At 40.1% G+C, this 262,403-nt stretch overlaps 1 protein-coding gene across 3 annotated transcripts; it reads right to left on the bottom strand.

Annotated features, from left to right (window-relative positions):
• Positions 1-61,011: 61,011 nt before the first annotated feature.
• Positions 61,012-241,552, bottom strand: sema5a (sema domain, seven thrombospondin repeats (type 1 and type 1-like), transmembrane domain (TM) and short cytoplasmic domain, (semaphorin) 5A). 3 transcript variants are annotated; one of them, XR_012599841.1, is made up of 24 exons: positions 241,029-241,552; positions 193,550-193,766; positions 177,141-177,240; positions 173,497-173,542; positions 161,668-161,730; positions 156,843-156,941; positions 155,479-155,511; positions 149,013-149,226; positions 145,242-145,527; positions 142,515-142,650; positions 135,481-135,685; positions 130,232-130,439; positions 128,475-128,592; positions 125,158-125,339; positions 122,888-123,031; positions 115,304-115,451; positions 97,233-97,458; positions 78,281-78,490; positions 74,599-74,769; positions 74,220-74,375; positions 70,065-70,109; positions 68,665-68,876; positions 63,580-63,809; positions 61,012-62,422 (listed from the first exon to the last, which is right to left on the bottom strand). XR_012599841.1 is itself a non-coding variant. In XM_074693390.1 (23 exons), the coding sequence occupies exons 2-23, from the start codon at positions 193,695-193,697 to the stop codon at positions 62,303-62,305; spliced, it is 3,270 nt and encodes a 1,089-aa protein (XP_074549491.1). In that variant the 5' UTR covers positions 193,698-193,766; positions 241,029-241,548; the 3' UTR covers positions 61,014-62,302. The 3 variants fall into 3 exon arrangements, 2 of the variants coding, with proteins under 2 accessions (XP_074549491.1, XP_074549492.1); XM_074693390.1 differs by lacking the exon at positions 63,580-63,809 and having other exon boundaries at positions 61,014-62,422; positions 241,029-241,548; XM_074693391.1 differs by lacking the exons at positions 63,580-63,809; positions 155,479-155,511 and having other exon boundaries at positions 61,015-62,422; positions 241,029-241,546.
• Between the last annotated feature and the right edge of the window lie 20,851 nt (positions 241,553-262,403).

Here is a 262,403-nt window from a genome sequence, read left to right as displayed (position 1 = left end):
GTGGAAGACTTGTTTTGCATAAGTGCAGTCAACAGAGAGCTTCATCTTCTCTCACCTGTGTTGTACCATTAAAGGAGACACCTCCACTCTGTCTCCGCTGTTCTCAGTCTGCAGTCAATGACCCAGGAATGTCAACTCAGCTCTTTGATGTGGCATCAATGACACGTACACACACACAGACACACACTCTTACACTGAGAGGCGCAGTCAGTCTGCTCTCCAGAGTCCCAGCTGTGCACAAACACTTTAACTCCAGCATCTGTCAGGAGTACTGGCGGAAATCTATGTTTTTCTAAAGAGGCCGCGGTGCTTCTATTGAGTTTCCTGTTTTCACTGTGAGTTGCCAGCGTTGTTCTGGTCTCTGTTTATTGATGGAGGAGGAGAGATACCCTTGCTTCTGATTTGGAGGAACAAACAGTTGCTGTAATTGATGCTGGCAGAAGGAGAAAGTATTCAATAACAAAGTATTTCACTCCCCCGAGGCTTTGTGGAAATATTTCTGTTCGAGTCAGCTTGTCAGGGAAGAATACTGTGAAAAAAAGCTGAAAACTTTTGAAATATGTCATCACTGAGATTACATGTGACCTGTTGGAGACTGATTGCACACACGAGTCAGGTAGTGGTTGTCCGGATGAATTAAATAGGAACTGCTTGGCTCATCAAATGTATGAATGATGTTCCCATGATGGATGCTTTTTCTGTCTCCATTAGTCAGAGAAATGTAAGAATTAGTTGGGCATTTTTAAACTTACTACGACAGATGAACACTTAGCAGAATTTATAGCCTCCGCCTTCCTCGCAGCCATAATGACTTATGCAAATGCGAGGTTAAGTGCTGAGATGAGGCTGTTCAGCAAAAAAGGGGATGCTTGCAGGATCAAAGACAGATAGAGGAATCATATACACTCTTTGTACTTGACATTTATTTGCCTGTGTTGTTGGGGATACTCTAATCATTTGTTTCCTTGCAGATCAATCACCATGTCCCACACTTAAGAAATATTAAGAATAAAGATGAAACACAATGGCCAGATCCTTTATCTGTCATAGCCCATCTGTAAAACCACGAGTTAGATATGAAACCAAGAACGTCTAAGCTGTCTCTTTATATTTCCTTCGATCCCACAGTGATATTTTTATGCAAAGACAATAAATAAAGATCTGAGAAAGAAGACAAACCACAGATTTAGAGGGTCAATACGGTAATACTTCTTTTTAGAGGAATTTAGTCTGAGAATCATCGCACTGCGAGTCTAAAAAAGAGCTGCCACACTCATTGTTTTTCAGTGTGAATGGGCCTTTAGTTTTTATAGCATCTGAAAGGTAATGAAAATGTCTTTACCGAGTCTTTCACCGTCCTCTGTACGAAGCTTCACCGTGGCAGCACTGACTGTCTTAATCTCACTGAGCGCCCGATAAGCAGCCATGAGCCGTCTGGCGAGTAGGCCTCATCAGTGGCAGATTAATGTCCAGCTGTACTTGGAGCACGAGCTGTGAAGTAGAATGACATTGTAAAACGGGAGTGATTAACTGTAGGGATGCTGGGAATGGGTAAAAATATCAAAAAGGGGGTAGAGATTAAGAAGCTTGTTGCCCTTGAAGGTAGAGTCTGCAGGAATTTTTGTTACTTATTAGTAAATACAAATTCAAACTGGGCTCCTCCTCCTTGGCTCAGTGCCAGCAGCAGCACACACCCACTGTTTCCCACCATGACTGTGTGAATACATTCACTAGCTCAGCAACCACCTGCAGCATCGCGTTTCTCCATGGGAGAGAGCTGTGCACCTGACTTGGCATGTTAGCACAAGCTAATCACAGGTATCTGACTCATACCTGCTCAGCAGAAAGCCAACTTACGTCGCTCTTCCAACCAGGCTGCTCTCCAAGTGCCCGTACGTGAGTACAAGTCGCCCTTGTTTTGTTAAAAAGCTTTATCTGTTCTGTGTTGCGTTTCACTTTCATTCTTACTTGCTCCATGCTACATCCACTATCGTAGCCGTTCAGGGTAACTTCTTCCACTTGCTAATCAACACGCAAAGTCACTTGTGCAATGGGCGTATTGTGATTGGTTGATGTAACCATGCTTACTCTCTGCCCAGAAACGTCCCGATACAACCAGATAATCAGCATACAAGCTGAGGAGGGGGTTCAAGGTAGACACTGACACACATGTATAGAAGCCCAGAAGTGGTGATTGAGCAGGATCATTCTTGTGAAAGTTGATGTTTTATTTTTAAGAAAAACCTGCAGACTGTACCTTTAAAAAAGAGGATATAGGTGGTTTTGATAAAACGGTGAAAGACAACAGGTAGAGGTAGAAGTAAGGAAATGTAAGAGGTCCCTGACTCTGAATCTATTACAGCGCTTTCTGTGCAGCAGGGGGGTGAACCTGTGCGCGTTACAACATGACCTGACCCTCTTTCTGATTCGTCTCCTGTAGAGATGCCCTCAGAGTCACCTCACAACACACGCACACACTTTTAGGATATTAATAAAAAAAAGTACACCACAGACTGCTGGTTCACTTGTGCAACAAGGGTCCAATGTAAAAAGTTTTCACCTACATCAGACAGCTGAAGTTGAAGAGAAGTGATAAACAGCCCCCGAGGTGACAGAATGTATTAAGGATAGGATGTATTTAAAAATGAGCTACTGCATGTGTGATTAATCATCTTCCTACACTGTGACGACCCATGTGCATGTAATGGGACAGCTGGGAATTCACTCAGCGATTACTGTTTTATTGAAAAATCTATATGTACAAAGAGCAATTACACAGGTTACAGCCTCAACTTTGTATAACAGTTTTCAAGGCCAACAATGCATCTACAAAGAGCTTTTGTTTTGTTTTCTATTGAGAGATTAGGATTTAAATATTTGTGATACACATATTATACTGGAAATTAAAACTTGAAACTGCTTCAGAAGAAACAAAAGTGCTGTTAATGTGATACTAAAATCTGAGTTCAGTAAGCCTCCAGTAAAGACTTTAACAGCTTAAATTCAGTTTTTAGGTTTTAGAGCACAGATAGAAGCACAGTGTTATTCTGTTGCAGTGGGGTCTGCTAAGCAAAGCAGTAAAAGACACAGTTGGATGTCATGGTCAGGTTTGGGAAGGTTTTTATTGTGGAATGAAAAAAAACATACTGTTAGATGAGAATATATGATGATAATGGGAACTCATTTATAAGCTAGGTCCTAATTTTGCTTTCTTTAAAGTCACAGGCAGGTGCTACATTGAGTTAATGTTGAGTCTGACGCCATCTTGATTTCAAGTAAATTTTATATATATACATATATATATATCCTTGAAATCAATTTCCTTTTTAGCCTCTAAATAAGCCAATCTAATGAATAACCAACGATAATGATGGGAAGAAGGGGGCTTTAGAAGAAAAAAAAGCTATTATTAGAGGAAAATGAAATAAAAAGGAAAATTAAAGAAATTAAGAAAAAGGGAAAAAGAGGAAGATAATTAGAAATGAAAGGGGAATAGAAAGGAAGGAAGGGTGAAGGGAGAGAAAATAAAAACTCCTTCCCTGTTTCTTTCTTTCCATTCTCCTCTTGTGTTAATTCTATAACTCAGTCCTAGCATAAACCGGTATCTCACACCCTTACCAACTCATTATTTCCCCCCCTGAAAAATATATGCACAAACACACACACACTTACACAAAGGCACACACCAATCTTATACACAGATGCAACCACACACATAAAACACAGCTTTTCAACGCCCTCAAATTTACAGCATCAAAGCATTAGTAATTCCTGTTTGTCACTGTCTTGTTGTAATTGTTTTGTTAATGTTCTGTCCCTCACTTGTCATGTTCTTTTCGCATAAAAAAACCCTCATATGTCATATCCTTAGAATTAATTTCCTTTCTTGCCTCAGTTGCCCTGCAACCGACCAGCTATAAAAATATATCAGCACATTACTTTAAATAAAAAGTTCTAATTTAATAAAAAGTTTTGCCACACTATTTCAGGTAACAAAACTTATTATTAAGTTAGAACTTTTCATCTAATATAATATATCATGGAAAGTGAGCTGTACAGGTTCTGGTAGGCAGAATTTTTTCATCTTCTTCTCCTCATTCTTTTGCTTTGTTCCTGACTGGTATGAGTTTATTTTTTGCCTTTGTGCACAAAATCAAATGAAAAATCACCAAAATAAAACAAATAAGTAACTTTTACTTAAAAACAGTAGCCTGATCAAGAAAATCTTTTTGGCCATTGCGCTACAGCTACAACTGCTAACCTTGTCTGCCCCTTGTACGATAAAGGACCGCTGGTTGTTAGGTGGTAGAGACTCAGTCCATGGGCCAGAGACAAGTCTAATTACTAACCTAAAGGTAGAGTTCATGCATACTGTTAGGTATCCTTGGAGTAAACCCAACACATTCTGTCCGATGGTGTGCACTCTGTCCCACTGGAAGCATGCCTGAAGTGTAGGGTCACAGCTAAACTCACAAGTTTACAAAGTCATGCAAGAACTCCATCACACAGGAGTGTTTTTATTTATGTCTTGACAAAATACAAACAACAGGGTCAGGCTTGGTAATTTATTATGAATTTTACCAGTTGTTCTTCAGCGTTCCTATTGTCTGACCTCCTGTCTGGGTCAATGTTGTCTGTCCAGTATAGCACTTGCAGGATGCAGGCTCCACTGAAAACAGACTCAGGGCTCATCCTCAGCTGAGCAGTGCTGCAGAACTTCTTTTGGAAACACTGACTACAGAGGGCATGGATCAGCTATAGTGCACTTTGCACTGACTGGAGGTTAGAGTTCTTGGTCTAAGTCCTTATTCAACAGACAATATACTTCTCCTTATGACTCTTTCCCACCTTATTCTTATGCATCTGTTTTGAGTTCAGCTGTAACGAGTGGTTGATTGAGTTACTGCTGCCTTCTCCAAACAGTCTGTCCATTCTCCTCTGACCTCTGAAACCAACAAGACATTTTCTCACAGAGAGCTGCTGCTCACTCGATTCTCTTTCAAACTTTTTCCTGTAAAGCTTTGGGATGATTGTGTATGAAAATCCAACTAGATCAGCAGTTCCTGAAATTCTGATGCTCTAAGTCCCTCAAATCACATTTCTTCTCCATTCGGATGCTCAGGTTGAGCTTCAGCAGGTTGTCTTCACCATGTTTTTGTTCCCAAATATGTGTTGCTGCCATGTGATTGGCTTATTAGATTTTTTCCTTAACAAGTAGCTGGATAGGTGTAGCTGAATAAGTGGTTGCATATCCTGTGTTGTGGTTTGTAATTTAATAAGAGTAATAAAATAAAGATTGAGTGTTGCAAGTTGTGTTGTTAAACCAAAACAGTTCCTGAAAGACGCTGAAACACTACATAGAGCTGCACATCCTGACACTTATTTGTGGATCAACAAGCATCTTCTTTTCTACTGTACTTTATTTTAACTTTGATTAATACAAACAAAAATGAACACAAACACACCAGTAGTTCTATTTTTACTACCAACTCTTTTTAACCCAGGTAGGTCTTGAAGGGCAGATGATCAAATTGCACAAAAAGCATCTTCTCTCTGAGAACACTATCAGAAAACCATTTGAGTGTCAAATTACAGAGTGCATTACATCAAAAGACCAAATTATTGCATATCCAAGCACTCAGTTAAGGATCTCATTTTCTCAGAGAGCCATTACATCGGAGCTAGATCCAAAGCCAGCGATTAAAAAGAGCTTCAACATAGCAGATACTTTTTGGAGACATAATATTGCAACAATCCTCGGACATATCTGTTGCTTAGTAACTGGTTCAGCATCTGATCTTGTTTCATTGCACTTGGATCAGAAAGAACATGCAGTCAACATATTTCAGTATAAAGCACCAGAAGCAACAAAACTCTTCAGTATGGTGTGATTTGGTGGATGGAAATGAGTAAGAAGGGAAGAACTGTTGCGTGGTATAAGTGATTCAAGTTTTATTCTTTTTCAAATATTGGAAATACAACTCTTGCTTTTCATTTTTTACAAGCTGAAAGATTTTTCTCTCAACAGACATTTGATTTTAATTCACAGGTGTTTCAGTTTGGACATAATCCTTAACAGTGTGATTGTAAGCCAGCATGCACAATACCAGGACCTTGAAACAGGAGCAGCTAAATGGAACTCATCCATCATTATTTCTATCATTTACATCTGTGCCTTTTCAGCTGTGACACATGAAAATGAATTCTGTGAATAAAAGCAGATGAAATTAAAGAAAAAAAAAATCAGAAAACAACTTTCAGCGCTTTGACAGATGCCCACTTTTAATTCATTTGCACCCAGAGTGCTATTCTGAATTATAAACACAGCCTCTTTAACAGTTGACGTGTGACTTTGGGAAGACAGGACCATTTTTGTTTGGCCCAATCTGGCAACGCATTCCTTTTTTTTTCATCAGCGAAATGAGGTTATCAGTAATTGTCAACAGGCTGCAGATTAATGTGCTCAAATTAAATTTGGATGTACTTCTTTTTTATCTGGAGGTGCAATTTATAACAGTGCCAAGCAGAGCACGAAACGTGTTGCTTTTTCAAATTTTTCAACTTTAATCTAGAGTGATTTGTTTCAACCAAATTTCAAAAACGTCTGGAGGCTGTCGAGCATATTGATAACACAGATGTTGATGTTTGAAAACAATTTGAGGCTTGGAACCAAATTTTAAAGCATAGAAGAGGACATTTCAGATTACCTGGCAAGGCAAATCTAAACTGCATAGGTTAATGCAGATTAACAACATGGCTGAGTCTAAACAGGACACTGAGTCTCTCTGAAGTGAAGATTGACAGAGATTTGCTACTGAAAGAGTTCACATGAGAAAAAGAAGCTTTGCACAAAAGGCAGAAAACAAATTACTCGATAACCAAGATCCACTGGCTCTTAAAGAACATATCGCAGGTTAATTTTGTTTTGTAAATTAAACTTAACATTTTCTGATAGTGGCTGAAGAATCAGTCAATCACTTATTTATAGGATACGTCCTTTTGTATTGGACCCCGAGTCAGACCCGGACGTTTCTGCAGCTCAGGAGGAAGAAAATCCACCTCGACACAGATCATCTCAGGATGCTTCAGTGTGGTGAGTCAAAACGGTACTATAACATGAATAGTTTATACGTTTATACTCGGCTCTTGGTGGGTGTATCCCTCGGTGGCGGTTGTGTGACTAACTGACATCACAGAGGAGGAGCTGCTTTATCAGAATACTCCAATAAAAAGAGAGGATCCTTGTGTCGTCATGAAGGTCGAAATCTCGCAGCTGAATGGCAATGACCTATTTTCTGAGACATCAAATCTCGTTCTAGGATATCAGAAAGAATAAAATATCTCTATTTTTGAAAATTCAGGGGGTGAAAGGTATTGTTTTCAAATTTGTTATATTATATGTAAGTATTAAATCAGGGATCAGCATGATATGTCCCCTTTAAACAGAGTTCAGATTTGGCGTTTTTCCCCGATCAGGAGGCTTTATTGATCCCCAGCGAGTTTCCCTTTCTTCTTTCAGACTGTAAAGACACTAGCATGAATACAGCATTAGGCTCACTAGCTAACACCAGTCACTCACCAGGACACCTGCCATGTTCTCTCCTGGATCTCCTTACACCACAACTCAACTGCTCTCATAATATAAGCCTGAGGACCATCGTGAAGGAATACAGATTTTCTTTCTCTTCATTGACAGCAGTGACAGTCAGCTCCATCTTTACTGATTTCAAACAAAGGTAGAATCAGCAGGACTCCCTCATGTGACGTCACATTTCAATGCCAGTTTGAATGTGGAAGTAGAAAAACTGTCTCAAGGAGACCCTGTGGTTTATTGTGCTCTTTAAGCCTTTTTTCTGCTTCAGTGTGGCATCAATGCTGTGAAGGCATTAAGTTCTGTCTACATGAATGGTGAACTTGATGGGGAGAGGGGGTCTTCACTATTGTTTAGGAGTTAAAATATAACAGATGTGACAAAAAATTTTTATAACAAGCTCGCTTCCCATTTTTCCCTCATATGAAAAAGAAAAATACATTAATTAACACGTTATAATAGCTCAGCTCTTATGTGCAGGAGTTGACAACCCCAACCCTGATTTTTTTTATTATCATTATGTCAAAGGACTGTTTAAGATATGTTTATGTTTCATGTTTTATTTTCAGGGATGGAGTTGTTTTTGTGATCCCTGAAAAGTTTCAGCCATGTTTCAATTTTTTTTTTAGCACAGTTACCCTGAGCTCTCAGTAGAGAGTAAACATTTCACTTTAGACTGTTTTTTCTTTTACTTTTTTTTTTTTGCTCAGCGTCTTTCAACATCTGTCCAAATCAGATCCTTTATGTTTTAATGTCAGTTCCTTAATTTACTCGGATATGTTAAAAATCAAAAAGAGAGTATTGTATAAATAATACAATGTAAAAGTAGTTTCGAACTCAAAAAAAAAAAAAAGCTGGAGTCCATACGCTTATACGAAACAACAAGGTCTAAACTGTCCTACTTTAGCAGGTACATCAGACCACTTCATTTTCACTGCTGAGTTGTTAGTGATGATATATTTGATCTATACTTGACCTCAACAACATGCGCACTGTGATATGAAAACCATCATGATGATTGATTCCTCTCTTTAACGCAGGTTCCTCTGGTAAACGTGCCCACAAGGCAGCTTTTTACGGGACAGTCATGACTCCACGCTAATATCTCACTTTAGTACTGCTTTTCTCTCAGTTCACTTGGTCATGTTTTGCTCTTTTACAGTGTTCTGACTTCAGAAATAGTCTTTCATTACCGAGTACTATAACCCTTCACTCTTATTTCAAGTGTCATGGTTTAAAAATTGTTTCCCTTCTTTCTTTAATGCTCACACAACTACTACTTTTCTCTCCTACCAGTAAGTCAAAAGGAGGTAATTGAGATCACCAGTGTCCCCAGGCTTGAATTAGTCCCTGAATGTTTAGCTGGAATAAAAACCAGCAGGCTTTACATGGACCCTGAGGACTGAGATACAAGGTTATTGCTCTCATCTCACTACTGTCTGTACAGCGCATCGTCAAAACTAATAAAGTGAGCAGGCTCGTGTTCCATCCTTTAAAAAAACATTATCACAATAATAAAAAACTCTACTCCGCTATAAAAGTCTGCCATACATTCCCCTGGAGAGCTGAAGCACATGCTTATGCATGCATGTTTATATGCTACACACACGTCTCGAGACAAATGCTGAAGCCATGGATGCTGCACTTTATCTGCACACTTGCTGGTTCTGTGATGAATCACTACCTCTGACAGATATCTCAGGCTTTCATGCAAGCTCATGAACCTGACTCAGAGAAGGAAGGACTGAGGGAGATATTTTGAGCGCAAATTTACCTTGTTGCAGGTAAATCTTGGTAGATGCTGGGCAACAAGGATGGAAAAAGTTGACTCCAACCTTCCAGTTATTTGTGTCTGGGAGTGTTTTTCTGCTGTTAGATGACAAATATACAACATGTTCTCATAAACTTCAGTCCAAAATGATGAGAAATGGGTTTTTCCTGCTGAATGCTGCTTGTTTAAAGAAAAGATGAAGTGCTTCTAAAATTTTTGAGACAGTCACAATTTAGAACAATACCTTATTATTCCGATCAAATACCAAAGTACCAGAGGTGTCACAGCAGTGCTATGCAAATATCTGCATAATTATTCTGAAGATTAATAAAACAAACCAGCTTGTAGCAGTCATCGTTTAAAAATGCGAAGCACTACACATAAAAGATAAAGACAAAGAACATTTCTCATCAAGGTCTTGACTCTCTCTTTGTTCCAATTTAATTAGAGAGTACATCCAGATTCTTGCCCTCCCTGATGGTAACAGGAGCGTCCTTCAGGTTGTTTCTATTTCATTTGGTTTAGATGTATAATGCAATTACTGTTGTGTCTTTGAAAGTAGACCTGAAGGGGAGAGGGGAGCATGTCCTCAACTGTGGGAGCAGCAGTGAAGGAGAAAAGAGAATTCAGAGTTTTTTCTTTAAAAGTTGACAGAGTCAGACTCGAAGCTTTATTTGACTGGAAACCTTTATCCATTGTAAATGAGTATGCTGTGAAGTTCATGTCCGGAGTAATTAACATCTAAAAGGTATTCATAGTCAGTTTTAACCCAGAAGCAAAACATCCTGAATTGTCTGAAATCAAGGCTTATATCAGATCTGAACTGTTTGTTTCCCTTGGATATTTTTTTTTGCCATCTTTTTAGAAGAAAAGTCATATGACAGAAATCTGTTAATACCCAATGTTACCATAGTTTCTGAGAAGTCTGAAGTGTCTGCCATGCTTGTCTATTTTAAGTTGCTGGAGTTTACTTCAGGCTGTTGAATTAGCTCTGTAATGAGCTAACATCACAGAGATGCCATATAGCTCTGTATGTGGCTTTGAGTTACATGGACTTTTTAGCTAACATTATCTATACGCTAACTGCTAACTACAACAAGGATACATAGAACTTTGTAACTAACCAGTTGGAGACCAACTGAAATGTAAACTTTTTGTTAGTGCGTCTACTTGGTCAGAGCTGGGGTTCGATCCTTGCAGTCTCACGCATAAGTGTCCATGCGCAATGAGGCCTGATTTGGTCTGTTGAGTTTGAGATTTACATTTACTGATGGTCCCTTATGCCCAAGCTACACTGGGTCTCCAGACCGTCTTCACGTGATGGCACTGGTGCCAACTCACTGTAGGGCAAATCGAGCAGGAGAGGAAGTCATGCATGGAAACTAAAAGACTGACTTTCAAAATAGAAGAAAACATGTCAAGACCAGATCAGATTTAGCTTGACTACAACAACAAACTGACATAATAAGCTAGGCCAGGAGTCAACAGGTTTTACAGGTCCCATATTGTGCAAAAATCACTTCATTTAGTCTTTTAGTGAAATTTGTAGGTCTTTCCTCCCAGCTCACAAAATGTGATATTTAAAGACATTTAAAGACAAAACCTGTACTTAGTGGTGCTTGTGAACGTAAAACCCTGACCTAAAACGAGCTGTTTAGATTTTGGGGATTTGCCGGCATCAGGAATTCCCTTTTTTGACCAATCAGGAGCAAGTCTGACCTGACTGGTCCACCAAAGCAGATACCCCCGAACCCCCTCCCCGCCCACTCCCTGGAGAGATATCTCTCCAGCAGTGGGGAAGAGAATGCTGAAGTTGAAGAGCCATCACTGCTTTGTTTTTGGCTGTAAACGGCCACATAGTTCCATGTACAAGCTTCCCATCTCAGAAGAAGAAAAGGCTAAGTGGCAAGAGTTAATTTATCAAGGAAATGTGCAAGCTACACTCAGTAAAACTGTGCATGTGTGTGCTAGTCACTTCAAGGGCCGACTGCTTTTCCAACTTTGGACACTACAACAGAGGGCTAGCGAATAGATTGGTCCTGAATCCAGGCGCATTACAAACCATCCGCCAACAAACCTCAGACCCTGGAAATGTGAGTATTTTAAATGCTGTGTGCTGTGGAGCAGATGTAAGAGCTTTTCCTCAGTGTCCCCCTGTCTCTGTGTTAGCTTCAGGATGCTAACCGTAGCTGCGGTTAGCCTGTAATGTTACGGTAAACGAGCTTCGCTGTTTTCTAAACACTGTGCACTCGGAGCCGTGGTCGGTAGTCATGGTTACATGGCGCCGCTCTTAGTGATGCAGTATCAGCGGTGGTTCATTTACATATGAAGGTCACGCCCACTAAATCAGACCGTTCTGAACAGAGGAGCTATGAGAGCCTGGAAACAATGCTGCTGTGCTTGATTTATTTGGCTTTTTGGACCAAAACATGTTACAATTTCATGAAGACATCAATGATCCATATTAAACTGCAGAAAAGGAGCATAATATGGGACCTTTAACTCTGCTAGCTCTGAACCATCTTCCAGAGGACAAAAGCTCATATTCTGAATAAAGAATATTAGAAGAGTCATTAAAGATGTTTTTTCTGCTGATGACGATGTTTTCAAAGAAAGTTTGAAGAGACAGGTAGTTTTTCTTACCTATCACTTTCATAGCACATCTAAGCATTTTGTTGATCTTTGATTTACACTGAACAGATAAGGAGCTGAACCAGGCTGCCATCCCATATCTGATCAGACTCCCCATGACAGCATTATAGAAGGTCAGTATCACACTCTCACTGACACCAAACAATCTGAGTCTTTTACCGCACAACATGAATGAAGAGAGGCTCATCAATGGAGTGGAAAGCATGGGAACTCATGCGTCTCACAACTACAGCTGTCCGACAGTTCTGCAGGATGCAAGATGCCAGACTGAACATGCAGCTGGTGTGAGCTGATGAACAGTCAACACACAACAGAGCAGAGCCACTGGTGTCGTCCTGTTACAGTAGTATAGCAGCTCTTACCATTAGTGTGTGAATGATATGTGACTGGGTAATTGTCACTTGCAGTGTAAAGTACTTTGAGTATTCTGAAAGACTAGAAAAGTGTTTTATATAGCAAATATGAGCAAAAAGGGTTGTCAATCAGAAGTTGCTTGGCCTCACCCAGTTTTGGACCAAGCTGCAAAATGTGCCATTTGTTTGGTTTGGTTGTCTAACATATAGTCATGTCTGCTTATTGACTCTAACCTTACATATCATGAATGCATGCTTTAAGACAAATTTCCAAAAGTTCCACACCTCTTTCTTTGTTTCTCTCATAAAGCATTGTAAAGCCCTTTGCAGACCAGATGTATATGTTTTTGCATGAATATTTTGCACATCATTTTTTTTCTACTGTTTTATAATGCAAGTTTTTACAATGTTCTTTTGCTGAGCGAAATTGGGGCTTTTATTTTTTCAGACCAAGGTCAATTTTTCCAAAGTTTTGCTTGGAGTGAGTACGCATCTGACCAATCAAAATGCTTGTTGTTAACAAGCAACATACCAAAACATTCAACATTGATAGTGTTCATATTCCAGCACCCGGTTCTGTGCAACAAAAGACATAAGAGCAACAAAGACAACAATTACAAAGACATTGTTTGGAGGAGAATAGCTGTGGAGATTGAATATGACGCCTTCAAATTTTTTGCAATTTTGTGTCATTTATTTGCATTGCCATTGGAGTGCAAAGGCCTTTATGCTAATTCTTCACAGCCATCATGATTTGTTATCCTTGTTTCACCTACAATCCAAACCATTACTTTATTTCTTTTGCACATGTACTGTAAGTTACCAAAAGAAGCAGCAGCCTTATCAGCCACAATAGCACATTTGAGGTAGTTGATTTACTGCCTGTTCTTCTTTTTGAGACTGTCTGTAGTTTGGGATCAAAAACTTTTGTCATAGCAAAACTCTTAAAAAGGCATGTTAAAGTCTGTGGTGACACAGCCAGCAGTGAGAAAGATTGCTTCACCTGACTCTGCGTGACACGAGCCAGCAGTACGTCTCATTTCTTGATTGGACTCAAATACACCTGGAGCTTTGATCTGTCTTCAGCCTTCCCACTGCTAACAAACACCCCACCATCATCCATGTTTGTCATACCGGCTTTCTTTTTGATCTGTGCGGGCAGGAAGAAAACTCCAGCAGCAGGGCAGCAACAGCATGTCAGCACTCCAGATATATGCTGCCTCTGTTTTTGGTATTTATGTCACTGTTTGGGGAGTTTTTTCAAGACCTGCAAATACTGAAACACTCGTATGTACTTTTGACCTATGACAACTTGAAGAGATTTGAGGTCAACTACCTGAAAACAGCATAAACACTCACACTCTGACATGAAAAACAGCACGGTCAAGCATCAGGAAGGAGGAACTGTGTTTAAAACGACAACAGCTTCACTGTATAACGTTGAGGGGGGCTTTATGACATTTGTAGTCACCCTGAGCTTAGACCTGGCTTGAACACATTAACCTAATCTAACCCTGTGTGAGTTGGTCCTGTTGTACCATGAAGCATGCAGAGCAGAGGTAGCTTATTTGGTATTCCTGTGAATGTTGAAGAGGATCAGATGGGAGGGCAGATATGCAAACAGTGATATCCAAATAAAACGCCACTCAAATACCTGAAACTTGGCCCGCCCTGGTGACCAATTTAGCCTGGTTTAATATTCAGATTTACTCTAATTATGAGAGGGAGAGAGGCCAGCAGACAGCTGAAAATGTAAATATTCTGCTTTTTTGCTGTCTGATGAAAAAAAAAAAGTAAAACATGCCAAAACCCCAGAGAAGAGAATAAAAACTAAAGGTTTCACAATTTCAAGGTATCATTCTTACAGTCGAGGGATATTTTTGTTATTATGTTGCATAATCCTTTTAATTTTTTGGAACCAAAGTACTTACATATTACACAAATACCTCCTGTTGTTCATCTAAAATAACTTTAAAGCAGAGGTGTTTCAGAACTATGACCCAGAACCCAGCGTCAGAATGAAAGCGTGATTTGCAAAAGTTGGATAAAGGTCTCCAAGCAGTCACAATGCTCAGCACGAACCAGGGGCAAAGAAATGATTGAAGCTGATAAACTCTGGCATTTTTGTATCCACAATGGGCTTAAAAAGATAAGCACTGAAGGATAAAAGAACTCAAAAACTAGGCCACTATTATAAGGCTAGGCTATTGTGCCTCCAATATTAACATTCATTAAAGCATCTCTTTTTTACTGTGAGATAGCAGCAGAAGCTAACTCCAACAAGAGCAAAAAATGATTAAATCTTTCAGGATGTACTTTTACACAGTGTAGCTTTCAGCTGCTCTATCCTGACTTATATCAAGTTAGTGTACAGCATGACAGGCCTTATGAAAAGCATGGATTCAGTGACATCTGAAGATGTACCAGGGAGCACAGAGATAGCTAATTTTGCTTTCTGTTTGCTAATTAACGCACCAGTAGAGGCAAGGAGTTAAGTCCATAGCTTTGTTTTGTCAAGAAAAAAGTCTAGAAAAATAAGACAAGTCAAGAAGATAAGTCTGAAGTCAAAACATGATTTTTTTAGTACACTGTTAACATGAATATTGCTGCTGGGAAAATAAATGTATTAATTGATTAATATAGGCTTTGAGGAAGTTAGCTTGATTTTTGGAGCCAGCCTCTGGAGGAAACTCATATTTTCACATCATGGCCTACTTCAACCACGTTTGTTACATGAGGGATGCTGAGAAAAATAACATTGCTAGCATTGTGCTACTAACTACGGCTCATACAGTGCCTATTTGGTGCTAACTCCAGGTGTATCGGAAACCACCAACACACCCATTCAAAAATGCTACTCCCATGGTACCTCAGACTCCACAGCCTTACCTCACACTAGCTCTGAGGACGATCTAGAGAAGTTTGTGTTTTGCTAGGACAAAGACTTGGTTTCACATGAGCTCTAGCACCTGCTGTTGTGCTGATGTCACTCTTACCGAGGGATGCATTTGTTTTTAAGAAAACCAATGGGGAACAGATCTTCTCTTCAACACTACTTTTCTTACATCAAGACAGCTTTCTACCAGATACAACGAGATGATGTACTGTATTTATTAACAGTTACACATACAAGCTTAGTGAATCCTGGCTATGTCCCACTTGAGCTCTTCTCCCATCTCTAACCCCACGAAGCAGAGCTAACATAACCTCACTCTTCATTTTATTGATAGACTCTTAGGTTTGAACAAACCACTCCAGAATAACTGCTACATGTGGGTTGGAATGAACATTATCGCAAACAGCTTAGCCCTTTTAGCCTTTAGCCCATGCTCTATCAATCTTGTGTTCAGCTTTCTTCTGGTCTTCTGACCTTTTTCTTGCAGCTCCACTCCAGTGTCTGCCTCTCTACAAAATAAATCCAAGAAATCATTTTCAGCATAGGAAATGGACAGATTTCTCCTCTTACTGCTAAACTTTGCCATTAATCGATCCGGTCCTGGATGAACTGGACAGGGGAGCAGAGAAAAAGCATAAAGAGGCAACCTTTTATGGGATGCTGATAATCTCATTTGAAACTGTTGTTTATGGTCAGGTGTATATGTAGATTTGTCACTTTTTCAAGGTCATATAGAAAGTCAAGGAGGCCAAGCTCATGTATTATACAGTCTATGGAACTGACACAGTGTGGGTTAAGCATATGTAGTTGTTTCTAAAGAAAGTGTAAACGAAAAAACTATACAGAACTAAATAAGACAGTTGGCTTGATGGGATTAAATGAAACTTGCCCTGAAAGAAAGATGAACGCTTGTACCAACATGTTCACCCATTGGAGGATTTTTCACCGTGATGAATGTATTAACCATAGACTGTCTATAGAGTGGACATTGTGGCCATTTATCATTGTATGATTTTGAAGCCAAAATTCCGCCATCATAGGCGCAGCCATTGTAGCAATTGCAGCCAGAGTCTGCGCAGTAAGGATCATGAGGGATTCTGGGAGAATCTGAGTGAAGCTGGGTGACAAAAATAATACAGATATTTCTTTTTTCGGGAGTCTAATCACTTCTTGACTCTACCTCGTAACATATTTTACAATCCCCACCAAAAAATACTCGAGAATGGCAGCTGTCAGTCATTGTTGAACCTTTCTTAAAGCCTTATTTTTAACCTAGTTTAACTAATGAAAACAAAACTTTTCAGAAAAAAGAGGACTTAAATACAAGACAGCTAAATGATATCTTTAAATCACCACAACAATCGGACATGAGAAACATTTTTACAAGGTGTATTGATTTTTTAAAGTTTGACCACAGCCCATCTGGAGTGACTGGAGAGATGGAATTTTTAACCTATACTGCAGCCAGCCACCAAGGGGAGCAGTTTTTGTAGAGACCTCACTTTGAGCTGGACATCCTTTTATTTTTCAGTCTATGGTATTAGCATGCACCTTATAATCAATCAGCTACTTTCAGGTTGCTTTATGTCACTATAGCGCCAATTGCTGGGGTGGCAAAATCAAAAGCTTGGGAAGAGGAAATGTGCAACTTCAAGGACCTCAAGTAAACAAAACAAACAAACAAAAACAAACAAAAACAAAAAAAACACTTTATCTGTGTGGCCAGTAAAATAAGTTTGGATTGTGAGGAGGCATTGTTACAAACCCGTGTACCATGCCAAGCAGTCCAAAACAGCAGGAAATATAGAAAAAAGTGTTTTTGTTAAAATGTCAAGATTTTCTCGAAACATCATGTTGTTTATGCAACATTTAAAGTAATTGCCCATTCTATATTTTTCCCTAATCCTGCAAGCCAAATGGCAAAAAACCACAAGAAGCTGACTGCCTCGAGCCATTATCTCTGGCCTTCAACAAGCTCACATCTAACAATGTACAAGAAAGACATTTATTTAAACATTAGTTTGTTGTTTGTATATTTAACCTTATTTAAACCAAGAGTTTTCAAGACCATCACTCCTGAAACCTTCCTTTCTTTCATGAATGGTGAAGAGAACAGCACAAACATTGTAGCAACACAACACACAGGCTGCTGGCAAAATAATGAGGCACTGGCATGTGTACCTACAATAATGATGCAACTCACATATTAACATTGTTTAACCTCATTTCTAAAATAAGAGTTTTTAAATGAGTTATGCTTTTAGACCTTTTTGCAAAGTAAGATATTTAAAAATTGATGAGGCAAGAAAAAAAGTGAAAAGTAAAAAAAACCCCCAAAACCTAGTATTTCTTTTGCCTCACGCATGTTTGTATCATAAATAAAAAGGGAAATAGATTAAATTGAGATGTGGGGGAGGGGGTGCGAGACAGAGATGAAGATGGGAGGCTCAACCTTGGTGTGGTCCTGAGAGAGATAATTGCAGAGGCCGGAGATGGAGACGAGGCGACTAATGAGGCGAGTCACTAATTAGCCACCAGTGTCACTGGCCTCTCTACTCTCACATGTCACAGCGACTGTGTGGGAGTATAAATGTGTGTGTGTGTGTGTGTGTGTGTCTGTGTGTGTGTGATAGAGACAGGAGGAGATGAAGAGTTTCACCAACAGCATTTCAGCAGGTGTGCATTTTTATCATCATTTTAGCAAAATGTAAGTCCATGCTAATTAAGACTTGTTATTTTGAATTCATAAACAGCTTTTAATGATGCAAAATGCCTTATTTACTGCTTTTCAAATGGCTTTAGAAATTCCTCAGGTAGGCAGTGTCCCCCATTCTGACACAGGTCTGCATGCAGCCCCCAAAAGCAACAAGTGATTAAATTAACCCTTTCTGTGCCATTACACTTTAATAAGAGAAGGCAGGATGGCTTCCAGTATTATTTACTCAGTCTGGCAGCTGTGCCTTGGCTGTCTAAATGCTGTGTAAATATAAACAATGCTGAGAAGTGTTCTCAGTTATCTCAAACTTCAGCGTTCTCTCCTGAAGTTTTTTGGGAACAGATGGTTTTTTAGCCACCTCCTCTTGAAAAGATCTCAAAAGGGTTCAGGTGTTTTTGGATCTGTGACACATCACAGCCAGCCCTGATTGAGAGCTACTCGTGGTCCTTGAGATACTCCCCGAGGAGCTTTTCAAACTAATTCTTCTTCAAGCTGTTGTTGATGATGTCATCGCTTTGTTGTTTGCCTGCATCTGAATTAAGAGTCTGCTTCACAGCCTGGTTTCTTATCCAAACTGCATGCTTTAAGGGAAAACAGCTTCAGATCTCCATAGCTCTAAGAGAGATTTTAGTCATGATCATAGACTGTAAAAAAAAATGGCCGTCATCTTGCTTAGCTCAAAGTGAGGTCACTACAGTCACTTCCCCCCCAAGTTATTGGCTGCAGTATAGGTGAAAAACTCTGTCTCCCCAATTTACATTAATAGGGCTGTGGTCAAACTTCAAAAAATAAATACACCTCCAAGAAATGTTTCTCACATCTGTTTGCTATTGTGATATGAAGATATTATTGGGCTATATTGTTTTCAAATCCTCTTCTTGAAAATTTTCTTTTCTATTAGGTAATAGAAGTATAAAAAAAGAAGAAAAAGCTGGTTTTACATCATGTTTCACAGCTGCAGTTCTTGGGTAGTACTTCAGTGCTAGTTAGAGGTGAATTCTGTTACATCTAGTTCTTCTTTGATTGCTTCAGATGTGCTTGACAATTTTCTTGAAGATTTTTTTAGTCTTTTATATTTTTAATTAGATTTTTTGGTTTGTTTGTTGAGGAAATACTTCTTAAAAACCTAACAATTCCTTGTATTATATAATAGTCTTGGTTCTTTGCCCTTATCACCAACTACAGACTGTTTAAAACAGCAGACAGAATAACAGCCAGCTTGAAGACTCTTTCCTTGTTACTCTGTGTAATATGGGTCTTAAAGCCCATTTCCTCCATTATACACAGATAGAGCGTGGGTCAAAACATAAATTACTGTACACATCAATAATTTCAAGACATTGGGGTTAGAATAATCGGCTGGTTAAGTTACTTGTATTGAGAAGTTATTCTTATTTTCAGAAACTGGACATGACAATTTTTTTTACCCATTTGCATTTTATGTCAGGCAGTATATAAGAAGTACTAGAGGTGATATTTTAGCCTGACATCACACATGTTAATATACAGTTGGACTGTCAACAAAATATTGTGTATAAACACAGAGACTAATGGTAGGCAAATGGTTGCCATTGAAAAAGTTATAGAGTCAGTTCAGAAAGAGAAAGAAAATCATAAAAACAAATGAAACTATAAATTATGGAGGTGAAATGATTTTAGGAACATGGCATAACATAAATTTGAACATGAGTCCCTCAATAAGCCAGAATCTGAATTCCCCTTTAATACCTCCTCATGCTGACTCCTCCCCTTGTTGTTTATTTGCTTCTGCTGTAAGTACTATGGCCACCAAGCTCTTCCTCCTAAATGGAAAACTTTGTTGTCCCATGCCACTAATAGATGATAACTGCCTATTGGGATGACCATAAAGTACAGTATGGACCTTAAACCTCAAATTTGTGCTCCAAATGGCAAGTCACAGCAGCCATTTGATGGGCTCATAAAGCTGAAATGATCTGGTGGTGGAGCCGATAGACAGACAGTCTTAAAGGTCTGGGATGAGCCACTTTGATACTTTGCTTACCTCTGGCTTATTGGATTGAAACAAACTGGACTCCATCTATAGCCCTGCAAGTTTTTGTTCCAATGATTCTGCCTTCACTCTGGGTGTGATTCAGAGACAAAGCTGTAGCACCTCACAGCGAGGTGGCACTTAGAGTGAAAAACTCCAGTTAGGTGTCATTCTGAGTCATAGGCTCAGATCTGACCGTACCTACTTCACGTCCATGCTAATAGGTCTGCCCTTGTCTCCTCTTCATCACCCATCTCAAGCCCAGGTCAAGTATCACAGTGCTGGTCCTCTCCCTGAGGGACCTCAGGCGCTGCCCGGTGTGAGGGACCTTCAGACATTTTCCTCAGTTTGGCTGTTTTCCACCCTTCATTTTCTCATCTTGAGCAGCAGATGAAGACTCTTTACTGTAATTGCTTATATAAGAGAAAATGGGATAGCTGCCAATCTAATTGGTCCCCCTGTCTGTGAGCCCATTAGTGAGTGGTTGGAAAAGGCTCTCAGTATCTTTGACTTCTGTTTTGCCTTTGTTTAGCTGCAAGCGTTGGTTATTAAATTATCTTTAAGTGAATAAATGCTTAATTACACTTAACATGCTTTAAAAATCACAGCAGGAAATTATTTAAAAGTATACTTTTCACTAAAGACAAGATATAATGTTTTGAAGTGAGACCTAAGGGGTGTTGATTTGCTGGCAATGATCCCCTATAGTTGTGACACACATAAAAGACCAAGGCTTTGTTTTGTAGGATATAACAGATAAGTTAATGAAGCTAAGCCCCAGATATTAATGTTAGTTTAACTAGAGCCCTTTTGACAACAGTTAACACTAGCCACGGTTACATGAGGAGTTTTTTGTCTTCCCGACGAATACATGGAAATAAATATTCCAATCTCTGGTCTACATGCGCCACTATAATCAAACAGAATAGTCAATGGGGCATGTGCAAACAAACGTAAACAAACGTAAACAAATTGAGAAACGTCTCTAGTTGCGTCTTACGTCATATCTGAGCATGCAATGAAAGAGCGCACCCTGACAACTTTCCGTTTGAGTGGATACATGATACCTCAATCGGTTTGGGGAAACGAATATTCCACCCCTGTGAAACCGATTAAATGTCCATTTGGATTGGCACTTTTCTTTCAGAATGAGGTGTATACAAAGGTTAAATTCTTTCCGTTCAAGCAAATAAACCGAATTTAAGCAGAATATTTGGGTCCATGTAAACGTGGCTAATGATGTACGATCACCAAAGTACAAAACAACAACAAAAAGACCAATGAATTTCCAACAAACAAAATGACACGATAACCAATGCAGCTAGGGGCTAACATTAGGCTAGCTTTAGCTAACTTTAGCTAACATTATAGATATCATAAAAAGATAACTTTGTATTTCTTTCCAGCAAAGTGAGAATGACTTGCCTACGAACAAATGCATTAATGTTGCGGTCTCCTGTGCAACTTTCTGAAAACACTTTTCTCAGTTGAGATGTGACGCAAGAAAAGGTAAAAAATAGAACCCATTGCCCAGCCTCTCAGGGTACCTTAGGAGTTGCATGTACCCCATGGACACCGTTTGACCATTTTTAATCTCAAAATCTCAGAAAAACTAAACTAAACTAAACTAAACTAAACTAAACTAAACTAAACTAAACTAAACTAAACTAAACTAAACATAACATAACAAAACAGAACAACTCATAAAACCAAACAAAAACTAACTTTCTGCAATGCATTTCAATTAATGCACAGGCGGAAAATTTCAGAGTGCATGGGAATGGCTATATGCAGTGTGATTGGCTCATAGTGATTGAGGGCAAAACTTAGCCATAGGTGAATTTAAAGCCAGCTTCAAGTGAACATTGCAGTGTTTTTGCTGTTCTACTCTTCCATCATTTTTCAACACGTGAAAGTGTTTCCAAAGAAAAACAGAACAGTATGTGAGTTGGTAGATGATGTAACCAAGAGCAGGTACCTGTTGATATTTATGGTACCATGTAACACATGGCAAGACTTTGAAAATAAAACAGAAAATGTAGTTTACAACTTTATTTACATATCCAAATTTTTTTTTCAGTTCAACACACAGAATTGCTGCATCTTATCACTAAGCCTCATTGCATAAGCTACTTCTTACAGAAGAATCTCAGAGATCGCCGTGTGCACTTCTCAGGTGCTGATTGATTGTGAAAGATCTCTGCTACTTTTACCACCCCATCCACTCCTCACTGCTGTAAGATGAATCTTCAGTGAGTGATCCAGAATACCAAACATACCAAAAGGTCAGTCAATATCTAATTGCTTTGTCAACTCAGTCTTTATTCATATCTTAAATATTTAATACCCTGATTAAATATTCAGGGGCAGGATGGTGTAGTTTCAAATCACTGGGTGGTATCTCTGGGAAGATCTCATTAAGCATTTTTCATAATGAATGACATCTCTTCCTGTCGGTAACAGGCTGCTTAACATGGGAGCTCACACCACCAGGAGAGATCACCTTGTCTCTGAATGTGTGAAATGTAAAACAAAGGAAATGAGAAAATGTTTTATCTTATCTTGAGGATAAAAGATAAGAGACCCCACAGCTGCTGTAGGCATAGTAATTCCACCATTGTCTGCCTCCAACAGAGAAATGTGATAATGTTTTATTTGATGAGATTTGGTTCTTAAAAAGGTTCACCGTACTCCTTATCTTACACACTAGACACGGAATTTGTCTTAATATCAGCAGTTTTGTGAGACTTTTTATTTCCCTGTTCCTCAAAGATGATAAATTCACTTCATTTTTGGAGTGAGTTACCTTCTGTGTAGTGCTATCAACTGGAAGACAAACGCAGCACACACGCTGATGTGACGTCCTGGCAGAGGCAGCCGAACCAAGAGTGCAGATAAAGCAGCGTGCTCTGAGTCACGCACTGGAGAGCAAACTTTGTTGAGCTGGATTAACACTCACAAGCTCCCGAACCAGAAGGCAATTACTTGTGTTAACACTGATATCCACTGTAACGCCCCTTGACGACTGATTTCTCTTTGTGTGTGTATATGTGTGTATGTGCTTAAGAAGATAAAGAGCTTTCTTGCCTTCTCATAACATGGAGTATACGTCCCTCAGAGCTTTGAATGCGCCAAACAAACAGCAATGAGATGACACTTTGGATGAATATAACTGTGGGAGAGGAGCTAATTAACGCCTCTTTAGCAGTGTATGACTTCACTTGAAGCTCCATTACACAAGAAATATTTTAAATAACCTGAACTTTTCCCCAAAATTGATGCTTGAGTTTTAGCATAACATGTAGCTGAATTTATTGAGCCGAAAATGAAAAATCTCAGGTTAAATTTCAACCTAAAAAATGCAGATTCTGTCTTGAGTCTGGATTTTGAAATGGGGAGAGCTCTGTTGTCTGTTTGACACCCTCTTGTCCCATCAGAAAGTTCTGTATCTTTTTTGCAAGTTCATTCTAATATTATGTCGTGGGACTACAGCCATGGTTTTCATTTTTCTTGTTTGTGCAGCAGGAGTGCATTTACAGTGTTACCCCCTTTTCACACAGAAGTTAAGCCTGAGAAGTTTCCAGACGTGGAACTTTCTTTGAACTTTCCCCAAACAAACTTTCAGCTGTGAGACTTCTTTTTCTGTTCTACCCATCCCAGACTTTCTGTGCTCACTGTTTGCCTCATGTTGCTTCTTTTACTTCAGAGCCGGTCTGAACTTTGGGGATGTGTAGCAAGGTCACCTCTGCCAGCATCAACATCACCTATGTAGGTAATTCTAGGCCTCATGCCGGTGGATCTCACCCTTACACCTTGAGGAAATAAAAAAATTACAAAATGCACACAGGGCAATTCATGTGAGGCAAATTAGGACAGTATACACTTACAGCTGTCCAAGTGAAAAAAGCATTGTAAATCTATGATAGGTGATGATGTTTCAACTTTGACAATAAATCAAGGATTTTACATCAATGACAGGGGTGGCCAACCAACAGCTCGCGAGCCATGTGTGGCTCTTTGCCTTTAGGTGTGCGGCTCTTTGATCCCTTCACTATTGTTATGAGTAGTGGTGTGCCAATCAGTCTAAATTATTGATATATTGATATTGTGATCAGTATTGATCAATACTTGGGTGATGAGATTGATACTTAAGTTTCACTTTCTTTTCTCGATAGATAGATTGATTAAACTTTGTCTCTTCTGCAGTAAAAACAAAAACTTGTCTGAGACACAGCTCCAAGTATGAATTGAAGCACGCTTACAAACGCAATATAGCCTATGTCACTTCAAAATTTGGAAGTGTATTGATTTTCATCTTATGTCCTTTTGTTTATGTGAAAGAGGAAGTGTGTTTTTGATGTGGCTCTTTGTATGCTTTGTAGTACCACGGTAATTTTTGTAGCTCTTGGTCTGTGACTGGCTGGCCCAGGGCCGGTCCGTCCTACAGGCGAAGCAGTTTCCTGCCTGGGGTGCCAGGTGTGCTTAGGGCGCCGCCAGTGGCCCTCACAAAAAAAAAAAAAAAAAAAAAAAAAAAAAAAGATGTGGGCGCCCAGGTGCCCCCCTCCTTTTCAACACAATGAACAAATAAGCAAGAATAAACACACTTTTTTATTTACAATATTTCACCTGGCCTGGCTGATACACTTGATCAGAGACAGGATGCTGCTACTTGCTTTAGTGGGGGGATATGTCTCTGCACAACTGGCAACCGCAGCCCAATCAGGACGTGCGCGTCAAAGTAAACACAACTACATGGTTTGCGCCACCGCAGCGCATATCATATCAGGCAGACAGGTAGTTCTTTATGAAATGAAAAGGCACAAGCCCTCAGGTGCGCAGGGCAGAAAACGGAGAAAAGAGGAGGAGGAAAGGAAAGCCCAATTAAGAGGTAAGCTATGTCAACAAAGCGCTGTTTTCCGTTTCTGTGTTATTTTAGGCTGATTGGCGCTAACGCTAGCGTTTGCGTAATAAAGCTAAAGGCAAAGCTAGCCAGATAATGCAATGTTATGATGAGCTATTAATAGATTCATACTGATTGAGATGAATGCTCAACCCTCACGTTTGGGCTTAGTAGTTTTATTACCAAAACTAGGTTACTACTATACACTTGCATTGCAGAGTTACAAACCCAAACCCTTGTCATCATGCTTGCCTAATTTGCCTTGAGTCTCAAAATTAGTAGCAGGCTGCACCATTATATCAGTGATAATGTGGCTACAGCTATCAATTAAAAAAACGATTTAAATTGTTTGTCCTGTGCAGCCATACATGCTTTTGCTAGGCTAATAACTGTACCTGTGTCTGTACAGACACACTCAGCAAATTCTTAAAGACTCCTGGAGGACAAGGGACTTCTACACCACTCTCTAAAGCATGATAGTAACTCGAGCCGATTATTTGTGGTCTCAGTATAATTGATAAGTTGTTGTCATTTACAGTTACACCTTGCTATTACATGTAGGATTTAGTCAAATTTAATAAATTGTATTTGTTTTGTTTATGTGCGGTAACATTACTGTACACAAAAGACAGTGCAGTGGTGTAAGAGTATGAATGTGCTTTGTTTACAGCTGCACCTCCAGCTCTAACTTCCCCAACATCCAGCACCTCCTTCACTGACACACACAGTGCAGCTCCTCCAGCCCAAACATCTGGTGATCTCCAATCTACACCACTCTCTGAAACATGTAAGTAACTCAAACCAATTATTTCTGGACTCTATGTAATTCAAAATACAATGTGTTATTATTATTATTATTATTATTATTATTATTATTATTATTATTATTATTATTATTGCTGTTGTTGAATGTTGGTTACACCTTGCTGCTAATAAAATTAGGTCTTATTTTAAGTTAGGTCAATTCAAGTTTATTTGTTCAGTGTTTATATGCAGTAAATGTGGCAAAGGACTAAATGCAGTGGTGTAAGAGTATGAATTTAAAAACATTATTTAAAACACCACATTCAGATAATCTTTGATCTGTGAGGTGGCTTTAATCTGAGAGCCTGTAATCAACTTTTTCACTTGGTATGTTCCGAAGCTAACAAAGCCAACCAACATATGTTAAAATTGGGGAATTTGGTGCAAATTTTTAGCTGAATAAACAGGGGATCAATTGGGTATCTCCACAATACCTTTAAATGGTCTCATAGAACATTGTGTCTGCAGACTGCCTCTGATTTGCCTCTATCTTAACAAATTATTATAATCTCCATCATCCCCATTGTTGTTGTTGTTGTTGTCAGCTGTTAAATCTTTTCCTTCTTTTTCTTTGGGGTGAAATTTGACTCTGAGAAGCAGACCGTAGCAGGTAAATATATTATTTAACATCCATTTCAACTTAATTTCATTTAAAATGAACAGACCTCTTTATTTATATAGATAAGGAGAGCATAATGAGTTGTATCCAGATGATTTGTCTTTTTCATACCCCATGTACCCCACATTTTAAACCTACTTTATGAAAAGTTGTCACATGTTTGTTGAAACAATTCAGTACACAGTTGTTTCTAAAGAGGCCTCGCTGTATGACCCTCTTAAATATTTCCTCCCATTTCTCAAAGGCCTTACATATGCACACTCCTCATCCTCTTCTTGATTTATGCTTGCAAGTCAGCAGGCCTGTGTCAGACTGAATGACAGCTGATCACTGTGACTGACTTTGACAGGTTATATTGCTGACAGGGTCTGACAGAAACCTAGAGAGAGACAGGGAGCTGTGTGTACGTGTATATTAGAGCCAGATACGGCTGGAGAATAAATCAGGAGAGAAGGAAAACACACTGAGAGATGCAGAGAAGAGAAACAAGGCGCATGAAGCAGAAGTTTGAGAGACAGGAAAAGAAGTTAGAGGTACAGAGTCTGAGATAAAAGTGAGACAGTGAGAATTGAGTGTGCATTGTAAAGACTGCACAGGCTGATGTGTATGCGCGTGAGTGTGTGGTGAATTCAAAGTTGCTTGTGGTGCTTGAAGGTACAGGAGCTGCTGTTTCAGGAGTGTGTCTCCTCAGAAGGGAAGGGAACAGGCCTTCTGTTGTCCCTGGATGAATAGTCGGAGTGGAGCTCCCCGGCCCACAAAGCCATTAAATGTTACAAAGCCTCTTAATCAGCCCACGTCTCCAGGGGACAAAACATGCAACCTCGACCTGGAGCGCCTGCAAAGCCAGGTCACAGCAACACAGACTCATAGACATCTACACACACAAGCACCCACTCACCGCCTGAAAAGCTCATTTTCAATGTGAACCTAAAGAAAGGTCTGTGTTGTTGAATCAAGTCGAGAGAACAGAAAGTTTGGAAGGACAAAGTTTTTTGTCACTTCTGTTCAGGGCTTGGAGGCCAAGTGCTTGACATTTACTTTTTTAAAGATTTTCATGAATGAATTATTAAGAGTATTTCGAGCAAATACACGAAGCACTTGAGTCACCTTGGGATCAGAGTCCTTCGGTAAAGTTGAAAGAAGATTTTCAGGGAATAGTTCGATCCTTTGTGACATCTTTACCCTCTGTTTGTCATGAATCGAAAAATCTGAGGTCCAAAGCACTTCTGGTTCCCACTTCTACACCTTCTTTTTAACAAGACTTGAAGGCCACAAGCTGCGTTAAAAGTATCATTGTATCAATGCTGGCTCCCCAGTATTATCACTGGGTTGATCGTTTGGATATGAATGTAAAATTATGCTCATTGTTACTTTTTTTCTCGTTACCTTCCTCAGTGTTCTTCTTTTAAATTCCAATGCGAATACATTCCTTTGAATAGAAAAGACCTACTGGTTAATTCATCTACAATTCTTTATCTATCATTCATTGTTATTTAACTCCAAAGTCACTTTATGAACTGTAACGACGGCCAGGTTTTGTTGTTTTAACTAGACATGCACCAATCGGTGATCGGTGATCAGAGATCAGAGATCGGCCCATCCTTACATATGAAACTGATCTTTTATACCTCCAGGAAGATATGACAGCCAGTTGTTGCTTTTAGCGCTGAGATCTAAAACTCAAGACACTTTATTGTTTTTTTTAAGTTAAAATTTAGAGATTTCATTGTTTCACAGGTATTGTACATTGATTTTCAATAAAAGAAGATTGGAACATTCAAGGTATATGCTGTCAGTAAAAAAAAAAAGAAAAAAAGAAAAGTAAAAATCGGTGTTTGCCCAAATCCGTATTGGCAGATCAGGCTTTTTAAAGATGGGTGAAGAAAATTGTGATCAGTGCATCACTAGTTTTAACTTCTAGATGTGTGCAGACCTTCAGTCGGTAACAAATTTGCGATGGGGGAAATCCATACAGTATCATATCATACCCTGTTGTGTCATTAAGAAATTCTATTGCATTACATTGCACTGTAGACCACTGTATCGTTTTGCTTTGTATTGTATCCTATCGACAGTATTATGTTGTATTGTTTCGTAACATACTTTAGCATGTCATATGGTACCATTGTATCACATCACATTATATTGCATTGATTGTATTGATTGCATCGTATCCTATCCTATCTTATCTTATGGTATCGTATGGTATGGTATGGTATGGTATGGTATGGTATGGTATGGTATGGTATGGTATGGTATGGTATGGTATCATATTGTATCATATTCTCTTGTATCCTATCCTTTCCTATTCTATCCTATCCTATCGTGTTATAATTGTTACAGGTTCTTCCTGTGTGGACAAAATATGGGCTCTTAATTTGTCCCTTAAAATTCAAAGCTTCAAAACTATTTGTAGTTTCCATTTACACCTGAAGGTCTCTATTTTCATCCTTCTTGTGAATAGTTTCTTTTTTTTACATCATCACCCCCTTATGTCCTTTATCATATATTTTCTAGATGGTTATTCAAGTGAACTCCCCAGGTGATCTTTTTTTTTTTTTAATCTGGTGTTTCATTTTTAAAATGTGTCCTTTTTTGCCCCCCCCCCATACTAAAGTAACGATGTACCTCATAAGCTGCGTTTCCACCAAGCAGTACAGTTTGGTTCGGTATGGTTTGGTACAGTTAAGCCGGATCCCATTTGCGTCTCCACTGCAAAACTGTGCCCTCTTGTGGTAGGCAGTGTGAAAGCAGGATGCCGTAAGCTGCAGCTGTTAAACTATATTGTGATGCCGTAGCAGCACAACACAGTGTACCCCGCTAATAAATCCAACAAAGAAGAAAAACGTGACACAATAAACAAAGAGCACAGATGGAAGACATGCAGCCCTCTCTGTGATTGGCATGTAGCTCTTTGATACAAAGTGCAATCAAGCTTTGTTTCAGAGGCGTCTGTGTGCGGCCAGGAGAAATACAGTAAGTGAAGATTCTTTTGACCAATCAACGGTCTGCAGTGTTGTAGCTCCACCTTCTGAGAGCGGATCGGTTCAGTCTGGCACCCATAAAAAAAGTGGGACGGCTTGTCTTGGTTATTTGGCTGTCTACGTCAGAGGAAACGCCACAAAATGCGCGCCATACCGAGACGAACCGAACCGGACTGCTTGGTGGAAATGCGGCAATAGAGTGACCAATTTCTTAGGTAAACTTGTTTAACTGCTTCTCAGGGCAAATATCTAATCAGCCAATCACACAGCAGAAACTCAGTGTTTTCAGGCAGTGTATTTCTGTTTTAAGGACCAGAAAATGTCTGAATTCCCTCCCAACAGGCTGCCTCAAATTCAACCCTGTCTGTTTCTGGGTTGACTGAAGGTGATGTTGAGTCAACATTTCTGATGTGCTGACGACTGATGCTTATATCAAAAACCCTTTTCAGAAACCAATGAGGGACTTCACTGAGATCCTGATATTTCTATGTTATAGAGGCCCTGATTCTGAAGGTCTTCGGTCCCATTCTCTGAGTCTGTGTGGGTTGTTTCATGTAGTACTTTTGATAAATACCTCACACAATGTCACTTGAATAAGACCGTGCCTTTAGATATTTCCTCTATTCCTTTTCTTCTCAGTTATTTGTTGCACGCTCACAGGAAATGATGGTGAATCTAGTGGCTGTACTACAAGGACACGCAACAATAAGCCTTATGTATTTCTCTTACAGATTCATCAAAAGGGTTCTCGAAAATATTATCATAAAAAAGAAATAGAGATATGAAATGTACAGTCCAAAATCTCCAGAGCTTTTATCTTTCACATAGTCTCTCTTTTTTCCTCCATTAACAGTCAGCGTCAAAGCCCAGAGTAATAATAAAACAGAAATGTTCAAAGTTCTCCAAATAACTGCACAAACTGTTTTCCCTGACAGCTTCATCTAAAACACATCCAGTACAGTAACATAGTGGAGTGAACACTTACAAATCCCCCACCTCTGCCTCAGGGCCAGAGGAATCATTATTTTTTTTACAATGGACAAAATAATCTGACAAAAGACACAATGTATGAAACCAACCATCTCCCAAAACACTAAAATCCCTGCAGCCCTCGAACACTAAAGCCCATCTCTGTTCATCTCTGTTCTCAGCTGATATTCTTTGTGCTGTATTGATCGCCTGCTGTTTGAAATCTCCCTGATTCTCCTCCTGTCTGTATTCATGTTGGAGTTTCAGTATCATTTTTTTCACTGCAGACACTTTCGACAGAGACAAGGAGGACTGGTGGACACACATAAGCTGAAAATCCATCAAATGTCCGCTTTGGTGATTTAGAAATGGTTGGATTTCTCTGGAGGCAATGTCTGCACACAAAATGAAGATAATTTAAAAGAGATGTTTTTTAAAGTGATCATCAGAGAGTCACACCTTTTCTTAAGCTGGAAATAGCCCCCAAATGTGACGTAGAAAGCCATGTTTCCTGTTCTGGTCCCATTATTTCCTGATGATGAATCTCTGCTAATGGTTAGTCTCTCTTGTGCTGCTCTGTGGTGCTCACAATGGGCTTCTTGTTAATTGGCCTTTTGACAGTGATGCCCACCCACTGTTGGCCAACTGGGGTTTGATAAATGAGGTGCTCCCTTTGCTGGCTCTCCCTCCATGCTCCATGTTTTGAGATTTGAGTGAAGTGGGTGTTTGTTTTCCGGCGCTCTTTGAGGGGGGAAAGAAGTACGCTTTGATGCACATGACCACTTGTAAGAACTGCAATAAGAACAATGTTGGATTGTTTCTGGGTGAGTGTGCATCTGAGCCCCTTAAACTGAGAATCTACCTTGAAATGATGAAAGAATAAGTTAAACATGTGATCCCAGGACAATTTTATGCATCTTAAAATGTAGAAATTCAAGATTTGTAAAGTTTTGTTATAGACATTCAAGAGATATAAAATTTCCTTGAATATTTTGTGTTATTTTTCAAGGCTGGAGATCTTGTTCTTAAACTCTACAATCAAACAAGGCCATCATAAAAAAGACAGGTTGGACTATTTCTTCTCCAACACTAAGGCAGAGTTTAAAGCTGCTCTGTGGTGTTATCAGAGTTGCATTCTGGGAAACCAATATGGGAAGGCTGAGGCATCCTGTGTTACTGAAGAGCTTCCTACTGTGAACAACAGGAACAACATGAACACAGGATTTTCTGCCACAGTTTTAAAAGTTTTTTTTTGTGTGCGTGTGTGTTTCTCTTTTGTCCAGCCTTGGCAGTTGGAAAAGCAGAAGACTCAGCTGGGAAAAAGAGATGTGATCTACTTCTGTGGCCCAATCAGGATTAAGCAATAAGTCAGCCCAAATGCGATTACAGTTGTTTTGGTTGTTTGCTTTTGATAGCAGTTCTGGCACCCACTACGACCTGAAAAAGTAGCTGGGGATTCCCGCTGTAAAATTTTGATAAACTATACCTTTAAATGCCTCCATGAAGTCACCATGAAGGATTTATATCTGATTTTGAAATAGTCTCACCCTAATACTGATACCTCCTAATTTCCTACATAGTTAAGCAAAAGCAAGAGGAACAAGATTAGTTATTTTTTTACAGGGAATTTTAGAGCCTCTATTCATGTCAGATATAACAAGCAAAAAGAAGAGGTAATATCCATCACCCAGTCAGTGACGTTTTTGTCAAGAGCCACATATTGCCCCAGGTATGGATCCCCTCCAGATGTTAAGATGAGCTCAAAATAATTCTGTTTAAGAGAGTTTATTGAGCCATGAAAACAACATTAAAAATACATAAAGCACAAAGAAATACAAAACATTCTTCTAAAAATTACAATAACACACTTTACAGAAATTAAATGCTTGAAGCCTAAAGATGAAAAGGCAATCAGGCGCCTATCATGTCAGTATAACTAAAACAATATTAAGAACAGTATACATCAAGGAAACACAACACTTAACCTCTTTGGTTGCATCAAATGGATCGAAATTTTACCTTCATGGAGACGCTGCACCATTAGGAAACAAATAACAAAATAACTTCCAAAAACCTGCAAAAATCTCCTTTCTCTTTCACTTTTGCTCTTTTGCATGTGTGCATCAACAAAAAACTACTCTCCTAGAAACAGTGAACAAGGTTTTTGCTTTTAGTATCAACTCTACAAACATGAACTTAACAATTTATTCATTTCCTAACTTATTTAATTCTGACTTATTTTTAAATCATTTTTTGAAGTTTTTTAATGAATCAAGATTGTTGTTGTTTATTAAACTGCTTCTGCTGGTGGTTACACCAGGGGTTGCTGGTACTCATGGGAAATGAAGTCTTGATCCCAGAGAAGCAGGACCAGTGTTGTCCAGCAGGGTTACCAGAATCAACAGAGCACTAAAACAGCACCTTTACCTAAAACAGTGGTTTTCAAAGTGGGGGCCACCAGGGAGCAGAAGGGGGGAGGGGGTCAGAAAATTGGAGGGAAGAATGAAACAGAACTAAATTTCAGTCAGGACCACTTTGTCAAAAATAAACTTTATTAACTTGCACAATTTTCATTTGGCGGAATGGTTCTGTTCTGGGACTCCCTGCTCTTCCACGCGCTTGCGTGGAAAGCCTGAGGCAGGAAGAGCACACCTTCCTGCCCATCATGAGCCATCATGAACAGCATAAACAGGGAGCGCAGCAGCAAAATAATAACCCAGACAGAGCAGAGCAAAACATGAATAAAATAACAGGAGGAGCTGGGGTGGAGGTGGGTTGTGACGTGCCAGCAGAGGAAGCAGGAAGTAGGTTTGACAGGAGCAGCTTAAATAGCCCGCTCTAACAGCAGTTTTCCAATAGGAGGTGGACACGGGAGTCAGCCGAGCCATCAGCTGATCTGCACCGATGATGACAGCTATGTTGTTAGAGCTTGACGTTGTGACCTGCCTGAACTAACGCTACGCTTAATTTTTTTTTAATCATTTATATTTATATATACTTTTTTTTTTTTTTTTTTTAATAATAAAACCAATTGACCTGAAAATACAACTCATTAAGTGCTATAACCGCTGGTTTCACACATTTCTTATTGTACCAAACCACTCCTTGTGTGACAGCTGCAACTTCAGCATGATGATGCCATGATCCGTGTTGACCTGGCGGTTTGCACCTATCTTTAAGCTATCTAAAACACTAAACTGAACTTAGAGGCTTTTCCCCAGTCTAACTACTGGCTCCAGGTAAGAAAAGAGTAAATGCCTTCTCCTTTTTGCAACAACCTACTTGTCTGAATCTGGCTTTTGTTTGTTATTAATTTCCTATTCTGGTCCCTGGCCAAAAGCAAATGCTGTGCTGGGGTCCTTGGCATAGTCAAGTTTGGAAACCCCTGACCTAAGACATGAGAATATTTGGCAAAAGAGATATTCACCAAGAACTGTGCTCTCAAAGTTTCCAAGCTGAGGTTGATCAGGCAGGTTGGGAAAAATCTATGCAGTGCGATTGCTTTCTTCTCACCTGATGGAGGTCACTCAGTTATACATTAAGCAGTTCCCCCTGTAGATGTAAAGTGTCATTAATATGATAGAAATGTGACCATGAAACGTGGTTATTAGGCAGCTGAAATGTGGTGGTGACCTCCAGGGGGCACTGAACCACCAAATTAACCTCTGGTCAACATAATTTACTCAGCACCAGCAGACGCTCTCTTACCATTTTAATATTTGTCTCGTCAGGGTTGTACTATTTAAAATTTTCAGGTATAAGACCTTGCATAATGGAAAGTACATGCCTTTCTGCTTTTGTGTGTCCTTGCATACAGAGAAAATATGAGCAGCTGCTTTATCAGCTTCTGGAAAATGTGAGCACGAGTACATCAATTAAACTGCCGGGAACTTATGAGCAAATCTACTTTTAGCTGTCTTTAATTTACACCTTCCTTCCTGTTATGCCTCATAGGTGTATATTCTTCATTTCTCCTCTCCCCTCCTGTGTCTCTCTTAGTTTACTTTTAATTCCGTCTTGTACTCCACTTTCCTCTGTACTCTGTGTTTATTTCCTCAACCGTGCTGCGTCTCTGCCTCTTAATGGATTGATGTAAGTGCTCTCCTGGTGCTTCGCAGCTGCTTGTTGTTCTTTATTGCAACAGAAGCTGGGCCTTGAGGCACTGTAGTCTCTTCTCTTGTCCCACAGTTGGGCGACGACTGATGCCCTTGATGAGAGGGCCCTGTTGCAGTCAGACTCATTAGTGAGCAGATGTGAGGTGTCAGCGTACATCACAGCATCAGGCACCGGTGTTCACCCTTTTTGCCAAGGTGTGAATAATACATCAGATTTTGTTTACGGGCTCATCTCTCCGCAGACATTATGCAGTCGGCGCCAGCCCTCCGCTATCTGGTGCTGAACAAACTCTAGAGCCACCAACCCGCCTGAGGACAGATAACACCGCCAGAATACTTGCAGTGCTCTCTATCACCTTGCATTCAAGTTTTAGAGCTGTCTAACTATTCATGTTGACACTGCCCTCTTTAAAACACACGGGGAGTCGCGGGGTAGGACGTGTCACAGAGTGATAATATCTCCGAGGACAATCTCAACAACGCAGGAGGTGTGTGTCCTCTGGTCTGCCTCCAAATCCTATTTGGATGGGGAAACTGATTAGAGCGTCCTGATGTGAAGAGGCCAAATCAGATCATGTTAGCTGCTCCCAGTTTGATTAGGGATTAATTGAAATAGGAAGTAAGCCTCCTGGGAGAAGAGCTGAAATAACAAGGCTTCACACACACACTTCTCCGCCCTCTATGTTTCATGCTATTGCTATCTTTGGTTTGGCTAGCCCGCCCTGATACCCTCTCATCAAAGGTGGAGAAGCAAAACAACTGGTATGCATATCCATGCTAATTACTCGTACTAATCAAGCATGCTGCTGGCTTGCTTAAAATATCCTACATTTTGCTGACTTCCATCCTTATGTTTATTCATCTCTTTCATAAAGCAGGCCTGACCTCAACAGGGATAACAGAGCTGTAGGTTATCTCTGCCTCAAAACAAAGCTGATGAAATCTGGTGTGGCCTGCACTAACTATGCTGGCTAAGCCTTTGATATGAGGCAGGGGCAAACATGGACGCTGGTTTGGCCTCAGATGACAACAGCTATGTTACTCTACAAGAACTGAAAACGCCCTCATCTAAAAACTTTATTTGCTACTGTAGCAGACTGAAAAGGGACATTAGTGTGCTTTTTATACATGCCAGTGCTTTACATGCTAAAACAGGTTGGGAAAAAGTTGAGATGTCATATCCAAGCAGCAACCTCTGGTCTAAGAATGTGAGAGGATGTGTGTGGAAGTGCTAAAATCTGCTGTTTCGTAAGTGTTCGCTTGAGGCTGGCTCCAGAAGTACTGGAAGTCACATACACACCAAGCCAAAAAAAGCTGTTTTCAAAGCAGAAATTAACCTATTTACAGCCTGGTTCAAATATCGTCTCCTGCCTAAGTCGCTAATTTTACTACCGGCACCCACTGTACAGGGGGTGAATTTTTTTCTAACATGGCCGTTCTGAGGATATTAAGATCACAAGCTCCCCTAATAAGAGGCACAGCTGAGGGTCACGTGACCGACAGGCGCCCTATAGCTGTAGGCGAAGCCCTTGCCACTACCAATATGGCCGCTATAGCCAATGTGCTTCATTTTCCGTCTCAGAAACAGACGGGTGACGTTGGCGAGACTACGTCCATGTTTTGTACAGTCTTTGGTCAGATACCTTGAATGAATTCATATGATGTTCATTTTTTGGGAAAATATGGCTCCTGCTAGTCTGTAGACATCATCGCCATCATTCAACTATTTATATGGTCTGGTGTTAAAAAAGAAAACTAATCTAAAGAATAAAAAATATTGAAGAATTGCAGTTTAAATCAAATAAGCACCCCAAAAATCATAAAAGAATCTAATTGGGAGAATAGCATACAGTCCCAGCCATACTGATCAAATAAATGAAGATGTAATTTGCCTAACATTGAAGTTTACACTTTATTTGGTATTTTTTTCTGTACTCAGATATACTGTCAGAAAGCCTATCTGTTTCAGCACTACTCTTCAACACAACACATGCTGAGTAAATCCTGTGATGATGAAGCTAGAGTTTGCAGAACATGCTAGTAGCTTGCTTGCTGGATGTTTGTGTAGTAAGCTGTTTGTATCGAGTTCATTTAGGTTCCAAAGAGGCGTTGAGAAGCAATCGAAAAGTGGTGGCGATATTTGAAATGCTAGTTCAAGCTAGCTTTCTATCAACCAAGAGATGGGCAGCTGAAGTGAGCCTTTAGCCTCCTGGCAAACTGTAAAGCACTGTTAACATTTCTAAATTTTCTGTAAGATTAGGCTCTTCTTTTGTTTTCTAGAGTTGTATTTTCTTTTTTTTCAAAGTTTTTATTTAGAGAGACCAGGGCAGTGGATAAAGTAGGAAACAGGGTGAAAGTGGGGAGACGTGGTAAAAGTGCTGTAGGTTGGACTGCAACCCACCTGAGGGCTATAAGGCTATGGGGCCCACAACCTAACCACCAGGCCATACCGGCAAGCCTAGAATGGGCATTTTAACGTGTTAGGTCATAATTCCTGTGTTTCTGAAGCTGGCTTCAAGTGGATGCTGGAGAAAAATGCAGTTTCTTGCTCTTGTACATTGACCTTGTATTTAACAATGGAGTTTACTTCATGGTTGAAACAATTTGATTCACATCTTTTTTAAGAGCAAACAGCACCGTCTGAACATATATGTATGAATATAGACGTTTAAAAATACACAGACTAAAGCTCACTTAATGCTTTGAGTGAATAGACTGAAGGAGGCCACATAATTGCAGTCCATTAATCATTCACCACCAGTGTATCACTCCAACCCCTGCGCTTCACCTTGACTTGTTGGTTTTAATAAAATCAAATGTTAACACGTCAAGAGGTTAATTTTATAACTTAATACTGTAATGTGTTGAAACAGTCAAATCTTATCCTCATCAAACCTCTTGAAATAATGAATATGTGAAATCAGGGACTCAGTATGAAACCGTTTTGGTAAGAATAGCTTCGTACTGACTCGAATTAATGTAGGGCTTTGTGTGTGTTCTTTTAAACCTGATATAAACAGTGGTTGGTGTAAGTGCTCTTGACTGGGCACTGAATAAGTTAGAAAAACTCTCTGCCCCCTTTCTCCTCAGTGGGTGTGATATTAGTATTTCACCGTGGGAAATGAGAATGATTAGCCATTACAAAAAGCTTGATTGCCGTTGCGTCGTTTGATATGCGTTTGCTACCGCCAGGGTGGCTCCATAAATTTCCCTCGATCAGCAGCTTGTGCTCCTCTGATGCTCTGCTCTCCTTGTGATGGAAGTCATTGACCAGGAAGATTAATAAGAAGAAGTGCTTTAGTCATGCCCCATAAAGTTACACTTTGCAGTCACTGGGAGGCAATCATGTGTCGCCTCCTTGATGTGGATTGTTTCAAAGACAACACAGAGTCTAATGAAAGCCAAGGCAAGCAAACATTTCAGACCTGGTTTGGAGATACAGATTAATCGCATTATCTTTCATCATTCATCATGATTGGGTACAGTATGGGTTGCTGCCTGCATGGTTGATGATTTGCCATCTGCAAATTAGCATAGGCAGCTTCTGCTAGCAGTGAGACATTTGTTGTGTTAAGTATGTGTAGTCAGTGAGTCAGTGTCTCAGATTTTATTTGCTTCTTGATTTCTATAAATTTGCATCCTCAGTGGAGAGTTATTCTGAATGCCGACGGTTGATACAAATGGAGTTCACATGCGAGTATCGTCTCCCAAGATGGTAACACTTCATCGTCGTGCCTTTATCTATTTCTCCCCGTCTTTGTGCCTTTCTATGCAGCCCTGATGTGTGTTTTTGTGTGTGACGTTGTCCTTGAAGCCTGTGCACGTTGGTGAGTGTGAGGATGTGTATTAATGTGTTTGTGTGTGTGTTTCTCTTCCTTCTCTCAGGACGAGCAGTCCCATCCGTCTTCTGTGCTCTGTAATGGGGGCTCAGGGTGGCTTACGCTCGGCCCCCTGATCCGTCCTCATTTGGTTGGCATTTCGTTACGGGCCAGACACTCTTCTTCTGACACGGAAAGGCAACCCAGACTGTCCTCCCTCCTCCACCTGCCATCCTCTCCACTACTCCTTTGCTTTTTCTCCTCCTTTTTTTCCTCTCTAACTTTGTCTGACAAAAACCAAACACACAACCTTTTACACATACTCATTTTCTCTCCTTGTCAGTGCCTCAGCTTCCAAACTGTAACCACAGGATGGGGCAAAATGAGGACAAATTGATATGAATCCCAAGGAAACAAATGAAGGGGATGATAAAAAAAAAAGGAAAAAGGTTGCAGCAGGCGACTGCAAAGCAGCTGTAAGTATAAATCCAGTGATATACTGCTGTGGTGCGTACGTCCATTCCTCGTAATGATGCCCATAATGGTCACAAAGAAAAAACATATAGGGCGACCCAATGTCACGCCAACATCAGATGTAGTGCTTCTCTTTGATTCTGAATTCCTTGTTATTAAAGATCCAGAAAAGATGATCAAAGCAATTTGATTTCAGCTGCAGGGTTTCTCTTTCAAGCTCCACCGCCCTGACTGATGTAGCGGCAACGGAGTTAAAACAAGAACACAATACAAATAAATACGAATACAGTCAACCTGAGAGAAGTGATCTGCCTTGCCTGACCAGGGGGCCATGGATAACGTTTACAGGCGGTGTGCTGCGACGCACGGTGAATACCCCGCGGCTTAAAGCAGCAGCCAACAGCAAGCTGAGACAAACCTCATCTTGGTTAAAGGCAATTCTCCCTCATAGTGCTTCTCAAGCCCTGAGCTGCTGGTCCCAAAACTAAGCCAGTCAATCTAATCATGAGGAAAGGTGAGTGGGGAGTGCAGAGGAGGGAGAAGGAAGGAGAAAGAGAGGAGGAGAGGCTGAGATAGAGCTGTGTATGTGTGCATGTGTGCATGGGAGAGACAGAGAGGGGGAAAGGGCTTTACAACATCAATCCTATGAACTCAGGGCCCGTGGCTGGCTCACAGAGGTGTTTATGTGTCTAAAACCCAGAATCATCCTGTCTGCTGCTCCTGCTATCTGAGAGAAAGAGCCCCTAGAGCCTGTTTTTTTCTTTGCCTGCTCCTCAAACGCTCCAAAATTGTTGATGCTGAGGTAAGTTGTGTTTTTGCTTTTGCCTCTCCTAATGACAAAAATATGTTCAACTCTATCTCCCTGCCTCTTGTGTCATTTAATCTTCCTCCATATGTATTTCTTTTTATGCATCTCCCTCTTTCTTAATTCTTAATTCTTGGTCTCATAGTTGAGGCAGATGGCTGTCTACACACGAGTCTTCACTGTTGTACATTACACACACACACACACACACACACACACACACACACACACACACATACACGTCAAGTCTCTCTTAGTAGGCAGACACGCTCATTGAGTGTCCCACAGTTGGATCACTGCAAGTAAAAAATACCTCCTATCTGAATTTTAACCAACATCTCTAGAGGTCTTGGTTGTCATTTTGGAGGCAAACTTCCCTGTTAGCTGGCAGCTCGCTAACGTTACTTTATCAACAGTTGCCTTTCTTGAGCTGGCCCCCTTCATGGCCTCCTGGTCCAAAAAATCCTCCTCTTTTTCAAGATTCTTTGAAATCTCAGCTCTTATTTGCACTTGCTGTAAACTGAATAAACTATTAACAGCTTATAGGAGGAAAAAATCTGTCTTAGTCGATAGACATATAAGACAGAGTTCTCCAAATCGCCCAAGTCTGAATTCAGTCAATACCTGAGTCTGGGTGCAAGCCCTAGTTATCAGTGCTGAAGTCCAGGTTAAATCACGTGTCCTGAAAACTAGGACTCTAGCTCAGGACTTGATTGACAATAACACTTACTTTATGAATACTCTACACTGCAAAACCTCAAATTTAAGAAGGTTTTTTTGACCAATTTTTATGAAAAAGGGTCTTAACAACCCTAATATGAGCCACATACACCTGAAAAATACAGAAAAATCTTCCATTTCAAGATTTTAAAAGACAAAAATGGTGCCTGTTTTGCTTGTAAAAAGTAAAAAATATCTGCTAACGAGGGAAGAAAAATTAAATTGTGTAGTTTCCGTGTTAAGATGGTAATCTTATTTCAAGAAATGTGAGATAACAGTTTTGTCTTAATGTTTTAAAGTGAGACATTTTCTGGACTAATAAGGTGAATGTGTCTCAGAATAAGTTATAGACTGTAAAATAAACGAACATAGTCTCCATGACATCACCCATCTGTTTCTTAAACAAAGTTTGAATCAAATCATTGACTGCGGCCATAATGGATATAGGAGGAGCTTTGAGCTGACTCACTGACAGGTATGTCAGTCGCCTGTCAATCAATCTTACTGTGCCTCTGATTGGAGAACTTGGGATCTTAATTTCTTCTTCATTACCACATTAGAATATAATTCACCCCCAGTACAGTGTGTGTTGCTTGAGAAAGTAGTTCAGACAGGAGTCATTTTTTGTGCCAGGCTGTTAATATGTTTATGCCTTCTGGGAAAATGGCTTTTTGTTGCTTTGAGCGGACACTGGCCAAACTGCCAATAAACTGCCGATACAACATTTTTTTTTTTTTTTACTGACCATAAGAGGTGAACACTTGATGGATTTCCGTTTTTGCAGAGGGTAAAAAAAAGTAAAAAAAAGAAGCTGGAGTTTGAGGTCAGATATTCTTCTTCAACAACAGATTGGGTATAGCTACCCAAGAATCAATGCATACAGTTTGTCTATTACATAATGATGTAATAGCTTTTGATATACCAGTTCCTCAACTCACTACATGTTGGCTGTTTATAATCCTTGAAAAGATAAAAGAAAGAAGCTTTGATGCCAAAAATTAAACTAAAATATCAAGATAGTCTAAATGAAATCAACGACTGTTTTCAGGTGAGGAGTATAAGAGAGCTGAGCTGGGCCCTTAGACTCCCATGAACACATGATCAGAAAAATCTGTGTGAACAAGTTTGTGGTACCAGGCTGTAAGTGTGTCACAATCTGTTGAAAAACAGGCATAGCACATGTGGGTTCTGGGGTTTTCTTTGCTATCAGAACCAGCTTCAATTCCACACTTGGTTTATTGACAGTGGAGAGGACAATGGTGATGTAGTCAGAAATAAAGTCAGATGTCTGTCTTGTCTCCAGTCCTCTCAGTGTCATGAGTTAAGGATTTATTTAAGTAAAAATGAATTGTATACATTATTAAATATATAGGCACCCACAGTTTTACATAAAGCACCCACATGTACAATTACTCACTCAGACCCACACTCTGATCCTCTGCCTTTTTTTTTTTTTTGCTCCTATTAATTTTAGAAGCACATCCACACATACCTTAAAACCTCACAGAAGCTCACAGATGCACACTCTTTGGTTTTCTCCACAGCGTATGGGAATAATGGTCTACAGTTTTTGGTGTGTGCACTGAGGTGAGCACCAGAGTCTAGTCAGCACAATATGGCCTCTCTGCGCTGCAGGAAAGCCCTACTGCTGAGCGCTGCAAGTACAGTACATTTCAATTTGTTCCGGGAGGGATCAAATTCTACCGCCTTGCAAATCTCAGCGAGCGGCAGGCGAATAAATGGAGAACTGTAGGAAATATAATAGAGCAGTGTTTGAACCAGTAGAATCCAATCGAAGTCTGGATATCTGTATCTATGAACAATCTGTGGGGAGGCTGGAAGATCTGAACGTGAAGGAAATCAATAACAGACGGAATAATTACAGGCAGCTTATCTAGCAAAACTGCTTATAATACGTGCATTTTGTGAAAATTAAAGACTCTTTAAATGTCTGGAGAGAAGCGTACTGTCTGCTGCAGGATGACCGTTCACACACGTCCAAAGCCTTATTAGCAATCTCAACCTTGTGATAGATGTGATAAATCTTTCATCCAGGGATGGAAACAGAGAAGAATAAAAGTCCTTAAAGGTCTGTAGAAAGTTGAAGAGCAGAGGTTGAGAAAGGACAACTCCGTCCTAATTACCGTCATCACTCACTCTCGCCCCTAATGTATCTGATTCCTTTCTCTCGGAAATAAAAAAGCTCATCACTAATAACTGATATCAAAGAGCTGAGGAGGAACTTTTCAAAGCAGGACATTCCTTTCTGCTGATACTTATAATAATTTCGCTTCTCCAAGGTGGTCAGAGGTTAAACTCTTCACCTCTACAATTAGAAAGGACAGTGCGCAGAGACCAAGTATAGCATTTAAACTACAAAGGTTAATAATCTATTTACATTCATTTAGAAAAGGAAAAGTGTTTGCTGCCTTGCTTTCACAAAGGCTTTTGGTGTTAAGACCATTTTTTTAAAAGCCTTAATGGGAAAGTTTTCATGACATTGGGCACAGAAGGTTAAAAGGTAACATAAAGTAATGCTTACATAAGCTGCAAATATTATATTAGCATGTCTGGCTAACTAGCTTTGTACAACAGTAATGTCCCAACTGAGAGCCAGGTCTCTCTTATGCACCCAGCATTTGAAGCTAAACCAAGATGAGACTACCTGTGAAAGTTTCTCATGTGCATCATCTGCTGTTCCGACCCGTACACTTATGTCAAATAGCACTGCTTTGGTTGCAGCAGCTGGATACATGGCAAACTGGCTAACATAGAGTGAACCAAAAAAACTCAAAGACATCAGTCTTTTATTTCTATTGGTTACTACTACATTGTGTATAAACTAAAATTTTACAGTGTATCACTCGACTAAAAAAGTAATCTAGTGTACAGAATAATGGATCATGTTGGGCCTTGAAGGATGGACCTGATGCCTCTTCACAGCCATGGAAAGGTAAGACTCATTTTTAAGAAACAATAGCAATAGCAATTCAGCGTTTTTAGCTTTGTGTCGACCAGGCTAAAATGTTACTCCTGCTCAAAAGCGTTGTGTATACTTAACCCATACGTACGACAAACTTAATTCAATTACACTTGATATACAATATGATTAGAATAGAAGAATAGAACAGAACTTTATTGTTATTGTAACAAGTACAACGAAATTGAAGTCACAGCAGCAATCAAGAAAACAAAAGAAAGAAAGTGTATAGACAGTGCCAAAAGGTCCATAAGGAAATACATGATGACAGCTTGTCCATCATTGTCCAGTTTAGCCAGCCTCCACCTCCACAGGGTCCAGGACTGAGCTTCTTCAGCAGTCTGTTCAGTCTCTGTCTCCTGGATACTGTCTGCTCACAGCAGGTGAAGCTCTTCCAATACGGCGTTGGTGTCTGATGTTAACTCCGTTAGCCATGTCTGTGAATAGCATGATGCTACGCTGCCCTCTGGTATTCCCTCTGTTGCTGGGTTAGCACGGATAGCTCCTCCATCTTATTGGAGATAGATCTTAAGTTCCCAATAACGATGGATGGAAGAACAGGTCCATGTCGTCACTTCTTAGCTCACACCTGAGAACCAGCACATCGTCCTCACCTCCTTCTCCTCACCTTGTGGGGAAACATCAGGCCTTACACCAGTTAGCATTGACATGCTACAGGCTGAAAACAGCTGAGTTTACATGTAAACAATGCAGCCATGGTTACATGTAGGATCTCCAGACAAACACAGGAGAAAAGTAGTAAATTATCAGTGAAGCCACAAAAAGTTTGGTGTCCATGACCAAAAAATGAGCCAAACAAAGTAATAACCCACTCCAAATACAAAGATTACGAAAAAGAGAAGAAGAAATTAAAAGAAACAGACAAAGAAGAGAGAGCTGCTGCTCCAACAAGGCGGTGCCTAGCAACAGTCAAAGTTAGTTAGTTAGTGAGTTATCATACAGTCAAAAAAATGGAGCTAACAGCTAGCATTAGCCAACATATTTTAGACTTTTCAGCTCATATTGCTGTTTCAGCTTAAAGCATTAAATATCAACCAAAAACAGACATTGGAACTAACAGGGTAAGCATTTATTGTAGCTTGTACCTGCTGGAGAAAATTCCTAGAGCTTTTGTCGGAAAAAAAAAAATATAGTGATTTTGAGATTTGGATCTGTTCTCTGGATGTCATGATGTATCATGCTAGACTGAAAGGTGTGAGCACTGCTGAGAAAGTGAACCTGGAAATGGAACGATTATGACTTTGAACAGGCTCTACTGTGTTACTTTGCAGGTTTTTTGTTTTTAGGCTGGTTTTATTTTGTGTAGTTCTCCTTCACTTCCTGAGACACCTTGCTGTAGATCAATAGCTCATCACAAGGCCCATTAGCAGGGGGGATGAATCTAATAGGGCAGTGAAATGAGGAGTTGGTTTAATCCAGAGCAATAAAGCTTGATTCTAATTGTTAGTTGTAAAGAAGTGAAGAAGAATGGTTTTTGGTTGTTCTTGAAACGGGGTTCCAATTAACACTGATTATCCCCTACACAGCTTTAGTGATTGACTTCACTTGAGAGTCACATTCGTTTGTTTCTCTGTGGATGCAAAGTTAAAAAGAAAACAATAGCTTTGAGCAAGAAGGCACATTTTTTAATCAAAACAGAACCAGCCTGCAATCTTTGTGATATTAATGTTTCATTTTGTCGTATGATGGCAGTAATCAGTCTTCTGAGGACTGTTTTTAAGCAATGTTTCTCACATTTTAAGAGTCATTAATACCACAGCTTCACAGAACACGGTGATTGCTTTCCTGGACCTTGTAATGATTGTGGAGTTAAATAGGTACCCAGTCATTACACTTCGCCATTTTCCATTGTTTTCTAGTTAAAGGTAATCAATTTCCTTATGAGCAGGGATCCTGTAAGTGTTCCACTGCCTGTGTTGAGTGCTTTCATTAATCAAAGAGACAAACCATACCTTGGAGGAATACTCAGACTCTCTGTAAAAACAAAAAAATGTCATAATGTGTAAAAATGAAAGATGTTACAGCAGCAGAAAGGTAATAATACGAGTGACTCCTTCAGTCGTGTTTCCTCCTTTAGCTTTATCCATCTCCGCTGCGTTGTCTCTTTCTGACTTTCTTTTCTCTCATCTCCTCCCTTCCTGCAGCTCGTGAAGGGCTTCATTTTTCATCCAGTGGGTGATGAGTGCAATGTTTTTCACCCTGACCTCTAGTCCGTCACTAATAAGAGATCTGCGATGCTGCTTCATGCCCCCGCAACCAAACTGAGACCTGGGTCAAAAATCATATTCCAAAACGCTCTTTTTGTTAGTCACAGCTACACTCGATCAAAAAAAGTTCAACAAGGGAGACTTAAATAAATGCAAAGCTTTGAAGCTAGTGATAAAGCAAAGATATCACAGATTCTATGAAAGTTAGAAATGTTTCAAATGTTACATGTTTAAATGCACTGCATCTCGAGCACCGTATCCTGATTACCTGGTTAATTTGCTACAGGTTGGTAACATGAGCAGGCATATAAAGGGCAAAGCAGAAAAGCTGAGAGTCTCAAAAGTAAAGTTAAGAAGACTTTTATCACTCTGTAAGGGAACACATCCTCTTGAAGTGGTTCCACGATTAAAGAATAATGTTCCCCAGAGTTAAATCACAGGTGATAATGGTTCATTGTTTTATCATCTACAGTACATGATATCATTAATAGATTCAGAGAATGGGGCTGCACGGTGGTGCAGTGGTTAGCCCTGTTGTGTCACAGTAAGACGGTCACAAGTTTGAATCCTGGTTTGGGCAAGGTGGGCCTTTCTGCGTGGAGTTTACATGTTCTCCCCGTGCATGCTTGGGCTCTCTCCAGGTTCTCCAGCTTTCTCTCACAGTCCAAAAACATGCTCATCAGGTTAATTACTGATTCTTAATTTCCCCAGGTGTGTGTGAAAGGTTGTCTGTCTGTGGCCTTGTACACACATAGCAGGGTATTTTCAAAAACGAATACCCCCCTTGTTCGTTTTTAGAAATACTTTCATCCACACGCAGTGGGCAAATCCGCCTATAAGTGCGGCTGGAGGCATGCCAAGCCCATTTTCGGCAGAGTTTTCGAGACATAAAACCCGTGCCAGCCAATCAGAACGAACCACCATCATTCAGCTGTGACGTTTCAGAACTTAAAACTCTGTTTACCGGTGTCCACATGAAACCAGAATCTTCAAAATCTTCACTTTGGCCGAAGTTTTCAGAAAACATCATATTTAGTGATGTAAAACTGCTGTTTCGTGTGGATGACAGGCGTAAATGTATAAACATATATGTAGTTTCCCAAATACCTGGCTACGTTTCGACACGGCCTGTGATTGACTAGCGACCAGTCCAGAGTGTACCCTGCCTCTTGGCCTACGACAGCTGGGGGAGGCTACGGCCACCCTGAACAGGATAAATCTCTGCAAATAATTGTATCAAAGATAGAATATTAAAACAAATCAATACTGGATGGCTCTGAGCTGAGTGGTGGGGGATTAAAAACAGACATGACTCAGACAGGAGACAAACATGACTCTGTTATGGAAATGTCTGTAGAGCTAAAAATACCTTCCCAAACAACCAACCAACCAAACAAACAAACAAGCAGGCAAGCAAAAACACTGTCCATGGATAAAGTTAACTGCTGGCAAAATATTTACAGAATTGGAGCCAACCACACCTTTTTTTTTTCAGCCTTACATAGTGAAGAAAGACCATGTCACACCATGTTCTATACAACAGTACGTCTCAGTTGTAGAAGGGTCCTGTTTCAAATTGGCCTGCCTGCAGTGTGCACTTGACATCCTTTGAAAAGATTTGATCCATCAAGAAACAAACACAAAAAAGACTCTTAACTGTTGTGCAGCTATAAAGGTAAAAAATTGAACTTTTGCCATGTTTTTTTTTTTTTTTTTTGATATTATGTTTATTAGCAGATTTTTGGTAACAAAAAGAAAACATTCATAACCCTAACCTCCTTCCCACCCACCCCCACCCCCCTACACACACACATGAAAACAAACAAACAAACAAAAAAAATATAAAAAAAATATCTATATCTATATCTATATCTATATATATATATCTATATCTATATATCTATATCTATATCTATATCTATATATATATACATATATATATATATATATATATATATATATATATATATATATATATATATATATATATATATATATACATATATATATCACGAAAATCCAAAAACAAAACCCACACACAAAACAATAAAATAGACAACTACAACAACAAAAAAACAACAACATCAACAAAAAAGGATCAATAACCCAACAGTCACCCAGTCACCAATACCCACACACGCACACACACACACACACATCAAATTGATGAGGAGGGGTACAGAAAAAATAAGAATTCTTAACGTCTCTTGACAAAGGTCACAGAAAATACAATTTAAGCCTTCAATGGGACTTTTGCCATGTTTTTACACAATTTTTCTTGACTGAGTTTAAATTATTCGTTAAAAAAAAAATCAAATCAAATCCTTTTCTAATGTAATTAAATACCCTTCAGTCATCTACTGAGCCAAACAGGTAAAAACAAACAAACAGACAGCAGACTGACGTTTGGAGATGATTATGCATACTGTGACTGATATCGACATATCAACTGATGAAACACCTCTGAAAGTTCTGATTCATGTAACATCAGCCACAGAATATGCACCATCAGTCTGCCACCTACACTTCACAAATTGTTCCTCACATATCCCCTGCAAAAGAGTCTGGATTCCTGTTGCTTAAGTGGGAAAAAATAAGAACTTTTTAAATCACACCTTTAGAGCCAGCACAGCCGGAGTTGTTTCGTTCTTCACTCTGACACACGTCATGTCTTTAGTTAAAAGTCTCACCTAACATGACACTCTCAGTCTTAAAGGTTTAGTCTTTCCACTCCACTTTCCTGCCTGCAGCAAAAAGCAAACCAGCAGGAGAGTGTACGCAATAATGAACTACAAGGTACATAAAATAGTCAGCAGCTATGAGTTAATATTGAAAACAGTCTTCTCATACAGAAATCTTGAGCACATTTTTCAAGATCGAAGCTTTCACTGTACAGAACATATAAAAACCATTAAACTTTTACAAAAAACACTCACTTAAAAGTGTTATCTGGGATTGACAGGTGACTCTGGGAAAATACTGGGTGTAATACAACCTCCAAACAGACCTGAAAAGCCTGTGTGTCATCAGCACCTTCAGGGTTGAAATTAAGCATTCCTGTAGAAGAAACGATGTGTTTGTGTGCAGAGACTGATGTCATGATGAGATATTGTTTGTCTGCAGGGATGGAGAATGACTAAAGTACCCAAGAACTGTTAGATTTGGTGATATCAATGTAAATTTATCGGCTTATATTATAAGTGTCATGCAGTATGAGTTTCTGTCAAACGGACCTGGTTCGCTCTGATTTGGTCACTACCAGCTTCTTATGACATCATTTAAACTGGGATTTGCTGAATGTCTTGAAATGTTGCTGATTTTGTAGATAAAGCTCTTCTTGCAGATGACTTCTAGTCTTCTAGTTCACCATCATGTGACCATAGCAGACATGAAACTTCCTGTAAAATCTAGATTGTTGTCTACTGTCTTTCTAAACTCCTGTGGAGATTAAACAAATGATCAAGAAGGAGGATTTGCTTCATGATAGGTGATATGTCATCAGACATGCATGAACAAAGAGCAAGGAGTGAGTTAGCAGCTATTTTTGACCCCTGGCAATGAGCGGCATCGAGTTTCAGCAGAGTTTTCACAGCGTAAAGTTGGCTTTGTTGAGAAAAGAGCTGGCAGGGCCACAGCACACATTCCCAGACTTCAAACAGACCTTGAGTTTGCAGGATTCACTGTTTAACTTGCTTGTGCAGTCTTTGGTCTCAGGGCTGGTAGCTGCTTGAAATAACTGAGAACAATGACCATAAAGTGTATTTCTTGTTATTTTGAGGGTTAGAGCTATACTTCCCAGCTGTACGCTTGTGTTCTTATTTTGACAAATGCTTTAGCCACACAGAAATCCAAGCTGCTACAGTGAACAAGTTGGCTAATACTTTCATGGGACAAAAGCTAGCCTGCCCCTGTCCTAAGTGAATAAAATATATATATTTTTTCTTCTTTGTGGTTTCATTAACAATGAAAAGACATATATGGACAGACTGGCTGTATCATTGTGTCTATTTCCCTTTTCAAGCTAACTGTAGCCTCATCCTTTCTTCAAATAACTGGGGATAGTTTCAACTCATAATGTTTTTTCTTATTTCAAAGAAAAAAAAAAGATGATTACAGACCTGATCAAAATATTAAGACCAGTTGAAAAATTGCTCGAATTTACCTTTTGCACATTTGGATCTTAATGAGGTTTTAAGTAGAGCTACAACATGCTAAAGCAAGAAGGGGGAGTGTGACAAAAAGCACTTTGAAAAAGTAATTTATTGAAAACAACAGGTAAACTGAAATAGGCTGTTTATCAGCTGATCAAAAGTTTAAGACCATTGCTCAAAAAATTACAAAAAACTCTCTAATTCTCAGTAAGACGCAGTAGGACTCAGTAATGAGTTGCTCCACCGTTCTTGTTAATCACTTCAAAAATCTGTTTGGGCATGCTTGGTGCAAGTGTTTCCAGGAAGCTTTTGGGAACATTTCTCCAAGTGGTGAAGATGGCTTCACAAAGGGCATCAACTGTCAGGAAATGATGGCCATTTTTATAATTCCCTTGCAAAAAGTGATGTTATTTTCCCCGAAGAAGTCCTTTGTCAAGCCAGCATTGTAACCTGCAGCGTTGTCCTGTTGAAAATCCCAGCTGGTACCACACAGACCAGGGCCCTCAGTCATGAGGGATGCCCACTGCAACATCTGTACGTAACCAGCTGCTGTTTGACGACCCAGTGTTCCACTGAATTAAAAAGCCACACAGACTGCAACAGAGCACTAACTTGAAGCGGACCATGATGGAATATTGGTGAAAAACAGGAGTTTTTGGACAATTAATGCAGTTTTAGGAGCGGCGCTGTCTATGCTCCGATGGATCCCATTATACGGACGTCCGCTGCATGATTTTGGATCTAAATATCTCCCGAAGCACTGCTTGGATCAGGAAAGCCTTCTGGGTGATTATTTTGTTCTACTTCATTCTATAAACAATGTAAAAGCTGTATAAACCGATATTATCCTTTAAAAGGGGCATTTACAGTGGAAGAGAGTGCAGTGTTGTCAGTGGGGCACAGATTTATATAAGGCAACCAATTTTACTGTGACAGTTCCATCAGCCCTGACCCGGAAGAGATAGCGAGTAGTTGCTCGTATGGCCACCGTGCAATCTACTGGTGGTAATAAAAAGAACTCTGCTTAAATAGCAATATTTTGGCTGCTCTATTTGTAGTCAATGTAAAAGTAACGATCGTGGCGTTTCATTTGGAACTGTAGTTTAACTACTAATCTAGGAGGAGTAGTGCCGTTACACTACTCGTTCCTATCAAAAGTAATTTAACTACTTGTAACGTTCGTTCCTTGTAGTTATATACCCAACTCTGGTGATAAACAACTTTTTTTTTTTTTTCTTTAATTACAAGCTCCAAATGTTTTGTTGCACTCCCCCCTCTTGCTTTTGCATATTGTAGCTCTACTTAAAACCTCATTAAGATCCAAATGTGCAATAGGTTAATCCGAGCAATTTTTCAACTGGTCTTCAGATTTTGATCCGGTCTGTATTTAATACAAATGTAGGACTTGAATGATTTTGGAAAAAGTTTACGATTCATGTTTAGCAAGTCAATCCTGTGAGTTTGTCAGATCAGATAGTTTGTGTTACAGATGTTTATGCTTCAGCTCAGAGCTAACAAACTACTGAATCTCTGTCACTCCAACAGATTCTGCTCTTCTCATGACTTATCATTACATTTACCACACACCTGTTACAGTCCTATTCACTTGTACTAAATGTGTAAGGCAGGTGAACAACTCACCAACACTTGAACCTTCCTCAGGTGTATTCAGCACAAAGAGTTACAGCTCAAACTAAAGGTCCATATGTTGGTGCCATCTGGGATGAACTGAAGATGCTGAGAGACATTGTGCATGACCCAGCCCACAGTCCTGAAGCCAAGGGTCGAGCTGAGGGGCCTGGAGAGCATAATGAGAGGCACAGAGGAGAAGACAAGTTTTACTTCTGGTGATTGAATTGGAAAACATGTCAGAGTAGGTGGAGGAGCAACAGGACAAGATTTCTGAGCTGGAGAAAGGAACTGCAAGTGCTAAAACAACGTTTTCTATTCAGATATTCAATTTTTTATTAATGCAAACCGATTATTCCAGCTTAATCTTGTTGAATGATACCGCACTTTACAAATGAAGGCAGTGTTTATTGAACATGAGCAATAAATTCTCACATATATTTACTTTACTTTACTATACAACTGTTATTTTGGAGATTTAATGGTATAAAAAGTCTTTTTTTTCTTCTTTTTTTCAGAGAAAATAGCAGAGTGACTGCTGTGGACCTCAGATTTACAAACAGAGAAAAAGAAACAGAAAGCTGAAGTGAGGAATCTGAGAACAGATCTCAACAGCACCATGACCAAGCAGCAACTCCAAAACACCAACACAGAGAAACTGCAGAGAGTTGCAGAAATGTTTCAGACAAAGCAGAGCATTGAAAAAAACAAAAAAAAACAAAAACAAAAGAAACAAGAAAACACACAACAAAAACCTGAAATAGCTGATAAGATCAAAGTCCTGTGTAAAACGTTTATGAATAAAAGGAGATATACTCATAGCTCAGAGTTGTGACGTTATTGTAAGGAGTGTTCTGGTAGAAAGAAGGTGAAATAGGTCTCAACATCCAATCCTGATCCATCATTTTTTTTCCAGCAGCTCAAACATGGTTACACAAGACATTAAAAACACATTCTTGTTTTGTAATTTTATTAAATTGTTTGTTTCAGAGGTAAATAGATGGTGGAATTGACTTTCGTAACAACATTTCTCCAAAGCAATTTTCCACTTGGAACCCTATCTATGCAAAGACATCACTTCAGTGAGTTTCATTTTTTAAAAACACTACCATGGGGTAATAAACGCTGTGATGTTAACAAGAAGGCTCAGAGATATTGGAAAGAGAGCAGTTTTTAAACATCCTCTTGAGAATAAGTAAAAGAAGTCTAGACGTAGCTGTTCAGCTCTGACTGTGAAAGGAAAACAACCTCTGGATGCTGACTCCTGGATATCTCCAATGAAACCTGGTATAAACATAGACATTAAATCACCATCTTCCAACTGCAGGTGAAAGAGTTTCACTTTTCAAATAGAGTTGAGCATCATATGAAAAATGGTCACAGTACAAATCATAGTGGCTGTGCACAAAAACATACATTTTTTGGATTTGTCAGTTTGTATCTCCTGGAACTGAGAGTTAACAGAGTTGTAAGGTGTGAGGTGTAAAACTACAACTTTTGGTTTTGAAAAATAAAAAACTGCAGTTCTTGTTTGCTCCAAAAGCTCATGACTCCCTATGAAAGGAGAGAGATTGTATACGGAGGCTTAGAGTGATGAGGCAGAGCTGGTTGACTGACTTTGAACTACTTGGAGACTCAAGCTCAGCACCACCCTTTTACCTGAGTCTACACTGGTTGTAACAAGTGATTTTTTTCTAAAGCAAATGTTGCCTTTCCATCATCTCGAACCAGTTGAGCCTTTCTCCTCTGATGTCTGGCATTAACAAGAGATTTTAGACCAGGGAGTTGCTGTTCTGATTGGCTAATTGAATGGATGTGTTGACAAGCATTTGAACAGGTGTGTCATAAGCCCTGTTTCCACCAAGCGATTAATTTTGGCTGGTCTTGGTACAACCTGCACTTTGTTGCATTTTCAACTAACTAATCATGAATAACTGGGACGAACCGTCACCCTGGGAACCTTTGGGGTGCCAAACTAAGCCAAGCCAATCCCAGAAGGTGGCGCTACAACACTGCAGACCGTTGATTGGTCAAAAATTGTCACTGAGTGACAGCGGCTGTATTTCTCCTGGCTGCACACAGTCTTCTCTGAAACAGAGCCTGCTTGCACTTTGTAAGAAAGAGCAACATGGAAATCATAAAGAAAACAAATTGCTGGATGTCTTCCATCATTTCTCTTTGTTTGCTGTGTTGTGTCTTTCTTCTTCATTGGATTTATTAGCGGGGTACACTGTGTTGCACTGCTAGACGAGTATGGTTGGCTGTGAAAACGCAAATAGGATCAAGCTTGACTGATCTGACCTGTACAAAACTAAACTGAGCCAAACTGGCCTGCTTGGTAAAAATGGGGCTTTACCAAGAGGGTTACTCCAACCCTGTCTGTGACCCTAACCCCCCAACTCTTTGGCGCAGCAAAAGATGAATGGCTATGGTGGCACTGTGGACCTGTGCTTTGAGCCACACTTTAAAAAGGTTGTTCAGTTGTGTTTTTATCAACTCAGAAATATGCTGGAGATTGAGTCAATCAGGTCACCATAAAATCTGGAAAACTCATTCATGCCTTCATCTCTTCTTGCCTTGATTATTGTAATTCCTGCGACACATCTTAGCCAGACATTAATCCACTGTCTACAAACAGTTCAGATTACAGAAGCTTGACTTACATCAAAAACCAGGAAGTGCGCCCACATCACTCCAGTTTTAGCTGACCTACATTGGCTGCTGGTCACTTCTGTGATTGATTTTGAGATTTTTTTATATTTCATTCAAAACTCCACACAGACTTTCGCCTTGTCACATCCCAATTTGTAACAACAACCCAAAATGAATATTAAAAAAAAAAAGTGGTAAAATGTAATAACTGGTAGATAATGTAATAAAAGTGCTGAGCCCAAAATGGGGGGGGGGGGGGGGGATAAAACCCAAAATGTAATAAGTGACCTGAAATGTAACAAGTTGTTACATTTTGGAAAAGTAACCCAAGACATTCAACTCAACTTAAACTTTATTCATAGAGCAATTTTAAACAACCAAATTTGACCAAAGTTGTAGTGACCAACGTAATTCAAATAAAAACTCCTTTGCCACTTCATAGCAGGACTTATTACTTCTGACTCAGATGTTCTTGATCCAAAGACAAAAGTGACACTGGTTCAAGGTTTCCAAAAAAGGTGAACATTTTTTATTCTTCAAAAAAGGAAGTAAAGCTGAGGGTTACAAATTGATACGTTTGCTATCTTTCTTGAACAACACTTAACATACTAACGGTGTCAGAAAAACATTGCTCCTAATGCTGCTTGAACATATTTCTAACTAAAGCTTAACTCCTCCTCTGGCTCAGCTTACCTTTTATGACATTTGTCGACACTTTACAGAGGCTGTGGCTTAAAGAGCGAAAGACACACACAAACAGAGAAATGCTACAATCATGCTATAATTCAATATTAAATGTAAAAACATAAAAATATTCAAAAATTCTGAACTTATATTGCATTCTGTCATTAGTGGCTCCAACATAAGTGCTGTACAGACTAAAAGCAGCGAAAATAACAGAATGCAAGACATGGCCAAAATGGAGACCTGGTCAAGACAGGCAGAGGCAAAAACACTAAGTTACAGACAGGAAACACAAAAACAGTCAGAGCACAGTCAACAAAACACAAGATTATGGATTAAAATCACATTCTAGGAATCAATTGTTTAAACAAAAAAGCTAAAAAATTGACATCTGATAAAACCTGCCTTCATATCTTTCATTTTAGATTTAAAAACCTTTAAGGAAACCAGCTCCTTGAGCTTTAAGCCGTCCTGCAACTGGTTCCAAGCTGTAAAGGCCTTTTCCCCAGTTTTTGTCCAAGCATTTTGGACAGAGAGCATAATGAGGTCCTGAGAACGCAAAGAGTACTGTCCGGTACTTTTCTGTATGATAAAAACACATAAATTGTGCGGAAGCAGACCAAGAATTGCCTTATAGATGAAAGTGTACCACTATGTGAGCCTCCGGATCGCCAAAGCAGGCCATCCAACCTGAGAGTTCAGCTCACAATGGTGAGGTTAACAGTTTGTTATGAACCTGAAAGAGGCATGGTCGGTAGTATCCACCATAAGGTGACACTGTGCAGAGGCAGGCATCTACGAAAGATCTTCATAATCTAAAACAGGTAAAAAGTTTGCAGGTTGTCTTTAAATGTCACTGGAAATACAAAAGGGTGAGGAATAAACATAGAAACCATCCTCCTTAATTGCAGATGCCACTAAAAGCACTCTGGACTACATCAACATTGTTACTCTGTCTTTAATCTTCAGTAAACCTTTTGAACAATGTGTCATCAGAAACCATCTCCAACAGCTCTGGCATGATTCGTAGCACACCAGTTTTTGACTTTGCACTTTGAAAGACGCCTCACTGCCATCGATAAGCCCCACTGGACTGACTGCCACAGCAGACATCAATAGCCCCTGTGAGCGAGTCCTGCACTGACAGAGCCCTTCTGTTCTGAAAGGTCTCCCTCTATGCAGACACCGAGGAAGAGGAGCAGCGCCAGAGCAGCTGGGCTCGCTCAGGAGAATCAGAGCTTGTGGGGAAGCTGGCAGGCTAAGATGGAGGAGACGTAGCGGGTAATTGGAGTGCGGCTATATCCGCCATCTTGGCTCGTTACCTAAATAACAGCTTTGATTGAGGTGAATAGGCCCATAAAGGGGGTTGTGGTGGAGCCGATAAGCTCCGGCGTGGCTTGGATGGGGTAGTGATTCTCTTGGCGTTGATGAGGACTCTTCTTGGCTTCCTGCAGCTGAGACCTGGATTGAGGCGAGACGGGCACCTGGGAATCCAGATGTCTTGGGGTTGAATCTATGGTGGCATCCCTCAGCTGGCATTAGCGCCTGTGGTGAGATCCATCCGTCAGTCTGGGACGGCGGAAGGAAGCGGTAGCGTCGAGCCAGCTTCCTATCATCCCACACATATCTGTGTGAGCGAGCTCTGTTGGAAGTTGTGCTTTAAAGAAAGATGAGTTTTTTGAGTTTTGTTTTGCTGTATAGAAACTTTTACAGCAACAGAGACTTGGACAGATGCCTACGCGTTGAGAGTGAAAAGACTACCATCAAAAACACTTGAAGAAATCAATGACATAAATGGTGCTACGGAGATTGGATGTGTTTTTAAAAAAAGTGTCTTATCTGTTTGCTTTGAATGCTCAGTGATGTTAATGTGGAGTGAAGCTGCATTCAGGAGGTTTGATTTAAAGTATACAAGCGCAGAGAAAGATAAACTTCAGGGGACACTGTAATGTGTCAGGGAGTAGTTAAAGAATCATCCGTCTGCCTATTTTTAGTCACAAAGTGGCAACAACTAAAGTGTTAATTCCACTCTTCCTCACTCAGGCCTCAGGAGGAATCTCACACAGGGTGAGATAAGGTAGGGTACACAGCTGTGAAAAAGATCTAATTTAAAGTGTCTGTGTGTGCTAAATGTGACCCCCTCTGCTCAAGGATCCCTGTGCATGACAGGCGTCAGTAATCACCGTTATTTTCCTCCTGGAGAAAAAAAACACACACATTTCATGACAGCTCATAAATTGTTCTGTAGTCTTCTGTCTTCCCCTGAGGTTGTTTAGTCAACATCTTCTTCCATCACTTCTCCCAGCTCATACAAATATAACTCAACAGAACATTCATCACTGCTTTTTCTTTTTTTTTTTTCCTCACTCAAATGAACTGACTGCATGAGGTCTCATCCCACACTTTGCTGAAACTTTCTCTGTTTCTCTCCACAATAAATGACAATAAACAGTTTTTCGAGTCAAAGATAATTAGCAGTCCAGGGACTTTTTTTTTGGTAAGTGTTCCTATAGCCTATCCTGCTGGTACAACAGCGCAGACTGAGTCCTGGATCGGCACAGGAAGCCGCTGGAGGCCAGTCCAGAGCAAAGTGATCCATGAGAATGAGAGAGTCTGTTCTCCAAAAGAAAAAAAAAGTGTTTAATGGGATGTTCACGCTCTGTTACCTGCCTGACAGGAACAATCTCACTCACTCACCTTGTTTGCCACTCACAGGCCTCTGTGTACAGGCTGCTAATTAACAGAGCAGCTGAATGCTTCATGAGCAAAATGGTAACAGAGAGGTGCAGAGCACGTACCTGGAGACGGCATTTCATTTATTTCATATTCCAATTATATCTTAGAGTGAGTCAATAGTTTACTAACACTTATATTTTGACCCTGTAAAGTTAGACTAATTAGTTTATAAAGGATGACAGGGTAATGTTTTTCAATAAAAGAAACTAATGTTACGATAAAAAAACAGACTTTGTTTAACCAGAAGGTGAAAACATACGCTTGTGTCTTTCCCACACATTTCTAATCTTTTGATCTTTTTCTATGTACAGCAACACTGGGGGTCAAAACACATTTCAGAAATGCATCGTTTTAGAGCACAGCAAGATTGTCATTGTATTGATTTGTTGTAGTATCTACTCAAATGCTGTATTTTGTGTTTTGGGCTTTCAGGGCCACCCGTGAAAACTCTTTGTGAAAACTGAAACAGACTTTAAAGAGCGAAAACATGTCTGACTATATAAAACAAAAATGTCAAAAGGAAATTAAGAAGTTAAATAGCTGGAGTGTTAGGTTTCAATGACATGATACTATATTGTTCATAACATGCAAATGCATCTTCTAGCCGTGGTTTTCATTTTATTAATCATAAATTTCAGGCCAAATGAGAAAGCTTGCATGCATCAGGGTTATTTTGGTTTTGCATTTTCCTTTAGTTTTAACTTTTTTTTCAAGAAAACATTGAAAAAATTGTTTTCAATTTCAGTTTAGTCTTAGTTTAAAAAGAGTTTTTTTTTTTTTTCAAAAAATAAAAAATAAAAATCGAATTTAACTTTAATATTAATTTGATGTATTTTTAGCTAATTAAAAAGTTTATTTGTTAGTTTCAGTATTTGACAGCTTAAAGATACATTTAAAAATGCTAGAAGAAGTATTGTGTAATACAAACTCAAAACATCATTTGATATTGAATAATGAATTTACAAAAGATGATGAACATCCATCTACATTAAACATTAAAATGTGTCACTCGGTGTTATTCTGTCGGGCAGATGTTAAACAAAACCCCAAAAAAAACCTGTGACTTTATGAAAGTGATCGACACAGAGGTTAAGACAATTTATTTTTTATGTCAGTTTATTTTAGTTTGCTCTGTTAACTCACTACACTGTTTACGTAAGTTGTTTTATTTTTTCAAACAAGCCTTGTTTTTCATATTTCCATAAACAGAATTGTTTTTTCACCTCTTGTTTTTCTTCATTCTGTTACTTCTCATTAACTTTAATAACCTTGGTATATTAGACAGTAATTATAATTCTATATCAATATACAATTACATCTACCCTGGACAGCTTTTCAGCTTTTGGTCACACATAGAGCTCAGAGCTTTTTAAACTTGTGCTGCTTGTTGGTGGCTGGCAAGCTTTGATATCTGATAGTTTGAAGAAACACAAGGTATTTTAAGGTGGTGGAGTGTGATGGTATTCCTTTGCTGTTTTTTTTTTTCTCTCTTTTACATGTGAAAGCAGCTTTCTTGATTTTTTTTTGCCATGGAAAATGTGAGAAAAGATAAACTGGCCCACCCTCAGAAACTTGACACCTATCCCCTTGCAGCAGTTTTAAAGGATGAGGATAACAACAGTAATAATCAGTCTTAGAGCTGAGGGCCTTGGTTGTCTCTGAAAATCTCAAAGTTACATTCTTATTTATTACGGGATGTTTCATAACCTGTTAAACTCCTTACAGGAGCTTTAATGTCATCCTAAAATCCAATGTGATGAGTTTATGACTGAGTTATACGACGCAAGTGTCAGCTCCAACTTAAAATCGCTCAATATATTTAGACTTAAGTAGAAAGAGGCCTGTAACTGCTGTTATTGTTTGGGTTGAATAAAAAAAAAGACATTTTTCCATTTTCCACAGCAAATATGAGACAATTTATATTTTTAAGACTGAGAGATCCCCTGTGGATATACAGAACAGATCCTCAAAAAGATGAGATGCCTTCTACTGTAGAGGCTTCAAAAGACTGAGTATCAACATTCCTCACTGAAGAAACTAAAATGTTAAACAATTGTCATGTTTCTCTTTACAGCCGTAACTGACACAATGAAAAAATACAGACCTCTGAGCTATGCTTTCTGGAAGATGCTGTCTTTTAAATTTTCTACCAAAAGCAGAATTAGATGTTGTGATTTGTAAGAGGTAAGTGACCTGTTGAAAATGCTAGAAGATTGGTGGGAATTGTAAAATATTTTCCCAGAGACAGAAGGAAGGCTTTGACCCTGTAGTGGTGTCTGAACTTTTCTTAATTGATAATTTTAGGACTTGAAAAATTTGTTGTTGTTCATGTTGCTGTTCCTTTTATTTTGGAGCAGCAAATCTTAAATCTGAAACGTGAGTGTGAAGAAAATGTAATGTACACTCATGCGCTGTAGAAATACATTCTGATCTTTAACAAAAAGCAGTTTGAATTCTCATGTGCTCAGTGCTTTAAATTATAGCAAATTATAATTTAATTGAGCAACTTTCCCTTGTATTGGGGGTACAATTGACCAAGAGCATTTACACTAATAAAGTTTTTCACTGCCTGAAACACAGTTTTTTAGAAATCCACCTAATCACAGCTGTTTTAATTCTCTCCAAGATGAAACAGCTTCAAAAAGCTTTTGTTGTAATTTGAAATTTAACCTTGTGAAACATGTTAAAGGTTTTGGTCCCTCTGCGAGTCACATTTCATGACACTTTGACTTTTTTTTATACACATGCAGGCGGTTCCTCTGACATGCAAAACTGTGCTCTTGTGACCTTTAACTGAGACCTTTAGCAGTCCCTAAATGCCGCTTTGGGAAAGTCATTTGTTGTCCTTGTCCGTGCTGTCACAGTAGAATGCCACATGTCTGACTGTCTGTGCCCCGCACGGCTTACTTTGCTGCTCAAAAATCCCTCAGATGATAGAAAAGTTTCAGCACCTTCGTGCTTAATTGCCACAGCTCTGAGCAAGGTGTGTGTTTTTTTTAACCTTTAACACACAAATAAATCTGCATAGACTCTTACATACACAACATCCCAAAGGATGCTGCAAACATCTGTGTGTACTGCTGCTTTGCTTTCTCAGGTAGTAAGATTGAACCCAAGCTACAGAAATTGATCCTCTGGAGCCACACAGCACTGAGCATAACATTCACCTGCATCAGCAGCCCCCCTCCTTTTCCCCTTCTCCAGCTCCCACCTCTGACCAACCAAACAGCGGGGTGATTAATAACACCCCCTCCATTACCCTCTGCACACAGATGGGACGTCAAGTTGAAGGTTGATGGAGAACAGCGCCGTGTGTGGTGTTACACCCCATCATACAGATTAGAGTTTGGACTTCAGACTTCCCCCCCTTCCTCCTTCCACCTTTACCCCACCGCCTCATGTGATTTGTACCCTTCAGGTATCCTTCCATTTCTGCACATGCCATTCGTCACTGCGGGGCCCTGATGAAGACTCCTTTAAAGAACAGGTGTAGGGGGCCCACTGCTATGATTTTGAGTGATTAAGAAGTGCTTGGGAGCTTCTGTTGCTCTGTTTTAACACATTTCTTCAAGGAATATTGAAGCGCAAAATACTGAAACACAACAAACTGCTTTCATTTGGCAAAATTCACAGAATTCGAAGTCACTGCAGAGAAAACAACAGTTATGAAATCAAAGGTTTTACAAATGAGACATCTTTTCAACTCACACTGACAAGTCTTTTGTGTACGAAGCAGTTTTTAATTTATGCACAGTAACACAAGCAAACATGTAGAAAGAGTTAGTTGCAACTGAACCATTTAATAACCTAATATTTGGTTATACACTCTGAACAGGAATATTTCAAACTGATGAATGGTTTTCATCTAGTTAGCATATGTGTAGCGCTCCAGTTGGGGTTTAGGAGGATAGTGTTTGCTACGCTCCGTCTGTACAATAAATGCCAAAAACATCCTGCTCTCACAAACGCAAACTTGACCCAGAAGCAAAAGGGATAGCGAACACTATCAAAATTCAAAAAAAATATTTTTTTTCTTTTTTACAAAAAATATAAAAAGTACGGTGACAGAAGACTGAACTCGATGCAGGCTGATATGATAACTTTTTCAGAATGCACATTAATTTCTTCTTAAACAGAAATGTTTGATTCTTTAAACACTAGAGACACTGAATAAATGTATTTAGAAAAAAATACAGACATAGGCTTTTAACGTAACTTCCTGTACAAAATAAAAGCACCTATAAGAGCCAAAATCAAAAATAGTGAGGCAAACAACAAAATAATTGGCACTGAAACTTCAATATCTGTGAAATTCAAGAGCTTGAAAGTAAAACAAAAAAGTTCGGCTGCTGACTTCAAATATCTACATCCTGGTTCAAGGACTTGGCAAAGATATGGAGCCATCTGGACATGTTGACAGCTGTAAATAGTACAAGCTACCAGGCATCCCAACAGTCTTTGATTTTTATGACTTCCAAATCCAGTCCTGAACCCAAAACAATAAGAAATAAAAAAAACAACAAAACAAAACAAAAAAAGCACTTCTTTTTGAGTCCCCGATCCCTGGAATGCGATAAACCATGCAAAACAGAACAAAACTGCAGAGAAAACACATCAGATGAAGTCATGCAAAGCGGTTTGTGGTTATTTCCCATCATTACAAAGACATTTTCTGTTTTAGAGGCGTCACAGGAAAGTTAAAAGGGACCCTAAGTCCCCCAGTCTCTTTGAGTCAAGTTTGTATTTTCCCTTTTTTGTCCACGATTGGAAATCCAGTTTGTCATTTTCTCAGCAAGAGTCAAAAGTTGAGCTTTCCAAGTGTACCCTAAGGCACCTGAGAGAGAGTGGGCATTTCCCTCCATAGGCATCACTGTGTGTCTGTGTTTTCATTACATACCAGCTGCCATAGAGTCTCAGTTTGCGACACACACAAACACGCGGTGTCACGAATCTCAACAAAGCAGAAAAAAACGATAGAGTCAAAATGGATGATGGCGTTGGAGTCCCCTGCTATGATATGGAGTGTGAACTGCTGAATGGAGGGCTAATAGTCGTCGTAGGTGTTGAGGTCAGTGAAGTATGCGTTGGTGTAGGTCTTCCCAGCAAGCTGTGGGTTGAAGTACTTATTTCTTTCCTCCAGAATCAGATTGTTTTTGTTGAAGGCCTGTGGATAAAAAATGGAGAGGAGAGCGGGAGAAGAGTCAGTTTGGACTGGTTTGCAACACATGGATCAAGTGATTATTCAGCCCAGATGGCAGGGTAAAAAGAAAAATCCATCCAACTAAAAAAAAAATAAATAAAAGATAAAAGGCAACGTAAATCAATGAGACCCTGCTCTGTGAATGGAACATACATTTCGCAGAGCAAGGTCAGAGCATTTGCAAACAGGCTGGGGAAGTGATAAGCCACCATGGGGCTAAATTATTTTCCTGCGCTTCCGTATGTCCACCTCTGTCATCACTAATACACGGCATCAGCAGTTTTTATGGCCCTCAGATTGTTGGTCCTCTAGGACAATCCGAGCCGTAAAAATCGATCAGGAGGGGGTCGTTTTTCTGTTAAACAATAAGGAAGAGCCATGGGGGCATCTTCTCTGTCCCTGCTTGACATAGTAAACATGGAATGAGCTCCTGATGTGGTGCTTAATACAACATCAGCAATTTGGCAAATGGATGCATCCATATCCCGTCTGTTGCAGAGAGAATATGTGTGCTTGGAGTCCCTCAGGGCGCTGTAATTGAACACTTGATGATGCTGCATTTGCGGTTGATGGATGTTTTCCCACTGACACTGATAGGGAACGAGTGTGCCGGACAAAAACCTCATGTATTTAGCTTCTTTCCTGATATGTGATTTGCACTCAAAGGGAATGCAATCAACACTTCAGCAGCCCTGAAGGCGGTTATGTGTCTCTGCAGGTGGCCCCATGGCTGCTTTTAAACAGCTGTGCTGCGATGCTTGTTAGCACCGTCTACTTGTCTGTGAGCCTTAAACCTCTTTAATTAGCTGAAGAATGATTACATTTGAGCTTTTTTTTGATGCAGTAAACACAATTTGTTTGAGTATGACGTTGAATTAGTGACAGAGAGGTTACAGAAGAGCACGTTATCATTCCTTTAAATGCAACAAATAAAACCATTTAAGAGGACAAAGCAAAAAGACAACATGGAAAAAGAAACGGGCAAATGGAGGAACCAAATAAAGGAGGGATACACTGCCTTCTCACAAGCTGGGAGGGAGAAGGGAGGTGGGGTAGCGTGATGAAAGGATAAAAGGGGTCTGAGTGAAAAAGTAGAAAAGAACAATGGTCTGTACGCCAACCTGTCACACACAGGAAGTGCCACAGGAAGTGGGAGGGGCACGATGGGGAAGAGGAAGTAGTAGAAGTAGTAGCAGTGGTTGGGGTCAAAGAGTTGTTGGGTGGGGGGGGATGTTGTTGAGGTCAGAGGTTAGTAGAAAATCTCCAGGCCGCGCATGGACACCCCCATATTAGCGGAGAGAGGCTGATGCATGGCGGGGTCGTCCAACGGCAAGAGTACCGACACGTCTGGCTGCAGGGGGGAGAGGGAGGGGCAAGAGTCATCCTCAAAGAAGCCCTGAGGCCACGTTTGTCAAAAAGGAGGCCAGGGTATGTGAATCTAGGAATATCTATTCAATCTAGACTGATGCAAGTACTCCAGTGAGCCAAGAAACCATAATCAACAACTGTGTCCCAGTTCAGAGGTTCAGTCTTTTAATCAAGTGAAGACCAATTGTGTCCCAGCTACATGTCAGAGATGAAGTTTTATGCTGCGTTCCATTTGTACTCGGAAGTCAGAATTTCCGTGTGGGAACACCTAGCTGGAACGCCCCCGGAGGTCGGAATTTCTGACTTGGAAGTCGGAGCACCCACACAACACCCAAGTTCCCAGTGAGAAATTCAGATTTTGAGTTCAGGGGTAATCAGTAATCAAGCTTCTGTTATCTTCTTTTTATCTTAAAATTTCTGACCAGTGTTTGGTCAGAAATCAGCTGTATATATAATATTATTCAATGCTGATATACAGAAATGCTACTGTTAAGGCAAGCTTTTTTGACTCGGCAGCTGGGACACTGAACTCGGAGATGACGTCACTCCCACTCCCGACTTCCCGAGTACAAATGGGACGCAGCATTAGATCTGAATTCAAGTGAACATCAAGCAACACCAGTGTTAAAAATGAGCCTTCAAATCTTTTAAAATCTAAAATAAAGGCTCAAGTGTTATTCGTAATGTTAGCTTGTTAATCAGCTAGCTACCTGTTGATGGACGGGAAAGCAAAACTCTCCAGACCTGAGTGTCTCATATCAGTTTGACCTTAGTGGTCTTAGCTAGAAAAGCAACGTCCTTTGAAAGATGAAGCCTTCAAAAGCAAACAACCCCTGAATCAAAACACAGCTTACTACACACTGTGCTTTTTAATCCAAGCATCAAAAACATCAAGATAAGGAATCAGGTGCATTATCTCTATCTCTACCTCAGGACCCCTTTATATTACAGAAAGTTTGTTGTATCGTCCGACCTGAACAGCATGCTAAGAGAAAGTCTTTAGGCTAATGCTAGCAACTTAATGCCTTTCTGGCCCTGGATTTCTTTTTTTTTTGTGTAGTTTACTCACCAAGAAACAAACCTGCCTGTAAAACTTTTAAAACTGTCCTGTTTAACATTTTTGGTGAGAGCACACACTAGTGAGTCTTTGCCAGAAAGTTCTTCCTTTTCAGTTCTCTCACAATTTTAAAGCTACCCATGCTAACATGAGTCAGCTTAATGTTGGACTCTTTTTTTTTCCACACTTGCATCAACACAACAAAAGCTACTTCTTTTAATGTATGCTATGACACCTCTTAGCTAAACAAAATAAAAAGCTACATAAGCATCTATGCTAAAGCAGCTAAACAGAGCTCCAGCTTCAGTTAGATAACAAATTTGGGATGAACTAGCAGTAAAATACGATGTAAAAAAAACCCCAAATGTTTCTCTCATCTACCACCGAGTTGCTGATATTTAACTTTGGGTCAGCTGAGAGTTTAACTAAGTAAATAAGGGGAATAAAAGATAAGAAGATAGAACATCTAGCTATCAAACAGCTAGCTACAAAAGCAAATTGAATCTGTCAGTCAATGAAACACAAGAAGACTGCTTTTGTCACTGAAATGTGACTCCTCAATGTCAGGATATTAGCCTGAATCATGACAATAAAGCATCGGGTGCTCTTAATTCCCTCCTCTAATGTTCAAAAGAGCCGTATTAATGGTTGAAAATTTGCTGTAACATCCACTCTGTTTAGCATCACTGAGTGAGGGTGAAAAAGGAATGAGCTTTGTGGAAATTAGACAGTGTTCATTTGTCATGCAGCTACTTTGTATTTTCACAAGGACTGTCTATATTCATATCCCCCTCAATCTGCAATACAGCTAACTGAATTACTTTCTACGCTCCTGACTCTAATTGTATGACAGATGAACGCCCCTCACACCTTTATTCCTGAATGAAATTACATTTGGAGACATTTGCTCTGGGCTCATGGCTCTGCTCTCTCAGTGGCAGTGTTCACAAAATACTTTCATATCTGTGGAGTACATTTGCAAACAGACAGCTGAGTTTCACTTAGTTTATAAAATATATTGAAGTCTTTTTCTGACAGACAGAGGAATTAAAAAGAATAGGAAATTATAGAAATGTGTCTGCACTAAAATAATAATAAAAAAACAACCTTGAAGAATGTTATTTGACCGTTCAGCAGCTATCCCTCCTGAACAGTATGTGTTCACTCAAAGCCTTAGCATAGCCTTAGGCTGAGCTGGTTTGTCAAGCTCTGAATTTCATGCATTTTGATGCAGTATGTGAATTTGGAAAAAAAAAAACCTTCTGCAGGGAAAAAGTTTTAGGGGTGATTTTACTTGTTGCTTTCTTTTTTTTTAAAGTCTTATATTTTTCTGCTTTAGCACAAGCTTCAATGTTAGCATATTTAGCTATTAGCTTACAAACTAGATCATGAGCTAACATCATTCCAGTTCCATTATTCCTCATTGACACTAGGAGAAAGGCAAAGAAAAGACAAATTTAACAGAGATTTTGGAGTGTTAAAGGCCATACTGAGACAGCTTGGGGTTTTAAAGGTCCCATATTATGCAAAAATCACTTTATTAAGTCTTATAGTGAAATTTGTGTGTCTTTGGCATTCCTCCCAGCCCACAAAATGGGATATTTAATGACAAAACCTATATTTAGTAGTGCTTGTGAATGTAAAATCCTGACCTAAAACGAGCTGTTTGGAATTTCCAGGATTTGCCAACATCAGCGAGTCCCTTTTTTTGACCAATTAGGAGCAAGTCCGACCTGATTAGTCCACCGGAGCCGATACCCCCGAACACCCTCCCCGCCCACTCCTCTCCCTGCTACTCTGCTTTGTTTTTGGCTGTAAACAGCCCCATAGTTCCATGCACAAGCTTCCCATCTCGGAAGAAGACAAGACTAAGTGGCTAGAGTTCATTTAGTGAATAGACTGGTCCTGAATCCAGGCGCATTACCAACCATCCGCCAACAAACCTGGGACCCTGGAAATGTAAGTATTTTCAATGCTGTGTGCTGTGGAGCAGATGTGAGAGCTTTTCCTCAGTGTCCCCCTGTCTCTGTGTTAGCTTTAGGATGCTAACTTTAGCCGCGGTTAGCCTGTTGTTTTAGCCTGTAATGTTACGGTAAACGAGCTTAGCTGTTTTCTAAACGTTGTACACTCAGAGCTCATGGCACCGCTCTCAGTGACGTTGAAGAGCGGGGGGGTATCAGTGGTGGCTCATTTACATATGAAGGCCACGCCCACTAAATCAGAGCGTTCTGAACAGAGGGGCTATGAGAGCCTGGAAACAATGCCACTGTGCTTGATTTATTGGCTTTTTGGACCAAAACATGTTACTACCGTTTCATGAAGACATCAATGATCCATATTAAACTGTAGAAAAGGAGAATAATATGGGACCTTTAATTGAGCCACAGAAGACATGTGTCCAACAAAATCTGCAAACCATATTAAAAAATGAAGCCCACTTTTATCTAAATCTGTTTGAAATCATTGTTGAAGTACAACTAATTTATTTTTCATTTTTTTCAGTGTTATTATGTGAGCTGCATATCTAATGAGTGAAGCAACAGGAACAATCAGGGGCACAGTTTGTCTGAAAATACGACTCATTAGCTGCTTATGAGCAATAAAAATAGGTACATGAGATTTGAAGTGGGCAGACAGTGCTGAACTGTCTAATTCCCAGTTGCCAAACTTCCAACTCCAAGACTCTGAGGTGCTTCTTTACCCCGTGAAGGCCACTGACAATCATGATGCTAGCATGTGGTGCTACTATGCTGTCTTACAGTAGTGCTTAATAGAGTTTGAACAAATAACTCACTGTAAACAATGCCAGCATTCATGTATGTTCTCTAAATTTCAAAATATGCAAATATTTTTCAAACCTTGTGAAGTTTAAACTCAAAAACACACTTTTTTATTTCTTCATATGAAGACCATGGTAAATCTTGTTTTGTTTCATGACACTTTTTTTCTTTTTACACCTCATTCTTACACCTTTTGAAGCACTGAGGCACTCACACCTAACATTATTAAACACAGTCAGGTCTCAAGTGGAGACTGGCATTGGGCAACTATCTTGAGCTCTTTTAATCATTTGAGTAAAATTTTCAATTGGCACGTGACCGTAATGTCAAGTTCATTGCTTCTAAAGCCTGAATTTTGTGCAAAACGGTGCTCAAGGTGCTAAAGTGTTTGAAATGCTCCTTAATACAGAGCACAGGGAGCGCTTCAAAGAGCCCAGCTGGAGTATCTGTGGATGGGCACTAATCAGAAGCTCAGTCTGGCACTGAGGGCCTGATGTATCAGTGGATAAGAGGCTGTTAATATGAGGAGAGTCACTGGATCTCTGGAACACTCGACTGGCTTTAATTTAGGATGCAATAATGACACAAAGAACCTGTCTAAGCAGGGAAATGTGCAGATACAGAGTCCTTGCTGATTACCTACCCACGCACAGTTAAGTAATTGCATTAGTATGTTATGAGAAAGCAGTGTATGACCACTGACATGGAACAAAGTCACACACTGAGACACACAGAGAGATGTACGCACAACTGTCTATCTGTGAAACAACTGCAGAGTGTCAGTGCACTGCAGGAGGCGGTGTGACAACAAGAGTCATGCAGTTAAAGTGTTTAATCGAGACTGACAGCTAGAGGCAGAGGCAAACCGTTCCTCACTGACTCAGGAGTTAGAGCGTGGCATTAATTGATTAAGTCCAACAGTTAGGAAATGTTACAAACTCCTTCAATTCACACATTTGTCAAGTGTCACAGTTAGCTCAGAGAAAACCGCATCCACAGACCTTGATGGCTTCCACCGTGTCGTACTTGTCCAGTTTGTTGATGTGGTTGGTGATGCTGGTGTTGAGCGGAGCGGCTGAGATGGGGTGTATGACGGTGGCATCATGCGCCTGCTGCTGGTAGCGCTGGCAGTACGAGTAGACCAGCAGGGTGACCAGGCAGCCAAGGATGGAGCTGCTGAGCCCCACGGCGATCATGTGGAAGAGATTGAAGTCTGGGAGAAAGACAGGAAGGGAGGAAAGGAGAAGAGAGGAGGGATCATCTGTCAGTTCACACACAAGTGGAAGTGGTAACAGAAACTGCAGCTCATATGGAAATGATGGAGTGTTTAAAGAAGACTATGTTGAACCAGCGAGATACCGGCAGAATTCTTGGATTTTGTTTTCATCATTTTTATCTTTTTTATTTTCTGCAATGTTTTTATTTCTAAGTTAAGTATTCTGTCATGTGTTTGGATCCATCTTGGTGCTAGACATGCCTGGCAAAAAACAAACACTTTCTTCACTTGTCAAATTTTTCAAAATTTGCAATAAAAAAATTGAAAAAACAGAAGCCAGTTAGTAGTCCCTCTACTCTTTAAAAGGTTACTCTCCTCCAATAAAGTCTAATAGAAATTCTGATCTGGTGTCAGGATTCTTTCAGAATATCAAACTGTAAACTTTCAACCTTTTAGTCGTGAGGCCCAGACTCTACTGGCCTTCATCTCTGATAAAAGAGAATAAGGAAGAACAATCGTTAGTATTTCTGCTCTTAGCTTAGTCTGCAGAACTTTCCTCTGACAACATTCAGCCTCCAACAAGTTAAATAATGACAGTAAAGGATTCTGCGGCCTGTGTGAGGCAAAAGCTCCCTAAAGCCTCACTTTGGCTGTGGTGCAGGTTTCTGTCTAAAGCAACTCTCCATCTGCATTTTTATCAACTCAGAGCACTCTCATATCTGGATTATTGCAGCGGGGCAGTAAGACGACACTGTTAAAAGAGATTTTATTGATGCACAAGGACTTCCACAGCAGCTGTGGAAACTGCAGTGTTTTGGTTTTCCAGGATTACAGTTTTACTGAAAAGGCAAATACTGCAACGTAAGCAGAGATGTTGTCAGCTCTGCTGCCCGTTACATGACTTTATTTAGGAGGTAAATAATATTTATGGCTTAAAGTGTTGCACATTTTCAAAAAAAGCTTGACACATTTCATAACCTGCATTTATGACTACCAACAGATATGATCACCATTTTTCTTCCATGTATCTTGGGTATGTTCAAAGCTCGGTTTATGAGCTTTAAAACAGGATTAGAAAGCTTTCCTGCTTCCAAAAGATGCTGTACATGTGCAATAACAGGTGTTGTGCTTTCATCTCTACACACACACACACACACACACACACACACACGGAGTGAAAATTACCTCCACATCGCATCTCCTCCTGGCTGGAGCGTGCAATCGAGACTTCTGACAAAGGAGAGGGAAAAAGAGCAAAAGGCAGCAGTGTTAGGGCCAAAAACCATAAACACAGACATACAGCCCTGTTAGCAAGACAAATTGCCTCCTTGAAGGAGAGAGTGGAAATGAAAGTTATACTCAATATGATACAGATTATCGTGGAAACATCCCAAAGCTAATCACAGCTGTGGCACCTGGAGTAGTTTATGACAAGAATCTGCTCTCATTAAAGGGAATGAAGTATAAGACGTCGCTAATGAACCTTAATGGACTACCGCTCACATTAAAGGGGATGGATGATCAGAAATAAAGGCAAATGGGTGATTCTATAAAGACCCATGAAGGGGTTTCATGGCTGTTATATCTCGGCTAATTAATTCAAAAAGGTTACAAATTTGTGTTTTGATCAAATGTTTATTCTCCCTGATTATTAATTATTTCTAAAGTTTAGGAACTTAACTTTCCCCATGAGTGATGAACACCCTCTCAGACAGATACACACCTTTTTTCAGTTATACAATACAAATAACAGACGCCTTCTTTATTAAAAGGAGGAGTTCTAATAATCTCTGTGTAGCATGGATCAATGCTCTAGGTTGTCTTACATTATAGGCTGTCAATAAGAAGATGCCTGTCTGAGCAGATATCAATACAAAAAGTGTGTGTGTGTGTGTGTGTGTGTGTGTGTGTTAAAGGTTTTACACAGACTTTTTGAACTTTCAGGAAGAGCAAAACTTGACATTTTAAGACGAGAAGATTGCCTTAATCACTACAAAACACAAAAGAAGGAGTTAGAGTTAAAGAAAATCGTATTGAGGTGCTGAGTTATTATTCTAAAGATAAGGCAGCCTGACCTCGGAGGCTCTTCTGTTTTTTCTTACTTGACTCCGAGTCTTTTGTTCAGCCTTGTCATGCAAGATTTATAGAAAGAGATCAAATAGATAAAATCAAAAAGAAGGCTTTTATGTGTGCCATGAGTCATAAAGGTGAGTCTTACTAGCAGAAGATCAAACCTGCCTGTGTATCAGGGTTTTAAAGTCGTCATCACCTTCAAACAAACACTGATCTGAGTTAGAGTTACTCAAACTGATGGTCTGAGTTAAGAGTAGTCCTTTATTTAGTGTCATTAGGGAAAAGTAGCGCAGCAGTCAGTTTTGTGTTCAGTGAACAGCGAGTTTAACCATTCTCTGGCAATGACTATCCTGTATTTTGATATTTGTCAGTGCTCTGTTTGGCTCAGCGATCTGCGGGAAAACCGTCCCTCTGAGCATCCAGCTGTCCAGTTATAAGACTTTCACGCAGCCTGATTGGTTTGATTATAATCAACAGGCAGACACCTAATCTCTGACAGCACCTCCAGATGTAATTCATGTGAAGTTTTATTATTTGGAATACAGGAATGAATGGAAAATATGAGCACTGCCAGAGCCAGCTGGTGCTGGTGCTTGTGCCATGATGCAGAGGGCCCGATTACCAAGATTTTTCAAAAAAAGATTCAATTTAGGAAATGGATTTGTGCAAATCAGAGTGTGCTGTATCTGATGATGCAGTGTGGGAAATTCACTCAGTCCAGTCAGTTCACTTACATAAAACCATTTAAAATTGAACTCATCCCAAATTCGCAGCCAGGAAATAGAGTGTGCAGCTCACACAGGGAGCTGACTCCACTACAACTTTCATAGATATGGTGCTTAACCTAGTGGCCTAGTTATATCCTTTAACTCTGCACACATCAAGTATGTGATGAATTTATGACATCAGCATCATTACAGGGTTTTCTAAAAACCGTTTGGCACAGGTGCAGCTATTAGCAAGAAGTGCTCTCAGCTGTTTTACCTTATCTGGAATCATGACCAGGATTGTGTCCAGGATTGTTTGGCTGAGCTGGCCTAAATGGGGCTCTGTATTTTTACTGTTTCCAGAGGTTTTTTTTTTTTTTTTTTTTTTTACCTCTAGACGACTCAGCTAGCAGGGATTTAAATCCCATTTAACCAACTGTGAAATCAGTTGCCTGGGAACATTCTTATTTTAAATCATTAAAGCTTAACTTTTTTAAGTACTTGCTGCTTCAAAGACAACATTTTGTGTGATTCACTGAAACAATCTCTAGCAAACTTTTTTACAGTCAAAAACACATTTTAGCTACTTTTTGCATGCAACTTTTGGTTGGACTGGTGTCACCTCTATATCTTATAAGAAAATCAGGTGGTTTCCCATGTTTTAAAATGAATATGAAGTAACAATGCTGAATGTTCAAACTAAATGTGCAGATCTTCAAACCCCTACATATTCATATGTTGTAGAAATCTCAGAACCTAAACTTCTTAAAATGATCAATTCAAAAAGTAGCAGAAGATCTTTACAAGATCTTTACTAAATCTTCACAAGAGCTTTATGAGATTTGCTGAAATGATGAGGTCATCACATTCAGACCTCCAAGAAGTCCCTCCTTGGATAGGGAAAATGGCCGATCATAGGTTAGGGTTCTGAGGTGGTACAAGGGTCGAGTAATCACATTTCAAGGGAGATCCATGTTCCTACCCAGTCACCTCTCTGATTCTAGTCATAACCAATAGTTATTGTTGGTTTGAGAGTTTGTATTTAAATTATTGTATATTTAACTAGAAAAGCACTCAGAGAGCACAGCCCTCCACCAAGCATATTGTGGTTGTCACGCAACACTTTAGTCTTAATTCAATGTAATACTCCCTTTCAGCAGACTGTCTGCTACAATATGGTGTTAGTTGCAGGTTTGAACAATAATTTGTTACCTGACAGTGATGAAAATTATTATGGCCCAGTACATATTTCATATTCTGGATCTTAGTATCCAAAATACAGGTAGGATCTGGATTGTACTTTTACATCTGTCAGAAATTATGGTGACCTTGTCTTGTTTTGTTTTGCAAAGCAATCTGACCATTTAAGGTGGAGTTATATACGCATATAGTGAAAATGACCCTATCTCACAATGATAAAGAATCCCTTTCAAAAATTCCTGGATCCAGACGGTGATCCAGATCACCTCCAAAATGTAATCACTTCTTCTTCATCCCATTTTGAACATTTCCTGAAAATTTCATCAAGATCCGCTAGTTACTTTTTGAGTTATGTTGTTCACAGAAAAACAAACAAACAGATAAACTCTCCTAAAAACAAAACCTCCTTGGTGGAGGTGATTATCTTTTCACAACTAAGAATAAACTTGGAAGCCAATTTTTGAAACTATGGGAGTGTAGTTAATGTCAGCATCTCTTTTTTTGTATTTAGGGCTACTAGAGATCATGTTCTGTTTTCCTAGCAGACACAAACACACAGAATAGATGAGGTGAGACATTTGTATATAATTTGTTTGAACCAAACCAGCTTCATGATCATACAGATGACACACAGAACAGCATGCTCTACAACAAGTAAGAGGAGCTGTGTTAAGTGTTTCATAGCTTCTTGAGGATCCTTAAGTGTTTTAGTAAAAGTGTTATATGCCTGTTTAACCATCTACTTACAACTGCTTTAACTTGCATTGAGATGACGGTTGCTTATTAAAGGAATTCATCACTTACGCATGAATGTTAAAGATAGAAATGAGAGAATACAATTTCTTGAATGACCGGGCGTGTTAAGAACCGGCGTACAGAAGCTATTTCCCCCTTTCCTTCTAACATTCGGAAAAAAAGTAAAACTGCTGCTGTAAGTGCTTTTTGCATTGCTCGACAAGCCTCCAAAGCTCATAATGAAACTAATATAGCAGCAGGGTTGTTGGAATGAGTGGGGAGACGGCCCTTAAGTGTAGCACCCGGGTTCACGCCCCCGTGTAATCACCCGCTGAACTCACGAGTCCTTGAGCAAGACACTAATCCCAACCATCCCCAAAAGGGCTGCCCTGTCGCTGAACCTGACCTCCAACCTGAAGACGAGTCCCTCTGAGGGATCAATAATGCATTTCATTATCACAGGATTCTTGGAAATGAAGCAAATTACTGCTGTGGGCATATGGTGGTGGGTGGTGTGTGGAGTGAGTGTGTGTGTGTGTGTGTGTGTACTTAAAAGTTGTGTGTTTAGTCATGCTTGGATGCTTTCGACTTTTCCGGTACAGTGTGTGAGTGTGTGTGTGGTTACCTGGTATGAAATTGGAGTCAGGAGAGCATGGCCTGCTCTCGCTGTTGTTTCCTAAGCACTGGTTTCCAGTGGGGAACAGGACATCGCAGTGTCGCACGCGCATCTGGGCCCCATTGGAGTCACAGTGGGACCACTCAGACCAGCTGGACCAGCTCTCTGAAAACGGAAACGACAGTGCATCTCACAGCCTGTCCAGTGTGTGTCCATATGTGTGTGTGTGTGTGCCCTCAGCTGCATATTAGCCATGCCTGAGTGCACTCTGAGCGGCCGAGAGGGACTAAAGAAAATAAGCAATGAACCGGTGATGGATTGGTGGCCGAGTCAGAGCCCTAAGCGGCTTATCACTGAAGTTTGTGTGTATTTATGAGTGTGTGTGTACCTGGACAGGCCTGTGTGTTGCAAAGTGCCTCCTCGGTGTGAAGACCCAGGCAGATGTCCCCTCCGTAGGCCGGTGGGGGGTTGCTGCAGGTTCGTGTCCTCATGTAGTGTCCCCCTCCGCATGTCACCGAGCACTTGGACCATGAAGACCAGCAAGACCAGCTGCCGTCCACTGTTAATACCAGTAAAGGGAATTTTTATCAGGGGAAACATTTTAATCCAATCCAATCCACTTTATTTATAGTAGTAGCACATTTTAAAAAACGTTTAAATTTACCAAAGTGCTGCACAGTGAAAATAACATATAAGAACATCAATAAAAGAAATAAAATCAATTAAAAATAAGATGTTAAGACCATAAAATACATAAAAGGACACGGATCACACCACTCTCATGCTGAATTAAATGCCAAAAAATAAAAGTGAGTTATGAGACGCGATTTAAAAGTCGTTAGGGTGGGGGATGTTTTTTTTTTTGAGTGGCAGATCATTCCACAATTTGGGAGCCACCATCGAAAATGCTCGATCATCTCGGGTCTTTAAAAGGTTTTAGGGACCATGAGGTGAAAGTGATCAGCAGACCTCAGGGACTGTGAGGGGGTATAAATATTTAAAAGGTCGGAGATGTACTGAGGTGCTGACCCTTGAAAGGATTTAAAAACAAATAATACAATTTTAAAATGAATCCTAAAATGAAAGGGACGTCAATGGCGGGACTCCATGATCGGGGTGATGTGTTTATGTGTTTGTGCTCCTGTTAAAAGACGCGCAGCTGCATTTTGGACTAACTATAAGCGCGCAAGGAAAGCCAGATTTACACCAACATAGAGAGCTTTACAGTAGTCTAGTCGTGTAGAAATAAAAGCATGAATTACCTGCTCAAAGTCGCTAAAAGATAAAACCGATTTAATCTTGGATAAAAGCCTGAGGTGATAAAAACTGGATTTAACAACTGAATTTATTTGTTGATCCAATTTTAAAATCACTGTCAACCTTTACACTGAGATTTAAAATTGTGGGTTTAAAATAAGGTAAAAGAGGGTCCAGGTCCCTGAGCGGGGCCTCCTGGGCTCCACCAGGGCCAAAAACGATCAGTTCTGTTTTATTTTCATTAAAATTTAAAAAGCTCAGGGCCATCCAGTCTTTAATGTCTTTCAGACAATCCAGCATATGTTTAGGAGAGCTGCCATCGCTTTTCTTTATTGTCAGGTAAAGCTAAGTGTCGTCTGCATACAGATGGTAGGATATGCCATGCTTTTTAAAAATCAGGCCAAGTGGAAGGAGGTAGAGGTAGAACAGGATGGGGCCAAGAACAGAACCTTAAGGAACTCCACAGGTTAGGGGGGCACAAGAAGAGAAGAAATCACCAACTTTTACTCTGAACCACCTCTCAGACAAGTAGGACCTGAACCAGTCAAGAGCCTTACTTTTAAAACCAACACAGTGTTCGAGGCGGGCACGAGAGTTGTGTGATCCACTGTGTTAAAAGCAGCAGTCAGATCCAAAAGCATTAAAAGAGCTGTGTCACCAGTGTCAGTAATCAGTAAAAGATCATTAAAAACCCTTAAAAGTGCAGACTTAGTGCTGTGAAATGCTTTAAAACCAGAATGAAAAACGGCAAGGATGCCATGGTTAGTTAAATACGATTTTACAACTTAGGAGTAAAAATTACATTTCTGCTCTTAATGTCTCCAGGATTCAGATTCCTGGTCAGCACCAAAAAGTAATTCAAAGTCTGTCTCAGCTATTTTAACTGATATAAGTAAGAAGAAATGTGCGTGTGTGAGAGTGTGTTTGTGTATTCTATAGTAAAAGGATGTGTGCTTCATCCAGCTGTTACAACAAATGCCTGACCCTCCCTGAACTCCGCGTTCTCTCTTCTGATTAATAAAGATAAATGAAGCATCACAGTCTGTCGTTGTTTCTCCCTCAAAGTGGTGCCAAGTGGAAACAACAGACACTAAAACACACCTGGGCAGTCCATATCCACACACACACACACACACACACACACACACACACACACACACGCACACACACGCACACTCACATACTATAAATAGAAGACAGAGCAGTGGGAGGACTCACAAGAGAAGAGGAAAAAGAGCATTAAAACAGAGGAAATCTTCCCACCATGCATCACAACAGAGGTAAGTATGCTTCGACAATCATCCAGATAAAACCTTACTCCATCGTGGCAGAAAGATATTTCCCCTTCAGAGCCACTTGAGAATTGCTTTTAAAGACCTGACGATGGCTGGCAGCACAGTGCAGGTAATTGAAGTTGCCGAAGCTTTTTGTCATCTCAGTGTAATTTCTCTATCACAAAGTGACACATAAGTCGATCCCTGGCCCTCCATGACGGATCGTCTCATCTGGGGTGCAGACGCAAGAAAAAACAGGGATTCATTTGTTTCCCAACCAGACGGATGGCGGCCATAACACCTTCTCTGCCTCTCCTTCTCCTTCTTCCGTACAGTGCATTTAAAAAGCAGTGGATTAGCCGGAGGAGGATTGTAATTGGTCTTCCAGCACAGTATGCCTTCCTGGAAATATCTCACTTTCAGAGGGGTGCTAATAGCGAATGTATTAGTATTCATTGCTACTCAGACTGTGTTAAGTCTGTTCCTTTGGGGGACAAGAGAGCAAAGTTGTTCATCAACATTTCGTAGCTATGGTATTATTTCACTCGGCAGAATAGACGCGCTACAAGAATTAGCACGGCGAGAATCAAAGTACTCTCACTCGACGTTTTCCTCCAGGGGAACACTTGTGGCAACTTTACAGGGAAATCTGATACTCTCACACCGAACCTGAGTCTTCATCTGAGCTCACAGCTGATAAAAGCTTATCCTATTAACGCTCAAGCTGCTGGGAGCTGAGCGGTGTTCACTCTCAATGAATGAATTAACATGCTGTAAAAATAACATTGATGGTTATTCAGCCTCTTTCGCCTGCTTACAGCGCAGAGGGTGCTATGAAGACAGATTGTAGCGGCTGGAGATGACACACAGACTTTTAGTAGGATACCCAAGACTACCTGCACCAGGGGGTATGATTAATAATCATGTGAGACAACGTGCCTGCTTGTCTGCTTTGGTTCCTGCACAGGATTCCAGGTGTGCTTTATGCCGAACTAAGCACTGGATTTCCATTTAGACAGCTTACTTCCCCTGTCAGACGGAGCATTCTTTTAATTAGAAAGCTTCCTCTCCTCTTCCGCTGGAGGAGTGTTGAAAAACGCATTGTCTCAGGGCTTCTCACAACAGAATAAGGCCTCCCATAGCTGGCAGCATAATTACCCAGCAATGTAATTACATAGTGGAGCGCCACAGGGATTGTCTCTGATTCCTGGTGTAAATTGGGGTCTTCGTTACACCTCTTATCTGCAACTGATTTCTTTTGTGGTTCCTGATGATTTGGTAAGTCATTTTGTCACTGTAATTCTTTATCCATTAATCAAGGGGAAACAGAGCTTGAGTGTGCTGTGGATTAGTGTGTATTTATCTGTGTTTGTGTGTGTGTATGGGGAGACAAGAGCTGGCAAAGTAATTGACTTATGCTCTTGGAAATGTTCTTATCACTCTGCGCTCTCTACTTTTTCTGTAAGTTGTGTTTGTGTTCAGTGGGTGACCAGCTCAAACTGGCCTGTAGCTTACATGCTTTATACATTCATTCCTCACCTGGACAAGGTGTGATATTACACTCTTGGTACTCCTGTGCTGGCCCCAGGCAGGTCTGGCCTCCATACTTGGGCTCTGGGTTGCTGCAGGTCCTTTTGCGGCTGCGGATTCCCCTGCTGCAGTCTCTGCTGCACTGGGACCAGGAACTCCAGGATGACCAGCCCCCGTTCACTGTGTGACCAGAGATCCTCCCCAGACGAAGCACCTCTCCTGAATGGGGCAGAGTGAACAGATGTAATTTAAAGTTTAATAAATGTCAATTTTGAAGCCTATCAACTATTTTCTGACATTAATACTTCCTTCTGGGGACAATGGCGGACTTTACAGGCCCTCTTGTGTGGCCAGAAGTTGCAGTAACAGATGTCTTTTTTCCACGCCATGTAAGTCCAACTAGAAACTTTTTCTATTGTGACATGGTTGATGTTTTTTCCCTGCAGGGTGCCCACTCAACTTTTTTTTGGTAAGTCTCCGTCCTGAAGGAGTTAGTAAGCTACATGGAGACTTCACTCTGAATTACCTATGCCATATGAATGCAGAAAACAAAAAAGGAACCGACACTGAAATAGCATCTTTGTGTGTGACCAGGTGTCCTGCTTTGAGCTGGACTGCACAGCGTCATAATCACTTTCCCACGTTTCGTGTTTGAGATGATTTCCTGCATTTTATTGGCTCTGGCTTTCCAAAGTACAGGGCAGTCACCATTCTTAAAACATGACTTTCATCCAAAAGTTGAAAGAGGGCGAATCTCATCGCCTGTGTCTGTCCTCAATCAATAAATGAACATGGGTCAGGAGTCAAGAGTTCATCAAACTTTCACCTATGTCCTCATCCCTGCCCATTGACACTAAAAACAAGGGCAAAAGCCGCTAGAATGCAGATACTGGTGGAAAAAACGTGAAAATTCCTTGAATAAAAAGGAGCCGATACCCTAAATATAAACAATCACAATATTTCACAAACTCTGTGAAACTTCAGGTTCCTTTTTTTAAATTTTAAAAGTGGTATGAGTATCATCACTTTCCTGTGACAAATGCATTTATTTCTGTCATTGATCAAAAAATTCCACTAAAAACTAGAAAAGCACTGAGAGAGCATAGACCTCCACCAAGCATATTGTGATTGTCACGCAACACTTTAGTCCTACTTTAATGTTATACTCCCTTTCAGCAGACGGTCTGTTACAATTTGGTGTTAGTCGCAGGTTTGTACGATAATTTATTACCTGACAGTGTTAAAAATTATGATGAATCAGTACATATTTCATATTCTGGATGTTGGCATCCAGAATATTGCCAGGATCTGGACCGAACTTTAACATCTGTCAGAAATTATGGTGACCTTGTCTTGTATTGTTTTGCAAAGCAATCCGACCATTTATGGTGGAGTTATATACACATAGGGTTAAAACAGCCTTATCTCTAAGCTTGATCCTAGTAGAAATGCTAATGTCTCAGAGTTACATGAATGCTGTTTGAAAATCTAGATTTTTTAAACATTGCTGTAACATGTGGCATATTGTCCTACACAAACACACTCCTTGTCCCTCATGTTGCTCGTAAGCATCTGGTCACCTGAGCATCATTGTGATGTTAGTTTATGAACAGCAAAACATCATGTCTTTCATTGTGACACAGCATGAAGCATTTTTGCTGCACACGTTGAGTTTTGCACTGCATTTGTTTCTAGAAAGATGCTTTTTCCAGCCTCTACCAAAGCTTATTAACTCTGGATTTGTCAATACTACTGGCACTACAAGGGTACATAAAACCCAGATCAGTGATCACTTAAATCCATGGATTGAGATTTGATTTTGTGAGCGAATCAGTTTCTTGTGAACATCAGATTAAATAGATTCAACATCTTACTGTCAGATACATTTGCTTGAGGAAAGCTTGTCATGCGTTAGCCCATCTCAGCTTTGAGTTGACATTTCTCATAAAACCTTGCTGTTAGCCTGCGAAAAAGCAGATGATACTTGTCTTCCCTATCCGGCATGACTGTGCGGATTTATTCTGAAGAGCAAGAAAAGGGCAGAGAGTCAAGAGCAGCTTTTGCTAACAGTGCCTTTACTCTTAAGCCTTTGGAGTACGTCTAAGAGCTTTGGCTTGACTTTTACTGAAAAAGAGAGAGCGCCCACATTACAGTTTGTCTCTCTGGTAAGTTGTTTTGTGCAGGGAAGTTATGCAAGGTTTTGTTAAAAATCAACTTCTGGGTGCTATCAATACTGCGTGGAGAGAGATATTTGTAACTTAAAAAAACATCTTCTGAGCAGTGCCCCAGTCAATGAGCAAATGAAGAAGCAGTCCAACAGAAGACGGATAAATCCAGTGAGAAAGACTTCAAAATGGCAACAGATATCCTCTCCAACAATTTTTTCTATCCTCTAAATCTTCACAGACCCCCTGTCAGTCTCCAAAGCTTGCTTCAGTGAGAGCTGAGTATGTTCTGTCAATGTGCGAACATGCCCCCTCACCAAACAACACGAGTTGTCTAATCTGTGTACTCTCATCTGGAGAGAGTTGAACAGACGATTTCTAATGAAATATGAAACGGTAATTTCTTGCACACTATAATTACTGCTCGCATTAATCAGCCCTTGCGGAAATGAGCAGAATGAGCAGACTGAGAGAAAAAGCTTGTGGCCTTTTTGAATGAAAAGAGTGAACTCATCTGTTTGAGTGAATGATAATCACCTTGGTTGAAATTACCGTCACTGTCCAAGCACTTCTCTGATGATTCACTCATTCAACAAACTGGGTGATTATCTACTGTTTCAGATAACAGTCCATGACTTCACTCTGTTCTGATCATTCAGACAGAGGACCACAGTCATTCTTACACAGTACTTCCCACTTAAAACCCACTTACTTCTTCTTCTTCTTCTTTTTTTCTTTTTTCTTTTTTCGGAGAATCAGACAATAACTGATTTCTTACGGAGGATTTTTAAGAGAGAGCAAAAGGAAAACATTTAAAGACATTTAAAGATGCTATAAGGAGGATCTGTTTTAACTCGACTGCCTTGCCACCTTCTGACCTGAAGTCTCACACACACTGTGTTTGTTTTGGTGTCAAATGGAGACCAGATCGAAACAAATATTCTTTGTTCAAGACAACTTCACCAAATACAGCACACCTAGGTAAGGTATTTATCGGTACACTTATGTGGCACTCTGGTTTGAAATGTGACAACAAGCAAATGTTGTAAGTTTGTACCGTAGTTTAGTAGCTGGCTATATGTATGGAGCACATCCTGGTGCTCCAAGACATGTCTGCAATGTGTAACATTAGTAAATCCTGGTCATGTCCTGCCAGTCATCTACCAAGCAGAGCTAATGTAACCTCACTCATTTTATTGATAGACTCAAGTTTGAACAGACCACTGCAGAATAACTGCTGACTGTGGGTTAGAATGAACAGTGTCACAACTTGACCCAGTGGCGATTGCTCTAAGACTGCAAAGGAAGCTTAGCTTCCTTTAAAATCCCCCCCCAAAAAAGTGGTGATATGTTCTGCTGTGTGTACATTTCATTGACAAAATATGTGCTAAAATTGCTTCAACTTTTGTTCAGAATCAGCTACCTATCACAGGTAACTGGCTCGACCTCCTTCTCATTCATCCCCACAGCGTCTCAGCGCTTTAACGCAGTCGGACGCTCAGCGTCTTCAGCGGGGAAGTGTAGAGTGGGTTGTTCCACTGTGGAAACTAGACGGTCATTGGATAAACTCTTGGCTTTGTCCCGCCCATCGGACGCTGAGTGTCTCTGGGGGTCTATGAGGCAGTGGGCTGGCCTGGACGCTGGGCTTCAGCATGGTGATTGGATGATCTGTCTGAGACCGAATCCCTTTTTGATTGACAGTGAAATGAGCCAGTCAGCGATCTTGAAGTATAACCCTCCACCGAAGAATCTTCTGAGTTCTATATTCAGTTGTTTTGGACTGATACGGATCCTTATCGATCCCCAGCAAGTTTACCTTATTTAAAAAGGACAAGCGTTGTGTTTAAAGATTCTCTCTCTTTTCACCAATAAGCAGCTACAGCTGCAGAGCTTCTCCCCCTGTCACTCACACTTACAGCCTGTCGTAGTCTCGCGTAGCAGCTCCAGCTGCTACCAAGCTGGCACGGAGGGTAGAATTTACGTTTAAATAAATTAACAAATTTATGATGTAGGCCAGAAAAAAATGAGCTTCCCCTCCTTGACTGACCAGCAACCGCCACTGACTTAACCTGTGTTTTATCCTTTAGCCCGTGCTATATCACCCTCTTGTTTAGCTTCGTCTGCTCTTCTGTCCTTATTTTGTCCGACGGTTAGGAAACTGTGTCCACTATAACAACAAAATTGAATGAAGAAATCCTTTTCAGCTGAGAAAAACACAGATCTTCCTTCTCATTATTAAACGTCCTAAGCTGGCATGGTGGTGTCACAGACTTTGACGTGCCATAAATCAATCTGGTCCTGCTTGACCTGGTTGGAAAGCTACAAAGTAGCATTTTGAAATAACCTATATAGGCACTGATAATCTCATTTTAAAGAGTGGATTTTGATCAGGTATATATCTAGAAGGGAGACTTTTGCAAGATCACTTAGAAACTCCTCACAGCCCCTTCAAATGTTGTATATATAACAGGTGTGTAGTCCAACTTACCATTTATTTCAGAAATGTCTGGCACAAACAGCACATGTTATGTTCTGATTACTGACTGAGCCCTGGAATTAATTTTTTTTAATATGTACTTTCAAAAGCAAATGTTAGGTCACAATAATAACAACCTGCCACATGTTGCATCCTTACCAACAGCGGCTATCAGAAGAAATGAATTAATTTCTAACTGTCTCAGATCTGAGACCAAATTGCTTGATTTCACTTCATCTGGTGTGTGACTTTTTCCGGTGCCAACATTTTCTGAAGAAGTGAAATCAACCAAAGTAAACTGCATTTTTTTTTTTACACTATATACTTCTCAGTTTTTATATTTATCTTAGCATGTACATGCTGTGGTGGCTTCCTCACCTCTGAAGGGTTTTCTTACAATCATGATCAGATAACTATACGTTATACCTTTAACTCTCTGATGAAGACTTCTGTTCAGCTCAGACAGGCAACTTGATATTCACTGGTTGCACACTGAGTGTGCATTATTCCTCACAATCAACTGATAAAAATATCCTTGTGATTAGCCAGTCTGTCTATGCCAAAAGATTTCTTTCCCTTTGCTTTGTCCAAGCAAATGGCAGCCTTGAACCAGTACTGTGCTCATATGTTCAGCCACACCACCTCCACAGCATCCACCTGCAGCCTCTCTCCAGAGGGATTTACGTGTTATCTCATCACTTCTAACACGCCTGCATGTAAAATAAATCTGCAAAGAGTGATAAGGTCAGAGTCTAGACATCAAACGCTGTTTTGCCACTGAAATAAACATCAATACAAACGTGAGTCGCCAGACTGAACTAAATACATAAATAATCCAGCTTGTTTGTCGACTTTCAGCAGAACTATACCTCTTCCTCAGAGCTACCAACTATGTTTTCTTCATTTGGACTTAAGATCTCCCTGTATCCCCAACTTTTCAGTCCAGCCTGACTTCTGTGGATGCACACAGCCCTGCAGTCTCATGCCCTTATTTGGGTGTTTATCACTGCTAATTAGGAACGACCAGAACAAGCATCCATCTCACAAGGTATTAATCAATATAAGAATCCAGGCGTGAAGAATCCTGTGGTTTAAGAGCAGGATCATGACTCTGCCTTGGAGTTTTCTCTGGATCTTAAGAAAAGATCTGAGGACTGAAGGAGATAGGGGTGAATGAGACACGCTTCTTCGAAAAGAAGGACAAACAGAAAAGAGCCACATCTGGACTCTAGGTCCAAACCACTCAGCTGTGTCGCAGCAACTTTCCTATTTTTGTCCCCTCTAATCTCTCAATTTACCTTTTTTATTATCACTATCTCATCTATTTTCCTCCCAGCCTCTCTTTATCCACCTCCCCCTCTCTGTCTATCTTTCCCATTAACCTTCTCTTGTTTTCGCCTCCTCCTCCCTCTCTCCGTCCTCCAGCCTGGCCTCACTGTTTTGTCAGCGTGCTCTCTTGCTGGCAGTTAGCGTGCCGTGGCTGCTTTGTATTCTCAGAGAGAGGACAGTGTGTGTTTACCTAGCCCCAAATCCTCGACCTCTTCATAACTACGTCTAACCTTGGCAGTGCACAGGTTGGCTCACCCCGGCGTAAAGCTGGCGTGAGTGCTGACAGGCCCCGTCGAGGCTCTGGGTCTTTATCGATTCTGAGCAGGCGGTGGCTTGGACTGTCTTCTCCTGCCGCTGTGACCCCAGTCTTTATCAGGCGCTCCTGAGCTTAAGAGACTGGACTTTTCTGTGCCTGAGGCGATGGAGAGCTTCATAATCACTCCTCTCAAACATGCAAACATGCATACACTCATTACAAGAGCCTGATCTGAGATCTAATATTAGCATGTACAAATGCAAACATTGACGCTCAATTATTCCAGTGCCCGCTTCCTACACACTCCACTTTGCTCACTTTGCTTGCTCAAGCTTCGGCCAGAGACTCCTCCGAGGTGTGTATTGTTAATGCTATTCCACAGGGGCCGCCCTCCCGCCGCCAAAACAAACAGCGTGTTGCCCTCCCTCTCAAATAGGTAGGGACTGTGTGTATCGATCTGCACAAGAACCACACACAGCCGGAGAGAATTAATCCTCACTCTCCTGTCGAGCCAGCCTGATCCGAAAACTAAGAGGGACCACAGCGCTCCATCCGATAGTCCCTGCTGCAAAAGAAACTAGGACATGAAAAAAGTTCCCTCCTCCTTCCCTTTGCTCAACCTTACACCCTGCTCAAAGGCAAAACACACTGTAAACAAACTTCTCTGTGTCTGTGTGTGAAGGAATATAGGCGTTTGCATGTGTGGGAAACAGAGACTTTAAGACCCCACAGACTCTCACTGATGTGCAGCTTGATGTACTGTGGGCTACAGTAAGAGCGCTGGAAACAGAGAAAGAAGACGAGAAAAGGAGAGATGGAGAGGACAGCTGCAGACAGGACAGACAACTGAGATGAGGAGATGGAAAATCTGTAACCTGAAGCACTTTCTTGTGTACACAAAGTTTTATCAACATCAGAAGAACACTGGACTGCACTAGAAGAGAGACACAGAGCTGGAACGTGTGGTTTTCTGGACTGTCCTAGATTCACAACATCATGTTTGCACCCCATCTCTCCTCCCCCCTTATTCTTCCCTCCTATCCTTATGAACTCTTGTAGTCAGAGCTGCTCTTCTGAGACTAATCACTGTTATGCCTTAATTTAAGAGGTAGGACACTGGGTAAAAGTAGGAAGAGTGGGGACTTGCAGGCCTCCCACTTGGAGGACGATGGTTGTTTAACCACTATTAACCTGACCAATACCCAGGAAATGAATTGTTTATATTGTATGTATATATATAAATATAAATATATAAATATAAATATAAATATATATATAAATATAAATATATATATAAATATATAAATATAAATATAAATATATATATAAATATAAATATAAATATATATATATATATATATATATATATATATATATATATTATTACTTATATATATATATATATATATATATATATATAAGTAATAATATATATATATATATATATATATATATATATATATATATATATATTATTACTTATATATATATATATATATATATATATATATATATATATATATATATATATATATATATATATATATATATATATATATATATATATATATATATTACTTATTAATGATTTTAATTGGGTGATAAAAAGGGTAACATAAGGGGGTTATGCATATTAGAATCCATTCAAGGTGACATACGATCCAATCAGAAAGACCCTTAAAGGTAGAGTCTACAGGATATCCTTAAAAAACAGAATGTCAACTTTTACGAGAATAATCCTGCTCGATCTTCACTTCTCTGCCATGTGTCAGTATCTGTCTCAACCCTCTCCTCAGCCTGTACGTTGATGTTTTGGATGTATTTCTGGGCAGAGTGTAAGCGTGGTTACATCAGCCAATTACAGCGTGCTCAGTGTGCAAGTGACTTTGCGTGTTGGTTAGCGAGTGGAAGGAGCTGTACAGAGCGGCTACGATAGTGGGCATTGCATGAAGCAAGGAAAATACAACCACAGTGAAACAAAATGTCAAAAAGAAATAGACTTTTCCTAAATGAGGGTGAAACTTGCTTAACTTTCACTCACTTTGGGTACTTGAAGAGCAGCACAAGACCAAGAGCGACTCAAGTTGACTTTCTACTGAGCAGGTATGAGTCAGATACCTGTGATTAGTTTGTGCTAACATTTCAAGTCATGGCTCTTGAGTATCTCCCAAGCAATGCTACATGGTTGTTGGGCTAGTGAATGTGTTCACAAATATGATTGGTGGCTACTGATCCAAGGAGGAGGAGCCCAATTTCATGTTGTGTTAACTAATAAGTAATGAAAATTCCTGCTGACTCCCTTTAGCTTGTATGTGCTTGACGAAAAAAGATGCAGAATAGAAAAAATAAACCTTGGAATAGGTTTGAAAAGTGTTTCAAAGATCTTGTGGTAGTTCCTTTCCTTTGTAATTCAGGATTAGGCTCCCAAGAATATCCACAAATTTGTGTTTTGCAAACCAAGTGATCACTTAAGAGGCATTGTACTGTGTTTTACTGTATAAAACCATTGGTATAAGGGTCTATAGAGTCACACTGGCACAAATATCCAAAAGCAACAGTGAACATCTTTGTGTTCTGCTAAATAAGTCACCAAAAGTTAAGAAAGGTTTCATGGATTAACTTGAAAAGTAAGCTGGAGAGTTTGATCTTTAAAAAGAGGATTAAAGGCCAAACTTGCACCTTCACACTGTGGTGTTTGAGCTTTATTTAGACCTCCTGCTTGCATGAGCCATTTTGTTTGCTTTGCGGTGAATGGTTTAATGTTAGGAAGGATTTTCAAAGTGTAGAACGCCAAGTTTTGGCTGTATTTCTAGACCATCAACTCTAAATCACACACTTTTTTCATCACTGCCAAAGTCTGACTCACTCAATCTTACTCAGCTGCCAAAGAGAAACATCTAAACTACCTTAAAACGCTGTTGGTGCTCTCTAAAAGTCTGTGTCTTTGCATTGTTTATCTGTTTGATTTACACTCAGCTTCCTATGATTCCAGCTTCTGACAGACAATTTGTCCTTGAATGTGCCATAAAGGAACATTTTTTCGCTGGTTCCTGCTGCTTTGAACTGCAATAAAAACACAACTATGACAAGAAAATTAGGGGGACTAAATGTTTACTGTGATGGATTGCCTTCCACAAGGTGATTTTTAATAGTGGCAAACCTGCAAAACAAATTTAGCCCAACACTTTGGAGAATGTTTTTAATGCAAAACCTTTTAAGATATCTTGAATGGGCTTGAATAAGCACATGAGTGGTATGCTAAGTAACTTATTGAATCCAAATACCTTAGATAAAATAGACAGGAAGTTTTTTAATTGGAGGAATCCTCAACATTGTTTGGCAGGGGTTTAACTTGTCCTTGGCACACCTGAGCAGGAGCTCTGGCGGAGCTCTTTGTTGGTTTTTGTTTAAGTGATGGAGCAGAAAAAGCAAACATCTAGAGAGGAAATTCAAGACATGCTTCTCTACAGTTATCCCACTTGCCAACACAATCACAGGTAACACAGGATACCAGCTGGTACTGCTGGCTGCATCGGTGCGCTTGGAGTGCGTGTTTGTCGTAATTGTGGGTGCTTTCAAAGGAATGTGCCAACTCCAACAAGCTGAAATTGCCAACAAACAGTACAAGCAGAATTGATTTTTCCTCACCTAAGAAAACTTGCCTCCATCAAAACAGAAGTCGTTTCCCTCTACTTGGTAATTTGAAGAACCACAGGAAAAATCCAGGCTGATTGGGTAAAAAACAGTGGAAAGGTAACTCATACGGGAGAAAAAAGAAAACAAACCCAGTCTAATGTGTGAGACTACTAATTTTCTCAACTTGTTTTAATCCTTTTTCTTTAAACTTGATCAGGAGATGCTGTAAAATTTTCTTTTGTGATGTTTCTCAGATCTTTTAATTCCAAACAGGCATGTTGAGCAAACAGTGGCTCTGTGCCAACAAAGTCAATTTTCTCTTTCTGACTGGCAGTTGTGTTCTTTCATCGCCCACACTGGTTTGCTAATTTGTTGACTCTACGTCTTGACAATCTGTGCCACTCTGAGAGTCATATTGAAAGCAAATGTGAAACAGGCACTGTGTCATTGGCAGTACCATGGCACTTGGCAAATTTGTTGTCAAGGATAATTGCAACAAGGTTGTGAACTCCAACTGACAGTAATCTGAGAGAGGACAGGGCTGTGTACTTGAATCATGGCAGACAGAGAGTTATGAATGAGGGGATCTTACTAGCAATTTGACACACAGTGAAATGATATGATACGATACCATATGACAGGATAGGATAGGATAGGTTACAGTATAAAACTAAATAAACCAATGTGACAGGATACAATCTGACTAAATAAAACAAGATACTAAGGAAACATACTGGAAAAAACACCATAAACTCTGAAACAATAAGATTGGACAGGATAGCATAGGCTAGGATACAATACAACATAATACAATACGATACAATTTTCCTTTATGATTGTTTAAAATTTCAAGTACTTTGAAAATGTGTCTGTTGGTGAACAAAGCTGTAAGGACTATCTGGAAAAGCTTGTGTTTTTCCTGGATAAAGACTCCGTGTCCCATGAGCGCTTTCACCCACTGTCATAACAACCTGACCAAGGCATATGTTTGATTAGAAAGCAAATGAATGGCAACCAGATCTTATTTTTAACACTACTTTTCCTTTTTCAAGACATTTTACCTGATATAAAGTTGTGAGCTAATGTATTTATTGATAAATACATTTGCATAGCACCATAGTTTAGTTCCAGGCTATATTAAATGATTACATTTTAGGCTGTTTATTTGACAACTGGACGGGGAATACAAATGAAATTAGCCATAGAGGCTAAAGATGCCTCTTTTACTGTACAGGAAATTTAAGGGGACCATCCACCAAACAACAAATAAACTGAACTAAACTAAACTAAACTAAACTAAACTAAACTAAACTAAACTAAACTAAACTAAACTAAACTAGAAAAGCACTCAGAGAGCGTAGACTTCCGCCAAGCATATTGTGATTTTCCCGCAACATTGACTGTTATACTCCCTTTCAGCAGACTGTCTGCTACAATTTGGTGTTAGTTTCAGGTTTGTACGATAATTTGTTACCTGACAGTGTAGTAGAAGTATATATCCATAATATTGTCAGGATCTGGATCATACTTTTACACCTGTCAGAAATGATGGTGACCTTGTCTTGTATTGTTTTGCAAAGCAATCTTACCATTTATCGTGGAATTATATACACATAAGGTGAAAACGGCCCTATCCCACAATGATAAAGAATCTTTTTAAAAAAAAAAAAAATCCTGGATTCAGACGGTGATCCAGATCACCTCCAAAATGTAATCACTTCTTCCTTATCCCATTTTGAACATTTCTTGAAATTTTCATCAAGATCCATGTGTTACTTTTTGAGTTATGTTGAAAAAATCGTAACTCTTCCCAAAACATGACCTCCTTGGTGGAGGTAATAAGAGTGGCCAAAAACGGACAGTGAAAATAATTAAATAACTGTATGTGACACAGACTGAGAAAATGTAACTATATTGATGCCACAGTTTTACCCATGAAAGCAAAGAAGGCCACCAGGGCCAGGGTTTTTCATTTTTGTAGTTATTCATAAGCCAAGCGACAGCATGCTGCTTGGACAGCTTTTTCAACTTCAAGACTTCAGAGTGATGAGTTAGACTCTTTAGAGACAACAGGTGACCTCTGTTTGCTACCAGAATGCTTATTATGATGTAAAAGCTAAGATAAGCACAAAGAAGGACTGTAGGAGGTACGGTTAACTCCACAGTGGTTGCCAAGATTGACAAAGTCATTCAGAGAAGCTTTAACACCCAAATGTTGATTGGAATCTCAGCATGAAGGAAGTTTAACACTCTTTGAGATATGTGTCATTGACTGTATGGAGCTTTTATCTATATTTCTATTTTTAAAACCAACTCCCAGATTCACATGCACCCACTTTTAACAATGGTTGGTAAAAAGTTTGACGAGTAAGACTCTTTTCTTGCTGATTGTTACAGTTCTTTAAATGTGACTCTGTCTTCTTGACTAATTATTACACAACCTGCCACCACCTCCTTATTTTCTGAGAGCTTCCATTTTCCGCCTACTTGCTCTACTCCACCTCCGCCATCACCACTGACTACACTCCAGGGGAACTGTATCTCATTCTCTAACTTCATGGGCCTTAACTTTGTAAAGAGGCTTTAAGATTCATATCACTTCTTACTGAAAAACAAGTTTGGGTATAATGTGGTTGTTTTAAATCAAAAGTGAGGGAAAAGTTGGCAGTTTTGCCTCCAGGATTGAGATGGCCTCAAAAAATTCTGAGTTGACACAACTGTGTGTTCAGACTTCATGGCTCAGCTAGTCTTGTTTCTCTTTTGATAAACAACGACAGAAAAAGAGAGTAGTGGCTGCAGGGAGGGAGAGCTGGACAGAAAAACAGAGAGACAATAAGGATCCTGAAATGGTTGTCATCCGTCAGAGGCGTCCCTCAGCTCTGTCCTGTGTCTACTCAGTGTCTGCTCATGACACCCGAGCAGGAGAAACTAATCTGTCGCCCATGAGAAGGCCCTGGCCTCGATATCAGATCAGCTGAAGTGAAACACATCAGGCAACTGACATGCCACCGTTTCTCTCCGGGAAGAAAAATGAAGCTATCACTCACCGACACAAGCTGGCAAAATTACAAACTCACAACCTTCTGCAGAAACGTCTTTCATCCACCTTGTGTTTCCTGATTCCTTGGTGTACCTGTGTCTGCCTTTGTTGGATGCAAATTGGAAAAAAATATGTGATGAATTCCTGATTTCAGGCCCTTTTAAGCTTCACAATTTTACAACTGGAACATAAAACCACTGTGCCTGAACTTCAGACTCATTCCTTTTATGTGAAGGTATTGATTAAAATAGGCAAGGGATATCTATTTCAGAGAAATATGGCTCCACAGAATCCTCATTTTAGTTGTGTGTTTGTGAGCTGGGCCGGCTGCTGGCAGCAGAAAGAGTGACTAATGGCTGAGAAGTTTTGTAGTTTGAGGCTGACTAATGACAGACAGGTACCTACTTTTAGTCCTGGAAACAGTGGGAGAATTCTGTCTGTATGCAGACAACTGCAGGCTGGCTGGGTATTGACTGTTCTCTAAACCAATCCACTGAACAGCAAGTGTCCAGAGGGAGCTTAGCAACTAGAGGTACAAAGAGAGGGCCTGTCAAGCTTTAATTTTAGGTGTGCATAAGAGTGGAAGTAAGTGTTATTTGTCATTCCAACAGTTTGGAGTCTTTCTTTGAGCTGCTTTAAAAAGCAAGAGCTAAAGTACAGGATTGAATGGATTTTGCTGTTTCTCTCATACACTTAAAACACTTTTTCTCTACTTGCTTTTATCAAACACGAGCTGTTAGCCCCCTTTTACACAGGTACTGTCCTCATTAAATTTCATAACATTGTTTGTGAAAAATCAAACATCTGAACCATTTTTTCCTGGCAGCAATTGTCTGAATGTCATGACACCAAACTAGGATAAACTTTCCCATCTTGACTCAACCAAACATAACATTTTGTATTGTAAGGGCACGTGTGACAGTCCTCTGTTGTGAGGTGCATAAGAGGCAATCCCTGAAAATGTCAAGTCTCAAAGTTATCGAGAATATATGAAGAGTTTGCTAAGCAGAAAGGGCAACTTAGCACTGCATCAAAAGCCAGCCTGCTAGCAAGCTAGCTAAGCTAGTGCTTCATGTTTGTTAAATAACACACATTGGTCGATTTATCCTTTCAAATTGATTTGAAAGATTTAAATATTATCTCTATTCCTGACTCTGAAGTTAAATAGTATCCTTTCTGAATCAGGGGAAGCTTAGACTCTTACCGCACCAGCTAATATGAAAGTATAGCCTTTGCCAAAGTTATCTCTCCCTAATCTATTTTATTTCTTTTGTTTGAAGTTTGTGGGTGCTGACTTATTCCCCCATTTCCTGTGAGCCTTTAGCATCACTCATTTAGCTTGCAAGAATGTAGAGATCATGTATCACTGGCTTCAAAGACCTTTTTTCTTTCAGTACTCTTGTTCTACAAAAAGGGGCAGGGTTTGAACTTAAAATAAATGGCCTTAGATGGTGTCCAACAAAGGTATGCTAATTCAAATGTTAGGAAAAATAAGCTAACATTGCTAAATTAGCTTTTTGCTCATGAAAAATGTCTCCTTTTACATACTGTGCTAAATGTTTGATCTAAAAACATTATGAGTAACAGTGTGTACTTTCCATATTAAATCTGAGTACAGGTGTCTGTGTTGAATGCAGACTGGGTTAAGCAGGATTATTGGCATCTATAATAGCTTTAATTCTACCCAGTTATGAAGCTATGCCGCAGCTAATACAAATTAGCTAACTTGATTAAACAGCCTTGATTTAACCAGCAGCAGCATGAATATTGTATGAATGCACACACATAATTTGAAGATAACATGTATTATTGAATAAAACGAAATCACGTAATGAGCAGAAATAGGCAAGGCATGTTTTATGAATTGCCTGTAGATTACCCTCCTTGGACATTAAAAGATAAATATCCATGCTGGCAATTATGCAAATGATCAAATGTTTGGATTTTCAGTCAGGCATGAGCAACGAGACAAATGGGAAAAATGACTACAAACACTACAAGACTAATCACTGGGCATACACCAGGTCCTTTAATCTTGACAGAAGTAAAGTAATTAACACATTGCTGTCATTAAGCTATGATCACTGGTATGAAACAAGCCAGTATGTTACATAAAAGCCCACTGGAAATGATTGGCCAAATTATATTTTCATAATTTATCTCCGGTAATAAAGACAGATAGGGATCCTAATGGGAAGAAATTACAGAGGGAACCTGGGGAAAGTCTCTAACATACCTGGAACAATGATTTATTCTCTCCATTGATAGGGGGGAATTATTCTCCATATCTGTGAGTCACAGATGAGACTTCCAGGTGTGTGTCAATAACAGGCTCTGAATACAATCTGAAACCGTCAAATGTCAGCTTTATCTGATAGCTCTGAAGCCCAAAGCTACAAACACGCTGACATTCTGCCTGAGCAGGAGGAGACGAAAAATCTCAGACAACAAGGCATTGTGGGCTTTTTATTGAGTAGCAGGGGAAGCAACATCAGTGTGACAGCAAGACAGCAAAAACATTCTATAAAAGTTCATGCAGCAGTTTCAGACGGGGGGAACAAAAAGGACTCTTTTGGCTATGAAGAGAGTGTGAGTTTACTTTTAAAGTCTCCTGAACGCTAAAAAACCTTTTATATATGATAGAGATATGCAAGAATGTTGTCTTCAACATTAAGTTGATGCTTGTGTTCTGTTTGAATGCATAACAATAAAAGCAGGAACAAATACATTCCGCAAAAACCTGCTTATTTCATACAATAAAGCTCATGTGAGCAAATTGCAGCTAGTCATGAAAAAGACTGAGGCCCCGTTTACACGACAGCGTTTCATCTGAAAATGCTAAAACGCAGTGAAAAAAATCTGCGTTTACACGGAAACGCTGATGGACCGAAAACACTGAAGTAAGCATGCCAGGCCTGTAGGTGGTGCTTTAAATGTCTTGTCCAGAAGCCGCTTTTGGGAGATCTCCACCGAAGTAGAGCTGAACTGATCAGCTGGTGCATTGGGGAATACAAAGTGCAAAAGTGGAGCAACAGATGCACATTTTGTATGAAGACAGTCAGCAGATTCAGCAGATTGAGCAGCACAAGCACAACACGGTAATTCACGACGATTGTATCAACGGTACTGTGGTCCTGTTGTATGAGCTCGCGCGAAGCGGAGTGTGACGTCATCGTTTCCACTGAATACACCGGCTTACTGTTTACATGACAACAGTGTCGGCATCGTATCAGAAAAATCCTACTCTGGAGGCTGTTTTCAAAAGTTTGCGATTAGGTCGGCTGAAACACCGTTTCTGTGTGAACGCGAGGCTGAAACGCAATAAAACTTTTGCGTTTCACCCTAAAACCGTTGTCGAGTAAACAGCCCCTGAGTTGATTACTGATGGCATTTCATGACACAAAAATTCAAGTTATTTCCAATACTTTTTACTACTGCAGTAGTCCTCAGACAACTGAAGTAACAAAGCAGAAAAAGGCTTTGTTTTTGTTCATATTCTCTACTGTGATAATTTAGTGAAATGATTTGGGCACCAAAATATATACAAAGTGATATTCCTCTTCAATGCCAATTTTACCTCCCATAAGTTTTAGCAATATGGAAATCGAGGGATCAGTATTGGGACATCCAAATTTATATTAAATGTATAACTACAAAAATAATGTATAACTTTTATAAAATTTAGTTAAAAAAAGGTTCACATTTCACAAAGTCTGAGCATCCCAATGCTTCTGGTGAGTGTTTCTCTCTTTTTTTGGAGACTTACTCTGCTTTTTGGGTGCTCATCATTTCTGAACAATCTCAGCATCCTTTAGACCAGTGTAATGGACATCAATTCGCAGCAGCACCTTTGGTTGTATTTTTTCTGCTGTGGCCTCTTGGTCTGAGCAAAGTAAACTACAGTCCTAGTGGCTCAGACACCACATGCATCTATTGGAGGTGGACTGTGGGAGGAGGACATATTGGAAAAAAGTCACACACAGAGACGCACAGACACACACAGACACACACAACCAGAAAATACTGGAATCCACCCACGAGCGAAACTGGCCAAAACACAAGTCAAGCTGCACCCACACACACCAACACCCACAAATACACACACCAGTGCTCTCCAGATGGATGGGTTGTGTGATAATGTTTGAAATGAAGACGTGGATCACTGGAGTCCATCATCTTTTTCGACACTTCTCTGAGGAGTGAATCATGTGGAAGTCTGAGTGGAAGCATCAACACAGGACACCAGGAGAGCAGAAGGCCACGTTCACCTCAATACTTCTTTTTTTTTTCATTCCAGCTGTGCAGAAAAACTGGAGTGAATTGGGTTATTTCTTTCACAAAGAAAAAAAAAATGCGGATAGTTTTTCCTTTCCTTTGTAAAAAAACAAAAAACAAAAAAACATGTTTCATTGAATATTTACAGAAAGCAAACACATTTCTGATTTTACATCCAAGTTTTGTCCAAAAGGCTTTAAGACACTGAAGCTCAGGGTTATTGCCTGCAGCAGTTTTAAATCCTGGTAAGATGCCAGTAAAGGATTAATGTACAGCATAGTGACGAATCACTGCTGTTGATATGCTTTGGCACCAACTGTTTAATGAAGTCTCTCTTCATTAACAGGGAAATTACAACTTGTCTAATGAAAAGAAATCGACTAAATGCACTGCAGGTGTACTATTTGCTGCTTTCACCAAATCTACACTGTTTCTCATGTTTCCTGTTGGCAGATTTGTGAAAACAGCAACTATGTTGGTACACCGGTACAGTCAGGGATTTGACACCTGCACAGCAGCTTATACATCACCCACAGTGACATATGGGCTGCTTAGATCCCCCGCAGACTCGCACATTGGCAAAAAAGGCTGTGAACCCACAACCTTGCTGTTCAGTTGGTATAATTAACACTGAGGCGAAATGGGTGTCAGGCTTCTGACAACCTCTAATGAAACACATGGTGTCTCACTTCCTCCTACTAATCAGAGACAAGACAGAGCGATTAAAGCCCAAGTCTTTGTTCGCTAATGTCATGAATATGTGGCTGTCACTCTTTTTAAGGCTCCGAATCTGCAGTCAGGTTTCTTCTACTCCTGCCACTGCTCGTCTGAAACCCTTCAGGAACACTTAGGCGTCTGCTTCAAAGTGTGAAGAGAACAACTTGTACCAGCGACGGCACCGGAGGGGAGACGGAGATTAATAATCAAAAATGAGGAGGAAGAGAAGGATCAAAAGAGAGAAAACCCCACTGATAGAGTACATTAGGACTAACCCTTGTGATTACCGCAGCGTGCAGCATGTGAGTGTTTCAGTGGCAGACCACCCAGAGACACGGATGAACTCAAAGTGATGAGAAGCAGCCGCAGCTTAGCAAGGCGCTAACTCCAAAGCCTTAAAAAAAGAGCCAGCTTTTCCCTCTGAGGCAAAGAGCAGCACCGTAAACAAACTTTAAGCGCTGCATCTGCATCTGAAGTCTCTTTGCTGTGGTGCGGTGCGGTGCCACCCTGCCTGTCTCCCCTCTAATATGGATACTTCCCCTTGACAACATAAACAACTTGTCAATTAGCAGCCTGTTTGTACAAACATTTACAGCGTTTAATTCACCAGGGGAGCGGCTGACTGAGACTGTGTGAAGCTAACTGGGACCAGTGATAAAGAGAACTTCTCTGTAAGACTGTAATTTGAGTTTGTGTACTCATGAGTGGGAGACAGAGTGGGAGAGCTAAATTTAGTTGTAAACTGCTGATCGGATTTGTGGATTTGAAGTTCATTAACATGTCTAATGCTCTGATGTGCAGATAAAGTTGAGGAGGGTGAAACTGTAAACATGAGAGCTGATTGAGATATTGCCCCTTTTGCTTTTAACAGGACAGAGAGGAGGAAAAGTTTGAAAGAAAGATCTAATAAACAACAGACACGCAGAAAGGAGGAATGGCTCGAGGCGAGGAGGCCAATAAGGGGCCTGCAGAGACGCAGGAAACCAGTTGGAGAGGGATAACACAGAGACATCCAGAGGCTGAGATATCTGGAAAGACACCATCTGTCTCTTTTTTCCTGCACTCACCATCAGTGGAGCAGCCTGTGGATCCGTCGCTGGAGCAGTAGCGCATCTCGATTCTCTGCCTGCCAACCTCCAGGAGGCTGGGATCGGGGATTCGAGCTTTGCAGGTGTAGCGGAAACGCTGCTCGTAGTGTCCGCCGTTGTCAGAGATGTTGACAGGCGTCCAGGGCGTCCAAGGAGTGGTCTTCTTTAAGTCGGGACATGGCAGAGTATTGCATGATTGATACTCCTGCAATCACAGAAAGAGGGAAAACATTTTAATATTACGGCTCATTTCATGGCAAGCACGCTCTCAGGCAGGTGAATTTTCCAAGTCGAGCGTAGGAGGAGATAATCATAAATCATTAAAGCAATAATTAAACATGACAAGCTCAGTCAGAAATTCATTTCCAAAGCATAAAAATGGGCAGGACAATGGCTTTTGAAATTCTCAGCAGTGACTAATATGAAATTAAACAGCTTATTTTATGAGGAAATAAACAGCCTTTTTAGAGCTTTCATCATCACTCATCCTTGAAAGCCTCTTGTTCCAGTTTTGGCTGCTTCATTCAACTCAAAGTTGCCAGATCCTGCGCCACATACCCCCTCCAAAATAGCCCTCATAAACCAACCAAGCCCCCTCGGCTTGGCCCATACACCCCCTGACCATTCTGTCTGCACACATTGACCGCGGAGACATCCCCCATTAGAGCACTTGCTGAACATGGCAGGAGGCAAACAAGCCAAGCAGGAGAGGTCATTGATCAAGTTTAATTTACAACCAAGAGGAAAGGAAGGGGATCTGATAGAAAAGTTAACAGAGGACGAGGAGAAGAAAAAAGAGGCACTCATGGCGACTCTTTCCCCATCTGCATCTGGTATTAAGAGCCAGGCAGTAAAAATGAAAAACACAGCAGTGGAGCACTAACAGTATGAAATGTGGGGCTCATTCAGAAGTGCTGCAAGTATATATTTGCCTCCACTTCTCTCAGACCATTCCTATGTGGAGAAGCAGAGGAAAAAACAGTCTGCATCTTCTGCTCTGCTATATCTAACGCTGTGACTCAAAGACATAATAGGTGGGTAATGGGCAGTCCAGACCTCTCTTTGTGCAGAGTTAAATATATAAAGATTTGAAGGTAGTGAGAAAATGACACCGCAAAAGAGAAGGTGAGACGGCTGCCATTTTCCTCACACTTGTTTATTTATGCTGAATGGGCCTTGAGTGACTGCCAGACCTTGACAAAATAAGATAAGAGTTCCTTTCTGCACATCCGTCAGCCCGTCACATGGGATCGGCTGACAGGTCAGCTGAGGAGAGGAGCGGGTACATTATACAGTATGCAGGCCCATTTTTCACCGGCTTCCTCCTTCTTTTGTGCTCTCGTTTTCCATCTATCTATCCATCTTTATATTTCTCTCACCTTCTTCTCCACACACCGTTCATAACTCGCTTCCTGTCAGCTTGCTCTCTCCTTCCCCTTGTTTCTCTTCCCCTCTGCTTCATCTCTCTGTCTCTACCTATCCACCCATGTTTCCGTCTCCTCCTCCCCTTGCCACTCCTCCCAGGGGTACCAAGGTTAAAAACACAGGGAGGATTTAGATTCTGTTAGAGGCCCCGTGATGAATGGGGGTGTCACCTCCACCACACTTCCTCCATCTCCATCTCGCACAGTAATCATCTCCAGACATTAATATTTAACATCATCACGCATGAGCGGCCAGCCCACAATCTGTGATTATCAGCCAATAACAGAGCGGAAGAAAAGAGTCAATCTCAGCGTCTTGCCCCCACCGCCTGCAGCAACACTGAAGCAACACATGGCATGAACGTCGTGGAAAGAGGCAAACGTTCTGCGGCTGTTGTGCAGTGTGTGAGTTGTTGATGGTGGCTCAACACAGTAAATATTTAATGAGGCTTGTCTGGTAAGCGTTTTTCCTGTACTCTCATAGGATTAGTGTCGATGCACAGGACTAAGGAGATAATTACTGGGTTTAAAGCTAAACCTCATTCAAGGTCTCGAAAGGCATCCACATGAACTGCTGCTAAGTGTATGCAGCTTACAGGAAGGTGGTCAGTGTGTGTGTGTGTGTGTGTGTGTGTGTGTGTGTGTGTGTGTGTGTGTGTGTAACTAAGATGCCCCATTGACTGAACAAACACAAGAACTTTGTGGTTTCCTTTGTGCCCTGATATAAAAATCCTTGCACTGAAACTTCACAAACTTATTATTGGAGACAAACAGCTCTGAAGTGTTTTTCTGTATGAATTTTACCCATAACACTTTGCTTCCTGAATGCTGCAATTGGTGCTGAAAGTCTGTAAGAATTATAAAGGAAGAAAAAGTCTTTGGTTATTGCGTAGCTCTCATTTGGAAATGTTAAAAACAGCTTCTGTACTTTAAGAGAAGGTTTAAAACTTCTTTTGATGATGAAGAGTTTAGTTGAGGCTGGCTCAGGCTTAGACCAGGTCTTAGCTCTGTGGCTACAGGCTTAGACTGATACAGGACCTGATGCTCTGAATCTGAACTCATGTCTTCTATCCTCTATCTGTCAGCACTCAACTGACTTTAAAACTTCATTGTCTAGAGTTGTGACTTAATTCCAACTTCTTCTTTTTTTTTTTTTAAGGTATTTTTTATTTTTATTTTTTTTCAGCTTTCCATGCCTTTGATGGGATAGGAGAGGACAGTGGATAGGCCACCTGTGCCCCATGAGGTTCCCCTGACACCAACTCCTGCCAACTTCAACCTGTTGATATTTAAGGTGTTGGATGGGAAAAAACATTGAAAAAAAAATCATGTTTATCAAAGAAGCAATATCAACGTGTTTAGGAAAGTTAATTTTTTTCAGCTTATCAATCCATTGTATTACAAAATCATGAATTTTATTTGGCGCTCTAAACTGTTTTTATGAACTAGGAAGTTAGTTGATACATTGTTTTGGGCAAAAGAATCCATGTTTTGTTTTTCTTTTCTGATTTTCTTCCAAATCAAGAGCAAGTGCTCAAAGGGCCTCCAGAGGCCTGGTGCCTAGTGTTAGCCTCAAGGAGTTGCCACGGCTATCACTGAAGGAAAGCCTGTAAGAAGCTTGACCATGAGAGAATTTGTCATTCATGTCAAAAAGTGAAGCCTCAAAAAACCAATTAAACAAACAACACAAAAAAAGGTCGAAAACAGCAAAGAAACTTCAGGAAGGGCTTTAGTGAGACATTGGAAGAGCTATTAACTCACATTTGGGGTAATTATTTTGTACCAAGATGAAAACTGAAATCAGTGCAGTAATAAGCTCAGAGTGGGAGGTTGCACAGTTCTGGACATTATTATTTTCATCAAGGAGGTTGCAGTTTACTTTCTTAAGATTTCTTCTGTAGGGTAAGCCTGGTTTTAAATCACTTCAAAATGGGTGTGGTCTGTATTTTAGGTGTAACTGCTCAGGAAGCTATGGTATTCAACTACAATTCCAAATTTAAAAACATCAAAAACATGCATTTTTTTTATATAGCAAAGGACTCACTGAGCATTGTAAAGCCTAAAAAAATGGTCAATATTGAGCCACCTTTGATCACTTACATCGATCCTTTTAGCACTTAAACCATCAGTGTGAACAAGCTGTTGTTACTTCCTAAACCTAACACGGTCTCAGCTGATTGCTGTTTCACACGAGTCTGCATCTATTTTAGATTTTTGTGTTAAAACAGGTTTTCCTCACCTTGGTTGCTAGATAAATACTGCCGAGCACTCAGCTCATGGTAATTTGAGATAAGACGAGGTTGGATCTTATCTAACTGCAATGCTGTGTCTTTGTGTAAATAAAACCAACAGTAGGGTCTACATCTGTACATTTTATGTGAAGTGCTCCTGATACAGCATTTGTCAGGAGCTGGCAATAAATATGTAAATATTAGTTGATCTATTAATAAGTTTGTGTCTTTTTTTATATCTTTATATGGTGAATGGGGTGTCTTATACACATTGTTTGAACAAGCTGGAAGTACTTTCACTCTTGCATATATAAGAAAGAAATGGTGAACATTATGTGCTTTACATCTCACTGAACATTAGTTATGATGGCATCCATGAAAGTTATGTGACAAAGTTATGAAAGTAATATACTCGATTACATGAATGTTTTCATGTTTATGTCAATGTTTGCAGTCAAAAGGGGTGAAAAAATAAATTTTTCCAGTTAATCAAAATGTGCCAAAACATGTGGCAGATCATTCAAAAGAGGTCGAAGGTGAACATAATTTTTTGTCTCTTCTTTTGCTATCTGCTGTTTGTTCAATTTCATGTAAAATCAGAGATTATCGTTTGATCAATTTGAAATTTCAGAGTACTGGGTGAAGGTCGGCTTACAAAAATAAAGACCTGGGGTCATCACAAAAAGCAGATTTATACTAAAAAAGTGAACAAAACAGTGCTGAATGTATCTGGAGGCTACCCAGATCATTAAGTGAGATTAGTTTGTGACCTTGAAATTTGGTTAAATGGTGCAGCCAAAAAATTAAATGGATTAAAATTGTATTTAAACATTAATATTTTAATGGGACTGAAAGGTGGAATACAAATGAAACCACATACACCAAGAACTTCTCACCTAGTGAGAGGTGGCGGTGATTTGTCCGCATAGTCTTCACCATGCCTACATGCACTGAGTTGCTGACATGTGATTGGTTTAGTTGTTGTTGGGGTAAATACACACTTGAAAAGGTGTGAATGAATTACCCCAGGCTCACACTGAATCCTGTGCGGGTCCGGTGTGGCTTCGGCATGTAATCCGTATCATTAAAATCACTGGTGTAGGCTCACATCAGCACCACGCGGTGCGAGTCCGATTGTGAGAACTGTACAGCATAATGGAAAGACTCTGCAAGAAGTCAATTTTTCCTGCGTGCCAGAAAGGGTCTGCTCTCAAGCTGAATGAAATATGACAGGCTATACAGGAAGTGAATTGCCGAGTGGCATGAAGATCCGTTGTTTTTCCAAATAAAATCTGTATACAAACAAATGTAACTTGACTCTTCTTTGACAGTACAGTCGCGCAAGTAGTAAATGTAAACATTACATCACACCCGGTGACACGAGGTTGCAAAAGTGAGCAGCACAGCATCTCCTCACTCATTTTGACGACATAGATGGACGACGAGAGACTCATCCTTGAAGTGGAAAGTCATTCCATTCTATATGACACATCCAATCCTAATAAGAAGGATAATACAAGAAAAGAAAAAAGTAACATTATTTGAAATAATAGACATTAGAGGAATAAAGGTTTGTGTAATTACTCATTGCAGAAGGAAATAACAATTCCAAAAGTACTTGATAACACGAGCGTGCAATGTTACAGGCAAATACGTTTAGCTTGCGCAAAGTCCAGACAAGAATGTGAGCCTAATAGCTTCCCCGGCACCGGAGCCAGCCACAGCCTCTATCTGGAGCTAATGTGAGTTAACCTTCAGAGCAGATGGACCTGCCTGATTCAGTTTCTGAACTCCTGCAGGTCCATCTTGCCAGGCTCCATTGACCAATGAATTCACTCGGTTAAATTTTAACCGGCCCAATCAGGGAAGAGAGGCCGGAGTTGTGGGAGCAGACGTGACGTCAGCAGACTTTCGTACTTGTCAGTGTTCCTTTGATTCTCAAGTTAAATTTATAAAAACTGAAGCTGTCGTCTAACGCCTTTTTCACAGCTGTATCTCGTGATTCAGTAGTTGTTCATCTATTGTTTCTTAGAAGCATTGGCTCACATAAGCTACGTCATACCGTGGCTTGATGTGGATTGGTCCGTGGTGAGTGTGTTAATCAGAACAGTCGTCCAATCACCAGCTGCAGATTTTTTTTTAAAGTCCCGCCTCTGAAAACAAATCGGAAGAGCTGCTACCCAGATGGACTTGTGAAATTATTCCGTGGTGGATATATGAACATGTCCGTCTGGCGCGTCAGGTTAAATGTGAGTGGCAGGTTGTGGAAAATTTGCACGGAATCTGGACTGCAACCGTTCTGGAGCCAATGTGAGCGCGGCGTAAGTGACTAGTGAATGTATGTGCCCATAGGTTGTCTCACCTTCTACCCATCACTTTAATTATCTTCTGGCGTATTTTGCTTCATTTTTGTCCGCGCTTAGATTGGCCAATGTGTATTCCATCACAACAAAATTAGTCATGGAAATTGGTCAACCTGAACTAGAAGCTAAAAAGTAGCAATTTAAAATAACCTGTAACCTGTAATATTGGAACTGATAATCTCATTTTTAAGTGTGGATTACAATCAGTTATATATCTAGATGGAAGCCTTTTCAAGATCACTTTTAAACTCCTCAAAGCCCCTTTAAGCATTGGGCAAAATGTTTTGTTTTCTGTACATAACTGGAAACATGTTGAGCAAAATGACCATTTTAACAAAATTCCCCTGGTTTTTGTAGCTTGCTGAAGTGGTGACTCAATGAACTGCAGTTTCAAGCACTTCTGCTCACCACAAGTTGGTCTTGAGTCCACAAAATAGTATGCCCTGCTGACTGCTGCATCCAGTTCAGACATTTGATGACATCAGCCAGTTTATTGTATTTTCCTGGCATCATCATCTGACACAATATCAAAAACAGCTCCCTGCTCGATAGCAGACTTTTTTCCCCCCACACCATGTTGAATTATGTATCAGAAAAGGACCTCAGTGTGTGAAATAAATATCAGCATAGCTGTGCCTATAAAATCCTTAACCCCAACACACACATACACCATAACAGTAAAAAAAGAAATGACTATTCAGATGACATTCAGAGACATTCACTGAACCAGAGCAGCGAATAGGTCAGCTTAGGCATATATTACACGTGTGTGGTGTAAATGTTCCTCCAAACTAAAGGAAGCAGCAGCTCTGCTTTAATTAAACTTTGATTCACATTTCTGCCCACATCCCTGATAAAATGTAGCTTTTGAAATGTTTCATCATATTAAGTTGATCTAGTGAGTTAATAAAACAGAGCACTAACACAAAAAGAAAACTACAGAAGAGCAGGAACACACTTCCAACACCTTTCACTCAGCCACACTTACATCTCATTTTCAGAGAAATTAACCGAAAGTGAAAACATGGCAGAAAGCAGTCAAATGTGACAAGTGGCATGTGGAACACAAAATTGGATTCAATTAGTTTGCTGATTTCAACTCATATCTGCACCAGCCCCCAGGCAGGAGCAGTGATATGCATTATGGGCAAATGGAGAGCAGAGATTTTATGCAGCGCAACACCTTTAACAGGCAGCTGCTTGGAGACGGGTGGAGGGGTAATGTGGTTGGAGCTTGAGGAGAGCTGGGAGGGTGGGGGATGTCTGATAGCATCTGTAGTGCCTGGTACAAACAAGCTGCTGGGCTGGCTGGCTGGTCAGTATGGAGGCAGTGGTGGTGGTCGGGCTGATTTTGTGCATGCATGTGTCAAGATAACCACAGAGAAGGAGTCTGACTTAAGGCTGGCATGCCGGCACTGATGTGTGTGTGTGTGCGCGTGCGTGCTCAGTACTTTATGCATGGCTGAGTTTTGGATTCGGGCAGCTCCTATCTCATTTGGTCTCCATCCGCAGACCTTTCTGCTCATTTTCAGGTGTGGAGGGGATACAAGCTCAGGCTGAAGGAGGGGGGAAAAAAAGAAGACGTTTCTGAGTCCTAGAGGAGTGCGAGTCCTCAGCCTCACTCTGTATTTTTATTTCAGAATGTATGAATGTAGAGTAGAAGGCGAAAAACAAAGTATATTTTTGCTCCTGTGTGTGCTCCTGTGTGTCAGTGTGTAGGTACAAAGGTTCTCTGTGGTGTGTGACCAGCTGTGGGAGGTGAATAATAAGGAGTCGTGCCTCTCCAGCCTCCTACCATCATTACACTCATTACACCTTTTATTGGGCTGGGAGAGCTGTGAGTGTGTGAGCGAAAGTGAAGCCACACCAGAACCCGACATTTAAGAGCATGATCCAGATGTGAGAGTGACTGATCCTCTCCTCTGCTGACATCTTTATCTATTGTGGGCACGTCCTCGGAGACGACAGCCCTAATGTCCTCAGGCCTCCATGACACATCAGTTCAATTAGCAACGCAGACCAAAACACACTTTGTCAAACAAACTCCCCACTCGCTAGTCTTTCTCTCTGTCTGCGCCTCCCAACCAGTCGGACTCTGTAATGAAGTCGGCTAGAAGCAGGTCTCCTGGCTACACACCAGTGCACACACATGCATGCACACACACATGCACACAATGACTAACACTGAACAACACAAGAAAAACACTAACTGTGTTCAGCCATCAATCTGCCCACACTACACTGAGTACTTAACTTTCCTTTCACAGTCTGGCTGCTGGAGTGAACCTCTGGCAGGTAAGTGGAACAGCTCTTAGTGTCATTAAGCAGCTCTGCACATCATCAGCACAGCATGCCCCCTATTTAACTTATTTAACTTTTAAAAGAAGAGTCAAGATGTGCTGTTCAGCCTAGAAAAAAACCCTCTTTTTGATCCCAGGATGTGAGGGATATTTGATGTACTTTACTGTAAAAAGAGGGAAACACCACACTGAGTGAGATCCACTTGAAGACCGCACATCTCGGAAGCAAATCGTCTTTCTTCTGATGCTAGGAAGTAAAGAGAATACCAGAACGCCACTTACAGTTGAGATGAAGAACTTGAATCTGGGTTTGATCTTTTGTAAATTTTGTCTGATACAGTTAGCCCTGCTTCAGCTGCTATGAAATATGCAAAACTTCGAACAGACAGGGTGCTGGTTTGGTTCAGCTTTTAAAACGTCCATGTCCTGTATGAGGCTCTTTGCTTGTTTATCTTCCAGGGCACTTTAACTGTCTGTCTTCAGCTGTCCTGTTTCAAAGGCAAAAACTGCTCCATAAATGAACAATGTGAGTTGAGGATCTTCTACCAGTGTTTTGTTTGGGTCCGGTAGATGATACATGAGCGCCTGCTGAACACTTATAGTCTATATGTCTACAGTCTATACGTCACCTGCCTGAATACATTTATGCAACACTACTGTGGCCACTGGTAATGTTCCCTGGATGACTGAGTCAGATGCTGAGTTTTCAGTGAGTGTATTTCCATTATCAGTGGCATGTCATTTCAGTGCTCTAAAAGCCGTGGCTCTGTATGAAGACTGTAAATGCCTAAGGATATGCCATGCAGTGATTTCTTTTGGTGTCTGTACCTGCTGCCATATGAAACAGAGATAAAAAAACATATTTAAACACCATTAAAACTGTTATCCATGAGAAGACCATGATTTCGAGCTGCCCTTTTTATCGTAGAAGCTTGAGATAGTGTTTGTTATGATTTGGTGCCTTGGTTCACTGCTTTCTCATCTAGTGTCAGAGTTTCTGTCAGAGGGCAGAACCAAGAAGTCTGATAAAGTTAAAAGAGAGTTCAGTACTTTGTTGTGGGAAAAAAGACAGTTTCAGCAACTGAAAACGCATTACTGGCTCTTTAACATTGAGAATTTATTTATACATCTAGAAAGCAGCATTTATCTGCAGGAATTTCCTATGCTAATCAAAAGATATACAGCATTAGCTGCTACAATATATGTGGCAATGCAATCCCTATTTATTTATAAGGAAGGATGAATTTATGTTGCTCTCCTGTGCAAATGTTTTCCTGTAGAGGGAGTTGACCTACAACCATTGAAACTTAAAAGAAGAGATGTCTAAGTGTCAGAATGTTGGTCTGTTATTGTCTGTAAACATCAGTGTCTGACCAAAGGGGGCTGTATGTTGGCACCAGTCTTGTAGGCGTAAATAGGACTCTGTATTTAGAAGCCTCTGGTTGGTCTCTGGTGATAATGTCAGAGTACAAAGAATGAGGTTTAATCAATAGTTATGTAAGGGAAATTGATTTATGCAAAGGAAGATTATTTCAAACAGCATTTCAAGGAAGTAGTGGATAACAGCAAAGATAAGACCTCAAGGTCAGTGAAAGTGGATTATTTTTTTAAGAAAGGGATTTTTTATTTTACCAAATATAAATAAACATTTAGAGCACTAACTGTTCTAACAGATTTTTGGTCAAAAAATGCTTAAAAGAAAAGATACTCTTCACAGGAACTAGGTTGTTGTTTAGAGATTCAAAAGTGAGATACAGAGAGGTGTGCCCAGAGGGGTGACCAGGGGTGGCACAGACTCCCTTTGAGATCCAGTTGGCCAACCCAAACCTGAACCCAGACAATTGGTTTCAGTTTAAAGCATGGACTGTAGTGAAAAAAAAAAAAAAAAAGGGCTAGAAAGGTTAACACAAAAACTGCTCCCCCTGGTGACTGGCTGCAGGATAGGTAAAAAAAAATCCATCTCCCCAGCCATTCCAGATGGGCTGTGTTCAAGTTTAAAAAAATCAATAAATTGTAGAAATGTTTCTTACATTGAATTGTTGCGGTGATATGAAGATATTATTTGGCTGCTTCGTATTTAAGTCCTTTTTTTGTTCTGTGTCTCGTTTTTATTAGTCAAAGAGGTTAAAAAGGCTTTACGGCACGTTTAACAATAATTGACAGCTGGCGCTCTTCTGTATTATTTCTGAGATTGTAAGATATATCAGGAAGGAGAGCCAAGAAGGGATTAAACTCTTGAAAGAAAAACAAAAAACTTTAGTTACCCGGCTCCACTCAGATTCTCTCAGAGTCCTCATCGCCTCTACTGCGCAGACTCTGGCTGCACAATGGCGACGACTCCAATGGGGGTGTTTTGACCTCAAAACCATACAGTGGTAAAAGGCAGAGCCACGCTGTCTATTGTTTATACAGTCAATGATTCAAAGTTGCTTTATTTCCTGTGTTGGGAACATAAATTGCCTATTTGATGTACGAGGTTACTGGTGCTTCTGCAGCCATGCCTCAAGACGACACTTGAGCAACTACAGTTTTTAACACTTCTGCATGTGCTTCATATTTTAAGACAGGAGGTCACAGCTCGGTTAAGACAGATTGGTGATGGTTTCTACACATTTCAATGTACCATTGCTTCCTTTAGCAATATTTTGAATGTTGACTTTTAGACACATCAGCCCTCAAAGAATCCAGAATAATTATATGTAGTGCTTTGACACTTTACTTTTTATCGTCAAAACATGCAGGTTGTACAACATTTATGACCATTGAATATTTTTAAGAGAGAAATGTTTTTGGGGCGTGTAAACTCACACACACTGTGTGATGCCAGCCCTGCACCTCTTGAAATGCCATTGTTGCAATGTATAATTTCTGTGCTAGCAGCCCCTTCCTTTGCCTTTTGTTTGAGGATTAATTTCATGGAGACTTGTTTCTTGAGCATAAGGAGGCTCATAGTTAGACAAATATGTGAAGAGCAGAAATTGAAGAAGTCAAATATAGACTCCACGTAACCTCAGATACCTTGTACACAGTGCAAAGTGGAATCTTTTCTCAGTTAATTCGGCTCCTAAAGGTCAAAACAGTGTTGGTTTCAAAACAGAAAACTGAGTCACTATTAATATTAGTAGATTAAAGCAATTTTTTTGTCTCTTGCTTTTATGCTCATGTGCAATTATTCTTTCCTAATCAAGCTGGCATTAAATCCTCAGCCTTGATAAACAGTGTGTGGGATCCAACATGGTGTGTGAACTGCATCAAAAGGGTTTGAAATAGGGAATTATTTCCATTCAAGCAGCTCTACAATATGCCTTCTTGTCCTTTTTGTATTTTAATAACATCTCTTACAGAGGCTAACCTTTGTTGAAGGTTAGTGTCTTTGTTAGAAAATAAAATAGTTTTTCATCCTTATTCAAGGTTGGCTGATCGAGCTCACATCCTCAGTCACCAGTCAGGAGCAGAAGGGGTTAAATACTGCACCCATTGCACTCAGAATCACCACTGTGGCACCGCAGCCAAACACTTATTTATTCCCAGCTCAGATTTTTCTGATGGCTCCTTTGGGGGTTCAAACCTGTGATGCAGATACGGAGGAAGGTGAGCGCAAGAGCTGCACCACGAGGACCTGGACTCAGACTGATGAAGCTGCAGACTTGTGGCCTTTCGCATCAGCAAAATGAGGCCCAGAGTGCCTCCGGACTAAATACTATTATGATAAGACCACTTCAGCTTAAGGCAATGACATACAGGGCAACTTCAGGGCAGGTTATGGAAGTGTAGCACCTGCAAAGTTTGCTTTTTATTCAAGCGTGTGGCATCATTTAATTTGAAGGGACTGCATAATAAGTAGAGGCATTTTTGTCTCAACTAGAATGTCCTTGACCTGAATCCTTGCTTGTTTTATTTGAACTCTTTTGTAACAAACTGCTGTTAGCTACCTGTGGTGAGGGTATAAGCTTGGAAAATTTTGCTCCAGGGATCAATAAAGAATCTCAAGAAAAAGTAACACAAAATTGAATCGATGTTTTGCTCAGCAATTCACTCTTACAGCATGTTAGGAGCGTTGACCTGAGACCACTATCTCCAACTTCAGTCCAGCTTTGTAAACTTTTCAAAATATGTTAAAAAAAGTTGTTATTCCTCCGTAAGTCTGTGCTTGATTTTTCTGTATAACACCAAGCAGATGTTAGCTCATCGCTGTCGATTAATGTCTGGCAAATGCCTGAAGCTGACCGCAGGTGGCTGCTGGGATATCAATCCTGACAGCCAAACATGAAAACACACACAGATACTCACGCACCCACGTCTAAGACAAACTCTGTGTTCATCTTTTCAGCTCTCAGCAGGGTGTCTAGTGTACAAAAAAGTAGCTGTGATGACAGAAGCTGCACCGTGTGTGTGTGATAATGTGTGTGTGGTCTCCTTCTGTTTAATTAAAGCGCAGATCTGTCCGGGGGAAGAGAACACAGACAGATGGCACATAAAAAACTCAATCACACTATTTTTGAGAGGAGGGGTTGATGAAATTAAATGAACACATTCCCATCATCCTTGATCTTCAAGTGCTGCATACAAATTTATATCACTCATTTTATGTTAAGGTGCACCGCATAACTGTTTCCTGTCTAGATCACTTGAGCTTTTACTTTTTAAAAGCTTGAAGCCCACTGAAGCGATTGTTGCATTACATTAACAGCTGTGCCATTATTTGAGTTGTAAATGAAAGGCAGTAATTGTTTCTGTGATCGGGATAAATATGCGGCTTAAATACAAGCTAGCCAAGCTATAAAAATGAAATCTCTCTTTTGGAAGAGAAAGGTGTCTGTGAAATCTGTGAGTAATTACAACTCTGATAGCTGACACGGCCCCAATTAAGTCCATTTTGGAATGTGTGGAGACAAGGATGTTTGATGAGAAGACCAAACAGAAAAAAGACGAGGTGCAAAGTCTATTAGAAGAAGTGGAAAAGAATCAACAGTGGATGAAATTATGGTGTATGAGAAAAGATAAACAGCATGCCATCTCCTCAAAAGTGTAGCCAAAACATTTGGAGCTCCTCCTACTAATCTGCTGCAGTAGAAGTCAAAAAGCCTGCCCTTCCATGAGAGCAGATGGGACATCAGTCAAATTTTTACAATCAAACACAAATCAGACACATTTTTTATTGATCGTAGTTTCAACTGTATAGTGAGTTACTTTCTTTAATTTAATTTAATCAACACCAAAATTAGTTGTGCAAGTTATTTGGTGATAAAAGAAATTATAATTCTGAGGTAAAAGCTCTATTCGAGCTGCAGGGCTGGGACATATTGTAACTTTTGAGAGATTTTATCCAAAGATGAAGATAGATAACATTGTGCAGAATAAAAAAACAGGTAAAATGCCCAAACACACCTCATTTGTAGTGTAAGACAACAGGCTAATACGAGCACAGCAGCATTTGATATTTTTAGGCTCAATGTAATTTTCTATAGCTTCAAGTTGCCTCAAAATGATACAATGTCAACACATATGATAGTATTGAACAGCACAAATCTTTATCAAAAACCCCAAAACTGATTTAGGCATTCAAATATCTTTAACCAAAAGCAACTTTAATCAAAACAGGGTGAGGCAGGGCAAGCTCTTAGGGTTGAATGATTTACAGATAATCCAGAGAGTTGTTAATATAAACAAAAGGAGATGAACGAAGAAACAAAGTATCATTTTGATAGTTACATGCCGAAGAATTAACACTGCATTCACTCGCTTGAAGTCGCTGCATTTCATTTTATTATTTTGCTGCTCCTGCTGTTTCTTTACACTCAGCTCTCCATCACAGCCTCTACTCTGCTAACTCTTCTCATCAACAGGTCTACAAACAGTGATTTTTTGTCAGTGTCTCTTTAAAGTGGCTTTGAGAATTAGCTAGTGTTTTTCCACGATAAAGGCTCTGCTTCCCATGAGCACTTGCACCCACTGTCGTCAGGATGTAACTCTTCCCAAGGCATGTGTTTGTTTTGAGGCAAATTAATGGCAACTGGATCTTCTTTTTAACATTACTTTTCTTTGTTCAAGAATACTTTTTACCAGATACAATGTGTTGTGTTAGTTGTTAATTTGTAGTTACATAGTGCTATTGTTTGAAATATGACATTGTTTGAAGTGTGATTTAGGAACCAGCTATTTTTAGTGCCTGTCTGAGACGTGCCTGTAACGTGTAATGTTTGTGAACCCTGGCTATGTACTGCTGGTGCACATCTACCAGTGTAACGTTAATCACTCCTGTCTAACCTGACCAGGAAACTGAGAAAATAGCATTTACAAATAACATATTTTGGTGCTGGTAATCTCATTTTTAATTGTAGATTACAATCAGGCATATATAAAGAAGTGAGACATTTAGAAGATCACTAAAAAAGTCTTCACAGGGACTTTAAGAACTCACATGTTTCAATTCTGTCCTTTGCAGGGAGACTGACAGAGGAGAAGAGAGTAAATGATGCTACCTACTGGTCCTGAAATGTGGCATGTCAACAAGGAGCTTCAGCTCGTTTACCTTTTCTGCTTCAGCTCTGTCTAAAACGTGGGAATCAAAAATAGTTGTGGCTATAACTAGGTATTAGAAACATCATCATTAGATTTTTTGTTGGCTACAAATTCAGGCATTCTGGTATCTGGACAACTCTCCATCCCATGAGGATGCACATGTATCTTTTGTGGGCACATTACCTTCTGTGGCATAAACAGGGACTGCAGGTGATTTGTATTTAAATATTTGTCTAATAAAAAAATGGAAACGTTGATGGAAATGACTTTGTTATGATTACCTCTGAAGGAGGTTATGTTTTCGGGAGAGTTTGTCATTTTGTTTTTCTGTGAACAACATAACTCAAAAAGTTACCAACAGATCTTCATTAAATTGTCAGGAAATGTTCAAAATGGAATAAGGAAGAAGTGATTAAATTTTGGAGGTAATCTGGATCACCATCTGGATCCAGGACTTTTTTAAAGGATTGTTTATCATTGCGAGATAGGGCCGTTTTCACCATATGTATATATAACTCCACGATAAATGGTGGGATTGCGTTGCAAAACAATTCAAGACAACGTCAGGATAATTTCTGATGGATGTAATAGTACGATCCAGATCCAGGCAATATTCTGGATACTAAGATCCGAAATATGAAATATGTGCTGGGTCATCATAATTTTCAAAACTGTCAGGTGAGAAATTCTTGTACAAACCTGCAACTAACACCAAATTGTAGCAGACAGTCTGCTGAAAGGGAGTATAACATTAAAGTAGGACTAAATACATACACAGTATCTTGCTGGAAGATCATGTCTGTCTCTGACACTCTCATTTTCCTCTCTTTATGTTATGCTCGTGTGCGTTTATGATGAGGGTAGTGGACGAATACTTGTAGAAAAGTTTCCAGAGACTATCCAGTTGTACTTTTCTAGACATATATTAATCCTTCAGCCAGACCCAACCTATCTTTGGAGGAATGACCTCACTAAGAGAGGAAAGTCTCACATCTAATTAGGTTCATGTACACTGCTGTCAGCTCCTTTAAGTTCACAACAGCAGGATTTCTAATTAGACGGTTAAATACACTAGAAAGTAGAAAATCACGTTTTTGATGGAGCACTAACATTACAAACAGTTTCTAAGTAACACACTCTCACTTCAGGGAATCCTGACATGACACAGTAACAGCTCCTGCCTCACTGTGTGCAAATGATTAGGAGAATAGAAGAAAAACTGTGAAAGGAGTCATACTGAAAACCAACAAAAAGGTCACTTAACCTTTTATCCCCAGAAAAGTCTGATCAAATCAACACAAGAGACCAGTCTTCTGTAAACTGTAGACCTAAGGGATCATTAAATTGGTAAGTTGTGGTTAGTGGAAGGCACCTTAACCACATAGCCACCACCTGATCTTCAAAGACTCTTGCTCCTCAAACTCCACAAGAGCAAGAAAGCTTTCGGGAAGGGGAGTATTTTGGGTTCATTTTGTACAACAGCAGAGGAAAACCTGTTGTCTGGATTTACACACGTGGTCAGAGAGTGAAACAAACACACAGAAAGAAGGAGTATGGCTTTTGTACATGCTGCTCCTTTGACCTTTCCCACTGATCCATCTCAGCTCTCTGGTTTTCACTTCCCTGTCTGTCGTCACTACAAAACTGCCCCCCTTCTTATGACAGCACAACGAACTGGCCTCACATCTCCTCTTCAGTCAGCCTGACTCTTTGCTCCTGACATAAAAAAAATACACCCACAGCTGCAGACAGTCACACAGCGACTGTCTGCAGTTGGAAACAGTGATGACGATGCGACTCAGACTCCCTCGTGCACGTCGTCACTCTTCTCTGAACTGAGCTCCTGAAGGAATGCCGCTGCATTCCCAGGATGCTTCGGTGAGGATAATGGTTGCTGTGCAATGACAGAAATAAGACAGCTGCCATCTGAAGGGAGTGTGTGCATGTGTGTGAAAAGGAGAAAGAAGAAGTGGGTATTTGCACGTAGCTGCAGATAATACGCTGTGAATGCTAAATTGCTTCTTAATGGGAGGTCAGTCTTTTCATTTGTGTGTTCTGCAGTGACTAATGTGTCATGGGTAATTATCAGATATAAGCTCTTCAGGTTGCAAGGTCTGATGTGGGATGTTTCATAATGCTGGCAGAGTGTTATTTAGCTTCACAGCAGGCCATTACACAACCAGTGGGTTGAGCTCCTTTTTTTCAGCTAAATGTGATTTTGTTCGCTTGGTTTGGCTGATTTTTTAATTTTATCCAACAGCCTACTTTAATTCAACACAGTGCATGCACGTATCTGATTATTTAACATAATTCTAAGTGTCATGAAAACCTGAGTAATCTATATTCTTAAAGACAAGAGCATCACTGAGGCTGGGATTCCTTCAAATTCAAACAAAAGAATTACATGCATGGTTTAACTCCTGTGTATTGTTTCAAACTCTAAACCAAGACCGACCGTTTATAAATTACTGAGAGGCTTCTCCTTTAACAGTCCAGTCTATTTATTTATTTATATATTGCAAAGAAAACTTCGTAAACACAAAAACCTTTTAGGATCTGACACATTCACAAGACCCTGACCCACATTCTTTAATCCGTGTAGAAGAAGAACACGAGGGGCTACAGCTATCATGTTCGTTCTCTCTTATTTTAGCCAAGAAGCTCTATGTATGTGCCTGTGTGTGTTTGTGTGTGTGTATGCAAGCATGTGAGTGTGTGTGTGTGTGTGTGTGTGTGTGTGTGTGTGTGTGTGTGTGTGTGTGTGTGTGTGTGTGTGTGTGTGTGTGTGTGTGTGCATGTGTGAAATAGCAACAGAAATAACACCAGCTTCACATAATTCTGTCAACAAGAATGCTCATATTTCAACACATCCTTGCATCATCCGTGCTTTGGAGAAAGCTTTTGTTGCAGAAAATAAGCCTATTCATATGTGGGGTGATTACTGTGTGTGTGTATGTGTATGTGTGTGTGTGTGTGTGTGTCTGTGCGTGTGTGGTATTAAATAGGTCTTGGTAATAAATCTGATGTCTGCTGCCACTGTATAAATATAGCCGGGGGATTTGGTCGTGTTAGATGTTCCAGTTTCATCACCATGGCCTGCTCGTCTCTTCTGAGAGGCTGGAGCTGAGCTGCTGAACAATGAGCCGATGGAAATGAAGACGGGTTTAAGGAGAGTGCACCAGTGAAAGGTTATTGTCTCGCGTGACATACCTGACCACACCCAGGACAGTCGTTGCCGTTCTCACAGGTTCTACGTCGTGATTGGATCCCGCCACCGCAAGGCACGTTGCAGCGTTCCCATGCCGACCAAGCTGACCAGTACACGTGGGGAGGGCAGGGCAGGTGTTCATTACAGTACCTGTGAATGAGACCAGAAACTCAATAAGTCAAACAAGTCTATTAAGATCAAATCTGAAGGTTCATGAAGTAGTTTATGACACAATATAACTTTGGTGGAGCAAATTTATCCGTCTATTTTCAAATTTGTTGGTGAACCCCTAAGTCACTTTCTTGGCATCCAAGAATTAGATGTTGAACCATAAACAGGAAATGTTACACAACATTGTAAAGACAGATCTTACAATAGAAACTGGTTTGTACTTTTAAAGACGTTGTAATAATTCACAGATGTATCTTACTTTGGGTTCACTCACTGGAAAATGTGTAAAAAAATATTATTATCATATTATTAGTAGTTAGTCATTGCTTTGTAGAGGGGTTACATATAAAACTGTTTCTAAAAAGCTTATTAAAACAGGAAAAAAATGTAACACCAAGAAAAAACAAAAGCATTCATAGAAAAATAAGATTCTAAAAATGAAATAAATTAATGAGGATCAGTGTCCACCCACTACATTTTTTTGCACCCACAGCTTCAATTTATAGGCCCCCCACAAGCACTAACTATTGTGGTGGGCATATATTTTGGATTCTTCATGTTGGCTTTAATCAAAATAACACTTAAAAGTAAGGATGTTCCATACCATTTTTTTTTTTCAGACTGATACCAGACCAAATCTGAAGGTTAATGAAGTAGTTTACGACACAATATAACTTTGATGGAGCAGATGAAACCATCTATGAATTTGTTGGTGAACACCCAAATCCTTTTCTTGGCACCCAAGAATTAGATGTTGAGCCGTAAACGGTGAGTAGTCCCTCTTGAGTACTCACTGATACCGAGTTCCGATACCATTTCCCCTTTTGATACATAAAATTTAAATCAACAGTGACGGATCATTTTGATCCAAGACAGCACAGTCACTCTGCTATTAAGTCTAAAACAAAACAGAAAAATCTCTCTCTGAGTTAATGATTTTAAAAAAAAAAGATATTTAAAAAAATATATTCAACATTAAACACAATAAAAGTAACAACTGTCAGAGTTTAAGTATTTCTTTATAGTAAACTGAAGTGCAAAATAAAACAGTTTAAATGTAAACTCTCCCTGGTTCCTTCATGTTCTCTGAAGAGGACCTGATACATGTACTGTAGGGTTGCAAACTTTGAGGCAGAGAGATATGGGACACCCTTAGTGGGGTGTGGTGGTGGTGGTGGTGGTGGGGTGCGTGTAGAGTCTCTCACTACACAGTACAGCGTGCACGCACTGGGACTGAGTCACACGACCGAAAGCACGTAAGCGCTGCAGGCATAGGCTGAACCTATGGCTGCCTACCTGTCAACTGAGCGGTCCTAGTGCCTGTAGTGTACAGTTGGCCATTCAGGCAGGCAGCCAGACACACAATGCATGGGGCACAGAGAGAAAAATATATGCATCTAGCCTTTACCTAGGCAACCGGGACAAAAACGACCCGTACGGGACACGCCTCTTTTGGCTGAAATACGGGATGTCCCGGCTAATACGGGGCAGTTGGCAACCCTAATGTACTGTGGTGTTAAACCACAGCAAAAAGTTGCAACTACTGGCAAGGAGGACTTGCTTGATGTAAAATTGTCTTGCCTTGAATATCAAGAGCATTCACGAGTACCGATACCTTGAAAAAAGGCAGCCTGGTTTTGGTACTCGCCCATCCCTACTTAAAAGGGAACATGTCTAAGCAATAGCAGTTGCTCACATCTGAAAAAATTACTATTAAAAAAACAAACAAAGAAAAAAAAAACTAAATTTGGCTGGCATTTCCTCCACCATTGCACTTTGAAAGTTTACATTTATTGTCTAGTATCTTGTTCCATCTTGATTTCTATTGGTTGGGCTGAAAAAGCTGAAAGTCACTGGCTAAGTACAAAAAATGAGTGTTGCAGGTGAAGAACCCTGTAAGTGGACACAGGCCCTGAATATACTTTACTCAATCAATCAGCTTCATGGGTGCATTTTAACAGTCTATCTAATAAGACGAGTTGGAGCTGTGAGCTGTGTACGTTTCAACATCATTCACTGATTGACTCAGTACAGTTTCCAAAACATGAATTAAACCTTGGTGGACAGCCCAAGGTTTATTTACACATCCCTGCAAGTATAATTGCCAACCCACGAAGCATTTTCTTTTTTTTTTTTTTTTTGTGGAAAAGACTGTGACCCCAATCGATGAACTATTGAACAATCTTTCCTCACTCTCTGCCTCTATAGTGTCAGGTGAAGGGTGTCTACGCACACCCTGCAAGAGTGACAGAGAGAGATGCTTGGGAATACTACCCTCCTAAAAAAACAAAAACAAAACAAACTCTTGTTTGACTGGCATTTCATTTTAAGTATGAACCTTGATTTGTCAACTATGCAATATTCTCCATGCAGCTGGTTTGTTCTAATATTCTGCACTGCAGTCCTGCTTCAGATTGTTTCCATAGATCAAATCAGAAACAGTAAGCCTTGTCCACTCGTGGTTCACCCACTGTTTCAAGAGAAATGTGATTAAATATTGTTGGGAGTTGTGTTTGCAGGAAACTTTCTCAAATTGGCATATGGAGGAAATATCTATATGCATTCATAATCCATGCAATATTTTTTCATCCTGTATAAAGCAATGCAATCTGCCTTTACATACTCAGGAGAAGAACAAGCCTCAGCCTCAACAAGCTGGCAAGAGAGATAAAACGGCATCAAAAGCGTGTGTTGTTTTCTTTTTCTTTTGCCATTTCAGGGAAGGATGTAATAATTACAAGCTGTGAAATATGTTGTAAGTGTTCAGAGAAGAAAAAGTTGAGAAGTCTTACCACAAAAAATCTTTTAAGTCACCTGAAAGTTCTCACAACAAAGATGTACTCCTGTCATACATAGCAGCAGCGGCAGCAGCTAGCATAGCACTAGAAAAAGGTGGTGCAATATTTAATCTTGGTCGAAGATCAGCAGAAAGTTTACCAGCGACAACCCAAAACTAAAGCAATTAATTCCAAGTCACTGAGCTTACAGCATTTGAGACTCAAAGGAGACATAGAGGTTTTTGCTAGCTCATGTTGTTTTTGGATCAGCTGCTTCCTCACAGACATTTTCCTGCCTGCCTTGCATGAAATGCTCTCTACACACACTCACAGTCTGATCAGCTGTGTCAGTGACAAGTCTTACTCTGGACACATGGACTGATGTGAGTCTGACAGCCTGCAAGCTAGACAAAGACTAAACTGACACATGATGATCTTTAAAGGCTACAGCTTTATGTGAATCAAAAGAGACAGGGAGGAAACTGACCAACGTTCTCTCTGCTCTTGTCTCTGCCAACTTCAAACGGAAATATTTGTTTCTTAAACAGCTTCACACTGCCCACCAGCTAGTCTATGAGCAATGCCTTTTTTTATTTGCTGCAGAGGAGGTGTTGTAGATTGTTTTAGAGTTTTTTTGTTACAGACCTGAAATCAAAACAATGAGCTGAAAGACGTAAAAATACTCCATAGAGCTAAGGACAAGTGTGAAGTGAGGTGGATTTGTCCAAATGAGTGATCCTTTTGACATTATTGCACTAATTTTGTGGGGAAATAAAGGAGAATACAGCCTCAGGTAGACCCCGGTGGAAACTAGATCAAGGGTCTGCAACCTGTGGCTCTTTGACTCCTTTGCAGTGGCTCCTTGTAGCTTTAAAACAGAGATTTTTTTTTTCTTGCATAGGGTGTTAATTATAACACAAAGATGCTAAATAAAATTACAGTTGAACACTTTGCTGTACTAGATATGTATCCATTCTTGCAATAAAGCTTTTTTTTATTTTTGCATTTTTTTTCTGAAATTTTTCATAATTTTCTAATTTCATATTTTTGACATTTCAAATTTACTTGAGAATTTCAAATTTTAGGGATTTTTATTTCAAACCCTTTTTTTGCAATTTTTGGAAAATTGTAAATTTTTCTCAAAAATAATCAAAATTTTGAAACTGCATTATTTAAATCCAGCATTTTTTGTTTCAAATTTTTTGCACATTTTTTAATTTCCTTTCTTTTTGAAACAATAATTACAATTTTATACAGACAATTATTGTCTAGATTTTACTTTATTCACAATTTTATACACTTTTTTGCCTTCATTGTGAAGATAAACTACATTTTGTGGCTTTCAAATGACTTTCATTCAGGTGAGCTGAGGCAAAATGGCTCTTTTGAAAGTAAAGGTTGCAGACTCCTGAACCAGATAATATCAGTTTGTTTGCATTCTGACCATAAACTCATGACACACCACTACATCATGTCTGACAATGACTTTTGAGCTGTCTCTGGAAAATTGAATAGCTACTTTATCCAACAGAGCACTGAAATTAAAATGTAAAGGCCACTGGAGACGTCACCACACTCTTGAGACTTTGCCACTGAACTGAAATAGCTACAAAGAGTTTCAACCACAAGAAAGAAGTCTCTCTGAAAAGGCGTGCAAACTTGAATTTATACAAAACCAAACCAACTCCGACACTTGTCTTTGAAGTGGCCTTGGAGCACAGAGGACATGGTGCACTGTGAACCAGAACATCTGACTGAGTCACGCCACAAGCGAAGGGCTTGAGGTACATTTTTGTGCATGGTGTAATGGCCAGTGTTGCATAAAAGAACATCCAAGAAAAGTCCTTCTAAAATACAAATGAATGTGCATATGCATTTTGCATAATTCATTGACACAGGCTATTAAAAAGGCCACGAAGATGCATGCATCATCTCTAATTACATCATTTTACAAGACAGGATTACTGCCGCGTCTGAAATACTTAATTACGCAGTCCTCATTATGCAATAACGACAGGCGATTGCCAGCCTTATTAGAGCCATATAATTTGTTTTATAACTTTGTCGCATACTATAAAATTGTTTTGATTGCTGTTTTGTTGTGTTTTGGCACATGACTGCCTTTAGAGGAAAATTGAGTCTTCTTTTGCAAAAAAAAGCTTTGACTTTATACCCTTCCTCTGGAGGCACAAGCTGGATATTTCCATTGTACTCTGCCCCCCAAAAAACTCAGCTTTTGTTCAGAGTAAAATAAAAGCTTCACTCTGCATGCTCCGGTTGTTAAAATCCTGAGAGCAAAGTGTTCCTTTTTTTTTTTTTCACTTTTTCTAATCTGCATGCTTGTACTGGGTTGATACAGCAAGACAAAGTAGTGTGGGGACGTTAGAGAGATTTCAGATACAATCTTGTGAAAGCCAAATACTCACACATAGCTATTCACGCAATATGCAGCTGATTTAAAGCTTCAAATCGTCATCATACGCTCTTAAATCATTTAAGACAAGTGATTGGCTTTCCTCCATCACATCCTTTTCTCTTCTTTCTAAAATCACACGCAGCTGATCAGAGTAAAACGCAGCTAATTACCCGTTTAAGGCTGAGTAAGCAGTGTGGACGATGTCAGTATGCTAAGGGAAATACAGACAGAAGGTACATAAATGCAGGCATTAACCAGCCAGATTTAAGCCCATAGCGCTGCCGTGCACGGGCGGTTTCAGAACATTTGCTTGATCTTTAAAAGCTTTGCCTGCTGCAAACAATCAGGACCAAACTAATGGGAGGCCTGCTGGCTAGAAGACACAAAAAAGGAGGTGAGAAAAGAGCCTCCTTTGAATCCTTTGTAAAAAATGCTGCCCCGTGCACACATGAGCTCACACCGTGTGCTTAAATGTTAGAGCATAAATGTGTATAATTCCAAACAGGGTCCTCGATGAACAAAGTGAGTGGTGAGGCTCACTGCGGACGTCTGACACCTCTAAAAGGAAGCCTGTGCCCCATAAAATAAAAGCCGCTCACTGCATTAAAGGAATCATTCAGTAAGAAAAAGCTGAGAAAAAGTGCCAGCCCTTTTCAAGCTGCGTGGATTAAAGCTTGCACAGAAGACTTTACCTATTTCACACATGGGTAACTACAAACAACAGATGCGCTGGAAGTTTTTGGACACCGTCACACTGGTTGGGCATCAGATGCAAAGTTTTTCCCACTCTTATTCCTCAAGCATTGGTGATACACATGCCTGACACACCTGGATCTCCTCACACCAAACACACAGAAACAATTTCATGCATCCCCATCATATCTTTCTCTCCCACAGTCAGACACAAACTGACACAGCATAATTCATCTGCTAACACATTTTCTCCTTCCCTCTACACAAAAGCTCCTCTCTCTCCCAACACACAAAGATCCTTTTCCAGCCCTCACAGCTGGCCTCTAACCGGCCTAAGGTGTTTTAAATAGCTGAACGGAGCAGGAAGAGGAGATGAAACAAAGCAGATTACAGCACAGAGAGGCAAAGAGTGGGGGTGGAAAAAACCCTACTCCTGTTGGCCTCCTGCAGTCTTCAGTTCCAGCAGAAGCATTTTTTTTCTTTTGGGTTTGTGAGTTGCTGGGTTGTGCCGTTCACTCCATATTTTTTACATCATCAGAGCTCCTGGCGGAGCAGTCCTTGAGAAAAAGACGGACGGCTCCACCAGGAGCATCAGCGACTACGAAACGAGAAGGAAGGTGGGAGAGAGGAAATGAAAAAGTGCAGCAAAAAGAGGAAAAAAAAGGATGCAATATAAGGTTCATCCTTGAAGGCCATATCCAATTACTCGTCCATCGCAATGCTGCTTTCGTTGCCAGGGCAATGCTTGGTAACAATTTATTTCTCCCTTTCCCTTCCCTGTACCCTCTGAACTGTATTTATTTGCACTTTTTCTGCCTCCACCGCTGGTTAACGGCAGGAGTTAGATGAAAAACATCAGCACGGTGCCTCGCCGGGTAGCAGTGGACAGAGGAGAAGAATGCCTCAGTTCATGATGAAACACTTCTTTTTATTAAGCTGGAATTGAAATATTGTAATTTAGCAGCTGTCATGTAATTTTCAAACACCACAGAAGCTGTCTCAGTTTCCCCTAAGTCGTTTCCTGATTCTGCGGCTGAACCAAAGTTTGAGATAACACAAAAAAATTGAGAAAACTTTGAGAACTCTCATCTGTTTGACCTTTTCTACCTGGGCTGCTTTGTGTCTCTTTGTGCACCTTCACAGTCATTCTCCTTGAGAAACAGATTTTTTCCCTTCAGGCCTTGATGGTTGCTTAGAAACGACACAAACATCTTTAAAAAGGCGATTATTCTACGCCAAAGCCTCCAAAGCTTCAAAATGCAGACTCTGCCTGTGTGTGAAAGCCAGATAATTACCCCAGCTCAGACCCCTACCCCTCTCATTCCTTAATTGGCTGTCACAAAGTTGGACAGAAGTGAAAAAAAAGAGAAAGAAAAGAAAAAGTCACAGTCAAAGTCAAACTTCTTAACTGCAGGTCGCATATTATTGAACAACATGGTGTTTAAACCAGCTGAGAAGGACAATCGCACATAAACAGCCTGTGTTTGTTTAGTAAGTGGCATGTATGAGAGTGTGTGAGTGTGTTTTACCTCTCCTCACGGTTCTGCCCTACACACACTCGGCCACCATGGCGAGGGGTTGGGTTGCTGCATGAGCGCTGGCGAACCTGGAAGCCGATACCACAGCTGGTGCTGCAGGGAGACCAGGAGGTCCAGGGGGTCCATGCTCCATTTCTACAGAGACACACGAAGCGACATCAGTGTGACGGCAGCTGAGGAGCACAACATCAAGGTTGCAGCAGGAACACATCATCATGAGTGGATAACAGGACACAATACATCTTTGTTTGCTCCTAGGAGGGCTGCAGTATGGTTTGAACACAGGTTTTAAAAGTTCATCTGGTTTAGATTCTGAGGTTTGCAATGATCTTAATTGAGAACATATAACAGTAGAAATGATACTCAATATTTTTTACAACACAGAAGATGTTTTTGTCTTTCATCTGCCAGATTCTGCTCTCTTTGTTAAGGATGAAATACCAACATAGAAATGAACCCATTCGTCATCAGGCTTCACAAATGGATCAATGAGCAATCACTGTGTGCAGGCAGTGCTCATGGGAATTGAAGAACTTCAGTGTCATAGCCACACATTGCAATTGGCTCAGTATTTCTGACACTGTTTCAGGAAACTACAGTTGAATATAAAATTCTACTTGCCAAAGTGGCTGGTGTGAGTGGCAGTGTTACAGGTCACTGCTGAAATTCACCCGCATCTGGCAGGTTGGTGGATGTCATTGTGAAGCCCTGCCAATGACTAAACAGAGCTGGTACATTTAAATACATAAACATTACAGACAAAGATGGACCACACGTCTACCTCTAGCTTTTAAAAAGAGAAGCCAAAAGAATTACACTATAGATAGTAACATCTGTCTCTAAAGACATAACCCCAGAACCCACAACACCAAGCCATGATAATGACATCTCACCCCTTTTGCTAACTTTAGACTTAAAGCTCCTCTGAGAAATTTTCCATTTGTGTTAAGATTTAGCACAACCTCCTGCGTGTATGATATAGTGTTTCCTAACAAAACAGCTCATCCTGCTTTCTTTTAAAAGTCAAGTAACAAAATTATTTCACTATTGAACGTGTGAAGTAAGGCTGTATCGGTAGCATACAGTAAGTCTAGCACCTACCCCCCACAAGTGGTTAGAGACACTAAAAACAGATAGATAGTAAAACAAATAGTAACTCTTCTTGTTAAATGTCTTATTTGGACTTTTCATTTATTTATAGATTAATTAAGATGAGTTTCCATCAGTATCATAACTAGCCAAAAAATTCTGCATGGGAGCTTTAATAATAAAACCACAAAAATCCTTCAGGTTTATGACAAACAGCTATTTGTATCGGCTAAAAGCAGATGGTGTTGGTGCTCAATGCGCCTCCATTTGGTTTCCCTCAGTATTCCCTCATTTCCCACACCTTTTCATTTATTTATTTATTTTTATCAAGGCTGTCAGTCAAATTTTTCTTGCTATAAAAAGAAGATAAAACACGGTGGATAAAACTCAGCATAACTAAAACAGAAACCTTGTCTTTGAAATATTCATTCAACATTTTTTTTAGTGTTAAAGTTTGTCTCATGTCCCATCTGAAGAACAAAGAATAACTCCACTGCAGCCAGCCAATTTAGAGAGCTCCACATGTCTTGTCCTCACTTTTAGGGAGCCTTCCTGCCATCCATTTTCTCACAGTAGTGAGCTTGAATAACTTACTTCAATTAACAGAGAACATATCAATAAATAACTGGGTGAATAGTACATACCTTCAGAGACGACCAAAGAGTACTCAAAGTATCTCTGCGTTGTGGCTTTAATATAAGAACAATGAGCTGGGTTTTATGTTTCACAGCTGTTTTAATATCTTTGGCTCTGGTGACTTGTGAAACAAAAACGACCCGCTGCGCCTGCTTGTTATCGACTCACACTTTATCAGGCAAAGATTTGTTCACAAGCTTCACAGACAGACAGTTGATACACAGCTGTTACATCTTGGTTAATTTTAAGTCTGAGAGTTGGAATATGTAATATGTCAGCTGAATGAGTGAGAAAACAACACCCATATCATCACCTGTTAGTCACAAATGGCTGACGCTGAATATTCAAGGAAGGAAAAATTAAATGTGTTTGTTTTCTTGATGAGGAGGTGTAAGAATGTGAGGAATAAATTGGAAAAAAAATTATTGTCCATTGTTCCCAAACTTTTCAACTTCCGTATGTGGACTCATACATATTCAGAAACCATTTATAGATACTGATTTGCAGGTGTGGCTGATGTATAAGCACAGACTTACCTGGAGCAGTTTGCGACCTCCACACTGATGCCGTAACACTGCTGGCCTCCACACTGGGGGGCGGGATTATCACAGGCTCGTGTCCGACACAAACAGGACCCCGCACTGCCTCCATCATTATGACTACACATGGACCAGCCTGACCAGGCGCCAAAGCCTCCATCCACAGTCACATTGCGGATCTGTTAAAGCCCAAAATACAACATTCAAGAATAATGGCTTTTCTCAGAAAGCGGTCATTGCATTAGTATGATCCTCTCAGGGATGTGTTGCTCTGGGTAACACAGCCCACACGTGAACAGAAATCAATTTTCCTCAAATGGATGCAAAAATAACTGCATTACATCATCTTTAACACATCCAAAAATGATGCAGTTTCATGAGCATAAATGGTCTGCAAACACAAAGGGAATATAGGGAAACTGTCTCAGGATAGGACAAGGCTCAACAGCAGCAGAAAAGGCAAATCAATGCTGTTAATGGACACATTGGAGGACAGAACGATGAGGAAATAAAAGTGGCAGCGTAAATAGATATCTGAAGCACAACACAATGAAACAGGAAGGCTCTGATATTACAGGGGCTATGAATTACGAGCGATGTCCTGGGTGTATGAGCTAAATACAAAGAAAGGCACAGGCCTGAGATGCAGAGCTGCAGATGATATGAGGCATGTCGAGGGTACATTACAGGGGTGATTTAAAAATGCAGAAAACACTTTTATACTGAGAGAAAAGAGAGTGTGATCATCAGCTGCTTTGGCAGAAGCAGAAATAAGGTCTGCCCTCCACTCTTACTGGTAATTGAACTCGGCCGTGTGGCTAAATGGGAGACGCTTGGGTGAGACAGACAACATTTGCATCATTGAGGCTGCCTCGAAAGCAAACAACAGACAATACCTCGAGTTATTTAGACTATACAGAATATTTTTCCTCTCAAGGTAGTTTTTTTTTCCTTTTTATGTGTTCCCTGAAATATAAATGAAAAAAGTACAAAAAAAAGAAAAAAAGGTAAAAACATGAAATTCTTTTCATTAATGAACTGGGAGAAAAGGACTCCAGGGACTGCATGATGAAAAGCTCTCAGTTTTTTGTGGCTCATAAGAGAAATTATTTCTTTTCCAGAGGCTGAAATAACAACAGCTGTCTCCCTTTTTTAATCTAAAGGCGACAGTAACATCATGTTTTTCGAATCGGGGTTGATTAAGGCAGAACAAGCTCTTTCCAAAAACATTTATGGAGTACAAATTTCCATTTTACCTGGGTGGAAACTTAGGCTAACATATGGAACTGTGACTTGTTCCTTTTCTAAAACCACAGAGAAACTAATTTGTACTCGTTTCCATATAGACGTGTGACTGTGGTGCCAGATGGCGTTTGTGAATAGCCTGGTAAAGTGTATCTCCTGTCTCAGCCTACTCAATGCAGCTCTGTGTGTATGCCCTTGACTGGCCTCCAGCTCCAGACTTGCAGACATTCACTCAGTTTAGCCTTTTCCAAAAGTGTTAATGGATTCATAAGGAGCCACAATCTGTGATAAAAAAAAACAACTCCTTGTTTCTTGTTTTCCAGTCTTGGCATATAATTGGTGCAAGCAGATGATTTTCCTGAATTGTATCTCCTCGCATGCAAACTTATTACTGTCAGAGTTAATTCATGCTCCTTCCAAATGGATTGGACCTGGCCAGACCAAGGTTAAATGACTAAATGCATACTTTATTACTGTTGTGGGCAGTGGTATATGGCTGAATGAAAATACATCACGACTGAAACACTAGTGGCCACTCTGCTGCTAGAAACATGGCTCATTTCTATGCTCACTACCTGCAAGATTGTACATACTTCATACAGATTAAACAGAACATGGACAGAGTCTTAAGGGTAGTTGTCAAATTGGAAAATGCTGACTTTTTTTAGTCTTTCAGCACCAGCAGGAGTTTTTTTTTAACTACTTTTTTTTTTTTTTAATTAATTCACTTCCATTGTATTTTACACCACCATGTGCTGCTTGGGTTAAACTTTTTTAGCTCCATTAAAATTAAACATTAACACATATAAGGTACATTTTGTTTAATGTGTGATTACATAAGGTTTGTATGAGCAGTAACTGTCTAATACTGACAAAAATGCAGTACTAATATCTTTGGATAGAGCAAGGCTAACTGGTTTCCTGTTTCAGGTTTGTATTGTAGGCTAACTATATCCTATATGTAGCATCATAACTATCTTACAGACATGGAGGTTCTATCAATTTTGTCAAACTTTTCTTTTTTCTTTGCAAAATGGATGGTAAATTTGGCTCACATTATAGCAAAGCCTACCGTTTTTCAAAAAGCTAAATGTACAGCTTAGCTAGCTAGGTCTTAGCATTTAGCTCCCTTAGCTCTAGCTACATATCAACTGTAGATTTACTTGTGTTCTTATTTGCACTTGTACTTTTAGGCAAGTCGGTAACCAGTCTTGTTTTCTAAAAATGCCAATTAATCTGAATAACTGGATAAACAGCTAAGCTAGCTTGTTTTAGATAAAGCTAGTCTGAGCCCTTGTTAAGGTAGTAGTTACGACAGAATTACTCTCAACTAAGCGATTAGCAAGAATTATTTTGACAATACTCACACAGTAGAGATGAAATTATACATTGTGCTCATGCTCGTTTGTATACTTAACTGTTTGTCTGTTTAACATGAATCCTTATACGGATACAGACTCGGCTAAGTTCCTGCCACTGGGTTTTAATTAGCCTCAGTGCCAAACCATAAAGTGACAGTGAAAGCTACAGAAGCTCAAACAATCTGCTGAAACCGTCTTGGAAGAGATATCTGAGAGGCTTAGAAAAGCACAGCCATGCTGAAAGCGACAGGCTAACAGGTCCTCTGATACTGCACCTATTTGGCACACATTAAAATATGGAAGAGCTATTTTGCTAATGAACAATCCATCAGAGGGAAATGATTAAGGCAACCCTCTAGGTAATTTTTGCGGTACTCCTAACTTCCTCAAAGTCAAGTTTTTGAATCCAGAGATACCTTCCTTCGACGAGGATATTTTTCTCAGGCTGGTTTCAGGGACTGCTTGTAAGTTTGAAGCATACGCAGTGAATACAGAGCAGGGCTGCTGCTTTCAGCGGTGAGGTGCACGGATGAATTTAAGTATTAAATTCACGTGAAGAGCAGAGTGAGGAAGGAAGCCAGGGTAAGAATAATTGTGTTTTCTACCAGCTTTGAAGTTTCAAAGTAGGGACAGAAAATGAAGAGGGCAAAGTTGCGAGGAAACTAAAAGCAGGTATGCCAAAATCAGTTTGCAACGAGTGATACTCACAGGACATTTTGTGATGCTCTGCTCCCATTGGCTCATTCTGACACTTTCCTCAAGGGTGGTGCATTTCTTCAGCAACAGGTCCCAGCCACAGTACGGATCTCTGGCCCCCACGCAGGCTCTGAAAGGAGAGAGGGAATAAAGGTCACTTATACTGACTTTTGGTGACATGTGGGGAAAAAAGGGTTAAACTATCAGGTTATGATTTAGAAAAAGAAAGAGGCAGTTATGGAGAAAAGGTTGCGGAAGAAATGATGGATGGGGAAGAATTGGGGAGATAAGATGGGAGAGGTAGGTGTCAGAAAGAAGAGTAAACAAGACGAGGAAGGTAATGTGAAGACTGAAAATAAAGAGGAGGGAGGACAAAGATAAGGGTGATAAATGTTTACTTATGAATACTGAGTATTGCAGTGTTCTACATTGCTTACATCACACCAGCATCGGAAAATTATGTCTTAACACAATGTGCTGACTGCTTCTCAGGTAATCTCCAGGCAGGCAGCAGGATTACATACAGTTCTGACTCATATCAGCCAAAAATTATTTACTGTGAGGAAACTGTAGCTGAGAAAGTTAGATCTGTTTATGCTGTATCTTCTTTTAGGGGTTTATTGAGAGCAATAAAAAGCCTGATGTTACTCTTTTCATGCAAATATGGTTCTGTAGTGACAGCACAATAATGCATCTTAGAGCCCCTAGCATCAGTGCAGCACGATGTGCTCCAAGTGAAATGTAACAAAGATGTTAGAGGATTTCAAAATAATGAACTAAGCCACAACAGAATCATAAGTGCACTTAAAGCAAGGACAAAAGATTATACACATTCATCCATATAAAAATGCAAAAAAGGGCAAACTTTTTGCACTTGCTTGCACACATTAGGTGGTTGACGTAATGTCTGGGCAGCTAATGAAAAGGCTGAAAGCTACAGACATGGACAAACAGATTTAAAAGATGATATCAGGTGTGACTACAACAGATGAAAGAGAAACATAACAAGCTAATACCTGTTTTTCAGACGGCCTTAAGGGCCTTACGGATTGTTTCCACCTATCAGTTTGCGGCACAGCCAAACACAGTGGGAACATCTAACGTCTCAAATAGATTATACTTAAAGAAATGTCAGCATTTACTCTCCTCATCCTGCAGCTTTCCTGTCTCTATGTGATTTTTTTTCAAGGAGAAAAAAGGCTTTGAAAGGAGTGATGAGGTGCCATAATGGATACAACATATATCACAGACTTACAGCTGTAACATGAAGCCTTAACAGGTCTGTGCATTCCAGCAACACCTCATTGTATTGGAGATAAGGAATGCAGGTGAGATTCTCTTTCTGTGAGTGATGATGGATGGGATCCAAATCTCATGATGAGTCTTCACACCCTGGCCCCCTGTCTCTGCCTCTGAGTTTTCTTTTGCCAATATTTATGCCTTGACGGCATCGTCTCCCAGACAGACAGAAACTCAATATCTGCTAAGCACACACGCACAAAGCTACGCGCGAGGCAGAAAACACGCAGCTCAATGACAACGAGAAGCAGACAGTGAGACAGAGGGCAGCCGTGGGCACCTCAAGTGGCTCAGACAAAAGCTGATTTACAGGGTTTTAAATCTCAGCAAAGGCCTCTGACCAACACACGCCTGGCCTTTTCTGATAAAGAGCCTCATCTGAAAGAGGGCGCTTTTAAACTCTGTTGTCTGCATATTTGCTTTGGCAGCTTCCAGTGGGATTAATTGAGTTGTTCTGTGCTTTTACTCACTCTCTGCTCTTGTGGTAGCTGCATCTCTTCAGCGGGATCTTGATGACCTGGTCTCTTACACCCACATACAGCTCGCTGCGGCTGTGCAGGATCAGCAGACTGCGGATTGGCTGCCTCTTCCTGGGCGGGAACAACTCGATCTCCTCTAATAGGCAGCTCCCCATGGACAGGTTGAGAGGAGAGAGCACTTTTCTGATAGTACCGTAATCTAGAAGAGAAAGCGGAGGGATGAGAGGATTTTTTCACAAGGAGGTAAAGTTGAGGAGAGGAAACAAAAGGAGTATTTGATAAGGAAAAAGCAACAAAAAATTTATTTGAACTCAGTGTGAACCAAACAACAATCACTTGGTTGTGAAATAAGACTGTCAAAAAGATTGGTGGCGGCAGCCGTGCCAAGCTTAGTTATGCCATCAACATGCAGTGCTGTAGATTCAACCAGGGAGCTGTTACGGCACCTCAGTACAAGATTTCTAGCCTACTTTTCTTTGTGGGGGTATTCCACAGGAAAAAAGCATCAACTTTTTCTGTTTTAAGGGGAAACAGGGTGGAAATTCATGTCCCTGTGAATACATCCTGACCTTTATTTCATATAAGGTATGCCCCTGTGAGGTGAAGCTGGGTGCCGTTCTTTTGGGAGAGCTAAAGCAAACATCATCTATTATACATGAAATCCCCTGGGTGAAGAAAAAGTAATTAGGTGCACACAGTTCCCAGGGAACAAGGGTGAATTGCTAATAGATGGCTTCAAAGTAGGGTGCATAAAAAGTCAGAAGTGCCTCAAGCAGTGTTTGTCAGTTATGTATTACTTTGTAACCTCTTACAATAATGTGATCAAAAGTCACATCTAAAATTAAGAAGTTATATAACACCTACTTATCCAGGTGGGGCTTCATTACTTTTCCAGTCACAAGGTAAACTTAGCCAGTGCCTTCGCGAGGGGTTCATCTTTATTAGGCTTCTGTGTGTTTGGTAAATAAACTCTCCCAGGACACGCTAGTTCAGAGTGGGGACTTCAGGCGTGTTAAGGCGGCTGGTTATAACGAAGAGGAACATCTTAATACCAATGAGCTGGCTTAGTTACTTCCTTTTTTTGTGTCCAGTGAAGGGTGTCTGAGCCCAGAGCCTCAGTGTAAGAAAGAATATCTTATAGCCTAGCTAACTGCTGCCAACATCAAGATTGCTGTTATTGCTCCTTAAACACCTTTAAAGCTCCTGAGAGTTTTTTTAATGGTCTGGAAACAGACTGAAACTAAAAATGATGCCTTTAGATTACCAACTAAAGCCAACTACATCACCAGAGGCGGAGCTAACAGTTACATCTATTTTGTCAGTACTGGCTCCTGAAACCACAGCCAGGTGTCACACCTGGTTTCCATTTATGTGTGTAACTGGTGTTCATAGATCTGTACATAGATTAAAAATATAAGAATAAAAATACCTCTTAGTGAGGCTATCTCACCGACCTGTGCTGTCACCAAAATCTACTGCGGATGGATTTTTTCAATGTATTCAAGGCAAATGTTATGGAAATGAAGAATTTTTCAACCACATCAGATGTTACAGATATTACTATCCAAATAAATACAAAGTGATTAACAGCATGCTGCCAAAACTGCAATTTTCTATGCTAATGGCTGAAGATTTTAACTGGGTTTTATATTTGACAGTTAAAAAAAGGTTCAAAACAAACTTTCATGTGTTAATGTGAACAAAGAACAAGAACACACAGCAGACATCAAGACCCATATAAGAACCTCACAGGCAAAAATGTCACATTTCATCCTGTATAATGCACCACATGTGATGTGACAGAATAGAATAGAATAGAATAGAAGAATAGAATAGAATAGAATAGAATAGAATAGAATAGAATAGAATAGAATAGAATAGAATAGACTTTATTTATGCCTGAGAGAAATTCAGGAGTCACAGCAGCAATATGAGAAAACCAAAATAAGAAAGTGTATAGTGAAAAAGGTCCATAATAGAATAGATGATGACAATTTGATTAGATTTATATAGATGCCACTTTTGATATCACTACTACTTTACTTGCTCCAAAGCAATGGTGCACCCTTGGTTGTGAGTGATACATATATTGCCTTCTGTGTAATATTCCTTTTCCAGAAAAAAAAAAAAGGTTTCACTGGAAATCTGATCTTTCTCTTTTGTACCTTGCAATATTTTGATATTAAAACTCATCTATCTTTGTGCTGCTACAACTCCACATTCCCATCCTCACTGGTGATAACTAAGAATGATCTTTTCTTATAAGCCTCAGTCTTATTCAGCTTGTGGTTAAGTATTTCCTGCCATGATTATATGCCTTAGAAAAGTAATTCAATCAAATAATAAAACAATATAACGAGAAACATTCTCCATTTTTTTCTGTCTTAACTTTTCTACCTTTTTCTGAAGAAGTCTACCTTCAACTACTCAACTCCACAAGGTCTGTACAAAAACTTTTTTGAAAATGTTTTGCATAAAAGTTTATTCTGTTCACAGAAGGTGCAAAGGAAAATTCCTGCTGCAGGCTGAAAATACTAACGAGGGCTGAATAACAAGAGAGGTAAAATCTGCTGCAAGCCATGTGTTTGTTTTAAAAGAACCCTTTACCTCGACATCTTTGAACCCCCAGTTGGAGCTATCAGGTTTCCACAATGGCCCCAATCAGCACGGAGCATTTAGGCGTTAATAATAGCATGTGATTAGGTACAATATGCACGCTTCCCAATGGCCTTGGCAGCGTTTCAGATGTTTTCATTAGCGTCTGGTTTGTGTCGGGGGGACTTGCAGTGTGGGCAGCTCTGGTCCAACACTACATTGATCACAGCACCATGCAAACAATGAAAGGGGAGTTTTTTTTTTTTTTGAAGGGGATGCCAAGCACAGAGCCGGTGAACTGGAACAGGTTGTGCGAGCGTGTGAAAGTGTGTGCTTGAATGTGTGATACCCTAAAATAACACAGAGCCTTACAACAGGAAGATCATGTTGACATTTCCCATTGGGCCTACAGTACATTAGAGCGATAAAGTGGGTCACTACCTTCAAATCCTATTCAGTAAACTCCCTTATAATCCATTTTGTCTGTGATATCAAAACACAGGACACTAAACGCTGCTATCTGGTGTCTTGCTGATAGTGTTTTCCGCACTTTGCCAAGTCAAACATCACACATCGACACCCAGTTTGATCAAACAGTGGACTGATAAGCAGGGGGTACCATGCAGTTCAGACAGGAAGAACGTAGAAGGGTTAAATCCGAGCCATTGGTGTGTGTTATTAATTACTGTCCGTCTTTTTCTGACACACAGCTGCTGACTTTTTCATGTAGTGTGAGATCTCACTGTGCTGGATCACATTAAAGTAATATATGGTGCAATATATGTGCTTTCTGCCAGGGCATATGGAGGACATATGGAGGTAAAGAGTGATCAACTTGCGTCAGAAGACTATGCTTTGATCTTCCAACAGAACCACTCATCTATTGGTTTCATTATTCTTCTTCCAGCCCTCCTTGAAGTGAGCTTCAAGGGCTTCTAGCCCCTGAAATTTTAACGTTTAATACATAAAGCATCATCTATTCAAATCAATGCTCATGATAAAAAGCATGAGTTAAAGCTTAAGTTTAGGGAGCTAGGTGAGGTATTATAAATGGAGATTTTATTACTCTTTAAACTATGCTAATCGTCTTATTAAAAACTCAGTAAGGACAATGTTATTAGATTTCACTGTCAGCGCTGCACTGTGGGGACAAAAACCTCACTGTGATCACAATTTAAGTAAAAAGTAGCTTCATTCTAATCAGTGTTTGGAAGCAGGTGACATCAGCTCCTCCTCACCCAAAACCTGTCTAGAATTAAACCTGTAAAAACGTATGGCTAGAGTTATCTCTAAAAAGTCAACACCGATTAACACAAATAAATAAGTAAAAATTATTTTAAAAAATAAAAATAATTCATGTTTTTAATAATAATTTAGGAGAGAATAATCTTATAAATTTACAAGAATACAGTCTTAAATTTCTGAGATTAATAATCTTAACCTTTTGGCACATCCTGCTTGGCATAACAGTTTCATTAATAAAGTGGCCCTGAAAAGACAACTGAGAAACTGGGGCTTCGTTAAGAACTTCTGTAAAGATAGGAAGATATTGACAGATTCGTCTTTCCCTGATCAATAACTCATCAGCAATACTTTTACAAAATCAACACCTCTCTGTTGTCACAGCAAGGTAGTCTGTGAGCTACAAACGTATTTTACTCAAAATGAGCCGTCCTCAGTGCTGGGTTATTTGCACTGTCCCCTATGCAGAGCCATCTGTTGCTTGAATGAAAATTGCAACACTGATAAAGTATGACACATTAATATCACATAACTTCATACAGGAGATGTGAAACATCATCAAAATCCTTAAAGCTCACGTTTATCAAAGTAAAATTCTTAGAGCTTCTGTTAGCCTATAGCTATACACTAAGATAATGAGTCTATTCTCATAAATGAACAGCTTTATTCTTATTCTCATAAATTTATGACTTTATTCTGGTAGATTTATGACATAATTGTCATAAATTTGTGACTTTACTTTCATAAATATATGACTTGTTTCACGAAAATCTATGAGATCAATTTTGTAAACTTTTTTTTTGTTTTTAATCTACATGGCTGTAATTCTCTATCATTGTGCATGTCAATTAGGGGTAAAAGAAAAAAAATTGACATATCTGGATTTTTTTGTTTAACAATATCAAAATCAAAATTCTTTGTCAAAAAAATCTTTTTTTTTTTCAAAATGAAATTCTTCATTTCAGTCTTCATTTATAAACTGGATTGGGAAGGAGTTACCACTTTTCTCCAGCAGAGGGTGAAATGTTTCTCTCTGACTCACGGAATCTGCATTTTATGGCTTGTGGTACAGTCTGCAGGCATTATTACAATTATTTAACTGTTTTACATGATGTGGTGTTAAAAAGCAAATTGGAAATAGCAATATATTGTAAATATCAAAGAATCGCATTTTAATTGAATCGGCACCCTAAAAATCTTAATAGCAACGAATTGTGAGAATAGCATATTGTCCCAGCCCTAATGTCAAGATTCACTGGGGAAAAAAAATATCTGGGCCACAGAATCAGTCTGCAAGCACCTAAAAGTAAACTAATAAGGATAAAGAGATACACTTTATATATAAAAGACAAATGTATAAAAATCAAACACAGGAAAATACACTGTGTACAGAATATACGTACCAGTGGCCAGGTAAATGATGTGTAACAGCATATCTTTCCCTTGCACCACATCCACTGCCACATGAGTGAAGCGCACGTTGTCCTCCATAAAATACGGCACTGGAACCACAGGTTGGACCACCTCATGCATCAGCAGAAACTTTTGAGCATCCTGCAGATTTCTCTGAGTCAAGTTCACGTAGGAGCCTGAATCGATGGTGCCGCACTGTGGATGAGAAAAACACACGGAAAAGGAAATGTTTTACTGACTGCTTTAATACAGCAAAGCTCTTTGGTGTAGAAAGCTATGTTAATGCGCTTACGTTTTTTTGTTCGGAAACACCACCAGAGATGGGAAAAGAAAGGGATTGAATGATTAAACGAACACAGCTGTGAAGTCGATTTCCGCCTCGTTGTGATGGTTTGCTATCTTGCAACCTGAAGCCTTTGTAGTCAAAACACCGCTGCTGAGTGAATGAATGTTTGACTGAGCAAGCACTTATCTCTTTTATTAGATTCTTCCTCATATGCATATATATTGCTGGTGACTTTTATTGGTAGCTCAATAGTAATGTTTCTAATTATTCATCTTTCTACCTCAAAAATATAAGCTGATCGCTTAAAAGTGTTTTCATCTCAGAGCTATAATATTGCTGGCAAAAGAGCACATCATCTAAATGCTGTAGTATCATTCTAACCAAGGGCTGAGAATTACTTTCACCTAAAATGTTAAGACCTGTAAGGGAGACAGTCTAGCTGCAACAATAAAAGTATTTCACATAAAAAAGTAAATTTCATCACCATGTATTCACTCGTTTTTATCCAAGATTGTTGACTCATTCTGTGTCCCAAGTAGTCTCCAGGGTTATTTCCTCCTGGAGCAGAGTCACTGCCACAGCACTTTGTTTTAATGTGAAATATTTCATACGTGTGAGTTCATTTATTAAAAAGAGTCCAATAAAGTGAACTGTCTCCAAATGGGAGTTAAAAGAGACATAATAAGGAGTCAAAAGTGATATTGGTGGCTGCAAAAGTTTATATGTTTAAAGCTACAAAATGTACAAAATGCCTGAAGTTCTAATGGCATTCTTTGGACTGCATTTATTTCTTATTATAGACGAAGAATAACAAACAAACTTGGCAGTTTGAATTATTGCTTCCGAGCCAAGAAACAGCATTGTGTAAAGAATATTATTAACTGCTTTGAGAGGCAGTCTGAGTTTTATGACTCACTGCAGCACTAATAGCATACTTAAAGACTAGCAGTGAGTATATACACTAACTTCAGTATATCTTATTGCAGTGTGTTAAAGCTGCTCACAGGAGTGGAGCCACACTTTTTGACTGGGTGACCAAACTGGGACACCGAGCAGCATCAAATTTGTGTCTGCACCACTGATTGTATGATAACCCTCTTAAGCCTGACTAACCAAAAAATAACCAGAAAATTCTACTTTATTGGACTCAGATGTGTTTTTAACCCTTTAAACAAAATCCTCAAAAATATTGCTATTTTATTTCTATTAATATAAAAACTTTGCCTCCTTGCTCCTCTTATTGTAAGATGTGAACCCTTTACACTGCATTGATGGTCACTGGCATATTGGCATATGAGACTAAAACACACGTACCGCTTAAGTCCATACATTCAACAGAAGACCTTTTTTTGTTGAGGTGGATAAGCACGAGACAGAAATAGTTTAATGACTCAGTTATGTTTTCTCTTGTTTGTCCTCCACTCTGCTAATATGACACCAATCATAGGTGCCTATGTCGCGCATATAAATAGGGGTTAATCAGCATGGTATTAATAAAGACAAGAACCACGTCTGAAAATAATCCTGACTTGGGTTTTGATGAACTGTTTGACACGTTCCATCTGTTGGCATGGAGATGGAAGTGTTAACGAGCCAGTCAGGTGGTAGGAGGAACTCTGAGGGCGGCTGTAGCTCAATCGTGGAGTCATCGCCTCTCAATTGGAAGGTTGGGGGTTGTATTCCGGCTCCTGCAGTCACATGCTGAAGTGGTGTATAGGTGATGGGTGTGAATGGATGGATGAGACTAGCAGTGTAAAGCACTTTGGGTAGTCAGAGAGACTAGAAAAGTTATATATATATATATATATATATATATATATATATATATATATATATATATTATAAACTGGTCTATTTACCATTACCAATCAAAACAACACTTTGGTTGTCAACTGAGATAAACAGTCATTGATGTTGTGCCCAAATAATATTTGGTATTTACCATTTTCATATCAACACTTGGTAGTTGATTTAAAGTTCTGGCAAAAGGTAAAAATGTTACAGTAAAATACATAAGACATGTGTCAGCAGCTTGTTTTAGTTCTGTCTAAATCGCCTTTTTAGGACAAATTGTTCAGGAGTTAATAATAGCCCATCTGATTATAAAACCCCTGGCTGCAGAGGAAACAGCATTTTCTCCAAAATTTGTTGTCTTTACAAAAAGTTAAGATTGTTCTAACCTCATTGACAAAGGCAACAGTTTTTAAACTCACTGGACGACCCTAAAAGCTGAAAATGGGGTGCTCTTTTATACCTCATGAAAGCTGACATTTTGAAGGCACTTGGTTTACACAGGGCAAAGATAATACTCCTGCTCTTTAGCATAGTGCCTTTTTAAACTATGCATAAGAGGAGAAAGCGAGGCATGAAGCCAATGCAGCCGAGGCAGAGCAAAGCTGGGTGAGTGAGGCTAACCATGCGAGTCCTTTTCAGTGAAAGAGGTCTCAGGCTGGGGTCAGGGTTGTGGATTGAGGCACCCTCCACTAAGAATAGGTCTTCTCCAAGACACAAAGCAGAGAAACCCAAAATTAGCCTTTCCTCAACAATTACCCTGACCCAAATGACTGGTACTGTTTTGGTTTTGGATGCGGTATCCTAGATGCACTGCACAGACCTTGGGTGGCGATCAGTTCCTGTTGACTAGTTACGGCAGTGACAGCACGAACATTTTATACAAATCAATCCCCGGCCTTCCCTGGTCTGAAAGATGAGAATCATGGTGGGCTTCCCTGAGATGAGCAACGGATCAGTGCCTTCGCCGCATCAGGGGATGAGACATTAAAGCCTTGAAGGACAGGGATATGCAACACTGTGTGGATGCTTGTGTTTCTGTGGTATGAGCTACATAATAACATATGTCTAAGGTTTCCTATCGTGGTTTGTCCTTGCATTGCATACATGTCTGTGTGTGTGTGTGTGTGTCAGTGCTTGATTGTGTTTCTGCCACAGTGAGACAAAGTTAGCCTCTGACCAGTGCGGCTCTGTGACATGTGTGAATGTACAGATAGATGAATGTGGCGATTTCCCCGCCACAGTCAAGGTGAGGGACGAAGGCATCATTTGGCTGAGGGCCCATCCAACACTCAGCTGTCTCGCTCATCACCGGCAAACTGTGCTCTGCCAGGAAAAGTGTCACTGAGAAAAATGAGTGTACAACAGCCAAATGGGCTTTTGTTTAAAGCACGGCACACATTACTTTAAATTACAGCATCCGGCGGTAAGATCTGATTATAATATTTTGTCAGTTTTGGCACCAAATGCTCATAAATAATGTTGAAAGCAAATCAGAGGAAGTGACACCACTTTGAAAACAAAACTTCCAATCAGCATTTCATTTCTCAGACTCTGACTTAACATATTTTCCTACCTAAAAGCCAAACAATGGATGCCTTTTTACAGTAAGCAATTACAGTGTGACAGAAAACCTATACAACACAGACAGTATTAGCATCTAACACCCAAAGAACATGACTCATAGCCTGAATAAACCCGGCAGGATCAATTCCTGTGGTTCGAATAAATGGTGGGGATTTTCTAAGCGGACAGAAAGAGAATTAAGCTTTCAATCAATGACCAGAATGTGTGCTGACTGATGAGTTCACAGCCATGATTATCCCGATTTGCCCGCAATCTACAACCCTCTATTTTAGTGGGCGTATTTGTTTACAGGAGATATGTATGCATGTGTCCAGGGGCTTTCACAGACTCTGCTGTCCCGTATGTGTATTTTTGTGCATGCGTACATGTGTAGGTGTGAGTGCACAAAGGCCTGAAACAGAACAGGCAGGCCATAAATCCTGAGCTCGTAAATCTAATCCTCCAACATTGACAAATGCTTGATGAAGATGTCAGTGAAACCTAGATAAAGTGTGCATCAGTGCAGCAGTGAGGAGCAGCTATTGTGGATGGAAAAGGAGATCTGCTCCTGGTTTATCCTTGAGGAATAGAACCTTCTATACACTTTGTGTTACATAGAAACCTCTGTGATGTACCTAAAGTATACAGAGTAAGATATATCTGCGGTCAGCACTGTCAAGACAGAAAATTGGTTTTCTTTCTAAGGTAATAAAAATGTAGACATGTAGATATATGATGGCTCTGAGATGTTTCCATGTCCCTAACATGTGTGTGTGTGTGCGTTTCTTAACATTCTGTCACCGCAAGCACTTTTTCTGCATGGACATGTCATTATGGGTGTCACATCTTGATCGCAGACATCACAAATGCTCATGCATGTGCCGGCTTGATGAAGACTTGATGGAAGGGCCCCTGATGGGTAGCATGTGTGCAAGTGATGTGTGTGTAACCCACTGGCAGTCAGACCTCAGAGGGAGTGCAATCCTATAAGGAGAGCTGCCTGGATTAGCTCGCTCGCTATCTCCTAAGCCGGCTACAAGTTAGAGCCACTTCTGCTAATAAAACATTCCCCCTGTGTCATCAGTAAAGAGGAGCGCCTAAAATCGGGATTAGAGGCTCCGATTGCTCCTCAGCTTCGGAAAAAAAAAAAACCTTAAGTGTGGTGTGCAAAACAAGAACAGTTTAATAGAAAGTGACTGTATTTTACAGTGTGAGGCTTTGAAGCATCTCAAAGAAACGAGTGTGCCATTGTAAAAATCACTGGATTTTATAACCAGCGCTCGTAATGTCTGTGTTCATTAGAAGAGAGGGGGATGATTGAAAGAGAGAGGAAATTAATGAGAGCGAAGGGCTCACAGGGACTCTGAGGCAGCCTCATCAGAGTGAACACACATTTATGAGGCAGGACACACACACACACACAGCATAAATTTCCTAAGGCATGCATCCTGCCATACATATTGTTTGGCTGATTGGTCAGTGTGTTTGGTCTAAACTGCCTCAAGCATGAACAAATTATCATGAAGATTGACTCTAAACTTAAAGTTCCACGCAGATTTCATTAACAGGACTTATTTTAGTCATGTAGATGGTTACTGTTGTGATGGTAATATTGACACATCAGTTGGTCTCGTCTTATTTTCTCTAAAACAAGCACATCATTGATGGTCTACAGAAAACCTTTTCTTAGCGATGTGCTGATTTTTCTTTATTTCCATCTTTATGATAAAATCTATTAGCACAACTGAAACTAGCTTGAAGCAGAGATAAGAGTGAAGAATGGCATGAATGGAGAGGGCCGCTGGTTGAAATCAAAGTTACCCTCTCCCCATTTGTTGCAGCATCCTGCCACTAGAGGCACACTACTGAATTACATGGTCAGACTGGCTCCACAGAGCTCAAAACTTTGCTGATAAGTGAATTCTATAATAAGATAGAATTGAGAATTGTGTTATGTATGATGTATCTCACACTTTGTCAAAGTCAAATGTTGGCTGGTATGATTGTCAGCTCCATTTTTTTTTTTTTTACCTTTTACTTTTGACTTTTTATTTAATCTTGTTTAAACTTAAAACATGTTAGTATGCTAACATTTTAAACTACCCTGAGAAAACAACACAGATCCTGCTAACAATTTTCCTGTTTGGAGCAAGTTGGCAATTAGCAAACAAATTTTCAAGCAAGCAGTTTTCCTGTTTGGTGTTTGTAGGTTTAAAGATGCTATGAGGAGGATCTGTTTTAATTGCACTCCCTCGCCACCTTGTGGCCTGGAGTCTCATGCACACTGTCGTAAATTAGTTTTAGTTTACATTGAGATCAGACTGAAACAAATTTTCTTTGTTCAAGGCAACTTTTTACTGGATACAACATGCCAAGGTTAGGTAGTTATCAGTACAGTTACGTGATAATATGGTTTGAAATGTGACATCAAGCAAAAGTTGTCTGAGCAGGCAGCATGCAGGGCTATTGGCAGCCCGGTGCTCCGACGTATCTGTAGCTAACATGACAACAGGGAAACACTGTCAGTCTGAATGTAGTTTAGTTGCAGTGTATATTTAGTGCAGCTGACAGTCCGGTGCTCTAAGGCATGTTCGTAATGTGTAACGTCAGTAAATCCTGGTTAGCTATGTCCTGCCAGTCATCTACCAAGCAGAGCTAACGTAACCTCACTCTTCATTTCATTGATCAACTCTCAAGTTTGAACAGACCACTGCAGAATAACTGCTGACTGTGGACATTATCACAAACAGTTTAGCCCTTGTGTTAGCCCTAAGCTTAGGCTGTACTTCTCTCCCATTAGCTTTCTGATGCTCTTCTGTCCTTTCTCTGTCTGACACTCAGGCTCCCGTGTCCACCATCACTACAAAATTAACCACAGAAATAATTTTCAAAAGAGAAAAACACAGATATCTGTGTTTTAGCTCCTCTCACTACTAAACTTCATCAGCTGGCATAGTGTTGTCATAGAGATTTGGATGTGCCGTAAATCAATCTGGTCCTGGTTGGCCTGACCTGGAAGCTAAGAATCAGCAATTTAAAATAACCTGTAACCAGCAATATTGGTGCTGATAATCTGATTTTAAAGTGTGGATTACAATTAGGCATATATCTGGAAGGGATACTTTTTAAAGATCACTTTCAAACAGCCCCTTTAAGTGTAGCTTAGCTAAAAACCTTTGTAAGCAAACCAAGTGAGCAAATGTTAACATGTATCTTATTAAGTTTTTGAGATGATAGACCATTTAGCTTAGTGTCACACTGATGTTGGTTATGCGGATCTATTGTTTGTGTAACATTACCCTACCCATAGCATTCACACAGAAATCCCCCCCCCACACAAAATAAAATGACAATTGGTGGCATTTTCTGTCGTTTTGTTACCTGAAAGTCTGGGTTAGGGTTGGGGTAGGGCAGCCATGCTGACCGCGAGTTCTCCTGGTACTTGAAGGGCCCGTTGAAAACCTGTGATATGGCGCTGAGATTGAAGGCACACACTGCAGATGCAGCAATGCTGTTCCTGAATGTCAGGAGCAGAGAGAAAGAAGAGGGCATCAGTGGATGAAGGGGATGATTGATGAGAGAGGAAGGGAAAGAGAGAGAAGGAGCAGAAAAAAAGAGAAGTTTGAGACACAGCTTTGAACTGAAACAGAACTTTGTTCATTTTTTGTTAGTGTTTGTAAAACTGATCTCATTGCACCTCTGAATTGCCCTCAGTCAACTTTGCAATTCAAACAGTGGAGGGACAGGCGCTGACTCTGGTGCGAGTGATCGTCATTATTGGATAATAAATCCAGCAATAGGACACAATTAAGCTGTTCGGCTTGTCTGATTAACTGTACAGATCTTAGGACTGAAATACAGCTTTGACTTTTAAGCTGTCAGTTTCAACAAGTACCAGTCTCCTCCCTTCGAGAGAAAGTAAAGAATGAGAGTATTAGCACTCAACTCAAACTGTGAGACTTGTGCGATGTGAATTATAATCTAATGCGGCTGTTCATTAAACTCTGTGCCTGCAGGGGGAAATGTTTCCAATACCCTTCAAAAGACTTCGTTTTCAGCAATGTGAAGGCATTGACCATAAAGAATAGATTACTCAGCTTTTAATAATGTGAATGTGTTTGTGTGCGTGCCCCTACGAGTACAAGACAAGGCAAGTCAGAAAGAAGAAAGAGTGTTTGTGGAATGAGGAAATTATAGTTTTCATCCATGAATGCATCCCATCTCTCATATCACTGAAGTGCATGGTACAGAGTACACTTTTAATACATGATGATAAGCTTCATTTATGGGATTTAAAAGTGAGATGGCACTGGAATATGTGATCCTGTTTGTAGCTGTCTGAGTGTTATTGGAGGTGATTTAAAAAAGGGAATTCAATTTAAGATGAAATGGGCATCCACACACTATTGTCATGAATTTTACTCAGTTTTATAAACTCAGTGTGCATAGTACAAAGAGGTCACATGCCAAGTTTAATCAGATGCTGTCAAAGTGCGTTTGTTGACACAAATGACAGTGTGACGCCAAAAACACTGTGAATTATACATGAAGCTATCCTGTGGGTGCATGGAAATCAACAAAGGCTGAAAGAAAAATCTGTTGATCTGTGTTTGTATGAATCAAATCAGTGTGAGCTTGATCTCAACCTTTGTAAAATTTATACCAACTATCAAATATGCCATTTGAAATAGGATGATTGTGGCATAAAATAAACAACTTTTAGAAAACTTACAAATTTAAATCCACCGACCTGATTTACAAAGCCTCGAATAAGTTGTATGCAAATTGCAACAAAACAAAGGAAACATGCAAAATCAGGAGAATATGTGTCAGAAAAAATCACAAACAAATCACTTGTGGAAGAAAAGGAAAACAAGCTGTAATTGCTAAATTGATCTGGGTTGCTTAGCTAAGTAGTGTGTGTAAATTAAAACTGAAACACATTGGTTAAGATTACAAACAAACTTCTCAGGTTTATTATCTGAGCAGTTAAAGCTCCTGTGAGATGTTTTTTAGTTGGATAAGAAAAAATGAAATTAAGAGTGATGTCTCTGTATGAGCTACAAAAGCAAACAAGACCATCAATATAAGAAATAAGGTTGGTTATTTTGATGTCTGGCACTACTGCCAGGGGGTAGATGTTAGATGAAGTAGCTACTGGTATGCTGCCAAAACCACATTTTTGGACGCACAGATTCTAGATAAATGATTTGTCTGTTGACATAAAGCAGGGTGAGACTCACAAAGTCATGAGAGGTATTGCTTCAAAGCCCTTCACAGGGGTGCTAGACCACACCAGCCCCACTAAGTTGATATATCTCATAGCAGAATTGACCACCATTAAAGAGACAGACAAAGCCTGCTTTATCTGACCAATATTAGAAGAACCAGAGGTGTATTGTAATTTTATCATGCTGTGTGACAACAGAAGCTGATGTATGTCTGTTTTAAAGCTGACAGAGTACATATGACTGAGATACTGCTGAAACCTACCATTCATTCTAAAGGGCAGGATACAGGATTTTGTGTAACCCTCTTATTACCCCCTCCAAGGAGGTTATATTTTTAGGAGAGTTTGTCTGTTTGTTTGTTTTTCTGTGAACAACATAACCCAAAAAGTAACCACCAGATATTGATAAAATTTTCAGGAAATGTTCAAATTAGGATAAGGAAGAAGTTATGAGATTTTGGAGGTGATCGGGATCACTGTCTGGATCCAGGACTTTTTTGAAGGATTCTTTATCATTGTGAGATAGGGCTGTATCACCATATGTGTATATAACTCCACGATACAGATTGCTTTGCAAAACAATACAAGACAAGGTCACGATCATGTCTGACAGATGTAAAAGTACGATAAGATCCTGCCAGTATTCTGGATACTAAGATCTGGAATATGAAATATGTACTGGGTCATCATCATTTTCAACACTGTCAGGTAACAAATTATGGTACACGCCTGTAACTAACACCAAATTGTAGCAGACAGTCTGCTGAAAGGGAGTATAACATTAAAGTAGGACTAAAGTGTTGCGTGTCAATCACAATATGCTTGGTAGAGGTCTGCGCTCTGAGTGCTTTTCTGGTTTAAATTGTGTTTTTACTCACACATTAGTGGTGAAAATGCCGTAGAGTAACTCCAGCTCAGGCAGGTAAAATGTTCCTTGCAGCTCGTTGTAGTTAAAGGGGATTTCTCCTGGTCGGGAGCAGTTCAGCCTTGCCTTCATGAATGTTGTCCACGTGTCTTCAAGGAGGAAGCGCCCGCCGATGTCATTCTTACAGACCCGGCCCGCACGGGAAAACACTGTTCTGCCACAGTCGTGCTCCACTGCGTTTTCCCGGAAGAAGAAATAGGTGAAGTTGCCAATATCGTAAGAGGAGACAAAGTTTGGCTCTGTGAAAAGAGAGAAAATAAGACACTTGAGGTTGGAGGGAAAGAAAACAAATGGAAAATTAAATGGAGAGAGCAAAAAGAAAGATGAAGTGCGGGGAGTAGAGGGAAAAAAATCGAAAGCACATATTTAACACTGTGGGAGTAAGAGCGAGTGGGAGAGCGAATGGGTTTTGTGTTATGACTGATTGACTTGCAGTGTGTGTGAGCATGAGGCCCACACAACAGCAGGTGATCAGGATTAATAACTACAGGCTATGTTATTAATGGCTTTGTGTTGTAATAAGAAAACCCATTTTTCACTCTGGAGAACCTAAAGGTTAGGATGAGGAATGACCAAAACAGGTGTACCGTAATAGCTCTCACCCTATCAGGAACACACGACCTGCATGACTCTGTCACAGCTGAGGTTTTTATCTTTATGTATGACATTATTGGATCTAAATCACACAGTTTATTCTCACTGACATTGATTTAATTCACTTTTAAATGAAAGTGTTACCCCCCCTCCTCATTTCAAACATCTACTCCTGTGCACCTTAGGAGGGCAGTACTGAGGGGGAAAAAAATCAATTTGCCATAAAATTAATCCTCAAACCTTTTCTCTGAAGGTTGTTGAACACGATGTATGTGATGGCTTCTAATTTATTTCTTCAATTTATCTGGAATGTGAATCAGATTAAAGACACGTGCTGACAAGAGACTGATTGACCAACTGCTCTGCTCAAGCTGGACACCTTAAGCTGTCTGAAGCTCTCCAATCTGCGCTCAGGAGGTTTGTGCTTGAAGTGGGTCTGACTTTTCAGGGACGGGCGATATTGATTTGTGAAGAACTACAATTGTAGGCTCCTTTCAAGCAAAGGTGAGGTAAGTACAAAGATTCTCTAGTTGCTTAGTAACTTTAAAAATAATTGATGTCATCAATAAAAGACGACAGAACAATTATGAGGAGGATCTGTGGGTAAGACTTCAAGTGGAAAACAACTTCTTAAGCACAAGACAGACAGATACATACTTCTATGTTCAAAAAGCAGCTGCTGTGCTCAAGTTTCCCTCAGCATCACACTTAATCCCAGCCAGCTGTCCAGCTAATGTTCAACAGCTTTACAGGAAACAAAGTAAAAAGTAGATTTTCCCCAGAATGAGTTTAAAAACTTAAAATATGTCTGAATTTTTCATAAACATGATATAATAAATCAAGCATTTATATAGTGTTGATAAACCCATCCTGATATAATATGATTCATTGAGCTGGGCGCATGATTATTTATGGTTGTGATTAATCCAGTTTATGTTGAAGCCTAACAGAGAAGGTTGCTTCATAAAACTGTTCACCTTATTTTGATACCACAATGGTCTTTTTATTTTGGAGGTATTAACTACTACTGGTTTGTAAAGTCACAAGAGTAAACAAAAACAGCTAAAAAGACATCTGACAGAAACAATTTTAGACTAGAGTACTAGTAGTAGTACTTCTAAAGTGGCAATAAGGGCCAGTGTTCTCTCATTGTCTTCAATCATTTCTGTCTCTGTTTTTGTGTTACCTGAAGAACAGGTAAAGAGACACTACTGTACATGCAAGGAGTAAAGAGAGATTGAACATAACTTGTTGGAAAAAGACCGTAATTGTATATGGATCAAAAAAGAAAGATGGTGTATTGGTCCAGAAATAGGCATGGGAATCAAAAACCGGTTCCTGTTGAGAATTGACAAAAAAATGTTTCAATCCATCGATGTCATAAGCCTTTGTGCCTAACGATTCCCTTATCAATTCATTACATTGTGCCGGGGCCGCCGGGCCATACATTGACTAGTCTGCTGCAGCTATCTTAGCTTAGTAGTTAGATGTGTCGCAAGAAAACTGTGATTCAGGATTTTCAGCTCATAAAGAAATGTGCATTACTCTCTCTCAGGAGATTCATATTCAGTACATTCAAAAAGATATAAATCACCTTATTTACCAAAAAAACAAAATAGCGCAAGCTTGAGGCTAATGTGTATGGGAAACTGCATTGATATACTAGCAGTTAGCAAACATCAGTGTAACTTCAGCTTCAGAATAGAATTTCAACTTTCATCACAGAAACATATCACATCAACTCTATGTAAAAATACTGAGAATTTCAAATGTCAAAAGCGAACAGGCAATCAAAGGCTCATGGCTGACTTCATAACTACAGAAAGCTTACAAACAACTTAAACCATTGCTATAACCACTTTGAGACACTAGATGGCCTACTTGAATTATTAATATATTACAGCACAGTACATCAACGTCACATTGTGTTCAATTTTTACCTATTTGTGTATAATTATGCCCAGAAATATGCAGACTCCGGGACCAATTACATTTTATTCACTTACAGTATAAACTCAATTAAATGTTGTTGATACAGAAAACCTGTAAAGCTACTTTTTGTACCAAGAAAATTCACAACAGGAATTGATAAGGGGATCGATAAAGAATCAGATCGATAAGCAGAATCGATAAGGGTATTGGTATAGACAAAATTTTATCAATTCCCATCCCTATGCAGAAATTTGTTCACAAACCAGCCAGGTATTATCTATGGGCAAAATCTTAACCTGCTGACGCCATCTCCATGCACCTTCATTCTGCCTCAAAACACCATTTTAAATAATACATGGCAGAACAGCACCTCTTAAGTGAAGCCAAAACTGTTAGAGCTCCCCTTGGTGACTAGGTGTGATGGAGATGGAAAGCCTACCTCTTTCACTATAGCCAATAGACCATGGATCAGATGAGAAGATTAAAATACTTGTCAAAGAAATTTGACTGAAACATGACCTCTGTCAAAGTAGTATGTCATTGTAGGGATATTTTTTTTGAAAGAGAAAAAAGTTTCAGTTTTTTTTAAAATGTTTTCTCTGAATGCGTTCTGTTGACCTTTGTTGTTTTTTTTTTTTTTAATGTATTCTGTAAAGCACTATGAATTGCCTTGTTTCTAAAATGTGCTGTATGAACTTGCCTTGAATTTGGTGATGCTAAAAGGGTGGGATGTAGCATCATGATCGAAAAATATTTTAGCAAATATGACTCCCGCCAGTATTTTTACTGTACAAAGAGAGTAGAGGAACAGTCACAGGACTTTCCTTAACCTTAAGTGTCTGCTTCAAACCAACATGCAAATTTGTTCAGCCATAGTCTTAACAACCTTAGGGATCTTTGCTAGATCATCAACAAACTAAATGTGTGTTTTTTATTGGTGGACAAGGCGTGACATCACTTAGACTTAATCTGTGCCATTTCCTGGCTCCACCAGCACAATATGCGAATTTTAGCTTCATTTTTTCTACAGTGAGAGGGGAGAGGAAGTGCCCCCTGGTAACTGGTAAACAGAAGTGATACAATGACGTCAAACAAGCAGTTTTCAAGTATCTCATGAGGTTTCGTCGCATCCCTCTCATGGACTCATATGTCTGAGTCATAGCATCTCTATTCCTAATTTAAAACTCCAGCCTCCTACCGTTCAGCCACTTGGAGTTGTACTGTGCAGTGCGCAGTGGTGGCAGACCCCCCAGGCTGCGGTAGATGGCTGGGTCTCTCCCGGAGAAGTCCATGGCTGTTGCAGCATACAGCTCCCCGCTGGAGGTGATGAGGGCGGTGGAGTTGTGGAGGGGGTTGTAGGGACACCTTGCCATACCACTGATTTGATCATGGATCTCCGTCAGATTTGTCAGCTGTGGTAGAGAGGGAGTGGGACAAAACTGAGGGTTTATAATGGGAAAAAACAGGATGCTGCATTGACACTAGTAAGAGAAAATGTTTTTATTATTTGTAACAGGAGCAATTTTGTGATTTATGAGTCTAAAAGATGCATTTTTGTTCCTGTTTCTCAATAACAGCTCTATGTAAAAACCTGCATAGAAATATGAGAAAGGGTATCAGAGGGCAACATTAAAATGCAAACCACAGACGTCTGGTAATGTTTTGTTTGCTTCTGCCAATATGCAAATAATAAAAGAGAGAAAAAAAAGCCCAAGCCCATCTCATTATGTTCTGTTGGTTTACATCCACCACCAAACACACACACAAAGCTATATATGACATTCAGGAGCAAAAAAAACATAATCAGAGAACACATTTAGAATCATTAGCTGCATATAATGTGCAAATAGAGCAGCTGCTTTAAGTTGAATGTTAAAAAGCCATCTGCTGAGAAAGTGAGCCTAAATGAGGCTTCTTAAATAAAGTTACCCTTGGATGCAGTGTTTCCTTTGGTTTCTCTAACAGCTGCCTGTCTGGTTATAACATTATTATACCACATCTTTAAGAAGCCTCTTTCTCAGGCTGAAAAAGAGGCTTCACGAGAGATTCAGTCTCTCCTTCTTTGAATATGAGGCCAAATCCGGCTCCCCGCTTTTTAAAAATACTTTACAGCATGACCCTGGCTTAGCCCTGACACACTGCACTGGCTTCTAGTTAGAAAAATATACAAGCCTTAGCTCAGTGATTCAGCCTTGAATACCAAAAAGGAGAGAGAGGGGGAAATGCATTTTAAAATCCAGGATGTAATTATATTTTATGGTGCAAAAGTAAACACAGTATACGAGGATTAGCTCATGGTTCCTGCTTCCATCCAAGTACATCTGAATTCTGGGGACATGCATGATAAAAGTTAAAAAAAGGTTGGGCAAATCTCAGGTTTCTGGAAGGCGCAAATGATAATTAAAATAAGCTTTTTTGTAAAAAGCTTTATATAAATGAAGGTTTCTCTTTTTTATTTCCTCTGGTTGCAGACCTCTCCTTGCACATTTTCACATGCAGACAGCTCTTCCACACAGGATTAGTCCATTCACTGCATGTGTTAAGGGAACTGGCAACTTCGTCAGATGATTTCCTGCAACCTCTCAATTTGGATTAAAGATTCTGTTGATCCAGCCACCTCTTCTCCACCTGAACCACAACACAACAGAGCTCCACTGTCCTAGCTCTATCCACCAAAGATGAAAGCTTTATTGATGGGGCTTGCTCTTTGGACCGGATTCTGCCTTTTTGGGTCAAGTGGGTCATTCAGAAAAACAAGAGTGGGGCTGATAAATAGACAGACCGCAGTGTGCCTGTTGCATTTTGAAGAAGGGAAGTGAAAGTCATCTCTATGGTGCACCGAGCAGCTGTGCAGGGAGGACACTGGAGTGACTTTGAAAGCCTCTGATAGAGACGTTTTCTTAAAGAGACAGTTCACAGCTTTGAGATACTGCTGGGAGAGCCAGTTGGGTGCTGTGTGTGATGCTACTGAGACACTACTGTGGCTATTGAGGGCCTTTCTATTAACTCACCATGACAGGAAATACTGCCGCTAGCTTAAATAAAAGCAGGACTTGAGATGTGGTAGCAGACAGGATTTCCATTGATGAGTCACTTAGGATGGCTGACAAATGACACATCCTAGCAGCTGTCATTGTGTGTGTGTGTGAGCAGAATCAAAGAGTTGTGACAATAATTTCTTGTGCTAATTGGCCAAAGACTTCCTACATAAAATAAGAAACAATGGCATCACAAGCAGCTCTGTTGTCTCAAGCTTAACAATTAATGACCAATTCATGTGACAACTGCCATCCTGAACCTCCTTGCTGTGATCAGTCTCACAGTAAGCTCATAAAGAGCATTATTTACTTGTACCTCATCAGCAAAGTTTAAAGACCAAAAGCTGGAGGAAATGGCCAATCTGAGCCAAATGTTAAAAAAGTACACATCCAAATAAATCACAACAGCACCTCTTCAGCTTAATTTCAACTACGAAAAATATCCTATTTTTTTGGTAGGCACTGGTTAAGTTAAGCAGTGAAATTGTGCATTTGATGTGGCCACAACCCTTGCAGCAGCAGTCCAACCTTCTCAAACAAGAAAAAAAACAAAAACAATAATTTTGCTGCCACATTAAGGTTTCCAATGATGCTACCAGACAGTACAGTGTAATGGAATTCCGTTCTTTTGTGAGTGTTCAAAAAACAACGGTCAATACTCTTTTTGTATGTTTATAAAAGGTCAGGTGGGCTTTTATGTTTTTTCAGCCGTATGCTAAGGCTAACTTGCTTCAATCCCTTATTGTGGCAATGCATTGGTAATTAACTGTTGAACTTTTTCTTTTATATCACCACAGAAATAAAAGACATGAAAAAGTAAAGTATCTAATTATTCTGATTACCCTGCTAGGAAGCTTTTAAAGGCACCGATTGTTGAAATAAAAAGAGAAGAGCAAAATCTATTCATGACACCATTATTAGCACAAGTGGCTGTGACTGCTCCTCTTTCAGGTCAATCCTCAACTTTATGACTCACATTGTATCCTTTTGTATACCATTCATTTTGACTGTGAAGAGGGGTGTGTACACATTATGTATAATTTAGGGTGGCCAGATAAAGGTGGCATGAAAATTGTGCACACACCCACACACACTTGAAAATGAACAGAAATTTACCCTCTCCATCTCTACCAGTTACATCTACATTACTCATACATTTACAGCACTTTAAGCACAGTGCAGATGCTGCGTTCGTGGGTAAACACTTTTTTTTTTACATTTTGAAAACGTACACTAGAAAATGGAATCATTTGAATCTTCTAGTTGTAAATACATGCAGATACATTTTGACAGTGTACAGGAGTTTGCTTGCAATTTGTGGTGGACTACTTCCCTTCCCTTCCTAAAAGTGTATGAGTGTATGAGTGAAGTGATGTTTTAAGTATCAAAATAGGAGAAAGACAACACCAATGTTGAAACTGAAAAGTGTTATTGTTTTCTGAAAGTATACGCTCCTTTTTCCATTTGATGCCAGCAACTTGTTCCAGAGCAGTTGGAGCAGGGGTATGCTTATCACTGTGTTGCATCACCTCCTCTTTTTAACAACACTCTGTAAATGTTCGGTAACCCAGGAGATCAGTTACCCCAGTTTTAAAAGTGAATTGTTTTCACATTCCTGTCTGACCCAGGATTCCAATTGCTCAATGATTCAGGCTTCTTTTTGTGATGTTTTCTGTGTCATGGTGCACCAAATGTTTTCAACAGGTAGCACTAGCACTGCAGGGAGGACGGTTTAGCACCCAGACTTTCTGGAGCCGTGCTGATGAAATATGTGTAAAACGATGTTTGGCAACTTCTTGCTATGTGATGTCAGGTCTTCAATGGCAACAGCAATGTGTGGATGGCACCACATGTTGCCACTATGAGCAGCTATGCATCCCTATACCATCAGGGATGCTGGATTTTAAACTGTGCACTGATTATAAGACAGGTGGTTGATTTCTGAAGAGTCCCAGCTCTTATGGAATTGAGGCTGTATTAAAATGCAAAAAAAAAAAACTACATGCAGCTTGTTGCATCACAGTCTTAACAGATTATTTCAATACCATTTCCACCCCAAATGGCCAAGCAGGATTTGGGATTTTGCAATGGCTAAATAGATTTCAAGAAAGCCAGTGCCACTTCTGGGCCTATGTGCACATCAAGTCATCACAAAAACAGGACCGTTAGTCACAGCATGCAGTTATGGGACGGCCATAGAGTTAGTCCCATACACAACTGCCAGAAATCGTCCAATTAACTAACTGCACCATGAGAGTGAGGCAGGTTCAGATCGTTATATGTCTGGGGAACTTCCTGGGAAACCCCTATTCAACAAATTTGAATTTGGCTTGCATACCATGCATAAATAACATTAAAAATTTGAAATGTTGTTCGCATTAATTTGCTGTGTTTCTTGACATTGTCATACTTTTTCAAAGTGTTTATTCCACTCCTAAATATCAGGGTTTTTTTTTGCATATTTTGTCATAAATGACGCCCACCACCTTTAAAACTACCTAACATGCCAGCACCTGTAACAGTAGGGTCTACTGGCATATAATGTAATCCTCTGTTGAGAAATTAACCTGGCTCATACAGAGGTTTTTTACAGTTATAACTAACAGTCCATTATCATCAATAATGCCTGGATGCGCACATGGGTCCTGGTCTCTACTTTGGACACACCCTTGATTGAAAGACATCACAAGATTTAATACAAAATACACTGAACTCTAGGGATGGGTACCGAATTAGGTACTCTTACAGGTACCGACCAAATTCTGTCAAAAGCACCGGGTACCGATTCACATAAAATCAAAAGGTACCATGTTTAGGTACCTAAATGCATCCTTGTGACTGTGAGGGAGTGAATGAGTAGGTGATTTCACGCAGGACATGAACACAGCATTACAAGGTTATACAATGAAGAATAAATATGTCAAATTGAAAAGAATTTACATGCTATTATTAAACAATTTGATATTTTTTTGCTCATAAACGCACAAAGTACAGAAAATTGGTACCATTGAGTACCGATACCAATTACCAGGGATTGGTACCGCATCATTTCAAATGTGAAAGGTACCCATCCCTCCTGAACTTATAACAAATTGTATAGATTCACTAACAAAGGTAGAAAAACCTTTTCCTTAATGAATTTGGAATATTAGAAAGTAAATATAGCTATGTAATTTAACTCTGTAGTTATACTAAAGAGTATCAACAGTATGCTCTCTAAATTATAAAAACATATGACTAAGTATTTCTCGCATTAAGGATCAATATGTGCCCTTCCATATCACAAAAAATACAAGCTCTTTTATTAAAAAACCAAGAGTTATTTTAGAAAAATACTTTCACACCACTCATCACTCTCATCACTACTGTCTGTATCAGTGGCAGCATGCCTGAGAGTCAGATAAATTAACAGCCATTTTAATCTATAACCTCAGAGCACTTATTAAACTAATAGAGTATTCTGCTCCTTCTCTGTTCATCCATCATGGCTGATAGTAAATCTGTCAGAGCATGATTCCTCTGTTGTTGCTTCACCCGACCAGTGTTTCACCTTAATGGATGTTCAATGGGTAAATATGACAGTGTCTGATAAAATACTGCTGTAATAATGTCATGACATTTCCACTATATGTATTTTCACAGCAGTAAACAGTCATTATGAGCCTGTGACCTTTGGATGCAGTGCTTTTGGACAAAAAAACAAATGTCAGAGTAATAGTAAACTTGTGCTAGCCCCTGCTCTGATATCACACCAAAGTGGAGACTTAGATATTTGATATGTTCTCAGGTGAGCACAAAACGCTGACATTTTAAGTGTTGGTCTGTGCTTCATTTTTTGGTGGGCACTTGTCGTTTGCAGTAATGCATAAGACAGTTTCTAATTTGACACTTCAGTTAGAGAGAAACATGTTTATTAGCACTAACTGCCTTTGTGGGAAAATGAAAGGCTGGCGGTGAGTTTCAAAGTTAGAAAAAAGTCCCAAAAGCTGCTGACACACAAAAGAAAACTCAAAAAGAAGTAATACCACAGATCCATTTAAATCATGGAATTAAAAACTAAAATGACAAAGAATTAATAAACTGATGGAAGTAAAGGGAAGAAAGTAAATGGGAAAGAAAAAAGGATTGAAATTTGATAAAAGTAAAAGAAGCTAAATAATTGCATTTACATTAAAGGATCTCGAAGCAGCACAGATTAGACTGGGTGTGTTTACAGTCAGTCCAATGTCATGACAACCTCAAGTAATGAGCTTGAAGCAATATTTTGATACAATGTTTAAGCATTTTGAAGGAACACGACTTCTTCAATAACCCAGCTTAATAAGATTCATCTTATAATTAGTCTACATCCCTGACTGCACAACAAAAGAGACAGGAGCACCAACGAGCGATCATACACAGTTGTCAGGGATATCAAGAGCCACACTCAATCACAGCTTGATTAAATGTGCTGATCCCCCTTCACCTTTCCTCTGATATTGTCCGTTCAGTCAATAACACTTCAATATATTTGTAATTCCAATCAGGCTTGTCCAGGCTGAAATATCACATACATTGATTTATTAAGATGTGATCTACGGGCTGTTTTACATGGTCCAAAAGAAAAATTACTCAAGGTTATTTTACCTGTTGGAAGTTGAAAGAATTGGCTGCCTTTAACTTCATGCAGCATTAAGAGATGGATGGCAGACAATTACTTTAAGGACTTTTTCACAGAAAGCCACACATTTTACAGAGGCTAGTTTTCAGCTACTCCTAGCATGTTTGTTTTTAGCTGATACCTTGTCAATCAATATGGAAACAATGAAAGATTTGTAAAATATATATATATATATATATATATATATATATATATATATATATATATATATATATATATATATATATATATATATATATATATATATATATATATATATATATATATATATATATATATATATATATATCTTCATCAAAGATAAGAAAACTTTATGCTGCCAGTGTGAATTCAGTGTTGGTAACTAATGCCAAATTTATTCAAACTGTATGTTTACAAAACAGCTAAAACTGATGCTAACAACTATAACTGTAGCTACAAGTGACTGTATACTGTTATGCCTAATCAGTTGGACTACAAAAAAAAAGCTATAAAATTGAATGAATCGAACACAAGAAACAAGTTGGCTCGCTAGTTATATTAGCTTATGTTAGCTGAAGCAATGTTAGCTAACATAAGCTAACTTCCTCTTTACAAAACAAAAGCCAGAATGTAAAAATTATAGCTAAACAGCTACTAGGGGTATTAAAAGAATATCATGATGTGATGACACTAACACTTAATGGTAAGAGTAGATAAATTACCATAAATATTGAGTTGTAGTTTGCTAACATTAATCTAACTTAGCTAACGTTACATCTAGCTAGGCAGAATAATCTTCTACTCTTCTTTCTATGTGTCTTACTGTCCCATATTTTCAGCTCATCTTGCCAAATTGCTTGAGAAAACATTGGTTATAATTTAGAGATAAACAGATTAATAATTTGTATAATGTATATCTTTTCTCTGAATAATTGTGTTTTATCTTAACTGAAAAGTAAGTCTCACTCGAATGTGTATCTGTACCCTAATAAAAAACTTTATCCAACCCTGTTAAGTTTGGCAGGCTGGAAAAATTAGGATAATGAAGAAGTATTAGCACACTGTAGTGAAAACACTCATAAGTAAGTTCCAACTAACAACTTTCCAATCACTAACAAATGATTAAAACCACAAATCATAATACGTTTTCTAGAACAGTAGCAAACATGCTAGTTGACCGACCTGTTGGCTGTAGCATTAGCTCTGCTATGAGTTTTCATTTGTCCCAAATTATCTCTATGGTATTTACATGCAAATAGCCAGCAAATAAATAGACTATAGACAGTAATTTAGGATGAAGCCTAAAAAAAAATACCCAAAGTAAAGCCTTTAAGTAACAAACTGAGAGAAACTCTGTCGTAGTTCCTACCGTTCGGTTGGTGCAGATGGGGGTGAAGGCGTTGGTTCCACAGGTAAACAGCCTATTCCCATTCACCAGCAGCACCCTGATGTAGTTCTGGCACTCCTCCTGTGGAAAGAAGACAAGCAAATCAGAGTTAGCAGTTAGCAGCAGTGCCCTTATCTATCCATTGACAAGCAGCAGCATTAGGCAGAGGAACAAAATTACACTTTGTGCCAATAAACAAGACAAACACCTGCAACCACAGGAGGGCTACTCTAAAACGTGGCCAAGCTTGACAGAGTTAAATCAAGGCTAATGCCTGCACGGCTTAGCCATGTCACATCTTAATTCAGCAGGGAGCAGATTTGGAGGGGATCTGAATAAGGTGGAGAGCAGATAAATGCAGCGAGCATGGGACAGAACCTCTCAGGATTAGTTCAGAAAATAGCCTCAGCTTTGTTGGCTATAGTCAAAAAGGGAAAACAGAAAGTGTAGCCCCTCAAATGCTTCATTCAAGCATGTTGCCTTTTAGCAAGTTTGCTACATTAATCACTACAAACCACTTTTCCCTAAATTATACTGAAGAACAACGCTCATCACCCTTTTCTTGGCTCGTGCCTCCTTTGAGGTTTTGGCCAAGGTTTCTAGCAAACCACTCAGCACTTGGTTGAAAAGCTCAAAGCAAATACAAAAAGACAGACTGAGTGAATGATTGATTGAATGATTGATTGCTGCTGAACATCTTGCACTCTCACAACATTGCCGTCAGGCTTTTTGTGGAGCTTTACGGGGAAAAAAAACTCAGAGCAAATATAATAACAGCAGTCAGTATTCATGCCAGAGAGCGACATTTGTTTTTGTGCTTGGAAAAGGCAATAAACTGGAAGGGTCCCCTCTATCTAAAAGGGGCCACGGCTGGGCTGGTGAGGGCCCCTCGTAGATTTTTAAAACCTTGTAAATCTGCTATTGTCTGAGCCACTCGAGGTGCCCAGGGCGACCCCCACCCCTCCCTCTCAAGAGTCTGATTTAGGAGTGGAGGGCAGTGTAGAAGAGATGGAGGGAAGAAAGAGGGGAAGGCCTTTTATTTCCCCCTATCAAGATGGAGGTTGACTCGTAAAACAACTCGTTTCCTGGTGCTAAGCACAGCCTGAGTATGTGTGTGTAGTGACACTTGTTATGTATACTCATATATCTGTGCTGTTTGTACAGCTCGTTGCGTACTGTATATGTGTGTGTGCATGAAGAGGATTGGGCTTGTGAGAAGTCTGCATAATTCGATTCTTCTCCGCAGCTTGTTTCTTCGGTAAATAACAGCATATTTAATATTTGCCAAGCCTTGCAGTCTGGACTTGTTTATAAAAACTTCCTGACAAATGCTCCGCGTCCTTACAGTAATGCAGGAGCTGTTATGCTTGGCTCTCGCATTATAAAACAAAACAGAGGCAGCAATCAAGTCCTGTCAAGTCAATTTAAATCTCCTTTCTTCTCCCGGTTGAAATAAATCAACTACACGAGAGAAGATCGGACGTGTGCATTAGGGGAAAAAAAAATACAATCACTTGTAAACTCACTCAAAGCGCTGGCGTGGTATCTGTGTGATAGCTTAAGCGATGGTATATTGCTGTGCACTGAGCGAGGTAATAAAGCATCCAAAGCCCTGTCAACTGCAAGAGAATGAAGTCTTCTAATGCTATTCTTAGTGTACATCACAGGAGCTGATCCTCAGAAGGGAACAGTGAGGAAAACAATTCAACTGTCTCATACAGCAGCCACTCTCAAGGACTGAAGTAGCTTTGGTCTGTAATTCAGAGCAGCTTTCTTGTGCTGGCCCGTCTGTGCATGCCTATTATGGGCCCCTAACCACCTTTCACAGGAGGATAAATACACAGCGGTACACACACACACACACACACACACACACACACACACACACACACAGGGAACAGGGCTGGGCAGTTCACCTATAAGTCAAGTTCAGCTCTGAACCAGCTGTTTGATAGGCTAAGCACACAAAATTATACACTGAAACTCCCAAAAGAAAAGAAACTCCCTTCACATATCAGCTATAAATAAGCCTTAAGCTGTGTTTGGGGGAAGCGTTTTATTTCACAGAGAGTTGATTTACATCTTTTTATTTTTTATTTTTTTGAATAATTTCATACACAAAGCAAGAATTCCCACATGAGTCAGAAGAAACTGAGAGAATTGTGTTGCTCTCAGGCTCTAAAATATTTCATCATAACCTGACATTTTTTTATTTTAGAGGCACATTTGATCGTGATGTGTTGTCCGTCGAGAGTTCTGCCATGTCTGTCATTACATGATTGAATTTTTCTTTCCATAATGGAGCTCTGATGGGAAAATCTGGTACACAGTCTCCATTAATGTTTTTATTTAATTTGGGAGATAACTAAACACACGGGAAAACGTGGAGCCATTATCACCTGTTTTGAAGGCTGCAGCGTTTCACTTTAGCTTTAATGTAAAGCAGTGGTGACGGTTTGCTTTGTAGTCAGGGTTTGGGGGGATTTTAGGATTAAATGGCCTGTGTTTATGTACAGCGCTCTGTTTGTCATCAGACCACTCAAAGCACTTTTATATTGCATGTCACACTCACCCACTCACACCACATTCAAACAGCCATGGCAAAGTCTGTTGTGTAAAGTGCAGTGAGTTTTGTAGACAGCATGATACAGCACAAGTGGTCAAGTGTCCTGCTCAGGGTCTCTTCAGTGTGTGGGAATGAGACATGGGTTCGAACCCTGACCTTTCAATTAAAAGACGACCAACTCCACCACTGAGTCACAGCCACCCACAAAAAACAGTTTGTAGTTGTCTTCCTGAGCTCTGAAAAGAGCTCTGCCAGTGTACCAGATATAACCCAGGGTAATCTTAAGGGTTGAACTCAAACATGAAACGACAGTGCTATCCATATCAGTGGGATAGCTCCAGAATTAGCAATGTCCAACTTTAAAAATGAATGTATTTGATGGTTTTGACTGTTTAACATGTGCTCAGTGGCACTAGAATCATATATCAGTTAAACTAGCTGTTGATATTTTTAAAATCCTGGTCATGTGTTGAGAAAATACTCTCGCACAGCCTGCGGTCACTGCAACTGTAAACAAGGATAAATGTCTTTTCCAAGCTTAGTCTACAGCTATAACGGGTTAAACTGGTATGTAACCACTAGACCAGAGCACTATGTGACCAGCAGAGGCATGTGGATGTTAACCTGCGAGGAGAATGAAAGACTGGTGGTGCTAGCTCTGCTGATGGTAAGCATCCTGCAAACCAATTTGATGTTATTTACCTTAAAGTGATACTCCGGGATGGAACAAGTTGGGTCCTATCACAAGGTTTAGGGCAGAAATTACCCCTACAGCAGTGTTTTTGTGCAGCAGAAGCCCAGAGCGCTGACACCAAACAACCCCTCCCTGCTCCTCTGCCGGTTTCCTCTGCACTCAGACGGGGCCAATTTTTACTTGACCAAAATAACAAATAAAAGGACTCCCACCGAAAAAATCTGATATCGGTCTGCATTCACGCTTTATTCAGAGAATTTTCAGCGCATTACTTTCACACAAAAACACCGCTAAATATGGCTCTAGTTCTTATTGTGTTGTAAAATGGCGCTACCTCCACTGCAGAGCCACAGCTGGCTATGAGGCACTCACCGCTTAGTGTATCAGTCCGTACGCGCGGCGTGCCAGATATAAACAAACGCAGGTAGTCTGCCAGGACGAAGAGACATGATGAGAACTAGAGCCTTATTTAGCGGTGTTTTTGTGTGAAAGTAACGCACTGAAAATTCTCTAAATAAAGCGTGAATGCAGACCGATATCGGAGTTTTTCGGTGGGAGTCCCTTTATTTGTGTTTTTGGTCAAATAAAATTTGGCCCCGTCTGAGTGCAGAGGAAACCGGTAGAGGAGCAGGGAGGGGCTGTTTGGTGTGAGTGCTCTGGGCTTCTGCTGCATAAAAACACTGCTGTAGAGGTAATTTCATCCTACTTTTCGTTTTAAATTGCGATTCTTGGATATTTAAGATTTTTGGTTTGCCTTCTTAACACCAGACAATGGGAAAAAGTTAAATGATGATGATAATGTCTACAGACTATATCAGGAGCCATATTTTCCCATAAAATGCACATTATGTGAGTCAGTGAGAAACATTTCACCCTCTGCTGGAGAAAAGTGGTAACATTTTTCCAATCCAGTTCATAACACAAGACAGAAATGAAGAATCCAAATTTTAAAAACAAAAACAGATTTTTTGACAAAGAATCACGATTTTGATATTGTCAAACAAAAATCCTGATATATCAATTTTCGTTTTTTCTCCCAGCCCTATGACTTTTACTTACTTTAACTTTGACACAGTAATAAATCAAATCTGCCTAAAAAGAGAAAAATAATGAAATTAACTTGTCACAATAGTTATAAGTATTTCAGTGTAGCCAGGTTAGCTGAAAGCTAGCATGTATCACCTCTTCAGTTACAAAGAAGGTGTAGTTTTTGAAACATGTTTATATCTACCAAACAGAGATGGTCTGACATTAAGTATATGCGTAACAACTATTATGAGATGTCTAGGATCTATAGTATTTGTCTCTCACCTGGCTGAACAAATGGCTGGAGGAAGTCTTTGAGTAACTGCTCTAAAATCAGTGGCTGAAGTTTTTGCTACAGACTTGCTACAAACATAATCTATAACAAAAAAAACTTTCCAGACAGGATGTCTTTTTTCAAAATACCAACAGTGACACTTGTTTGTCTCTAAGCAGAGACGAGTGTTTGATAAAGCAATATAACAGAGTGACATTTCAAGCGCTAAGGTATCACTTAAACCCACCTCAGACTTTCCGCGGCTGAAGCAAGCTCCCTTGGTGAACTCGTCGCAGTGCCATTCAGCCTCCTGCGGGGAGAAGAGAAAAATCAGCGTCAGGCTTCCAATAAACCATCAAGAAGAGGCACACGTCAGAAACATTGTCACCATGAGCCGCTTTGAAAAGCACTCAGGGAACCCAAACAAAACAATGCCTGGCTCTCAACTGTGGGAAAAGTCCCTTTTTTTTAAAAGTCAAACTAATGTCTGGTGACTTGATGTAGGAGAAATCTTGGCAATAAAAACACCACAAAAGACAAGAAAACACAGACACAAATGTAACAGAAAAAAAGCCTGCGATGAGCTGGGAGCATTGATTTCAGGGTCTGACTTTAACTAGAGCGGGAGGATGGAAATAAAAAGAAAATCTGACATTACATCTCCACTGCATTCTTTATTTTTCATGTTCACCCTCACACATCCACACTTACAGTAAACACACTTTAACACGCTGTGTTAAATACAGACACAGAATCCAATTAAGGTGCATACCAAGCAGAGACCTCGAGAAAACGAGAGGCAAACACACGCCGAGCCAAATGCCAATTTGATTTATGTGCAAGGGAAAAGGAGGGATCTCAAGACATAACACGCGAGTCCCTAGAGTAGGATGTCAACATGATTTACATGTGAGGAAGAAAAAGAGGGATGCCTTTTGCATTTTACTACAGGAGAGAGAGGGGAATGAGCAGATAAAACCTCCACTCGTCTCCTCTGAGGGCAAAGACACAAGTGTGCCTTGATTTCTACCGTTTAATTTCAGTCTGACCTCTGGGGGGTGTTTCTCATTGATAAAAGTTGGCTGTTCATGAAATAAGTGTTGGCCCTGGGACAGCAGCAGGGCCAGTAAGAGAGTCACGCTTGAGACATGGAGAATTACACGTCACTGCCACGAGCTCCGAATAGCTGGCAAGGAGAGGAATACCAAACAGGAAATCTGGCAAAAACGTAACAAAGTTGTAAGAGTCTTGCAAAGCAACGTAAAAAGTCTCCAAAAGTGAAACTATTAAATTCTCCCTGTAGCCACAGATACTACTTTCCTGCTCTAACAATCTGGCTAATATCATCCAGAGGAACAGACTTTTCACTCAATGGGAATATAGTATAAATATCCGAGGCTGAAAGAGAATATTAGATTTCACCTCAGTATCAGGGATGTTTTATGCCAGGACAAGAGGGGAAACCGAAAGCTGAACCCCCCTCAGCACTTAGAGAACTTCTTTCATTTCCTTTCTGAGGCGACTCTCGGAGTTTCCTCTCTGTGTTTTATGACAAGGTGTTTGCTCTGCCATGCCGGCCTTTGGGAGCTGTAGAAACCCTCCCGTGTGTGTACGTACACACACACACACACACACACACACACACACACATAAATGCACACATAAGCAGGAACAGAAAAAGAGTGTGGAGCTCAGGGTGTGTGGTACTATTCAGGGAGGATAAGATGAAGAGTATTAATGTGAGCTGGCTTCTCTTTTCCTCTGCTGTGTGTGTGTGTGTGTGTGTGTGTGTGTGTGTGTGTGTGTGTGTGTGTGTGTGTGTGTGTGTGTGTGTGTGTGTGTGTGTGTGGTGTGTGTGTGTTGGTTCACATTCCAGGCCATTCCAGGCTATTCTGGGGGCCTAACAGCCACCACAGACACAAACCACACACATCAGCACAAGCAGCGTCCCAGCTGGGTCGAATGTGGGCGCAGAAAAGTGCTTTCGCTAATCGCATAGGGAGTAGAAAACCTGTTAATGGCCTTGAACACTTACTCACTCATGTTCTGTGTAAAAATCAATCATAACACAATGCAAAATTACAACTCTAGATCAGAGTAATGGGAGAAAAGTGGCTGCTTTTAAGATTTAGGGGTTGTTATGTGATTTATCCTGTTCTGAAATTGTTCAAAGAAGGTTTTCAGAACACTATAAATATCCCTATTACATCTTTAACTTTATGGCTAACAACTTTATGGCTATTGAAGGAGGTGATGTCCATAAGCCTGTAAGTGGGGGATGTGCTGGCATCATTGACCACTTAAGCCGGCCAGCACTGCCTCAAATGATCCACAGTAAGGAACAGATTCACAGCCACACGGAGACAAGAGCTGGTGTCATTAAGACACATTAAAAGCTCATTAGTGTGCTATTGTTCAGCCACTGTGCTCCAAAGATGAATCTGTCCTTTACGGAAATATGTCTGGAATGTGCTGTCACTGAATAATAATTCTTGGCGTTATCGGAAGGAGCTGCTTCACAAAGACTTCTTTCCCTGTGCCTTTTGTCACCTTGTAAAAACTGGAAACAGAGACTTAAAGGGAGAAACAAAGGAGATGAGAGAATAACAGAGGACAGGGATTAAATTTAGCGAGCTGTACGTGTTGGAGAGCTGGCTGAAAAAGGGAAAAATCTATCCATGATGACACAGTAATTATCAGTGGATATTGTGGAAACTGAGAGATATACAGCACATACTGTGGAGGACAATTATGGTTCATTACAAGTATTTATATTTATAATTATGGATCCTTTTTATCTGGTATGACAACACGCTGCTCACCAAATTAGTAGGGAAGATGTGGTTAAAGTCACCACCGTCTCAGCTGCTTTATATGAAGGCAAAACTTAAGATTGCAAAGGAAAAGAAAAGGAGTTTGTGAACTCAAACTATGAACTTCTGAGTCTGACACTGACACTGTTTTGTCCCTTTTCTTTTCTGGTCTTGAACACAGGGGTGGAAGAGTATCAAAATATTCTACTTAAACAAAAGTACAGTAACTTCACCATCACTTTACTTCTGTAGAAGCAGAACTACTCCTCTGTCCGATGATTGACAGATAGTGAGGGTGGGATGAGTGCAAAAGGTCCCCTAAATAATATCAAAGCACATTTTCAAACTAATGGTTATGATACCACCAAAATGTATCTATGTGTGAGGTGAATATAAAAACTGCATCTATCAAGAGAAAAGTAATTGAATATTGCTACTAAATTGCATTTCTTGTCAGTATTGCACTTTTAAGATGGGTCCTGCTCACTTGAGACATTGCTGACACACTCTAGAAAATTCTTTCAGACTGCTCGACCACACATAACGTTCATGTGTTATCAAACATGACTCCAGTCTGCTCCAGTCTCTGGTTACTGAAGCTATTCTATGGTAGGCAGCCTGACCAGGAATCCCTCATATTTAACATGTTATGAACATAATACTGTGATTTCAGATCAGAGGAGCTCTGATGTGACCTAGAGCAGGGAAAAAGTTACACATTTAAAATCCACCTGGCCAAATAAATGGTTTAAGCACCCTCAATTACAGCAGTGTGAGTAGATCTTATTTGTTACTTGATACACCCACTGATGCTGAAGTCACTCTATTTATACAGTATGAGCAATTGGATGAGATCATTTTAACTTGATTCTCATGGTTTTAGTTTTTTGTCAATTACAGGGTAGCCACGGCTTTAACCCTTTATAGTCCGAGTATCATACAGGCCAACTTGACTTTTTTCTTTATTTTGGCCTCGACAGAGCCTGAGACCATGCCCAGAAATCTCATCTCATCTTCTTTCAGAAACTGTTGGATTTTTTTCTCTTGCCCAAATAGTTGAAGAGTTATGGTACTGAGAAGAGCCTGAAAGAATTGTTACCATTAAGGCTGATTTATGCTTGAGGCATCTGCGGGGTCTGCACAGCATTGTGCGGACAAATGACATCATTTTCGCACCCATGCCCCCTCGCATGATCCCTTTCACGTGGGAAATTTGCGTGCCGTGCACACTTGAAAATTTCTGATAATCTAACCTGTTGGATGGAGACAAGATGGCAGAAGAACGGGATCTCCTAGTGGTAGAAGTGCACAAATACAGGAATCTGCGTGACTCTTCACGCAGAAATCACTGTGATAACCGAGTGGTAAATAGTTTATGGTGTGAAATTGCGGCCACTCTTGGCAGAGAAGAGAACTGGTTATAAGTAGCTGGAAAAATCTCCGGGACAGAAATGTCATGTTGTAAACAAAGGCAAACTTCTTTTAGCCTACTCTTGTTTAGTACTCTGGTTGACATAGGTTTGTGATACCCTGCCCTGCCCCCTGCAGGGTGTCCATCCATCCATCCATTTTCTGACGCTTATCCGGGGTCGGGTTGCGGGAGCAGCAGCCTAAGCAGGGAAGCCCAGACTTCCCTCTCCCTAGCTACTTTGTCCAGCTCTTCTCGGGGGATCCCGAGGCGTTCCCAGGCCAGCCGAGAGATGTAGTCTCCCCAGCGTGTCCTGGGTCTGCCCAGGGTCTCCTCCCGGTGGGACGTGCCCTGAACACCTCACCAGGGAGGCGTCTGGGAGGCATCCTCATCAGATGCCCGAGCCACCTCATGTGGCTCCTCTTAACGCTGAGGAGTAGCGGCTCTACTCCGAGCTCCTCCCGGATAGCCGAAATTCTCTCCCTATCTCTAAAGAAGAGCCCCGCCACCCTACAGAGGAAGCTCAATTTGGCCGCTTGTACCCGCAATCTTGTTCTTTCAGTCACTATCCAAAGCTCATGACCATAGGTGAGGGTGGGAACGAAGATTGACCAGTAAACAGAGAGCTTTGCCAGCTCCTTCTTTACCATGACAGACCTGTGCACAGTCTGTATTACTGCTGCGCGAGGTGTTAAAAAGCATAAAAGCCTCACATGTTCTCTCGCCCGGATCTTGTGCATCTCATTTCCATAACACAGCCTTCATTGGAATGTTGTAGGATGTGGATTCCTGTGCAGTATCGTAACACTACAGATACTGATGTAAAGCCCCTTGAAGCATTTTCTTTAAGGAGCTGTTTGAATTTTCTCTGGCCCAAATGGTTGAGGAGTTATGGTAATCTAAAGAGCACTTGTAAAATGGGAGGGCCAGTGATGGGTCATAAACAAACCTATGTTTTCTCTAAAAATATTCATATATGTACTTAATTTGTAGACATTTACACTGTGCAGCAGTGGAGCTGACTAAAAAACTGTGTTTTGGTGGTAATCTCCAGGGACAAACTGCATCAAGAGATCAAGTTTATCTGACTAACAGAAGCCTTCTGCTGATCACTAGAAATTGTTGTGCATGTTTGCTTCAGAGTTTGTGTCTTCTGAGCAGTTTGAGTGGAAATGAGGAGAATTATGGGCAGAATGAAAATGTTGACCCCTCACTCTTGGTACTGAGTGCAGGTATACCTTCAAAAAGATCAGCACCCAAGTGAAGCAGGCTGTGCTCCTAATGTCTGTGCTCTTTTTTGCTCGCTGGGAATTCCACTGCTTATTTGCGTTGTAAGCAACTTTCAAAGGACTGAATGGAGCACCATCTTAAAATGGTATCCAATTTCCTTGACACCCATGGTAAACAGTGGTGAATGTTTGTGACATACAGTTTGGCAAAGCATGCACTGCTTGCTTGTAGCATGTATGGGGGAGGATGAGAGGATGCCACATGGGGATTCCATTCCCCCTCTCTAAAATCTCAGCTTGTTTCTTGCAGAACCCAAAAAATACTTGCCAAAACTTTAAATTTAGCCCAGAATAATCCTTTCAGTAAGATTAAGTGTGATTAACATGCAGAGATTCAGAGAAAAGCGGAGGGAATCTGGCACAGTTGGCAGCAGTCATTTGTTGCTTCAGGGAAGCTGAGGAAGAAATTCAATGTGTTCGGTGTGTTCGGTGTGTCCGCCCTCTGTACTGTCCTCTGTAATGGGTGCAATCCTCAGAGATGAACCATTGTGCCTCTCATCAGCCCTCACACAGGGGCTATTGTCACCAAGAAGGTGGGTGCAGGAGAGATACCAAGAGAGAGAGTAGGCTGGAAGGGAGTTAGAGGCACAGAGGAAAGGACAGGAAAAAAAGGACATACAGACAGAATAAACAACAAAGAGCAAAGAGAGTCCAAGTAAGGAGTCAGACAAGAACAAGGGAGACAGTGTGGGCAGAGCAAAGTAGTCAGAGAGATGGAGGAGGGAGTGAGGAGCTGAATTCTAAAACAGCTCTGTTTCCAGACATGATATTGAATATATTTTGCATAAAGAGGGTCCGGAGAACACACTCGCTGCTGACAGCTGTCTGGCTTTATGAAACGCATGGCTGTGTGTCTCATTACAAGGGGACGGCGGATTGAGAGCGTGATCCGGACAAATCCTGCAGTGGGAAATCTAATCTGTATTATGAATAGCTGATATTACCTTTTGATGTGCTGGCACAATATTTACCATTCAGTGTGATGTCTGCTGATGTAAGCTGCAGATAGATTTACACATGAAATTGCTCTTGATGTCATATCTGAGGGAGGTTGTAGGTGTAAGTCACTACACGGATCATCATAGCACGATAAAAGAGGAGTAGCAGAGACCCCCTGCTGTGCCTCTTAATACTCTCACAACCCTCTTCAAACTCCATCATTCATCACTAAACTTGCTTGTATCTGTATCTTCAACTCCATTCATGCTTCCTCCTCCATGCATTTAAATAGCCCAGTTAGCCGTTTCTTGTAATTGAATTAGCGATGCTTCCACGGCTATGGAGGACGGTTTCTGTTGGCTACAGATTAGCAGGGCTAATTGTCTGTCTGACGGAGTGTAATTTCAAGAGACAAGCTCATGAAATACAACATGTGTGACTGCTGAGAGCCCTTTGTTTTTCTCCTGAGTCCTCGTCCTTCTTAATGACACAACAATAAGAGGGGAAGTGAAGAAAAATGGTGGCACAATATACATCTAAACACCCATGTGGTGTCTGCTGCCAAGGAAAGCGGTTATGGATAGTGTTTCCATGAGCCAGAGCTGAAAAAAGAGAGGCTGGAGTGCTTATCTACTATTATTCTTCTCCATCCGTGCTATATTGAATGGTGAACAATGTCAGTGATCCGCCTCTTCCCACTGCTCATAGACTAAAGCTGTGTCACAGAGTTACTGTGAAAACCTGTCTCCGTGTCTGCATCCTGTATCGGTTCAACATGAAAAGAACACACTAATGCAAGATCTTTTAAAGCTGTGTTTTTTTTCTCTCTTAAGTTCTTTTGACACTAGCATCGATGTTAATAACAACGCAGTGGACTAAGCTCTCATTGAGTCGCCAAATTAGAACACTCATGCTCTCAGGATCAGCATAAAAGCCAGCCATTAGACCAGGTGTAGAGGGGTGAGGACATTTGGTTTCCAATGATGTCAAAGGACAGTACTTTGGGTGCAGAAACACAAGCCTGAGTGGTGCATTGAGCTGGTTTGACCATTCATCAGCTGGGGCAACACAATGGGAAACTGAACACAATGCAGATGAGGAAGAGCCAGTTACTCAGGGTTTGTCTGCTCTCTGCAGTGGGGCATGGAAGGTGGATAAAGGCGATGCCAGCGTTGATTCTCCTGCCCGATGTTGGCAGCAGCTGAGGGCAGGAGGCTGAATGAGGGGCAGTGGGAGTGGGAGGACAATACTGAACACATGTGTGGTATAAATTGGGATTCACCTGCCCACAGAGGGAGGATATTGTGTTTTGTGGCAGCTGCTTTTCTTGTTTTAAGCTTTTTATTCTGAAGAGTTTGGTCCTTTTCTTTCTATTTGTCCAACTCTGATGAGCAGGTTTAAAAAATGAAAAAATAGAGGAAAAGGATCAACCCTTTTCTTTCTTGACAGTATTTTTTCCACTTGAGTGAGGATGAAGGTAGAGGTTGACAGGAAGAGGAAGGCCTCTTCAGGCTGTTGAGATGCTGCAGGAAAAGATTTAAAGTACTAGATATTAACTCCAATCAAAGCTGTTGAGAGAGCTGACTCATCTCCCAAGCGTCACTTTTCCCACTTGCACCTTGATTGCCCTAGTTTGAGTATATGCTAAAAAGTCCATATAGATTCATATTCATGTGAGCGAGATGCAGGGTTATCTTGTGAAATGAACACACTAATTTAATCAATCCATCTGCCATTGTCTGTGTTCAGGAAGACACTTAGAAATTCTCATAAAAGCATTTTATGTAAGGCAGCAAAGCAGACTGTAAAGAGTTATTGGACAAAGTCTTGGTGTGGATATATTTCTTGCTTCTTTCATTTTTTTTCTGACAGATTTTTGTGCAGTCTGTCACATGAGTAGTATAAAGTGTTTTGGTGTTTTTGTGTGTATTGCTTCAACTTTGTCTTTGGCTCTGATTTATGTCATGCCCACAACATTTTGCTCTTTTTCTAGTTTTGTGTGAAGCTTTTTAAGATTCTGAACATGTTTGTGACCTAATGGAGAGAATAAGCACTCAATGAAGAAACCAGCACTATAAAGCCTCCCTTCAAATGCTCTACTGCCAATTTCCTTTATAAACAACATGGTTCTTTTTGATCCCCACAACCTGTACATTTAGACAGACGTCAGCAAATAAGATACTCAGGTCTGTATGCATTACTTCTGCCAAGCATATTTTGATTGTCACGCAACACTTTAGTCCTACTTTAATGTTATACTCCCTTTCAGCAGACTGTCTGCTACAATTTGGTGTTAGTTGCAGGTTTGTACGATAATTTGTTACCTGACAGTGTTAAAAATTATGATGGCCCAGTACATATTTCATATTTTATGTCCTTGTATCCAGGATATTGGTAGGATCTGGATTGTACTTTTACATCTGTCAGAAATTATGCTGACCTTGTCTTGTATTGTTTTGCAAAGCAATCCGACCATTAATCATGGAGTTATATACACATATGGTAAAAACAACCCTGTCTCACAATAATAAAGAATAATTTAAGAAAATCCTGGATCTAGACAGTGATCTGGATCAGCTCCAAAATTTAATAACTTCTCCCTTATCCCATTTAGAGCATTTCCTGAAAATTTCATCAAGATCCGTTGGTTACTTTTTGAGGGGCAAACTCCCCAAAATATAACCATCTTGGTGGAGGTAATAATAACATGTCAGTGAAAAAGAGAGGTAAAGATGTAAAAAGTGCAAAGTGGCCAAAGAGATGTAACCAACCCCTGACTGCTCTGGCTGTACACACTACCTCCCCTGAATACCCAATGTTTATGGGGGAATTCGAGAAGAGGGAAACAACAGACAAGGTTCAAGACAGAGGCAAGGGAAGGATGTTTTGACCAGAGTTTGACTCCTACAACTCAGGCTGCATGCTCTACCTCCTGTCGTTCCTCATGAGAGAAAAGAGAAAGAGGACAGAGGAAGAGTTTTATGCAAAAACACAGAGAAGACAGCACAAGGGTAAGACACTCACCCATTTAAATCTAGGAGAGATGAAAGAAAAAGAATCCTTTGTCCCTGCACCCAACTGGGGTGATTGATTCTCCTTTTCCAAGTCTCCTGTCGCTTTGACTGACATCTGACAGCTAAATTAAAGCTGTGATGCTGATGGTGTTCTTCTCTCATGCTTTGCTTAATCAGACAAACCTCTACATCTCATAGATGACTGAAATCTCCCTACTCAGAGAACCGGCTGAACACAAAATTACAGTGCTGTCCTCCAAACCCATGAGGGTAACAAAAAAGTAAAAGTTTTCAGAAGCCATAATATCAACTCATTTTACAAAGATCCTCCCCTTCCTCCTCTCTTTTTCTCCTCGCCAACCTCTGATGCTCCTGGCCTCTTTTCCTTTTTTATTACCTCCAAGCAGGCAGGGCATTTACTGAGGAGATTACGGTTGCTTGGGCTCAGGCCCAATCGATCTCTGAGTCTCAACTCGATATGTGCAGCTTGGACCGGCAGTGTTTAGCTACCACCCAGAGTGTCCCCGCTCTCTAAACCCTCCGTAATACATTGGTAAGACAAGTATTCAGGGTTCATTTTCGAGCTTGAAAACAACTCTTCATACTGCAAGGAAGGGCAGCAAAACTTGGAGGGATTCACGTTACCTTCATGCACTGGAAGACCTCGGTGGCTGTTGTCTTCATAAATGTTTCATGCATATGGTGTGTGTGTGTGAAAGATAAGATCAGGCTGTCATTGATCATATGGTAATTCTATCCACCTCTTTAGAGTATCTTAAGCTGTTTGTATTACAACCCCCTCTAAGCCTTGTGCTCTGTCAAACCCTACACAGCCTCCGTCTTTAGTGCTGCCAGCCATTCGAGAACAAATCACTGCCATTGGGCATTATCTGACAGGGCTGATGCATGGGGATGGGGTGAAATCACAAAGACAAGCGTAGGTGTAGCTTTTAGCTCGCTTTGCTTCTGCTAGGGGGAAAGAAATAACCTCCTGCAACTCTTTTGAACAGAGGTGCAATTGAAAGAAAATGCAGAAAAACTTTCTCTGCTTGCTCAGTTGGTATATTCTCTTGTTAATCCATATGATCAATCACTAATGCATGTAATGAGAGTGGAGCAACACTGTGAGAGGAAAATTTATTCAAGCCTTTCATACCCAGCAACAATAAGTCTGACAAATATATGTAGTCACAGCCGCACAGGCGAACAAATTGATCTCCTGTTTCATGCTGGGATGAAAAAGAAGGAAGGGAAGACAGGATTCAGAGAGATGAATGGTAGATTAGCCCAGGCAGCTGAACCTGGACTTCCCCTTGACTCTAAAGCCCCCAGGTCCAGTCAAATGCAAAGCAGAGACTATGGGACAGGTCAGCTCAAATTGGCGCCAGACCAAGGCGAGGATTACTAGACCCATTCTTTTAGAAAAGGATGTCGTAAAGATGAGGGGGTGATTGGGTCGCTGGAATCCCCTCGCTGATTCTGCAGCGCCAGTCGAGCGCAGGATGAAATAAAGGAGGGGGGATGATTTGGGCCAGGGCATCTTTAAAAAGCATGTGTCCCAGTGAGCGGTCTCAAAGGCCAGTCTGCATGAGTCCTCATCTTTCTTGGTTGGGGGGGACTTCTTCTTTTCCTTAATGCTCCCTGACTTCTCCCTTTACTCGCTGTTTCCAACAAAGTCCATCTTGCTTCCTGTTTTGCCTGACTGTTGTTCTATTATACCCTCTCCAGGTGGATTCCTACCAACACTTCTCCCTCAAGTCTTTCTTTTGTTCCATCTTTTTCTTTCCTCAATCTCCCTCTGTTTCCTCTCCTCTCTTGTTTTTTTCTAGGGTGTAAATGGCAAACATCAAGACTTGTCGAACCATCAAAGAAGCCTTGCTGCTACCACCTAGAAGTAAGCCCCGGTGTTGTGTCAATGTTTGCGCCGCAACACAGCGGGTCGCAAAATGCTTGGCACCACAGGGGGTTCAGTGGGCTCATAAAAGTCTTAGAGAAAGGGAGAAAATGAAAGAATGCAGGAAGAAATTAGAATGACAACGTGTGGGAGAAAGGGGTTGAAAGACAGACAGGGAAAAAGGATAATTGCCACCTTGAGCATACGTCTATTTATGCATGGTTCGTGCAAATTTTGTAACATGTCATCACTGGCAGACGGGAAAAAAATCTAGCCCTGCTGTTAGCAATCTTTAATTTCTGTTTCGTATTTCATTTAATTTGACTCTATCTGTTTTGTCCTCGTCTCCGTGGGAGGGCTGGACAGTTGAATCAAAATAGAAAACTCAAATGAAAGAAGCTGCACATGAGGAATTTCTGAAGAAGATGGGCTGCATAGTGCCTGATTTACCGCTTCAAATTGGATTTAAACACAAGGGTATTTACACTGACGCCACTTTTATGTATTAAACCCCACCACTGTGGACCAAACCCACTGTCAATCCAGTGGATTGGATGTTGCTGTGACATGTGACATATAAGCCCTTTTACTATAACAGGTTTAAGTTGTGGAAACTGGCAGCTATAGCATGTTGTTTTTCTGTCAGTACGATCACACACTCACCCAGAAAAGAGAAAGAGTCAAGAGAGAATAAGAAATAGGGGAGAATCAGCACTCACCTGGATCAGTGTCAGGTCTTCCAGGTTGAGCCTGAAAAGGTGATTCCTGTGAAAAGAAAGAGGCAAGTGAGTTGATAGGAGGCATTTTCTGAAAGGAAACCTGAAAGGAAAAAATAAATGGGAGATGTGAGCATCTTTGCTCAGAGGCCAGTTTTTTATCTGTGTTCTCTCTCAACTTCCTTTATCTTTGCTCCACTACCCATGGTGCCACTAGTACAAAGGAATTTCCAACTCCACAAAGAGCAGCACAAAGCCTAAAATGCTTTAATAGAAACTTAGAGCTACGTTCAAGGGAGGCTGACAAACTTTTAAGAGGGACTGAAAGATTTGGCAGTACAGTTTTGTGACTCAATCAAATCAGTCACAACAAACAGGATAAAAACCGGTGAAAGAAACTCAAACCAGTGGAGAGAAGAAGTTGTCACAGCACCCAAACTACAACTTTACCCTAAAACTTTGCTAAGGGATGGTTTGCTGGGATCTCAGCTCTGGGGTTAAATCTTGCACCCTACACACAGTGGGGGCCACAGTTCGATTATGACCTATAGTCTTTTGCTTTATGTCACCCTCCACTTTTTTTTTTTTTTTTAAGGCAGTCACGTGATCAAGAGAGAATGGCGTGCTGAGTTCGTTCGAACTTCTGACCTAAATGAAGTGAAATTCTGCCTCATTTTAAATGAAAAAAATTACCTGGAAGCTTATTCCATGGTGTTCAAGCACTTTTTTAAGATACTCTGCCAAGTGGATGACGAGTATATCATCATACCGGGAGACAAGACGGCGAAAAGGATACATGAACCCTGTGACTGACCGACAAATCATGGGGGACATCAAAGGCACATTTGACTCAAGATTTGACGTTCTTAATGAATCCATCAAAACCTTGAAAAAAGGATACCAGCGCTGTATTAAACAGGCTGAGTAACTCCGAGACCCTCCACTTTAATTTCCCATTTTCTAACGCTATCCACTGCCCTAACCTCTGAATAAAGACATTCAAAGACCAAAAAATTATCTAGATTCAAAAATGACCTTTAGAAGGAGTGCTAATGCTGTGTAATGCTAGCACCTGCTAACACTTCAACAAAAGATAAGGAATAGCTTCTCAAGGGGAAGTCACAGCCTCATTTCTTTTCCATCGAATTCTCCACAATATGTAATCCTGTTGTCTTTACCAACAGATGGTGTAATCAGCAGCTGCAATATTGTACATTCCAACTCTAGCCAGTTGACCTAGCATGATGCATAGAGGTAGCCTTTAGCCTCCATGCTAGCTGCTATGTAAGCTACTATCAGTCAAATCCGCCTTCCCCTCAATTTGCATAACTTAAGAGCTTAATGTTTTAATAATATTGAGTAATAACTTTTTACAGTGTTTTTTCTTTTCTTCTTCTTTTTAGCCAGGCTGTAAACATGTTTGCAAAGTTGTTTGAACAATGTTGCTGTAAAGATTGTCCTTTCTGACTGGGTGTGTATGTGGCTTCTGGTTGAAACTCAAGATGCCGCCGTTTCTTACATTTCTACATTTGTTTCATTTTCTAAGACTAGAAAATGCTGTTGCTTTAACCTGAACTGACACAGTGACATCACTCAAAGCAGCTCATTTGTTGCAGATCCATGGAATCAGCTATGATAAGTTTAATTCAAACTCTTCAACACATTAAGACACTTTAATAAATGTGTCTCTCTTCAAAGTTTCCTCATATTAAGCTGTTAAAGTTACTCCTACTCAAAAATACAGGGGCTTTTTTAATGGAAGTTGTAAGACTGTATTGAAAGCCTTTAAAAGGGACTAAATTCTTTGAATGATTTGATTTAGTCCCTTCAACAAATTGTGAACCTTCAGGTTTGTCAGAACTCATATCTGGAGATGTGAAAGACTAGTTAAAGTGGCGATGAAGGGTTTTATGGTGCATTCCTCTCTCCTGGTTTTTAGTGAAGATGTAAAACAGAGTGTAAAGGAGCCACTGGTGAAAACATAAAGTATTGAGAGAAAATCAAATCCTTTTGGTTAAACTCTCTCTTATAAAGTGCCATTCTACAATCCTGAATCTTTTCATAGAATTCATGAAAGTGTTTCACTGGCATTTTAAGAAACATTAGGTTATAATGAGTTCCCTCTCAAAGGAGAACATTTTGCATATTGACTAATGATGTCTCAGTCTGTCTACAAAACCAATTATACACAATAACCAGAATTTAACCAAACAATTAGGGCTAGTGTAATGATTTACTGATATTTGTTCATGCTCGATGCTTCTGTGTTGAAAAGACTATAGTTTTCTCCCCAAAAGCCAATCCAAACCTTTTGCAACTTTAGAGAAATTATCTTTAACATTTACAAAGTTTAGAGCAATCCAACAGCGAAGAGAAAAGCCTTAGTCGAAACGTACCTGAGTGATTTGTACTGCATTGCTTAAAAACTATGATGGAGGCAGCGGCTCCGACAATAATCTGTAATGTGTTTTTCTTTCACAACGGCAATTATTGTAATGAACAGGCATTGTTTTTTTCAGAACAGACAACTTATTTTCAGTGAAAATCTTCAAGCATGTTAACACCCACACACACACTTACACACACTTTTACAGAGATCTATCAATCTCCCAAAGAGTGGCAATCAGCCAGGTCTCAGCGCAGCCTCAGCCCCCTGTTTTACTGTATTGATATTTGCATCGATCCCCCTTTCCTTCCATTATCACTCATACTTCTAACGCTGCCCGCAGCCATCCATTCAGCCACATCGCCTTTCACAGTTAGGCACTCGACAGCCTAACAGAGAACTAAATCTCTTATTCGATTTTGTGAAGTGCTCCAAATATCATGTGTTGATGGAATAGTCTGAGTTGTAGCTTAAAATAAAAGATTGTCAGCGAAAAATGTAGGACTTTTTTTTCTTCTTATACCATGTTATTTCAAATTACCCAGGCAGCTTTAGTGTTGAATCCCTCACCTCTTTGACCATCGCTCTTCATCCGTCGACATACACACACTTTCCCTGATTAGCCTTTTCCATCTTAGTTCCCGCGGTGCATTAGATAATTCCCTGGGCTCACTTTGCCTCTGTTTGTTTTGCTGCTCCCCTTCCTGCTGGTTCCTCTGTTATCTCCTGTTCACATTGTAGTGAGTGTTTCATTCTATTGACAACTAAGCCATTAAGTGGAGTGCAAAGCCCTCTTCATCTGGTAGCAGCCATGGACTCACACAGCATGAATGCATGCACCCAATTCCCTCACACACAGTTCAAAGAAAATGTTTTATTACATGTGTGCACTGCAAGTTGAAGAAACACACTGGTAAAGATCATAAATCACGCATTGCACACTGTCCCTTTAAATTTTAAGACTGCATCTCAGAGAAAATGCAAACGCACTCGCTCACACAAACTCTGCTCGGCTTGACAAAGACAATAGACATGGAAACAATCACAGCAATTTTTCTCTGGCTTTTGAAGCGCTCTATAGAGAAAGTGATCATTACTCATACACTGAAAACACACACACACACACACACAGGAAAAAAGAAGCTGAGGAGCGAAGGACGAGACGATGAAAGCTCAGGCAACAAAAGAAAGAGAAGGCAGGGAAGGAAGACAGACACAATGAGGTAAGGGGAGGGAAAGAAAAAAGACAAACTCTGATTACCTGGCACCCACGATCAGTTCGTTCTGCCCTGGGTCAAAGGTCAGCTGTGAGTAATCCACCGTGCCCTCTGCCTTGAACCTGAAGATCCACGGCTCCATTTCTGAAAAAGACACCAGGAGACATTACTCCAGTGAGCCAATCAGGGCAAGGAGTTTATGGCTGGAGATGACAGATGAGCAGACGGATGGGCTGCATCCAAAGGGCTGCAGTAACTTTTCCTCAGACACTCAGAGGGAGGCGTCTTTAAGGGGAGCAACAGCTTTGGTTTAAATGGTTACCTTCTCTCCCATCTTTATTACCTCCTCCAAGGAGGTTATGTTTTTGGGAGATTTTGTCTGTTTGGGAACAACATAACTCAAAAAGTAACAAATAGATCTTGATGACATTTTCAAGAAATGTTCAAAACAGGACAAACGGGAGGAAGGAACTGATTAAATTTTGGAGCTGATCCGGATCACCGTCTGGATGTAGGTTTTTTTTTAAGAATTCTTTATTATTGTGAGATAGGGCCATTTTCACCATATGTGTATAAAACTCCACTATAAATGGTCAGATTGCTTTGCAAAACAATACAAGACAAGGTCACAATAATTTCTAAAAGATGTAAAATTACGATCCAGATCATCATGAAAATATTCTGGTACAAGATCTGGAATATGAAAAATGTACTGGGTCATCATCATTTTCAACACTGTCAGGTAACATATTAACTTGCAAACCTGCAGCTAACAGCAAATTGTAGCAGACAGTCTGCTGAAAGGGAGTATAACATTAAAGAAGGACTAAAGTGTTGTGTGTCAATCACAATATGCTTGGCGCTCTGCGCTCTCTGAGTGCTTTTCTAGTTAATACTTGTGGCATTTTAACTTCTGCTAATAGTTTCTAGCTGGTTATGGTGCTAATTGTATTTCAAGCAAACAGACCATTACACAGACTCCATGGATAATTTATCTATTTTCTTTGCTAATCCCGGGCTGGCTTGTAGTAACAGCAGGCCAAGCAAATTAACCCTTTACTGCCTGAATTAATTAACAGTTATAAAAATAGATTGTTTTTATGTACTTTTGCATCCTTACAGTTGTTGAATTAAGTGGAGATTGTAAATTTGAGTATAGTACACACAATAGTTATACCCAAGTAAAGTGGAGAAGTTCATCCCCTGACCCATGTATTGTGACATTGTGGATCTGATACGATCTTTGGTATGTGTAGAATATCAAACAATAGGTAATAATGAGACCCAAAAGTCATTTCAGCTGCATCAAGGACTGACAGAGTATGTCGCAAATTTGCGACAACAGGCATCAAGGAGTTAATGTAGACAACTCTCTTCCTGCAACACTTTCCAGCTCCTCTAGAAAGACTTCATGCATTCTAAGGCCAGGTTGGGTAACTAATCCCTCCAGCCAGCTCTGGGTCAGCTCCTAGATCTTCTTTGGGTTGAATATGCCTAAAAACCCTGAGGCATCCGAGCGACTTACTTGTAAATTGAAAGCTTTGCCTTGAAGCTCCCCTTACTATCATTGACATGATAATCTATTACAGTTCTGATATGAAACATATTTACACACCTGTCACTTTTTGACTACCTCAGCAACCTCTGTTTCTAATTTCTACAAAATCATTGTAACCACTTCTGCAGGAGAGTTTCCATTTTTCCAGAGGGGGCAATGCCAACTCAGAGTTCTTTACATTAGCTTTAACATGCATTATTTAGTCCTACCACAATATGAAACCATCAGAACTTATTATGCCATAAGTGCACATTTTATCTAATATATAAGGTATAAGAAAAGAGTGGGAGTTTTCCAGACTATGACTGATTGTTGGCCTTTTGTTCCACTGAAGTAACGTCACATATTGGCAGGTGTTTCCATTCCTGAAGTATGAGGCTGATTTAAAATAATGAGCTGCGTGGGTTGTCCTTGTATCAGCTATACACAGTACCCTGATAATGTTATGAACTTTGAACACAGCTTTGCATAATGTTATTTCAAATTAGAAAAAGTTTTAGTTAACTCAAGGGACCTAACATCCCCCCTGCTATTTTATATACAACTGCAAAAAGAATCTGGTTTGGTTTTAAGGGAAAAGGTCTTCTTTTTTTTGTTTTGTTTTGTTTTGTTTTTTAAGTAATGATTGTAGGAATTGTAGATGCGAAGAAGAATATTATTCCATAGCATTGTTTTGGGGAAAAAAGGGCAAATACTTAATCAAAATACCTAAAATGATATGCCATGCAATCCTCTTGAGAACTCAACCTCGTTTTGATAAAACACACATTATGAGTCTCTGACATGACTCAACTTAATAAAATATTTTCATTTCAGATGTTTTTTTCTTAAATCAGAACTTTTATTCCTCCTGCAGAAGACACCATTAGAGATCATTATACCTCTCTGCCACGAAGGCAGCAGGGGAGCATTGGCTATTGTTGCCTAATGGCAAAGTTTAATTTATTTAAAATCACAATTACTTAGCAAAATTGTCAGGCAATTTCACCCCTGCCAGGAGACAAATCAAGGCCCTCCTACTGAAGGAAATGAAGAGGAAATTAAATAAAGAACAAAAATGTTTGGAGCTGTCCTTGGCTGATAAGGTCACTTATTCAAATAACACATTCACAAGGATCAAAGCATCGTACTTCAGCGCTTCTTGAGCCTCTCCACAACAAAACTGAGACCTGAGACCATCAGTTGTACGAGTATCTTTTAAAATACTGACATTTATCTTCTTGTGACTCAGTGTGAAGTCTTTGATACCCGTGAAGCTTTCACTGCTGCTGATTGACCGCTTTCATGTAAATGTGCACCATGACTGAACTATGAAGGGCCCTGGTATTTAACTTTTTATGGAACTTGACCTTGCTCAGCACAGTATACAGAGAGTAAGAGCGAGAGATATCCCAGACAGACACTGACATCTTATCCACAGCATGCCTGTCCTCATGGCGCCCAACCCATTAACCCCTGACCAATCGAATCACAGGCTCCCGGGGCAGTTGCTGAGAGATGAGGACGGTGTGTCTACCGTCTGGTTACCCGATAGGGTTAGTCAAGTGTGGTTAATCTGTCATTGTGGTGACGTGTTTTATCCATCCCTCTTCATGTGCTTGATCTTTAGTCAAAATAACTTATAGCTGGGGTATTCAGTTCAGTGAGGGACATTTTCCTCAAGCAAAGGTCCAGAACATTAAAGTGTCTAACAGCTGACATGATCCAGCTTTGTCTGTTCTGAAGTCAAGGAGTAAAAGTAGTTTTCTGTATGAAGGGAACCGGTAATAGATGTTAATCTTTCAATCCATTTATGCCCAATTTTTTTTTTCAGAATTGTAAGGCATATAGTTTTATCAGTGTAGTCTCTCTGAGCCATGTTATGTATTTATTTTTTTCCATTTTGTACTTTGTTTTGAGGAAAATAGCGTTTTTGTTAACATGGTCACACAGCTAATCACTTGTCACTTAATAATCATATAGAAATAATAAGAATTATAATACTAAAAAAGTTATAAAAAATGATTATATAGTCATAACAAATTATTTTAAAAGTTGTTGTGGGGTAGGTAGGTGTAGGCATTGGCTATGGTAAGTACTTGTGTGTCCAAAAAAATTGCACCTAGTAAGTCAATTATGAGCAATCCTGCTGGCAGTGTTTTCCATTAGCTTTCGACTAACTATGTGCCCACCGGCAACTTTTGTTGCCACTCACAGAAATAAGCCCATTAACAAAAATATTTATCCAGGTACAATGTTTTGGCAGAGGGTTACTCTAGAGACTTGAATGATTTAATAATCATAAACATGTTTGGGCAGAAAATCGCAAGACATTTATAAAAGTTGTCTCTTTCCAGGATGATTTGCATCCACCATGTCTTCAGCCGGAAGGAGCAGGAAATAGATGATGTCATGTGACAGGAACCACTTGGAAACTATTTTTTATAAACCAAAATAATTGTTTAAGTTAGCTACTAGCATATAAGTGGAAAAAGTTGCATTAGTAACGCTGAGATTTTTTTATTGTGAGTACAAAATGACAGTGATACACTTTGGCAACATTTGTTGCCGGTGGAGCAAAACAGGTTTAAGTTAAATCCCTGAAAAAAAGATAGATAAATAAAGCTGAAAAGCTTTAAGTTATTACATATGGAAAAAATAATTCAAATGTAACATCTATTTAAATTCAAAGTATACAAGCTCTGCTTTAAGGATTAAAAATAACCTATTTTTTGAAAAGCCTTATCGAATACAGGGCTTCTCTTTAGAAAAAAAGATAAAAGATCTTTGACTTTTTTTTTTTTTTTTTTGTTAAATCAATTCTACAACTGCTTTTACTTTATATCATCCCCACCCTAAACTGTCTTACAGTTTTAACAAAGGGGCAAACTGGAACTGGTGATGTTAAGAATGGACATTATGGGGATAGTTACTTTTTTGTAGCAGAGCTGGATGCAGTACTTGTAAATAGTATATTAGTTTCGGTTTGTAGACACAAAAACACTAAAAATGAGCAACAAGATTTGCACCATGTTTTATTTAGCTTTTAAAATTGACGTTTTGACAAAGATGTCAATGGTGCTTCTTTGAATCTTGGGGCCTGCCTCCACTGGACATTCAAGGAACTATTTTTAATTATTCTTTTTTTTTTACTATTCTCTGTTAGCTTCATTTTTTGGCATGAGAGGTTGTGACTTAAACTGTACACAAAGGTGAAATTATATTTTCTAAAAAAGATTTGAAATGTGGATTTTTTTTAATTTTTTTTTTCTTTTAAACTAGCAACAGAGAGAAGTTTAGGATTTAAATTTCAGCAGTGGTTTCTACAGTGATTTAAAGTCCTCTATCACTTTATTTGTGAGCTATTTTGAGACCCCCAAAAATATCAAAGGGGCTTCTTTAATTCAGCAGGGAGCTTTCCATCAGGCCCGGAACAGAGGGAGAGGACAGCTTGAATATCCTCCTCAAAAAAACACATTATCTGCTTCCTCAGGCACACCTGTCAGACAGCGTTTGATAAAAAAATAAAATAAAATAATGAAAAATGAAAGCATGCTATCCCTTTGCTGCATCAAAAGTGGGCACTTTGAGTTTCGGTGACAAACGTGGGATTTCTGACGGTTTCTGCAGCAGGACAAACAGAGCACGAAGAAACGGGAGCTTCCAAAGAACATCTGCCTTCATCGGCTCACGTAATGGGACCAAATTCTGGCTCTATAAACAAAACATCATCTGCTGCAAGACAGAGCCACTGTAAGCAAAACTGTTTTCTCTTGTTCGCTTTGAAGTCTCTGGTGACAACTACAAGAGCACTGAAGACGAAAAAAGAACCCAGCATCTGGTTTCATGGCGCTAATACATTTTCATTAGTGATGGTGAAATAAATATCAGAAAGATCACGTCCAACTTCACCCCATTGAATTCATTTGGCCTAATGGCTGCAGCTCTGCCTGTCCTAGAGGGAGACACAAAGTTGTGGATGTGTCAATCCTCCGGCTCCACTGGGCTTGTTTTTCACGCCACCGAGAGGATCCCTGGCATACCAATGCAGCTGTGACACCCCCCTGGGGAAGACGGCGCTCGACGAACCCCGGCTTCTCCCCATAAATCTCCGTGACGCACCAGGGGAGGCTCGCTAACGGGGTGATGGAGAGTGTGTAAGCTTGGGTGTGCCAGAGTGTGTGTGTGTTAGACAGAAAGAGAGGGTATTTGTTGGAGTGTGTAAAAGGGGGCAAAAGTTTTAATTGAACACAGCAGCACTGAATGGATTTATAGCCTTCTGTGACGAGGCCAAGGCCCATTCATAAACATTCATAACTGGTGTGGTTCGGCCCTCCAAAGGCCCTGGGGCCATATAAAGAGATCCACAAAGTCAAACCCATGAGGGTTTTAAAGATCGTAGTAAAGGAAGCACAACTGTGGCACACTTTGAGAGACTGAAAAAAGCACACTGCAGGACACTGTGTTAACTTCACCATGGAGACTAATCGCTCTGATTTGAACTCTGATCTGTGTTGTGATATTTATTTGTTTTCAGATGGGTTGTAATAGCGAATTTTAATGGCACCCAGGGAGGTTTTTATGTTCCCATAAAATCAACCTTATCGTTAAGCCAGCAGAAAAGGAAACAGCTAATAAACAAATCCTATCCCCCAATCTTGCTTGCTTGATTTCAGGCCTGCTTTGCATGTAACACAGGCTCATAACGGCTTCACTTTAAATTCATGTGATAATGTAATCACATCACCGCCGCTCTTGTACGGCAGCTGCTTGAGTCAGAAGGGTTGGCCGATGATGAGAGGAAGGCGTAATCACACACACAGAAAACACGCGTGGAGACTTGCCACACACACACACACGGGTTGGGATGAAAATTCAGAAAGCAGCCAGGGCTCCGAGCCAACATGTTAAAACACCCCTCCCCCTTTTACCCGGTCCCTTCTTATCCTCTTCACCCCGGCTTCCCTTCCCCTCAAAATAGAACAACCCCACTCTCGCACCCTGTTTTGTTATTCCTCACTCTGACACGGAGTGTTTGACACAAAGACTAAATGACAGGATGTATAAATATTTACACCCCGCATCACAGACCACGCCAGTCATGGCTTTGCCAGCCCTGGAAACTTTCAGTGCACTACGGCACTGCCAGGCTGGCGCAAACGGCAACATGTGGAACCCATTCTGAAACATGAATGGATTTTTCAGTTCAAATAGAGTGTGGCAGCAGGCGCTAGCATAAATGAAGAGCCAATTCGCTCTAAATGCAGCCCTGTGGTACCGGGCAGCAGAAGAATGGCAACTATTTGGTGAAGCTGAGGAAACCATTTGGCGGAGCGTTGGAAAAAACAAACACCTGCTCAGTTGGAACAGCAAACAGCAAGGTCAGCTAAGACATTTCGTACGTGGTTTTGTGCTCAAAGGTTTTCCTCCTATTATGTTATTTTAAGCATAAAAAACAAGATTTTTTTTTCCAAACAGCCTGGAGTCTTACAACTCCAATTTTGGGCTCTGCTGTGGCCTCAGGGCTGCGAGTGAATCATGCAAAACACACCACTGTGCAGCCTCAAATAAGAGTGCAATAAATTATTTAAATCTAATATGTGTTTAGGGGCAGAGCGGCTTGGTTCTAGGGTTGCCAGAGAGATGCCAGCTCTTTAACAAGATGACCAAATCTCTTCAGAGCACTTGACAAATAAGAAAGTGCGGGAGAATGATATGTGGGGCTTTTATTGCAACGGGTAAATGAAAGACATACAAATCCAAAAATACACAGAGCCTTCCTCATGGCATCCACAGCCTGTCAGGGGTTAAAATAAAACATAGCTGGAACATAGCTGACCTTGGACATGAATAAAGCGGAGTTAATGATTTGGAATAGAGGCTCCAAAGACCTCAGAGGGCCTTTAAATCTACAGAAACTGCCCCCAATAGACCAATTAAAACATCTCTGATTTGCTGCTAGATGTAGCCTGTTGCATTTATGAATGCTATTCGGCCATTTGTTTGTTTCTCTGCTTTTACTCCCTCCTCGCCCTCTCTAACGACGTGTAAGCCGTTCAGGGATGATAAAAGCTGTGCTCAGTCCGTGGCTGTAAAACCAGTCTGCTGGTTCCACTCCTCAGAGACGTGGCCCTCAGCTTGGCCTGTGAAGGCATTGTTTACACCACAGTTTATAACCTTTAAAAGCCTTCAAGTCTACACCCAGGAACACTTGTTAAATACAACACTTTATTAATACAGTATATCTCAAGGGCTTACAGCTACAATAACACCACAGAAGCTTTAGTCGACTTCTTCGCCAAAACGTCTTCTTTACACACATCTGGATGGACTCTTTCAACACCCCTCTAAAAATAACTCTGTGACTGACAGACTTTTAGGTTGGACCTCTCTCTAAGCTAAATGCAGATGTGTTTTTTGAGAAAGTATAGCAAGTGTACCTTTAAGTAAACATTTTGAATATAGCTGCTGAGCTGTACGGTGTACTTTTTTTCCTGAAACCCTCCATTTCTCAAACCACCACACAAAGCAGAAAGCGGTCTTTAGACTATAGTGTCCTCGCACCACAGTAGCAGTTCTGTCAGCCAAGTGTTGTGCCAAGTCAGAAAAACCACCATCCCCAGTGGGGTCAGGCCCATGTGAGGCACACCCATCCACAGTCAGGCCACAATCTCACAGAGAAAGAGGAACGCTGTCACTGGAATACACTCAGACAGAGATAGACCTCAGCTTTTCATGACAGGTCACAACCGCTCTTTAAGCTCACTGTTGTTTATCTCTCTGTATTTACCCGACCTGCTGAGACTGCAGGTTCAAGCTGCACAGGCTACTTAAGAAAAGCTCTCTACATTTTACTGTTTTAGTATCTCTATCACTTCCACTTTGAAACCTGAGTTATGTTTTCAATCTCACATTTAGAAGCTGGTACCAGAAAATTTTAAGCTTTGATGCATGGGAAAAAAAAACTCAGCAGAAATTTTGACTGGTCATGTGACAGACTGAGGTAGCTGCAGACTGTGGGAAACACAGATGTTGTCTTGGCCATTTATTCTGAAGGTGATATTTATAAGCCGAGCAATGGATGTCCACAAAATGAGATACTGACATAATCTTAATTTGGCCAATACAGAAATAGGCAAAGAGGCTCATGTGTCTACTCATGCAAAGTTCATAACACTGTATCTTTAAAACAGATAAAACAGTGTGTCAACACAAAGAAGACTCTCAACATTTTTATTTCTTCTTGGACACTTTACTAATCCTTTATTTTACCAGGAATAACCCCACTGAGATGAAAGATCTCTTGTATAAGGGAGTCCTGGCTGCTTCAGGAACAGCAGTTTGAGGCACTTTTGCATTGGCTTGATTTTTAACATCAAATGTTTCCACTTAATGGCACTTCTAAATGACCAACAAAAATAAAGTGTTGACTAGTTTATTATTATTTTTTTAAGTGTACCCATTGTGATTTCAGGTGCAGTGTGTTTTATTTAGCAGAACAGACTTGTTTAAAGTGAAATATAACATTCTCCAGTAGAAATATAAGGCCTCATTTTTTTTTCTTGTGTAGCACAACCAATAGGCAACATCCGGTTTTGATGTTGCTCATTGGTGGAGACTATGTCCATGCTGAATACAGTATATGAGTACAAGCCATAGACTGAATAAAACACGGAGGTAGTCTCCATAACGTCACCCGTCTGTTCCACATATCCTGAAATGAAGCCAACCCACTAAAGCAGTCATATTTGATATGACGCCAGCTCTAAGCTTCCCTTCTAACAGCAGTAGGGTGCCTGTCTGTCACATGAGTTGAGCTGTGTCTCTGAATGGACGATCAGACAATCCTAATATCTTCCAAACAGCCGAGCCAGATAAAAATATGCCTCCAGGCTGACCCAAGCTGTGAATATGCTTTTTGATGCCGTAAAACTCTGTTTCTCTGACTTCCAGTTTTGCTGCAGCCAGCCTCAAGCGGATCCTTGATGAACGACAACTTTTAGCACCTCTGCTTTATTTTTCTAAACTGGATATTGCCCCTTGGTACAAACCAGTGGCCACCTCTCTTGTTGAATAATGAAGGAGAAAATATTGCAGTTCCTTAACTGTCCACTTGAGGCTGGCCCCAAAAGCCAAAGAAACCACATTGACATTAAAAATAGATAAATAAAAGAAAATAAAAACTCATCAATTGATTAGAATTTAATTATAACTCAAAATATACAGTCATTAAAATTTATATTATTGGGCTATGTTGGATATCAAAGTAATTTTTGTCGAAAGCAACAGTTAGCTTCCCAGAAAAGAGTTGCCACTAAAGATGTGGATATGTCAGATTTAGGCAATACTAAAGCTAGCTATGATTAGCTTAGATTAGTTGTGTTGTAAAATAGGCAAACAAGCTAGCCTGTTTTGTCTGGCCAGTTCAAAAAATGATGGAAAGTTTTGATTTTAATTAAAATTTCTTGGCAGGCTCCTTTTGTTCAGACAGGCTGGCTGTGTCCCTAATCTTCTGGTCTTTTTGCCGGGCTAAGCTAACCATCTGCCTCCTGTTGCTAGCAAACAGACATGAAAGTGACTTTAATCTTCTCCTTTTTCTCTCAGCAGGAAAACAAACAAGTGTATTTATAAAACGTCAATATCTGTCTTTGATCAAATGTAAATTTAGGCTTTGCTGTTGCTAGGCCTACAGACTCGGCTCCCTTAGTGTATGTCTGTGTATGTCCAAAAGGATCAGGTTCGCCTCAGTAGTGAGTGTTGAGTTGTGTGATGCACAGAGGTTTGTTGAATGTGTCTGTAGGCCTCCCAGCTCTGCTGAAGCCAGAAGCCATGGCAGCCCTGCACATCCTCAACAACCAGGGATTACACTACATTACATGGAGCACAATGACTCACAAAAGAGGATGATAATAGGTTTAACAGGAGGTTCCTCTTCCCTCTCACACTCTTGGTGTGAGTGTGTTTTTCGAGCTTTTGATACTTGTGTTGGAATATTTTATGATGACTCAGCTTTTCTTGCTTTTTCTGCAAAAAAAAACAAAGGCTTAAATCTGACAGTCTCTAAAACAGCTTTGTGTACTGCACAGCTTGGAACAATGAGGAGCTGGTTTTTTTTCTACCGCACAAAGACTATCATCAAGCCATGAAAGGATAGTTATTAAAAAACGGAGCAAAATATAACTGTGAAGGCAAAGATAAATGGACGTCTTCTTGAGATCATGGGAATTAGCAGCTGCTTTGTGAAGATGCTGAGTCTTAAATAAGATATCATAAAAACAGTAGTGTCAGTAAACAAAGCGTAATGATTAACAGGTGTACATGAGCAAACAAAGTTTCTAGTCCGCAGAGCTTTACAGTTTTACAGCTTTACAGACAGGGTGACGGAAATGATGGCTAACAAGCTTGTATGCTCAGAGAGTTGGGTGAACTTTTAAGGGTCGAAGGACTTTACAAGCAAATGAAATTTACATGCATACTGTAACTGCATCTGTGCAATTTCATTTTATGAACAATAATTCCAGCTTTTACAAGTTTCAAGGCAGGCGTCTGACTGCCTCTTGTTTGCAGTGTAACCCACAGAGAGCACAATGCCTTAGCCTTTATTCATACACAAACAATGGAGGCAAAGCAGCATGTCAATCATTTTAAATTAAACCTTTAAATATTATTCTCGATCCCCCAATGCAATGAAGACGTAGCCTGAGAACGACCTTTGAATATGTGAACTTCTTCTTAAAAGCGGGAATGGCAACCAGTCGCAATAATTTTCATTGGCTTGAAAAATGGGAGCAGTTGTTGTCTCCTCCTCTGTTAGAAAGTATTTTTACTTTAAAGGGGAAATTAAATAAATAAAGGTGCTTTGCATCCTGAACCTTCATGATTTCTGCAAAGAAATATCAGGATTTGACTTTGGAAAAAGATCAATGGGAGTCATTTCATGGGAAATTAACTGTAATGAGCACTGGTGGGAGCATTAGGAGAGATATTACTGCCTAATAAATTTTGTTTTCAAGGGGCTCCCAGGAGGAAAAGACTTGAATTGCGTCCCTGCTTCAAGACCAACACTATGTTCAGCAATGTAAGCTTTCTATGCAGATGTGAAGCTCAACATAAACTGTGACATTTAACCTGTCAGTCGAAGTTAAAACTACACGGAGTGATTTTTCGCTGATTTATATTTTCACTCTCTCATCCTAAAACCTTTTCTTCTCCTTTACAGCTGCTGCACATTGGAGCTATATCTTATTATGTCACTGGAACAACCATGCTGCACATTGAATCAGATTTATCTGTCCTACATTAACGCTGGTTACGTCACAGCCAGAGCAGGATACGGCTTAAATTAAGACTTTTAAAGGAATGTTTTGAGATAAGGAGAGTAAAGCTGAATTATTTATTTCTGATAAGAGATTTTGGGTCTTCTAGTCTGTAATGGACGAGACGTCTCGGGAGGAGAACTGCAAGAGGGAAGTGTGAGAAGACATGTACCAAATCATGTCAGGATAGGGAATCAATCCTAGCCTCTAAAGATAGCGTGCCCTCTCCACTTACTAAGCTAAACCAATGCCCTGAGTGCTAAGTGGTTGTGCCATTAATTATCCAGTCAGTTAATCATTCCAACAGCTGATGACTGGCTGACTTTTTAAATAGTCAGTATTTGCAGTCTTCTTATCGATGAGGTCAGACGCCTGGACTGCAAAAGCTAAAATCTAAGCATGTGTGTACGTATCACTCTTTGTAAAATGTCTTTTAGGAATTAACGCCTAAATGCCTGAATTAATTAACAATTATAAAAAATAGATTGTATTTATCGTGTTTTTGCATCCTTACAGATGTTAAATTGAGTGGAGATTGTAAATTTGAGTATAGTAGACACAACAGTTATAACTTAGTTATATTATATATATAGACATGAGAAGTTCATCTCATGACCAATATATTGCGACAAGGTGGATCTAATACCATATTTGGTACATGTAGAATATAAATAAATGAGATACAAGCTGCATCAAGACCTGACAGGGCATGTCGCAAATTTGTGACAACAGGCATCAAAGGGTAAACATGAGCTACAGCAGGGGTGGCCAATCTGTGGCTCATAGGCCACATGTGGCTCTTTGCCTTTGATTCATTTATAAAAAAAAAAAAAATGTATACTGTACATAAATTATCATGAGTCGTGGTGTGCTGATCAATCTAAAATATTGAGATATTAATGCCAATGTTGGGATCAGTATTGATCAATACTTGGGTGATTAGATTGATACTTAAGTTTCAGTTTCTCTTCTCTACATGTGCTCATAGCTATCTATACAGATAGATAGATAGATAGATAGATAGATAGATAGATAGATAGATAGATAGATAGATAGATAGATAGATAGATAGATAGATAGATAGATAGATAGATAGATAGATAGATAGACAGACAAAACTTTGTATCTTCTGCTCTAAAAACAGAAATTTGTTTTTGACACTGCTCCAAGTACGGATTCAAACACACTTACAAACTCGGTAAATCTCGCTTTGAAAATTGGAAATGTACTGATTTTCATTTATGACATTTCATTTTTGTTTGAGAGAAAGTGTGTTTGTAGTACCACGGTGATTTTTGTGCCTCTTGGTCTCTGACTGGTTGGCCAACCCTGAGCTACAGTCACCTGACAAGTCCAGAAAACGTCTTAGTTTAAATTATCTGACAGTAAAAATCGCACCTTGATGACATCCAAAGGGTAAAAAAGCTCCTACACTGCAAAAACTGATATCTTATCAAGTGTTTTTTGTTTTTTGTTTTTAAGTAAATATAATTTTGTTATACTTGATATGAGTCACATTCATCTGACCAGTCCAGAAAATGTCTTGTTTCCAGTTGTTTCCAGACAAAAATGAGATCTGAATCTGAATTTTTGTGCAAATCTTTGTTGTTCCATTGGCAGATTTTTTTTTATTGCTTACAAGCAGTTTAGACCTCATTTTTGTCTTAAAGTAAGTTGGAAAAAGACATTTTTCTGGACCAGTTAAGTGAATGTGGCTCATATTATGTCTAAAAAGACATTTTCTACTGAAAATAAGACAAAAACACTTGACAAGATTCAGGGTTTTTTTGGGTGTATTAGTGCAATTGAGATAAATTATTGATTTTATTCTTTGTAAGCAATTAAGACCCAATTTTTTCTATAGATGTCAATTAATAAATGACACTTTAAACTTTGTCACATAGAATTTTCTACCATTGTATATAATATTTCTCGAAAAACCCACAGAGTGAATAATGTGTGACTCCACCTGATCACTCGGACACTGAGTCATAGTCAGAAAGCTGAACTGAGTTTCTCCATTTCTTTCCTCCTCCTCTGTTCAGCAGCCTTTGTGTAGGTGAACCATGTCTGATTGCTAACTGTTATGATGACCCTTTTTATTAATGCTTCTATATTTCAAGAAAAGCATTAAGCCACCGGCACTTAATGGGCCATTCTGGCACATTAGAGAACACAGACGCACTGACCACAGCTGACCCACCGGCTGCTGGTCCATCGCCGTCATGCAGAAAGCACAGGGCGGGTTAACATATCACGTTAGCCGGGCAGTTAGTCATCATCATTGCACTCAATTGGCACAGAGGGAGAGGTGCCGCCTCAGCTAACAATGACATGACAAAAGCTGGGGATAAGACAAAGTCAGAAAGAGAAAGAGAGGAGGAGTTGTAGCGGAAGAGTCTTTGCTTTGAGCCTGTGCTGAGCGACAGTCGTACTGAGTTCTTGCCAACATCTTTGGACACATGCGGCGACCTTGGTCTTCTTGTCAATTTGGCCCTGGAAGAATCCTTTGTGATTATCCGACTGTGACTCCAGTGGACTGAAAACAGCTCAATGACATTTTGCTGCTTCACAGAAGGTAGACAGCACCCCATCGATCTCTATTGATACTTTCTCTGGGTGAAGTTTCACAAGCATTTCATTACAGTTTAGCTGTTCAATGGCAATGTAAGATAAGGATAAGGACAACGACATCTAATGCTTAAACGCTTCATCTCAAACTGCACTGCTATGTGTTGAGTCTGCTTTGTGTCTCCAGGGAAGCAGCAAAGAGAAGTAGACGGGAAGCGCTCATCAGAAAAACCTCAGATAAATATAGAAATTTAATTTAGGGTGAAAAAGTCACCTGAAAGTCAGAAACATCAGCCGCTCACAGTGATTTGTTTCCTCCCAGACTTAATTATTATTTTAAAAACACTGGCCCCAAAACTGTATGTGAGCATGGATGATACACCTCAGTCTCCTGAGCAGGAGTTAAGCTGTGCTGGTGATGTATTTTGGAGCCAAGGTATGGGACGATTAAGCTGGCTGATTAAACTACAGAACAATTTTCGTCGTACTCTTTTTATTGTTTTTCAACTTGAAGCCAAAAGTACCAGAAATACCTCTTTCTACACCTTATAAAGCATCACTCCTATACTGGATTTCCATCAGATCCATATCTGATCTATCTCTGCTCCCTTGTGGTCTGGCTGCTTTGTCAGGACACATCACATTCACAGTACAGTTTGAGTCACATGACTGAGGATTTTCTGCGCTCCTCGCCCCTAATGATAAGCTTCTCCTCAACCTCTGTTCTGACTTCTGGTCTGCCTCCAGTCACTGTTACAGTCTGATGTTGAAGTTCAGTGAAATATGATTTGGCATCAGCACATAATGTTTCACTTGGAAAAACAACCAGATGCTTTAATGCTGTTTCTGTGCCTGACTTCCTGCGTCACTCGATCTACTCAACGGTAGTTGACACGTCGTGCTCTGACATCCAGAAAAAATAGGGGTCTTGCGAATCAGCCAGAAGAAGGTAATGCAGTGATTAGAATTGAAAGCTGATCAGATCCAGTGAAGGGACAGAGCAGGGTTCTCTAATTTGACAGGTCTTGGCTTTTTCAGCCGGAACTCAAAGAACTGCAACTGTGCACGGCTGCACTGGCTTTATGTTTCAACACTGGATAAGCAAATAGGTACTACCAAACCTAGTGCATGCTATGTAAGAACTGCGCTATGTGTCTGAACTGGTTTCATACTTTCTTACAGTTTTTTATTTATAGTTTTACTTCATTCAAAAGGAAAGAGATGAGATATGAATATATATCATGCTCATACTTTTTTTGTATTTGAAGATTACTTTGTTTCTTACCAGTAACACTAATCTAAGATTTGTTTTTGTCTCCTAGCAACAACCAAGTATCCTGGTATTAGATTCCAGAGTGAATGTATGGGTCTACAAACATAACTTTGTGTTGGGTAAGGTAACATTGTCTTAAAACAGAAAAGCACTCAGAGAGCGCAGACCCCTGCCAAGCATATTGCGATTGTCACGCAACACTTTAGTCCTACTTTAATGTTATACTCCCTTTCAGCAGACTGTCTGCTACAATTTGGTGTTAGTTGCAGGTTTGTATGATCATTTGTTCCCTGACAGTGTTAAAAACTATGATGACCCATATCATATTTGGGATCTTAGTATCCAGAATATTGCCAGGATCTGGATCGTACTTTTACATCTGTCCAAAATTATCATGACCTTGTCTTGGACTGTTTTGCAAAGCAACCCGAGCATTTATCGTGGTGGAGTTATATACACATATGGTGCAAACAGCCCTATCTAACAATGATCCAGATTGCCTCCAAAACGTAATCACTTCTTCCTTATCCCATTTTGAACATTTCCTGAAAATTTCAACAAGATCCATTTTTTTCACAGACAAACTTTAACAAAAACATAACCTTCTTGGCGGAGGTAATAAGGACCAACTGAAAGATCACGGTAGAACAGGAAACTGGTATTATGACTGCTTATTGTGAAGTATACGTGTATTTTCCACACAAACAGGAAAGCTAATGAGTGACACCAATGATCTAAACCCTGTGTGACGCTTACCTGAGTGTGGAATGAGTGGGTGCTCCATCCTGTGACAGGGTGATTCAGGCAGCAGCACCGGCCCTCTCCTAGCCGCCACACCTCCAGGCCGCAGGACCAGCATGCACTGCAATAGCAGCAGTGCATGCTGGGTAACACGGTGTCCCATGGGGAGGGGGCCTGGGCTTGGCACACTTCTCCTCAGGCCTCAGGGGCCAAGAGCATTGGAGAGACTAACCTGAAAGGACAGAAGAGGACGGATTTGGGGTTTAAACTTAGACTCATTTCACGTTAGTTTACATCTGAGGGCCGTAAAACGTGATTCAGTAGAGCACCTCTCTGCATCACCCAAGATTCACTCCAAGAGATGAAAAGCAGCAAAAATAAATCTGTACGTAAAGGGAACAGGAGAGGTGTAAAGAAGACACACTGTGACAGATTGAGGTAAAATAAAAAGTTTGGGGTGTTTTTTTGAGCAGCATTAGTTTGTCTGATCATCAGTGACACCCAGAGACCTCCCACCTCTCACCTCTGACACTCAGAGCATGAATCAGACACCGCTCTGCATTAGCACACCCACTTTATACGGCTGTGCATGCTCCATTCTCGTGTCGCTTTGCAGAGACGCAATAGTTCAGCATGCTGCTTGTGTGCATTCATGAGCAATTGGTTATTAAAAGTCGATTGGTCTGTGTGCATATGTGAGTGATATATGCTCAGAGCTGCTCTGCACAGCACTCCTCATGGGTCAATTAAATCCTATAGCTGCTGTAAATCTGATATGCTTTTATTCACAACCAAACCCTCAAATTGCTGCATGTGATTATTATAAAATGCTCACGGCTGCATCCCAGAGAAGTCATTTGCTGCGAGGAAAACAAAGCAGCTTTCACATCTCAATTGTTCCTGATTTCTTTTCTTTGTGGGGGTGAATTGATGAGCAGTCGAGACCCTCTACATCATTACTTTTTAATCATTAATGTGATGCTATTACCAAGATGGATTCATGCTGTGTTCAACACAAGAATAAGCCTCTCTGAGTGTATAGCTCATTCTGAGCAGCGTGTGCGGCGGGAATGTGGTGATGCTGAGCGTCATAAAGCCAGTGCCAGTGAGGGTAAGCATTTGCTTTGCTAATGTGTCATGAGAGAAAATGTATTCTGAAAGCAAACAAGCGGAGCATTCTTATTATTTTATTGTATGCGAAAAAGGCTTTTCATCTGCTGTCCAGTCAGAGAGGAAAAAATGGGTCCTTTGTAGAGTCAGAACACAACAATCCTGCCTCCATGACAGAGCTGATTCAGTGTGGGGTGGGTGGGTTGCAAATAAGCAAAAACTATTAATGTCGCGTTTGTTGTGGGACGAGAGAAAAATATGGAAAAATTTGCCCTGAAAAAAGACAAAGTGAAGTAAGCTTAGAGGGAAAGAACTAAGTATTTGCTCTCCTCAGACAAACCTTCCCTCTGAAGTATGAATCCCTCTTAGTGCTAGAAAGCTGGGAGTAGCTCTAGGGTAAAACATAAGGCACCTCTCTGCTTCTGCTTTCAAATGAAATCCCTAATGCTGCGAGCGCGCTGGTTTTTATTCCATTTTCTCCTTCAATGGAAAGTTTACTCTGCCTTTAGTGTGCATGAATAAGCTCCATGACCTTGGGGCCTATGTGGAATTCATTCAAAGTCCAGTGTATAAATGCACAGGCGGCCGTAAAGGGTGGTTTTTCCTTTCACCCACAAAGTAATGTAAAACACCTGTCATCCACAGCAGGGAGAGCAAGTGACAGCCGGTGCCGCTTGCCTCCCTCTTTTCCCTTTTTGCCTTTCGTCTCGACGGTTCACACGTCAGCCTCTGTAGTTTTGCAGTTTTGCTTTAGTCAACCTGTCGTTTTACATGTCACTTTTCTTTGTCTGCTGCTTTCCTTGACAGTCTTTAATGTTTTTCTGCTCACCAAAGAGCCATTTTACCTGTTGCAGCCTAGACTGAGCGAGTCCCCAGCCGGTTTAGTTATATGACATTCTTCCTGTCTTTTTTCAAAGAGTCCCATATACCTTTATGTCTGCACTTACTTAAAGAGGATATTTCATAATCTACCGGGCACAGAGGTGAACTTGAGGTGGAAAATAAGATTATGAAAGTTTTCAAAGTTATGTGTGAGTCTACAGTCAGACACAGCAAGGATTATCATGTGCTTATGTGTAAGTCTCCGCCACATCAAACACATGTGCAGGCGGCTCGCTGAAAGGCGTGGAAGCCAAGCCAGAGAGTAGTAAGCTCTTTGTTAACATTGCTACATCTCTAAGAGCCACAAACTCCCAGGAGTCTGTATCCACCTGCAGGAGAGCAAACCAGAAACACATGCACAAGCACATACAACTTCTTTGCACAGTCAGTGTTGAATGCTTTGGTGTAGAATTTAAGAACTTTGATGCAACTGCCTAGTATGAGTTTCTCTAATACTTCCCATTTGCCTTGTTTTACTGTTTCACACAGCCAAACAAAATATGTTCAATAAAATTCTAAAAAATCCCTCACAAGCCTTTTGTCAGAAATTCTCTGACACAACCCAAGTTCATCAATAACATCGAAGCTCATAAGCTAGTTGTCTTATTTTCCCTTAGCTTTGTTAGCACATTGCTATCCTTTCCAAGGCCTTATTTACAGGACTACATACGCAAAAAAGCAGAGAAAAAAAATCTGCGTTGATACAGAAATACTGAGGGACTGAAAACGCTGTATTAAGTGTGCCAGGCCTGTGGTTGGTGCCATAACTATTTGGTCCAGAAGCCGGGTCGGCTAAAACGCAGTTTCTGTGTGAATGAGCGGCCAAAACACAACAATACTTTTGTGTTACATCCTATCTAGTTATCCAGTCATACTATAAAATTAAAAAAAAGTAGAGTTCCCACCCTTTCACTAGGGTCACATACAAGCGGCAACCTCCAGTCTAAGAATATGAGACAATGGGGAAATGCTAAGATCTGCTGTTTCTCGAGTGTCCGCTTAAGGCTGGCTCTGGAAGTACCGGAAGTCACATACACACCAAGCCAAAAAAAGAGGTTTTCAAAGCAGAAGTTAACCTATTTACAGCCTGGTTCAAAAAACATCTCCTGTCTAAGTCGCTAATTTCACTATCTGCACACACTGTATGGGGGGTGAATTTTTTTTTAACTCAGCCACTTAGAGGATATTAAGATCACAAGCTCGCCCGATCAGAGACACAGCTGAGGGTCACGTGACCAACAGGCGCCCTATGGCTGTAGGCAAAGCCCTTGCCACTATCAATATGGCCGCTATAGCCGATGTGCTTCATTTTCTGTTTCAGAAACAGACGGGTGATGTTGGCGAGACTACATCCATGTTTTATACAGTCTATGGTCACATAGGGTGCAGTTCCTGGAACTACTCCTTCAGGAACAATATGGTTCCTGTGGCTCATTGTTGACAGTGTTTTCCTCAAGGCCCAAAGTCCTGCAAAACGGGCCAGAGAAGTATAAACCAAAGGCCCCCCTCTCCATAGTTCCTCGACTTCTAGAAAGCATTACCTCCCTACAAAGGGCTGTTTTAGGGGATAGATCAATTACCCTAGAACTAAATATCTACCCTGTCTCGAGCAGTTGAAAAGCATATAGTTCTTCAAAAAAACATTGTTCTTGGGGAAAGTTCCTGCCATTGAAAAAAAAACAGTAGTTTTGGCCCTTTTGCATTGCAGAAGATAGCTCATCTTCATAATCACAGACAGCCCCCCACCCATTACCGTTGAAAAACATATTTGAAATCAATGGTAGTCAATGGTTGTAACTGATCTTACCTCTATAGATGTCAAAGGCAGCCAGTGAGTTCAATTGAGTGAAAAAAATATTAAAAGATAAATAAATCTTCATGATGACTTCTTATTCTATGAACAGAAACTGTTTTTGGGGAAAACATATTTGACATATTGTGACACCAAATTTTGAGCTCTTCTCCATCTAAGCATGGATGACTTAGAGAAGAAACACAAGGTTAAGAACCTGGCAGTCGACAGGACAAGCTCAAAATATTTCTTAATATTTTGCTTTCACTTCTGGGGAGGTGTAATGTCTTTAAACCTTTTTTGTTTTATTTATTTATTTTTATTTTATTTTTAGTTCAATACATATTGTCAAATTGCAAAAGAGCCCTTACTGTGGCTGCCTTACTGTTCACATCTGCACATCTGTGCTCTGATCTCTGTATTTTCACGACAAGTAACCATAATAAATATCTGCATGGTGAGACAATCAGGGAACTATAAATCTGAGAGGATATTAAAGTATAGAACTTTCATTTAAAATAATGCATGTGTCACTTTAAAGAGCCACAGATAACCTGATTTATAGCCCCACAGGCATTAGCCTCATGTGTTTTCATGAGAGAGAACAAGGCATGATTTAAAGCAAAATTATTTCAACAGTTGTTGCACTCTTCTGAAAAGATCTCTGGTGGATCGGATTTTCTCTTTAACTCACCACAAGCCACCGACGGGTCCAGTGGGAGACAACTGCTCAAGCTTTCTGAGCTGTACAGCGCTCCAACTCTAAATCATCTCCAGGGCATTAGTACAAGCCTCCACCTCCTCCACCTCCTCCTCCTGCTCTCACTCCTACCTCTTTTCTCTGTCTCTCTTTCACACCTCTACAAATACGGACACACAGAGAGAGCGGTGCATTCGCAGTACTCACACATATACACACACGTATACACACTGAAATCACCCTGGGACCTGGTGATGGATAACACAGCGGTGAATTCAGGGCAGTTAGCAGAGAGAAGCAGAGCCACATAAAACGTCACATGTGGTAAACGACTTTGACATTTGAAAGCCATGACAGAGCAGATAATAGAGTGTAATTTATCCTTTTTTTAATCTTAAGAACAGCGTAAGCAGCAAGGTGCCATCCAATGTGAGGTGAAGACAAATCCATCACCAACATGCCTCATTGGCTTTGTCTTTTTTTGGCTTTCCTGATTTTTTGAATGCTGTATGACACTGCTTTTGTATTATTAAAGCATGTTACACATGATCAATAACCAGTGTTTCTTCACAAGACAAACTTACTCTGACAGGATTACAAGCAAAAGAGTCAGTGTTGTCTGACAGCGATATCTCTTTCAGATAACAAAGGAAACCATGCTGTTCACAGAATGAGTTAACCTTTGTGTGTGTGCAGTCTTGTGTCTCTGCCTTGAGTCCAAGTTAAGGCCTATTCTTCAAGACCAGTGGCTGAACTCAGACTCTGGCACTGATGACATAAATTTCTCGAAACATTAAGACCATTACGCATGTTTTGCTGTGTTTATTCAGCATTGAGACTGACAGGCACCTCTGTTCGTCTGAGTTTACTCTGACATGCTGTCTTGTTTCTGGTGTGTTTTGTTTATTATAGATGTCAGAACGTGAACACGAACGTGAAGGAAACAGTGTTGAGCACTTAACAGACATCTGTACAGGATACACAAGGAAGGTAAATGTGATGTTTAAATGTCTATTGGTTGCATGACTGTTAGTAAGCTACTGGTAATTTTAGCCGCAAAGGGTGTGGTCACCTTGGCCATCTGTACCGTGCCTGAGCAAGCTCCAACCCTAAAGTTTGGTCTGTTTGGCTAGTGTGATTGTGACTTGTACCTCTGTACCATGCTCAGGCACGGTACTCTTCCTTGGGTTTGGCAGTGGTACATTTCATGCATGAGCACACACAACAAGGCTATGGAGTATAATCTATGACCTATAGCTGTGACTGATCCCCTCAAAAACCTTTTCAAACAATGGTGGGGGCATTAGAGGATTGTTTTGGACCAAGAAGACTTAACACAAGCAAAAAATTCACTTAAGTTCCAGCCATGTTCCTGTAAACGGATGCTTCATGACATGTAGATAGGTCATGCCATATCGTATTACAATGTGATGATGTATGTACATTAGGAAATTGTGCTCAAGTCTAGTTCTTATTGCAGTAATGTGACCGCAGGCTAGGTATGGATGGCATGTATGGTCAGTGTGACCACGCTATAAAGTGACTTAACCACTTGGACAATGATGTTTTGACAGTTGAAGCTCCTAAGAGGAGGTGGGCTGAAGGTGTTTTTGAGTTGATCAGAAATCTGCAGTCATCATATCGCAGGCATTTACACATTAACTTCCATGATAGTTTATGAATCAGTCAGAATCTGATGTAAATTAATGAACCGTGTCTTCCACTCCTCCAAAAGGTCTCACACAATGAGACGATGTTCACACAGAGGGAAACAGCTGTCCTTGTGTTAAATCCTCAGATACTAATTGAGTTCTTCTCTTGTGACAGGGACTAGACATGGACTTGGACAATAGGGCTTGAGACCAAACTTGGATTTCAGCTCTGGTGACTGGAATGTATCTGAACTCAAGTCAGTTTTCATGCCTCTTAACACAACCATTGGTTAGGTGTCTGAATAACTTCACAGTAACCAAGCTGGGGGGGGGTCTTTGCAAACTTAGAGTTCCTTATAGAAGCTGTGAATGTCACCGCATATAGGGAACACTTTACTTAATAACTACTTTCTACTTTATATGTATATATATATATATATATATATATATATATATATATATATATATATATATATATATATATATATATATATATATATATATATATATATATATATAAGAATAGCCCTGTTGGCTATGACTGCCATTTGCAGCAGCTCTCTCTTCTTTGTCCATTTCTTGTAACTTTTTTCGTCTCTTTTTGGTAATCTTTATATATTGGAGTGGATCATTACTTTGTATAGCTCATTTGTTGGTCATGGACACCAAACTTTTTGTGGCTTCAGCGATATTTTTACTTTTTCTCCGGTGTTTGTCTGGAGATCCTACATGTAACCATGGCTTAACATGTGAACTCAGCTGTTAGCAGCCTGTAGCATGTCAATGCTAACTGGTGTAAGGCCTGATGTCTTCCCACAAGGTGAGGAGAAGGAGGTGAGGACAAAATGCTGGTTCTCAGGTGTGAGCTAAGAAGTGACGACATCGACCTGTCCTTCCATCCATCATTATTGGGAATGTAAGATCTTTCTCCAATAAGATGGACGAGCTAGCCGTGCTAACCCAGCAACAGAGGGAATACCAGAAGGCAGAGTAGCATCATGCTATTCACAGACATGGCTAACGGTGCTAACATCAGACACCAACGCCACATTGAAAGAACTTCACCTGCTGTGAGCAGACAGGATCTAAGAGACAGAGATGGAGCATGACTGAAGAAGCTCAGTCCTGGACCCTGTGGAGGTGGAGGCTGGCTGAACTGGAGAATGATGGACAAGCTGTCATCATATATTTTCTTATGGACCTTTTTGCACTTTCTATACACTTTCTTACTTTTGTTTTGTTGATTGCTGCTGTGACTTCAATTTCATTGTACTTGTTACAATGACAATAAAGTTCTATTCTATTCTATTCTATTCTATTCTATTCTATTCTATCTATCTTCCTGGACACAGTCCTTTTTCTTTATTTCATTTGCTGCAGAAGATGTGAAAGGTCAAAATGGATTATGCTGACACTTGAGTACATGCTTTGTACTATTTTACAGTCCTCAAGCACAACAGTAATCAAGAAATCTGTCATTGTTTTATAGAAATTTCAGAAATTGCTTAATGAAAGAAAGAAATAAAAGATGACCCACTGTAGTGAGGGCATATGAGCGAGACAGACTCCAGAGAGGGACAAATGTCATTTGTTATTATTCCAGTGAAATACTTTGCAGCTTTGGTGATCTGAGGTATTCAAAAAAAGTATTACAACAGCTTTTTTTATTTTGATATTTTTGAAACTCCTGAAAAGAACTGGGCTAACATTGTTGAACACAGTTTGCATTTGTGTATCAGGTTGAATAATATTCTGGCACAGACTGCTACAGCTCCTGTAAAGTTACATAACGGCAGATTACAAACACACACACACACACACACACACACACACACACACACACACACACACACACACACACACACACACACACACACACACACACACACACACACACACACACACACACACACACACACACACTTCTCTGCATCTTTGCATTCTGGCACTGGAGGTGTCAGCTAACTGATCAATTGAGGCCTTCCTGCAATAACGACTGTAGAGAGAGGATCATTTTAACACCACTATTGATTTTGTCTGACCTGGGGATGGTTGAATTACACCATACATAATGAATAGACTCCTGAATGAATGAATGTGGCGTTGTATTGACACCAACATAAACTTATACACACTCACACACTGAGGTATAAACATGTTTGTCAAAAGTGAGTGATGCAACTGTCTAAACAGAGTCACGGGAGTGTGGATTCAGGGTCACAGCTCAGTGCGCGGAGATGCTTCAAGACATGGCACACACACACACACACACACACACACACACACACACACATACACACACACACACACACACACACACACACACACACACACACACACACACACACACACACACACACACACAGAATACAGGGCTGCTCTTTATAGAAAGGGGATTTCTCAAACATGTTTGAGTGTTTGTCGCTCAGTCTACCAGACAGGTCATGACCAGTTTTTGTTTGTTGTTTGTCTGCTAGTCGGAGATTTTCCCGTCTTGTGCTCAGATTAAAGCACACACAGAAATGATGCAGATGTTTGTTTCTCACTTTTTGTCCTGAAAACAGCAAACTATCTTGATTTTAAGAATGTCAGGCTGATTTATTCCTGTGCGACTGAACTGAATTATTGATTGATAAATATGTCTAAAAGAGACGGACAGAGCAACTGAGAGATCTGTTGATTCTCAGGCTGTGTGACAAATGATCCGACAAAATAACGAACCAGGCGTGTGACTGACAGGGAGACTGATGATTCGCTACAGTGAATGTTGGGTAAAAAACGACATGATGGACACTTCTGGTGGCCGACTGACTTCTTCTTCTTCTCAGTGGCTGTCATGGGTTTTTTTTTTTTTTGGCACTTTACTCCAAAAGATTTCACCAACTTCTAACACCAGCCATCCCTTTTTCTGTTTCTACCTCTCAGTGACCTTTTCCCGCCCTGTCTCAGTCCACCTCAGCCCGCTGAGTGTCTCACTGGGGACTCAGCAGAGGATGACAGGCAGAGCAGAAAAGCGATGATATCACCATCAAAGGCCCATCCCAGCACAGCGGGGTCCTTTCCACCTGACGACCCTCGGATCAGAGAGCAGATTAATTCCTTGCGTAAAAATGTTTGTGTCTTCCCAAGAGTGGGATTGAAAAGCGCTCTTGGATCCGATGGCTTGTTTGTTTCAGAGGCTTATCTGTGATGCACAGATTCTTCTGCTTCTGAGGCGCAAATCAAATGTGCCCATGTGCAGTTTGTCTTTGTTGCTGCCTCACATCCTTTTTCTTCTTCGCTGTATACACACAAACACAGCACTGCATACATTTCACACTTTTTACTCTGCGCCAACATATCTCTGCATTTTCACACACACACACACACACACACACACACATACACACACACACACACACACACACACACACATACACACACACACACACACACACACACACACACACACACACACACAAACACATATAGGCATGAAAAGGCTTACACTGAGGACAATTAGAGCATGTTGTGCTTAATGTACTACATCTTGTCTACCTTGACAGTCACTCTAAACTACATCACTTGAGCTACTTTTCTTTTCAGAAAGCTTAAACTAATCCTCTCTATAAAGTTGAGCCCAACAATAAAGTATGAATGAATAATGCTTGTATGAAAATGGACTGAACTAGCTTCAAAGATCATTTTTCTTCTATCGTTGATCCAGGTAGTCAACAAACATGGGTCTTGACTGTTTCAGGTCACAAAAACTAAGTAAGGAATGATGTATAGTGAACTGGTGGTAATGCGAATGCCTTTACTTAACCCTTGCAATGTCCTCCTGTGTGCCATACACGTTTCGTCCTCTGAGGGCAAAATTAATCCACGTGGTTTTACTGTTATTTCAAGCATACAGTAAATTTGAAAAAAGTCATCAATTTTGTGTTACATCTTTAGTCTTACTTTAGTCCAAACCCATTGACATGATTTTTCCCCTTCATTTTGGAGCTGAGGGCCTATAGACCCTGTTAATAAAAGAAAAACTCTGTTTTTTGATGGCAAAGGATCTTATCTGTGGTCAAAATGACTCCAGTAAAACACAAGGGCGAACCTACAAGCACCTTAACACACAATTGCTCTGAATATTCTATTTTTACACCTGTAATGTGTGTTGTGCTTATAATAACAATAATAAATGAATAAATAAATAAATGAATAAATAAATAAAGAAAGAAAGAAAGAAAGAAAGAAAGAAAGAAAGAAAGAAAGAAAGAAAGAAAAAAGAAAGAAAAGATTGGAAAGTTAGCTAGGCTGATTTTACCAGTGGACTTTAAACATAGCATCATGGGTTCCCCAAAAATTAAAAAAGTTAGTTTTGGTAAACTAGCAATGCTAGAAGGGGATGTAACAAAGGAGAAGTATTTGTGTTACAACTTTCACTGATTTTCTGATTTGTTTTTTCTTCTGCTTTTAATTTTAACTTTTTTAAAACTTTGTTTGCTCTTATTGAGTCAACATATAAGAAATTTATACTTGTTGCCCTTTTGAACTTATTATTGTTCTTAGTTGAGATGACAAAAATACTCTGCTTGTTTTATATCTATACAAAGCTGTGATGTGTTCCAGCAGACTGTGGGTTCTGCCACATCAGAATAATGCCAACCATTTTTTTACTTTTTTTTTTTTACTTTTTTTCTCACTTGTGTAATTGCTTATCTGGTCGTATGCAGAGCCTGACACATGCTGTGGAGGTGATCATAATGAAATAGGTCTCACAATACAGCAGTCTTGCAAAATGCTACCTCATCCACAAGTGGATCACCTGGTACGGTATCAGGTTGTTGAGTGGAACATTTTAAAGCGCTGGTTGTGTATTTGGGGAAGGGGGGTGGGCTTGCTAATTAATGTTGTGGGTAGAGTTTGACAGCACGTGACATCTACTTTTACCATAGGAAAATGTCCAAAAAGAGGCAGGATCTAAAAATACATCTACAACATGTTTATCCTCTTTGGTAAAAAGAACGGGAAAGTTTCAACTTTTAAACCCAGCAGATAAGTTTGTTTGTCACCAGAAAAAGATTCCCGAGTCTCTGAGAAATCACTGTTTGGACACGAAATGCATAATTCTACATGTTTGTCTGCATATAGCCTGATATAAGTCTGAAATCCAGTATGTTACACAAGCAGCTCTGTATGAGAATCAACAGTAAATCAAACAAATCTTGGATCAGCTTCTCCCAGTCGTATTGACGTTACGAGGCGCTCCAGTCTGTTGTCAGGTTTACAGCGCCGCATAAGATTACAAAAACAGAGCAGTGATTTACTGTGTATGTTCTGCCTTCAGCATATGGAGCAAAGGAACCCAGCTGATGAAACACAGGCACAAGGGACAAGGAAGAGCAAAAAGCTCCTTCACTGGTAAACTAAAATCTTACATCACAGCTTCTTAACTTGGTTCCAAGTTTGTTTCATAAACTTCTGTTAAAAACTTTCTTCAGTTAAGAGTCTTGGGGTCAATTTAAGAAAATGTCACCCTCCTCTTCTCTTGAGTAATGGTTGTAAACACCTCCGCTCTTTGGTGCTTTTTTTCTTTTCCTTGCTGAAAAACACAATAAGTGCTCAACATACCAAAAGTTGTGTGCTGTGCTGAGCAGGGCCCTGATGACCACAACCTTACCTCTGGTCCAGTTAAATCTGGGACGAACATCATACACATTTGCCACAGACACACACGCACACACACACACACCGACTCTCTCCACTGTCTTGTTAAAAAAACACACACCCACCCAGCAATTTAACTCCAGTCCCGCCCTTACTCTCCAGAGGTTCCAAATCCTGCTGTTATTTTTGCTCAGCGAGCTGACTGGAGCACTCATGCTGATGCATTACCACGTGTCTGAATGTGGTCTGCCAGAGTGTCTACACAACACAGCGCCAGATGAGGATACGGTTCATAAACATGCAATGAGTGGCAGAGAAAAGTGACATCATGTTCGGGAGGAACAGCAGCGTGAGAGCTCCAAAGCTCTTTAAGATTAGAGCCTGAACTGGTCCAGTACTGCTGCTTCTGACTGCTGAAGATATTTCACTTAGACCCCTGACTTAAGCTATTACAGAGATGCTGAAAAGATAGCCAGCATAATACAGAGTATGGCTTTGAAACTAATTGTATCAAAATTTAGGTCAAGATAGGGCAAAGTCAGGACATGACGACTTGAAAGCTGCCTTCATTAAAGCTTGTGATGTCTAAAGATGGTTGGTTTCTTTTCACTTTTTATCTCAAGAAAATAGAGTGAAATGTGAAAATTTTAGGAAATACACCCTTTCTTGGTCTTGTCGGGAGCACCATGACAGGACTGATGCAACGTTCTTTCTTGTTGGCTAATTATCAAGACAGTAAGCTAGCTTAGCTTAGCTAAAATACTGGTACAGAAACAAAACTGTTGCTGTTAGCTCTGGTATTCTAAAAATCTGTCTCAGTGTTGTTGGCATCACTTTGTATTTTTGGTCACAATGAGCAGACAAGAGGATGGAGTTGTAGGGAAGAAGACTTTGGCAACGTCTATGTTTCAAAGTTACACTTATTGTGTCCTAGGCTAGAACATTAGACTGCTAGTGAGAGGGTAAACACACATGGGTACCAAGTTAATGTAGGACCTTCCATCTAAAAAAACAGGGTATAGTCTCATCTTTTAGATTGAGTTGTTTGGATACTAATATCTATGACAACAGTGTGCAAATTCAGTTCTTTACTTCGACAATGTCATTTAGCAGATACTCTTGTCCAAAGTGATGTATAGCACAAGCAAAAATTCAGACTTGAGAGAAAATCCTTAGTAAGTGTGACAAAGGCTGTTCTCCAAACTGCCTACTACATACTACATGTAAATGTGGAATGTAGTAGGCACTGCATACTGCGAACTGCTTTTGCATGTACTATGTAGATTGGCAGTTCTGTTGGGTCAAAGTGTAGTGCACTCCTCTGGTTTTCAGTTTCGGAAGGCGGAGCTCCAGCTGATGATTTTTTTTTCACCTTTATTAAAAATGTACAAAAGAAACTATAGGTAGATCGTGACATTGTGGTTATTTTGTTAATCATACCACAGCAACATCATATTTGATTTTTAATCTTACACCAAAAGTTATATTAGTTAGTAAAAAAAAAAAAAAGAAAAACTGGAAGGGACTGACTTTATATTTTTACAGCTGAAGGGAAAAAAAGGGCTTTCATGAATTTGTAGAAGTAAACACCTCTTTTACATCTAGAAGTGACAAGATTTACTGGTGTTTTTTTCTCATCACTTTACTTCTATCTCACGGACTGTCTAATGTTAATTTTGTTGTGTTGTGTTGTAGTTATAGTTATGGTGCTGACTCGTTCCTGTAGATGGCAGTAATTCACCGCAACCTGCCACCCACATTCACAAACAGCTTCAGCGCCATGCATTGTGGGAAACAGTATACCTAGAAACTTTCCTGGATCAGTAGGACATCTGGGGATTTTTGTCATACTGCAGATTTTACAAGATTTCACATACTACCTACCACATACTAAATTTCAGCCAAAACAGTAGGCACTGGTAGTGTAGTAGGAGGTTTGGAAAACAGCCATAGTGCTTCAAGTTTGATTGGCTTCAGGTGTTGCCATCTAGTGCAAGAAGACTTGCAAGTTATTCTTTCTTTCCCTTTTTTTTTTCTTTGAAATGACGTCACAACTAATCACAACTTACAATTCACGGTCAATAATATTGTTCAACATTCAACAGCATTGCCAGTGCAACATATTCACTAGAGCTTGGTCGTAGACCCCAGATTCATTCCTGCTTTGAGGACAAAAAGGAGAAGGGTCAGATTAGGTGTCTTAGTCTTCCCTTAACAGTTGAGTCTTCTGACATCTTTTTAAAGTAGAGAGGGACTGTGCAGATAATATAGAGTTTGACCTTTCAAGAAAGAGAACTGTCACTTACAACTACACCACAAGAGGATAAAAGATGGAGAGTCACAATGATCATCCACAAAAGTGGCTCTGAAGTGGATTAATCTTTCCAGCAACTGAGGCAGAGTTTTGATGCTGTTTTAAGTCAGTGTTAACAAATGCAAAGTATACAGAGTGTAGTATCCTAGGATGGGCAGCTGAACAAGACCTATGTTTAAATGCTTAAATGCTTGCTGTTAAAAAAAAAAAAAAAAAAAAAAAAAAGTTAAGATCTTGAGCATTGATTCCTTGACCATGTTCAGGAAAAATCTTTAGACATCATTATAGAGGCTACACAGGTTTTTTTCTTTTTCTTTCTTGTACATTTATTGCGATTGATGCCCCTATAACTGATACTTTTTGCCATTTTATGGCAGTAATGTTAAATATACTATGTCCAGTAATACAGTTGAGGAGAGGGTTAGTTGAGGAAAAATAAATTTAACTCAAATTTGTGGACAGACTGTTAAAATAAGATACATAATATATAAAATGAAAATTTCTCCAAAGGCACCAAAAACAAAAGTTGGACTGATTAAGAAGCAGAGACCCCAGGAGCAACAGCTCCAAACACAGAAAGAGTGTGGACAGGAACCATGGGTCAATTTGTTTTTTGAACACCTCAGTATTTGTATGAGCTGAAGTAGTCAAATTGGACAGAGCCAGATCTGCTGTTTCCCTCATACCCAGGATTCCTGTAAGGCGAGCTATACACAGCTGAGTGCTGCAGCTTTAACTTTTTGTTTCTTGTAATGCTCTTATCCAATTTACTGCAAGAAATCTAATGACAGTTTTCTCTTCCAAAATGTCAAACAGTTCTTTAAAGTTTTCTCGGAGTAAAAGTGCCTGAGGGAATTACCAAAATAAACAAAGAAATGTAAAGCATAGAGAGATCTTCATTAGGATCAGGAGACAGCACAAACTCTGCCTGTCATTTCCAATTAACGTCATTCCACACAGCGTATACCTCCAAAGTCAGGCTGCTTCTGCTGAGCGATGTCTATAGAAAACACATCAGCTGTTGAAAAGAAAAACTCTTACAGCTGACCCAGACACTGATCGTCTGTTGAGACAGCAGCTCTGACACATAACTGAGACCCTCCGGCTACTGTCTGAGCTGATCCCAGTGTCAGGAGAGCTGTTCACAGGGGGAAAAGTGTCACAACAACCTTGCAGCTCTGGAGTGTCTTAAATCTTTGAGAAGAAACAGAGTTTGTCAGTGCTGTCCCAAAACTACATCTCACTGAGAGTAAATATTTCCACTACAGCCACAGCAAGGGACTACAAAGTTAGCTCTTAGATGGGACAGCAAAGTGCTGGCTCCTTTTCCCAAGTTTTGAGACACCTCCATTTAAATGCTTGTGTCATTGATGACTTTGACACACCAGCAAGATATAACGATTAGCAGAGACTCCAATACCCGTAACTGATTTGTAAGCAAAGTATCGGGCTCCCTGCAACCTTTGAGATGATCAAAACAATCCCCTAATGGATGTTTGAAGACTTTTCTGTCATTTTCTCGACGTTTAACTGCTTGGGTGATGCACAGGCATCAAAGATTTCTCGACTTCAAAGCCTCTGTTATCCTCTGTGAGGTGTATTAGCAGGGCAGAAACACATAAGAGCAGAGTCGTCATCTGATGTCTGATCAAGGAAACAGATCGAAGATGGCCATAACACTTTAAGACTTAAAAAATAACCTGCCACATGTGTTGGAAATACAAACATTAAACTCTCGGATATGGCTGGCACATGCACACTCACCTGAGGCCGCAGTGATAAGGGACATAAAGCCCACCACAGAGGAATGGTGACATTTTTAAAGCTTTAATTACATGCTTGGCTAACGGGTAGCCGACTGTCTCACTGGGCGCAAAATTACACTATCACAGTCTACAGCTGTGCACACACGCAAGACTAAAACCGACTTGCCATTCTTGGAAAAACACCTGCTTCTTCTGCACCTCGAGGTGACGATACATTGTGAAGGGACTCACTGCTCTGCCATTATCAAGACTGCTTCTAACTACAGGACCATGCAGCTCCTTTAGTTATACTTTCAAAGGGTATGGCTCACAGAGGACCCAAATGCTGCCATGATGCTAACCAGGCTCTAAATGAATAGAAAATCACAGTCATCCAAGGGTAAGTTTCTCTCATTGGGCTAAAAATGTGAAATCAGCCAGTGGAGACTTCTCTTCTTGGTTCTGCACAGTGCTCTGCAGTTTTGAATCATCCAATTACTGATATCGCAATCAATCATATCAGCTTTAGTGCTGACAGGAGATGACTGGGGGAGTGATGGATGAAATCTCTCACAGATAGATTCCACTGCAGGGGAGGTCGAGTGTCTTCGTGTACAAAGCTGTGCAGTGCTTTCAGCGCTGCATCCTTTACAGCAGAGAAAGTTCAAAAGTATAGTTTTACTGGTTTTTTAAAGCGTCATGTGGGAGTTTTCACATTTAAGTTTCCATATCTTATCTACAGCTACATTAAGAGGTTGAGAGAAATGGTGCCTCCTCTTTAGTATGATAAATTCACATCCCTGATGCTTTAAAGCTGCACTTACGTTAGTAACTAACCACAACTAGTACAGTTTGTGGCTCAAAGGCCTAAGTGAACCCGAACTTTCTTTGCACCTGCTCATATTGAGCCAACTTTCAATCTTACTTAAATTTTTTATGTTCATAAACAATTCACCTGTTTAAATCAATGTTTTTTTTCACCTGTATGTCTTTGCTTTGCTTTATGTTTCAACTATATGATGCTTTTCCACTAAAAATCAGATCTCAGTGCAACAAAACTGGAGGGGGCTCTGATTACTTAGATTATGAAGCTGGAGGTAGATATAATCAAATCCAAAGAAAATCATTCAGTGCATTTTGAACATGGGGACAAGATGCTGCAGAAACTACTCAAGCGACTCAGAAGGTGGTAGAGATTTAAAGACTTTGATTAAACTTTGGTTAATCAGAAGTGAAGGATCATGGGACTTTTAAGTTGATACGTAACAATGTTTTATCAATGTTTGAATTGCTGTACAGTGCAATGCCTTAATAATGACGTTTCAAAACTTAATCACAAAAGCTCCTACAGACAGAGAAATTTGACTGTTGTTCTGTTTGATGTTGTTAGTAAAGGTGTGCTTCTGCCTCTTGTGACATAAAAGCTGCTAATCAAATGAAAACCTACAACTGAGCATCATTCAACTCCTTAGCTTAGCCTAATGTTGAACCCAGAGATAAACAAACTTAACTATTCACACTTAAATATAACACTCAGCTGTATAAAAGCTGTCAATACATGTTTTTCCTGAATTTAAAAAGATGAAATAATTTCCCTCTCAAATTTTCTATAAATATAACTGTTGGCTTAAACTCACTTTTTGGTTGCAGCTCATGTATTTCTCTTCTACCGGAACACCAAACTAATTTATTGAAGGTTTAAAAGTTTTCACTGATAGCCCTGCAAGATTGAAAGTGGCAGTCATAATATGACAGCCAAGATTTAGGTTTTAAATGTTATTAATGAGCAGTTTTTGCAGCCTGTTTAAATCCCCACTTCTTAAAAACAAGGTACGGCTTGATTTATGCCAGACTTGTACTGATGTCTCTGAAGCAACAGTGAAGATCTTGTGTCCTGTGGACAATAGTGGTAGCTCTGATCTTACCTCTATCCTCTTTATAATTACCTCCACCAGGGAGGTTATGTTTCTGGGAGAGTTTGTCCGTCTGTCTGTCAGTCTGTTTGTTTGTCTGTAAACAACATAACTCAAAAACTAATGAAGGGATGTTGATGCAATTTTTTAGGAAATGTTCAAAATGGGATGAGGAAGAAGTGATTGAGTTTTTGGATCTGATCCAGATCACCATCTGGATCCAGGACTTTCTAAAGGATTCTTTATCATTGTGAGATAGGGCTGTTTTCACCATAGATGTACATAGCCCCACCATAAAGGGTTGGATTGCTTTGCAAAACGATACAACAGAGAGTCACGATAATTTCTGACAGATGTAAAAGTACAATCAAGATCCTGCCAATATTCTGGATACTAACACCTAGAACATAAAACATGTACTGGGTCATGATAATTTTCAAAACAAATTAACAAATTATCATACAAACCTGCAACTGACATCAAATTGTAGCAGACAGTCTGCTGAAAAGGAGTATAACATTAAAGTGGGACGAAAGTGTTGCGTGAAAATCACAATATGCTTGATCGAGTTCTGCTTTTCTAGTTGTTGATAATTTACATAGAGTCTTTCACAAAAGAAACTTTGAAGAAACTTGTTTTGGCTGTTTGCCATCATACTATCTGACTCTTACCTTGTGGTAGGCTAACAGGCGCCAAAAACAGCTCAGTGTCTGTTTGCCAAAGCCCTTCTTTGCTTGAGGCATCAGTCTTAGTTTCCACCAGTTCCATAACTTTCCAAAAAGTCTTCACTGGACCTATTTAAATTATTTAGGTTAGCCTTTAACTTTTGGAGGTCTAGAGTCCAACATTTCTACGTTCTGTGTTCCTGATTACAAACTTACAGCTACCTACAGTGGTCGACAAGACATGTGTAGCATACATACTGTCTGAGCTGTTTTGGCATTCTGGTGGATGTCAATTTCTTTTCAGCATGTTTTAATGTTTCATTGTCTTTATTTGGATCTATGCACACATTTTTCTAAGTTGCATGGTTTCTGCATTTGTAGAGCGTTTCTAACATTTCTGACAATGGATATTATTCAGGCTGTTGTGGGTGGTCATGCCTCGTTGGCCACTGTAGCTCTTTCCTGTGCAGTCCCTCTAAACGAGTGAATAATCTTTTCAACTAATTGGCCAGATGTAACAAAGTTGGTGAATAATTTGGCATAATTTTCAAGGCAACAAAAATTGCTAAGCCTTGCTCTTTATTTTAAATTCGGCCCTTCACCGGCTTAAGTCCCAACTGGTTGAACCCTGAGGGAGGTAAGGGGCAGGCCGAAGTGTACTTTAGCTACCCACATGTTTCTTGCAATCAACATATCCAAGCTAACAAGCCTAACAGGCTGCCAACTCCTACAGCTCAGTAATTATATGCCTGAAAAACAAAAACAACTACCTCTTTGGTGGAGGGAGAGAAATTATACCCACGTACTACACTTCGACACACATAAAGGACCTACAGATGAAGAGAGAGCCATAAGGAAGCTGCCTTACTGTATCTGAAGAAATGTGGCAGGAGGGATAGTAAATTAGCTCTTGGCTCCAGTGGAACCAATTAATTACCCAGGCGTGTGCGTGAATGTGTGTCTTTGTGTGTCTGTTGAGTGGCCCGGCCTTTGTAATTTGTCCCGTTAGCAGCAGAGAGAGGCACAATAGCAGAAAGTTATAGCATTAATGAGAGGGAGAGATGGCTTTGGTTAACGGCAGCTGTTTCCACACCGAGAGGACACAGCCAGCAGAAGTGGTCTGTGTTTGTGTGTGCATGTGTGTGCTTGCCTGAGTCTATGTCTCCCCTGAACATGTCTCCCAAGGGCGAGAGTGGAACAACAGAGGAGCAGAGTCGTAGACAGAGCCTTGAGGCAACCGATGTGATCGTGTCTCGGCTAGACCGAGCAAACAGATGCAGGTCTGTCTCCCTCTGTTTCCCCTGTCTGTCTGTCTATGCTTGCTTTCATTCTTGCTTTTTCTACACGCTGCTAAGGAGCCTGAAGGATTTTTGTGTCACCCAGAACAGAACGGACTCGCCACTCTGACAGTCAGACTCCTCAAAAATAGAGACGCCTGAGATTTGGAGCCACTTTTACAACCAACTTGCACACCTTAGCCCCAGGCAGGTTGTGTCTCGGATCTATTAAGGCCATGTAAAGGGAAAAAGTTCAGCCTAACGACAGGATGTACTACTTCTGTAACTCTTCTTCTTCTTCCTCCTTATTTCTGTTCACTGCTGGTGGAGCAGGGCCTAAGGGTAAGGGCTCTAATTGGCCGTTTGATTCCCAGTTGGGGTCCCGGAGACGACTTTATTAGCCTGTGGTTGGATCAGGAGGTAGTGAACTTGAAATATATTGATTCTGGGTTCATATGAAGTTATCAAAAGCAGTGTAATACTTACCTAGCTGCAGATATTGGTACTGCAAGTACCAGCATTAATAACTTTAAGTCTCAAGTTGCTATTGTGAAGTTTTCAACCAAATTTTGTTTTCATTTTTTTATTGTGACAAAAAAGGAGTGTACAATAAACAATTTCCCTGCAAACATATCCATTTCACTGGTGAATAAAGTCAGCTTCCCTTCTTGAGGTTATGGGATGCACGTATTAAAAATGGCCGCCTAATAAGCTTATTTACATGCTGTGAAGATGTGAGTAAGTAAATCAAATGATTTGTGCTGCGTCTTTGAAATTCAACACATTAAAGAGGATAACTTTTAACATCAGGGCTCAGTGATTAGGATTCCGCTGGGAGGCGGTAATTGCATCTCCTTCTGTGTGATCCAGAGTATTTTCCCCCTGAGACGGGGGGCCAGGCTGTTTTTGAGCAAGCACAACATACACGTCTCACAGCACACTCTCTGAGGGGTAAAGCTGCGAGAGCAAAGCTGAGCAGGGGCTGCAATCACAAATATTAATAAATAGAAGAGTCCATCATAACAGAAGCGGTTCCAAGATGTCTCTAATAAGTTTCTCACTAATGGATAATAACTGTAGCTTGCGTCAACACTGCATGGACCCTGAAGAAAGTGCAGTGAGTGAAACTTCAATCAATAAAACACATTTTATCCATCATAACCTCTTCAAAGAGCCAAACAATTCTGCCTATAGCCTTCAGCTCTCCTCATCTATTCCTGTTTTTTTTTCTTTATGTTTGAATCAACTTGTCAACCTTTATTCTACCCTCTGCATGAATATTCAAGACTCTCATTCTTTTTATGAGCCACTGCTAGCTGACTTCTTTAAGATCCTTTTTATACATCTCGCTCTGCCTATAGGTCTGAACATTAACACCATAGCAGCACATATATAAGTTAAAACTACACGACAACAACTCTACTGCTATTTCTCCCACATCAATAGATGCCATTATCTTCGAGCTTAGGTCCAAAGGCTTAATGATCAGGTTGTCCTTCACCGTGCGCTCATTAACCACTGTGACAAAGCCTTTTGTGCAGGTAGATTTCCTCCATAAATGCCAAGTGGAAGGTCAGTAGAAGCAGCACATTAGTGCACAAGTTGACAAAATGCCAAGACGGTACCAGCTGGTTAAATGAGTCTTTGGCCCCCTTCTGAGGAAGCACTCATGGTGGAAGTGAAAAATGCTGGCAGGAGTTTACCAAACCAAAGGTGAACTTCAACATCCCTGTAAAACTGTCAGCTTGACATATCTCTGCATAGCATTTACACAAGAAGACATGAAGTTCCTATTAAATGACACGCTTTCATAGCAGCACTGAGGTGGGGGGTGAAGCGTTTGAGAAGCTGCCACACTTTGTAGACAAGGACAGAAGGGGAGACATCAAACTTCTAAGGGAAATAGAAAACCCAGGCTCAAGCAGATTTTCTCCGGGTGTCATTATTGATGCTGATCCCTCGGCGCGTCACGCTACACTCTTACTAATCAGGTCTCACTAAAACGTATCCACACTGTCTCTCTCTCTGATCAACGGCACTCTGCCCCGCTTTAAAAGCATGAAACTTCAGACAGAACGCGTGAACTGCAGATAATCCAGTCCTCTGGTGGGCTGCCAAATCATCAACACGTTGGGTTAGATGGACAGGCTGGGTGGGTGAAATGTAAAGGAGTCAGCATCAGAGTCTTTTCCAAACATTATTAAGGCAGTATGACAGACTCATAGTGAATATATACAAACAGGCTAACGATGGATTGGGGGTTTCTCCTTTCTCCAATTACAAAAAAGTGAAGCCAAAACCTCTCCACCATGAGTGCTGACATATTGCCCTGGATGTGTTTTTTGGAGCCACAGTCTGTTCATTAGGGAGCTGATGAAATCTACAGTAATAACAAGAAAAAGTCACTGAAATAAATTCACAATTTCTTATTCCTGGTGTTCTGTAATCACCGTTTTAGAATGTTTTATTTTATTCCCGCCTGTTTTATTTGTTGAAATACTTCATTCTAGGCAACCAGCTGTGTGCTTTTTCTCACTGGCACTCTTGGCTACTTGATTTGAAATGTTACCTCTGATGCACTTTGTTTTTTGCATTACCAGTCTACAGGGTATAAAATTTACATTTGAAAATAACGTGTGTACATTACGAAGAATTGTTTTGCTGGTAAACATTTCAATATTTCATAGCTTAATTCAGTAGTAACTTCAGTAATTCCATATACTCATTTTTTACCCTTTACCCAAAACATTACCAGTCTTATCCCACAGTAGGGCACGCAGGTTATTATTTAACACTGGTATTAGATCGACATTGGTATCAGTCAATACCCAAAGCACAGGTATCGGAGTCTGTATCAGAATGAGAAAAGTTTTATCAGTGCATTCCTTGTCTAAACTTTCATTAATTACAATTTTGTGGCGAATTGGTGAGCTATTTCAAGAGAGGGCAAAACAGATATCAAGATGAATCACAAACAGGGACAGATGCGAATCCAAAAGTCTTGCCTTCCATTTATTTTAGAACACTGTAAAATAAACACTCCCTGTGCTGAAGGCCGTTTAGAGAGCCAGAGGATTATGGTCAACAGCCAAAGTGATTTATAAAACTGGAGGTAACTGTTACAAGACTCAACCCAAATGTCACCATGTTAAACTGAACAGTTTTCATTGATGTAAACAATAATCCACTTTGTAATAGGGACGTATTGTGCCTTTGCTAAAAACAGCATCCAAACAGGCCTACGTGCACACAAACACAATCAGCTTGAAGAACAACAATGCTCTTTTCAGCTCATGTCATAACTGCCTAGTGGCGACAACTCACCGCTTTTTTTAGACTCTATATGACAAACACTTAAGAATATTTGAGGTCGACAGACTGAGACAACTAATTACGAGTCTTTGGGGTACAGTGCTACTGTGCCCCCAGAATACTGACAGCATAAAACAAGTTACCTCTAATTGACCCAAATGAGACATGTAACAAACAGAAATCACTTTGATAATGTGTCATCACTTCCCTCGGATAAAACTGAGAGAGCGACAGGGATTAGAGGCAACAAAGTGTAAGAAAGCACAGCCCGTCTGTTTGAGAGCCCAAAAAACATGTGAGTGCTCAAGTACTATCTGTCGGGACAAATCACATATCAAACACACTCATAAACATTTTTTCGTCTGGGTAAAACTACAAAGATAGAATTACCAAAAGCTCACCCCTCTGTCTTACAAGGAGGCTGGGTGGAGGGGGGTATAATTGTTAGGAGAATGCATGTGTCAGCAGGTATACTGTAGGAGAGCAGGTGTGTTTGTGTGTCTGTGTTGAGACACAGAGTGGCTCCAGGCTGCGTGTTGGTGTTTAATGAGTTTTGTGGGGGAAACTCTGAGATTTAAGGGATAAAAGTAAGACACTATAGTCTCACTGGGACAGTATTAACTCTCAGAGTCTTACTTGTGTCAGATGCTTCACCAGGCAGTTGAGTTCTGTAAAACCTTCCTTTCTTTTATCAGTGCTGACACCGCTAGCTAATATCTACCCCTTGTCATGAAACACTAGCACAAGTTGAAATATTACCATGGTATTGGTTGAATCATTAATTGGGGGCATTTTCTAGCTTTCCCAAACACTCTTCTAAAATATATATATATATATATATATATATATATATATATATATATATATATATATATATATATACATATATATTCTTGTCTCCAGTACAATAGTTTAGACAGTATTGGAGCTGATAACAGTACTAATATCCATACTATAGAGCAGGGGTGGCCAACCTGTAACTCGTAAGCCACATGTGGCTCTTTGCCTTTCGGTGTGTGGCTCTTTGATCCATTCATTATTGTTATGAGTAGCGGTGTACCAATCAATCTAAATTATTGATATATTGATGTTGTGTTCAGTATTGATCAATACTTGGGCGATGAGAATGATACTTAAGTTTCAGTTTTCTTTTCTCGACCTGTTCATGTGCTCATAGCTATCTAGATAGATAGATGGATAAAACTTTGTCTCTTCTGCAGTAAAGACAGAAACTTGTCTTAGACGGCTCCAAGTGCGAATTGAAGCGCGCTTGCAAATGCAATAAATGTCACTTCAAAATTTGGAAGTGTATTGATTTTCATCTTATGTCCTTTCCTTTATGTGAGAGAGGAAGTGTGTGTGGTGTGTGGCTCTTTGTAGTTCCACGGTAGTTTTTGTGGCTCTTGGTCTCAGACTGGTTGGCCACCCCTGGTATAGAAGCCAAGATCAATACAGGCATCCAAATAAGAGGTCAGGAGAACACTGCTATTCTATAGAAGCCCCTAAACCAATATTGGTATCCATGCCAGGAACCATTATCAACAGAGGCATTTGTATTAGAGTCAAATCCTGATGTTGGTTTCTGTATGAGCAGATATATATACTGGTGTTTGTATACAAGGCTGATACTGGTGTCCATATCAGAAGTTATGGATGATTGTTATGAAGAAATATAAAAATACTGTTTTCAGTTTCTGGTACCATTACCATTACTGGTACCCATATCAGATACTTGTGTTGATTTCTGTATTGGGGGAAATACTGATACTAATATCTCTACCAAAGGCCAATACTTACACTGGTATCAGTATGAGTGGCCAAAATTGATTTTTTGTCTGTCTTAACTAATTTTAAGCAACGATTGCTATTTTACACGTCAAGCTTTTGGCATTACTTGGTTGTAATTTTCCATTTTTGGTATGAGCTCTGGACTTAGCACTTATTAATGATTTTGTATCTAGGTTTTCTTATATTATTGTATTACATTTTATTATATTAGACTTTTTGAATTTTAACAGGGTCTTATTTTTGCTGCTGATATTGCCATTATGTACCTTGTCTTTTGTGTATTCCTGCTGTATGGGACAATAAAGAGATTTAGATTCATATTCAGATGCTTGTACCTTTATCGGGGGCAAATACTAATGGCTGTATCTTTATCAGATGCCTATACTTATAGTAGCATGAGTATTAGCTACCGATACTGAAAGTAGCATCTGTTTCATTGGCCTAAAACTGATTCCTGTGTTTAGCAATTTGTGAAAGAACCTGAGGTAGCAAAAAAAATAAAATCATAAATACCAACACACAGAAGAGTAAACAAGGAGGTGACCATACAACAGAAATCTTTGTCTTTCTTTGTACAGCTCCTCTAAGTTCTTCCGTGAATCTTTTCAGAATGCCACGGCCCCTCCCAAAAAGCCATCTCAGAACAAAAGCAATACCATCTAATCCACAAAGGCTCCCCTTATAGACGAAGAGACATAGGAGCCCTGTATGGCATGTGTCTATAGCTGTGGCAGGTCTAATTTAAGCTCACAGCTAAATATACAGTACAGTGCTACGCTGGCCCTCTGAACCATGCATTCATGATGCCTTTGATGGCTCAACATCAAAGCTGAACACCATCACTTTTAACTCCAATATTAATTCACTTTCTATGTTTAGGTTCTGCCTCTATTTTGCTGCTGAGATGAAAAAAATAAAGTTAACTCGCCCTCTTGATGCATATTCATCAGCATGCACAGCGCCGAACAGTCCCAGTCTACAAAATGAAACTATGTTTCCTGGTTTTTAGGTGACTGCCTTGGTCGATTTCCCAGAAGTGATAGTGTGTGTATTAATTTGAAAATACCTTCCTGTATCATTACAATAAAAATTACAGGTTGTGGTCCTGGTTAATACCCCCCTTGCTGCTCTAAATCCCCAGGAGTTAGTCACAGGAATACCGGGACTGTTTAATGTGTGGTCTGCGCTAGTGTTGACTCACCGGCCCTGGGGTCCATCTGGGTTTGATTTTAGGCCAAAAACAGATGTTCCTACCCCTGATTGTGTGTTTGAGTGTGTGTGTTTGTATGTGTGTGTATGTGTGTGCCTTGTCGCTTCACTACCTTTAACAGCCTGCGTTTGTGTGTATGTACACAGCTGTCTACCTGACCCAAATGTATCTATTACTGCTAAAATACCTCTTTGTGTGTGTGTAAGTGTGTGTAAGTGTGTGTGAGTGTGTGTCTGTGTGTGTGTGTGCATGTGTGTGTGTGTGTGTGTGTGTATACCTGACCCACTTGTATCACTTAATATTTTCTTGCACGGTCCTCTGTAAGCGAGGGTTTGTCTCTTCGCCTTCTTTTATTTATTGTTGTTATATTTTAACACTTTCAAGGGTCCTGTTAGCAGCTGCTTACACCATGCTGTTTATTGATGTTTACTTGTCTCTTACATAACGTGTAGACACATGGATGTTGTATTTGTGATTCTTTCTAGTTAAAGAAAATCTCTGTAATCCCAGAAGAGAGTGTTTGTATGTTTTATTGACACAATTACACGTTCTGTGCTCCGACTTCTGAATGAGGAATTGGGCTGGGGAGTTTTAGGATTTACAGCTCGTGTCTTACATCTGATGGTGAAAGCAATAAAATCAGGTCTGTTGTTACTTCTTATGTGAATAATGGATGAAATAATAGGAATATTGCTGCTCTGGACTTCTTTTATGCCTGTATACTTTGGCATGTAGCCCCTGCGTTCATTTAAAAGCATGGATATGTTCAGCTCATCAGTGCACTCAGGGTGCCAAAGAAAACAGGAAGCTAAAATCAGTTACAACTGGAGACAACACAAACACAACAATACAACAGCTGTCTTGTGTGTTGACGGCTGAATCATTGAGTTTTGACCTGGCAAGTCCAGCAAAATTTCCCTTTTTCAATATTTCTGAAGATGACTGATGCCTGAAATGCTTATATAGAATAATAAAAAAATAATCTACCAATGGAGCGAGAAAAAAATGTTTGAAAATAAGAAAAAAATCTGAATACAAGAAACAAACAAAAAAAATTCTTAACCCATTGGCAGATAATTATTATTATTCTTTTTTCAAGCAAATAAGGTTTCATTTTTGTCTTAATATACCTTGAAATAAGGCACTGTCAAGACTTATCAGACTTGTCATATGAAGTGTATAAGACAAAAATAATTACTGAAAAAAGACATAAACATGATTGGATTTGCAGTGCAACACTACAAATTATTTTGCAACACACACACACAAAAGGATTTGTGCATCTAAAATGAAATTAACTTGCATTCATGTCAATCTTGTTGGTGACAATGATGTTAAGGGGTTATTTACTGAAAAATCACTTAGATTTACGTAGCACTTACTACACTGACGGTCTCTAAATAAATACAGAAAAGAGGGAAAGTCCCAAACTTGATGTTGAATCAACTCTCAAGAGATGCACATTTTTACTGAACTACATATCAATATTTATCATGCCAAAGGGGCTGTGAGGAGTTTCTAAGTCATCTTGAAAAAGTTTCTCTTCTAGATGCCTGATTGTAATCCACACTTTAAAATGAGATTATCAGTACCAGTATTACAGGTTACAGGTTATTTTAAAATACTTCTTCTTAGCTACATGATCGGGTCAAACCGGACTGGATTAATTTACAGCACATCTAGATCTCTATGACAACACCCTGTCGACTGACGAAGATTAATAGTGAGAAGAGAGATATCTGTGTTTTTCTATGCTTAAAACGATTTATGTGATTAATTTGAAGTAATGGTAAACACGGGAGCCTAACTGTCAGACAGAAAAATGACAGAAGAGCAGAAGAAAGCTACACGAGAGAGTGATAGCGCACAAGCTAAAGGCTAACATTGGGGTTAAACTGTTATATGATAATGTTCATTCAAACCCACATGCAGCAGTTATTCTGCAGTGGTCTGTTCAAACTTGAGAGTCTATCAATGAAATGAAGAGTGAGGTTGCGTAACCAAGAGTCACTAACATTACTGACGGGCTGTCAGCTGCGCTAAATATAGACGGGTACTAAACTACTTACAAACTGAAAGTGTTTGCTTGTTGTCACAATAGCCTACAGTAGTATAGTAGTAACTGTACTGGTAAATACCTTACCTCAGCACGTTGTATCCAGTAAAAAGTTGTCTTGAACAAAGAAAATTTGTTTCGATCTGATCTCCATTTAATTCCAAAACAAACACACACCTCGTTTAATGTCATTTACGACAGTGTGCCTAAGACTCCTGGCCACAAGGTGGCGAGGGAGTCCAATTAAAACAGATCCTCCTCATTGCATGTTTAATCTGAGAAAGAAACAACAAATTAAATCAAGCTTTCATAATGTGAAAAAATCTCTCTGACTGAAGTCATCATTTTCTTTTCATATGTTCTGCAACACGTGTTCTCATTTGTGGCTTGAATGCATCCCAATTCCTCTTTTGCGTCATAGATTAGGATGAATTTAGATGCTTTAAACACAGATCTGCTTATTTCTGTGAAGACTTGAATAAAAGATGTGCTCTCAAAATAATCACATTCAATAATAGTCCAAATACTGCTTTTCATCTCCAACAATACACATGCTGATGGAAGCCTTGAGATCTTATTATCAGTCTTGTGTTAGATGCACAGGCGCCAGAAATCCAAAAGTGCATTTTCACACAGTAGTGCTTGCTTTTGCAGCTCAGGTTCAAAGTCAGAACAAATTTAAGTGTGTACGTGCGTGACTGTGTCTTATATCTGTGCTGGGATTCATGCCGAAGCTGAGCACTCCAGCGGGTTTGTCAGGATGTCAGCGTTCTTCCTGCAGCACATATTATTCTATACACACTTACCCACCAATATATGGACATTCAAACAAGTGATTGTATTTCTGTGTCTGCCGGCGAATTCCTAGAGGAACTGATCTGCTCGGCTGCCTCTGAAGACTCAAAATGGTTTTTACACTCCTGCTGACCTGCTCCTCAAAACGTGAAGAGAGGAGGACACGTACGACTGGAGAGGGGTGAGGAGGCGAGAAAGTCGTCTGGGTTCACTTGTGGTAGATTATTGTAGAGAGAATGGGAATAATGAGGGGAATAGAGGGACAAAGGATAAAGGAGATGCAGGAGGGGATGAAGAGTAGAGGTTGGATGAGATGAAATTAGGGGAGGAAGGTGGCAGCTGAGAGAAGAGGAGACAGGGTTAGGCAGGAACAAAAGGTGCGCTGAGTGCGGAAAAGAGGAGAGGATTAATAGAAGATGGGTTTAGATGGAGGGAAAGAAAAGGAATTGGGAGTTTAGAGGCGCTTCAGATAAGAAAAGGAAGGGTTGGAAAGTGCAGAGAGCTCCTGGGATCTTCATAAGTAACACCACATGCTGTAAAACTGCAATTCCTCACTTCTCTGTAGTGCTGGGTGTGTATGTCATGTGTCAGGAGAGCGGTCCCACAGAGGTAATTGAATCAGGACGTGAAAACAACAGGGGAACAGACTCAGGGTGAGGTGGTCAGGCGCAGCTGGAAAAGCAACAGCCACCGCCTTTTAAAGTGAAAGAGAAAGGAAACACAGGGGGAAAACAGAGTATGAGGGTCTGTGGCGTCTGGAGAGCTGACTCTACATGGCCTTTTGCAGGAGACACAGCTCCAGGTGCAACACAGTGCACGTCCACTTAACATCCATTTCCACTCCAATGCACCATGTCTTCTACTTCCTTACCTCATATGCCACCGTTTTTGCACTCACATTCTGCCTTTTTTATGGTGTTAATCTGTGCAAACTGCATTCTTAGTCAAATCAAGGTGTGACACAGCACGTGAAAATGATTCAGTCACACCCTCTTACAAGGTAGCGCTGACTGAAACATGGCAAAGATTTAAAGCATTAACACATTTAATCCACTCAACAGTCTTCAAATTCTCTCTTCCTGTTAAATTTGTGGCATTCTTTCCTTTTGTTGGTTCAGCGTGACCATCTAAATTCTGGCAAAAAGCGTCAGATAAATACATTTGTAGAATTGTAGAATTGTGACTTTGGACAGAAGACTCAAACTTAGATATTCCTGTAACATTTTTTGGATATTAGAGAATTGCTGTGAAATAGATAATTATCATGTGTACAACCTGTTTAATAGTCCCCAAGTTTGGGCAGCCAAGTTGAAAAGGTCTCAGCTCCCAAACTCTAGACAGAGAGCAGGAATCTAGCATGAATCAGAGCGTCTTTTCTCACCCTGAACAGATCATATTTGTTTAAATTCACATTAAAGTGGAGTGACTAATTAGAGGTGAGAACAGGCAGAGAGGAAGTTACTTCTTCAGAATACACACCTGTTCAACATTTTAAGAAAATATGAAACAATGAATGAGTGAAATAGGCTGGTTATCAGCTGATCAAAAGTTTAAGACCACAGCCTTTAAAAGTCAAAATCTCTGCAAAAATGCAAATTCAGTGTCATTTTCTGTCAGGTATTCACGCTGTCATGACCTCCTGATGGTAAAGGCAAAAAAAGCTTTCTCTCTTTGAACGTGGTTGGATTATTGAGCTGTATAAGCAAGGCCTCTCTAAACGCAACATCCCTGCTGAGGGTGGAGGCAGTGAGACATTCATTTTGAGTTTCTGAAAAGATCCTGAGGGTTGTTGAACAAAAAAGTTAAGTGGTAGACTCAAAAAAAACTTCACCTGCACTGAGCTGGAGGATCTGATTGGCTGTCTGTGGAAACACAGGACAAAACTTGACCCAAATTGAGGCCGTTACTGGTGCCGACTGCAGCCATATAAGCATCAGATGGCATCTGCTAAAAACCAGCCACTAAATTGCCTGTTTGGACTTTGCAAGAGAACATGGAACATTGAAAGGTGGAAGAAAGTTTTATTATCTGATGAGAAATTAACACTGATGGTCCTGATGGCTTCCAATGTTACTGGCATGAAAGGAGATCCCAGTTAAGATGTTTACCATGTGGCACAGTGGAGGAGACTCCATCATGAACTGGGTCCCAATGGAGCTTTAGGTTGTGCAGGGGGGCAACTGGCAGCTAGCTATGTAAAGATGTTGCAGAGGGCATCTCTCCGTTTCTCTGGAGACATTTGCATCAAGCATGTGTAACAAACTTTTGAAGTGAACAACAAGAACAGAGGAGCTACTCATTACTGAATCTTTTATTCCTATTTTAGGGGGTTTTCAGGATTTTTTGAGCTATGGTCTCAAACTTTTTATCTGCTGGTGAACAGCACATTTCAAAGTTTTATTTTAAACATTTTTAAGATCTAACAATTCAGAGAGTAAATTTTTACAAGTATTTAACTGGTCACATTTTTTTTTTATTTTTGTATTGATGTTGAATTTCCTGCCCTCGTTCAGCTCCCCTTCTCCTCTAAGCTTTCCATTTGGCACACCTTTCAAAATATATAATACAAGCATGCTGCAACTTTAACATTATTGCTTCACTAACTACTTGTAACTTTATAAGAACTAGATTTCCACTTTTCCCTGACAGAGACTGCTGAGGTCTTGGCTAGTGGACCTGATGTTTTTGCCACAGTGTCAACAGATGGAAACAAAATGTGCTGGACTAAATTTTTAAAAGTTAGTTTGTGACAAGACAATCTTGAGTGTCACTTTGGCTTTTGAGAGCGGATTATGATTGTTATTTGAGAATTGGACCAATCAAGATCAAGTACTTCACACAGCCAGATATAACACTTGTTCACATGCTTTCTAACATAACTTTCTGGAACATCATTTCTTTCATAGTAATTTTCTCCTTTTTTAGTTTAAACGTGCCTTTTTTAGATGTTGTGATTAGTAACTAATGTTGGAGTTGCTGAATTTCAAACCACAGATTTTCTGCTTTTCCTGTGAACTTTGTATAAAAGCTACCGTAAATGTCAAGCTCAATTTGTCAGATGTTTACGCAGCTTTAGTTCAGTTACCCCAGCCTTGGCTTTGTTGGGAAAAGAAAGCCAAGAACCCAAAAATAAGGAGACATAGTGCAGTTCACACCAAAAATACCTCCACCATCCTGACTTGTTTTATAGGCTAAAAAAGCAGTAAAAAAGCCTAATTTGGTAAAACGTACCTCAAAGAGCTCTGTTTGCCATGCATCTTTAAACAAACTACTGCTTCTGTAAAGAGGAAATTGCTTGTAAAAAAACTTCCCCTCTGCTACCTCATCCCTCATAGTCAGAAAAACCTGGAAGTGGAGATCATTGTGCAAAGCAGCGTGTAAACAAACATAAACAACACAAGGTGTAAACGAGCCTAACAAGGAAGAAAAAAAGGAGGAATAGTTGTCTCCACAGCTGGCCCAGGCTGTTAAAGTCTGCACTTTTTCTATTAGACTGGACCCCCTGGCTGCCTCATACAATTATGTTATTCTTCTGGGGCTGCCAGAGTGGGTGTCTGGATTGGGAGACTGTGTCTGGAGGTGATAAAACAGCAGAGAGCACATAAATAATGACTTAATGATCCCCTCCACCCTTTTTGTTAGAATGATGACGGTGGAGTTTTCCTAGTGGGGGCTGGCAGGGTGATACACATGTGGCCTCCAGGTGTGCTCAACTCTGTCTCTGTGACTTTTAAACCTCTAACTTGCAACTAAAAAATCCTCTCCTTATACTTAGTTAATCATTTACTCCTTATCTGCCTTTATTTCATCCTAATGCTGAAGAAAAATGCATCTAACACCTGCTTAAAAAACCCAGGGGCAGTTTCAAGACAGTGGTTTTAAGATGAAGCACAAAAGTACTGTTGCGTTTTGGCCTCACTTTTACATGGGAATGGCGTCTAGCCCACCTAAACGCAAACTTATGAAAACTGGCTCCAGAGTGGAATTTTTCTGAAACGCTGCCATTTAAACAGTAAGTCCGCGTTTTTAGTGGAAATGCTGATGTCACGCTACCCTTCATGCAAGCGCATACAACAGTATCATTGTTACGATCGTCATGGACTACCATGTTGTGCTTGTGCTGCTGAATCTGCTGACAGTCTTTCAACATAATTTGCAACTGTGCCACCACTTCTGCACTTAAAATTCGCTGATACACCAAATGATCGGCTCAACTCTTCTTAGGTAGAGATCATAGACTTTATATAGAGTGGATAGTGTGGCTCCACCATTTATCATTGTACCGTTTTGAAGCCAAAATTCCTTCGTCAGAGGCGCAGCCATTAAAGCAGTTGAGCAGCCAGAGTCTGCGCAGTAGAGATGATGAGGGATTCTGGGAGAATCTGAGTGGAGCTGGGTGACAAAAAAAAAAATATTTTTTTTTCTTTCGAGAGTCTGATCACTTCATGACTCTACCTCCCGACATATTTTACAATCCCTGAAAAAACATACACGAGAACAGCATCTGTCAATCATCGTGAAGTGTTACGCAAAGCCTTGTTTTTAACCTCGTATAACTACTAAAAATGAAACTTATCAGAAAAAAAGAGGACTTGAATTTAAGACAGCCAAATTATATTTTCAAATCACCACAAGAATCGGAGGTGAGAAACATTTCTATGAGGAATATTTATTTTTTCAAGTCTGACCTCAGCCCATCTGGAATGGCTGGAAAGCTGGATTTTTTAACCTATACTGCAGCCAGCCACCAGGGGGAGCAGTTTTTGTGGAGACCTCACTTCGAGCCGAGCAGGCGGACGTCCATTTATTTTACAGTCTATGGTAGAAATCTACCAAAAGCTACTTCAAGACAAGCCAGTGATAGTGCCAACTACAGGCCTTGCATGCTTACTACACCGTTTTCAGTCCCTCAGCATTTCTGTGTAAACGCAAGATTTTTTCACTGTGTTTTCGGGTGAAACATTGTCGTGTAAACGGGGCCTCAGATCTCAAGAGAGTGATCCATCTGAATAATCTGTGTTGATCAGTGTGTGTAGTTACATGCCTCCGTTAATAAGAGTGTGTCTGACAGTCATGTGTTAGACTTAGAAACAGACTCAAGACAAGGAGAAACAGGTAATTCTGATTGACACAATGTGTGGGCCCAGATCCACAGACGTTGATTAAATCACTGCCATGAGGCAGAAACAATCTTGCGATTTGTGCTTCTAGTACATCATGTGACTGCACATTGCAATTAACAGCCTTTAACTTCACAGTCATCACACTCTGCAGCTAAATACGGGGGCTGGAGTTTTGTGTTCAACCTGTTTTCAATCCAAGATATTTCTAATTACTTTGCAGGCACCTTATAGCTGTTTGCAGCCTGTGAAAGTAGAGATCGCGCCTCACTGTCAGTGATTAACACACTGAAACAGGAAGAAGAGAATAGAAACACAATGAGAGTTGAAGACGAAGCAAACCCGCTGAAAACTGCTAATTTCTTTAAATGATATCAGGGTGAGTGAAATCGCACGTCTGTGCACTTGAATTTTTGAAACTGATAAAAAAAAGCCTCAATTTAAAATTTAAGTGTTAATTAGGACATATGAAGCCCAGTGGAGGGGGCAGGAGGGAGGCGGGTGTGGGTGTGGAGCTCCACTGATGACAATGACATGTTACAGTAGCTCTCTTAGTGTGCACAGAGACTTGCCATCGCCTGCGGCTGTTGTGGCCGAATTGGTTCCAGGAAGCAGAAACTGTGGTTGTTTCGCGCCTATTAAAACACAACACCAGCAGTAAAGCAGGACATGAGGGTTGTTAGCGTCCTTCAGTAAGTTACTGCATACCTCCCAGATCCAGTCAACCCTGCCCTCTGACCCTTTAGTATTATATTCAATTACGAGGTCCAGACATGGGAGAAAAAATTCCCCTTGAAAAAAGTCTTCCCAGACAATCAGCTCAGAATTTTCTGTATTCGTAACAGCAGCAGAGACATTAAAAAGAAAACTGCACTGTCTTTTCTCGCACAATTACCTCCTGAGTTTTAACTGCCTGATGGTCTCAAACAATAGTTTCCTCTCCTCATTGTCTGATATAAAACTCCTTTTTGTGAGCTTTTCTAAAGTCAATAAAAAAGACGTCGGCCCCGCAGGAAAGATTCCCCCTTTGCCCTCAACTGCTGCAGAGAGGGGAGCACTTTTCTATCCGGAGAGCCTCCTGGGAACAGCGTGGAGCACAAAATAGATCAGGATGCTACAGGGGCCATCGCTTCAGAAGGGCATAGGTCTATTTTTAATGACAACAAGAGCGCTGCAACAAAGTCCTGAGGAAATGTTTCCTCTGTGTGGGAGTTTCGTAGGAGTCTTAAGAGTTCTGCAACAGCTTGAGTCAAACACAACTGTGAAGATTTCCATCTGCAAAATCCATTTCATCCTTCACTTATAATGATTAGATGGAGCGTATCTTGGATTGTCTTCATTACACAACAACAACAACAGGCGATTAAGCAGAGAAAATTGTTGCATTTTTACATAGCTGGGCACCTGTGTGGCAATGTGAAAGGAAGCATTGAGGCTGAGGTCAGTGCATAGGTCGGCTCTGGTCAAGCTGAGGTCAGATGTTGGGGTCTCTGAGAAAGTGAAACCAGATCTGTTCCTTGTAGTCGTTTTCTGTTGCCACGCTGACCTCTGCAAGCCCCGACATGCACCTGAGAGCTGAGCTGCATGGGAAACCACCAACAGATCTATTAATATTCTTCACATTTGTGAACTGGGGCATTTTTGTTACTGCTTTTACTCTCTCAGACTCGCTTATTGGGGTCTATTTCTCTGTCAGCCTGTCTCATTTACTTTTAAAGCCCGGTCTCAATTAATTAGAGAACAGGTTTAAAGCTTTAAGTGGTCTGCAATTTTAAAGTGTGCCAGCCTTGCTAAATGACACTAGAATAACTCATCAGTTAAAACAAAATATTCATATATTGCAGGACTTCTATTACTGACCTGAACTCTGGTGTCTGTGCCAAAGTGCAACCACCCACCACTAGCTGGAGCTGCAGCACAATTAGGCAGCATTTGATCAATAAAATAAGGACTAAGTTAATCATAGACTAAATCTACTTGAACTGGCGTACAACTATTGGATTGGAGCTATGTGTATTAAGCCCAGGAAGGCAAAGGGTTGGATGTGCTCGGTCTGTTGACATTAGTTATAAACTGCAATCTAGATACTGTTTAGTAATTGTGATCAAGTGTTTTTGCTGAGCTGTGCTCATTTTTGCCTGCTTTTTAAGTGTTTCCTTTCATTTTACTTGTCAGTCAGATTTCAAATTTTTATTAACACGATTTGGAAGTAAGTCCCTAAGAAACATCCGTAGACTACAGGGGGCGCCAAAACGTATGCAAATCAACAGTTCCTTGCACACACAATAAGTATGGAGCTGAATTTGTTTCTTTATTATGCAATCAAAAAGGATAGATTTGAAAACAAACAAAAGAAAAATTTCAAACAAACCATAATTTCAAAAATATAAAAAATATGTTTGTGATTAAAAATGTATCTTCATAAATCCACAAGTTAGATTTACAAATCAAAATTTTGCTCTCATGAAACACAGATTCGTTGGCACTTCCAGAAGTTTTCTTTGCGCTTCTCAAAGTTTTGTTTGCGCTTCATCCTAAACTTCATAGACAGGGCCTCCTCTAAAAACTGTAGGGAGCCGCCTGATTGGTCAGTGTCCCTCAGAGATACGGTATGACAACTTTCCCCCCACATTCTAATGCCGGTACAGAAGACGCAAGGAGCCGACCTAAGAAGGCAGATACTGATCATAACAGGTATGTTTTGTGTAACCCTCCTGTCATATTGATGCTTTTAGGGTTACACTTGTCGCTCTTCTTGAGCTGTTAGCATATTTGAGTTATTACCCACTGTGATGTGAACAAAATTTTTTAAAGGTTGAGAAGAAAAGTAAAAAGAGGTACATACATGGTCTCGCCACTGAAAGGGTAAGAAGTGTGTAATTTGACAAACAGGAGGGCCCTTACAACTGGGCCATGAGTGGGGCGACAACTTCCCTACCCTCCATGCAACCCACTAATTAGTCATGTTAATTAGTACTTAGTGTACATACAAGAACCTTTGTTCCCCTTTCAAGCCACATTTTTGCTTTTTAATCATTATTCCCAGCTTTTGCTGGAAAAGAGACAGGTGGAAAAAAGAAAGTCAGGGAATATGGGCATCAAAGGGTTGTGCCCGAATGATGAACCAGTGACTACTTAAACAAAAATGATAGCCTCTGGACATGTGGTGCACATTTTTAACTACTAAGCTAAACCAGGGACCTGCTAAGAATATCTAACTCCAGCAGGTTTTGTTGTCGCTTTCCTGTTACAGTATCAATGAGACTCCAGTCATTGTAGAGCAAGAGGCAAGATTTACCCTAGGAAAGTTGCTTGCCAGTCACCAGGCTGACACAGAGAGACAGAGAACTATTCACACAGAAAGACAGTTTACCCAACAAGCATGTCTTTGGAAAATGGGAGAGTAACTGGAGAGAAAACGAGCAGAATCTGAATAACTACACAGGAAGCAGGACCCTTCTTGTTTCATTCACAGTCCTTCACCCCGACATTGGAGTGCTGCCGAATTTGTCATACCTTGAGGCCACAAACCAAGCTGCCATATTTGATCATCTTTGTTTTAGTTTGAAAATTATTGTTTGCTTGTATGTGAGCCATCTTCTTATTTCATGCAAGAAAAAGGAGGAAAAATTTCATCTCACCCTGAAGAATCTTTAAACAATACTCTTCAGTCCCAACAGGGCAGAAAGAGTGCAGGCAGAGAGTCAGCACAACTCTTGAACGTAACTCATCTCTCTGGGGAATCCAGTAACACAATAGAGCTGGAGCCGGAGAAGAAACACTCTCTTGTTTCATGAACAGCATAATCAGACCACTGTGCTGGCTTACCAACACTGTTTATGAAAGAAAGAGCACTCCAGGCAGTACCTCCTAGAATTACTTCATTGTCTTTTACAGTAACCGATGTCCTTATCACTTACGCCCAGTACCTGGCTAGACTTTTAATAGACGTAATGTTCCGTGACAAAATACCCCTCATGAGGAAATTCCCACTTGGGTTACAGCGGTGTTTAACTTTTAATGACAACACCCCCTTACACAAAGAGCTTAAAAAACACAGTCACTTTAATGTGCAATCAACAAAATACAGCTTTCACAAACTGAGAGCTGTTTTTACTGATGGTTTATTCAAGGAAGGATCAGAAGTTATTCTAAAGGAATAATAAGTGGTTTGTTATTCTTTGCTGGTGGTTTGGATCGGACCACACATCCTCTGCGCCGTGGTTTCACCTCCTCAACTGAGGCAGCTTTGTGTCTGCGCTGGGTCAGACTGCACATTCAGGCTGGTAAAGGGCATGACTCATGAGAGTCTCATGTCTGGAGTGTGTGTGGAGTGCGCAGTGTTTGCAAGCACGGATTTAGGAAACAATACAGTAGTTAGTGGGGTGTGAAGAAGAGCTCTACAGTCAAGATCACGCTACAGTGTTTCCACTCGCTTCTCACATCGCCTCATTTCAAGGGCACTGCTTTGGTTTCAGCACAGAGGAAAGTAAGAAGTCCTTCAGGGAGACAGTATTTAAATCACAGCATTATTAACACCAGAACTCTACTTAAAAAACAATTAGTTTCCTTAACAGAGACTTCATAATTACTGGATAAAATGCTGTTTGTGAAGCACTGATCTTTTTGATGGATATTTAATTCCTGCATCTTTTAAAAAGATTATTACTGTGAGCAATAACATCTCTTTCCCAAGAAACTGAAACCGTTCAAAACAAAAACAAAGAATAAAAATAAAATCTCAGACTGTGTTTTTCTTGTAGCATTGGTTTTGGTTGCTACTCGGTTGAAGCATCAAGAAAGAAATCTTCTACAAATCTTAAAACTCCCAAATATTTTCTTTTTTTTTCTTTTTAACCACGAGGCTTAGATGCTAAGAATCTAAGAAGAGGAAAAAGAAAATGGTGCAAACTTAACATCACCTCCTTCGACTGGAGTTCTGTTCCAGATCATTTAAGGATACGAAAAAAAGACAGAAAAATATATTTTTTCTTTTGTAACCATGAAACTAAAACCCTCAAAAACTTTAAAATATAAATAAAAATTAGATAAAATAAAACAGAAAATCTATTTAAAGAGGTCAAAATTTGAACGTTTATTCATTTATTTTATTTTATTTTATTTATTTATTTAATATTGGATTGAGCTATTAGTGGAATTGCATTTTTGATGGGTTGGCTATTAACTTTGGTAGCATTACAGTCCAAAGAAAGTTTGTTTAGCGCCCTCTATTTCTGTGATATATATATATATATATATATATATATATATATATATATATATATATATATATATATATATATGAAGAGTTCTTTACCAAAACACTAGAAATGCCAGTTTTTTTTTTTTTGTTTTTTTTTTATGAGTTCACTGTGCCATTTTGCTGTGTACTGAGCCTAGTCACTGCTCTATTACTATTCTATGTTAATTCGCTAATTTTCCTTGTTTTAAATGTACTGTAAGATGTAGTTTTACTCCAAACAAGCTCCAATCATGTTTCAGGTCTAACCTGGTCCTGAAAATTATCGAAATGGATCTACAGCGTTTTGGAAAAGAACTCTTCATATTATGATATGAAGCAAAACAAAACAGAAATTAAATACAGCTAGATATAATGTAAATATGGGCTACACAATTGAAACAAAAGATAATTGTTTCAACCAAGCATTTTAGTGTTTGTGTCCAGGCTAAAATCAAAACATCATTCTAGCTTAGCTACACTGGTTCAATTTTTGTTTCCCCAAAAACTTTTTCAATACACAAAAAAAAAATTTTAATTTTATTTTTTTACTTATTTCACCAATTATGTATGATGATCCAAGTGAAATCCAACCTGTGACCTTCTGACAACACCACGTGTGTGCAGCAAGTCTTGCTGCTGAGAGTGACCCGTGTCTCAATGATGGTCTGTTTCTGTAGCTCAGGATCAACAAGCACTAAGGGAGGTGCTGCTAATAGCAGTGATGCATTTGAGTGCAACACTGCCTCTCCTTCCTCAACATCTGACTCGAGCATCATGCCAGAGTACCTATGAAGGCAGGAGTAGTGTGAGCATGTTCACATTTCATAGGCAACAAACACTCAAGCCTGGTATGTCGCAGTCTGTTTTCCTTTTGCTGCAATATCAGAACCTGTACAGTAGAAAGTCCCTGTTTATAAAATCTGGATAAAAAAGATAAAGAGAGTCAATATAAAACAAGGGAGTGATAACTTTATGGTATGTATCCTGAGAGGTAAAACTCAGGGCAAAAAATCACCCATCACATGCTGAAAGTTCAAGGTAATACCTGAAAGTTACTCGGCCAACTTCTCTGGCAAACATATTTGAATATGGGTTTTGCAGGAAGTGCGAGGATGCTGTTTGAAAACAGGCTTTAGTGAGTAAACATAGAAACTGAAAATTAAAATGAGGGGATTTTGAGGATTTCGAAAAGTCGGGGAGACGTGTGTCCCCTTCATTTCCAGCGAGAGAACGCCTCTGCCTCTTTTTCTCCTCCTTTATCTTGTTTTTTCCTGTTTTCTGTCCTCTTCCGTCTTCCCTTCATCTATCCTTCCCTTTCTGCCTGCAGCGCCTTCTTCGCTCTCTGTTGTCTCTCTGTCTGTCCGTCTCCTAGGACATTTCTCTGTGACAGATGAAACCAGTAGACAGAAGCTTCAGGGGGACCGACTAGACCACTGCCTCTTGAGAGACACCCCTCCTAGCACTGAGTCTGTACTTTCAATAATTTCCCTCGAACCCACCCTGACTGTGTGCCTGTCTGTCTACTCGTCAATCCCTGTATCACCCCGCTATCTCTACATAATTCCTTTTTCTTCTTTTTGCTCTTTCTTTTTCCCTCACAAAGCTGGCACCTCCTCTTGTTATCTTTAACTTCTTATCTCCCCACCTCTATCAGAGCTGTCCAATCTCCCTTGCTTTCTTTATATCTCTCCTCTTATCTCTCTCTTCTGCTCACATTTTTTCCTGCGTGGCCGAACTACAAGCTGGGGGACCCTTTATCTTTTCAGATGTTATCGCAAACTTTCATATAAGGTTGGATGAAAAAGAATATAGCGCTTTCTGTAAATTCGGTTTCATCTGCTGTGGAAAGCATCCCTCCTTTGCAACTCAAATATTCTTCTCTTTTTTCGAGGATATTGCTGTGATTAGCCCTTCGTAATGATTTCAAAGTAGAGATAAATGTTTTCATTTGCCAAAGATTAAAGGATCCTCTGTATTTATATCCTCTCACTGATCAAATTAGAGCTTTTCTGGCTGTTTGCGGTGCTGCGATAGATGAAGATCAGATAGCTCTAAACACATCACATCAAAACAGCTCCTTATCATCTAATGATATGCTCGATAAAGATGAGACGGATGCACTTCCCATGGGGTTAAGAAAAATCAAACCCACGAAAGACTTCAGCTGTGTTACCTCATGCTGGTTGGGAAAACATATGGCGACGGGACGACTCACAAATGTATGCATAAACAGCACAAACACTGTGCTTAAGGAATAGATGCTTGGTGCTAATTTAGTCATGCCTTTACAAAGGGATCAGAGTCTCACAGGAGGCAGTCCAGTTCTACGCTCACCTTAGAGGTAAGAGTCGCAGCCTGGAAGAGGAAAAAGAAGTTCCTGTAAAGAGAAATATACGAGCCGAGCGGCACTATCAAATGATCCTCTCATTCATGCTTCAAAGTCATTCATCATCCGGAGAAATACAGCTGGGTGATGGCCCAGAGAGAGGAAAAATGTGTCTCTGTGAGTTGTTTGGTGGCAACTCATGACTCATTTCAACCTCAAACGGCCTTTTGGCGCTTAATCATTCTATAAACAAAGACCAGAAAAAGCTTCTTCCTCGATTTCTCTCTCCCCCGACTCATTACACCTCCACTCTCAGTCTCCTTCCTCTTCTCCTCTTCTCCTCTCTCGAGCAATACAACAAACTTTAACGACTTGGCAATAATCGCCTCTCCTGTTGTCACCAAACTTTGGATCTGTCTCTGTTTAACCTTTCAAACATCCCCCCAGCTTGATCCCCAGCGAAAAAGAGGCTTTGGGGATTATTTAATCGTGACCCAAATAGAGTCTCCCTCTTCCCCCTGTACTGGCTTTGTGGTTAAAAAGACAGATTCCTCTTGCTATTTGAGCAGGGTTTGAGGTTCAGAGGGACACAGCTAATGCAGTGTCACAGCTCTGGAGAGTGAAGGCTGCATTAGTGGTGCTAATTCCCTTTGACGTGTGGACATGAGACCGGATGATTTTTACTTCTACCACAGACATTTGCTCTGGGAAATAATTGCATGTTCACTTTGCAGTTTGATATCCCGCTGCAATGTAAACTTGAATGATTCCCTCCACCTGCTCCGGTGCTGTTTCTGCTGTTTAGTATGCTGTGTGAAGTTATAACGATGCTCACTTCCTGTTGTACAAGATTGTGTCCCATTAGAAAACTGCTGTGTTTGTGTTTCTGCACACGCTGTAAATCTGATCTAAATCACTTCATTTCCATCTTTTTTCAAAGGACTGAACTTTTTTTCTGATTAATTCCAACGGTGTGGAGAGGAACCTGCAGACTTGGTACATACTTCTTGTTCTTCTCCATATGATAAAATCCAAACCGGCATGATTAACTTCATTCACAGAACATAGAAAAGGTCTTTCACTTTGCAGCTACAAAAGAAGCTGGGATTACTGTAATCATAAAGATTCTTTATGTGTTAAACCTTCTTTATGTCCACATTGGGGTTGAAAAAAATAAAGATTGAAACAGGGCACTTTAGGTCAGTGGTTAAATCCAGAACTTCACATACACAGTGTGCTATTCTTCCCTCGCATTTTAAAGCATCCTACAATCCTATCTAGGGTGGTCATGATACCAGAATTTTCCCTCGTGATTATCATGGCCAAAAAATGTTTTCGTCCATCTGTAGGTAACCATAATTGCACTAAAAAAATGTACCAGAATAAACTAAAAAAAAAAATTATGAACAGTGAAAAGGAAACTGCTTTAAACTAGCAACAGTGTGCACACTTGATCAGGATCATTGCTGGTGTAAGGACAGAGAGCTTCAGGTAAAGACTTTGGGCTGCTATTGGAGCCACACACTGCGGTGAAGGCAAACTGGCTAGCAGACAACGCTTACCGGCTAATAAGTTGTCTCCTTCTCTTTCTCCTGCAGCTTCTACTTTGTCTAGTCTCTTTTGTACACCAGAAGGCAGCCAGCAAAAAAAAAAAAAACATAACTGCTGGTATAACCAGTCTTCCGATTTCAGGATATCAAAGTTTTTTTTGCAATTTTGTTGTACTTGTTATAATGACGAATAAAGTTCTATTCTATTCTATTCTATTCTATTCTATTCTATTCTATTCTATTCTATTCTATATATTTTTAAAGATGGTTCAGCAGCACTATTTACTGTAACAGCCTGAGGTCTCTGAATAAAACCATGAAAGAAGCCCATGAGAAAATCAAAAAACGTCTCAAATACTAAAAATTGATTGATAATTTGGGATACCAGATGCACCGGGCCACAAAATCTTCATACGTTTGACATTTCAAGTAATTAAAAATATAGGTATCTTGAAAGATGAGATATAGGGATGGGTACCATTCACATCTGAAACAATGCAGTACCGATGTCCAGTACCTGGCACCTGGCCAACGGTACCAATTATCGGTATTTTTTTGTGTTTATGTGGTAAAAAATATCATTTATTTAATAATAAAATTATTTTTTTCAATTCAACAAATTTATTCTTCAATAAATAACCTTGCAATGCTGTGTTCATGTCCAGCATGGAAAGTCATCTACTCTTCCACTCCCAAAAGGATATATTTAGGTACCTAAACATGGTACCTTTTGATTCTATGTGAATCGGTACCCGCTACTTCTGACAGAATTCTGACAGTGACTATAAAAGTACCTAATTCAGTACCCATCCATAATGAGACGTGATAAAAACATGTTAAGCAAAAGACAGAGGGACTGAGAAGATCTTCGGAGTTTAAGAACGACTAACAAAAGTGAGAAGGTGAAATGTATTTGAAGCAGGTTTCAAGCTGTTTAACACAATAATGTTTCAACCAACCAAACAAACAAACTTACAGACGCCCTGCATCCTGCCCTGTGAGAATCTTTTGCTTTTTCTCCTTTTTTTTTCATTATGGCATCAAACAAGTACCAGTACTGTTTGGTTCAGTGGTTAAGAGCTCTAACTGAAAATTAAAACTTGACTAATTTTAAAACCCTGCTCCAGGTCTTCACTTTGACATACTTGGCTCTAGCGTTAAGATATCATGGTACTCCAGGCTGAAAAAAAAGTCGCACTGTAATTTTGAAAAACTGCCACGCTGCCTTTTTTATAAACACGTCTCTTGGATGACCTTGGCACAAACAAGCATCAGCTTTATCTGTATGACAGCAACATAGCTGTATGCATACTTATGTGAGGATAAACAACAGATGCTATGAGGTCGCATCGTGCATCCCACTTGAAAGCTTCCTCACTGTCTCAATGGCAACCTGGTGACACTTCGGTCTCTTAAAAGAAGTTGTGGATGATAAACTTTTATTTGGCCAATGGGCCAGACAGGGCACTCAAATCCCCCTGCAGCAAACCTCTTTGAGTAGCTATGGCAACATAGAGCCATGTCACTTCACAAAGAAGATGATGTTTACTGACACCATAGCAACTTAGTTTGTTATGTAGAAACAGGTCAGAAATGATTTTGAGAAAGCAGCAAGGGCGGATAAATAAAGTCTAAAATGAGCGTAAACACTTTGAGTCAGTGTTTCTCCTCTTGTGGGATGATTCTCCGGAGCGACGACTCTTGTGCAATCAGCAGTGGAGGGAAGAACAAGGGCGGGATGAGATAATGGCAAAGTGGTTGTGATGTATAAATAGCCTGTGGTAGTGAGAGGACAAAGCACAGCAGGGAGGAACAGCAAACCACTTCAACTATTGTTAGCGTCTCAAAGTTTACTCGTAGAGCCAGAAAAGAACCCGGCTGATGAGTTTGTAGAATCAGAGCCTCCCTGAGATTTACAGCCTTTAAAAACCTGGAGCTTTTGTTCAGCTGTGTACGTGCACGCAAACTATCTGAAAGCTGCTGTCAGATAAATAAGTCACCAAAGAGGCCAGAGGGTAACGGCTGTTTAGTTAACACGTGCATGATAATGCCGCTCACTTTCACTCCCAACAGGCCGTTCGACCCCCCGGGGGACTCAAGCATCGCAAAGGTCACCAACAATGGGATGTCATTCAAAGAGTTTCCATGGAGACAGAACAGAGCGCCGAGACTGCGAAGGGTCATTTCCATGAGATTCTCATGGCTGGGACTAATTGCTGTGTTTGCGCTGGCTTTCTGTGTCAGCGCGCGGGCAAATTCCCAACACGGCGCAGGTATCAATCATGCTAATCGCGTACTGCTCATCACTGGCTACTGGAATGTGAGACTGTTTTTTTTATACACTGCGTATCTACTGCTAATCACCCTCATCATGACTTCAAGGAGTCAGGATAATTATTTTATAATGTGTTTTCTCTCAATCCTGTACAAATGACAGGAAATTCACAGTCTCAAGAAGAGGAGTCAAGACCAAGTTCTTGTCTTGTTCAAGCAAAATTCTTGAACTGAAAGACATTAAATTTACTTGTGTTTATGATCAAGAAAACCTACAAAAAAAGCATCAAATCGCCAGGCATTGTTTCAAGTTTTATGTTTGTGAAGTGTTGATCACATTAATCCTCTGCGGCTGAGTCGCTCAACGGTTGCATTCTGTTGTTTTCTCTATGCCGTGTTGTCTCTTGCTCTTCAGCTGCAATCCAAACCAGCAATTTTAGCCAAAAGGCATCATGTGGCATTTTTCCTTGATTCAGCACTTTCACCACCCTCTCTCCCTCTGTCTCTCAGGTTTGCTATATCTTTTTCATATCTCATTCGTTGCCTTTCCTGTGGGGATTATGAGTACTCCGTGTCTAATAAATGCCTAGATGTTGTGAGTCTGAAGTTATTATACCATCTGGATTGGGGTCCTATTTTTATTGGTAAGCACAGTGTGACAGGATGGATGAGCCGCAGCATCCTCATGGGTCTGAGGCCATAAGATCAGAGAGGGCTGAATGTGTTTATCTGAACTGCTGCTTTCAAGTCCCGAAAGCTTGCACGACCAAAACAACCACAGAACCGCATGAATACCAATGAAAGGAGGAAAAAGGGATCTGCTCGGTGCTTTAAGCTCTGGACACAAAAAATCTGAGAAATTTGCATGGTTTTTTACAAGGTGATGTCCTCAGGCTTGACAAAACAGTAGTGAAAAAGTGTCTTCGTTAAGTATTATGTTTCCGTTAATTGTGGACTAATCAGCACGATCAGTGTTGGAGATTAGGATTCATCTGAACCTGCTGCAGGGCCAAAAGAGAACCAAGGACAGAGCCGTAGGCTAACTGACGAGTGCTATTCTGAACCACATATTTTATCTCCTTCATATCATCAATCATGCCCTTCCACCTGCAGGCAGCACAAATATAGCCTTTAACTTGAGCTCCTTGTGAATGCGCTCACTGACAAATACTACATACTATTTATGAATGCTCTCGCCGGAGATAAAAGCTTGGTTTAATGAGGAATCTGAGAGAGAGAAGTTCAAATGCCCCTTACGCTGCTTGTAAAATAACTTTTCTTCTCAAAATTATAAAGCCATGCTTGAAGAACTTCAAGGACTCAGCAGTTTCTCTGAAGCACCATTGTGTGGAGAAATTTAGTTTAAAGAATGGCTGGAAGGTTACAGGAGCTCAACAAAAGGATGTGCAGAATAAATGAAATTTTTCACCTCGACAAGTTCTCATGAAATGTCAAATAAAAGCAATACACCAGGCACAATCATAAAGGTCACAAACTCTGTCATTTTATCAAAAGAAAAATAACACAGCAGTATATACACTTTAAACTTGTGATATAAAAGCAGACACATCTTATCCAAGCCCAACAAGAAAACTTTCACTCAGCATTCAGCTCTGATTTTATGGACTGCTGCAGCTTCATATTTATACTTGAGCGACAATATTCAACATGCTTCTTATGAAACTAAAACAAAATGTAGATAAAAACGTATACTATCAACTCTAATTAATTTTCTTAGGATATTAAAATACCACAGGATTTTTTATAATAAAGATTAATTTAAAGCTCTCGGGGACCTGCTCGAGGTTGCACTCTGTCAGCACCACCAAGTGGTCAGACAGTGCAAAGCAAATTCAAAACTTCTAAAACTGATTATTTACGTTCAGGGCTCCAGGATTCGTGCTGTTGTGAAGCCTCCCTTATCATCATGTATATTTATATTCTGCAGCATATCTTGATATGTTTTGAATTATGATATGACTACAGGGTGCGAAACCAAAGGTAAAGTGGGGATTTTCAGGGGACAGCAACTACATCACGTTCAAAAGCAGATCGTCTGCAGAGAACAGCAATTATTATTTACAGCAAAAGCTGGTGCACCATGCATAATACAGTAAGATTCACTTACCAAGTGATGTGCCCAACTCCCGTTCATCTAGCAGAGAGCGAAGCTGCGTGTCTCGTCCCGGTGAGAAGAGTGTTGTGTAGAAACAAGAAACAGAGATGAGCTGAAGATGATAAATCCTCAGTTTTGATGTGTCAGAAATCGACCTCTATTGGTAAAACTCCTTCTGTCTCTTTCTGCACGGACTCCTCTGCGCTCTCTCTCGTCCCTCCGGAGCACTGTGAGCTATTTCTGCCCCCAAAGAGGAGCGCTCTGTGCCGGTGGCTCCTCAGCGCACGGGTTGTAATCGGACACCTCACTGTCGCGCTGCGCCACAGACAATGTGCCTCCGCTTTCAGGGGGGATGCGAGTGCCGAACAGCAACGGCGACGTTAAAAAAACCCAAAACAAAGAGGTCATTTAACTACTACATGCAGGAGCCAAGCGCAGAAGATGTGCACAGTGAGTCCAATGCTGCTCTCAGCCACAGCTGCGTATCGCATGAGCTGGGTTTTGATGCCTGAGCAGTGCGCCCCCACTTTGCGCGTCCACTCCAGCAGCAGCAGCAGCAGCAGCAGCAGGAGACGTGGCAGCGGCGCACAGCTGTCCTGCAGGTGGAGGAGGAGAAGAAAACAATACAGTCCTTTAACCGCTGGAGCTACAAGTGGGATGAGTGAGCTCTGGAGACTTGGACTTGTTTTGATGTAAGGGCAATATTAGTCTCTAGCGTCTGGAAGACCAGAGGCCAATAACAGTTTCAGTACTGACATTTTTAGCAGCGTGTTTAAGGCTATAGTAGGAGGCTTTTGACTAAATCTATTGCATGTAACTGAGTGTGTAATGTGGGAAAGAAATGAAAGTCAACGGGGTTTTTTTTATTTTTGCACCATCTGTAGATTTGAAACACAAACGGTGCAGAAACAGTCCAGAAAACCCATATGAACTATACTGCTCGCACCCATCCCTAAACACCACGGAGTGGATTAGCTTACTTTCCAGTATCTTCAAGGTAAAAGCATCCAATTACTAACAAGACATTGGCTAAATAATGAAACTGTGCTTGAAATACCGAAATACTTTCAAAAAGAGCCTTTAGATATACTTTTTTTTTTACACGTGACACCGTTACCGGTGTGCGCAGCTTCACTGATAGAAACCGTTAGTTAGCTAGCGTAACCGTTAAGCTAGCAGCAGTTATACACATTAAGCTAGCGGCTAAATTAGCAACCCAGTCGAAAAAAAACACTGAGCACAGCCAGAAAAAAAGAACCTCCATTTTGTAACTGCATTTTCTTAATATTACAACTTAATTTTCATAATAATAAGACTTCAGTCTGGTAATGCTATGACTAAGGCCTTGTATTTATTGTAACGGTGTGTAAAGGCTTTATTCTTGTAGCATTATGTATTGAATCTCTTTGCATAACAACTTTGTTTTCACAGGATAACCAATTTTTTTTTTCTGTATTTATTACGACCACATTCTTAATATGCGATATGACTTTCCTCTTGAGTGGCCTCAACTTGCATAGTAGATTACAGTTAAGCATACCTGACAAATACATATAAAAACCACCATGTAAATTCAACTGCTCTTCCAAATTCTCCTGCACAAATGAAGAATACAGAGGTTTAATTGAAGCAAAATTGTAAGCTCGTAGCTGTGCTTACTCCTAAAGTATCTTCATATCAGTATCAGTGAACTTAATTTTCAACGTTGCAGGTTGGGGTTTAAAAAGAATGTCGGAAATAAAAATATGAATAACAGAGAGTCACTAGGGATGGGTTGGAAGAAAATAAATTACTCTTGCCACAGATATGGTACAAAAGTCCCAGGATGGATCAAATAAAGGATGGGCCGTGAATTAGGTCACTTCCATTCTGGACTGCACAGATCTTTTAAGCCTCACATAAACCGTCATCTTTATGGAATTACAATAAGGTGAGAGCGAGAGATACAAATGATTGGTTGCAGATACTCAGAAGCTCTGGTTGAGTGCCCCCACCCCACCCACCCACCCACCCACACACACACACACACACACACACAAGCAAATCTATGGAACGGTGCTGCCTTTAACAGAAGTGGTTGGGATTTAGTTTCAAGGACACTTCAGCAGAAAGGACACTTACTGAAAGTGGGGCTTGAACCCTGTCATGCATATCTTTAACTTCTGGTATCCAAATGTGCGACCAAGTGGATGAAGTGTTTATTAAGCCCAGAGATGTGTTTTTAGGAGAGAAAACGAGGAAAAAATGATGGTTCATTTTCATTTATCTGTATTTTGTACAGGAGAAAATTGATCCTTTACAAAAATTCAGGAGAAGTCATCTTGTATGAGTGTGTGAGAAAAGAGTGTCAGTGCTGTGTTTCTGTTCCTTTGTGTATTTTAACACTGACATACTCAGTTCAATTACCTATTTATCCCCCCATGAATGAACGCAGCCTCTATCAAGCTTCAACAGCCCAAACAGTGTCGTACACAGCTTTAGGGCTCTGACAGCAAGTGTGTGTCTGTCTTTTTGACAGACACACCACCAAGTCAACAACAGCCTGTTAATACGCCTCCTCATTCAGCAGGAACGTGCCCCAGTGAAAGCCCCCGGATCCTGTAGACCCACATCTAAATTCAAATCAGGTAATTTTCATAAAAATGTAGCTTCCCACGACAGAGAGAAAGCAAAGCTGAGATTTACATTTCAAGTGGCCTCCATGCAACTCTGGGAAACGCGTGGGTAACCTCCTCCTTTCTGTTTCCGTGCAGGGAGATGACAAAGGGAGCGGATCTGCTGTCTTAAAAAAAAAAAAAAATCAGAACAGATTGGAGATTGAAGATGTGTGGTGCCAAAGGCGGTGACAGATATAATGAAGAAACTAGAAACAACAATAAACGTTAAAAGTTACTTCGAAAAACCAGCCATCAAACACAGTTTCATCCGCTAGAAGTGCCGTGACCTCCGGAGCAATTTCTCTGCGCTTCAGGAACTTCAGACTCTCTTTTTACTCTGCATGAGTTGCTCTCTCTCTCTCAGTAGATGTTTTACTTGCTCACAGGCAAAAGCAAAAACCAGCAGAGCTCTAGCTAAACTTCAGAGCCCTGTTTCAGTTGTCTGAGTTGCACTGAGCAAACAAGTTTCATCAGAAATAAAAAAACAATGCTGTGTCTTTGAATGAGCCGCCGGACGCAGTGATAGATGATTTGGAGTACATTAGTTCATGATGGGAGGCCTGAGACAGAATCAATCAAACCCACACTGGCATACAAGTCTCCTCCAGTGTGATTGTGCTTGTCGCCACCTTTGTTGCTCAGCATTCCTGTTTTGATGTCAGGCAAACGGACTCAAGTTGCCAGGCAACTACCAAAAAATTCAGTTACAGAAGGAGCCTCCTATATTTCACCTGGTTGTACAAGATCTCAGTTGGGTGCATTTGTGTGAGTGTTTCATTCCTCTGCTTTTTCTAAAGAAAGGCCTCCTTCTATTTTCTAATATCTTGGCACAAAGTGTTGAAAGTAATGTTCTAACAAAATAAGCTGAAGGGCAACTTTTATCTTGAAAATACAATAAGAGATCATTTGAAATCATCCCCTGGCATGTCCTTGGTATAGTGTTTCTTTCTTCTGTTTGTGTGCACATGTAATGTGCTGTGCACCTGTTTGGAATACAGCGATGAAAGCAGTCGAGATGCTAACAGCAGGTCAGCCCTTTTCTTCCATGCCAAACCGCAGTTGACCGTAGCCGAGCCCCCGAATCATTCTCTCAAACAGGCCATCTGTCATGCTGTTCCTCTGCCACTTTAAGCTCCAGGTCAGCTTACACCTCACAAACACAGTCAGCCACTGATGTGTGCAAAACACACACAAGCTCACCGACACACACGTGCAACATTTTCACACACATGCAGAAGTTGAGGTATGTGCGTGCCCGGATGCTTGCACACATGCTGGATTGTGCCGGAGAGGTGAGAGAGGACAGGTGAATGAGAAAAAGGAGGGGTCATTTCCCCAGAGAAGGTGGTGGATGAGGGTGAAGGGAAGAAGTGTATAAAAGATAGTAGGGTTAGAAAGAGAGAGAGAAAAGTCGGCCATCTGTGAAAGACTGCAGTCATTCCTCACTCTCAGCCCTGTACCTGCAGACTCAATGAGCCGTCCTACGCTGCAGCAGGGCCAAAGCCGTGCGATTTCTCAGGCTTACTCAGCCTTACTGCGCCCCTGCAGCAGCAACAGCACCCAGGGCCTTGTAGAGCGGGGACTCCGCAAAGAGTGCTGTAACTGCCATGCTTCATAGGAGGAAGAATTGGAGGATGGTGCCATAACTGTCACGGTACCAGAGGAAGTATGTCTGTGACAGCTGTGAACAGCAGTTGTGGAGGCGATGGGCTCAGCAGTATTATTAAGAGGAGGAAGTTCCATAGGTGCTAACGAAGCAGCTAAAGATCTGAGACAATACTTGGTGATACTTTGACTCTGTGAAGTTTTTGTCTTTGCTTTAATGATAGCAGTTTTAGTAAACCTCTCTGATTCCTGTGGAAATACTTTGACTTTTATAAGTTTTGGTACAAATTCCAGGATCAACAACGAAAACACGAAATAAAAATATAACTACTGTGGTATCTGGTATTGAACTGGGTTTGGTACAGATACTCCTGGTTTATAGATGATGAAGTGCAAAGGTTCACCAATCCCCAGACTTTAACCCAAATATTTTAAACAATTCATGAAATGTATAACAGATATTAAATGGACTCCTGTAAAATTTAGCGTTCACTTTTCACATTCATAATCCCCAATGATGCACCACATCAATTTGATGATTCCTAGACATTTCCACCTGCATGGCTTTCTGTTAAATATGATGCAGTTGACATTCATGGTTCCCGGATGATAAACCCCCATGACTAATGTGACCCTGGACTTTTATGGCAGCATCGTTTATTAACAAAATAGTTTCATAGGAAGCAGATAAATTAAGATTCAGTGCAGTCATTCACATTTCTGTCTCCAATTCTGAACAAAAAAGTTTGTCCTCCACTATTTTAATTGTTGAGAGCAAAATTTTGAAATGTTAATATCTTAAATTTGCCAAATGGAAAACGAATGAGTATCCTTTGAGCACATTCTCGTAGCCAAAGCAGCGTTGTCCCCAAGCACCACTGAGTTACAGCCACATCAAAGCAGCTAACTTTTCTGGCTATTGTGTCAACCTGTGACACTGAGCAAAAACTTTTTTTTTTTTTTAATATATATAACCCAACTTATTCAAAATTCATCCACCTGTTTCCTATGTAGAGAATCATTATGGAGGTTGACCTAATCTTCCATCTTGATCTTGTTGGCCCTTTTGGTCCATATCAGCTCCAGTGCAGTGTGGAGCTGTGATAAAGTGTACTCAGAGCCCATTCTGTCCATAGGCAGTGAACGAATGGACAGAGTGAGATAATGAAATGCAGCACCAGAGTCCAATGGGGTCATCTTTCTTGCTTTCTGCCCAGATCCTGGCTGCCTGTATTTGTCTTTGTCCTCCCCTCTATGGGCTGTGATGGATAGTAAAAAGAATATGGCTGATGGTGAGAGTTTTTCTTCTTCTTTAAGTGTCGTCTTTCTTTCTTTTTTTTTCTGATCACCATTAGCGAAGTGGCAAAGTAAAGGGTTGAAGAGATGAACTCCTTGAAATTCAATCATGGGAATTGAAGGTTTGGAGGCGTGAGGTCTTGGCCCCATGGGCAGTTTGGAGATTGCTTCAGATTAATTAATGTCAAAATGTGGAGGGTGAGGCTGTAGAGGACAATTATGTATGTGACTGCCGGGCATGGTGTTTGCCGTTCAGAGTAAAAAGAGCAGTCTACTGATTTGTACAACGTGTTAAAAAGATATTTTATTCCCAGTCAGTCATTTCAAGAGGCCAGAAGCAATTTAAGAGCAGATAAAGTAGGCAAAAGCTACCCGTGGCTAAATGGATAGAAAATAAAGCCACTTACGTAAGTACTCAAGGCACAAATTATCAAGACGGAGCCACTGTGGGAAAATCTACCGTCATCCCTTGAGCATTGTAATCTTCTGAAGGTAGACTGCAGTTTGGGGGGGGCAATTAACAAATTCATTAAATTTATAAAGCTCATATTCTGTGCGGCTATGTAAGATTTTGTTGTGTTTTATACTCACCGTGCCTCACTGGAGCAAAGCCTTTGGCTAAAAATGTAGCCTCTGCAAAAAATATCACTCTGCAGCTGCAGCTACGTAGACATCCCGTACATATTGAAATTACATCCTGGATTAAGAAGAGCAATAAACTGTGCATTGCCACTTGTGGCCACAAGGGACTGAAGTGATTTGTCATGAGCTCTGACCAAACTGTTCGACAGGAAATAGGAATGAGTCCCCCAATTTCTAGCTCAGCAAAAGCAATTTGTTTCTTTCAACAACATCCAGAGTGTCAGGGTGACTTGAGTGGCCTCTCACCACAAGTTACAGTTCCTTCTGTCATTACACACACACACAAGGATGTCCTCATGAACCGATGCGTCAGAAACATATGATTTATGAATGAACACATCACAGCAACAATTTTTTTCACACATGCAAAGAATATCTAAAGCCGTTGTCTTTTCCAACTCTCAGAGTTAAACTTTCAGAGCTGTTGACACACACACAAAGTTACTATTTGTGTGAACTGTGATGCTCTCTAAGCAGGTGTGCACAGGAAATCAAGATTGGTCTTTTCGCAACGTTGCATTTCCATCTCCAGAGTTCTGGGGACCTTGATTTATTCGTGCTCCACAAGTCCACAGAGGGAAAGAAAAATGTCAGAAAGCTGTGAGGCTTTCACATGCTACTGGTTTTTCTGATATTCACAATCTGAAAACACTGAAGATTTTTGGAGGAAATGGTAAACATTGATCTGATTACGGATTCTCCATGTAAAAGTTACATAGCTTGCTTTTTTTATGGAAATAATTTCAAACAGGATGAGTACAAGTATTGTGAACAACAGGAAGCAAAATACAAATAATCACAGTCCTACTCAGGGATGTTATTGTTTCTTATTATTCCTTGCAATATCAGGGCCTGTTAGTAATGAGGGTGCAATCTGGCACAGAAACTCATTAGAAAGGAGGCGACAATGGAAATACAGACATCCATCATCTCTGTCTGGCTCCTGTAAGGGCCAACTGTGAAACAACAGTAGCACCTTATCAAGTCTTTTCTTGAGAAACAAGATTTGTCAATGAGCTGAAGGGTTCTGGACCAATATTTTTGCTTCATTTTAAACAAGGGATTAATTTTAACAGTACTTTTTTTACATGTTGAGGTGAGAAGTTAGTGCCAGACCAGGATGTGCACTGAATGTTTATCAAAGAGGACATAACTCCAAGCCGTGTTGGGCTGGTGAATTACCAGCGAGCATGCTAAGACAGACTTTCCTCTGAAGTTGTCTGAGTAGACTCTGCTGTTGGAGACGGTCCAGCTGTCTTGAGACAGCAGATCCAAAACCGTCAAAACGCCATTAGAAGATGGAAGTAGCTGCTTGTTTTCAAGGAATTTAGGCCACTTGGGAAAAAAAGGAAGCAACTCTTTTGCTTCAGCTTTGAACATTTCTGTCTCTTTTTTTTTTCTATCCACCTTCCGAAGTCACTTTCACCTTTTCCCATTTCTGCGGCTTGCCTCTGGACAAGATGAAAGCAACCGTCTGAACACTTCAGTCAGGGTACGCTACGTACTGACAGCTCATGTGAAGTAAAGTGCCTCTAAAAGCAAGAATTCAGAGGAGAACAAGAGACTACCAACAGTTTATAATGGTTTAATGGTATTGGCTAGACTGCTTTTGCACTGAATTGAGAGAGCATTATCAAAACTGTGGAAGTGATTTTAAAAAACAGAATACTTAATGAGCAGAGAGGTTCGCCTGTGTTAACTAGACAATAGGCACTGCTTTATTATGTGGCTGTTTTAATCAGGTCTGTTTTCTGCTAACAAAGTCTTCACATTAAGAGACACATTGTGTTCTGCCAAAATCCCAAAGTGACAACTTGATTTGCAAAAAGTTAAACTTCATAAATAAGAATTGGGTTGTTGGTTGTAATGAAGCCAAAACATTCGGCTCTTGTATTAGTTTCAGTGGAGGTAGTGTGGCGATTCATCTGCCAGAAAAAAAAAAAGAAAATCAAATGATTCTGCCAACCATACACACATCAAAGTGAAAGATTTTGCTTTTGTATGATCTATTGTTGAGTGCTGCTAATAGTTTTAAGTCTGTAATTATATGACAGTGGTCAATACTTAATTCTGATTGGTCTGAACCCCATAACAACAATAAGCAAAATGACACCGGGAACAGCCTGATCACACATTACCCATCAAATCATTCTGCATAAACCATTCTGTTAACTTCACCTTTGCCTGTTGACACTGTAGCAAAAACAGAAGTTTTTTTTTCTTTGTTTTTACAGACTCATCTTGAGAGTCAGAAGAAATTTCATTTGCTGGGAAGCAGCCCGAAGAAGTGCTGAAAAGTGGAGCAATATTCTGTTCTGCACTCTGGTATACAGCAGCAGAGCCAGTGAGAGCATCTCTAAGTTTCCTGTCAATACAAAATTATATAAATCTTACACGGTAGCAGTGATAACATCAGTGTTACAGTTGATCAAATCTGCCTCATTTATGTTTTAAACCTGAGAAGCAGAGCTGAATGAAGACTAAAATGTCAGAGTACAAGCATTACAGCAGAAGTCCTGTTTTCTCTATCAATCATTACCTGGAATATAAACTAAAGTGATGAGTTTGTTTTTTTAATTTATGCTGTTGGAAGGTAAACTATACAATCTGAAGTTCTGGAAGGTTTTGCATGGCCACCTGTTTGATCCCTTACTAAATTATTCCACTTAAAATGATAACTTCTTGTAAGAGCTGTTGATAAATTTCAGTGTTAAGTTTAACTTAAGTGTTGTCTTTGTCTGATTGTTTTTACCATACCACCACAGCTCAGCAGTTTTGTTGTGCATGCTCACATAAACTATTCTCTCAACCTTGGATTTACAAGTACAATTCTCTCAGCGGTATAATTAAATTATCTTTCATTTGTGAGGACTAGCCTGAAAAGCTAGTGGTTTTCCAGGGTAAAGACTCTTTCCCGTGAGCACCTGCAGCCACGGTTGTAATGGCACGACTCTTGACAAGGTGTGCATTTGTTCTGAAGCAAACAGATCATGGAGATCAGATTATGTATTTTACATTACTTCAAGACACTTTTTTAAAGGATTTAAAGTGTAAACTTTGTAAACTCAGTTTGTACAGTAATTTAGTGCCAGGCTATATTTTATGCTACTCGCAGCGCAGTGCTCTGGGATGTATCCGTTTGTGTAACATTAGTGAATCCAGGTTGTGTCCTACCAGTGCCCATCTACCAACTCCAACCTCACCAAGCAGAGCTAACTTAGGGCGTATACAGACCTGGACTGTTTGGTCCACTTTAAACGGACCAGGGTTCGTTTCCCACGCTGGTGCGGACTTTCCATGCAGGTGTGAATAGACACAAACAAACCCTGGTGCGGACCAAACAACCGGACCGAGACCCACTTTTTGAGGTGGTCTCGGTCCGCTTCCAAACAAACTCTGGTGTGGTTCGTGGTTCTCCGGTGCAGGTCTGAATACAAACCAAGATCCATCCGAACTAACTACAGGATACATGCGCCTTTTGGGCCTATAAAGCCACCGTAACCTAACCGTCTTTGGTTCATACCTGATCCTCCGTCTTTTGTTTAGCCACACTGTTGCTAGCATGTTGTGGGTCAGGACACGCAGAGCATAGCGTCTCCTTGCTGCGAGCATTCGTCTTTGCTGTTCCAAAATTTGAAACGGTGTTGTTAAGTCTGCTTTGAAGGAGCTGCTTTTGAAACTGAAAATGATTTTGCAGCTCTAATAAGAGCACAAACACACATTTACCTCCATTTCTGGGTCTGTATTCTGTTAGCCACCCTTTGTCAGTGCTGTCCAATGAGAGCACCGATCATCACACACGTGGATGTGTTTACAGAATATAGTCCACTTGCCAAAAGTACAATTTGAATACGAACCACACCAAATGAAAAAAATAAAGTCCGCTTTTAGTCCAGACCAAACAAGTGGACCAAAGGACTTTTCTGGTCTGAATACAGCCTGTATCTCACTATGTTTTAGCCTGTGCTCTATCTCTCTCCTTTTTAGCTTTCTTCTGCTTTTCTGTCATTTTTCTGTCAGACAGTCCAGCTCTAACATCCACCCGTACTATGACATAAATCCAACAAATTATAATCATCAGCAGAGGAAAAACACAGATCTTTCTTCTCATTGCTAAAATTTGTTAGCCGGCATGGTTTTGTCACTTCTACATGCCAATTAGACTCAGTTGTTAAACTCCACTCCTCCACTTTGGTACATATGTAAAAAAATGAAGTATCAAAGTGATTAGAATTTGTAATCTCAGAACCATGAGTGTCCAAGCATGATTTTATGGCAGATTTCCCAGAAAAAAAAACAACTTATCAAGATGTTTCAGTGTTGATTAGATAGCAGCTTTTTGGATCATGTGAGTGACTGATTTATCTGCCTGTTAGACTCGAATTTGACCTTGTAAAGACTAAAGCGGAGTAGATAAGTAACAAATAAACTTTAAATTAAGTGTTTCTTACAGATACATTCAATTAGTCTTCACATGAGTGAGAGTTTAAACCCTGAAGAAAAATCAGTGAAGGAGTCAATGCAGCGAAATGGTATCTGCAGCATGAAATAAATAGACCTGTTTGTTGCAATCTTCAAGATTAGATCTAGATCTTTCTTTTCCCTCAAGCTATAACAGCTTCTACAGCAATTAGTCATACATCCGCTTCCTCAGCACTCAACACCTAATGGAGACTGCTCCATATGTGAGACATTTCGTTAACTGATACCAGCAGGTGAACGCCATTCTGGTCTTCAGGAGCTGTAAAGGGAATATAGCTTCTGGGCTTTTTAAAGGTATTATATTGCTGTGTGAATCATGCAGGAGAGAGATCCGCGAGTATTACAAGCTGTTTGCAACAGATTTGAAGAGTTATATATTTATTTCCTCCCAATCCATTATTAATTTAGACATCCGTCAGATGTCTGAGAGAGTCAACAGCAGTAACGAAGGACTCAAAAAGACATTCATTTTCAGGCAGAACATGTTCAGAGATTTAAATTTACTCTCAGTGCCCTTTCTGGTGATAACGGCAGAGTTTAGACTCCATTCTAAGCAAGAAAATGCTCATTGTTTCTTAATTGTACACTTGAACGCTGTCCTCCAGGTAGGACACTGATTTCTAAAGTGTGACCTCTTGGTGAGAGAAGAAACAAACAGCCCGGCTTTGCTGTGTTGCTGAGCCGTGTTTACATTTCTCACTGCAGGAACACATGTGTAACAGCGATGGTTACACACAGCCCAATCTCCCCCTTGATTGATCAGTTAATTGCTCAGAGTCTCTCAAGTGAACCCCGCTGACCGAACCATGTCGCCCAAGGGATTGTGGGACTTCTGTCAACATTTCCTCATGCCATCTCATTCAATCCCTCTTTCTGGTACTCTTCTACAGAGCGTGAAGCATGAGATTGGATTTACAGCGTAATGGAATAAAGCACATTGTTTCTCATCAGTGAGGGGGGAGGATAGAGCCGATAAAGCCTCCGACTCGGCCGGCTGGAAAGTTGATCAGAAGCTGCGCATACAGGAAGGAGGAACAGTGTTTTTCTTGCCCTCTTGTTAACTTTTTACTTCCTCCAAAAAACAGAACAACTTTGGCTTTTTCCGTGCTGTAAGTATTGATTTGCTGGGCTGTCTTACACTGCGTTCGTGAGGTAGAGCAGGAGTGAATAAAAGAGGTCATCACCGTGAGATCAAAGGCCTGGATGTGACAGGTGTGGTGTTTCCTCCATGAAGCTTTTTGTATAGAAATAGACGTGATGAAACTCATACTCCTCAGTTTAAGTCATTGTTGTGGCAGCTGTGATGAAGATTACTCCTCGTTCTTGGTATTCCCGCCATCCCAATGTGAAACTTAATCAGGAGGAATAAAATTATCTGCTTTTCTTTCAGATCTACAGTATGTCCATTTTTCTCTTTCACTTCTACCCTTTATTTCCAGTCACTGACTTTCATTTACTGAATAGAGAGCCATTATCAGTTAATTAACTCTTATCTGCTCGACTGTTACAATAACGCTGTCCTGTGACACACTGAGGCATAATCTGCTTAAGTCACAATGTCTCTGAGACCATCTCTTACCCCAACTTTATTTTCGTTCCATATGCACGAGGTAAAACACAGAGAGAACATCTATTTGTTCAGTTTGAATCAATGAGAGTGGAAGGTCAGGCCGGATGTAATTAGTCAGAATCCTAATGACTTCTTTCGGAAATTGTCGCCGCCAGTCTGTCGCTCGATTTATGCTCTTGACTTTTCAGTTGCTCTTTATCAGGGTGATACTGCAGAAGTTAATCACTATCTCGTTACAGTGTACAGCACAGAGGTTGTGGCTCCTGATACTGCTGTGTGGAAATTATGTAATAATTACAACTGGAACTAGCATGTGAATGCATTTTGATTGCACTGCAATGGACCAGGCTTCTGCATAATGAGACATGTAGGAGGTAGAGTCTTTTACCTCTGTGGCAAAAGTACAGAAAAATAAAAAATATTTGAGCAAGAAAAACTAGGAACATTACAGAACAGAGGATGCTGACTTTACTCACTCTAAGAACTCAGAGTTCCCAGCAGCTTTAAACCAGCTATTAACTTGTTTCATGACTGTGAAATCAGTTAGAGCTCAGCCTCAGAAAACCAGGGGACTTAAGCCAGTGGAAAAGAAAGCAAAGAAAGGACAAGTCAAAAACTTTATGTTTCATTCATGAGACCTGTGATAACCCGCAGTGAATTTATTAATTTAATCAACAGAAACTGGATTTAAGTAAAAGGGTTTAGTTAAAATCCTCTTTACCCCTTTGAGCTCTACAGATGAGGATCTGCTGGTTGGTGATACAGAGAGTGACTCCAAATAACCTCACTGGCCTCTTACGTAGTGCCATTCTACCATCACTACACCTTTGCACCTACAAATAAAACCTGTCTGAGCGTGTGAATTCACATCGCTTGCAGAGCCACAAATGATGGAGGCATACGTCTTGTTAACATGGTGCAGAAGCCTTGCACATTGACAAGCAGGGATGTTTTCAGAACTTGTTATTCTCAAAGTTATTCAACCTCTGCGTTTTGACTTACAGGTGACACCCTGTAGCTATCTGTGAAAAGGCTACAGGGTGTCACCTGTCACCTTTTTGCATCATCCAAAGTCAAACCAAGCCAGGTTGAGTTCAGCATTTTCAATATGGTATTGTATTAAAAAAAAAAAAAAAAAAAAAAACGAATTAATTCAAAACCCATATAATACTATCAATGGTGTACCTAATAGTTAAGTTGAGCTTTGGTTATAATTTTTTATTCTGAGGTGCTGTCTTCCACCCAGCTTCCTTTGATTCATTTCTGTTATACGACCTCTTTGTCAAAGTTGGTGGGTAACACCTGTGGCGTGTGCTCAACGCCCAGACCAAAAGAGATGCAAGAGAAATTCAATCCCCCAACAGATCATTCAGGTGTGTTCATCTGAAAATTGAAGTGAGTGTGGTTTTGTTTTTTGTGAAATTGTTTCTTTACTTGTACTTAAGAAGTGCAGTTCTTGCTGAACTAATGGTTTAAAGCAGTGGTTCTCAAACTTTTTTCAGTGACGTACCCCCTATGACATGTATTTTTTTCCGCCAAGTACCACCTAACAAGCACAAATTAGTTTTGGTTGGAAAAAAAATAAGTAAAACAGCGCTGTACTATTAGTGTCCACTGGATAAAGTACTCAGTTTAAGAACTTAAAGTTATTTGGATTCAAAGATTGATTGAATAAATTGTGTTAAAGGGATTTTTCTTGGTTGATTTTTTTTTTTTAATAGACATTTTTGAATCTTGCATAGCCCCTGGAGTGCCCTCGTGTACCCCCATTTGAGAACCACTGGTTTAAAGCAATGACTTGAAAATCATGAAACTTTACTGGATAAAACCTGCTTTTGTGGTAACTAGCTATCTGTTTGTGAACTTTTAGCCTCAACAATTGTGCCCAAACTTGCCTTAAGACCAGCTTTAATTACATTTTTGATCAGAGCTTAAAGAAAAAAAGTTAGCATGCTCCTGGCCTAAAATATGAATAGTTTTAACTTTAAACAAATATTTTCTGGCGAATTGTACAAAACTTTGAAGTGTAGACTGCCTAGTGCTCTAAGTTGTGCTCCATGAGGTTTGGTCTCTTTCCTGCATGTCGTTCCTCACTCTTACCCTGTGTCCTACTCTATCCACTGTTGTCCTTTATCAAATTAAAGCCATAAAAAGCCCCAAAAACACCTGAAAAAAAAAATGTGATTTTTTTTGTATTTCTAAGTATGTCTCTCTTTCTCTTATCCAGCATGAGTTATGAATGAACTAAGATAATGAGTCCACTGCTGAGTCCAAATTCATGAGCACCTTGTGTGTTTAGGTTGATCCAGATATCAGGTAGAGTCAGTATTTCCAATATGATACCGGCCCTTCACAAAGCTTAAAAACTATTACAAAGAAACCAATAAGTGATGCCACAGAGACCATGTCTATGTTTCATACAGTCTATGGTGCCAGTAGGCAGAAATTAGCATTAATGTTAATCCCTTTGTATATAAGCACAGTGGCACAATGTCTTATAGTTTGGCCACAGCAGGATGCTGGACATTTGCCTGTTGTTTGTCCCACTTAATTGTTATTTAAAGATCATGGTGAGTGGATTAAATTTAAAGTTGATAAATAATTGTTTGTTGCAGCTGTTGACAGTGTTGAAAATCCACTTGACGCGGGGTTGTCTTGATGTAGATGATTTTTCATGCCAGTGAAAAAGGTTGGATGGTAAATGCGTGGTCTGGACTTTTTAACTAAGTTTTAACTCTCTGGTTATACAGAACAAGATTAATAACATAAACATCACTAATTCAGCAAGCATTGCAAAAATTAACTGGGGCGCCTCTGGATTCTTGCTCATATTGTCTGATATAATATTCTAAATAGATGAAACAGGTCGACTAAACAAGGACAGGTGCTGACGAATCACGTCTTTTTATCTCATATCTTATTAGACAGAATCTCTCACATCAGCAGAGTCGCCCAACATGCCACATCAAAGACAGCGTAGGAGTGGACGAGTCCATCCTAATTAGTATGATAGAGCACTGATCTGTGTGTGATCTAAGAACACAGGAAACACACACACACACACACACACACACACATACATGCACTCATACCCATACACACCTTGAGCCCATCTCTCATTCCCTGCTGTCTTAACACACAAGTTCCAAGTTTCTTCCTGGCGTTGGAAGCATGAAAATCTTGGCACGTCAAAACTCATTAAAATACATAGAAGTTGATGTGTAAATACACACGCACACACAAAGCCCAGCTGTACTTCTGTGACATCCCTTCACGCGCACAATCATCGGATATTCATGGTAACGGCAGCATGAGCAATCTTGGCACATGAGGCTAAATTCTGCATAGTCAATGAACGTCTCTGACTGCCTGTCATTTTCAGTGGACTCACACTTCAAGCCTGTTAGTTGTTTTCTCTGAAGGGGCTCCAGTTGCTCAGCAAGAATAGTTTGGCTCAAACGTCAGGATTCAATTAAAATGTAAATTCTCACTAAGCTGATAAACGGGGAACAACAGAGCTCTCAGTTCCTGGGGCACCAGGCAGGAGGCGTCTTTTAGCAAAAGTCTTGGAAGTTGTTGTGTTGGACAGCAGGTGAGCAATGAGGCCCGGCAGGCAAAGGGAAGAATTAACATAAGGTCGGAGATCGGCAGGATTCAGGCCATTCAGTAGGATTTAAAGCTTTGTCTCGTATCTGCAGTCTTCCTCACTTCTCTCTCTTCCTGCACGTTGAGTATCTTCTGTGCATTGCACGTCTTCGTCTGGCATCTTGACAGCACCAACAAAAACTCAATCTGGCCTGCACCTGTACTTTAGAAGTTTTTCTTCAAACTGTACAAGCAGAGCTGCGTTGTTCACTGGGAACTGACACACTTCAACAACTCGCAGCAGTTTCAGGAAAACTCATGTCATACCCAATACCCAAAGGGGCAAATGCAATACTTTAGAGCACTGAATCCAGATAAGAGTTGCTTCATTTTGGTAAGCAAGGTTAATATTTTAAATGTTTTCTGCATTAATTCTCCAGTGGAGGAGGTTGCAGGTAGCCCAGGGGAGGAATGTCTTATTTACATTTTCATCATCCAGACTGAGCATGTTGTTGACGACTAAACCCTCTCATCAGGTTCACAACTTTGGGTTTGGACAAACATTCAGGAATTAAAGGTGTCGAACACGTTTATATGGACATCTCCATTGGAAGAATTCAGGCCTGCTATTAAATGATTTCAAACCTAGCATGGGGGTGTTGAGATTTTAAATACCACGTCACACCTCTGTGAAAAATTAATGCCTATATTACATTAATACATTTATTCTCTTTTTAATAAAGGCTTTACATATCAGACTATAGGCCTGTCCTACTGTAACTGTTGAGTGTCACTGGGGCTCTAATGATTGACTTAACGACCTAAGTGATCAACAAATAACCCTTGGAAAAAACGCGTGGACATCTCCATGTCAGAAAGGTATTAAGTTTGATCAAATCCAGCTTTTAATAACAAATACTTCTGATTTAACTTAACAAGCTGATACTGTGGCTGCAGCACCATCACGCCCCAACACATGCCTGACTGCACCAGGTGCTCATCCTATCCTCTGACATTCAGACATCCCCACTTATCCTGTCATCACATGGACACAGGAGTGAGCCTGTCCCTGCCCTCTAGATTATATCTGTAGTGTCAGGCCAAGGAGAGATGATGTACCTGCTTATCAAGTGGCTGACACTTGATGGTGATGAAGGCTAGTGTGGACAGAAGTTGAAAAGCACCAAACATACTCTAGCCTTTGGCAGCTGCATAAAAATGTCAAACACAGTTATTTCTTTACAAAAACTAACTTTGTGATTGATCACATGCTTACTTGATAAATCAATGCTTCTTAAAATTATCTCACAGGAACTGCTTGCTTGATGCTTGATGCTGGTCACTTTTAGAGAAGTTTGTAGTTTTCTTTAAATAACCAAAATAGATGGATATATTTTTATCCTTAAGTCCAATCCATAAAAGATGAAAATATGAAAATACCACATTGCTGGGTTAAGCTCAAGAGTTCATAACCCCGAAACACTTAAAAAGCTTTTTAAAATATTGATTAAAAACAGACTCAAATACATCATACCATTAGTTGTTAGTCAAGTTTAGACAAGGTTGGGTTAGGTTATGGTGAGCAAGGGTTAAGGTAAGGGTAAGGGTTAGAATTTAGAGTTTGGGTAAGGGTTAGACTTAGAGAAAGTGTTTTTAAAAGGTTAGACCTAGGGTAAGGGTTCGTTGTTGTTTTTTTACATTAGACTTGGGGTTTAGGTTTGTACAGGTTATGGTTAGGGTAAGTATCAGTGTTTTTATAGGTTGGACTTCAGGGTTAAGTTTGCACAGGTTAGACTTAGGGTTAGTTTCTTTAAAAGGTTAGACTTAGGTTTGTGTTTTTACAGGTGTGACTTAGGGTGAGGCTAAGGGTTAATGTTTTTAGAGGTGAGACATAGGGTTAGGGTAAGAGTTGTGGTTAGTGTTAGTGCTTGTACAAACTAGACATAGGGTTAGGGTTCAGGTTTTTACAGGTGAGACTTTTGGGTTACTGTTGTGGTTTGTATAGGTTACACGTAGGGTTATGCTTAGGGTAAGTATCAGTAATTTGACAGGTAACACAAACAGGAGTAGGGTGAGTGTTTGTTTGGGTTAGAGTTGGGGTTGGGGTTGGAGATAGAGATCGTGGTTCATGGTATTTTGTACTGGCCTACTGATCTGGTGTATTGTTATTATGTGGAAGGGGTGATGATTCCAGTAGTGTTGGTTGTGGGCAGACCTGGTGGCAGAGGCACAGGACAAAGCTCTCCCGCACGGGAACACCGGGTTCGAATCCCGCCTAGACCAGAGAGCAAAGTGGGTGCTGCCCGGTCCACTTGTCTTGTGGACAGGTGGACATGACAGCTCCATCTGATTATAATCCAACAGGGCAGGGGTGGTGTAGAGCAGTGGTTCTTAAATGGGGGTAGTTGTACCCCTGGGGGTACGCAATGGCACTCCAGGGGGTATGCAGGTAGTCTAACCCTTACCAACCTTAGCCCACAGTTTAACCCCTACTAACCCCAACTCCAACCCTAACCCTAACCCTAACTACTCAACAAACCCAGTCAAGTAAACAAACAATTGTAAGGTGTAACTTAATGGTAGGCTACAGCAACAGCCAGTGGCTGGAAGCTGTTAATTGTGGCTCTTATAGGCTGAAATCAAGATAAACACATTATTTACTAATTTGTTAAAACAAGATTTTTTTTGTTGTTGTTGTTTTGTTAAGATAAAACAATCTTCCATATTCGACTTCCATAAAAAGCTGAACAAATTCCTCGTATTTTGTTTATATTTTTTCTACGTTAAACTCTCAATTAATAAACAGAAATAAGGAGGAAAAAATTAAATATGTCAGGGGATGTTTGATCGTCCTACTTTGTCTCTGATCTTTGACATCGGTTACGATGTTGACCTTTGGACACTTGGTTCTAATAGGGGAAATAACCATCTCTGCCAACAGACAACAAGAACAAACCCACTTAGATTAATCACTTTCTAAATCTGTAATGCTTGAGAAATTGAATGCTTTTTTAAAAAATATGTTAATGAAAGACTGAAGAGTTTTAACTCTTGTTACACAGAGGCATGTCTAGACTGCATTGATTTTGGTGGCTGTACTGGCACAGTGCTTCATTCAGGGTGGCATGAAATAAGGACACACATGAATCCACAGCACTTATTTACACGTGCAATTTCTCCTGATAACACGGTGTATGGGTTTAGACTCAATTTAAAGTGCTCAAAAAAGTGATGGCAAACTCCTGCACCATCAGACAAAATATTTTCATTAGCAATGTTTACATAACATTACTCTCCTGTCTTTTAAGATGGATGAGTGAAGTAGTGAAGTTGTGAAGAAACAAGTCCCTCCCCTGACAATAGATACCTCATCACAGCTCAGGTTTTTAGGCCGATACCTAGGGGGACAAAGCAGACTTGCGGGGCGGCCTATTCCAAATCTCTGGACATGTCCTTGACTGTAAATTCATATTTTATGCTTTAATCAACTGTATTTGACTGAATCTCACCAATCCACACCAACTCATAAGAAAAGGTGTTGAAGGTGCTCAGACAGAGAAATGAAGAAATCTGTCAGCAGTTAAATGACCTGCAAAGCTCATTATCCTACCCTCTGTTGTGTTATGTCAGCTTTACTGTCCTTGCACAGGAATGTAATATGAATTTTTTACAAGATGAAAATTTAAACAGCATGAAATAATTCTTCTGGTCCGGCTTGATGGTTATGTTAAATAATTGGAGAGGTGGGAAACTGGTAACAGACGTGTTTTTGACACAGTATCCACCCTCACCCATGACAGGAATGTGCCTCCCTGCTGAATTCTAAAGGTGGGGCATTTTATCCCCGTGCAAACCACCCTCTGAAACATGTCAGCTGATAGGTATTGCAGCAATATGAGAGGCTTGAGAGTGTAATACATCTTTGACGAGACAACAGAGGGTAATTGAGCCGTCACTTCTGTGTCTCAGACGACCTCGAGGACCTCAATAATCTCGGGAGGGGGTTCAGTGAGCATCCTTGAGGAGGGCGCTTTGTGTTGTATCTATTATACAGCTGTTTATAGAGAGATGTAATGATTAGTGAAGCTGCTACTATGATGGATAGTTGCAGGATTCTGAAAATGCAAATACTGCCCTGGAAAACATCAATAACTCAATGCAAAAACCAGCGTGCTGCATACAGGAGTGACATACAGGCTGCTTCTGTAACTGTATTCAACACTGACACAAAACTGAGTCATATTTAAATACATGAATCAATAGAGGCTGCATTCATGATGGATCACCCACTTTTTAACATTTAAAGGGTGTATGTATAACTGCTTCAGAAGACTAAATAATAAAGGCTTGCTGATAAAAGAGTGTGCTACAACATGCTAATTCCCCTCTTCAGCGTCTGTTTAATATTATCAACAGCAGCATCTTTTACCCAAGTTGCCTATAGCTTCATGTCTATTTTTCACGGGTATCTTTAATTGCCTCTCAAGTCACCATTTATCAGACCCCTCACATGCAGCATGTTGCTCAGGTCCATAATCAAGCGTACGTATATGCATTGTGAATTGTTCCAGCTCGGCTCATTTGTATGCAGCGAGGCGTTGCACCAGCAGAGACGCTCAGATATGAAAAATGAATGTCCTTGAGTATCTGCTCTGCTGTACGTTCTGCAGCAGGGCTGTGTGATTGATCCCGATCGAGCCCAATTATTTTTTCCATCTAAAGTACAAAACTTTGGAACTAATGTCAATACGTTCTCTGTCCCAAAAAGGGTGTTTTAAAAGACATCAATACGCTGGAGTGATAACTAACAGCTCAGTTCATGTTGGCTCAGCAACAGGTGCAGGCTGATCATGCACATGGGGGATGGAGTAATGGTTGGTGCAACACTGCTCTCTAGTGGCACATAAGAGACTTAGTACATGCTCGTATTTGTGTTGCAGCTGCTTTGGAAGCACTCATCATCTGTTGTGTTTATTTCGGCTGCAAAGAGGTAATTCTCACCTGGATTTCAACAGACATCAGAGTGAGGGACTGTGTTTAGAGTACACAGCTGCAGCTAAAAATGTGGAAAAATGGCAACCCACCTCGAATGTGACACAGAGTGAAGTCCCTGAGAGTATCTAAAAATGTCTAAATTATCTTTGACAGTTCTTTAATTCTCAATGTTTATTCACTTCTCTTGTTAGAGTCTCATGATGGCACTTTAAACACAGATACTTGAGTTATAGCCCCCATTTGTTACATTTCCAAAGCTTTAGTTAAAACTCTGATGAGACATTAGAGCTACGCTTACTCGTAACATTCATCACAGTTTCTAGAGAACTTTCAGTTTCTGTCGATTTTGGTGGTGTCCAGCATTACACAAAACGTTTGCAATAACCTGCTGATCTCTCTGAAGGTCTTTTTGCTCATTCATGACATATAGAGACATTAGTTTCACTAACAGTAAGAACAGCCTAAAGGCTTTGTACTGTTTAGGTTGCATAAGTGCATTTTGCATGCATCAGTTTGCAGATTTGACAAACAGAGGGATATGTGAATGTTTGGAAT

This window comes from Halichoeres trimaculatus, unplaced genomic scaffold, assembly GCF_033239565.1.
Source record: "Halichoeres trimaculatus isolate MK-OKI-2021-1 unplaced genomic scaffold, fHalTri1.1 fHalTri1_scaffold_18, whole genome shotgun sequence".
Taxonomy (NCBI): Eukaryota; Metazoa; Chordata; class Actinopteri; order Labriformes; family Labridae; genus Halichoeres; species Halichoeres trimaculatus.
Note: the sequence above shows the minus strand (reverse complement) of the source record. Positions and strands in the feature narration are given on the sequence as shown.

Coding starts and splice junctions, on each gene's coding strand:
- sema5a (XM_074693390.1), bottom strand. CDS start 193,697: ATGGGACACCGTGTTACCCAGCATGCACTGCTGCTATTGCAGTGCATG. Junction 155,512..156,842: donor CCATCTGCACCAACCGAACG/GTAGGAACTACG, acceptor TGCTGCATGAAG/TTAAAGGCAGCCAATTCTTT. Junction 97,459..115,303: donor ACTGTCCTGGGTGTGGTCAG/GTATGTCACGCG, acceptor CTGTGATTGCAG/GAGTATCAATCATGCAATAC.